The following is a 258940-nucleotide window of genomic DNA, read 5'->3' as shown; positions in this document are numbered from 1 at the left end:
CAGTGAGTCCCCACGCACTTGGCCTGTGGTGCTTCATTCATTGCTCCCAGAACCCAGCGAGGTGGGCATGATCAGACATAATTTCGAGATGAGCAAACAGACTCAGAGAGAGGAACTCCACTGCCCAAGTCACACAGCTTTTTAGGGACCCGGGATTCAAATTCAGTTTATCAGGCGCCAAACTCCATCCCTCTGTGAAGCCCTGGGTCAGAAGAGAGGTGGATAGACTGGGTTTATAGGGTGTCCCAGCAGCCTCAGCCTAAGCTCTGCAGCACGCTGGGACCCACGGGGATTCAGCACCAGGGCCCCTCGCTTCCACACGTGCCTCTCCTCCAGATCCTCCCTGGGGATCGTCTTAGGCAGGGACCCCACTGCCTCTCTCCTCCCATGTTCCGGCTCATCTCAGTAGCCTGGACCCTGGCACTGGCCAAGATCTCAGCCCCACATGGAATGTCACCCTTGTTGGGATTTCAAAGTGGCTGGTGTTCTGGTCTTTGAAATGAGCACTACTGCAACTGCAGAATGTAGTCTCTAGCCACCTTTGGGACCTCCCTGTGTTTCTGAGGTCACTCATTCTGGGCATTGGTCTGTCAAAGCCAGGCCAGGGCCAGCCAGGCACGAGACCTGCGGGGCCTGGGCATCTTGAAGTGGTGGGAAGGGGGAGAACGGGAACAATCCAAGGAGCCATCCGAGAAGCTCTGAATGCCAGTGAATTGGGGTCTTGGCAGGGAAGGGGGGGCCTGGGGTTCGATCACAGGAATGGAAGCCTCAGGGTGATGGGCAGGAAGTGAGAAGGCCACTTGGGGTTCTGGTTTCCTGCCTGCAATTTGGGGGACAAGTCTGCAAGAGCCAGACAGTTGGGGCCCATGCCCTCAGAGAGGGAGGTTTCTCCTGCTCGGGGATTCCTGGGTGGGGCAGAGTGGGAGGACAGAAGCAAGGACCCCTGGAAAAGGCCTTCCCACTCTCTTTATAGGGGTTAGGGTGGGAGCTGGCATTGGCGGACAGAGCCACGCCTCCTGTCTTTGATTGGCTCTCGGGAGAGCATGTGACCCACGTTGGCCAATCAACCTTCCTGAGGGTGGGCGGGGGGGGGTGTGGGAGCGGGCAGAGGGAAAGCGCCGAGGGCAAGGAGCTGCCAGGAGGAAAAGCAGAGGGGAAGAGAGTGAGCCGGGCCCTTGCCCCGCGTGACTCAGAGAGCCAGAGAGGCCGAGTCAGACCGGGCCAGCAGCGCGAACCACCGCCATCCGCCCAGCCTCGGTTTCTGCACCTGCAAAGTGGAGGCAGTGATCCCTGCCCGGCCGCCCCGCCCTCGATGGCAGCCCGCAGCGCCGGAGACGAGGAGCACAGAAGGGCTCTGCACCTGTCAAGTGCTGCGTACCTGTGCCCGTTCAAAGTGATGATGAGGAGGAGGAGGAGGAGGAAGACGATGATAGCGATGGCCTCTGTCAATCAGGCCACACCAATGCGCTCTGCATTTCCTTTTCTTAGCCACCCGTGAGAGATTGGGGAGACAGTTGTGTAGATTACACAAGAGCCCGACTTTGCATATTGGATATCACGCTCTGGGTTGGGCACCGGATGGACCAATAAGTGTCCCATTATTCTTGCCAAGTAATTACTACCAGGGCCCAGCTTCGGCTACATTAGGGGCCCAGCTAATGGGAACCAGCAGGGCCTCTGGGCCCCAGACCACAGTGATCCCTTTTTAATTGCAGCCTTAGGACAAAATAATTGAAGGGAGTCACTAAAGGGAAAGCAAGTTTATAAGCAGGATGAGAAGGCAAAGGCACACAGACCTTAGACCGAACTGTCTTTGCTGATTTGGTAGCAGAAGAAAGTTGGAGGGAAGGTTCCAGAAGGTCTTTGCTGTCATGTTCTACCGGAAAGCTGTGTCTGTTTTGAATGAAGGGAACCTACACTAATATTCAGAGGAGCACTGCAGCCTGGGTCACCTGGCGTCCTGGAGGGACCAGTGTTAAGGTGGTGACCACCCGGTCACCAAGAGTCCAAGGAGGTTAGCTTTCCTAAGTCCCATCAAGGTCCTCAAGTTTGTTCAGGTGAAAAAGAACACCTGGAAATCATGCTACATTTTTTCGTTCCCAATATTTTATCATGAAAATTTCCAAACATACAGCAGAGGTGTATGTTTGGACCCACCAGGGTACCCACCACCTAGATCCTACCGTTAACATTTTACAAGATCAGTTTGTGTTTCGAAGAAATGATGATTTGATGATATTAAATTTCACATTAAAAAAAAAAAAAAGCTCTGGGCGCCTGCGTGGCTCAGTTGGTTAAGCGACTGCCTTCGGGTCAGGTCATGATCCTGGAGTCCCGGGATCAAGTCCCGCATCGGTCTCCCTGCTCAGCAGGGAGTCTGCTTCTCCCTCTGACCCTCTTCCCTCTCGTGCTCTCTCTCTCTCATTCTCTCTCTCTCAAATAAATAAAATCTTTAAAAAAAAAAAAAGCTCTGTGGGTTTTGCAGGCTCAAGGTCAAATCCAGCCACTCACGAACTGTGTGGCCTTGGGCACATTGCTTCGTGTCTCAGATCCTTGGTTCTCTCTGCTACAGGATGAAAATAATTCCCTGTACTTCATGGGGACAGCGGTAAGGACAAAATGATCTGATTACATAAACAGCACAAGGACCACCACACATTAGGTCCCCAGGAAATAGCGCTATCATTACAAATAGAGTTGAAGAAGGCATTCTTTATTCAGTTAGTCTTGTGTGGACAAGCCGTGGACACAGCAAGACTCCAGAGGGGTTTATGAGTCACCTAAAGTGGCTTCGTGTGAGCTGGCTGCCACTGCAGACTCCTTGCTCCTTCTGTTGGGGACACCAGCAGCTAGAGGTCATGTCCACTTGTCCTCGGGTCACTTCCTGGACCACAGCTGGACCGTCCCCCTGGGCCAGTTCGCATATGGTGCCCCCGTCCCTGGCTGCACTCTGCTCGCCCAGATGACGTCTGGGTTTGGGTGTTGGCAACAAGTCCTCATCTCCTGTCACACTTCCCAGCATCATTCATGCCAAAGAGATGGGCTCCTAGGGGCTGCTCACCGTCCTCCTGGAAGTGGAATGAGACGGAACGTGACTCTTGAGTGACTTGCGAAGTCTCAAGGGAGAAGTAGAGCGCAGCAGAACTTGTATAATATGACCCTTAGGGAGTGTGGGGACAGTCATCGTGACCCTGAATAATCTCACATCACATTTTGTACAACGCCTGTTATGTGTCAGGAACGCCTCTGCAACTGTCCCCCCAAACACACGGACGCGTGCGCACACACTTCATCCTCAGCCCCTCTGCCAGGCCAGCTCAGGGCTGTCTTCTCCCAAGAAGACACCTGTCGCATCCCTGGGACGATCCTCCACTCCCATCGCTACAGAATTCACGGTGTCGATTCACAGTGTCACCGCCTGTCCTGTGCTCTTGATATACTAGCACGGATCCACAATGCTGCTGTCCCCAGTGTACTAGATCTGTGACTTTACTTTCTTGAAACTTGCTATTGTAGAACTTTCAAAAAATGCATTCAAGTACATCAAAGAGTCTATGAAACCTCTCGTACCCATCACCCAGCTTCAATAATTACCAATTTTTTGCTGGTCCTCTTTCATCTCTCCCCTCCCCCCCCAGCTCCTTTTATGTTACAGGAATATTTTTTTCAATAAACTTTATTTTTTAGAACTGTTTTAGATTCACGGAAGAGTTGTCAAGATAGGACAGAGTTCACATACACCTGGCCCCCAGTTGCCCCATTGCTAAGATTTTGCATTAGTCTGGTACACTTGTAATTAATGAACCCATATCGATACGTCATTGTTTTGTTTTGTTTTTTATTTTTTTAAAGATTTTATTTATTTATTCATGACAGACAGAGGGAGAGAGAGAGAGAAGCAGAGGGAGAAGCAGGCTCCCAAGGAGCAGGGAGCCCGATGCGGGGCTCGATCCCAGGACCCTGGGATCATGACCTGAGCCGAAGGCAGACGCTGAACCATCTGAGCCACCCAGGCGCCACGATACGTCATTGTTAACTAAAACATGCACTTTATTCGGGCTCCACTGGTTTGTACCAAATATCCTCTTGTTGCCCCAGGACCCCATCCAGGATCCCGTGTTACGTTCAGTTGTCGTGTCTCCTTAGCTCCTCTGGGCTGGGACAGTTTCTCAGACTTTCCCTGTTTTTGATGACCTTGGCAGTTTTGAGGCGTACTGGGCAGATATTTGTAGGATGCCACTCAACTGGGATTTGCCTGATGGTGTTCTCATGGTTGGACTGGGTTATGGGTTCGGGATGACCACCGAAGGGAAGTGCCCTTCCCAGCCCCTCCTGTCCGGGCATCTGCCGTCCACAGGGCTGGTCATTGTCAGTGTTGACCTTCATCACCTAGGTGAGGTGCGTCGGTCAGGCTTCTCCACGTGAAGTCACTCTCACCCTGTGTCCATTCTGTCCTCTTTGGGAGGAAGGCACTATGCACAGCCGGGGACTTATTCAGGGATGAGGACTTCCTCTCCACCATCTTGAGGGCAGAGTGCAGGAATAATTTAAAGCAAATCCCAGACATCAAGTTATTTCATGTTTAAATACTTTAAACACTTTTTTCATATACGTTTCTAATGATGAGGGCTTTTAAAAGCGTGACCACCATACCTGTTACACCAAACCATAGTAACGATGATTCCTTGATTATTTCTAATAAGTGACTTATGGTATTTCTAATTCAACTCAACAAGCACTTAGCAAGATGGGTTGAAGGACCCTGCTGGGTGGGGCGGGGGCGGGGTGGGCGGAAGGGTGGCGAGGGTCCAAAGATAAAAAACACCTGATCCCTGGGATGGGGGATGGGGAGCAAAAGACAAGGCAATTATTTCCTTAACAAAAGGAACTTTTCATTTACCAAAGGATTCACCTTGGGACTGTTCTACAAAACCAGCCTCCACCTTGTGTTCACGGCTTACAACAAATGGACTTGCTTTATTCTCCACTTTATTCTCCAAACCTCAAGCCCAAATATGTCTCCCGGAGTTGAGGCTTCTCCTGGATCCCCACCATTCAGGGCACAGACTTCCCTTCATACGACACACGTTTGAAGCGTGTATCCTGCATAATCCCGGGACTGTCTGACCTGGAGTCCCAGGCGTGGTCACCTGCTTCCAGGCAGGGCTCTGGCCACTGAGAGGCCAAGTGATCAGAGCCAGGAACTAGAGGCTGGGGAGGCAAGGGAAGGGGAAGGGTGTGAGCGGGGGCCCCTGTGCACCTGCTCCCACGTCTGGTTGGAGGAGGCCAGGGGGACTGAGGTGAGGCGAGGGGGCTAGAGCGACATCCCCTCAGCCTCTGATAAGTGAAATAAAGTTCAAAATTAGAAGGTACTAACTATCTATGTGTAGGCAGTTAAAGAGTCTCCCCCCAAAAGATAGCTTTAAGTCCTGATTCCAAGCACCTATGAGTACGACCTTACTTGGAAATAGGGTCTTTGCAGATGTGATCAAGTGGGGGATCTCTGGGTGAGCCCACCCCGGATTTATGGTGGGTCTTAAATCCAATGACAGGTGGGATTATAGAAGAAAAGAGAGAGAGACTCAACACGCAGACCCAAAGGGTATGGCCACGTGGAAAGGGACACAGAGGTCAGTGACGCACCCACAAGCCAAAGATTGCCAGCAACCTCCAGAAGCTGGGAGAGTCCCGGGAAGAATGCTCCCTCAGAGCCTCCAGAAGGAGCTAACGCTGCTGACACCTCGATTTCTGGCTGCGGGAGAGCATACATATCTGCTCTGTTAACCTACTCCTCGGTTTGCAAATAATTTGTTGCCGCAGCCGTGGGAAAATGATAGCGTGGTGTGTGTGTGTACATACATGTGCACGTATATTTTTAAAATTCCTGCTCCATAATACATCTTTTGGCTTATATACTTCTTGGACATCATAGATAGGGAATTAATACATTATTTCCTCATGTTTTGCAGAAATGAGGCACACCTGAGTGTGGGTGCATGTGCCTTGCATGTCCCTTTGGTCTCAGTCTTGAGGAGAGCAGCTCCATCGGAGGCACCTGTTTCCCTGGGAATTGCTGCTGGGGGTGGGAGGGTTGGGGGGGACACAGAGCACAGGGAATCATCCACCTCAACATGACTGCTCCAGTGAAAACAAGCATCCTGAGTGACAGCAAGTGGCAGACAAAGTGCAGCCGCCTTCCATTTGGAGAATTCAGCGGTGATTCCCCGTGGCCACTGCAAGTTCAAGGTGCCACGATTTAATTATTCAACATTAGGGGGCATTAGAAGGTTTTGGCGCGTGATGACGAGGGATCCATTTTTAACACAGCTGGTTTATTTGTATCTGTGTCATCTCCTGCATGACTCGGTGTCATGTAGGCCATGGTACTTTAATCACGCATAAAATTATGTATGAGAGAGGGTCCACAGTACGAGTCAAAGTGAAGTGATTACTTCGAATCATTAAAACCTCCTGGACTTGGTCTCCCTGCCGATAAATGTCACCCTGGCTTGTTCCTGTTGACTTTCTGCAGGGACTCGGAGTCTAGGGCTATCGCCCTATGAGCAGTCTTGCAGATGGTGTATTTGGCGCCCCGTGAGACAAGCACAGGTCCCTTCCGCCTGGAGCCAGTCCATGGGCCATCCTAGACACTCTCAGAACTCCAGGTCCCGCTGCTCCCTGGTAACTTGCTCCTTTAGAGCAGAGAACCCTGGATCCCAGCCCCACCTGGTCGCATTCCTTCATCTACTCTCTTTAGTTCATTCGTTCATTCATTCGGTCAGTCAGTCAGTCGCCTCGCTTCGCCCCCACCCACTGGTGACTCATTCCACCTGAGTCATCCCACAGCTGCCAGGCTATTCTTCCAAAACCCAGATCGGATGGAGCTCCCGCTGGTCCCGGATGCTTCAGGGGCTCCCACACCAACCTCGTGGTGTGGCTACAGGACCCTTCACACTGGCCCTCCACTTACTCCCCACCACTCCCCCACCCACTCCACGCAGGGTCCAGACACATGGAACTTCCTCGCACACACAGATCCCTCCACTTCGAATAACACCCTTTCCCACCTTCTCTGCCTGGTGAACTTCTCCTGACCCTACAAGACCGAGCACAGAATGCCAACCGTTGTAGGTGCACATCCAGAAGTACTGAAAGCAGGGACTAGAACAGATATTTGTACATACATGTTCAGAGCAGCATTGTTCACAACAACCAAAAGATGGAGACAACCCAAGAGTCCGTCAACAGATGCCTGCACAAACAAGCATGGTCTATCCATACAATGGAATATGATTCATCCATAAAAAAGAAGGAAATAAGCCAGACACAGAAGGACAACTATTATATGGTTCTACTTCTAAGGGGTAGGTACCTAGAAGAGGAAAACTACATAGAAACGGAAGGTAGAGCAGAGGTTTCCAGGGGCCAAGGGGATGTTTCAGGGAGCCAGTGTTCCATGGGTAGGATAGGATGCAAAACATTGAGGTATAGAAGGCATAGGGACAACGCCATTGTGCATGTCTTTGGTATCACTGACTTGCACACTTAAGAATGACGAAAATGATAACTGCCAGGCTATGTGTATTTTACCATAATTTTTAAAAGATTTTTTTAAGCACTCTCTCTCCCCAGCATGGGGCTCGAACTCACAACCCCGAGATCAAGAGTTGCAAGCTCTACCGACTGAGTCAGCCAGGCGGCCCTCATTTTTTTTTTTTTAACTCTAAAAGTGAAATGCCAATTACTCTGAGATGCCTCCCTTAATTTCCCAGGTGTGATCAGTTCTTCCCTCCTCTGTGCATTTGGAATCCATCCTCCAGTGGGACCTGCTTGCTGAACAGTACTTTAGATGCCCATTCGAGGGCCTGCCGCCTGCCGGAGGGCCAGCGCCCGGAGGGCAGGGACTCATCCTTGTTCGGGATTTTCCCCTGTCACAGTGTCAGGCACAGAATAGGCTCTCGGTACATGTTTATTGGATGGGAAATTTAAAAGCACCGTACTGTGGACTGAATTGGCCCCCCCCTCCAAATTCGTATGTTAAAACCCCACTTTCCGGTGTGACTCTTGGAGGATGGGGCCTTTATGGGAGTGATTCAGGGTAATCAGGGAGGGGCCCGGAACTGATAGGGTCAGTGTCCTTGTAGGAAGAAGAAAAGACCCCAGAGATCTCATATGGACATCATATGGACACAATGAGAAGGTAGCTGTTTACAAGCCAGAAGAGAGACTCCCCGGGAACCAAGTTTCCTGGCACCTTGATCTTGGATCGCAGCCTCCAGAACTGCAAAGGATGAATGAAGGGAAAGCCTCCGTCTGCGGTATCTGGTATAGCAACCACAACATGACACACCACAGACACACAGGCCCATCAAGCCACCTGGCGACCCGTGACAGCGCCGTGGTCGGGGGGCGCTGCTGGCAGTGGGAGTTAAAGAAGGGGCAGTCTCGGGCGGGGTGGGGGGGGGGCTTCCTGGTCTCTCAAGAATCGAGATAGTCTAGGGTCTAATTGCGGGACTTCTTTCTGCGATCCAACCTAAATCCGCCCCTTCTCACCTTCCTCTTTTCCCCCATACTGTAACTTCAGCCTCACCGGAAAAGAGGTCGTTCGTTGAAAAGGCCCAACACCCACGGGTGCAAGACCCAACCTCACATCTGCCCCAAACCAGGCCTGAGGCCTTGGTCTCGCCCCCAGGAGCCTGTGTGCCCTCTACCGAGAGTGTCCTCTCCGAAGTGAAGCCTGTGCCTGCAGGTCGGGGTTGGCAAAGACCAGGAGCTGCATCAGCTTCCTCCCCCTGCCTCGCCCCCCAGCCTCCGGTCTGCACCGAGGACCGCCTTCTCCCCTTCAGATTCTATATTTGCCATATTGTGTTAACACTGCCAGCTTTCAGGGTGAGAAGCAGTCACAGTGATAAAAAGCGCTAGATACCTCCGTAACTACGGTTTAGGTTTTAAAAATGATAAATACATGCCTAAGCGGGGCTATAACCCCAAAGCACTAGATGTTGCTTTAACTGCGGCCAGCCATATGGGGTTTAGAAATTAGAAAGGAATGTTTTCCACTCTGCAGAGTGGAAACGCTCTTATCCCACGGCCTATCTTGACAACTTGATGGTTGCTCTTCTCAACCCAGCCTAGATAATTGCATAATTAATTGTGTGCAGGTAACTCACCCAGAGAAGGTGGTTATTAGGAGCAGGGAGCCCGACACCCACTCCCCTGGAGAGCCGCCAGGCTCGCCTCTGCACCAGGTCTCCAGTGTGAAGGAGCTGCCCGCCGGCGAGCGGGGTCTTCCCCACACGCACTGATCCCAGGACGGCTGGACCTGGGAGTCTGGTGGCCCTTGCCACTGCCTGTTCGTTCTGTTCGGTCAAGTCTGAGAATGTTCCTTGGAACCAAGGCCCTGCCAGGGTAGTTGCAGGGGAGCTGAAAAGAGTTAAAAGCTTCCCTTGGGGCTTCGGCCATTCTCCCTTTGGGTTTCCTGAGATTCTTCTAGAAAGCCAGCTTCTACTTCCTCCCCCCCCCACCTTGTACCCTCCCCCCCCTCCCATGGAGCACATAGCTCAGGGTCTGACGCACCTGTGCCTGGGCTGGTTCCCTGAGTCCTGGCCATAGTCACGATGCTGAGGAACAGATGCAGCCCCACCCTCCGGTCCCCCTCCCCCGGTCTTCAGGGAGCCTGGCCATTGCTCAGAGAGCTGTCATCTGGAGCAGGTATGTCCTCAGAGGGGCCCTGGTACCGCTGGATCAAATATTTTGGCTGCTGGAGGCAGGGAACCAGTCCCCAAACCAGACCTTTAAATGAACCCCATCTCCACCACCATCACCACGATTCCTGGCCTCTGGCGCCGCATCTGGCAGGCACACATTTCTAAGGGCCTCTCCCTACTTTGCCGTTCCGCCAACTGGGCCGATGCAGCCACTGGTGCTGGAGCGCCAGGAGGGGGGGGGCACGGCCCGGGGCTGTTGCAGAGGGGGTGGTGGAATAATTCCCTTGTGCCGTTACCCTGCAGATGTCCACCTCCCTCCCTTTGCAGGGAATTCGGGACAAAGTACATGGTGTCTGTGTACGGTCACCTTAATCACTTGCCTGTGAGCCCGGGATAACCTTAAAGTATATCACAGAAGCCCATGCTGTAGGGAAGCCTGAAGCCCCCCTCCAGCACCTCTCTCTCCCCCCACACCCCTACAGGAACCTAGAGTCTTCCCAGGAGTCCTGGCTTTGGGCAAGACTATTACGAAGAAGGACAAGCAGGGGTGGGAGGTGATGGAGGCAGGAGACAGGCATGCAGAGCTCTGGGCATTGAATAGGACCAAGGAAGAAGGGGTTACCTGGATGGTGAGACCCAGAAGCCATTGAGATGTCACAGAGCAAACGTGGCCATCTAACAGCCTGCTAACAGCCTGCTAACAGCCTGCTAACAGACCTCTCAGAGTAGTGGCCAAGGGCCAAGGTCCTAAACGGGAAATCCAAGCAGGTACCAGAGCTAACTATAATGGTGACATCGGCCAACAACTATGACCCTGACATTGTATTATTGCATGAAACCCTCCCTCTCAGCACTGAGTCCCACGCCCTGGCCACCCTGCCCCGGATCCTGCACCTTTATGGGTGAATTATTCCAGTCTGTCTGTCAAGAAGCCAGTGATCGGGGGTCATTCCTAGGAGGTGAAATCCTACTCTGCATTCCTTGTGGGCAAAGGCAGATAGATCCCAGAAGAAACTCTCCTGGACATCCTTTACTCTCTGACTAGTACACTGCTATGCACGCTGCAGGTGCTTAATTCTTGCCATAGAGAGCAGAGCCTGCCTGCCCCAGCGTGAAGAGTTTGCGTTTGTACAAAGAAATGATTTCTGCATTGTCTCCCTCGATGAGCCTTTACTGTCAGGAACTGCCGCAGCGCCCCCAGCAGTGTCACCCTGGAAACCTGAGCACGTCGCCCTCCCAAAACCAAAAATCACAGCCCAGAAAGTGCCCGGCATCCCCAGGCCATGTGCTAATGGCACTGACGTCAAGAGAGAACCCCCTCTGGTCTGTGTTGAGAACATTAGTGTTGTGGGTGAACAGGAAGAAATCCATTCCCAGCACAATTAACCCAACGGCGGTCTAGGGGCCACTGTCCACATTCCAGACTTCCTCTGGTCCACGGGAGGGAAAAATGACTTTTTTTTTTTCTCTTTGTTCCACCAAATTTTGGTGGAGGACACTAACCTGGGGTAACGTGAGATAGTTTATGGGGTCGGTCTGCGGCTTTCCTGCCAAGCTTTCTGTTTATTATGCGACAGGAAGACAGATGAAGCTGGAGGTGAGGCCTGGCATGGCAGGTTTGCGCCCCGGGCTCCCTCGGCTGGTCGTTGGGGGGCGGGAGGGGAGAGGCAGGGCCCCGGCCGCAGGAGGCGGGCTTGCGGAGCTCTGGGATGGAAGCCACCTGCTGCTCACAAAGTCTGTTTCTAACAGAGATTGGAAGAGAAAAGACACTTCCGACTGGACGAGGATGGGTTTCTTTAGAGAAAGACCATACACCACTTCCAGGCAGCACTGGGAGGTCCTTACCACTAATACCACCTGGCAGAGGACCTACCTGAGCCTCAGAAGTTCAGGGACTCCCCCAGCCTAGCAATTCCTCCTCTGGGGCCCTCCTAGGCTCTTTCCACCACAGACAGACACACAGGAGAGACCACCTTCCGCCTAAGCTCTGATGAACTCTGTGTAGCCAGTCTTTCCTCCTTACCAACTACATTCAGTTCCGTTGGATAAAAATCACTCGAATTTTATTGTGTGTAAATCCCTAGGATAAAAACAACAGCACAACAATAACCAAACCAGTAGGCATGGACGCAGGCCCCAGGACAGTCTCCTCTGTGGCACGGGCACAAAACCTTCCAGAAGTCGCGCCTCTGGCCCTGAATGCCTGGAAAGGGGTCCCTTCCTCCCGTCCCTATAGGGCCACACCCAATGCCTAGCACTTTTCTCCAGCTCATGTCAAGATCCTCCTCAGACTTTTCTTTGTGTCGGTGTTCTCATCTGAACAATGGGTCCACTCATTGCTGCTTCATGGGGCTTTGGGAAAAAGGAAGTAAGATGGTGAATGTAGACTACTGTGCCCAGTGTCTGGCCGGGCAGAGGAGCTCAGAGAATACCTGTTCTGGTTCTTTCGTGGGCTCTCAGTAAATGTCACTTCATGCACGATTATTATTTTTTTTTTTTTTAATTTTAAGCAAATCTTGATTGTGCATCTTCAATAACACAGGTCCAGAGCCAGGCCTGGAGGCACAGTGAATGAGGCACAGTGGCCCGCAGGGTAATAGTGTAGCCGCCTTTTAGGCCCAGAAGAAGCCAATTTCTTTACTTGTCTCTTGCCACTTACTGGACTAAGTTTTGTTTTCATCTCTTTTGTCAGTTTTTCCTCTATGCGCCAGGATATTTAAGACAGAACTCATTTCAATTTCACAAATATTTAGAGAAATAAATTCTCAAAGAAACCTCCAATGAATCGGTCATAATTTAACTCCACTGACTTTACTAATAAAGGCACCACCGTATGCTTTCAGAATCCTGAGACTCAATATATTCCTTTTCACTTTGGCCATTAGGAAGCTCAAGTCTAAAGTTAATGTCCAATTGAGTAATACCCTAGCTGACATTTAAAATTTAATTTTACCTCCTTCCTTGTTTCTGATCTCCATTATCTTACTCTATACTGTTCTAAATAAAGCATGTTTTTTAGAGGAAGTCATCTCATATCCTTTTTTGCTTATTTTTTAAGATTTATTTATTTATTTGAGAGAGAGAGAGAGAGCTCGTGAGCACGAGCAGGGGGAGGGGCAGAGGGAGAGAGAGAGAATCTCAAGCAGACTCCCCAATCAGCGCAGAGCCCAATGGGGGGCTCAATCCCAGGACCCTCAGATCATGACCTGAGCTGAAACCAAAAGTCAGATGCTTAACGACCGAGCCACCTAGCACCCCTCATATCTTTTTTTTTTAATGAGGCATAAATTATTATTTTGTAAAAGGTGAAGAGAATATGACAATAGAAATCACCTGACACAAGAGCCAAAAAGATAGAAGCAACCTAAATGTCCTTCGGTGGCTGAATGGATAAACAACATATGGTCCATCTGCACAGTGGAATATTGTTCAGTCTAAAAAGGAAGGAGATCCTGACACCTGCCACAACGTGGATGGAGCTTGAAGACATTTTGCTCAGTGAAATGAGCCAGCCACAAGAGAACAGTACTGTGTGATTTCACTCACCCGAAGTACCTGGAGAAGTCCAGTTCATAGAGACAGGAAGTAGAGTGGTGGGTGCCAGGGAATGAGGAAGGGCTTAACGGGAGCAGTTTCAGTTTGGAAAGCGGAAAACGTTCTGGAGGTGGTTGGTGGTGATGGTTGCACAGTGTGAGTGTCCTTAACACCCCTGAGTCGCACACTTAAAAATGGTTAGAGTGGTAAATTTTATAGTATGTAGATGTTATCACAATTAAAAAAAAAAGAAAGAAAGAAAAAGAAATCACCTGAAAATGAACACTGAAATGTTTGTCTTCTAGGAAATGCCCTACGCCAGTCTCTGCTGTTTTTTTCTCGGTGGGGGGATAAGGTAGTAGCCTCCTCCTTTGGCCATACGCGCCCCCCACCAAAGTTGATGTGTTCTAGGGCTCTCCAAGGAGGCACCAAAGTAGCACAAACGCTGACTGGCCACCACCACCGCGGGGCGTGGCTGACACAATCCTGCTCAGTGAGATGAGTCAGATGGGCCCTGTCCCCGGAGCAGCCCCGCATTTGGCTGAGCGGCGGGGCAGAGCTCGGCGGCCGGCGTGGGACAGGAGCACCAGCTCCTGAGACCAGCAGAGCTGGTGTCTCAACCCCAGCCGCCGAAGCAGATGGCCTGGGTTTGAGTCCTGGCTCCACTGCCGTGAGCTCTGTGGTGTGGGCACGTGGTTAAACCTCTGTGCGATTCATACGGGGACCCCGATTCCACTAGCGAAAGCTCCGAGCATGGCACCTGACACACAGCCCCCTGCCCCCAACCTTCCCCATCAGCATACGGTGAAAAATACAGTCCTGTCAGTTTAGGTCACTCCAGATACCCTCCTGCGTGCTCAGCCTGTCTCTGAACTGCCCTCCATCTGTGGAGGGCAGCCCCTAAGGGACAATGATCACCGTCCCCTTCTCAGAACTACTCTGGCTGGTGTCTTGCAGGGCTAATTCCTAAGGGCTTGACTTGGATGTTCTGCCCACCTAGTCTCTGCGGGATGCAAACCCACAGAACAGGCCGAAATGATCGCGATGCCAACAAAGCATTAGGTAAACAGAGAGCGTGATCGTGGTCCAAAAGAGCGGAAGGCAAATCTGTAACGAGGAAATTCAGTTACAGCCGTAATGCCTAGTGCGGTGTTCGACACACAGCTTGCGGTAAATACCAGCTCCCTTTATAGCCCCTAGAATACGAACGATCCACTTTCCATATGTAAGAATTGGCAATCACAAGGCAAGGCGAGGCCAAGGCCTGATGGAACCAGCAGTGAAGAACAATGAGCCTTACTGGATTCACACGGTTTGTTACTTACGTAGACAGCGAAAGGGAGAGAAGCCACCGGTGCCAGCAAGAGCAAGACAAAGGGCCAGGTGACAATCCCAATGGCTGGATGCCCTGGTGCAGGGAGCTGACCCTAGACTGCCCAAAGTGGTTTCATATCCTGCAGCTATACCCTGGGGGGGTCAAGGCACGAAGTCTCATACCTCATCAGAGCTCAGGAGCGCGTGAGAAACTGGATATCGCATCGCTTCCCTAACTGTCTCATGACAGCGTCCTTGGTGGACAGGGAAGAGAGTGACAAAGGGTGTGGTGGCAGCTCCCCCCAAGCCTCCTGTGCTCCTGTGGCCAAGCCTCCTGTGCTCCTGTGGTCCAGGGGGACCACAAGACCAGGACTTGGACCAGCTGTGTTTCACGCTTTGCCCATGTGACCCATGTGTGGGTACAGGCAGGAGCCCGAATGGAGCTGTTGCCCCACGAGAATATGTGCAACATTGCTAATAAAATATTTGATCAGGCTCATAGAAGTTTTGGTTCAACTACAATAATTTCGTAAAAAGGCAATTTCTACACTTGGGTCTTAGTTTGTTGTTTTGAAGTGAGGTTTAATGTAAATAGAGTGAATTGTATAAATCTTAAGCACACGACTTAAAGAATGTTTATATTTGGGGCGCTTGGGTGGCTTAGTTGGTTGAGCATCTGACTCTTGATTTTGGCTCAGGTCATGATCTCAGGGTTGTGAGATTGAGCCCCACGTTGGACTCCATGCTGAGCGTGGAGCCTGCTTGGGATTCTCTCCCTCTGCCCTTCCCCCATCCACCCCCCGCTAGCATGTGCCCACGCGCGCTCTCTCTCTCTCTGTCTTAAAAAAAGAAAAGAATGGGGGACCCTGGGTGGTTCAGTCAGTTAAGCGTCTGCCTTCAGCTCAAATCATGATCCCAGAGTCCTGGGATCAAGCCTGAGCCCCACATCAGGCTCCCCACTCAGTGGGCTTCTCCCTCTCCCTCCGACCCTCCGCCTACTCGCTCTCTCTCACTCACCGTCTCAAATAAATAAATAAATAAATAAATAAATAAATAAATAAAATCTTTAAAAAGAAAAAATGTTTATATGTGTATACACCCATGTAAACACCCCCCCCCCCGGCAAATATAGAACACTTCCAGGATCCAGAAAGCTCCCATGGCCCAGCACCCAGCGGTGAACACTATCCTAACTCCTGCCATAATTCTGCTTAGCCTTGGACTTGATGTAAATGGAATTATGTAGGATGTACTCTTCTGTATCTGGCTTTTTTGGTTCAATATTATGTCTCAGACATTCTTCTTTTTTTTTAAAGATTTTATTTATTTATTCATGAGAGGCAGAGAGAGAGAGAGAGAGAGGCAGAGGGAGAAGCAGGCTCCCAAGCAGCAGGGAGCCTGATGCGGGACTCGATCCCAGGACCCTGGGACCATGACCTGAGCTGAAGGCAGACGCTTAACCATCTGAGCCACCCAGGCGCCCCTCAGACATTCTTCTTGATCACTGTGTAGTATTCCACTGTGTGAATGAACTACGATTTATTTATCACAAAGTCGCCATGTACTACCTCGTCTGTGTCTTTTAGTGGATTGCAGGCACCCATTTCTGATGGGTGTAAAATTTACATTATCGCATGGGAGGCTCACTCATTCCATAGCCTCGCCAACACTAGAATTGCTGACACTTTCATTTTAGCCTTTCGGGTTGGCCATATGACTTCAAGGACTTTCTTAACCAATTCATATCTCATTGTGGTTTTAACTTGAATTTTTGTGTGTGTGATGGCTAATGAGGCTGAGCCCCGTCAATTATGCTTTCTGGTCCTTTGAAAATTCTGAGTGAGAGAGCTCCTCAAGTCTTCTGTCCAGCTTTGATCAAGTTGCTGGTCTTTTTCTTATTGATTCGTAAAATTTCCTTATATATCCTGGTTATGAATCCTCTGAATATATCTCCCAGCCTACAGGTTGTGTTCTCACTCACTTACTGCTTTCTCTTAATGAATTTGTTAATTGCTAATTTGTTAATTTGAAATTGTTAATTTCCATGAGGCCCCATTTATAAACCAGCTGTTTTATGATTAATGGCTTTTATGTCATTCAAGAGATCTGTGCTTATCTGAAAGCCATGATGATATTCTCCTATGTTTCCTTCTGGGAGCTTTATTGTTTTACCCTTCTCATTAGGAATATAGTTCATCTTGAATTAATGTTCATGCTACAAGGTAATTAATGTGCATGCTACAAGGTAGGGGTCAGGATCTGCTCTTTTCTGCATGCATATCCAGTTCAGCATCATTTATTGATAAGAACAACCTTTCCTCCGTTGTCTTGCTTAAGTACCTTTATTGTAAAGTAAGTGGACGTAAATGTGTGAGTCTGTTTCTAAACTCTGAATCTGATCCCATGGGTCTATGTCTACTCTAACAGCAAAATCCCACTGTTTAATTGCTACCACTTAATTTTGGTTACTTTTTAGTAGATCTTGATCTCTACTAGGGTAAGTCTTCCAACTTTGTTCTTCCTCTTCAACGTTGTCCCAATTATTCTAGGTTTTGTGCAATTCCATATAAATCAGTTTGTCAATATCCATTACAAAAACACGGCTGGGATTTTGATTGAAATTACACTGAATCTGTAGATCACTTTGGGAGACTGGACATCATAACAATACTGTACTTCTCAGTCCATGAATGTGGTATATCTCACCATTCATTTAGGTCCTTCCTTAATCTCTCTTTAGAAATGTTTTGTAGTTTTCAGCGTGAATTTTGCACATCTTTCAAAAGATTCATTCCTAAGCATTCTATATTTTTATGCTACTGTAAGTTGTTTTTAATTTCATTGTCTAGTCATTGGCTAGTATGTAGAAATAGGCTAAATTTCATATATTGACATTTTATCCAGTGATGCCGCTAAATTCATTTATTGATTCTAGTAGTTTACAGATTCTTTTGGATTTTCGAGTATGTAATTATACCTTCTGAAAATAAAAACAGTTTTACTTTCTTCCTTCCTAATCTTTATATCTCTTTCTTTTTCTTGCCTTTTTGGACTGGCTAGGACTTCCAGTACCGTGTTGAACAGAAATGGTGATAGTGGGCAAGAGGAAAGTGCTTAGTAGTTTCATTTACATTAACCATAGAGTTTTTAAAAATGCTCTTTATCAGAACAAGGAAATTTCTTTTTATTATTAATTGATGGACAGTTTATATCATGAATACATACATCAGATGTTCTCCTGCATCAATGGGCATGATCATACTTTTTTATCCTTTATTCTGTTACTATTACAAATTACACTGATTGATTTTCAAGTGTTAGACCAACCTTGCACTTCTCGAATAAGCTATTTGGTCAAGAAGATTTATCCTTTTAGTGTATCTCTAGATTTGATTTACTAATGTTTTATGTAGGGTTTTCGTCTATATTCATGAGAGATATAAGGCTGTAAATTTCTTTTATTGTAATGTCCTTGTCAATTTTTAATACCAGGGTTTTGCCAGCCTTAGAAAATGAGTTGGGAGGTGTTCTTTTTTCTTTTTCTCTGCAAGACTTTGTGTAAGACTGGTATTATTTTTTCCTTAAGTGTTTGGAAAATGACTCATGGAGCCATCTGAGTCTGGAGTTTCCTTTGTGAGAAGGTTTTTCATTTCAGATTTGGTTATTTTAAACTGTAAGTATAGGATGCTTAGGATTTTCCATTTCTTCTTGTATTAGTTTTGCTAAATTGTGGTTTTTAGAGAATGTGTCCATTTCTTTGAGGGTGTCCTTTTTATCGGCATAAAGTTCTTCATAATATCCTGTTATCCCATTTAAAATGTATCAGGCTCTGTACTGATGGCCTTCTATTATTTCCAATATCGATGTGAAAAAAATCTGGGGCTATGTTTTCTGGTTTTTCTCCGTGATCAGTCTTGACGGGACTATCAATTTTGTTAATCTTTTCAAACACCTAGTTTGGTTTTGCTGTTTTTTCTGTTGTACTTCTCCTACCTAGTTCACTGATGTCAACTCTTCTCTTGATTACTACGGTCCTTCCATTTTCTTTAGATTTAATTTACTGGGTTTTTCTACTTCCCTGAGACAGAAGCTTAGATCACTGACTTTCAACCGCCTTATTTTCTAGCTCATGCATTTAAAACTAAAAATTCTCACTTGGGCACTTCCTCAGTGGCTTCTCACAAGTTTCAATACGTTTATTTTCATTATCATTCAGTTCAAAGTATTTGCTAACTTCCATTGTGATGTTTCCTCTGGCCTGTGAGTTATTCAGAAGTGTATTGCTTAATTTCCAAACACTTGGGGATTCAACAATTATCTTTCTGTTATTAATTTCTTGTTTAATTGCACTGTGGTCAGAGAATGCACAGAGAATGAAATGTGTGATTTCAGCCCTTTGAAATCTGTTGAGACTTGCTCTAGGGCCCAGCATGTGGTCTGTTTTGGTACATATTCCATGATTCCATTTATCCCTTTCCTGGTGCCTTAGATATCACGCATTTTAGCCTTTGGTCACTTATTATTGCTCTAGATAGTTAATGTTACTCTATATTGACCCTATTCTTCATTCCTTTCTGTAGGTTGGTGCTTCCATCTGGGGTCACTTTCCTTCAGCATGAAGGACGTCATGGGATTTCTTGGGTATTGACTTCCTGGTCACTAATTCTCTTAGCTTTTGAAGACATTTTTGCTTTGGCCTTCATTTCTGAAAAAAATATCTTCTACAAAAAGATTGGCAGGGTGTTTTTTTTCCCCTTTCAGCAATTTAAAGATGTTATTCTATTGTCTCCCGGATTACAAAAATGCAAAATGCTTCACAGATCTGCGGGTCACCCTTGCCACGTTCCACGTGTGTCATTCCAACGTTCTCGGTACTCTGGGTCCGTCAGCCTCCTTTCCGCTCCTCAGACGGCCCAAACCCCTTCCCACAGTGGAGCCCTTGCGCCGTTCCCTCGGTCAGCATGCTCGTCCGGGCCCTCGTCACCTGGCTCGCTCCACTCCCCCAGGACTCCCTTTCAAACGTTCCTTTGCAAACTGTCCATTTCGACCCCTCTCCCAATTCCCATCAGTTCCCCTTCACAGCCTTTCATCATCTCCTCTCGTTTCCTTCTTTTTTTCTTTCTAGAACTTGCCGTACATTGCGACGGCACAATGAGTCTTCTTGTTATTTATGTCATCTTGTAATGTATCTGTGTTGCCTCTTTTAGACCACGCGCTCCTCAAAGGCGTGGGCACATCTGTGTTGTTCCTGGCCGCCCTCCCAGCCCCCGGCCGAGCACTTGGCACCCCCAGTCTTTCCTGATGCTCAGCAGCTTTCCTCCTCTCCCTCTGTGCTCGGCTCACACTCTCCTCGTCCTCCTCCCGGGCTGTGGGTGTGGGGGGTCGGGGGGGGGGGGGGAAACCAACAGCTGCTCTTCTCTCCCACCTCCCAATTGTAGTGCAGACAGGCCAGGGAATTTCTGGGAGCTGCGCAGGTGCGTAGAGGTGGCTGCCCGGCGTGATTGTACTGGCCGGATCATCGCAGGGCTCCTGGCAGCTCGGCTTGATAACATGTTTACCTGAGTCATCTTTGGCAAAGCCTGCCAGGCTCCAGGATGGAACATGTGTGCGAGAAATAGCTCTTGTGTGGCACGCCCACCCCTCTTGAAAGGCAGTCGAGGGAGGCGGGCGTGGACGCCAGGGAAAGAAGCCTGGAGAGTACCAGGGTTGAGGAGCTCGTGTGCCAAATGTGAAGTGGGTTACTTTTTCAAGACGCATCGGCGCGGTTACTGTTCTGAGCGCAGCCCACGCCCCTGGATCTAGAGCGGAGGCATAAACAGGGGCAAAAGAAACAAAACAGCAAACAGCCTCTGATGGCACTGAAAGCAATTACTGACGATATTGAGATGTAACATTTGCAAAGTCTGCGCCCTTCTTGCAGAGCCCCGGGGCTCGCTGGCAGGACGGGGGCGAGGCCAGGTCTGCGCCGTGTGTTTCCAGCCCGAGCTCCCCTGGCACGGCTGGCTTATCTGCAAGGGCCCGGGCCACACACGTTTCGTGGCAAGGGAGCGGCCTCCGCGGCGACGCTTATCTGCTGGGTAGGTCTCGCCCTGGATTCCTTTTCGGGGACTGTGTGAAGCAAAACAAACTCCCAAACCTCTAACGAAACGGGACACAACAAATCAATGGAAACGCCGCGGTAAGGCATGTTCACTTCTGTAAAAGGTTTCTAGAAACCCAGGATGCTTGTGATCCGAGTGACTGGGGCGGGGCCCCGGTGGGGATGGCTCTCCGCGTCTGTCTCCTCGCTGGAGCCAACCTGGAAATCACTGGGAACCGCTCTGGACAGACTTAAAGGTAAACTAACTCACTTCGGCAAGACAGATTTGTGGCTGCTTCAAGCTCAGCGATCATGCTTTCTGGCAGGAGGAATACACTTAGTAGAAACAAAAAAACAAAAACAAATAAAAATAGCATGACTTGTGGCGGCCCTCACTCCGGCAGAAGAGCCTCTCTGGGGCCCCCACCAGCACACCCTGCACCCTTAAAAAGAATCCTTTCTTCTCTCTCTCTCTCTCTCTCTCTTTTTGGCGATGCCACTATAGCTGTTAGAGGCATACCCAGCAGAAAACATCACATCTCTTCCGGGAGATACAGGTATGGCCTTTGAAAATGGCTCCAAGCAAGCAACCTACCACTGGAAAAACCCAGAGACTTGCAGCCTCTTACCTGACAGCTGTTGGGTCTGGACACGTCCTCTCAGCTCCCTATTTCCTGGTGGCGGACGTGGGAGCACTCACGCACGCCCCGCGCTGTGGTTGCTCGGTGAGCAGTACCTAGTCCTGCGCCAAGTCCTACCTGCGAGCTGGCCGTCCTCACGAGCAGTCACGGCCCCTGTAATTTGTCATACGCTCTCCCCACCCGAACAATGGATGTGGGTCTCGGCCACAATTTCTTTCTTTCTTTTTTTTAAAGATTTTATCCATTTATTTGACAGAGACCCAGCCAGAGAGGAAACACAAGCAGGGGGAGTGGGAGAGGGAGAAGCAGGCTTCCCACCGAGCGGGGAGGCCGGTGGGGGCTCGATCCCAGGACCCCGGGATCATGACCCAAGCCGAAGGCAGACGCCTAACGACTGAGCCACCCAGGCGCCCCTCGGCCACAATTTCTACAGAGAACCTACCAGATCCTGGGCAAGGGGTGAGAAAATGACATCGTAGGGCACATGAATGACTTGGCCAAGGTCACAAAGCTGGTCAGATGCTGAGCTGGAATTAAAAGGCAGAATTTCTCTCTTTTTTTCCTTTCTTTGTCACTTAACACGCCCTCCCCCGCCCCCAGCCCCCATAAAAGTGTTAATGAGCTCAGCTTCTAGAAATGCGACCTTTTATACTCAGTCTGTCATGTGGAGAGTTGTTGTTGGGCTTTTCTCGCCCCGGTCGCCCCTCCCATCGCTCCTCTGTCAGAAATGAGGACGATCCTGGGGCCAGCCACATGCCGTGGTCAGGCGGGCCACCGCTCACTAGTCTAGCTGGGTAAGAGTTAGCTAGTTTAGGCACCTGACCTCACACTACTCCCTCATAGATGACTTCCCCGCCCACCTTGTCCTCCCTCCGTGAATCTCACAGCACAGTTATACTTCCTCCGGGGGGGTCTGCGGGGCAAGTTCGGCCTTTTGGTCCGCTTAATAGCTGTAGGGAAAAGTGTGGAAGTCATGGCTCAAAGTGGCTCGAGGTTCTGTATGGGCTGGTTCACTGCATCTGGCCCTCGCCCTTCGTCACCAATTATCCCAATTAAACTGTGAAGTGGCCCCAAAATTCACATCTCTGAAGTAGATTGTAGGGGTGGGAACAGAGTGGAGGCTCACTCATTCATGCATTCACTGGTTCCCTCCCAGCAGAGCGTGCTGGGAACCAAGGGCTGTAATTAAGCCGTAGTTCAATTAGATTCACCTGAGTTCTAATTTAAACGCTGTTTTAAGGGGAGGAAGCATTTGCCATCCGGGCACAGAGGCAGGTGGCTGGTAGCTGGAGCGAGAGGAGATGGAGGGGCTGGGGGGCCCATGCAGGAAGGGGGGGCACAGAGCTTGGTGAGACAACACACGTGGGTTGAGTTCCCGGTGTGGCACTGAGACCCGCTGGAGCATGACAACAGGTAACTGTCATCACGGGTCCCCAGGATTCCACAGGCTCTGTGCTTCACGCACATCATCTCATTGGGCATCACGAGACCCCCCGAGGCGAGCCCAGCTGGCACCGATGGGAATGGGGCTCGCTGTGTGGGGGAGGGATGCAGACTCCAGGCTGGGGAGGGGACGCGTGAGTCTGGGCGCGCATAAAGGTCATGGAGCCCCTGTGGAGAGACAGACAAAACAGGCAGGAGGCTTCTGCAGACCGTGGCTTCTCGGGGCGGGGCGGGGGCGGGGAAGGGGGGCCGAGAGCACAGCTGGAGCCGGACCACGCTGTGTCAGGGGTCCCCCAGACAGCAGTGAGCAGGCTGGAAAGTGTGCTCTCTGTTGCCCTAGCAACATGGCTGCTTGGGTTCAGGGAATTATAATGAAAAAGCCACATGCAAATGAGGTAAATTGCAATTAGGAGGAACCACACATGGTCTGTCCTTGAGGAAGCGCTGGGGGGATTTGTGCAGCAGACAAAGGATAGAGGAAGGAAGAACATGGCATTGTCCATGAGCGGCACACGGGCCCGGATGCCCCGGGCCCTTGGTCCTGCAGACCTGGCGGAACGCCCCTTAACTTGGCAGTGATCAGATGAGCAGTACACATCACAGCTGCAGGGCCTGGGTAAGGTGGTTGTTACACAGACTGGAGGGAGCAGGGTCCGTAAAAATGTAACCAGAATTATCTCCTTCAAACCAGAACATAGAGGCATCAGAAGCTTTAGAGACTTGCCCAAGCTGTACCTGGTAGAAGCAGATTTGAGCACGGGTCTCCCCAAGATAAATTCAAATCCGGTTTTCAGAACAGCCAACCCTACACTCACTGAGAATCCCAAGTGGTTCGGCCTCTGTCCCCCACTGTCCCCCCAGAATTCTTCCCTAAAGACCAGCTTTCCATATTCTGACACCTGGGAGCCGCTGTCCACTGGTGGCTCCCGCCTGAAACCCACCACTCAGGCCTTCCCCCGGCATAGGGCCTGGTCCGCTCCGCAGCATCAGGACCAAAGCAACCAGAGGAGAATCCCTGAGTGACAGAGAATTAAGGGAAAAGGCAGGAGATAAAACAACAGGAATCCCAGAGACTGCTGATGAAGACCCTTAGTGAGATGGGTGGAGATACTACATTTATAAAACAAGAACAGAATATGCTGAAAAGGAATGTTCCGGAACAAGAGAGAGAATCTTTCTGTGGAGATCAGCAGAGCAAGAAATAAAGGAATCTGTGTACTGCTAGAGAGTGGGAGACTCTGACTCTGACTTCAGGCTCTGTCCTGAGGAGGAAGAGGAGGAGAGAGATGAGGGGAGAAGGGCCTTCCAAGCAGAGGGGGACGCAGGAGTCAGGCCTTGTGGGCGCTGCCTGTAGGGGCCTGTGCATCCCTGGCCTGGCGTCCTCCACCCAGCAGACCAGACCGAGTCTTGCCTTGGCTGCTTACCATCCCACCCCCCACTGGAGAAGCGCCCGACCTGCCCTTTGCCCCGTGGGTCAAGGGGCAAGTTGTCTAGTTTTCCTTTGGCTGACCCCATCTTGAAAGTGATTCTTTGTCCCCCAGAGCAGGCGATGGATACAGAATGGCATTGTGCTCAGGTTTGCAGACTGTAATCCCTTCATGGGGGCAGGGGTGGATGGGCGGGGGCACCAGTGTTTGTCTTCCCAACCCCCAGATAGCCCCGGATGGTGACCTAACTTCCAGCCACCCAAGCCGGAGTGTGTTGCTATTGTTTTGTCTTGAGAAGCGACCCTAGTGTGTAGTTCAGGGTCAACCCTGGAAAATATTAGTCATGGAAATGAAGCCTCAGGGAGGGCCTGGGCTGATAGATGCCTCAGACCCGAGAAGGAGCCAGCTAGCTCATCGCTGCTTCCTGGGAGTGGTGAGTCTGACTCCCAGAAGTGCTGACGGTAAGACCAGCCCGGCCCGACCTGTGGACACCAGGGCCACGGGCACAAGGACGGGGAGAGCTGGGCAGAAGGCCAGAACTCTCCAACACAGATGGCTGAAGGGGACTGAGGCACGGAGTGGTCCGTGGCGTCAGCACCAGCATTTGCTGGAGGGTGGACCGGGCAGGGCCGGGTTCTCTGCCCCTCACCCTGACACTCTAGAGCCTCTTGATACTTTGAAAAACGTATGTTCTCAGATGGGGGTTAATCAAGACACTGTATTCTAAAACCACCTGCTTTGATTACAGTGGATCTTTCTTTTTAAAATGTCCAGTTGAAGTTCACCTGACGGGGTCTTTAGAAAAAAAGAGAGAGAGGGGTCCCAGGGAAAACGCGCGGTAAATGACTGGCTCTCCTGCTGGGTGGCGGGGGCTGGGCAGAGATCTGCAAGCCAGACCCCCACCGTGCTCCCAGGAAAGCCCTGTGACGGGGGCCCCCCGAAAGGCGCCTGCTTGATGACAAGGCAAACAAGCTGTAGGCAGCCTCCACCCGCTGAAGAGGACCGGGGACCCCCTCGCGTGTGCCTCACGATATGTACAGAAATGTTTCAGATCCCCTCTTTGCCTGACTTTAATCCAACCAGAGGAACAGCAGTACGACAAGGAATATTCCATTCTCAGAGTGATTTAAAGCAGCTGATTTTGACTCTTCTTTGCAAGCCCTTCAGAACACAGTCAAGTGAAGCCAGCCATTTCTTTTCATTTCTGAGATGGCGCGGAGACGTGGCTCAGGGAGTTTCTAGAGCCTTCCAAGGCCTCACTTCTCAGCTTGGTGGCTGTGGGTCAGGTGGGGAGAGGGAGGTGACGTTTGGTAAGGGGGGACAGTGCTATTCCAGCCCCTCCCTGCCACTAGCCAGCTCTGATTCCCTGTTCATCTGCCGGGCACCTGGCTGCGGGTCGGCTGCCCTGTCATGGGAGCAGTTATAAAGAGTGCTGGTCACTCTTTTTACTGGAAAACTTGAGTGGGTGGGAGGCCGGACAGGTTGGTCTCGGGTTCCCTTACAAGCCTTCAAGCAAGCTGGGCTCTCTCCCTCAAAACCTGGGTCAGACTGTAGACAAGGGAGGCCCAAGTTCGGTAAAAACAAACAAACAAATGAACAAAAAAGAGAACAAAACAAAAACAGGGGAAATTTTGGGTGATTTCTCATGGTTTGAGCTCTGGGCCAACTCGATTCCACTCAGGACGTCCTAACATTTCCCGCCTTAAACTTCAGATCCCCAGTGAGTTTCAGACAAACAGGACATCAGGGATCAGCAAAATCGGGCCATTCCGGTTAGCTCTCCTTCCCTGCTCAGTCGTCCAACCTCTCTGGCCCACGCAGTGAGAGCTGGGACCACTCACCCCACATTAATATTCCACATCCTCAGGACTAGCTGACTGATGCGTATTTGAGAAGCGAAATCCTCACCGGCTTTTACAATGACCAGGAGAGGATTCCATGGGGGTGATGGAGCAGAGCGGTTAACCCCGCTGAGTTGTTTGCTTGTGGGGGTATTTTGCTGACCCGGGAAAGGACATGATAGCTTGGGACTCCAATATTTGCCATAAAGTCCCCTGACTTGCACACCTGCCAACGCCTTCTTCAACCTCTGTGTCCAGGTAACACCTTTCCAAAACCCTTCAGGCCAAGTGAGCCCTCACCCCTGTGTGCTTCCCTGTCTATCACGGCACCCCGTTTTATTGCTGTCCGGGTATCTAGCTGGCCAGGCCAGGGGCTTTCCAAGGCCTAGGGCTGCGTCTTGCCCCCGAGGATGCTTTCTTTGGGTGCAAACAGAGGGCTCCTGCCTTGAGCCACTCTTACCGCAAAGCCTCACGGGACTGAGATGGGTGCTCCTCAGACCTGAGATAGGGCAGCGACCGCAGAGAAGGAAAAGCCTGTAACATTGAAAGGCGTTCATTGATACGGGGCAACAGTTCTCAGCGCCTGGGCTCCTGCTTGCTAGAAAACACAGGCTCCCCCATTTTAGTTTTTCCTCAGCAAGCAGGTTGCCCTTCCCCCACTCTGTTCCCTTTCTTTTGTAACCTGTCCCTCAAAAGGAAAATGACAAAATCCTCCCCACAAGAAGATTCTCGGCAGCAGTGACAGATCAAAGAAAATGTTCCCCAGCTGGGCATGTGTCTCCATCTATATCCATTCTATTCTTAGTCACCCACCCTCGTCTGTCTGACCAGATTCCTCTGCAAGCATTCGCGCCAAGGAAATTTGACTTGCTGCCACTTGAGCTATTGTGGATAAATGGCCTTCTACTTGGCACATCCAGAAACTTCCATCCTCCTCGACCTACCCTGTGTAAGCACTTACTCAGTCTAGGCACAGTCCCGTACAAGGCATGAAGAGTGCTGACGTTTTTTAAGTCGACTAAGGAAACAAATCAACATTTGTGTCCGTAAGACGTTGATGGCTTATATATGCATGTGGGTGTGCGCATGCCCACACACCTATAAATGAATGACACCCATCGGCGACAGGGATGCTATTTGGTTAAGACCCAAGGCATCGTTTGCGAGGGAGGCGGTAGAATTAGATGTTGATACAGTAGGTGTTTCAAATGTCAGATCTCAGTGATAATGGGAAGGAAAGGAAAGACGAGAAATGCCTCCTTCAGAAAATACCCATTCATCATTTTCTCTTTTGCAAACACTGAAAAAAGCCAGAGAAGCCGTGAGCCTTTCCTTGAGAGGTGCCCTTCAGTTCCCAGAGAAATGAAGTTTGGTCCGATGTCAAGGTTACTAAGGAAACGCTGTATGCTTATGAATAGCAAAGCAAATAGACATATAAAACTTGAGTAAATCATTAATTCATTATATTATTATTGATGGGATCTGGAGAGGCTTACATATTCCTTCTTTATTCCAAGTTCTCAAAAGTTTTCTTTCATCACAAAGCAAACACTTGGATGGCCACTTTATGGATAATTATTCCCTCTCTGCCTCACTCTAGAGACGAAGGAGGACCACCGGCTCTCAGATTTTAATGGATCAAAGAAAATGGTCAACCAGGCAAGAGACGTGCGCTTCGTGGTTTGTGTGTGTGTGTGTGTTTGTTAAATTAGCGGCTGCGGTTTCTGTAGAGAATGGAAAATGCATTAAGGATAGTTTGACTTAAACACAAAGCAACCTTTCCGTTTGACAAACAGATCGGAGTAGAGGTAAAGCCTCCCTACTGGACCCAGGATGATGTCCAGATTTCGTGGCACATGGACAGGGCTGGGAGGAGGTGTGAGTCACCAATTCCAGGGTGCTGTGGGGTGCAGAGGTGGGAAAGGTCTCCACGTTGATGCAACCCTGGGAGGGACGTGGGCCTGGCCTGGGGCCAGAGGCTGTGGTCGCGCCTGAAGGGAGTGTCTCAGCTTCCTATTATTCCAGGCGCCCTAGTGAGTCAGCGTTTTCTCCTCCTGCGCCCACCAGCCCGGGGGGGTCCCCGCCAAGGTTAGCGAGAGGTGAACTGTCCCAGCTGGGTCTTGCCTCTGGCCCTCCTTGTAGATCCAGACCACCTTCACAGAAACCCTCTCCACCACTGCCTCCTTCCCTCAGGACTGCAAGTACCTGATCTGAATAGTGTCAGTGATGACCATCGCCACCCAGCGAGAGTGAGGCTGGACACAGGCCCTCTACCGCACAGCCAAGCCTGGCCAACAGCAGGAGACTCCCACCATTCACCTTCCATGCTGTGTGACCCGAGCCCGTGGCTTAACCTCTCTGTGCCTCAGCTTCCTCCTCCAGCAGCCAGGGTCAGTCCCAGAACCTGCCTGGCAGGGCTGTTGAGAGCAACCCCCTCCCCCGCCCCCCAGGTGGACTGGTGCACCTTGCGGATGTTAGAGAGGCCAGGGAGGCAGAGGACTGCAGGACTGCAGCCTGGTTGGCCACAGGCCTCGTCCCGGCCACCCCTTCTCTTTAGGCCCCAGGGGAGAAAGCGCTTGTCTCCCATCACCCAGCAGGTTTGGAGAGAAGTCTCACGGCACAGGTCCTCTGCTCCGAGGCCCAGCTTGCACCTCCAAGGTGAGAGCAATTTCGTGAAATGCCAGCCAGGAGAGGAGCGTCAGAAACGTCTCTAAGTTAAATAAACACGGTCCTTGTAGGGACATGCTGTGTGAAGGGAGATAGGAAAGCCACGGCCAAGGTCACGTGCGAGTGAGAGGTGCCTGGAACACCGGGTGGGAGCAGAAAGGCTCAGGTAGTTAAAGGGTGGGACCAGGGAGAGCTTCCTGGAGGAGGTGGCTTTTGAAGTGGGTCTTGAAGAATGAAGAGATGCTGAGGGAGTGAAGCCTTGGCGGTGGGGGAGTGCAGGGTGGTGGCTGTCCTTGGATAGCGGGGCACTGGGGGTGCAGCAGGAGGGAGAGAGGGAGTCTCTCTTTTCCCTACCTCTTCCCCCCCCCCCATCAATACTCTTGGTCCTTGGAGATCTCCGTAGGCAAGCGAGGGGGAAACCTCATTGTCAGGTCCTAAGGTCTCTGAGGGTACAACCATCCTAAGCCTCCTTAAAGCCAGGGGCCGGGGCAGGGTCTAGGAAGACCTGTGGGTTTTTCTCTCCTCAGGGTCGACGGGGACAGTCAATAATACAGACTTTTGGACCCTCTGGTCCCTGGTCAGGCCAGGGGGCGGCCTGTCCCAAGCTGGCAGCCCAAGCATCATCAGGGCCGGTCCTGGCGGCTGGGGTGTGGGCAGGGAGGGCTTGGGGAAGAGTCCCTATGTCCAGAGGAAGGGGGCTATGGAGGTGCTGGTTGAAAGTTGTGCGTGAATTTCCCTCCTGGCCATGCTGGCTCCTGCTTTGAGACCCGTGCATGGAGCTGCCCCTTTGAAGGGATAGGGCTTGCAGGCTGGGGGGTTCGTTCCAGTGTGGGGGACTGCAGGTGGCTCGTGGGGGCAGCTGGGTGCCTTGTGTCTGTGGCGATTTGGGGCAGCCACACTCAGCTTGGGGGCACCCAGGCCTTCACGTCTGCCAAGACCTTAGGAACAAAACTAGAATACTGTCTATCCTCTCCCCATGTAGAATATTGTCTACACTCTCCCCTTGCTCAGATTGGGAGGGGAGGGGAGGGGAGGAAGAGGAGAGAGGCTCAGGACCAGCCCCCCCCCTCCCCTGCCTGTGGCCTGGGCATGGTGAGAGCATTTTCACCCCTGAGAAGAGGCAGAGAGATGTTCCCTTTCCCTGCTCTGCAGATAGAGCACTTGAGTCTCGGAGCGGTTAACCAAAATACCCAAAGCAATACAACCAGGAAGAAGCTCGGCGGGCCCACAGTCAAGGGCCTCCGATGCCCTGTGTGCTTCTCGCTCCTGCTAGCTCAGCTCACGGACGGTCCTGCTGTCTTCCCCTGCCGAGCCGCAGGCCAGTCTGGGCCTAGTGGAGTTCTCACATTCTGTCGACACAGACCGTGTCGGGTGAGACCTGAGGGCTCGAGCCTCTGGGCCCTGTCCGCGCAGTGGTGCTGCCGGCCTGGGGCCGAAACAGGCCAACGTCCGAAGGGCCACTCAGCAGTCAGAGGTGGAGGAGACGGAGCGGGGAGAGGGCGGGTCCGTGAGGCTCTGCGGGGACGTGTCGGGGGCTGGAAGGGACCTGAGCAGAGGGGCTATTTCCGATTGGACGTTTCCGTAGATTCCAACCTGTGTTCTAGCTGTTCACTGAGGTCGTAGGGCTCGAGGACGCCCATGTTGGATGTCCGACTGGACAAAGCCACTGAGGCTTGCTCTGTGGTTCCTGATTGGGGGAGCGGCCAATCACCGAGACACGGGGGTCCTGACTCAGAAGGCTTGCGGCGGGGGTCGCAGGAAATGTGATTTCAGCCGCCCTGTGGGCGTCAGAGCTTGCGACAGGTGGCCTGGGTGCAGGGCTGGTGCCGTCCCTGGTGGCGGCTGGGCTGGCGAGAGCTGCTCGCCCCGGGAGCCCAGAGGCAACGGGGCTGGGCTCCCCCTGGGTTTGGGTGTGGAGACCACACGTCTGGGGCACTGAGGGAACAAAGTATTTGGAGCTGTGGGCCTAGAGACCACATCCTCTTTCCTCCCCAAAGTGGTGGTGTTATTAAGCACAAAGTTCCCTTGCATGGCTGCCTACAGACCCTGGGTGGACGTGTCCACGGCACACTCTCCGAACCACCAAATGATAGGGTTCAGGATCAACCCCCACTCCTCTTCCCATCCCAGAAGGGCCTGTCTAGTCTAGACCCAAACGTGGACGGAAGTGCGTCTGTCTTCACCCTCTCCTTTCAATGAACTGCTTTTCACTTTGGTCATTGTTTGTAGATTTGACATTTCCACCGTCCGGTTCACGAAAGTAACAGATTCCAAAACGTGTCCTCATTTTGCAGCCCAGAAATTCCCCTGGGTGTGAACCCTGTGTTTTCAGAGGCTCGTCCGCCTGCTGCTGTGAGACCGGGCGGGGGATGAGTGATGGAGGGGCCCTGTGGTAAACTGAGGAAACGCTGCAAAGCTTTCTGCAGAGGTCCACATACTCCGCCCTATGTTACTAGCACTCTGCATTGTTGGCAGCTCCCAAACAGATTCTTTCCGCGGGGAATCAGCCCTCACACAACATGAATGGGCTCGTTTTATATCAGAAGGCTAAATTTTAACTGACAAATTGGACAGGTTCCCTAAGGCGAGGGTTACTAAGCTTTGTCATTCTCACTAAAAATGTGATTTATAATATATTCCTATTTGCTAGACACTCCTGTTCCCAGGAATGAAGGCCTAGCGCAGAAACAGGAGGTCTTAATATCTTGACCCCATATAAAAACACCCTCCTCCAGAGTCTCCATGAGCAGATAAACAGATGTGCATAAATCAAGATTCAACAGAGCCAAGCGAGTTTAATTTCATTAAGTTTTAATGATAGTTTAAGCAGTCAAACACTTGAAATTCAGGGCAGGGCAAGAAGAACCCACAATTTACTTTAGAATTTTTATATTCTAAAGGAAAGACCTAAGGGTCTGGTGAAAGCGATTTTATTTCCTCCGCCTCTAGTTTATGAAGATGAAAACTGTATCTGTTGTCCCCTAAATACTCTGATGTTTATGAACACAGAATATGTCAGATATAAGAGTTGATCCACACCTTCAGCCAAGATTCCTCAGAGATCCTTTGTAAAAAAACCACACACAAAAGAGCAGGGTAAACCATCTGCCTTCTTAAAAGTCCAAGTTAAAGTTGCCAACTCATTTTGCCCAAGATAACTGGCGCTGCTCAAAGCGAAGTGGGCAGGAATGGATTTGATCTCTGAATCTCATTGCTTAGCAGACGTCAAGCAGCCAATTTTTCAACAACGTCTCCATATCATGAAACTTCCTAAAAATCTTCAAGGGGGTAACCTGAGCTAATGAAAAATGATCCTGAATGTCAATAGGACAAAGCTTCCCTTCCAAGATGTAATTAGGGGAGCTTGGAGCACGCCTTTCATATTTTACTTGACAAGCATCCTTTTTTTTCCTCTTTGTTCCGTCTGCTCTAGAGAGCTCCAGCCGGGCTTCGCCATTTCTTTGTGGACGGGAATGGTTAAGAAAAACATAGTTATAGAATAGTAATTATTTAAAACTGAATCCATCTGATAGGAATGTTCATTTTACCCAATATCTGTGTGTGTGTGTGTGTGTGTGTGTGTGTGAAAATATAATACTAGCTTTTCTAGGTAGTATGTGTCTTGAATTTAATTGTATGCATGGTTGAGTTGATAAGTGCTTTGTTCAAAAATGTACCAACTGTATGAGCAAAGGATTGCTAAGGAGGCTGATGTAGTCTTTTGGCTCCACTGAGAGATATCCAGCAGGTAGACCCCCAAGATGCCCAGGCTGGTCAGAGCTGGCCTGGGGTTCTGTACTATGTACTACATAGGATGGTAGAAATATCCACGACAAATGGAAAACGTCTGCCTGAGGGACTGGGATGCCGAGAAGTCTCGGAACTCCCAGGTAAGGTTCTGTAAACTCAGCACTAATGCGTTTGGGGCTGCATCAGTCTTTGTCTGTGTGCTGGGGGGTGGGGCCGTCGGAGCCCTGCAGGAGGTGAGCGGCATCTTGGTCTCTGCCCACTAGATGTCACTAGCAGCCTCGCTCTTCCAGGTGTGACACCCCAACGGTCTCCAGACAAATGTTCCCTGAGGGGCAAAATCATTGGTTGAGAATCACTGGTCTAAAGAATGAAGGAAGTTGGGCACATTTAGCCCAAAATGACAATATTTACAGGGAAGGTGAAAACTCTTTGCAGGTACGGAACAACAACAACAAAAAAGTTATTCTGAATTGCTTCAGACGGCCAAACAAAGACAAATGGGGTAGAATTGTAGAGAGCCCAATTTTATCTAAGGAACAGGGAGAAGCTTCTAGAAGAACTGCTCTCCTCTCATCCCCAAGGTGCTTATGTTTAGACTAGGCTAGAGTCCCGACTCAAGATCCAGGGCTCTTTCCTCCAACAGATCTTTGTTGGAGCACTTAACACCAGCAAAGCTCCGTGCCGATAGCCTGGCATCCATGATCGGAGCTAGTCTTCGGCCGGTGGCAAAATAGAAAGCTTAAAGATGGACCTCATGCCCTGGGGAGTCTGCCTTTCCTCCACACTCACCCCAGTTCCACAGGGAGGGCGGGCAGGACAGCCAGGGCAGGGGCGGGCAGCAAATGGGAATCCCAGAACATGGGAGCAGAAGGAAGGACCCTCCCCTGCTTCCCAGGGGACAGTTTCTGATCCAGAGTCTCCCAGCTGGTGTCTGAGGCAGGACTGGAATCCAGAGTCCTCCAAGCACGGAGTAAGGCGAGCTCAGGGAGGTAAGCACCTGGCCCAGAGTTAGCCCTAACCCGAATCCTAACCCTTGCTCTCAGCATCCTGAGCTCTAAGAAGCCACCTGCCTGAGCCTGCACCTCCCCTCCCCCTCCCCCGGCAGGGAGCATTTCCCCAGGTATCCACTAGGTGGCACTCGGTGGTCTCGAATGACGGGGTTCGCCGCTGCCCCGGACGGAGGCAGCTTTTTTCAGACTTACCGCTTTCCTCCTCTCTGCCTCTGGCACAAACATTCCAAAATTCCCCATGACAGATATTTTTGCTTTTCGGCTAAATGGCCTTCCCTCTTTGCTCCCTGCCCCTGCTTCCAGGATGAACTCCCCCCCCCTTTCGTAGGGCAGCTCCCCTGTTTAAAGTGCCTGAGAGCAAGAGGCCAGCCTGGCCCGCGGAGCCTCCTGGGGCCTGGGGTGCCCTTTCGGGAGTGACTGTGGCCGGCCCTGCGCCCCCAGGCATGTTTCTGTCCTCCCCGCCCCCGAACATCTTCTTTCTCACAGTTGCCTGGGAACGCCTGCCTCTCCCGTCTGTCTCACCTTCTCTACTGCAAACCCCGAAAATCTCCCACCGTTCTATGCCCCACGCCACATAACAAAGCGTGCGGTAGGAGGTACAGTGTTCGGGGTGGGTGTCACCGAGGGAAAGAAACAAAGGCAAGAAACATTGTAAGCGCGGACAGCAGAGGCAGGGCACACGTTCAAAGCCAGTAACAATTCGAGTAGTAAAAGCGAGGACCGCCGGGAGGTGCGTGTCCACAGAGAGGATCGTTTGGTCTGGCACGGAGCTGGCTTGGGGGGCTCCAGTGGGAGTGCCAGTGTCCACCTGCATTGTAAAGGGGGCCTTGGCGGGGCGCAGGGGGGCTGGCGAGCGCCCCAGCTGCAAGGAAAGGTGTGTGCTGCGGCTTGGAGGCAGAGGCGAGCGATGTCTGCCCAGAGCAAACAGAGACTTTAGGCGACAGAGGGGTCGCTGGGGCCCCCTGTCGGTTCTGAGAGCCGCTCCAACCCCTCTCCCACCCCGGGGCCTCCCTTCCTGTCACACGTCTCGCACAAAGGTCTCCTCTCCCGGAGGCCGAGGTGACAAATGATCAAATCATCAATTACTTTTAACATTTTTTTCTGGGTAGTTTTGCCTGTGGTGGTGGGGTTTGTATGTAGCATAAAAAATAAGAGAAAACAAAGTTGGGAAGCACTGAGGAAGGGGAAGGGTCACTGTGGATGGGGGTCCAGCCATGGGACACTTAACCTGGGACATCTGGTTGTGTGACCATCTCAAGAGAGCGAATGACAGAGATCTCCACGCATTTGGGGGAACGTGTGGACAGCCTTCGGGTAGTGGGGTGAACTCGTGAAAAGTCTGATTATAAGGATAGTAGCTAACATTGAGCACTCGCTGTGTGTGCCGGACTCTGTCCTCAGAGCCCCCAGGCCCGCTCCTAAATGCTCACAGTTCCCCAGTGAGATGGTCCTATCACCACTGTCCATCCCCACCCTTCAGCTATGGAAACTGGGTCACGTCATGGTCACATGTCCAGGGCACACAGCTGGTGGCTCTAGAGACAGGGGTTAGGGCCTGAGCAGCTTTGCTCCAGAACTCCTGCCTCAGCCACCGTCTACAGTGACAAGCCTCCGCTGAGAAGGTTCTGAATGATAGGAACAAAATAGCATTTAAGGGAGAGGGTTCCCCTTGGACCCAGACTGAAGGGGTACATGTTGGCAGTAGGCATCTATTAGTAAATCAGGATGATCATTGGCTAGCTCGCTTGAGACTCAAACATCCTCATTTGCAAAGGCCCTTCACGTGCATCACCATATTTGATTCTCCCAACAGCCTTGTGCCGGGGACAAAGCAGATATTACTAACCCCATTTGACAGAGGAGATCACGGAGCCTCAGAAGCCGGGTGCACGGCTCGTCCGGGTTGCAGCCGGGCCTAACTCTGGCCCAGAGCTTATCATGCCATGCGGTGCACTGCGGGTAAGGCTAGAGCTGGGCCAGTTCTCCCGGAAAGGAGCCAGCATAGGGCAGGTACCTACTACGGGTCAGGCATGCTAAGAGCTAACTTCAGCGAGTATTGACAATATCTGCTAGGCCGAGTGAAGGGACTTGTGTGCAGCCCCCCATGGAGCTGGCTGAGCCAGGCTGAGGACTCACATCTGCCCGACTACACAGCTGTCGGCTGTTTCTACCCCATCGGAGGACTTCTTCCCCGCACCCCCCTCCCCCCGCCGCGTTTCTCCCGCTCACCATGGATTCAGCCCATCTCTCAACCCTCACTTTTCAGGTCTGTGCTGCCAATTCCTGGGTCAGATTTTAGCTCTGAAAATTGAAAGAAGGGGCTTAGCTTAAAACCGTTATGGACAGAATAATTCACGAGGCTCTGTAAGAGAGGACGACGGGAGCGAAACCGGCAAAGAAGAGGAAATGAGCGACATAAAGATTGGGGGACTGGGAAAACAATGATAGGGTGGTTAAGGAAGGGAAGGATTTGGTAGAAAGAAAACAAGCTCCATTTGAGAAATGTTCGGTCGCCAGAGGCGGTGAGAGCTTGCTCCCATGTTAGGTGGAGGGCAAAACAGAACAGCCGGAACTGAGGCTAAGAGGTGAGGGCCAGAGAGGCACATCTGTGAGTCATCTGGAGGTTGGACAGAACTCCAGAAACCAGGCAGCGGGGCCCCAGAGAGGAAGGGAAGTAAGCGAGTGGAGGAGACAGGAGGGGGCTGCCAGCACTGTGGGTCCCTCCCCACACCTCCTCCTCACCCGTGACCTTCACCTCCGCTCCCCTCCGGCCGCCCACACCCTGGGCCTTGTCATCACCCCGCCGGCTCCAACTGCACTCCGGGATCCCACTCCCTGACCACAGCTTCCGAAGCTGCCAGTCCTCTCCCGCCTCCGTCCCACCACACCCCCCGCTGACCTCACCCCAAGCTCCACTCCCTAGACTTTCCCACGTGGACCAGTGCCTCCCAGCTCCCCATCTCCAGACCTCCAGACCACACAGGACATCCTCACAGGCATTCTCTTGCCAGTACCCTCAGCTGCTTTGCCCCTTTGTCCTTCCGCCCTGCTCATCCGGCCCAACTTGAGCCAGGGATTTGCAAGGCACCTGTCTTCTCCGCCCTACACCAGCTTCTGCGCTCCAGTGGAGGAAATCCCACAGCAAGGATGTCTGGTGCCCACAGAGCCATGGTGCCCAGAGTCAGCTGCTCGCTCCCCACAGCTCCACCTCCTCCTCTTCTCGGCATCTGTTCCAAACCTCCAGCATCTTCCCCCAGCAGATCCTCTGCCTCTGGTTCATGCAGGGGCTCTGTGCTGCCCTTACCTGCACATGCGTGTTTCTCCGTGTGCACCACACTCAGTGCGTTGTTCCTGGGTTACCCCATTATCTTCACAACAGCCCCCTGTATGCTCATTTTGCAGATGAGGACCCGGAGGCTCACCGATGACCCTGAGGTTCCACAGCCTGCAGGCGGTCGAAAGAGGTTGCGTGTCTTCAAATGTGTGCTCTTAATCCACAGGGCCAGGTGCTGTGCTAGACGCTGAGGATGTAATAACAAACAAGATAGAGAGGGTCCTACCCTTATGAAGCTTATGCTTTAGAAGGACAGACAATACGTAAGTAAACAAATGACACATAAAATAAGAATAGACTGCGTTAAGGGCCAGCAAAGGAAGACGCGGAGCTCGCGGCTGGGAATGCTTGGATGGGGCAGTCAGCGGAGACCCCTGAAGGGAAGGTGCTCTAACGGCCTCCCGTCCTTACTCACTACCTACTCGTCCGGTTCAATGGTGGTGCCTGCCCTGTGCTCTGGGATACCATCATTGGCAAGATGGTGTCACCCGCACTGGGAGCAGGTGTCTCCTGTGTAGATGATGAGCCTTGTGGGCTGAGTTACTGAGGCCCCAAGGTGGGAAGGTAGTGGGGGTAGTTCTGGGGTCAATCTTCTAGGAAAGAACTGCATCCTTGGAGACTTGGATCCTTAGCCTTGGGCAGGTGCCACAGCTGCATTCGTCCACAGAGGATAGAAGGAGGACCCCGATTACAATGGAAGCAGGTGAGTTCAGTTCCATCCAACAAATAGTTGTTGAGCATCTTGACCCAGGTTGGGTTCCCTAGGGAGTGGGGGACAGAGATCTGGGTGCGGTTTATTAGGAAGTGTTCTCGGGATCACCGCCTTTGGGGAGTGGGAGGAAGCAGGACCGGGGAGGGAGAAGGTTGGACACTGGTGGAGGAAGTAGGTGGGTCAGCCTTAGTGCATTCCCCGCCCCCCGCCCCACCCCTGCCCCATGCAGCTGGGCCCGAGCCTAGCCTCCATCCCTGCCTCTGCGGCCCATCAGCTCATGAGACTACGGTGTCAGTTCCAGGGTAGCTGATGACAAGGGCTGGTGGTCAAAGTCTGTCTGCTTGGCTGTTGGGGATGTATTGGATGCTTTCTGGAGGGCATTCAGATGGGACACAAACATCTTTCTTCTTGGTGCTCATTGTCTTAGGTTCACTCACATCTTCTTGCCTAGATCTTCTTGTCCCCAGTTTTCTTCTTTCAGACCCCTGACCAAGCTGCCAAGCCCTGCACCCCGGCTCATCAGTCTCCATATAGTCTAACTGTGGGCCATTTCTCTCTCCACATGAAATGCATACCAGGCTCACCGCCCGAAGCTCTGTCCCTGCAGATGTTGACTCGGCGCTTTCAAGGCCACCCCTGGACGGGGATGCCTTATGGCCACATCCCACTTTTGGCTTGCACGCACATACCAAAGGCAGTGGGTGGCCCCCCAAAGACCGCCATGTCCTAATCCCTGGAACCCGTGAATGTGTTAAATTGCATATTTTAATTGGCAAAGAGGCCACTTTTTGGTTGCAGATGACATTAGGGTTGCTGACCAGTTGGTCTTGAGATGCGGGATGACCCTGAATTCCTGAGTGGGCCCAGTGGCCTCCCAAGGATCTCGTGAGAGTCCGTGTGAGCAACAGAAAGGGGGATGGGATGAAGGTCGCAGAGCAGCAGAAGGAGGTCAGTGCACAAAGGCCTCAACCCTCCAGCCCCGTGCTGCTGGCTCTGCAGGAGGAAGGAGCCACATGCTACGGAACACGGGTGGCCTCTAAACCTGGAAAAGGCGAGGAAACAGATTCCCCCCCCCACACCCCCGCCACCCAGTCTCCAGAAGGAATGCAGGCCTGTCCCCATCAACACCTCAATGTTAGCCCAGGGAGACCCATTTCAGAATTCCCAGCTCCAGACCCGTAAGATACTAAGTTTGTGTTGTTTCAAGCCACTGAGTTTGTGATGATTCATGACCGCGCCCACCAGAAATGAATATTACATCGAGCAATCCCACCTGTGAACCAAGCTGGTTATTTGCCTTCTCCATCCGATCATAAGGGCCTCCCATCCCTGTGGCTAGAGATGGTGGGAGCTTAGGGACAGGTACCAGAGCACCAGTGAGCGGTAAGCGGCATGAGTTTGGGCAACTTGCTGGTGCTACCTTTGCCCTCTGGCCTCGCTAGTCCTCGAGCCCAGACATACTACTTCCACCTTATGGGGAACTGCAGTTGCTCCCTTGGAGGATAGAATTCCGGTCCTGACGGGCACTCCTGGCCACACAGACACTTGCCGTTATGGGCATGTGCTCCATGTCGGCCGGGGCCCGGTAGCGTGCCAGGAGTTTTTTCCCTTTAACAGTTTGGTGAGTTTGGTAGACTTACCCAGTTGTGTAATCATCACAATATTCCTGCTTCGGAATACAACCATTTTATTCCCCCAAATTTCCCTGGTGTCCATTTGCGGTCTATCCCCATCCCTCCCCACCAACCCTGGACAAACACAGATCTACTTTCTGTCCCTATAGTTTTCACCTTTTTTAGAAATCTCCTATAAATGTAATCACACGATACGCAGTCTTTTTTTTTTTTTTTTTTTTTGGTCTGACTTCTTTTGCTTACCCTAATGTTGTTTTCATCTGTGGCACGTATCTCTCCCATCTGGCTGGCCTGAGCTCAAACATCTCCTCACCCTGTGTGAGCTCTGGGGATGGTCAAGGTCACAGCTCTTTGATAGCTGTTCCTTGTCTTGCTTCGTGGACTCTCACCTTGTGCATGCACAGCTTCATGGTTAGTCAGAGATTCAGGCAGATTCCTATCCGGTTTCTGGAGTTTGTTCTCTGCGGAGTTCCCACCTCCGCAAATTCCAGCCACTTCGGTTTGTACTCTGCCGTCTCTGTCTCCTTAGCCCGGTGACATTTTCTTGCTACCCTGGGCCCCTGCTTTCTGCACTATGATGTGGAAAGCTCGTCCAGGCAGAGAGGCCAAACAATCACCCATGTTTGTTCTCTCGGGGATCTCAGCGCGATGTGGCCTATTATTCAATGTCTTAAAAATGTGGGGTTTGGGGCACCTGGGTGGCTCAGTCAGTTAAGCGTCTGACTCGATTTCAGCTCAGGTCATCATCTCGGGGCCGTGGGATCAAGCCCAAGTCAGGCTCCGAGCTCCCCAGGGAGTCTGCTTGAGATTCTCTCGCTCCCTTCCCCTCTGCCTTGACCTCCCACCCCCACCAGCTAATGTGCTCTCTCTGTAACAAATAAATAAATCTTAAAAAAAAATGTGGGTTTCCCCCCCAAATATTTTGTCCAGTTCCTTGTTGTTTATAACAAGAGGGCAAGTCCGCCATTAGTTATCCTTTGTGGACATCCACACTTTTCTTGTGATGTTTTTTCACTTGCTATTATTATATTCAATCAAATTCACCTTTTTAGTGTGCAGTTTAAACAACTTTGGTAATTGTATACAATTGGTGACCATCACCACGATCATGATGGGAAACGGTTGCCTTCCCTAGAACATTTCCTCGTGCCCCCTCACCCTCCATCCGTTTGTGTTTGAGGTCTTCCATTTAGCATGATATGTTTGAGATTGCCCACATTATTATGTGTGCTAATGTTTTGTTCCTTTTTATTGCTGAGTGGTATATATACCATCGGGTGGATAGACCACAATTTCTCTGTTCACCAGTGGATGGACACGTGGGTTGCTTCCAGTTTGGGGCTATTATAATGAATAATGTTACTATGCTACGTCTTTGTATGGAAAGACATATAATCTTTGTGTACGTGGAAATGCTGAGACATGTAAGTGTATGTTTAACTTTTAAAGATATCACCCAACTGTTTTGCAAAGAGCCGTACCATTTTGTCCTCCCACCAGCAATGTATAAGAGTTCTAGTTGCTCTGCATCAGCAAGGACACTATTGTCTGTCTTTTTTTCTTTTTTAAAGATTTTAAGTAATCTCTACACCCAACATGGGGCTTGAACTCACAACCCTGAGATCAAGAGTTGCATGTTCTTTCAACTCTGTCTGCCAGGAGCTCCTATTATCTGTCTTTCTGTCTTTTAAAACTTTAGTCTTTTTAATGGTTGCCCCGTGGTTTCTCATTGATTTCCCCTTTGAATTACTTTGGTGCCTTTGCAAAAACCTAATGGACCATATGAGGGTGGGTTTATTTCTGGACTCTATTCTATTCCATTGATTATGTGCCAAATGCACATTGCCTTGATCCTTGTAGCTTTATAATAAATCTTAAAATCAAATAGTTTAAGTCCATCAACTTTGTTCTTATTTTTCAAAATTGTCTTGGATATTCTTTGTCTTTTGTCTTTTCATATAAGTTTGTAAACCAGCTCGTCAATGTATGTTAAAATTTTAATTGGAATGGCATTGAATCTATAGATCAATTTGAGGAGGACAGACATATTAACAATATTAAGTCTTCCAGACTTTCTATCTTTTCATTTATTTAGGTCTTTTTCAATCTCCTTGTAATATTTTGTAGTTTTCATCGTACAGGTTTTGTACATCTTTCATTAAGTTTATTCCTAAGTATTCTTCAAGTGAAGTTGTTCATTGAACTGAATGTGTAATTATTCATTGCTAGTAGGTAGAAATACAACTGACTTTCATATATTAACCTTCTATCTTGCAACCTTGCTACATTCACTGATTAAGTCTAGCAGTGTTTTTATAGATTAAGTAGGGCTTCCTATATACATGATTGAATAGTCTGCAATAAAAGACATTTTCATTTCTTTCCTAATTTGTATGTCTTTCATTTATTTTTCTAGCCTTGGCTAGGACTTTCAGTAACATAGACACAGTAAGAGCCGATATCCTTGCCTTATTCCTGTTCTCATTAAGTCTTTCATTATTGAATATGATGTTGGGTGTAAGTTTGTTTGTTTTTGTTGTTGTTGTTTGTAGATATCCTTAATCAGGTTTTAAAAGTTTCCTTCTATTTTTAGCTTCCTAGTTTTTTTGCCAAGAAAGCATATTGAATTTTATCAGATGTTTTTCTGTGCATCTTCTGAAATGAACTTTTCTCTTTTATTCTATTAATATGGTGAATCATATTGAGTTTTGGATGTTAAACCAATTTTTACATTCTCAGAATATGCCCCACTCGCTACTGATGTATTATCATCATTTATGATACGTACATAAAATAATACATAATGTGTAATCATTTTTATATATGGTTCGATTTGCTAATATTTTGTGTCTGTGGTTATGAGGGATATTAGCCTGTATTTCTTTTTTCTTGTGAGGTCTTTGCTTGGTTTTGGAATCAGGTTAATACTAGCCTTACAGAATAAATTGGGAAATATTACCTCTTTTATATTCTGAGTTTGTGTAGGATTGATATTATTATGTTTTGGGATGGTTTGTTCTAGCTCTGTGAGAAATGCTGGTGGTATTTTGCTAGGGATTGCATTAAAGGTGTAGATTGCTTTGGATAGTATAGGCATTTTAACAATGTTCTTCCAATCCATGAGCAGAGAATTTTTTTCTCATTTCTTTGTAATCCTACATATTTTGATATGACATTTTCATTATCACTGAGTCCAAAACATTTTCTGATCTCTTCTGTGATATCTTTTTTGATCCAATAATTTAAAGTTTGTTTTTAAGTTTTGCAAATATTTGAAAGTGTTCTATGTTATTTTGTTATTACTGATTTCTAACATAAATTTACTGTAGTCAGAGAACACATTCTGTAGGATTTCAATCTTTATAAATATATTAAGACATGGCACAGAATATGGTCTACCCCTGTGCACTTGAAAACAATGTGCTTTCTGTCATTGTTGGGTGTTAGGTCATACAAATATTAAAAGAGGTTGAGAGAATTGTTCAGAAATCTACATCATTGCTAATTTTTGTCTAGTTCTTCTCACCATTGTAAAGATGAGTGTTAAAATTTCTAATTATTGTGGAATTGTCTGTTTTCCTTTGAATCTGTTGATTTTTGCTTTATGTATTTGAAAACTTATTGGGCAAATACATACTTATGATGACTATGTCTTCATGATGAATTTGCTCTTTCACCATTATGAAGTGTCTGTATTTTTTTTTTTTTAAGAGAGAGAGAGTGCATGTGTGCCTGTGAGCTGGGTGGGGAGTGGCAAAGGGAGAGGGAGAGAATCTTAAGCAGTCTCCATGCTCAGCAGAAAGCCTTACATAGGGCTTGATATCACAACCCTGAGCTGAAATCAAGAGTCAGACGCTTAACCAACTGAGCCACCCAGGCACCCCATGAAGTGTCCCTCTTTTTCCCTGGTAAAACATTGTTTTGAAATCAATTTTATCCAATGTTAATATAGCCCCACTGACTTTCCTGTGCTTATCATTCACATGGTTTATCTATTTCCCATCCATTAACCTTCAACCTGTGTCTTTATATAGTTGGCTTAAAAAAAAAAAACCCATTCTGATGATGTCTAACCTTTAATTAGAGTGCTTCTTCCATTACTGTTTACTGTAATTATTGATATGATTGTGTTGGGTCTATCATTTTATTTTTGTTTTGTTGGTCTCCTCTGTATTTTTTCTTCTTTCTTGTTCCTTTTAATTTTTCTTTAGAATATTTGTCAGGATTTTGTTTCAATTTTCCTGTTGATATCTTAGTTATAATTTCTTTGTATTTTTTTTATTTTTTATTTTTTGGTGGTTGCCCTAAGGAATACAATATACAATGAACTTATGGGTCAATATCTCATCCGCCTCTTCTGTTGTTATATTTAATACATCTACTTATGTTATTAAAGATTTATTTATTTATTTATTTATTTGAGAGAGAGTGAGCATGAGAGGGGGGAGGGTCAGAGGGAGAAGCAGACTCCCTGCTCAGCAGGGAGCCCGATGTGGGACTCGATCCCGGGACTCCAGGATCATGACCTGAGCCGAAGGCAGTCACTTAACCAACTGAGCCACCCAGGCGCCCACATCTACTTATGTTATAAACCTCACAAGAAGATGTTGTAATTTTTGCTATGACCCATTATATGGTTTATAAAACAATTAGAAGGGAAAAGGAAGATAGAAAAAAATGGTCATTTGATTTTACAGATATTTATCTTTTCTAATACTCTTCAGTTTTTCAGAGGATTTGAGTTTCTATCCGACATCATTTTACTCAGCCCAAAGAAATTTCTTAAATGTTCCTCATGGTGCAACTCTGTTGGTGAGGAATCCCCTTATTTATACTTTATATTAAAATGCCTGTATTTTCTTTTCATTCTTGAATGATGTTTTTTCTATATATAGAATTCCTGATTTATAGATTTTTCCTTCAGCAGTTTAAAGATGTTGTTCCACTGTCTCCTAGACCCAGTGGTTTCTAATAAGTCAGCCACTATTCAGATAATTGTTTTTCTGTATATATGTCCTTTCTTTCTTGATGCTATCAATGTTTGCTCTTTTTCTTTGGCTTTCAATGGTATGATGTGTCTTGGCATAGGCTTCCACGTGTCTATTTTGCTTGGTGTTGGTTTAACATTTATATCTGCAAATTTCTATCTTTCATCAAATTTGGAGAATTTTGGCCATGATTTTTCAAATGCTTTTTTGTGTGTGTTGTGTTCTCTCTTATCCTTCTGGTATTAGAATTAGACTAGTATTTGAACACCTGACATTTCTAACAGGTTCTTGAGATTCTGTTCATTGCTTTTTTCAATGTTTTCTCTTTCTCTTTCTATTCTTCGACATGTTCTCTGTATATCTATCTATCTATCATCTATTTGTCTCAATTCAATTTCACTAATTCTTTCTCCTGTCATGTTTTTTTCAGGTCTACAATTTCCACTTGGCCTTTTTTTATTGTTTTTCTCTGCTGAGATTTATTCTTTCTCTCTTGAGGTTTTTATTCATTGAAGTCATATTTTGTTTTAATTCATTGAGTTTAGTTAGAATATTTGCCTTGAAATCTCTTTTTGTCCATTCTAACATCTAGCTCATCATATGGATGGATTTACTTAATTTTTTTTCCTCTTGAGAATGTGTTCCATTTTCCTGTTTCTAAAGTTAGGTTACTAACTTTTCAAACTGTACACAAATCATTCTTCCCTACAATGCAACTATCACTAATAACATCAGAATTATGGCCTCAAACACCGGTAGCCTATTGTCAACCACTTACTCTCAATCATACCTTGAGCCTACCTACAATTTCCTGCCTACTCCCTGTGTTCCTAACTAGCCCAACTACCAAACATCTTTCTCCCTCCTTGCCCACTTTATCCCTCCTGTTTACTCAATTTTATTCCATACATAGTTCAATGTCAACATTTATTGAGCTAACCTAAATATATAACACTGGATTGACCTAGAGTATCTCATCGAATCCTCCCAACCACCCAATTTAGTAGGTGTTATTACTAGTCCATTTTGACAGATGAAAAAAAAAATAGGCTTAAAGAGATGGTTACTTGTCCAAGGTCAGGTGCTACTCGATGAAAGCAGGATTGATACCATGCAGGTCTGTCTGATTCTAGAGCTCATGGTCTTTCCCAGAGACTGGCAAACCTTTTTCATAAAGTACCAAATGGTTACCATTTTAGGTTTTGTAGGACATACAGTTTCTGTCACAACTACTCAACTCTGCCACTGTAGCATCAAAGAAGCCACAGACAATATGTAAATGAATGTGACAGTTTCCAATAAAATTTACAAAAACAGTGGGAAAGATTTGGCTCGCAGACTGTAGTTTGCTGATCCCGGCTCTCAACAATTACACTATTCTGTTATTTTTTTCCCCTTTAATCTCCAAAGTTTTCAGTTTAAAAAATATTTATAGCATTGTTTCTAAGCACAAGGCACTGAGCTCGGTCCTGGAAGGGATGAGGAAGACAAAGCCCTGCCTTGAGGGACCTCAGATGCCAAAGATGGGACACAAACACATCTATAGCACCAAGCTGACTACTCAGTGCCAAAAGAGGGGTATAGACTGACTGGAGCTTTTCCTGAACGGACACATGGTGTTTTGGCGCAGTAGGTGGCAATGGCATAAGCTTTCCAGTAAGAATCACAGGCAGAGATGGCAAGGAGAAAGTTGCAGACAGAGCAGCAGCACAGGCAAGAATATTTCTATCCATTTGTCGTCACTCATCCTTTCTACCCTTTACCACTATTCATTTACTTCCTCTCTCTTTTCCTTGCAATAAACATATGCACTTTGGTCCAAATCTTTTTGTCTTGTACCACACCTACTCTCTCCCTTGCTTTTCTTCCCCCGCCTCTTTCTTTTTAAAAATTATTTATTTTTACTTCTTGATTACTGATCCCGTTCTGCACTGGGTTCAAGGCACATGTTTACATCACAAACTTCATTTGAAGTTTAATTCATGTACATCAATATAGTTGACACATTAAGGCAAACAACATTGACGTAACATTAAAAAATGCCATTTAGATTTAATGCAATCTCTATCAAAATACCAGCAGCATTTTCCACAGAACCACAACAAACGATCCTAAAATTTGTATGGAACCACAAAAGACCCCGAATAGCCACAGCCACCTTGATAAAGGAGGCATCACCATTCCAGACTTCAAGTTATATTACAAAGCTGTCGTAATCAAAACAGTATGGTACTGGCACAAAAAATAGACACACAGATCAATGGAACAGGATAGAAAACCCAGAGACAAACCTGTAATTATATGGTCAATCTTCCACAAAGGAGTCAAGAACATGCAATGGGAAAAAGACTGCCTCTCCAACACATGGTGGCGGACAGTTACATGCAAAAGAATGGAACCGGACTACTTTCTCACACCATGCACAAAAATAAACTCAAAATGGATTAAAGACTTAAATGTGAGACCTGAAACCATAAAAAAAAAAAAAAAATCCTAGAAGAGAGCACAGGCGGTAATGTCTCTGACATCGGCCATTTCAACATTTTTCTAGCTATGTCTCCTGAGGCAAGGGAAATAAAAGCAAAAATAAACTATTGGGACTACTTCAAAATAAAAGGCTTTTGCACAGTGAAGGAAACCATCAACAGAACAAAAAGGCAACCTGCTGAATGGCAGCAGATATTTGCAGATGATATAGCCAATAGAGGGTTAGTATCCAAAATATATAAAGAACTTATACAACTCAACACCCCCAAAACAAGTAATCCAGTTTAAAAGTGGGCAGAAGATATGAACAAACATTTCCCCAAAGAAGACACACAGATGGCTAACAGACACATGAAAAGATGCTCCACATCAGTCATCATCAGGAAAATGCAAATCAAAACTATGATGAGCTATCACCTCAGGTGCCTGGGTGGCTCAATTGCTTAAGCGACTGCCTTCGGCTCAGGTCATGATCCTGGAGTCCCAGGATCACGTCGCGCATCGGGCTCCCTGCTCAGCGGCGAGTCTGCTTCTCCCTCTGACCCTCCCCCCTCTCGTGTACTCTCTCTCTCAAATAAATAAATAAATAAATAAATCTTTAAAAAAAACTAAAATGAGCTATCACCTCACACCTGTCCCAGTGGCTAAAATAAAAAACACAAGAAACAAGAAGTGTTGGCGAGGATGTGGAGAAAAAGGAACCCTTGTGCATGTTGGTGGGAATGTAAACTGGTGCAGCCACTGTGGAGCCACATACTCCATACTGGGTGTGGAGGTTCCTCAAAAAACTAAAAATAGAACTACCCTACGATCCAGCAATTGCACTACTGGGTATTTACCCCCAAAATACAAAAACACGAATTCAAAGGGACACATGCACCCCAATGTTTATTGCAGCATTACTTAAAATAGCCAAATTATGGAAACAGCCCAAGTGTCCACTGATAGATAAACAGATAAAGAAGATGAGGTATAGATATAGGATGGAACATTGTTTAGCGATAAAAAGAATGAAATCTTGCCATTTGCAGCAACATGGATGGAGCTAGGGAAATAGGTGATGGAGATTAAAGAGTACATTTATCATATGAGCACTGAATAATGTATAGAATTGTTGAATCACTATATTGTACACCTGAAACTAATATTACACTGTATGTTAACTATATTGGAATTAAAATAAAAACAATTAATGAAAAAGAAAGAGAAAGGGAAAAAAGCATACCTGGATTGAAGTTCAAAAAAAAAAAAAAAGGGAAGAAAAAATGTCATTTCACACAAGTGAAATATTAACTAACTTCTGTCAATTCAGTCAAGGTTGGTATCCCCTAGTCGATTCTGGGCAGTCAATAACATCCACTGTTTGACTAATTTAATCTCCTGTTTCTCATACTCGCCCATACTACTAGTCTGTAATGCACCTCTCTCTTTTAATCTTCTTATAATTTTTTTCTTCCTCTCTTCCATCCTTCCTCTTTCTTGTACATTTTGGATTGATGTCCCTTTTTTCTGGAGGCATGTTATTTTCTTTCCCCTTTCTGAAAAATATCTCTAAAAAAATTCTTTGTTCATAAATTCAACTAATATTTGTTGAGAAACTACCATGTGGCAGGTCCTTTCCTAGGTGCTGGAATACATTATGGCAGTAAACAAAATAGATAAGTAAACTATGATATAGAAAGTGTTAAGTGCCACGGAGAACAATTTCTTAGAATCAGGAATTCGGGTGGTATGTCTACAATTTTAAAAATCAACCAGGGAAGCTCATTAAGAGATCACTTCAGCAGATAGTTGAAGGAAGCAAGTATCAGCTGGGAGAGTGTGGAAAGTTCCACAAAAAAGGAATAGCATGTGCGAAGTCCTGAGGGAGGAGCGTACTTCCCCTGGTGGAGGACTACAAGGAGACCAGCCTGCGGGGAAGAGACAGAAGTGATCAGGGGTGAGCAGGAGGAGGGACACAGACTATTTACGGACTTTCCATTGGAAGAATTTTGGCTTTTGCTTTGAGTAAAATGGAAATCCTTTAGAGGGTTTTGAGCGAAGTGAAATGTGGACTTACACTTTTAAAAAGATCTAGAATATAGGGAGGCAAGAGAAGAAGCCAAGAAACCAATCAGGATATCGCAACATTCCAGGCAATAAATTTGAATATTATGGGGAATGTTTTCTGAAGAATCAGAGTAGTTACAATTGAGGATAGAAAACTAAGGGACAAGATCTTGATGCATGACAATACATTTTACCAGTCCCTGCTCCTCAAGGAAATATTGAGTGATTTTGCCCTGCTAGTCTCAAGATTGTTAAACATTTTGAATTGCCTTTTGCACTTCCAGGTGATCTAATGCCTGGTACATAATTGGCACACAGAAATGTTTCTGAAATGAATATGCAGTCAGCTGAACTGGTAATGTTGAATTACGTTATCATGTAACTTGCACATCTGTGACATACTTCTCTTGCATACTCTGGTGGTGTTTACTGTGTCTTTAAATTTTCCTTAGCAAAGAACATCAAAAGTGCCACATTATAAACACACTCCTACTTTTCAAATCGAAATGTCCCATAGCAATTTGTACAGTTCTCTGTCATAGCAGTTATCATTTGCCTCTTTTGTCTTGAGTTCCTTCAAGGCTGGGGTGTCCCTCCACCTAGCGCAGGGCTTGGTGACAATATCGAAAGTACACATAATACGATAAAGGGTAGTGGAAAGAAAATACAGGAATTACCAACAACCAGCCACAGAACCTTGTCTGATTCTTGAAAAAATATATTCATTTCCCTTAGAAAAAAAAAAACAATTCTTACCCTACTGCTGCAGAATTCAGCTACTTGACTTCTAATTCTATTTTAAGCCCTGGATGAGCTGGAGCAACGTATTGTCACCCTACCTAAGGTGCCCGGTAAATGATCTGTGTCGCCAGTAAATGATCACGAAGTACTGGGAACCGAGCTCTCAGGGTCCGAGACTTGCGCTGTGCCGACAGACTGCTCCACTTTCCAGTTGGTCCACGTAGGGGTACCCATCAACCCAATTCAACAGCAGGATGAGGTCTTCAACCTTATCCTTAAAATGAGCCTCTGAAGACTCTCCGACCCCCCCACCCCCTCCCACAGGCTCCTCCACCCCCACATCTCCCTCAGAGCGCACCTGTCCCTGTACCCCTTCTTGCTCAGGCCCCTCCTCCGCCCCATCCCCCCTCAGGGGGCAGGTGTCCCTGTAGCCCTCTTGCCCGGGCCCCCCACGCCCGCATCTCCTCCTCAGGGTGTCCCTGTCCCTGTCCCCCTACCGGCCGGGCTCCTCCTCCCCCACCCGCCTCTCCCCCCCAGGGTGAGCCCGGGTCCCCGGCTCCTCCTCTCAGACCCGACGCCCTCCTGTCGCCCCTCCCCCGCCCTCCCCCCGAACTTCCGCTCGCGCCCCCTCCCCTCAGGCGGGACTTCCGCTCGCGCCCCCTCCCCGCTCGGCGTCGTCCCTGTTGCGGCCCGGGGGAAGCCTGGAGGCCCGTCCTCGCGCTCTCCCTCCGGGTCTGGGCTGCAGCGGCGCGGCGGCGGCGGCGGCGGCGTTGTCCAGAGGCTGCGGGGCGCGCTCCTCCCCCGCCTGCGCTGCCCCCGCTCCTCCTGCTCCTCGTCTTCGCCCGGCTCGGTGAGCTGCGAGCGGCAAGATGGCGGCGCCCAGGCCGCCGCCCGCCCGGCTGTCCGGCGTCATGGTGCCCGCGCCCATCCAGGACCTGGAGGCCCTCCGCGCGCTGACGGCGCTCTTCAAAGAGCAGCGGAACCGGTAACGGCCGGGCGGCGCGGGCGAGCGGGGAGCGGGCGCCCCTCCTCCCGGGCGGCGGGCGGCGGAGGCCTCCGCGGTGGGCCCGAGGGGCCCTGGGGGAGGGGGCTGGCCTCTGCCCCCCACCCGCCGGCACAGGTGCGGAGCCGGGCGCCGGAAGGGGACCGTTCCGGACGAGCCCGGTGCCGCCTGCCGCCCGGCTTGCTGGCCGAGCGCGCGCGGTGGGCCCCGGCCCGGAGCCCTGGCGTGGCCCGCAGTCGCGCAGCGGCGTGTCCTGGCGGGGACGGGCGCGTCGCAGAGGAGCCGGGGGGCGGCCGTCGTGGACCGCCGTCGCTGCGCGGTGGGGACAGCCTTCCGGGGCTGGGGGCAGCGCAGTGTGGGGAGTGGGGGCTCCCCGGGCCGGAGGGCGCGGGCCGCTTCAATTCCGACTGCCTTCGGCGTGGGGGCAAGATAGGCAAGTGCAGGGGGGCCCCGGCCTCTGGCGGACCTGCTTGGTTCCTGGCCTTACAGCCTGTGTGTTACTGGGCGACTTCTCCAAGCCTTTTGTTTTTTGCTTTTTGTCTAAAATGGGAATATAATCTATAACTTCATGGCGGGATTGTACAGAGGGTTGAATGAAATAAATAAAGCATGTGAAAATACAAAGTATGTGACGCTCTCAGTCAGTGCTTGTTTTACTGTGTTTTGGTCTTCTCTGGGCCTCAGTGTCCTCATCTGTTTACGTGGGAATAATGTCGCACAGCGTTTCCCTGGGAGGATTGCCGTAGGGATTAAATGAGATAATGCGTATCGGATCCTTAGTGCGTAGCACTTTACGTAAATGTTAGCTGGCATTCTTACCGTTTGATACATGCCTTGACGGTCCCCCATGTTCCAGGCTTTGTGCTGCCTGATGAAGTTGAAAAGTGAAGTCCTTTGCTGGGAAGTCCTGTTCTGGGGGGAGCTGGCAGATAATTTTATCGTGGGGGGTGTGTACAAAGCACAGAAAGCTGGGACAGCTAGACGCGGGTTGGTCCACATGATCAGTCCCTAGAGGCCCTCTAATCTTTAAATGGGACAGCTTGGTCTGAGCACTTCTGCTCCTTTAGATCACAATAGAAGCATTGAGCTTTTGAAGGCGTGGTAAAAGCCCAGGGTACTATGTGGGCTTTTGGGGAGATAGTTAATGGGTAAGATACTCCTGGGAGATTTGTCGACTGAGTTAATGCTTCAGCACATCTATACCTTGGTGGACCTCCCTTTTAGTTGCTTATCAGCCTTCAGCCATATACTGAGCACCTACTCTGAAACAGGTTCTTTGCTAGGGGCTGAGGGTATAAAGGTGAATGTGGCATGATTGGTCCCTTTTTTCAAGCAGGGTAGGGGAATCGCTGTGTAAACAAATTATAATGGTCGAGACAAGAAGGTGGTGGCACAGAGGGAATTTGTGGGTCTGTTGGGTAGACGGTGAGCAAGGAAAGGCTTTAGATTATTTTGGCTGCACAGCTTACAGATGAGAGGGCTGATTAGAACAGTGTATGCAAAAGGATCATATGCAGATTTTGCAGGGCTCCTGAGAGGATTAAACGAAATAACATAGGTAAGGTGTCTGGTACAGAGGAGACACTCAAACATCAGATCCTTCTTTATAACCTTTGAGATAAAAATCCAAGACCCTGAGCCATTTTACAAGGCCCTTCTTGACTGTCGTGAGGGGAGTGGAAGGGGAACCATTGAAGATTCTTTCTAGGGGGTGGCAAGACAAGTTCTGGGCGTTAGAAAGAACTCTCTGACTGCCATATGGGGGGTAAATTAGGGAGGGTGAGGCTAGAGGCAGGAGACTTAAGCTGACGCAGAAGCCCAAGCGAAAGAGAAAATTGCCTGAACTAGGACATTGTTAATGGGGTTGGATAGGGTAAATACTGAAAAATATTTACAAGGTTGGATGGACAGGCATCAGGGTCCAATTGGATTGTTGGGGGAGAATGAGCAAATGAAGCTTTCCACATTTGGCTTGAGCTTTTCTGGGTCAGTGTCCTTGTTCCAGGCAGAGTTTGGAGACCAGGGAGAGGTGAACTGCTGTGCAGGTCTTGGGATGGGGAGGCAGGATTGTGTGGTGGTGCAGAGAGCCCTCCATGAGGGTTTGTAAGGACAGGCTGTTGGTTCTGGTTCTGTCACTGCCTCTCTGTGCGTCTTAGAGCAAGTTCCTAGTTGCTTCTCCAATGCAGGTGGACCCAGAGGGAGGATGGGCCAAGGTACCAGGTGCTGGATGGGACGCAAAGTGAAGCAAAATGAGGCCTCGGAGCGGCATGTAGAAAACACCAGACAGAACAAAAACAGACTGAGCAAAGTAATTGATGGAACAAAAGATGAAAATCGTGGCTGAAGTAATATATTTTGTGGTACTTCCCATATGTTTGATATTACAAACACTAGCTTCTGTGGTAGCTGGAGTAAGAGAAGCATCCTGAGGTGGAAGAACAAAAACTTGGGAACCATGTAGACCTGGACAGGACTTGTGACTTATCTCTCTGGACTGACTTCTCATCTTGGAAATGGGGATGAAACTGCTCACTTTGCAGAATTATCTTGAGGATCTGTAACATCATATGTAGAGCATGGTGTTTCATGCCATTTATTTAATACCAGCAGTTAAAAAGTGGTTGGGTTGTAAGTGACCGAGAACCCAATTGTGTTTAATCTCTTGCTTTTTAGAAAGCAGTTGCAGCTGTTTCAAAAGTTATAATTTATTCTAATTTTTAGGTTTCCAGGGAAAGGGATCCCAGACTCTCATTACAATTTCTAGCACCCCAAAGTGAACAGATACTCATATCCCATTATAATGGTTTTTGATGTTCCACAAATTCTTTGATACTCCATCCTTCAAGAGGAGGAGGTTAATTCCTCTCTCCTTTGTGGGCTGAATTTAGTAACTTGCTTTTATTATAATAATTACGGCGGGAGTTGACTTCTGAGACTAGGTCATAAACGGCAGTGCCGCTCCCGCTTTGCTCCCTCTTGAATCACTGACAGAGTCAGCTGCCATGTCATGAGGACACTCAAGTATCTGTGCAGAGAGACCTGTGTGGTGAGGAATGTGATGAACCATCTTGGAAGTGGATGCTCTTTGTCCAGGGGAAACTTTCACCCCTCTGTGCAACCTCACGAGACCCTAAGCCAGAACCACCCCAAGCAGCCACTCCCAGATTCCTCACCCTCAGACCTGCGCAAGACCATAAGTGTTATCGTTTTAAACAGCTATGTTTTGGGGTAATTTGTTATATTGCAATAGATCATTGATATACTGATCTAAATTCTTCATGCTCTGGATTCCATAACCCACTTTTTGAATAGTATCTTAATCACAAAAATCCATAAAAAATTGCTTAGAGTCATAAAATACCAGTATTAAGATACTGGGTGGTGCCGTCAGTTAAGCCTCTGACTCTTGGTTTCAGCTCTTCATGATCTCATTGTGAGATTGAGCCCTGTGTTGGACTCTGTGCTCAGCCGAGGAGTCCGCTTGAGATTCTCCCTCTCCCTCTCTGCCCCTCCTGCTGGTGCTCATGTCCACTCTCTCTGAAATAAATAAATCTTTTAAAGAAAAATAATACTCAACTATTCTCTGTGGAAGGTAATTCTGTTTCTTACTACATTTGTTTCATACCTTTTGTTTAATGTACATACCTGCATTTTTAACATTTAACAAGTGATTTTTCTTGCTGTGCTGGGAGTCTTTGCAAGTCATGGCTCAGTCCTTAAGCATCTGCCTTCGGCTCAGGTCCTGGTCCCAGGGTCCTGGGATCGAGCCCCGCATCGGGCTCCCTGCTCTGCGGGGGGCCTGCTTCTCCCTCTCCCACTCCCCCTGCTTGTGTTCCTGCTCTCGCTGTCTCTCTGTCGAGTGAATAAAATCTTTAAAAAAAAAAAATTAAAAAAAAATAAATTCTTTCTGAAACAAAGTAAGATATAAGTACATTAAAAATTCTATTTTGGGTTTTTTGCTGGAGGTTTTCCAACCCTTTAGTTACCTTCCTGGTGTATCTCTACATCATCTCTCTCTGTGATGTAGGCAGATCCCCAGGTTAACATGTAGAGTTGAATGAAATTTGTTGTCTTACTCTATACCTCCACTGTCCATTAAGTAGCCATTAGCTGTATGTGGCAATTTAAATTAATTAGAAATAAGTAAAATGAATAATTGTGTTCCTTACTTGCACTAGCCACATTTCAAGTACTTGGTAACCACATGTGGTTAGTGGCTGCCCTTTAATCACTGCAGATGTGGAATGTTTTCATCTTTGTAGAAAGTTCTATGGGTAGTGCTGCTCGCTCTTTTTTTCTGTGGAGAAGATTATGTTCTGGTTCTTGAGCATTCCTGAAGTAATGTAACATTTGGATACTACTTTCTCTAAATTCTCAAACTTAAACTGATACGTCATTGTTCTTCCATTTGATAAAGCTTTTTTTTTTTTTTAAGATTTTATTTATTTATCTGAGAGGGGGAGCACAAGCGGGGAGGAGAGGCAGAGGGAGAAGCAGACTCCCCGCTGAGCAGGGAGCCTGATTTGGGACTCGATCCCAGGACCCTTAGATCATGACCTGAGCTGAAGACAGATTTTAACTGACTGAGCCACCCAGGTGCCCCCATTTGATAAGCTTTTTGAATGAAGTGAGCATATCACATTCACTGTATCTCTAGCATCTAGCATGGAGTCTGATAATTAGAGGTGCTTGACAAATTTTTGTGGAATTGCTGGTATTTGTGTATTGCTTATTACTCATTGTGCATGCTTGGTCTTTTCTTCCAACCTCATGTAAAATATATATGTCTGTAGAGGCATATGTGTATGTATGTATGTGTACATATATATTTTTTTAGCTTTTGTTAGGATGGCTTATTTTTCCTCTTTAATCTGTGTTAAGTTAAAATTGTTTTTCTGGGGGTGCCTGGGTGGCTCGGTTGGTTGGGCATCTGCCTTGGCTCAGGTCGTGGTCCCAGGGTCCTGGAATCAAGTCCCGCATCGGGCTCCCTGCCTGGCGGGGAGCCTGCTTCTCCCTCTCCTCCCTGCTTGTGCTCTGTCTCTATCTCTGTCTGTCTCTCTCTCTCAAAAAAATAAAATAAAATTGTTTTTCTGTTTACTTTCTTCCAGGTTTTGTACATCCCATCGGATAGTACAGCTGTTTCCCTCCATCCTTCTGAACCCCTTTGCCATATAAACTGTTTCCTTTGTTTTAAAGAGAGCACTTATTGTAACATACTTTGTATTATTTCGTAGTGATTTTTACTGATTCTCTGCCTCCTTCCAGAATAGGAGGCCCAGGAGGGTAGAGATGTTTGGCTTTTGTTTGAATTATTCTGTTGGATAATGCTTCTTGAATTTGAATTTTTTCATCAGTGTGTCAGCTGGTATTTCTTCAAATGTTGCTTCTTCCCCATTCTTGCCTTTCCTTCTAGGACTCCACTTACACATGTTATACCTTTCACTATATATATATATATATATATATATATATAAAAGATTTATTTATTCGTGAGGGTGAGAGAGAGCATCCGTGTGCACACGGAGAGGGACAGAGGGAGAGAATCTTCAAGTAGACTCCCTGCTGAGCACAGAGCCTGTCTCGGGGCTCGATCTCACAACCCGAGATCGTGACCTGAGCTGAAACCAAGAGTTGGATGCTTAACTGACCGAGCCACCCTGGGGCCTCATCACTATAATTTATATGTATCACAGGCTCCTTTCTCTATTGTCCCTTCTCAGAGTTTCTGTTTGAAAATTTGCTACTAATCTGCCCTCTAGTTTTCTGATCCTCTCTTCTGCTGTGTTCTTAGTTTCAGATACTGTGTTTTTGAGTTGTCATATTGCAGAAAAAAGATTCATTACTTCTTGAACATATTTTTTTTTTAAAGATTTATCCATTTATTTTGAGAGAGTGAGAATGAGAGAGAGCGCACATGAGAGGGGGAAGGGTTAGAGGGAGAAGCAGGCTCCCCGCTGAGCAGGGAGCCCGATGCGGGACTCGATCCCAGGACTCCAGGATCATGACCTGAGCCGAAGGCAGTTGCTTAACCAACTGAGCCACCCAGGCGCCCACTTCTTGAACATATTAATTATAGTTGATTAATTATAGTTATTTGAAAGAATGTGCCTGAGGGGGCGCCTGGGTGGCTCAGTCGGTTAAGCATCTTGGTTTCAGGTCAGATCTTGATCTCATTGCTAGTTCAAGCCCCACGTTGGGCTCCACACTCCACACCCCCCGTGTGGGGCCTGCTTAAAAGCAACCAAAAAAAATGTGCCTGATAACTTTCTATTGTCAGTTTTTCTTGTATTCAGTGATTTGGTCCTGTCTCTTTTATTGAACACTGAATGTTGTATATGAAAAATTGAGGCCATTTCTAGATATCTTCCCTTTGATGAATATCTGCAAACTCAAAACCAGAATCAATCTAAAAACTATTTCTTCTAATAGTGATGGTGGAACAACTTGATATCTAATAGGAATAAAATGACCTTTGGCCCACATACTGCACCATCCACAAAAAACACCTCAACATAAAAGCTGAAACTATAAAGTGTTGGGAAGAAAACATGAGAGAATGTCTTTGTGACCTGGAGTGTAGGTAAACATTCCTTATCCAGCACACAGATAACACCATGCAAGAAGAAATTGACTTTATCAAATTAGACTTTGTCAGAATTAAAAACTTACACTCATCTCTAGACACCATTAAGAAAATGAAAAGGCAGGCCATAAACAGAAAATACTTGCAATTCATATACTTGACAAAGGACGTGTTTTAGAATATACAAAGTGCTCCTACAACGCAATAGTAAAAAGACGAAGCTAATTAAAAAATTGGGTGAAAAAACTCTATGAAGATACAGTACGTAAGTGTCCAACAAACACAAAGTGCTCAGTGTTATTAGTCGTTAAGGAAATGGAAATTAAAATGAGATACCACTTTACATTCTTTAGGATAGCTGTAACAGCAAAAAAAGGAAATTAAGTGTTGGTGAGGACGTGGAGAAATTGGAACGCTTGGACATTCTTCGTGGGAAAGGTGAATGGTGTAGCTGCTCCGGAAGAGAGTTTGGTGGCTCCTCAGAAGGCTCATGTGACTCCGCAGTGCCCCTCGTGGGCATGTATCACAGGCACAACTGAGAGCGGAGGTTCCCGCAGATAGTGGTGTGCATAACTCACAGTGGCCAAAAGATGGAAACAGCCCAAGTGTCCTTCAGCAGATGAATGGATACACAAAATGTGGTCTATCCATACATTGAAACATTATTGAGCAGTAAAAAGGAATGAAGTGTTGGTCCGTGCTACGGTATGGATGAGCCTTGAAAGCATGCTCAGTGGAGGAAGCTAGACGTAAAAGGACAAATATATGATCCCACTTTCATAAAGTACCTAGAGTTAGGCAAATTGGAGATAGCACATTAGAGGTTACCAGTGCCTGGGGTTGGGGAGGAGTTAATGCTTAATGGCTGTGGAGTTTCTGTTTGGGATATTCAAAAAGTTTCGGCCTTAGATCCTGGTGGTGGTTGCACAACAATGTGAACGTAATTCAATCCACTGAATTTTACCCTTAAAAATGGTCAAAATGGCAAAATTTATGTTAGATACACAGTAGTTTCCCCCCACCTTATTCTTGGGGGACATGTTCCAAGACTACTCAGTGGGTACCTGAAACCGTAGGTAGTACTGAATCCTATATATACTATGTTTTTTTCTATCCATACTGTCTGTGATAACATTTGATTTCTAAATTAGGCACAGTAAGAGATTAACAGCAATAACAAATAATAAAATAGAACAATAATAGCATACTGTCATAAAAGTTTTGTGAATGTGGTCTCTCAGAATCTCTCTCTGTGCTGTATTCACCCTTCTTGTGATGACGAGATACAGCACCTACCTGGCCGCGTGAAGTGAGGTGAATGACGCAGGCGTTGTGGCGTAGCGTTAGGCTGCTGTTGACCTGATGGTGCATCAGAAAGCGGGCATCCGCTTCTGGACTGTGGTTGACTGCGGGACAACTGAAACTGTGGAAGGTGAAGTTGTGGATAAGGGCACGGGGACTACCGTATTATATTTTACCACAATAAAAAAAAAATAATACAGTATACAAAAATCCATCAAATTACACATTTGAAATGGGTGAATTGTATACTATGTAAATTATATCTCAAGCTTTTACTTTTTTAATTTTAAAATTAATTTTTGAGAGGGGGCAGGGGGAGAAAGTCTGGTGTGGAGCCTGACGTGGGGCTTAATCCCATAACCTTGAGATCATGACCTGAGCTGAAATCCAAGTGTCAGATGCTTAACCAGCTGTGCCCCCAGGCGCCCCTCAATAAAGCTTTTTTTTTTTTTTAATATTTTACTAATTTATTTGACAGAGAGACAGCGAGAGAGGGAACACAAGCAGGGGGAGTGGGGGAGGGAGAAGCAGGCTTCCCGCCGAGCAGGGAGCCCGATGCGGGGCTCGATCCCAGGACCCTGGGACCATGACCTGAGCCGAAGGCAGACGCTTAACGACTGAGCCACCCAGGCGCCCCGATAAAGCTTTTATAAACAAAACCATAATGAGATACCTTTGCATACCCATTGGAATGGCTAAAATTAAAATGACTGACAGAACCAAATTTTGGCGAGGATGTGGAACAACTGGAACTCTCATAAATTGCTGGGGGGAGTGTAAATGGTACACCTGCCTTGGGAAACATTTTGGGAGTTCTTTGTAAAGTTTATCATATACCTGCCTATGACTCTAGGTATTTACCTAAGAGAAACAAGAACATATATCCACAAAAGACATAAAAAAAAAAAAAATCCTTGTAGTAGCTGCATTGATAACAGCCAGACACTGGAAACACCTCAGATGTCCATCAGTGGGGAATGCCTAAAACTACTTGGTAATTTAAATGAATGGACCACCAACAAACAGTATGGATGGGTCTCGGGGACGTACTGAGTGAAAGAAGCCAGACACATGGGCAGTATGTAATTTTATGTTTTTTTTTTTTTTAAAGATTTTATTTATTTATTTGAGAGAGAGAGAATGAGAGACAGAGAGCACGAGAGGGAAGAGGGTCAGAGGGAGAAGCAGGCTCCCTGTGGGACTCGATCCCAGGACTCCAGGATCATGACCTGAGCTGAAGGCAGTCGCTTAACCAACTGAGCCACCCAGGCGCCCCTGTAATTCTATGTTTATGAAGTTATACAGATCTGAACAATGATTGTCAAAAGAGGATGGGGATTGACTGGAAAGGAACACGAGGGAATTTTCTGGAGCAAAGGAAATGTGCTTTATGTAGGTGGGGGTATTGGTTGCCTGGGGGCATGCATTTGTCACAGCTCATTAAACTAACGTGATTTGTGTATTTCACTGTATGTAAAATTGTATCTCAAATTTTCTGCCTGTAAGTTATGACCCTTCTCACCAGTCCTCAAAAGAAAATGGGTATTATAATGCCTGCCTTGTAGGGTTGATTGATGTAGATATTAAGAGTGTGCTGTGTGTAGAGAGTCCAGAACGGTGCCTGGTACGAAGCCAGTGCCCAGCAGACTCGGACATTGCAGGCTCTAGTCAGGGTGCAAAGTGAAAAGAAATGTGTGGTAGCTCTTTAGAATTTTGTGTATTTTAAAGTCATGCTTGTAGAGTCTTTAATTTCATCTCATTTCCATGGTCAGATTCTTGTTTTAATAGGCTTTTGGAACTGCCTCTGAAACTTTGGAATAAGAAATAGGTCTGAGAACAAGAAACTCAATGGAAGAATAATGGTTTTTCAGATCCAAGATGTGGGCAGTAAGTTCATGCCACAATGGTAATTCCTTGGTAGAAAGGTATTGTAGCAATATTAAATAATTTTAAGAAGCTATAAGAACTTCCAGTAAAAAAAAGCAAGTACTTGAAAGTAACAGTGTTGTGACTTAGGCAGAGGAAATTTAGATGAGTTTGCATGGAGTGACTGCTTTAGGAACTGACATTTAGAACAACCATACTTGTGTACTCTTTGGAGAAGGAAATTGAAGCTTTTCATTATTTTCATCCTAGCGTTTTGTTGGTTTAAACTTTTGACAAATCAAAACCACAAATACGTAATGATGTCCATGCCTTTATGGAAGATGATAGAACAGATGATCTAACAAGTAGCCATGCATTTCACTTGCAAAATCAACAAACGTTAAAGTTTTGTCTTGTTCTCTCAAAGTCCAAAATGTTACTGATACTCTTAATGTCCTCCAGATGAGAACAAATTACCCCGCAAGGTAACAGCTTGAAACCACACATTTTTTCACACAGTTTGTGAGGCTCAGGAATTGCTTGGCTGGGTGGACCTGGCTGAGTGTGTTTCCTGAGGTCGCGGTCAGGCTGTCCACCCAATCACCCAGCCTCTGAAGGCCTGACTGGCTGGGAGCCCCGATCCCAGGCTCTCGCCAGGTTTTGGGCAGAGGCTTCAGTCCTTGCGACATGGACCCTTCCCTAGGGCTGCTCACGCCAGCGATCCAAGAGAGTGTGCTCAAGATGGACGCTGGAGCATCTCTATAATCTTGGAAATGACCTACCCTTTTTACTGCATATTGTCATGGTCACGAGAGGGATCACACATCAGGGCATGATCACCGGGAGGGGGGGCACTGTGGTGGGAGGACTCTTTGTTTCACTGTCCAGTCCCATGACTTCGTAAGTGATACACTACAGTTTGCGTGTCATGTTTACATTATGTTTTTGAATGCTGCCAGTTTTCACGCATGGAGAGCTAGATCGTTAACTGCAGCCGTTGTAAAGTATGCCAGCACAGGAATACATTGCAATTTACCCTTTTACTTACTGACGGATATTTGGATGGCCTTGGGAGTTTTGGTAATTCCTACTGCACTCTTCTTTCTCCAAAAGCAGGGGAGGCCCGTCCTAGCGCTGACTTTCGCATGTTGGCCCTGATTGCCACACGGTGTAGGGGGCTTCTGCCTGTCCTGAGCATGCTTCACTCCTTGGTTTTAGACCTGTTTGTAGCCGAGCGTTTCCATTCAGTTTTTGAGTATGGACATACATGTCTTGTTTTAAAGCTGGGCTTTGTATTTATATATTTTATAAAGAACGGTGATTACATTGTTTGGAATGGAGGGGAGATGTATCAGGTGTGACAGGCATCTCTGACGCAGCTCCTGGTCCATTTTGGGTGCTCAGTACATGTCGAACTGCATAGCGCGATGCGGACCCAGTGGCTGTGATGAGAACACCCCTTCTGAGCACTGTCCGAGAGCCAGTCAGTAATGATTACTCTGGTTACTTCAAAGCTTTTAGTTTGGTTTACTTTTATTTGATCACTTCACATGTGCCAGCGTTTAGAACTGCGGTGGTAGCTGATCAGCGTAAAGAGCTGTAGTCAGCACTTAACATAGCAAGAGCTCAGATGCTAGAATACTGAGTCTGTAAGTATGAATGTCTTATGCCTTCATTCCTCTGCACATACACACACCTAATTTTCCCTTCAAGATTTAATTACCATTTCACCTCCTACTGAACGCCTGCCTCCTGCCCTGTTTTCCCTGTGGCAGTCTGTGCTTCCCTGTTTGAAAGAGCTTCTCAGAATGTTGTAATCAGTCACCTGCCGGCCCCAGTGGGATGAGAGCAGCCTGAGGACAGGCATCTCCTTATTTACCTCTGTATTCTCAGTACCTGCTTGAAGCGCTAGCACAGAAAGAGCACTTGATGGGGTTTTTATTATTTCTTGAATATTTAATTTTCTTGAGTCATTAGATATAAAGAGTGTAGACAAAAGACTCTAGCAAGGAAGGCATAGAAAAAATGCCAAATATGACAGAGGACTATGATTTCAAAGGTTAAAAAAAAATGCCTCGGTATTCCTAATTGTTTGTATAACTACGTTGACAAACTTTCACAAAGGGAATAGAATGAGCACGTTAGAGGTCATCATACTATAGAACGCAAAAACAACCTATCCGCCTGTATGTACACATACTCACATAGGTTTTCCCCAAACATTACTGAGCCTCTGGCCAGCAAGAATCTTTGGCTGCACCGAAAACAAAAAAATGAAACAAAACGAAAAACCCAAAAAAACCCACACGCGTCGTCAGCTTCGCTAAGGTCACCATATGGCATCTTGACTCAACCATGATTCAGATCAGCTTTGTTGAGAGAGAACATCAATTAAGTGACGCTGTAAAAAGCACTTTGCAGAGTAGGATGACAGTTTCCTTTATTTTTACCGAGGCCATGAGCTGGAGGACCACATGGAACGATTTGGTAAGGTGTTCTGACTCAACTTCAAAATACAGATGTGGTCAGGGGGAGCCACCCTCACATTCAATTATCTTAAATGGACAAAACAGACAGGAAAACGTTGGAGCCAGCAAGTCAAAGTAAATAAGGCCGGGGCTGTGACCACCAGTGCCCTCAGAGTAGGATTTCTCAGCTCCTCATTCTTCCAGTCTTTTGTAGTGGTCCCTGGACCTTGGGCAAGGAGACTCACGCAGAGGCCCAGGAACCCTGGGCCCACCTGCGCTGAGTCAACCTCTCTGCCCGCCACAGGCCTGGACGAGTCATGTCCGAGCTCAGGAGCCCGTGTGTGAGCCAGTGAGGCTCTTGTTGCAGGCCCCGAGCTGTTGGCGTGTGTCGGGCTCAGGGAAGTGCCTGGCACACAATAAGCATGATTTAAGTGTTCGTGGTTGTCATCGTCCTGGAGTATTTACAGCTTTATCAAAGGACATTAAAGAAGACAAATGGTAAGATATACCATTATTACATGATGGAAAACCTCAGTAGCGCAAAGACATCCATTCTCCCCAGAGTGACTTGTGGTTTCAGTGCCCCTGAAAATAAAATCTCGACAGGCGTGTTGGTGGAAATTCACAAGCTGATTTTCTCATTTATATGGTGAACGAGGTTTTCTCTTACTCCCCGATTCCCTTAAGGCTTTGTATGAACCCTTTTCTGACTCCTCAGCTCTGAAAGCCCTTCGTGTTTGCCCTCCACAAAATTCTGTGCGTCCTCATTTTCTTCTCTGAACATTGATCTTCTTGATCAAAGTGAAATACGGCTTGCCTCTGAGGGGGATGCCTTTCCAGAAGGTCTTCCAAGTGGGAGGCTGTTTTCTCTCTCTAGCGTACCCTGGGCTTGAAGGTGTGCTAGGCATTCTCCTTGATGGTCCTGGCTGCTTTCAGATCTTCTCCTCTGGAACCCTTGCAGCTTTCCATCTCACGCTGTCAGTGTGTACCCCATGTGTGGCCACTTTCGCCACTAGAATTCCCTGGGTCACTTCACCTCGTTCCTTGAAGAGTGAACCCTAGGTCACTGTTAACTCTGCACTGCTTGTCCTGTCTTAAATCTTGGTAATTTCAGTATTCACATAGATCACCGTTCTGTTACTCTGGCCTTTTTGTTCCTTGACTTTCTGTCAATGAGCTTGAGCACCACCCTGCCAAACCACAGACTGCCAGCACCACCCAGGCCTTATCATTAACTAGAGCTGCCTTCCTGCCACAATCTCAGTTCAGGGGTCCCACTCTGGCCACCTGTTTGATCTTCTCTAGGTCACCTCCTCCAAGGGTCTTCAGTCCGACCAGGGCCTACAGTCTGTTGATGCTACTACTTTTTCGCTGTTTCTATTGAAATTTTAAGTAGGCTCCACGCCCAACGTGGGGCTTGAACTCACAACCTTGAGATTAAGAGTCCCGTGCTCTACCGACCGAGCCAGCCAGGTGCCCCTGTTCTACTACTTCTATTTCCTGTTCCTTCTGTTCCTCAGGTTCACATTTTCTTTCTTGACCCACGTTAGATTGACGGATCGGTAATAAAAGCATTGGCTTGTTTATCCACCCTTGGTTACCTTGTCTCTTCTCTTAACTTTGCCTCAGGCTTCCCTGGGACAACTGCAGCTCTGGTTAAAGCCAGCTTGCTATGTCCTCTGTGCCTGCACCCAGGTGACTGAGCAAGGCTGGAGAAAAGCCTACAGCCATGCTCACTGGTCTCGCAGGAAGTTGACGATCCCTGTGGAATGGTGCTGATGGGTCTGTGTTTAGATTGGTCACGAGCCTGCCTTAGTGCTGCCTGGCAGTCCTCCTGTCTCTCCCTAGTCCGTTCGGTCTCCTGCTGTCCTGGTCAACCAGGTCACACCTTTCGCTTTCCTTAACTTTCCGTTGTCTCTCCCTCATCCTCACTCCTGGCTTCCTATTTCACTGAGAAGAAGGAAGCAACCAGAAGGTAATTTCCAGGACTCCCCATCACCCTCCCTCCCCAGCCACCTGTATCCTGCCCATCACCTGCCTTCCCTTCTGGGGCTGTGGGTGAACGACCCTGCTCTGAATGCCACCACCCTCGGACCTGCACACTCTACTTCCCTCCCTTTTGCATGCATTGCTCCAATAATTCTACCCCCCCTTCTTAAATCATCAGTTTTACTCTTTCTGTTGGATTATTTTCATCCGATTATACATCTGTAATTTTTCCCATTGTGAGAAAATTCTCTTTCCTTGAGCTGTGATCCCATTTTTCTGCTCCCCTTTATAATGGAACTCCTGCAAAGAGTGATTTATATTTACCTACCTCAGTTTCTCATTTCTCTTGAACCCCATTCCATGTTGCTAACCAGCGGTGTTCCTCTTCAGTTCTTCGCTCCCCTAACCTACCAGCTGTATTTGATGGAGTTGCTCACATCTTTATCCTTGAAACCCTTTTGCCCGCCCTGCATGCCACCACCCTCTTCTGAATCGCCTCCCTTGTTGGCTGCTCCTCCCTGGCTCGGTCCTCAGACCTCTTTTTCCTCCCTGTGCTTACTTCACTCCCGAGTGACCTCGTCCAGTCTCGTGCTTCAGTACTCTCCATCTGCTGGTGGCTGTAACATTTTGCCCAGGCTGAGCTTTCCTTCTGAACTCCAGACTTGTGGATTCCCCTTGCCTCCTGCATGGTTCATCGTTTCTGAAAAGCACCTCCAGCCTCACCGGTCCAGCCTGCAGAGCCCCCCACCCCCTGGATACCTCCAGGCAGCCTTCTCCCTTTCAGCGAGCTGCACGGACATCTTTTGTGATGTTCCTCAGGCCACAGTTCTGGAGTCCTCCCTGGATCCCCTTTCTCAGATGGCCCTCATGACAATTTTGTCATCAGATCTCGTCGGCTCTATCTTGAGAAGATATCCAGAGTCTGATCTCTGCTTACTCTGCTGCTGCCATTCTTTTCCTAGAACAGGGTCCTAACTGCTCTGCCTCCCCTGTGGCCCGTTCATCACAGAGCAGCCAGAGGGGTCCCTCAGAATCAAGGGCACTACAGCCCTCCGTGGCTTCCTGTCGGGATACAAGCCGAAATCCTTCCGGCCCGTGTGGTGTGGTTCCATCTTGCCTCTGACTCAGGTTACCTTTCCATTCCCTCGTCGGGCTGCCTCTCCACGAGCCCTCCGTCTTCCCTGTGATGCACCAGATACGCCTTCGCCTTCCATCCACATCTCTCGGGAAAGGGCCTGGCGTTTCCCTCCTGTCTCTGGTTCTGTGCTCAAAGACCACTTTTCTGAATAAGGTTCTTAATGAGGCCTTATGTACAAAATCTTTCTCCGCCTGAAAATATAAAGACATTCTCCATACGTTTTCTTCCAGAGCTTTATAGTGTTGGCTAGCATGTATTCCTAGGTGCATCTGGAGTTCCTTTCTCTGTCTGGTTATATAGGTGAGGGTTCAGTTCTATTTTCCCCATAATGGCCTAGTGGTTGCTGCGGCACCAGAGTGGCCCAGCCCCCCACAGATCCCGTGGCCCTGCTGTCACTCGTCAGGTTGCCTTGACTGCAGTGCTGTTCCTGGACAGTCCAGCCAATGGTTTAATTTTCCACCTTGTGTGCCAGTTTCACTTTTTCTTGGCTTCTTTCACTTGGCGTCGTGCATTTGCGACTCGATTCTGACGAGAGGTGAATTTTGACTGTAGTGAGGACAGTGGGAAAGAGGGAACCGTGTCATTTTTGGGGGGAGTGGGGAGAGGACCGATGTGTGTGGACTCTTTAAAGCAGGGGTGCTAGACTGATCTGGGCGCCAGGTCAGGCCCACCTTATGAGTGTCGGTGTCTTTTTTTTCTTAAATGCCCTGTGAGTAGGTTTTACATTTTAAGTGGTTGGGAAAAATAAACTTTGTGGCACATGAAAACTGCATGAACTTTAAATGTCAGTGCCCCTCAGTGGAGCTTTATCAGCCCTCAGCCATGTTTGTTCGCTCAGGTGTTGTCTGTGGCTGCCTTGTCTGTCACGGAGCAGTGACAGACGTGGGCAGGCTCTCTAGTCCCAAGTGTTTACTCCCTGGCCTTTTCTAGATAAACGATTGGTCTGTGCTATCAGGGACAGCTTGAGAGTTCCAGATGGAACAGAAGAGGGAAAGGAGAGCTTGAGGTCTACAAAGATGAATCTCAGAATTCTGCCCCAGGCAGTTTCTGGCAGGAGAAGCAAATGTTTTTATTTTCTGTTTTATTTTGTGCAGTCCAGCCTGGTCAGATCAGTAAGCAGGGTGGTGGGGGTTGTGGTTTTAAATAACAACCAGTGATTCTTTTTTTTTTTTTCTGCTGCAAGATTTTATTATTATGTTTAGTCTACAAATTTGATCTTTTAAGAAAAATTCACAAAATACTCAGTTGAAACCACATTTCTGGTTCATCAGATTTCAAATATATTTTACTGTGCTGAACAATATATTCTTTTTTTTTAATATTTTATTTATTTGAGAGAGAGAGAGTGAGAGAGAGAGCATGAGAGGAGAGAGGGTCAGAGGGAGAAGCAGAGTCCCCACTGAGCAGGGAGCCCGATGCGGGACTCGATCCCGGGACTTCAGGATCATGACCTGAGCCGAAGGCAGTCGCTTAACCAACTGACCCACTCAGGTGCCCTGAACAATATATTCTAATGCTGTCTAAAACCCAGCCAAATTATTTGTCCTTATTCATTTATACACATTCTGTAATTTTTTGGAAACCAAGATTAAGGTAAAAAATATCAACAAAACAACGAGTGATTCTTATTTTAATCTTGGAACTTGGGTGCAAGGTATTAGAATCCATCTTTTCTCAAGCAGGGAAGTCTCAGCAGGGCAGGGCAGTGATGAGCCTTTGGTTTCCTTTTCAGCAGGAGGTCCAGCCTGACGGATGACTGACTGGAAAAATGTGTGTGCACATCGGGCCGCGGGCCTATCTAATCTCTGACATACGGTCATGGGGAGTTTTCTTTAATTTTATTCAGACTGGACTTGCCAAGATTAAACCTACAGATCTGTTCAAACTTGAAGGAAATGAAATTCTACCTTTTGTAGAATTCAAAGGCTTTTTTTTTGTTCTGTAATGTAACATTTCATTTGTACGTTGTCTTCGGGGTATGCATTCCTATCTAATAGGAATGTCTAACAGTTGAATTTTAATTGTCCTCCTAAGTACTTTCTGCCTTCTGTGAATAAAGTAGCTAAGCTTTTTAAAGTCTGTGAATATTTTATGTTAGTTTGGTTAAAGCAGAAGTGACAGCAATTATGATTATTAATAGTAACATTTGTAATATGGAACCATTGGTCTTTACTGTTCCACTGTCATTAATCATTTCACGTATTTAACCGCATTGTCTTGACTGGGAACTTAGAACTTGAAGACAGAGTACATTAGGGCTATTTGGATCTGTTATACCAAATAGCTTTCTTTCAAGGCTGTTGGGGAACACAGAAGTATATACAAGACTGTTAGATGCTTTCCTAGTTCTTTTTTTTTTTTTTTAAGATTTTTATTTGAGAGAGAGAGAATGAGAGAGAGAGAAAGCACATGAGACGGGGGGAGTGTCAGAGGGAGAAGCAGACTCCCCGCCGAGCAGGGAGCCCGATGCGGGACTCGGTCCCGGGGCTCCGGGATCATGACCTGAGCCGAAGGCAAGTGGCTTAACCAACTGAGCCACCCAGGCGCCCCGATGCTTTCCTAGTTCTTACTGGTAGCGAGTGAAAACTCTTTCTGCATCTGGTGAAAGTTGTTCATGTATTATACACAAAGATGGTGAGTCAAGTCTATAAGCATTTATTGTATCACTCTCAAGGAAAGGGTTTTTTCTACGCTTTCTAGGGGAGCCAGACATCTAACAAATAGTCTTCGCTATTGGGAAATTTAAAATATGGTCGGTCGGGTTACATTCCCCCCTTTAAGCTCATCCATTGTGTCACCTGTGGAGAAGGAGAGATTAGATGTTTGTTAAGTATCAGTCATAAGATATCTACATTTTACTGAAAACATGACCTTCTTTCGAGGATAAAGGAGATGTGCAGGCCAGGATGTATGGATTCCCTGACGGGCGTGGAAGAGGCGAACGGATACCCCGATTGTTCTCTATCTCCAGCTGCTGCCACCCCATGCACTAATTCCCTTGCTCACCTCGGCTGGTGCCCGGCTCAGGGTACCCGCTCAGTTTGCACCTGTGAGGCAGGCAGATGCCACCGAGCGTGCGAAATGTCTCATCACTGTTACCAGTTTGAATAAATACAATTAGTGAATGCCAGATCTGGGCCCTAGAGATACAGAAAAAAATAGGATGGGCTGTTTTCCCATGATTTATGGGCCAGTGGGGGAGCTGGGCTGGAGAAGTGAGTCTAATCTAATGTGGGTAGGTGTTAGTCCAGTCTTATGGATGGAGTTCAGTGGGACGTCGAGGTGGGAGCTGGTCTGCCTGGAGTAGCGGGGGAGTTTCTCCAGGGCTGGGAGTTTCCAAAAGGCCTCAATAAAGAGATGCAGGATTTTGCAGGGAGAGAATTGGGTGGGGGTTGTGTGGAAGGTGCATTCTGGGGGAGGGTGTACGTTTAAGCAGAGAGGTTTGCAAGTGTCTGGTGTTTTCAGGAATCCATGGGTGTGCAGCCTGGGGAGAGCAAATGACAGTGATCACCATCCCGAATTGTTTTCTCTTCACACCGCAAACGTGAGTTGCCGTGTGCCGAATAAGGGCTACCATGATGATTCTCTGGCAGCTATTAATAGTTATTTTGACTTTAGGAAGATGACGATTGGCCTTAGCTCAGTTAAACATTTTTCTTTTGATTAAAAGTGTAACAAAGGAGAAAGGCTTTGTGCGTACGTGACAAATTAGTCATGCAGCATTGGGAATTATTCATAGGATAGTTCGGGAACTTACTAATTGTTCCATGCTTGGACTATCAGTTCTCCAATTTACCCAAGAACAGTGCTTTTTTTTCCCATCTTGCTTTATCGTCTACCAGTTTTGAGTCCAAAGCTTTTGATGTTTTCGATACCAGTATTGAGTACAACAGATGTTAAGGTTTCAAAGAGCGGCTTCTGGGAAGACCATTCATGGTAGCAAGGTGGTGCCCGCATGAGGGTAGCTTGCAAAGGCCTGGTGGGCAGAGGTCATGTCGGCTTCTTCATCACAAGTGAGATGATGCTATCTCAGGAGGAGAAAGAGGCATTATTGCAGATGATTCAAGGGGTCGCACTCCTTTTATTTGACCATAACATTAAATAATAGATGCCATCAAAACTTTGTGCATTGGGGGCAGATAATGAGGTTCGTTTATTGTTGTAGAAATCCTGATCACGCTTGGCATCCATCCACATGTTTTAAACTCTTGGGTGTTTTCTTAGCGTGTTAACATCTGCGCTATATTTAGTACTCCTTAAAGATGTCTCGAGAGCGTGCGTGAATTTTCTTTATGGCAAATCGTCACTGAAAAGGGCTTATGTGTGTAATTGTTTCCTACAGTCCCTGAGACAGGGTAAGTACTGTACCCTTGGGCTTCCACGGTTTTATTTGGTTACTCAGTCACTGATAAATAATGTGATTTACGTCCTCTCTCCGTGAGCTGAAAACGTGCCAGTTGCAGTACAAGGACTCAGGGTCCTGAAGCTCAAGGAGGGGCATGTCCCTGGGCCCTGCGCAGGGAGAGATGTGTGGAGGGGCTCCGGCAGCACCTGAGCGGGCACAGTGACTTGGGTGGTCCGGTGTCAGTGTTCTGTAGGAACTAGCAGCCCCCCGGTGACCTGGCGCAGTGGGAGGAAGGGGAGGGGTGCTGGGATTGGGCCACGACCATTCATACGGTCGGTGCGAATCTTCGAGAATCTCTCCAGTTGTCCAGCGCAGCAGTTTTTCTTCTGACCTTAAAACGGATGGCTGTTTCTTCAGGAGATTCATGGAATGAGGAAGTTGGCTTGCATTTTGGAGCCATGTTGCACAAAAAATTCTTACCTTCATAGCTCTGTAACGATAGTCAGTGCAGACCGTGCTTCCGGGATGCGAGGCATGGGGGAACTGAGATGCCCAGAGGGACCAGCCACAGGTTCATATTTCTCCCCTGGGCATGCACTCTAGGTGGAAGGGTGCCCTCGCTCGCTTGCTCACTGCTTGCTTGCCCTGTCCCCTGCTCTCCCCCTCTCTCCCCCTCATCACTATCTCTGTTTCTCTATGTGTGTTTCTCCCTGTTTATCTCCCTCCTTCCTCCCTTTCCTCCCTGTCTCCCTCCCTCCGTCCTTCTTTCTCTCTCTCTCTCCTTCTCATCTGTGCAGTGGAATATATACACAAGCTCCGTGCATGTGTTGCTGGATTCTCTGTATCTAGAGAATGGACGGCGGGTTGGCCTCCCAGACAGTTTCATGAATAGTGTTTCTCGTAATTGTACTTTAGTACATGTTGGGCGGCAGCAGACACAGTCATATTCTCTTTCTAGAACAGAGACTGTACATAATCTGTTTTGATTAAGGACAGATCCATAAGCATAGACCCTCCCCTGAGACTGGTATTTGGGTTGTCACAGGGGGTGGGAATACCAAGTCAGACTGCTTCTATTGGAAATGGGCCTCTGCCCGTTATTAACCCAGTGATATGGGCAAGTTACTTAAATTCCCCTCGATTTCACTTGTCTTTAAATAACACATGAAAAGTTTGGTAAGAACGGTGCCTGGCTAAGCGCTCCGGGTATGTAGCTCTTCGATTTTGTGTTGTAAGTTAAGGAGTGAGAACAGACAGGTCTAGCCCACCTCCCCACAGAAATAAGTGTAAGCAGTATTCTGAATAGGACATTTGGAAATTAGATTTTTTCCCTCTGGTTTGTAACAGTTTTATCCTTTTTTTTTTCCCCAGAGAAACCGCACCCAGGACTATCTTCCAAAGAGTCCTGGACATCTTGAAGAAATCTTCCCATGCTGTTGAGCTGGCCTGCAGAGATCCATCCCAGGTGGAGCATCTGGCCTCCAGCCTGCAGCTAATAACAGAATGCTTCAGGTGTCTTCGAAATGCTTGTATCGAGTGTTCCGTGAACCAGAATTCCATCAGGTAGTGTTCTTTGCGGTGACATACGTACCTTTGATTGTATTTCCTTGTGTATGTGCATGCTGGTCTGCTGTATAGGTTTATCGGTGAGAAATAGTTTTGGCATCATGGTATTATTACCCAGCGGTAACCACAAGGCTAGGATTACATCTCCAGCGGACAAATGCTCTGCAGTCTTGCCACTGGACACTTGTAGGCGAGCATATAAATGATATGACATATAATAGAGTGTTTTTAACATTAAGGGTTATTTTGGTTTCTTCTCTTTCTAATATGTTTTGAGGTATTTGGTTATAGACATATGGCATGGTGATTTTAACTTAATTTTGATTACCCGATCCTAGATTCTGCCTTTCTAAAGGCATACACAGTTCTGGACCTCACTTTTCTTAGTTGTAAATGTTTTAATTAGTTTTAGTGTTTTAATTAGTTAGCCTTGTGTTTAAACACTTTGAACAAGGAACGCGTCTTACAGCTCTCTAAGACGACCTGTTTTAAAACTTGCTTAGATCGTGCAGTTGCAAGCTCTCCTTCTACCTGTTTTATAAGGCTCATGTTTCTGAAAGGAGGAAAGAAGATAAACGAGAGAATTATTAGGTGCCGTTTTTGTTCTTTTGCCTGTTACTCTCTCCTCCCAGAACTGAGCACCTTTCTTCTTTGATTTAATGGAATCTGCTTTTTATTACAAATTTTTACTCGAGATGAAGTCAGAAGCCACAAAGAGCACGCTCCCCTTTCTTTCTTGGACTTGAATGTAGATGGAGCCTCCAGGCCTCTCTGTCACTGCTGTGGTGGGTGAAGCTGGGCTGGTCCAGAAGCCAATGGAGGGACCCCCTTTGCTGCCTAGACGGTCTTATACCTGAGGCTTTGATGTGATGAATGAGATTTTTAAGATCAAAGGAGAGTGGGGATAAATGCCAGGGTTGTTTAATTTCAATACTAAGCAGACCCTGCTGTCCATTTGCAGGTAAATGCAGAGAAACATTAATAATGTTGTTAATCATAGTTAGCATTTTAAAACATAACTAGTTATGTGCTCGAAACGAAGCCAGGGGCGGAGGCTAGTTTTTTTTGTCCCTTTCCCGACAGGGGATCCCCTCCGGTGTGATGGGGGAGGGAGAGGAGAGCCTTAGAACAGAAACTCTTGACTGCGGGCTGGCAAACGTGCCCTTGTGCCTTGCCAGCCTCGCAGAGAAGGAAGCGAGCGTTCGGTGGGCCTGCCCTCCACACGAGGCTTTGTTCCCAGGGCTTAACTGCAGTGTCTTGTTTTATTTCTAGAACAAACCCAAGAAATAGCATGCTACTGTTTTTCCACTTTCACAAAAGAAGAAAGTGTGACTCGGGCTAAGGAACTTGTCTGACAGTCCCTCACTCTATGAACGGTAGACTAGCCAGGGAATGCTCTCGGTGACTCCCAAGCTCAGCTCAGAATCGCTTGTCATAACTGCCCTGACACACCTGCTGACCCTGTTGTGGGTGACTGCTCCATCCCTTGAACGGCCACGGGACCCTGAACTGGGGCCTCGACCTTCCTGAGTACTGGTTGGTCTTCGCCTCTGGAAGTCAGGGCAAGCAGTATCTCCCACCCAGGGCTGTTGGGCGTTTTAAATGAGATTACTTATGCAAATTGCCTCCTGTGCCGTGCCCACGGTCTGCTCAGTAACTGTGTTTCTGCCCCTCGGGAACGCTAGTGCAATAAAAGTGTATGATAATACAACTTTCTTAGCAATTAATCTTTATTTTCTATTTCTGAGTGTACAAGTGATATGCAAACTATAAAAATTCAAACATTGCAAGAAAAATACTGTGGCAGATGAAATATCAGCTGTCTTCTGGCAGGGCCATCTTCTGGGGGGCAGGCACTGAGCCACTGTTCCTACCAGTCTTACAAGTAAAGAACAAAGGAGCAGTGGCTCTCTCTGACCGTCTGGCCTTGGGGAAGGCTGAGAGGGCCTACCCGTGTCCGCACCACCCCTGACCCTATTGTTCTTTAAGGAGTGAATGTCTTGGCTTAATTCTGATTCGAGTGGAGAAGTGAAGGTAGGGAGCTGTTTCGGTTGCTGCTATAACAAATCGCTGCAGACATAGTGGCTTGCTCAAACAACAGGTTTATTATCTTACTGTTCTGAGTCAGAAGTCCAGAATCAGCTTCACTGACCTCAAGTGAGAGACCCAGTAGGGCTGGTAGTAGAGATTCTCTCTCTCTAGCAGAGAATCCATTCCCTTGTTTTTCTACCTTCTAGAGGCTGCCTGTATCCCTTGTTCACGGCTCCATCTTCAAAGCAACACCAGAGTGTCTTCCAGTGACTCTTTGTGTCTCCCACCCTCCTGCATCCCCCTGCTAAGGACTCTTAGGATTACATGATGCCCATCCAGATAATCTAGGATGATCTCCCCATTGCAAAAACCATTAATTTAATCATATCTAAAAAGTCTCTTCTGATATTTCTGACCAGTTTTGATTCTTCAGCAGCAGCTGGGTGTCCAGCAGTTCAGTTCCGTTCTGACACCACCTGCCTGGGGTCAGTGGCATCAGATCCCATAACTTAAAGGACTCGGTCCCGTAAGACGGCCCCACTTCAGATGCGAACCGGTTGCCCAAGCTACATTTCTGCCTAGGTGATGCCATTGTTCTCCCCACCACAGTCCACCCCCGTGGCCCCTAAAGATTCCGTGTGCGGAATGCATTCATCCCTTCCTGAGGCCCCACATTTTTTACCCTGACAGCATCAACTCGAGTCCAGAATCTCATCAGCTAAAAGTCCCAAATCTCATTATGCAGTCATGTAAATTACTTATGGGTCAGACTCTGGATGTGTGCATCCTGGGGTAGAATTCCACTTTATCGGTGCGCCTGTGAAACCGGACCAGTTACCTGCTCCCCAAATGCAGTTTGGGGGCAGGCCTAGGATAACCATTTTGGACATTATCCTTTGAAAGAGGAGAAAATAGAAGCAAAAGAGGAATCACTGATCCCAAGCAAAGCAATGTCAGCTAGGTTTCAAGGTCTGGGAACAATCGTCTGGGGCTTGAGGCTGTGCCCTTGGCCCTGCCCTCAGAGTCACCCTTCTTTTTTCCCGAAGGGAGCATGTGTTTGCACCTGAGTCATTCCATCAGTCTACTTCCTGCCTATAGAATTTTGGGAGTCTGACACTTTTTTTTTCTTTTTTTAAATTTCATCCTTTCTCTGTGCATTTTGTCCAAGTTGGCAGAGTTTCTCCTGGTAAAACATTTTCAACAACGCTGTGGCTCTCACATGTATGTCATGGGGATTCCCACGATTAGACAAAAGGGTCCTGCACAGAGCTTTCCTGGATAACCCCATCTCCATTCCTGGGTTCCGCCGAGATGACAGAGGGGAATGAGTCCCACCGTCATCTGTTCAAAGAGCCCCACCTGCCCTGGGACTGAACACTCTGACCTTTTGATCCTTCCTAGGCGTGAGCAAAAGGTTGTCCTCTTGGCCCCTTGACTTTCTCTGCAGAGCACGCTTTCTTGCCAGGGACTATCCCAGTTTTAGCATCTTTTGCCATCTGGCTAGACTGAGAATTTCCCGAAGCAAGACCTGGTTCTCCATCTCCTCTCTCTCTCCCCTTGGCCTTTTATTAGATGCAACAGGAAGCAGTCAGCTGACACCTTCAGCATGGGGCTTGGAAATGTGCTCAGCTCAATATCCAAGTTCATCATTTTGCTGAGCTTCTGCCCCTGTGGGTAAAGGGCCCCCTTTCCCCAGTTTCTAGGGATAGGTTCCTCACTTCCTTCTGAGCCCTCACTGGCCTTGCCTTTGGCGTCCACGTGCCCACCAGCAGCCTGTGAAGGCGTCTGAGCGTTTCCGATGCTGCTCACTGTTCTTCTGGCCCCTGCCCACCGCCAACTTCCCGAGCCGCTCCCACATGTTCAGATGTTTATCTGCAGCAGCATTGCTACTTCTGCTACCCCAAATCTGGATTACTTTCCTCCTGCTGCTGTGACGAATTACCAAATGCTCCGTGGCTTAAAACAACACAGATCTGTTATCTTTTGGTTCAGGAATTCAGAAGGCTAGAATGGGTCACCGTGGCTGAGTTCCCTGTGGAGGCTTTCGGGGAAAATCCATTTCCTGGCCTTTTCTAGAAGCTTCTGGAAGCCTCTTGCACTCCTGGGCTCATGGCCCCTTCCCCGACTCTGACACCCTCTTGTATTCCTCCTTTAAGGACCCTTGTGACCCCATTGGGCCCACTGGCTAATCCAGGCTGATCTTTCCATCTCAAGATCCTGAATCTGCTCACAACCCTGAGGTCTGCTTTGCCTTGGGAGGTAACACATTCGCAGGTTTTGAGATTATGATGCGGACAGCTCGAGGGGCCACGATTCTGTTTACCACAGACGCCGTGAGCCAGTAGTTGCAGCTCCATTCCCTGGATCATCGTTTGAAATGCAGCCTCAAGAAAATTAATGGGTCTGACTTTGTCTTTTTAAAAAACTCTTTTATAGGAACTTGGATACAATTGGCGTCACTGTTGATCTGATTCTTCTTTTTCGTGAACTGCGGGTTGAACAGGAATCCCTGTTGACAGGTACTGTGATTCATGGGTTATTTGTACCTTTGAAAAGGATTTAAAAACCACAACTTTGAGTTAAAGCAAATGTTTTGTATTTCATGATACAGAGAAACTTATTTAGTGATGTTAGCGAATTAGCATAAGAGAAAGTTGCCACAACTTCCTTTCCTCGCTCTGTTGTGGGCTGAGTTATGCCCCCCGACTCTCCCCTAAATCCATATGGTGGAGCCCCAGCTCCTACTACTTCAAAATGTGACTGGATTTGGAGATCGGGCCATTCAAGAGATCAGTAAGGTAAAATGGAGTCCTACAGGTGGGCCCTAGTCCATTATGGCTGGTGTCCTTATAAGAAGAGGACACAGACAGACACAGAGGGACAGCCAGACGAGGACACAGCGAGAGGACCACCGTCTGCGAGCCCAGGAGAGGGGCTCAGAAGGAGCCAGCCCTGCCCACCACTTGATCTTGGACTTCTACCCTCCAAGTCTGAGAAAATAAATTCCCATTGTTTAAGCCGAGCAGTCTGTGGTGCTTTGTTAGGGCAGCCCTTGGAAAGTAATACAGCGTCTCTGTATTACTCGTGTGGATGTGGCATGCCTGTTCTCGGTGCTGGGTGTGATCCCAACGGTGAGCAAGAGCAGACAGAAGAGTCTTTGCCTCTGTGTGTTTACAATGCAGTGAGAAGAGTCCGCACTAAATATAAGCGAAGTATATGGCGTGACCAAGAGGGAAGGAAGCTCTGATTGTTCATAGCTGTTGATAAGGGATTAAGAGAAAAATCAGGCCTCTTAATTTGAAGACCAGGAAGCTGTTCTACACTTTTTGGTGAATGTTTTTGGTTCTTAAACTATTAGCATCCATACTTGTCCTTTGGACAGGGGTTATTATCGTGATATCATAAGAGTCAGCACTTTAACATACGACCTCTTTATCCAAGGACTTGAAACACTTATGGGCAAACCCAAATCATTTAATAATTAAATCTTTTTATTTATTTGTTTATTTATTTTTTATTTTATTTTATTTTATTTTTTTGTTTATTTATTTTTTAAATAAGAAAATCTTAATGTAAATGTCCCATTTTATAAGACGATGTACTAGATGGTCGGTTAGAAGAATTCTTTTTAATAATAATCCAACAAATGCTTCCTCTAAAGGAGAAATCTGCAGCTGTTTGTAAAATCTGATCTGATTTACAAACTGATTTCCGTGTAGCTCTCAGTGCCTTCACTGACTCTAAACAGTGAGGCCTGCTTCCCTCACGTTGATATACCTCCTGCTGTTGGAAGGCAGGTTAGGGAACTCGAGGTGGCAGCCTCTTCACAGGTGGAGAAACAGAGGCACAGAGCACGGTGGCTACATTAGCTGTCAGAGGTGCTGCTTGCTTGGTTTAGTCTCCTTCTATTCTGTGATTCCTTCGTGTTCTCATGTAAAACTCCTTTGTTAAAATTCCTGCATCTTTCTGCTTGATTTAGAGTTCTTCCGTTGGGAAACTGTAATTGTCTCTTGAATTAATTAGATCATCTTCGACTCTGCACACAAAGTGTTTGCTCTGCCTTTTTTTGGACAGCGGTAATTTCTCAGGTATTGTCAAGAAATTGATAGGGTGTAGGGTTTAGTGGGAGAGTGTTTTTAAGATGTTAGACATTTAAAGATCTTCTTGTAGCTCCATTTTATGATATAGCAGAAGTCTCTGTGCTCAAATTGGGGGATGAAAAATCAGCAGTAAAATCCAGATTTCCCTGTCACATGGAAAAGCCGCTATTTTTGAAGTCTGTGTGTGGTATGGTAATTCAGAAAGAGTTCAGAACGTACTGCATTTTATAATTACTGAAAAATACTGATGTAGTGGATAGTGTGTTACTGGCAGTGCCAAAGCGCCGTGGTGGGCAGAAGAGGGTTTCCCTGGTGATGATGTATTCCTAAATAAGACACCCGAGAGGAAGCACCGCATGGGGTACTGTGATTAAAGAGCCACCAGAGCGAGCCAGCCCTTCCTTGGCGCGGTGAACCTCATCCCCGCACACCCACTGAGCGCCGCGTCTCCTGAAATTACCCCTCCCTCTGCTTCCCGTCCTTCCGTCAGCACATTATGTGCCCTCCTGCCTTCTATGGACTCCCTGGGCTGCTCTGCTCCATCCCGGATCAGCCACAAAAGACTTAAGAGTGTGGTGTTTATGTGATAAAACACGGTTTCACGGGATCGATGTTCTCTTCACTGAAGCAAGTCCGTGATCTAACAAAAAACCTAAAGGAGCCGATTTCTGACACTTTTTACGACCCAGTTTGTCACTGATGGAGAAATTGGTTGTGTGGTTGGTGGCCCGGCTTTTCACCAGCTAGAGGGCATGTATTCATACACCTGTGTTGTGTTGTGTTGTGTTGTGTTGTGTTGGTGTGTCAGAGTGGTTTACAGTTTTGGCAGCTGCGGTTGTATTTAATTAAGGAATATATTTCTTACTGACATGACATTCACGCAGCGTACAAGTAGCTACTTTAAAGTGAACAACCGAGTGGCCTTGAGAGTGTTCACAATGTTGTGCAACCACCACATCTAATTGCAAATATTTCCATGGTTCCGAGAGGAAACCCTCTACCCACTGAGCAGCTGCTTTCCATTTTCCCTCCCCTGCATTCTGTCTCTATGGATTTACCAGTTCTGGATTTCTCATGTAAGTGGCATCAGAGAATTATGGGACCTGTTTGTCTGGCTTCTTTAAGGAAGCAGAATGTGTTTCCGAGTGTACATATGTTGTAGCAGGTATCAATACTTCGTTTGTTTAGATGACTGAATAATACTCTGTTGTGTGCACGTACCACATTTTGTGTATCCGTTCACTCATTGGTGGCCATTTGGGTTGTTTCCACCATTTGGGTTGTTTCCGCCATTTGGCTGTGGTGCCACTGTTTGGCCATTTAGAACAGTGCTGCTCTGAACATGCCTGTATACATATTTATTGGAGCCCCAGTTTTCTGTTCTTTTGGGTATATACCTAGCAGTAGAATTGCCGGGTCAATTTCCTATTTAAATTGTTAAGGAACTGCCAGACTTTTCTTAGCATCTGAACTACTTTACATTTTTACCAACAACGTATAGTATTCCAGTTTCTCCACATCCTTGCCGGTGTTTATTTTCCTTTTTTGGGGTTTATAGTCATCCTGATGGTTGTGGAGTAGTGTCTCATTGTGGTTTTGATTTGTGTTTTCCTCATGATTAATGATACTGAACATCTTATGTGCTTGTTTTGGCCATTTGTAAATCTTCTTTGGGGAAATGTCTCGTCAAGTTCTTTGCCCAGTTTTTAATTGGGCTGTTTGCCTTTTTGTGGTTGAGTTTTGTTTTGTTTTTTAAGAATTATTTATTTATTTTGGAGAGAATGAGTGTGTGCAAGCAGGGGGAGGGGCAAAGGAAGAGGGGAAGCAGACTCCCTGCTGAGCTGGACTCTGGGCTCCATCCCAGGATGCTGAGATCATGACCTGAGCTGGAAGCAGATGTTTCACTGACTGGGCCACCCAGGCGCCCCTGTTGTTGAGTTTTAAGAGTTATTTCTATATTGTGTATACTAGCATTTAGGTGGAATCTATAGATCCACTTGGGGAGACTTGCCTTCTTAATGATACAGAGTCTTCCAGTCCATGAACATGGGCCATCTCTCCCCTGATGTAGGTCTTTACTTTCCACTTGTGTCAGCTTTACATAGATGACGTGTGTTTGTAGGCAGAGTTGGATGGATATTACTGAGGCAAGGAGGCAAATGGAAGTTAAATAGTGTTTTTCACTTTTTTCTTGAAAAGGGCGGTCCACAATGTTCCTGAATTTGTTTGGAATTCCACAGTGAAATTTGGATTCTACAATGAAACTTAAAAAAATTTTATAGTATGTTCGTTCAAGCCTAATACAAGCCTTCTAAAAGGATTCTGGTTCTTAATAAAGTGCCCGTGCTGTGTTGTGACTATTTCTCTGTGAGAACCTTATTCTTGGGGGATTTTTAGCAGTGTATCTGTGCCAACGTTTTGTTACCACTCTTCAGGTAAAAACTGTAATTACATTGTCAAAGTAATATTTAGAGTATTATTTTCAGAGAATAATTGCAGTGGTGTGACAGATATATTATGCTCATCGAATTTTATGTAAACACAAGCATGAGTTATTTTAATTGAATTATTGGTGTTGTTTTTGGCCTTTATTGTTTTTAATCTAAAAATAATGTTGAGACTTTTGAGGGGCTTTGTAACATTTGCAGTATTTACACAGATCACTTGATAAGCTGTTTGGTAAAAGTAAACTGTCATTAGTACTTGTTTGGAGTTTTCTTTTCTTGCTGCTGGGACATCTTTAAACTTTTTCCTTCCTGGAATTGCATTCTGATTCAGAGTGCTAATTTTTAGTTGCCCGAATCATTGTTAGGTCACTTGGCTTTCAGACCAACTTACATTGTTGGCGTGTGTGTGTGTGTGTGTGTGTGTGTGTGTGTGTGTGTGTGTGTGTTAAATTAAATTCTACAAGGATTTGAGTGTTAATATTCTAAACTATTCAGTAAAAATATAAATTGTCATTTTAAATTGTGACTTAAGATTAAAAATGGGAATATAACTTTTCACTATAAACAATTTCTATAATTTCATTGTAATATTTAAAAACTCAGAAAAGGGGAAAGAAAAATAGTCATCACGTATATGCAGGCTGCTTTAGACAAACACTTGCCTATTTTAGTCCTTTGTCAGTATTTGTGTGCATGGGAATGAGTGTGTGCCTGCAGTTTTGTATCTTGCTTCTTTTAGATTGTAATGGTAATTCAGTTTTGAAGTTCTTGGTTCATCATTTTCTTGTCTTTGTATTTCTTAGTATTCTTATCTCAGTGTTTCCGTATTTGGCCACAATTCCAGAACTCTCTGAGCCTGTGATTGCTGAGTTACTGTGAGCAAGTGATGCGCACAGGCACATCACCTATCTCTTCCTTCTTAATCTTTACAACTCCTCTGCCTCTGAGGTATCAGGGGTGCAGCCCGTTCTGTGCTCGGCCAGGGCTTAGCAGGGGTTAGGCGATAGGCCTGGAAGGGAAGGCCAGATCCCAGGAGAGTTTTGAGGATGGAGGGCTGGAGCTCTGGGGCTGCACCAGGAGGCCCACCCCTCTTCCAGCAAAGCAGAGGTCTAGCAAGTTTAAAAACTTCAGAAGTGTCCTGCTCTTAAAATTGCCTTGTGGTTGCTGCCCCATGGGGATCCTTTCATGGAGCAGAATCTTCCATTTCAACTCCTTCTCCTGTAACTTTTTACCTTCCTTGATCGGCCTGGATTCCTGCCGGGGGGAAGAGCCACCTCTGGTTTTTGCCAGCCCTGCTGCTTTTGCCCAAAGGCAAGTGAGGTGATCCCTAGAGCTTTGTGTAAAAGGGCTGGCATATTAATGCCTAGCTCCTAAGGTTGTCGTGGGGGTTAGATGAGGTAACACGGTTAGAACACACTGTCTAGCACCTAGTAAATTCTCAGCAAGTGTTAGGTACTTTTATTACTCCTGCGTCTTTGCCTCATCGCTCGCTTCTTGATGCTGTACTCATGTGGGTATTTGGTTCCCCAGAAGTGTCTTGGTCTCTTTCCACTCGGGATCTCATCACATGCCATTGCGCCTCATGGGCTGCCCTGGCCCCGATGTGAACCACTTCAAAATCAGTGAGCAAACAGTAGGGTGCGGGTGTGGACACCTCAGCATGCATGCCAGGCATAGGTGGGGCATGGCCCTGGGAGGCTGAGGCTCAGTCAGGCAGTGGCCTTTTAGGTATGGGGTGTGTCCTGAGGAAGGGGCTGGGACAGGGGTGGGCCTGCAGGGGTTCATGGTCGTGTCTGGTTACCACAAAGCACAGAAGTATTTTAAATATTTCACCAATGAGCCTTGCTCTACCCATGGGAACCGTACGAATGTTAGCTGGCTTCTTTCAGCGCACCTGTCCTGGTTAAGAGCTGGTGTTGAAGGCATACAGCCCACTCCGGGTTTTGGCTGGGCCCCTCGCTAGCTGTCGACCTTGGCTGATTTATTTAATCACTCTGTGCCTCCATTTCTTCATCTGTGAAATGTAGATAATGCGGTGTGCCTTATTGTGAAGATAAAATAAGAATCCACATAAATCACACGTGCATATCACATTAGTGATTGCTTAATGCTAGATATTGTTCTGGTTCTTAGGCAGTCATTATTCAACTCCAGCTCACCCCTCTGTCTCTGTTTTCGTATTGTGTTGCCAGGGCTGGGAGGCCACAAACACACCTGTCCTTTGCTTTCTGTTAGGGTCAGCTAATAAAGGATGCTGGTGGCTGGCTGGCAGGCAGGAGGAGGGAGGGTGGGACTTGCCCCCCGTTCGTGTCTCCCTTGGAAAGCCGCAGCTGCTGCCCGCTTCCAGCCTCCTTGTGCTCACCCCGGGGTACCATCATCAGCTGCCCGGGGCCCTTCCCGAGTCCCACTCTCGGAGGTGTCCTCCATGCTTCTGAGGGCCCCCACAGTAGCTGGGCATCCCCTTACCCCTGAGGCCTGGGTTCCAGCCCTGCAGAGCCCCTGCCAGCTCCGGCTTCTCAGAACCTTACCTGCTTCCCTCCATGCCTTCAGTTCCAAGGGTGGTAGCCATTTCCTGTAGCCATAATCTCTGTGTTACCTCAGTGTTGCCTTTGTGGTTTAATTCTTTATATATTAATTTTTCTTTGTTGAAATAAGTAGTCTCTTGTCCGCCTGATTTGGTCCGGGCTGATTTAGCTCTCATCGTGTTCTAAGGTCCGTGCTTGGTGCCCTCCTGTCTTGCTCCCAGTGGGGCCCCTTCCCCTTCCTCCCTCTTCCCTGCTTCTCCCTCCTCCTCTTCCTTCACTCCGTCTACTCTGCCAGCCAGGGCATGTCCAGGAGATGGGAACCACGCCATAACTTGAACAGGGAAAATTTAACGTAAAGAATCACTGACTCTAACAAGGGCTTGAAATAACCAGGGATTGACTACTAAGAAGTACAGACAATGCTGGAGAATATAGGATTTGTAGATATGTCAGACAGCCAGTACCGCTAGGGCTGAGATGGGTGTCCAAGGGAGAGACTCCCCCTCCCCAGGTCTGAGATCCAGCACTCCTTCGAGATGGCCTGGTTATGGCTCACTTCTCGCATGGAGAAGTCGCTGAGAGGCGGTGTTGGTGGAACTTGCTGGAAATCCACCCTCTGGGGTGCAGGGGAAGTCGTTCACGGGGAGGTTGCTTTGAAGCATCCTCAGGAAGTTTTTGGCTGCCGGACACATCCGGTTTCACGCTGTGCAGGAGCTCATCCCCAGGGAAACTTCACTGCAGGAGCTGGGTGCTGGAGAAGCAGCATGCTGCGGAAGGCCGGCCAGAGGAGTCGCCCAGAACCAAGTACCTGGGTTCCTCCCGCGAGGGCTCTGCGGACAGACGAGGCTGAACTTGCTGCTCGCCAGCGGACGAAGGAGACAAATTGGAAGGGCCTGCCTTCACTTTCACAGAGCAGGCAGTGGAGGGTTTACATGGAGCTGAGAGGCGCGACTGGTGACTGCTGTCCACTCAGAAACATCGTAAACCCAGCCTGTGCAAGAACTCACGGGATCTCGGGGGTGCGCCGAACTTGAGAGACGCTTTGGTTGTGTTGCTCCCCATTCTCACAAATGCTTGGTTACTTTCTGACTGATTTTTGCCATTCCGGGGGGGAGTGTAGTAGAATCTTGCGGTTTTCCCATGGGGTTGAGCACTTTCTATTTTTGCCTTTAAGATATCTTTATTAAGTGTTTCAAATCCCCCCCCCCATTTTTCTATTGGATTTGTCTGTCTTTTTAACTGATTTATAAAAGCTCTTTGTATAAATCCTGTGGCACTTATGTGTTCCTATTACGTGTTCATATCTCTTCCTGTTCTGTGCATAGTGTTTTTAAAACACTCTTTATGGTGTCTTTTGAGAAAAAAAGTGTTCTTAGTTTTAACGTAGTCTAGTTTGTTAATGGTTTTCTCTGGTATTATTTTGCATGTCTTGTTTAAAATATCTTTCTTATTCTGCAGTGTTGTTTTCTAAAAGCTTTCTATTTTTACTTTTTTACATTTAGGTTAGTACTTAGAATTGAATATTCTGTGTTGCGGAGGAAGGAGTCCAATTTCCATTTCTCTCCAGTGTTATATTTTGAAAAGACCATTTTGTACTCAATAATCCATTGTTGCATCTCTGTCATTAATCACGCCAATTTAAGTTTGAGTCTGTTTCTTGTTCTTTTCTCTTCTGTTGGTCTATTTATCTATTCCTGCCCTAGTACCATACTGTTAACCTACAATTGCTTACTGTTTTGTGAAGACAAATCCTCTTATCTAGTGATTTTCAACAGCATCTTGGCTATTGTATAGTGACAAATTATAGAATCATCGTGTCAAGTTTCACAGAAACCCGCACAAACATACACACATCCTCTGATGTGTAAAATTATACACATACACATACATGCACACATACACATACACACACACCTACACACACACACTGTTGGGATTCAAACTCAGATTGCATTTAATCTCTAGAGAAAAATGGATTCCTCTAATCTGTGAACATGGTGTAATTCTTCACTCAGTCAAGTGTTAGAATTTTTTTTCTTGGTGGCACTGTACGTCACTTTTAGCTACATTTTTGATGCTTTCATATATGGCCTCCTTTCTTGATTTTTTTTCTTTTTTGCTTGTTCCCTATATATATGGAAATATTACTGATTTTTTAATTTTTAAAATTTTTTTGTTTTATTTTTTAAAAGAATTTATTTGAGAGAGAGAGAGAGCGTGTGTGCACGAGTAGGGGGAGAAGCAGAGGGAGAGGGAGAAGTAGACTCCCTGCTGAATGGGGAACCAGCATAGGGCTCGATCCCAGGATCCTGAGATCATGACCTGAGCCAAAGTCAGACGCTTGACTGAGCCACCCAGGCGCCCCGTTGACTTTTTAAATATTGACTTTGTATCCAGCAATTTTTGTGACTCTTATTAATTCAGACAAACAACTTTTACACTTGAAAATACTTTCCACATACATTAGAAATGACACTTCAACTGTGGAGAAAAAAACTTTAGTGTCTTCCAACGTTTGGCCGTCCTTTGTCTTACTGGCCTGGATTTTCGGTAGAAAGTTGACTGGAAATGGTGATAGCAGATATTTCTGTCTCCTTCCCTTTCAGAAGGAACTCTCTCTCCAGTTGACTATTCATTATAATGTGTGCTGTAGATTTTTTGTTAGATACAGAAGCTCTCTTGTAGTCTTTGGTGGCTGGGAGTTGTTTTGTTTTGTTTGTTGTTTGAAACTGTGAGTGGGTGTTGAGGTTCATCACATACATTCCCTGCTGTACTCTAGATGATCATAGGGCTCTGCCCTCTGTAGGTTAATGTGATCAGTTACAGATTCTAACTGTAACATTAAAGCAGCTTTGCAGTGCAGGGGTACTCTCAGCTTCATCATGCTGAATGTGACTGGATTCAGTTTGAAATACATTTTTAGTATTTTTTACATTCTGTTCGCTTCCTTGTTCCTGCTGTGCTTGTTCTGACTCAGGTATCACAGTTACGTGAGCCTCACCAAGTCGGTTTTAGGGTCTACTCTCTCTTCTTCTGTTCTTTGGAAGACTTGTGTAAAATCGAATGATTTCTTCCTTGAATGTGAATGGGCAATAAAGCTGCCTGGGTCTAGGATCTTTTTTTTTTTTTTTTTTTTGGTGGGAAAATTTTTGACTGCTGGTTCGATGACCTTAATGGTATGACTCTGCAGGCATTCCCTGAATTTTTTACGGAGACGATTTTTGTTAGCCGTGTTCTAGGGTTTTGTTCATTTAATTTAAATTTTCAAACAGTGTGGCCTAAAGGTATTTGCAGTATTTTCTGACTTTCTTTTTTGATGTCTGCAAGATCCATGGCCATGTCCTCTTTGTCATTTCTGAAAATTTAATGTCTTTGTTCTTCGTGCCTTTTCTCCTTTTTGATCAGTTTTCCCAAAGGTTAGTCAGTACTGAGCTTTTTGAAGTCACATTTCGGATCTCAGTATTCTCTTTTTATGACTACTTTCAATTTTAATAACTTCTTGCTTTTAATCTTTTTTTCTTCCTTCACTGTTTTGGGTTGTTTTATTATTTTTTGTAATTTCTTGAAGCAAATTTTTAGCTCATTTATTTTCTTTATTCTTCTTTCCCAAAGTATGTGTTTTAAAGTATGAATATTCCTCTGTGTACAGTGTGAGCTGCATCTAGAAGCTTTGGTTTCTGGTATCTTTGTTGACATTTGGTTTGAAATATTGTATTTCCATTGTGACTTTTTTTCTGTCCCCATAGGTTATTTAGGATCTGTCTTCTAATTTTAAACATGTGGGGATTTTCTAATCATTTTTGGGGCTTATTTCCTCCAAGTAATTGTATATAAACATAAGTGCGATGTAGTAAGTGAGCATTATCTGTGTATCAGTTTTTAAAAATGTGTTGAGGGATGCCTGGGTGGCTCAGTCAGTTAAGCATCTGCCTTTGGCTCAGGTCACGATCCCAGCGTGCTGGGATCAAGTTCCGCATCGGGCTCCTTGCTCAGTGGGAAGCCTGCTTCTCCCTCTGCCTGCCACTCCCCGCCTTGTGCTCTCTCTCTCTCTCTGACAAATAAATGAAATCTTATAAATAAATAAATAAATAAATAAATAAATAAAAACATGTTGAGAGTTGTCTTTTGCTTCATTATATGGTGAAGTACTGTTTTATGATATGCCTTATGTCCTTGGAAAGACTGCATATTCTGCAGTTGAAAAAAATTTTTCCTTTTTTACTAATCGACTTCGTGTATAACCCAGTGGGTATTCTGCTAAGCGTCAGAATACTACATTGGGTTGATACAATCACATAAATAAATCCAGAATTGTGATACTTAATGACTGTGTGACTTCGGTCAGCTTCCTTATAACCTCTGTGGGTCTTGGTCTCCTGTGCTCTCTAATGAGGATGAAAGTACCTGTCTCAATAGTAGGATTCTCAATAAGGATTTATACAGTAAGCACTCAGGGTGTCTATTTAGAGGAACAAACACGAGTTTTCATGTAACAGGAAATAACACGAGTTTTCATGTAACATTTGGAAACTGGACTTTTTAAACCAGCATTTGTCAAGTACATATTATGTGCTAGTGAAGAGGGGTGGCTGTCTGAGCCTTTTCTGTGTTCCCTGCTGCACCCTCAGCAGTGTTAGTGGGTTCCCATGTCATCCTTACGATAGCTCTACAAAACAGGTACTGTCACATGTTATGGTGAAGAACTTGGATCTCACAAAGGTCAGATAACTCACACAGGCTCACATTAAGGTAGGACTTGCGCATAGGTCTCTTTTTCTGGTCACCAAACAGTTCTGTTGTGCTGTTACTCTCTTTCCTTTAAATAGACTATTTTTCAGAGCAGTTTTAGGTTCGCTGCAAAAATGAGAAGGTGTGGAGACTTCTTGTGCTGCCCCCACCCCTGCACAGCTTCTCCCCACTGTCAACATCTGGCACCAAAGGGACAGCTGACCTTGAACAATAGGTTTGAACTGCTCAGCTCCACGTATATGCAGATTTGTTACAGAGCAGGACTGTAAATGTGTTTTCTCCTTCTTAGGATTTTCTTTTCTCTAGCTTGCTTTATTGTAAGAATACAGTGTATAATATATATAATATACAAAATACGTGTTAACCATTTAGACTATCAGTAAATCTTCTGATCAACAGTAGGCTATTTGTAGTTAAGTTTTGGGAGAGTCAGAAGTCACATGTAGATTTTTGACTGTGTGGGGATCAGTACCCCTAACCCTCACATGTTCAGAGGTCACCTGTAACATATTTGTTACATTGTTATTACCCAAAGCCCATAGTTTACATTATAGTTCATTCTTGGTGTTTTACATTTTATGGGTTTGGACAAAACTATGTGCAGTGACATGTATTCACCATCATAGTATCACACAGAGTAGTTTCAGTGCTTTCAGTCTCTGTGCTCTGCCTGTTCACTGTCCCTGCCCTCACCCCAGACAACCATGGATCTTGTAGTGTCTCCATAGTTTTGCCTTCTCCAGAACAGCATAGTTGGAATCATACAGCATGTGGGCTTTTCATTGACTTCTTTCACTTGCTAATGTGCGTGTAAGTTTCTTCCATGTCTGTTCATAGTTTGTTAACTCATTTCTTTTTAGTGCTGAATAATATTTCATTGTCTGCTGTGACTACAGTGTGTTTATCTATTCACCTACGGAGGGATATCTTAGTTGCTTTCACTTGGCAATTATGAATAAAGCTGCTGTAAACATTAATGTGTAGGGTTTTTTGTGGACATAAGGTTTCAGTTACTTTGGGTAAATACCAAGGATTGTGATTACTGGATTATACATTAAGAGTATGTTTAGTTTTGTAAGATACCACTGAACTAAACTGTCCTCCAAAGTGGCTGCGCCCTTCTGCGTCCCCACCAGCTGTGGATGAGCGTTCCTGTTGCTCCACGTCTGTGCCAGCACTGGGTGTTGTCAGCATTCTGGGTTTTGTCCAATATTCTGCAGTTTTATTTGGTGAAATAGTCTAAATCTGTCAACTAGATTGTTATTAAATACTATTAAAATCTTTTAAATATACTAATTTTTTGTCTGCTTATTTATGTTACCCAGAAAGATGTATAACTTACTGCCAAATTTAATTGTGGATTTTTCTCTTCTGTGCTTTGTCAGTTTTTCTTTTGTGTGTGTGTGTGTGTGTGTGTGTATAAGGCCATATTATTAGGTGATTGTAATTTAAAATTGTTATATCTTCCTGGTCAATTAAGTCATTCTGAAATGGCCTTTTTTTTTTTAAGTTTATTTTCTTTAGTAATCTCTGTACCCAATATGGGGCTCGAACTCAAAATCTTGAAATCAAGAGTCACATGATCCACTGATTGAACTGGCCAGGCGCCCCTGAAATGACTTTTAATAATAATCTCCAATAATGCTTTTTGCCTTAATGTTTATGATGTCTCATTTTAAGTGGTGTATGACTTCCTTTATAGGCTGCTATTTGCCTAATATATCTTTTTGCTATTCTTTAACCTTAAATATTTCTATAGTTTTATGCTTTAGATGTTTGTTTTCAATAGCAGTAAGTTAGATTTTATAAAATCCAGTCCAAGAGTAGCTCTCTTGATTGGAACACATAATCCAGTGATATTTAATGTATATTAGAGGTATATTTGTGTGTCCATTTACAGTCTTTTAAAGAAGTTAATTAATTTTGTCTATAGTACATTGTTTTAGTAAGGCATTTTAATATTGTCATGTCCAAAGTTTCGTTGCAGTGAGAGACTTATATAGGTAAAGAAGCTAACAGAAACTTCCTGTTTAATGATGTCGAATATTTTTTTTTTATTAAGATATGTTCATTCAGTATGTCAAAAATTTTTAAATTATATCTTTTTTACTTTTTATAAATCCTCAGCTTTTCGCTGTGGCCTGCAGTTTCTAGGCAACATTGCCTCACGGAATGAAGATTCCCAGTCTATTGTTTGGGTGCATGCTTTCCCAGAACTCTTTTTGTGAGTATATTGATAAAACGGTTTCTGACTTCTGAAAAGACTGGTTATATCATTCCATTTACATGAAGTTCAAAAACAGGAAAAACTAACATTTGATGATAGAATTCAGGATAGTGGTGGTTGTTGGTGGGTGGTGGTGGGTTGAGTACAAGCTGGGAGAGGTCATGAAGGAATCTCCTGGGGTTCTAGGAATGTTCTGTGTCTTGATCTGGCCAGTAGTTATGGAGGTGTATCCATATCTAATAATTTATTGGGCTGTACACTTAAGTTTTACGCCCTTTATTGTATGTCAGTTGTATTTTAAGAAAATAAAAGTTTTGATTAAGAAATACTAAGTTTACTGTAATATATGATAAGAAAACAAATTTATAATAAAAAAGCCATAAACCACTGAAGTATGGGCAGTGAACTAGTCATTCATTTACTGAGCACTTCTTTATTTTATTGGGGGGGAGGGGTAAGGGAAGAGGGAGAAAAAATGGGGTGGAGGGTAAGTGGGGAGGGAGAGAGAGAATCTCAAGCAGGCTCCACGCCCAGCTTGGAGCTCAACGTGGAGCTTGAACTCATGACCCTGAGATCACGACCTCAGCTGAAATCAAGAGTCACCCAGGCGTCCCTGTTGAGCGCTTCTTATATGCCTGGCACAAGGCTGTATGTTTTGGTAGATCTGGAGAGCTGTAAGATGTGGATAACCGGTCTGTCTAGATTGGTTCATGGTGCTTTCCCTGGTGATTTACTATTTTGTTTTGGCCAGCTTTGCCGGTTCGTAAGAAGTTGAGCATGGAGATAAAAGGTGAGCAGGTAGCAGAAGAGGGATAGGAAATGGGAGAGTCACTGAGAGTGGGAGGCCTGGCCTCTCGTCCAGGCTCTGTTGCCAGCGAGTGGGGTGTCTTTGCTTGTGGCAACCATGTAAGCAGGAGAGTAGGAGTTGTTGTTCCTGTGCCCTGGGCTGGGCGTTCTCTGTGCGTTATCCCTGTCCTAGTCAGCAGCCCTACAGGGCGGGTGGTGCTGTCCCCTTGGGGACAGGCAGGGGAACTGATGTTGCTGGTAAATGGCGTAGCTGCTCTCTGGATCCAAAGGCTGCACCTGCTCAGATAGCAGCTGCTGAAAGTCTCTGCTGCCTTCCCTGGTGGTAGAGTGTTCTGGGCTGTGCGTAAAGGGTGATGTTCGGATCAGATAAACTCGATCTAAGCAGATATGGTTCACTGAGTCTACAGCTGGCTCTGAAATTCCTGCAAATAATTATAGAGTTGCAAGCATAAAATCTTATGATTTTTTTTTTAAAGATTTTATTTATTTATTCATGAGAGACACAGAGAGAGAGAGAGCGAGAGAGAGGCAGAGGGAGAAGCAGGCTCCCAAGGAGCAGGGAGCCCGATGCAGGACTCGATCCCAGGACTCTGGGATCATGACCTGAGCCGAAGGCAGACGCTTAACCATCTGAGCCACCCAGGCGCCCCATAAAATCTTATGATTAAGGATAATTAAGCTTAGGTGGGAGGAAAGAATTGTGGAATTCAAGCTACAGGAATAGAAATTACTTCTTCTTCAGAATTCATTCCTTTAAAACATTTTGAATACCTAATATCTGTGAGGTTCTGAGCTAGGTAAGTGGAATACGGGTAATTTAGATATGTTTATTACTTCCCCAAAGCCCATGCTTCAGTGGGGGAAATAAAGGAATAGGTGAGCACACCGTAGCGTGAGAACGGACACAGTGAGGGTCAGTCCAGACATCACAGAAACACAGAGGAGAGGCCCTTCAGCAGGGTGGTCAGAGAAGTTGTGACAGTTTACATGGTGGTTTTACTGATGGCGTCAAATCCGATCCTCACTGAAGCCCCGTGAGATAGGCCAAGGAGGTCGTTGCATTCCATTTTTATATCAGAAAACACACAGAAAGAGGTTATTTGACTTCACTCTGCATGTATCTGTGAGACAAATAGAACCAAATTTGAATTCCAGCTTTGGGAGGCACTGGCTTTGTGCCCTCGGGCAAGTAAACACAGTCTTTGTCTGTAATATAAGGATAATATTTTCTCCAGAAGAGTATTATGAAGTTTAACTGAAAAAACAAATCCTGCCATAGTGCATGACCCATAATATTATTGACAGTTGATAAATCAGTGACCTTCCTGAGATCACACAGCTGATGGGTGGTGAAGCAGGACTCCTACTGGGGCTCTTGCTTCCCCATTCTCTCTCTTTCTTGCCAGGATAACATCTTTCCTCTAAACATTCTGTCCCTCATAACTAGTCTAGAAATGCCTGTTGTTAATGAGGTAGCATGTTTTGCCTTTGTTTTTTTTTTTTTCTAACAGGAGTTAACATTTTAATGTTTTATAAATGTAATCATTTTATCTTTTTCTTTAATCAGATGGCATTTGCTTTTGAGTTGTAAGTCAGCTGCATCTTTAATATTAGATGCTTTGTGTTGTGACTCAATTTATATTGCTATTTTTACAGTAAATAGTGTACTTGTTTCAAGGTGTTGTACTTCATTAAATCCTTAAAAACATCAGTAGGCACTGAGTTTGTTAATGGGATGATTATTATGTATGCATCATAATCATATTTTATTGTATTGCTGAATGGGGCTCACACTCCCATTTCTTTATTTGGAAGGTCTTGCTTAAATCATCCAGACAAAAAAATTGTTGCCTACTCGTCAATGATTTTGTTCACATCCCTGAATTCTGAAAGAATGAAAGAACTGGAAGAAAATTTGAACATTGCCATAGATGTCATCGAAGCTCACCAAAAGCAGCCTGAATCAGAATGGCCGTAAGTATCTTGTTAGAAATTTGATTGCTTAAGAACATTCTAACAGATCACTTTCCTTGTAGAGTAAGAGTTTGAATTCTAATAATTGAACGATACAAGAAAAGTTTCTCGGCAGCACCTGGAGGCTTGGGAAAAGGAAAGTGAGGTGCTAGTCAGAATTTTTGTGAGTTGGCAAGGCCTGGGACACAGCCTGAGAACACCCAGCCCCTCTGGGACATCCAGGTCAGACTGCTGTGGCTGTACCAGGTAGTTCATTACGGATTTGACGTTGATCTGTGTCTCTTGGGCTTCTGTTCAGTCGAGATATTCACTGTCAATCAGATTGTTATGTCTGTCCCCCACCTCCGTACATAATGCTTCATTTCTCTGCCTATTTTTAAGATTTTTCTTTGTCTTTGCAGAAGTTTAATTATGAAGTCTTGGCGTGGATTTCTTTGAGTATATCCTCTCTGAACTCTCTAGACTTCTTGAATCTGAAGGTTTATGTTGCCAAATTTGGGGAGTTTCCAGCCATTGTTTGTTTGAATACTTTTTCAGCCTCTCCTCCAGGGCCTCCATGTCAGGCCATAGAAGGCCAAGGCTGAGGCTGACTGTAGTCGGTAAAGACACAACAAGTCACTGTTAGATTTAGACAGCTTGTTACTTAAGTGGATGGGGAAAAGGAGAAGCCTTGGTCCTCGTCGCACAGGCCGGCAAGGGGCCGGAAGACTGGGATGACCGTAGGGAGATGCCCCATTTCTTGAAGCAGTTTTACATTCTGAGGGGGTGGGCAGGCAGCTCCGTATCTCATCAGAAAGACGTCTCATCTGACTGTCCCTGGCAGCCTCCCGTGGGGCAGGAAGGAGGCGCCTCAGAAACCTCGGGCCCCCCATCCTTGGGTTCTGGGAGGATCACGGTCTGTTGTGCTTTTGTCCACATGGCCTGTGTGCACGTGTGGGAGGCCACAGGGCCCTCGGAGCAGCCCCTGTACTCTGATGACACAAACCTTCGCCTTTTGTTGTTGCCTCACAGTTCCCTGAGGCTCTGTTCAGGGTTTTGATTTTTTGTGTCTTTTAATTTTGTTGTTTGCATTCTGTTTTCTCTTTTATACCAGTACCTCACTATCTCGATGACTAGAGCTTTGTGTAAGTCTTAAATCAGAAACTGTGAGTCTTCCAACTTCGTTCTTCTTTTTCAGGAGTTTTTTGGGCTGTTGTGCGTCCCTTGTGTTATTTATTAATTTTAGGATCAGCCTTTCAGTTTGTTCAGAGGAGCAGCTAGAGTTTTGGAAGACAGTACATGGATCTGTAGATGAATTTGAGGAATATTACCATTTTAACTAGATTAAGTTTTCCAATCCATGTGTAGGGGTATCTTTCCATTTATTTAGGCCTTATTCACTTCTTTAATGAAGTTCTGTAGTGTGTTCGTGTACAAGGATTACATAGCTTCAGTTCAGTTAATTCTAAGTACTTTATTTTTGATGCTATTTAAGAGGAATTGTTTTCTTAATTTCATTCATGGATTGTAAATGGCAAGTATATAGAAAAACGGTTGATTTTTGTATGTTCATTTTATATCCTGCAGCCTGAGCTGAACTCATTTATTCTGATGGTTTTTTGCGATTTTTTTTTTTTTTAAGGACTTTGTTTATACAGGATCATGTCATCTGCAAATAGATAGTTTAACTTTTTTCTGTCCAATCAGGTTGCCTTTCTTTCTTTTTCTTATGCAGTTGCTCTGACTAGTACAATGCTGAGTAGACGTGAAGAGCAGACCTCTGCGTCTCACTCCTGATATCAGGTGGAAGGCTGTCAGTCTTTCACCACTGAGTGTGAAGTTCGGTTCTCCATAGTGACCCTTCTCCAGGATGAGTAGTTTTCCTGTACTTACTTCTAGTTTGTTGACTGTTTTTTATCATGAAAGCTGTTAGATTTTATCAAGTGCTTTGTCTGCATCTGTTGAGGGTTTTGCTCTTTATCCTATTACTACAGTATACTATGGTGATTAATTTTGTTTTATTTTTTATTTTTTTCTGAGATGGAATGCGTGCATGTGGGGAGGGGAGGGGCAGAGGAAGAGGGAGAGGGAGACAGAATCTCAAGCAGACTCCAAGCTCAGTATGGAGCCCAGTGGGGACTTAACCTCACAACCTTGAGATCATGACCTGAGCTGAAATCAAGAGTCAGACGCTTAACCGACTGAGCCACCCACGTGCCCCTAATTTTGTTTTATTTTAAACCAGCTTGTCATTCCTGGGGTAAATCCCACCTGCTTACTGTATATAATCTTTATATGTTGTGGATTTGGCTTGCTCGTGTTTTGTTAGGGACTTCTGTTTCTGTGTTGATAAGGCATATTGGGCTTTAGTTTTCTTTTTCTTGTGATGCCTTTGCCTGGTTTTGGTATCAGGTTAACACTTGTCTCACAGAATGAGTTGAGAGGTGTTCTCTTATGTTTCTGTTTTTTGTTATTTTGGGGAAAAGTTTGCAAAGGACTTGTGTTAATTTTTCTTTAAATATTTGGTAGAATTCACCAGTGAAGCCATCTGGTCCTGGGCTTTTTTTTCATTGTGGGAAGTTTTTTGATGACTCATCCAATCTCTGCTTGTTATAGGACTGTTTGGGTGGTTTACTTCTTCTTGGGTCAGTTTCACTAGTTTGTGTCTTTCCGGGAATTTGTCCACTTGGCCCAGGCAGCCTGATATGTTGGCACATAGTTATTCATAGTTATTCATAGTACTCCCTTAGAATCCCTTTTTATTTATATGAGGCTGGTAGGAATGTTTCCTCTTTGTTCCTGATTTTAGTAATTTTAGTCCGTGTTTTGGTTGCTGCAGCTTAAGATTTGTCAGAGTTTTGATCTCAGAGAACCAGCTTTTGGTTTCATTGATTTTTTTTTTTTTTCTTTCCCTGTTCCTTTTCTGTTCTCTATTTCATATATTTCTGCTGTGATCCTTATTTATCCTTCCTTATCAATTTGTGTTTAGTTTGCTCTTTTTTCTAGTTCTTAAGAAACTAGAAGTTTTGGTTATTGATGAAAGGGTTTTTTTATGGAGGTATTTACATCTATAAATTTCTTGGTAAGAGCTGTATCTCATATATTTTTATCTTAATCCTTCTCAAGTTATATCTAATTTCTCTTAAGACTTTTTTCTTTGACCTGTTGGTTATTTAGGAGCTTGTTCACTTTCCCATGTTTGTGTATTTCCTGAATTTCCTTTTGCTATTGAGTTTTAGTTCATTCCATTGTGATCGGAGAACACATTTTATAAAATTCCGTTTTTAATTTTTAAATATATTGAGGCATGTTTTATGGCCAAGCACCTGGTCTGTCATGGAGACTGTTCCATGTGCATTGAGAGTATTGTGGATTCAGGTTTTGGTGCTGTGTAGACGCCTGTTGGGCCTTCTGTTTCTTGTGGTCTTCCGTCCACCTGTTCTGCTCATTACTGGAAGTGGACCGTTTTCTGTTTTCTCCAGTCAGATCTGTTGGGTTTTGCATCTCTTATTTTCAGGCTCTGTGGTCAGGTACACATTTATGTTTGTAATTGTTACATCTTGAGGAATTGGCCCTTGCATCATTGTAAATCACCAGAGATGAAGTTGTTCTTCGTTTTGTTGCCCAGTTTTCCTGAGGATCTATTTTTATGCATGCTTTCACGGAGCTGTCAGTGTGTTCGGGGCACAGGTCATGTCCACGCAGGGAGCTTTGACCTGCTAGTAGTACCACCTGCATTTCCAGGGCGAGGGATCAGCTTTCTCAATTGGGTCTCTTTCAGCCTAAACTTTATTGTTCTGTTGAAATTATACCTAATTTTTAAATTGTTTATTTTTCCAAACATTTATTTGTATTTGAATTACCATGTGCACGCAAACACAAGTTGGTGCATGAAAATAGTATGATATCGTGCTTCACTTAGATTACCTCCCTCCAGATGCTGATGTTTTGTAAACACGATGGATGAATCATTAGCATCTGCTTACTTAGAAAAATTTTCTGTAGCCGAATTCTGTTTCATTTAAGTATCTTAGATCACAGGCGATTTTCTGGCAGCAGTGGAGTAAAGGGCAAAAGATGAAATCCACTTCATAAGAGCTCATGTTAGAGTTCTCAGAGGTCAGCGGTGGAGGTAGGCAGGAAAAAGGATGGGAATTAGTGGTAGTAGCTGATGTCTTCTGCCGCACAACAGTGATGCTTCGATTTGTGTGAGAGGAACTCTGCATTTGCTAAACAAAAATGGGATCCTGAAATACAGGCATACTTCAGAGATGTTGCAGGCTCAGTCCCAGACCACTGCAGTAAAGCAGACACTGGAGTAAAGAGAGTCAAATGAAATTTTTGGTTTCCCAGTGCACGTAAAAGCTACATTCACACTATAGTGTAATTTAGTAAGTGTGCAATAGCATTTTCTCTTACAAAAACAGTGTACGTACCTTAATTTAAAAATACTTTATAGCTGGGGCGCCTGGGTGGCTCAGTCGTTAACTGTCTGCCTTCGGCTCAGGTCATGATCCCAGGGTCCTGGGATCGAGCCCCGCATCGGGCTTCCTGCTCAGTAGGGAGGCCTGCTTCTCCCTCTCCCACTCCCCCTGCTTATGTTCCCTCTCTCACTGTGTCTCTCTCTGTCAAATAAATAAATAAAATCTTAAAAAAAAAAATACTTTATTGCTACAAAATGCTAACCCATCAGCTGAGCTTTCAGTGAATGATAATCATTGATCACAGATCATCATAACAAATATAATAATAAAAAAGTTTGAAATGTTGTGAGAATTACCAGAATGTGACCAGAGACACGAGGTGAGCAAATGTTGGAAAACTGGTGCCAAGAGACTTGAAGACACAGGCTTGCCACAGACTTTCAGTTTGTAAAGAATGCATTCTCTGTGAAGCATAGTGCAGTGAGGTGCAGTAACATGAGTTAAACCAGCATCCAGAGGCTTCCAAAAAAATTGTTACTTTTTGCCGTTAAATACGAACCCATCTCTGAAAATTTAGGGAGCACACACTCTTGGCCCTCCCACCTGCTAACATTATGGGATAGCAGATAAAGAGTACAAAACTGGATGGCGTTCGAATTCACGGGTTTGGTGTCTTTTCTTGGAAAGGGACAAATGTAAGGTTTCAGTAACTGGGTTTTTTTGTTTAGGTACACCAGAGACACAGGAAGGTGTGGGCGCACTTGAGTTATTAGGATAATGTCCTTCTAAAAATGCTTGCTCCTTTTGTTTGTAGGTGTGAACGATGTTTTCGTGCTCTTAGATAACCCGGGATGAATCCAAGGGTTGGGTTTAGGTGTTTGAATTCATCTCAATCCCACAGCCCAGTAAAGGTGCCTGGGAGATCCTGGCTCCTGTGATATCTTTTTCAGAGATTATAACTCATTGGTGTTCTAGTAGAATTTTCTGCCTTACGTTACTCACATTTGACCTCCTGAAGAGGTTATTTACCTGTCAAACAGGAGACCGTTACTTTTTATAACAGCTCTGTGAGCTTTGTCCAGATTGCGGTAGGAAGCAGCTTTGGGTTGGATTTCCCAGAAATCAGAATAGGAGAGCGGCATTCATTTTCTAGAGTGTGTTTAAATCAGATTCTTCATTTAATTAGTGAAGTGTAAAAGAATTTTCTAGGTTTTCACAGTCACTGCAATCTATTTTATTCGTAAGTGTAGCTTTGACATTGTATGCTTATATGGAAACGGAAATAATAAATGGCTCTCATTTGAAAAAGATTTCCCTAAAACCTTGACTTCAGGAATACCTCCGTTTACCAACGATATACTGATCTTTGTATTTTTTTTTTAACGTATGCTCCTTGAAGCTTAGAGATGGCTTTTAGCACCTTCTACATGGCATAGAAACACTGCATTGCAGATGATAATTAACCTGTCTGTAACTGTTCACATGCTTTAACACCAGTGATAAATGAGGAAGACTGAGAGAAAGAAGGAGATGGAAAGACCTTTGTGCATTTTGGGTTGTAGTCAATATGGAAAATGATGTAAAAATGTAGTCAGTGCTTTGGCATCAACAGCTTGATTTGTGAATGTGCGCTTTTCTGTAATCACATTTAAATGATGAATTTCAAGATTGGACTGGGGAGTTTTGCCTCTGACTGCCTGCATGAGTCTATTTTGGCACCAGAAACAGAAAGTAGTAGATGAAGCAAGCAAGCCTGTGACCTTCATGCACACAGAGGGAGAGAATTCAGCATACACCCATGCGCACGCGCTTGTGTGTGTATGTGTAATTCAGGACTTAGCAAACGGATCACGTTTCTAGTTTTTTCTTTTTGTAAAAGAAATCTGTTTCTCTGATGCCCCTTCTGCTTTTGCTAGAGTATATTTGTGACCCTCCCCCAAGACCATTTGTTCTATTTTCCATAGAATTTGGAGTGTTATTTGAGTCTTACGGTCTCTAGATATCCTTGTGGCATTTTAGGTTTCAGATTAATGGGACCCCACCTCCCTCACACAGGACTACCACAGAATTTCTGAATTTACAGACATAGTTGTTCTGCAGAAGAATTTAATCACAGATTTAAAGTCTGTAACTTAGAAAACATTGAACGTGATTGGGTCTCTTCGTCTTTGGTTTCCCTTGAGCAGATGTTTGGTAAGAAAGTAAATGCAGTGAATTCTGAGTGAAAGTTGAGAATTTTACTTGTATCTTTAGGCAACATGCTGGGATGGAGAATATATTATATTTAGAAAAACAATCTCAGCAGCTAACACAAACTTACACATAATTGACAGCCATGCAGTTACCACTCTACAGTTGCAAGAAAAAAATCTCCCTCCGGTCGGCATCTCGTGCTCATTGCTTTGTGTGTGTATTTACCGTTGGTATTCTCCACTGAATGTTACCCTTTAAGGCGGTGTAGCAAAGAATTCCAGTTGTCCGGATGGATGTCCACACAGAACGCTTTCCTCTGCCTTTTGTGTAGATTGAATGTGAGTGACAGTTATTCTTGCCCTCCAGATACTTAAAGTAAAAACGTACTTACCTCCACTCACTAGTGGACGTTTCTTCTTTGTTGAATGAAAAAAAGAATGGAGGGGGCCGCTGGCTGGCTCAGTTGGTAGAGTGTGCAACTCTTGATCTCGGGGTCGTAGGTTTGAGCCCCACGTTGGGTATGGAGGTTACTTAAAGATAAAACCTTTTAAAGAAAAAAAAGAGTGGAAGAATTTTATCCTTGCTCATTTTAAACGGAAGGTGACATGAAGAACCAGACCCTAAGTTCCCCTGAAACTTCTTTCCAGAAGGGCTGTTTGAGAAAAGGGCAAGCTCTATAAAAGAGGAGCGTTCTGAGAGGAACCATGGAACTGTGGAAGTCAGAGATGGAGCACTCATCTTGACTTTTAGGTAATGGGGGGACGACACTCAACCTCTGTGGGCCTCTCTGTATGTCCTTATTTCTCAAATGAAGGGACTGATTTAGCTTAGATGTTTCCAGGCTTTTGAACTTCACGTCCCATGTGTTTAAAGGCGTACTGAAGCTCACTGGAGTGGTTGGTTTGGCACGAGGAGTGTTGGCTAACAACGCTGTCTGTCTTGCTGTCGCTCTGAGCCTTGAATGGTGGTACTTCTACGTAGCATCATGGGAAGATGTCATTCTTGCTCTTGGCTCTGACGGTTTTGCGTTTTTAATTTTGGTTAAGGCGAATGAGCCCGTATTCAGTTCTGGTGACTTTTAAAGCATATGGTTTTGCATTTGACTGGTAACCCAGTGACATATGAGCTTTATGTCATTGCCACCCAGTACTTACCTGAGTAACTCAAAAACTCTGAAAAATGAACAGTCCATCTGTGCCTCTCTGTAGGCACACATCAAAGTTTTTCCTGGGTTGATCTGCTGATCCGAGTTCCCATGTGTATCTCCCTGGTTCGGGGCCTGGCTCACACTGAGGAGCAGTGCCGAAGCAGCTTTGTTGTGACTTATTTCGGGTCTGCCACGAGGACGCTGTGGAGAGGGCTGTCCTGTGTGGCACAGGAGGAGGGACTTCGGGCTCCGTGCAAGGAAAAAATTGCCCTTCTCCTGAGGATCCGATGCCCTTTTATCTTGGAGAACTCCTAAGGTAGAAACCACTCCTACTCTGCGCAGGCTTGTAGGAAACTCAGAAAACTTACAAATGCTCACTTTAACCATAAACTAATTAAGTCACTGATCACGGATTGAGTGTTTGAAGTGTGCCAGGTACTGTTTGTGGCACTGGAGATTGAAAATTCAGACATTACGTTTTGGTGAGAGACAGATCATGAACCACCCCCCCCCCCCCCCAATGTATAATGTGCCAGATGAATGCTTTGAAGAAAAACACACACCATGTTTTATGTACTAAGCTGTTCCTTAGATGGTGCTTGGCTCACAGTAAACAGGATACAGTATTTGCTATTTTATTAGTAGTAATTTAAATACGTCTGCCCAGAAATAGCTTCCGGTAAGATGAAACATATCCGAGTTCTCCACTGAGTTGCCAGGGCCACCAGATGATGTCCCACCCAGAGACGATCCTACTTTCACTCCTTAGCGGGATGTCTATGAAGCAGAAATAAACTTGAGAGGAATTTTCCAGGATATGCTTAAAAGACATATTTAATTCTTTGATAGATAATACATTCATATGGTTCAAGTATCAGAAAGCTTAGTTTCCTTCCCAGCCACCCCCTAGTTCCTCCAGCCCTGTCCCCTAAGCAGGTGAGCTGCTTGCTTGCTTCTCAACACACTGTTGAGCCTCTTGCTTTTTAAAAAAATTTATATGTGTATGTATATATGTATTTAAAAGATTTTATTTATTTATTTATTTATTTAGAGTGAGTGTGTGAGCAGGGGGAGGGGTAGAGGGAGAAGGAAAGAGAATCTCAAGCAGACTCCACGACGAGCATTGAGCCCAGTGTGGGTTTCGATCCCAGGACCCTGAGACCATGACCTGAGCCAAAACCAAGAGTCGGAGGCTCAACTGACTGAGTCACCCACATGCCCCTGAGCCTCTTGCTTTTTTAACCAAATAGTGTATTTTTGAGATCTTTCCATATAAGTATATAAAGAACTTTCTCTTTATCTTCTGCTGTGTGAATATACTGTGATTTATTTAATCAGTTCCTTATTGGTGAACATTTAGGTTCCCCGTGTTCCATAACTACGGAATGTGGCAGGGAATAGCCTTGTTCATACGTATGTCATATTGCACGTGGGCAGGTATGATTGTCCGATAACTCGTAAGTGCAATCACTAGGTCAAAGGGAACATGCTTTTTTATATTCTAACAAATACTGCTGAGTAGTCCTTCATAGCTTTTGTGTCAATATATAGTCTTCTTGGCCATTGCAGAGGACCTGGTTTCCTCTGTTATTGCTAATAGAGTGTGCTGTCAGAGTGTCGGATTTTTATTTTTATTTTTATGTACATTCTCATTTTCTTGACCCATTTTTCCATTTGGATGTCAGTCTTATCAATATGTAGGAATATTTTCTAAATTGGGGCCAGTAGTCCTTTGTGTGAAATAAAATGCAAATATTTTTTCTCACTTCTTTGTCTTTGGACTTTGCACGTGGCTTTTTTTTGTATATAAAAATTTTTGATGTTTTCGCAGATGAAATTGTCAGTCCTTTTTATGTCCTATAGATTTTTGGGAATAGCTATAAAGATCTTTGTTCTGCTAAGGTTTTTGTCCAGTATTGTATCATTTCATTTTTGAGGTTTAGGTGTTTGATCTGCTTGCGCTTTTCTCTTGGCATAAAGGTCAGAGTGTGGATCCACTTTCCTTTCTGCTCTAGATGCTGCTGATGGTCACAGCGGCCGAGCACCAGAGTGGCTGGGACCCGTCTCTCCTCTGCCCTTCCCCATCGCTTTCACCCTTGCCACCCCACGTACCTGGAAACCTTTTCAACTCAGGTTCCACCTCTTGCTTCCTTCTGAGTGTGTCTCCGTCTGCTATTAGGCCTTAAGGATTTTATAAACGTACTGATCAAGTCACATTTATCACACACGCAGTAGAATATTTTGTTTGTTTAAGAGGAAATTCGCCAAAGTGCCTTTTATTTCCACAACCTGATTCATTTGGGCCTGTTTGTTGTCTGAAAACTGTTGTTTCATATATTTTGCCTGCTTTCATAGCTGTTTGAGGTAGGAGGGTAAGTTGTTAGTCCATTATGCCTGGAATTGGAAGTGATAGTTGGGAGGTTTTCACACTCACTTTTCAGCCATTGAATGTCAGTGTAGAGGTACTGATCTCAGAACCATCTTTACTGAGTGATGTTGTAGGAGCATTATCTCTGCACTTGCAGAATCCACTTTCTTTTCAGCTGCATGTGTAATGTTTACCAAGATCGACCATAATCTGGGCTATAAAAAGTCTCAGTAAATATACAAAAAGGATTGAGAACCTACAGAGTGTGTGGTCTCTGACTACAATGACCTTACATTAGAGAACCATAATCAGATGATACTGAGAAAAATTCCAAGTTTTTGGAAATTAGCTCATCTAAAGAATCAGTTTGTCAAAGAAGAAATCATAGGGCAAATTAGACAGTCTTTTGAACTGAAGGATAATGAAAATACAGAATTTGTGGGATAAAGTTAAAGCAGTGCTTGGAGGGAAATGTATAGCTTTAAAAGTTTCTACCAGAAAAGAAGAAAGATCTAAAAGCAGTGACCTCCATGAAGGTTCTACTTTGTGAAGGTAGACAACAGCACAGAACAACCTAAGTAAGCAGAAAGAAGCAATTGAGATGAGATCAGGGCTGAAAACAGTGACCCACGAAACAGAAATTAATAGAAAAAATTAACCAAGGCTAGATTGGTTCTTTAAGAAGATCAACAAAAATTGATCAAAAAGAAAGAGGACACTGGCTGGTGTCATGAAGGAGGGCATGGTCGTCCTGGAGCCTTGGCTGAGGGATGGGAGGGCCCACAGCTGGGGGCCAGTTGCAGTCCAGGATGGAAGCTTTTGGTCCTGAATCCCTCTTTAAACCCTCCTCGCGTTTGCCTGGGTCTAGTTCCCTGAGTGTGCTGATAGCCTGTTTTTCCATGTCCCCCTTCAATGAGGGACTCACAGAACACCTCCTTTGGCCTTCTGAGCGTCCTGCCTTGGCCCTCTGGTTAGATCAACTTCATTATTTCTCTACTCCATAAAGTTTATGTGTGTTGCCCCTGAGACATTTTTGTCTAATTCTCTGTGTGTGGGCTTTTCTCCACTGTTAGCATTTTGGAATATGGATTGTGATCTAGCTCCTGCCACAGTTTTGGAATATTGTGGGTTTTTTAAAAAATACTTTTTATTTATTATTATTATTATTTGTTTGTTTTTTGGGTGATCAAGCGAGCATGGCGGGGAGGGGCAGAGAGAGAGAGAATCTTAAGCAGGCTCCACGCCCAGTGCGGAGCCTGATGCAGGGCTCCATCTCACCACCCTGAGATCATGACCTGAGCGGAAAGAGTCTGATGCTCAACCAACTGAGCCACCCTGGAACATTGCGTTTTTTCTTCTGGGAAAATGTTTTGAGCTCCAGAAAGCTAAATCATGAATGAGCTTTAGGATCACTTTTATGTACCTGGCTTAAAATGCGTTAATTTCTGTTGTTGCAGTTTAATGACCTACCTAAACTGGCATGAGAACTGTTTGAGAATTTTCTATGTATACATTATTACTAGAAATATCTTATATCAAAGTGCTGAGGCGCCTGGGTGGCTCAGTCGTTGGGCATCTGCCTTTCGACTCAGGTCATGATCCCAGGGTCCTGGGATTGGGCCCCACATCGGGCTCCCTGCTCGGCGGGAGCCTGCTTCTCCCTCTCCCACTTCCCCTGCTTGTGTTCCCTCTCTCGCTTTCTCTGTCAGATGAATAAATAAAATCTTAAAAAAAAAAAAAAGTGCTGATCAGTTATTTTGAGGGCTGTGGAAGAAATAGAACACGTTTAGTTTTTGTTTTTATATGAGTGACAGTGTGTTGTGGTAGTTAGTATGGTTCATTTGGTTATCAAACTGAAACACTTTCATTATATTTTTTGTTAAGTGGTTAAATAAACTGTGTTCATAAATATATTTAATGCTTTACAGTCTTATGCTATAACCTTGGTTATAAACGGTATATTCTTTAGTTCTTAAGCCTGCAGATGCCCTCTGGCCAATATGATTCAGAATTAATTAATAATACTGTTCAGTCTTTTTAGTTGTCACAGTGGTACTTTAAAGAAATACGCTTATAATCTTTGCCTCAGGGTTTCCATAAGTTGATCTTTGAGTTTAGATGAGTGCATTGCTTGACAATGAGGATGTTTTCTTGGTAACTTGAGAGCTCTTACAGACAAGGTAATCAAGCCAGTGTGCATTACCAGGTTGTTGGCATACGTTTAAATAAAATGTGTGACATGTCGTCCATTTCTCCAGTTAATTTTAGCACTTAACCTTCTGAGTAAGACACTTTAATACGGTTTCTGTTTATACCTGAACTTGTAGCTAAATTTCATTTTATAGTTAAAATGGAACTTAGATAAGACCTATAGTTGAATACATTTGAATCATTTCAGTAAATATTTCCAAAGTAAAATTGGAGAAACCTATTTTGAGGGTTTTTATTTTCTTTTAGCCACTAATGGAAAAATAGTGTGTGAACCTCTTAAAACATTTTAAGATTACAGCACATCAAAAGTTCAATAAAAAGAAGTACTTTTCTGTGTACAATGCCCATAAAGTATATAAGGCCATGTCCATTTTACTACGTTTCTAGTAACCACACTTTCTCCTCCTTTTTTTCTTAGCTTCTTGATTATTACAGACCACTTTCTGAAGAGCCCGGAATTGGTGAAAGCGATGTATGCCAAAATGAGCAATCAAGAAAGGTAACCCCAAAAACCAGTGTGGTTTTGAGTATTTAGCATTCCATACAGAGTATCCTGTACACATGACTGAGAAACTATGTGGTTTCTTAGTTGGCACAAAATTTCTAAATACATGTTTCTGTGTCAGTAATGGTTTTAAATTGGTTGGTTAACATTACAGCTTAGCCACAACAGGCGATGATTTACGTGGGGCTGCGCGATCCAGGTTGGTGCCATTATTCAGTAAAGGCAAACTCAGAAACGTTAAGAACAAAATGTTATGCCTGTCCTTTGATTGCAGTTGTGTATTTGAAATGTGCTTCTGTGTTCACATCACTGGTGTAATGATTTGGGACATACTCCACTCACGTGTAGTTTTCCCATAGGTATTTCAGACAAAGACTGGGTACCCGTCCGTGATCTCCCTGCTATTGTAGTGGGAAGAGCAGTGCCCTCGGAGCATGGAGACCATGGCTCCCTGCCTCCTTGTGATGGTAATTCTTTCTGTGACCGTAGCCAGGCCTTTTACTGTGTTTGGATTCAGTTTCTCGGCCTGTAAGATTAGAGGATGGAATGACATGATTCACAGTGCTCTGGATGACTCCCATAGCTCATGTGTTCCCTAGCCTTATTGGGAATGTTGCCTTAGGAAAAATAAAACTTCGAAATTACGGCTCTAATGATCAAAAACTTTAAAAAATGTTAATCTTTTGATTGTAGTCACAATTTTTATAATTGCTGTGGTTTTGAAATTCTTACTATCTATGTGATTTCCAAATAATTAAGCTTTTACACTCCTTTGTAGTCTCGTTAAGTGGGATTTCTTCTTTGAGAGCTTAACGAAAAGGAAAGTTCGTGCTTTTAAAGTCAGTTTAAATGCCATGTTTATAAAGCCAGTGGGCCCTCCCCATATGCATACTTCTGTTGGAGAAAAAGAATTATTTGTAGCTTTTTGACCTAAAATAAGTGAGGTGTACAGCAGTGCTATCACTTGGGAAGCTGCTTTGCAGTAAGGAATACCCGAACGCAAGGAGAATGATACACGGTTGAGTTGTATTTTTAATACTCAGTTTTACATTTTCCATATTCCTGTCAAAGGATCTGTTTTTGAACTGCTCTGTCATGTAACCAAATGAAGATGCCAGACTAAACATTTTCTATTTTTACTTATAAAGACGTTGTAGCCACTGCTCCCCTTCATGCAGTGTCTGTTCACGTGCCACGGCCCCTCTTGACTTTTCTTCCTGAGGAGAAGTGTTTTTGTTTCTTCGCGTCATTTGTCACGCATCGTATTGTGTTGCACACCTGCATGGTGCTGTGTGACCCTGCCGTTGGGCTGTTGGCCCTGCGAGGGCACGGGTTCCATCTTTTTCTTCCGGGGTGGCCATGTTCCCAGATGGTGCTTGGCACGTCAGGGTGCCAGAAAAAGTTGTTTAGATGAAAACACGAGGAAGTAAATGAATTTTCTTACTCGTGAAAAGGTCTGTCCAGTTAGTACACTGACTCCTGGAATGCCATCTACTGAGGTGGAAACCTCAGAGCCCTCAGGTCCCCTTCTGCTGGCTGAGTCACAGGCAGCGCCTTTCTGTGGGCGCCGCCTCGTGTGTCCTCAGTGGTGTGGCATGCGAGGCCTTTACCATGCAGCTTCATCTCCAGCCCCTTTCCCCCGCTCTCGGTTACCACATTATGGCGACACAGAACTTCTGTCAGTTCTCGAGGCCTTGCCTGTAATTTCATGCTTTTGCGGATGTCATTTTCTCTGCTTGGAGCGTCCTGGCCACTCACTGCCTCTCCTTCTGGTGAATGTACAGCTGACCCTTGAGCAACACGGGTGTGAACTGCGCAGGTCCACTTATATGCAGATTTTTAAAATAAGTACAGTCCTGTAAATATATTTTCTCTTCCTTCTGATTTTCTTTTTTTAAAGATTTTATTTATTTATTTTATTTTAGAGAGAGCGCCCGTGTGTGTGTGAGCAGGGGTGGGGGAGAGGGAGAGGGAGAGAGAACCTCAAGCAGACTCTGCACTGAGCACGGAGCCCAGCGCAGGGCTCGATCTCATATCCCTGAGATCATGACCTGAGGTGAAACCAAGAGTCAGACGTTTAACTGACTGAGCCACCCAGGCGCCCTTTTTTCTTATGATTTTCTTAATGACATTTTCTTCTCTCTAGTTTACTTTATTGTAAAAACACAGTATATAATACATACAGCATACAAAATACATGTTAATCAACTGACATTACCGTAAGGCTTCTGGTCAACAGTCGGCTATTAGTAGTTACGTTTTTGGGGAGCCAAAAGTGATAACATGGATTTTTGACTGACCCTGTGGTGTTCAGGGGTCAGCTGTACGCTCATGCTTTTAGGCCCTTGTCAGAGCTTGTGTGAGGTTTTTGTGGTGACTGACTCAAACAATTGGCTGGGGGGCCTGACGAGTTCAGTGCTGATGGTGTGTGGCGGGGGGAGGACCCAGGGAGGAAGGGAAAGGGGTCTTGGCAGGAGCACTCAGTCTGCGGTCAAGTAGAGCTCTTGGGTTCCCTGTTGACTCCTTTTCAGGCAGTTATGGGTAATTCTGTGTTCACAGTTGTGAGTTTGCAGATTAATAGGATTGAAAAGATTAGAGTTTTTCTCAACAGGGATGTGTAATGAATTAACTTCTTTTCTATGCACCTGGAATGGTGCTGCGTGCCTTGTTTTTGAGAACTGAGAACATTCTCTGTGTTCACTGTGGTTCAGATGAGGAACTTTACTAGAGACCCCTGTGGAGACACTGTGGTGCTTTTGGGAACACACATCAGAATCGCCTGAGGAATGCCCAGGCTGTGGCCCCACCTGCTGAGTTAGAATGTCCAGTTGGGTTAGGGGCTGCCAGGTTTACACATTTGAGGGTCAGTCAGTAAAACAGGTAGTGGCAGTCCCTGGGGCATCACAGGGACAGTGTGGGTGGCTCTGGAGGGAAAGTGCTTGGAATGTCACCACTCATCGACTCCAGACTACTCGGTGAGAAGTTTAGGATTATAAGTCAAAATCAGTTCACATGGTTGACTCAGAGAAATGAGAGTCTGCATTTATAGGATTTTCTGGTCCTCCTTCCCAATGAATTGCAGTATTACTAGATTAAACCTAGCTGCTCTTGGAAAACGCTTGGGTGGTTCTCAGGCTTATAATCTGTACAGCAGAGTAGTGAACAGCAGAGGTGGTTCTGTGGCTCATGGCTTTGGGTAAGTTACCTGTACTTGTGGAACTCTGGTCCATCTGTAGAACAAGGATAAGAACAGTAGCCGCCCCATGAAATTGCCGTAACTGATTGAAATTTATGAGGAGGCTGTGCCTGGCACGGGATTATCACTCAGTGAATGAGTTGCTAGTTCTGCCTCTGTGCTTCTGCTGCTGGTCCTCCCCCCTCCATCACCACCGCTGCTGTTAGTCCTGCCGCTCTGCTACCTTGTCTCTTCCTCCAGGTGGCATCTTATAGCCGTTTCATTTCATCCTCTAGAGACCCTGGGAAATGGGTGTTATTCTTGCCATCTGCCCCACTGGGACCTGCGGTTTTGTAGGTTCGGGTGTTTGCCCCGGGTTACAGAGGTAGCTGGGGGAGTGTTTGAACTCAGTCTGTCGGATGCCAAAATCAGTTATCTTCTTCCCCACAACACAAGAATTTCTTATCTCTGTGACTTACTAAAGGACTAGTGAGATTAATTCAGCCATAGCTTTGTGCCTGTATCTCGGTTAGCTTGTTCAGGTTAATGAAAGGTTTGGCCTTTGTGGGCACATCATTCAACAAATTGTATATGTGGAGGAGTCCAAATGTAAATTCATGGTTTGTTGGAGCTCTCAGTCCTGAAATTTGAATTACATTTTATTTCTAGAATTAGAGAGTATTATTTCATACCCCGCTCATAAAATTCGCTCACTCACGTGTCCCCCATCCTCCTGCGCCCCTCGCTCCAGTCCTCTCATAACAAACTTCCCATTTCAGGACGGCACAGGCGTGGCTATTAAAATTGTAGCCTGCATCATTAATTTAAGCATAACTTTCAAATAAAAATTTTGCTATAGAATTTTCCCTTAAAATTCTTCACATGTATATATATTGCCTTTTTTTTTTTCTTTATGAAACAGGAATCCTCATTTTGAGGACAGACTGTGTAACTATTTAATCAGAAGTGGATCAGAAAGATTGTGAATGACAGCCGGTGGTTGAGGGAGAAAATCCTAGAAGCTCGAATCTGAATTGAGGGTTGTGTCTGGTAGCCTAAGGCAGACCTGAGGGTTCCGGGGTTTAAGGATGCAGGACTTTTACACCAATGTGTGACTGTAGACAGCTAGTCCCTGACCTCTTCAACTAGGTCTCTTGCTTTTTCATCCTTCACTTCTGAGTGAATAAATACGTGAGTGAATAGCACTTGTATTCTGTTACCTTTTCAAGGAAGGATTTAGTGCGGTTCCCACACAGCTGCAAGAAGTAAGACATTCCACATCATGTCCCATTTTCCTGGATTCTGCAGGACATTTCAACTTTCAACACACATACGGTTCCTGGCTTGGAAAGGGAGGCGGCCAATGTAATGCGCCATTAAAATAAATGAATCTGAAAACAGTTTCCTACTGGAGTGGTGTGTCCCGCACCTGACTCCTGTATCTGACCAGAAGGATGGTTTTTGATGGTGGCTCTAAGTAGAGGGTGTTGGAGAGTTCGATGGGGACTCGGGTTGGGACGGCCCCAGATTGTTGGACCCACTCCCTAATAATGGGAGCCCCCAAACGTTTTTATGGACAGAGAACACAATAGAAGTAGGAGCACTTAATGAGGTCTAGTTTATTCTCAGGTGATATTTAAACTTGATTTGTATTTTTAGATTTTGAACATTCATTTTTTATTTTTTCCTTAAGTTGACTTACTCCTTCTCTGCTCAGCCGTCCCGTGGTACAATCACGCGGTAGAGTGGAGAGGTGAGGCTCCTGAGCAGGGAGAAGTCTGAGGGGCGGGTGGCCTGTGGTGAGCTTGTAAGGAAGGCTGCGTCTGTGCTGACCATGTCTATCAGCTCCAGCTCCCAGGCCTCCCTCAGAGTGTCCCCTGGGACTCCAGGGCCTTCCCGCTGCTGCTAGACAAGCTTGGGTACCATGCTGGGCCTACCTTTTCTGTCTTGGACCTCACGCAACTCCTTCACGATCTCTTCTTTCTCTTCGCCCTGTTGAGTAATAGTCCACAAGGTGCTGAATTCCCTAAAACCAGAGCTCATGACTTCTCATACCCAGCAATTGTTGGCCACACTATTCCAATTTAAAAGGAGTATTTTTAAAGCAGACATTTGGGTTCCTTAGGTGGCCTCCTCCCTAGCATTCCCGGAAGGTTGTCCTGCCTGGCTTTATGGCCTGAGAGGACCCCGTTCATTTTTAAAGTTTCTGTGTGAATAAGGGAAAACAAAAACATCCTAATGCTGAACTATTTGTTGTTCTTTTGTGCTCAGTTGAGACAAATATTTGTTTTATTTTGGGTTAATGATTGCTCTAAGAAATTGGAGGCTTTTAGGAATTTTGAAAACCAGTAAAGTCTGTGTGTGATTTTTCCAGACTGATGATCTTTTTCATCATTTTGCAAAACTACGGGAAGAGTTTGGTATAGTTTTATTTCGTACTTGAACCTTGTAGCAGTAAACAAATTCTTCGTTTGTTTGTTCGGTAAGAAATGTTCCGTGCCTACTGTACATGTATTTTCCCCATTTGCTTAGCTAGCATCCGTGTCCTTTCTGGTTTGGAAATAAATGAGAGTTATGCATTTAGTCCCATGTCACAGTGTGATTTTGGGAAACATCCTGCTTGGTTTATGCTGGATAGACTACCCTGTATAGGATTCATTTTTTTGGTCAGAGAAGGAAAGAGCTTGTTGAATAGAAATACTTATGGGATCGTTTAAGTGTTGATGTAAAATGGCATGGGTTTGGTCTTCAGATTTATGTTTTTATGAACTAAAATAACGAAACAAGCAAAGCCAGCCTTTACAAGAAGGACAGTAAAGTGAGGAGCTGAGGCCTGTGGCCCAGGAGTGAGAGGTGGAATCCTGTGCATGGATCCCGACATGGCACGTCTGAGTGGCGTGAGTCAGGTGAGTCAGGTGAGTCAGCCTCACTGAGCCGTATTTGCCGAGCGTAGCCCAGGCCAGTGACAGTAGCTGTCTCTCGGAGATCGTGCGTGTAGAAGGTTCGTTAGCTCAGTAGTGGGCTGTGAATAAATGTTATTAGCCCACTGAACCTCGCTTTTGTTGTCATTGTGCATGTGTTAGAAAACCTAATCCGACAGCATTTCTGAAATATTGAATTAAGGGCTTACAGGAATGCATATAGAAAGGGTGCTGGTTTCTGTAGTCAGGTCACATCAAAGAAGTCAAGATTTTAAAAAATAGGTAATTGATGAAGAGTCATACTATTCACACAAAATATTTCCCTAGCTAGACATTATGAACAAAGTAAGAAATTTAAAAATAAAAATGTTCTCTTAAAATGCTCTCAATATTTTTAGCATTGTACAATTTCAGTATTACATATTCATGTAAAACTCTTGTACATTTTACAGAGTTACATTGCTAGACCTCATAATTGCAAAATTAGTGGGGGATGAGCCACTGACCAAGGATGACATCCCTGTGTTTTTGAGCCATGCTGAGCTGATTGCAAGCACTTTTGTGGATCAGTGCAAGATGGTGCTCAAATTGACCTCCGAGCAGCATGCAGACGATGAGGTAAGAGGACAGATTTCAGAATCTTGGATGAGAACAGGGAGATTTTCTAAGCCAGCTAGGCCCTCTCTGAGAATTCTTTTTTAAAACTTTAAAAAATACTGCATAAGTAATGAGTGGACTGCTGTGGACTGAATGTTTGTGTCCCCTTCCCTCCAAATCCATATGTTGCAAACCTGATGGCCAAGGTGATGGTCCTAGGAGGCTGGGCCTGTGGGAGGTGAGTAGGTCTTGAGGGTAGAGCCCCCAGTATTGGGATTAGTGCTCTTACAAAGAGACCCTGCGGGGATCCCTTGCCCTGTCTACCGCGTGAGGACACAGCGAGAGGTCGGCCATCTGCAACCTGGAAGAGGGCCTTCATCAGAACCCAGCCGTCCTGATCATGGACTTCCAGCCTCCACAACTATGAGACATCAATGTCTGGTTGTTTCCAAGCCACCCAGTCTGTGGTATTCTGTTACAGCGACCCAGATGGACGAGGGCAGTTAAGGAAAACAAGGGAAAACAGTGCCCTCATTCCTACCATCCAGAGTTAATGACTTGAAAACAGATTCTAGTTAACATATTTTTCTAGGCAGATAACATCAAACATATGTGTGCATCCATGCACACACACACACACACACACAAACATATATATTTTAAAAAAGAGATCATGCTGTGCTGTTTGTAAGTTTCTCTTTTTTTTTTCTCCTGAATGTAAGTTTTATGAGGGTAGAAGTTTTGACTGTTATGTTCATAGTACTGTGCACACAGTAGGCACTTAGTATTTGCGGAATGAATAAACAGTACATTGTCAGTGTCTTTTAAAAAGTCAGTGTAGCATTAGAAGTGACGAATTTGCCATAATGTATTTGTCCAGCTGTTAGTTGGACATTCTGGTTGTTCTTACCTGTTTTCTGTAGTTAGTGCTGTGGCACATGTCCTTGCAATTCCGTCTTTGTACCTTTCCCTGCTGTTAACCCAGGAGTGGAATTGCTGGGTGTTAGGGTACATCCAGTTTTGTGGTTTGTTTGTTTGTTTTTTTTTTCTTTTTTAAGATTTATTTATTTGAGAGACAGAGAGAGTGCACACACTTGAGATGAGGGAGGAGCAGATGGAGAGGAAGAGACAGAATCTCAAGCAGACTCCCCGCTGAACACGGAGCCTGATGCTGGGCTTGATCTCAGGACCCTGAGGTCATGACCTGAGCCAGAATCTAGAGTCGGACGCTTAACTGACTGAGCCACCCGGGAGCCCCGGGGTATATCCAGTTTTAAAGCTTATATTTCTAAATTGCCTTCCAGAACGTTCGTTTCTTCTGTCATTATAAGACATTCCCGATCATACACCATCCTGGCTAGCTTCTTCAAGTAATTTTTTCGTTTTACTTTCCTTGAGGCCGCCCTGGATTATTCCAGTCTTTACTAAGGGGATGGAAGCATTGATACATCCTACACACTTGAGAACTTCTCTTTATTTTTGTCTGTCCCATCTTCCTTCCCTTCTGTCTTAAAGTTAGAATGGTTCTTTCTCTGGAATACTACTCAGCAGTAGAAAGGAATGGGTTCATGATAAAACAGCGGAGACGAATCCCAAACATACGCCTGAAAGTAGCCAGACTAGAGAATGTATCTTATGATTCCATCTTTAAAATTCTGTAGAAGGTGAAACTTACTGATACAAACAAAGCAGATCAGATGTCACCTGGGGCTGGAGGGGAAGGGGTGGATTTGATTGTGAAGGATATGAGGGTACATTTTGGGTAAAAGAAATGCGGTACATGGCTGCATACCTTGACAGAACTCTGTACGGTACACTCAAGGTGGATGTATTTTATTGCATGTCAGCTGTAGCGCAGTAACACTGATAGGAACATTTCTGTGCTGATGGGAGTGGTGGGTGGAGAGCGACTCCTGTGGGCAGAGAGGTGGGGATAGCTGGGAGGGGCTGCCCTTCCCCGGGACCATCCACTCTCGGCGGGTCCATTCTCATTTCCTGCATCTTGTGTGTGTGACGCCATGAACCTGTTAACTCCCTCTGTAAATGCAGGCCGTGGTTATGACTCTTCCACCGTGACAGTAGATTTCCTTCTCTGTGACTACACCTTTTTTCCAGGTTGCTTTGCTAAGGATGTTCTGTGCTGTGTCCTACAGACCATGTTGGGTCTCGATGACAGAGCTGATAGTTTAGTCCTCATTTCTGTGGTAGGAGAGGCCAGGTCTTGACTCAGTGATACCTTTCTTTTCTGGAGATAGATTTGCCTCTGTTTCCAGCAGGAGGAGCAGTGAGCTGTGCTTCAAAAAAGTAAAAATTAATTCTCTAGGAGACAGAAAAGGAGGTAAAACTTAGTACTTGTTAAACCACAGCTTTAAGCTTTTTCAAGGCACTGGCATTTATAGTATAGATGACTTCAGTATTATAATAAGAAATTACCTGATGGAACTTTTTATATTGAGGAAAATTTATATTTTTCTTTCAAGCATTTTTTTTCTCTAAAAGGGGAATAATTACTATATATTAATAAATAGAAATTTGTAGACAGTTTTCTTTTGAAAAGCCCAAATGGTTCACTGTTTTTTTAAATTTTATTTTATTATGTTATGCTAGTCATCATTCATTGCATCATTAGTTTTTGATGTAGTGTTCCTTGATTCATTGTTCACTTTTTAAAAAAATTGATCAGGTGCTTGGGTGGCTTAGTTGGTTAGGCGTCTGCCTTGGGCTCGGGTCATGGTCCTGGGGTCCCGGGATCAGACCCCGTGTCAGACTCCCTGCTTGGTCTAGAGTCTGCTTCTCTCTCTCTCCCTCTGAGCCTCCCCCCTGCTCGTGCTCTCGCTCTTGCTCGCTCTCTCACTCTCAAATGAATAAAAAAGTCTTTAAAAAAATTGATCTATAAAGTCGTGACTTGTGCATATTGGTGTATATGTGTTCTCCTTTAAGTTAGACATTTTTTTTAAAAAGCTACAGTAGTTTTTAAGAAGACCTCTAACCCCAATATTTAATATACCATATACCCAGTGGTATACTGCAGCCAGGCAATACGACTTCTGAGAGTCACTTGTTAAAATATTCAGATATCCATGAGCTGACTGTTGAATTCTTGGTAGCTTGAAATCGGCCATGGTGGAAGTATTTCTACCATGGAAATCAGCAAAGGCCGCAGATCAGGGCTCTCTGCTCCTCCCTCCTTTTGCATCTCCCCACAGCTAGCAGACCAGCAAACCTCTGCGTTTACCCAGTTGTGATATTCTTAGGACAAGATATCCAGTGAGGGTCTCATAATGTTGTGACCAAAATATTGGAGTGAAAATTGTTGTCTTGGGGTCATCTGTTGTGTATTTGTGTAATTGTTGGGCTTTAAAGTCCTGAGGCTTTTTTTTTTCATGTCTTCCTTAATAGAAACAGTCTGAGGATCTCACATTAACATACGTGTTTCTGTCTTCGGTATTTTTTGTATACGTGTCTCCAGTTTCTGAGAACCTTTTCGTCGGTGCTAATGTGCAATTTATCCCGTAGGACTTAGAGTTCAGTTCAGCTTTATCTCGAGCCTTAGTCTTGTTGCTTGTAGGGAGCCTGGCCTTTCCTCTGGAAGTTAAATAAATTCTTTTTGGTTTTGTATATTCTCGTATTCATCTGTTACGAGAATTATCCTCAGCTGGTGAGTTTTTCGTTGTTTTATTCCTTGCGTTCCCCAACTTACGTTATAATATCTGTTAATATAGTAAGTATTTAATAAATATTTGTGGAATAAGAAATGGTAATCTTTCATTCCACAGATTGATAAGGGATTAAATATTTGTATTGTGCAAATAATATTTGCTTATTAAATAAAAAAAAAAATTCACACTGAAGTCAGTGAAACAGTGAAACAGAAGTCCCGCCCAGCCCCTGTCTGTTTTCTCTGGACATATCATCATATACTTTTTTCTTCTCTTCTCAGAGATTTTTGTAAGTATACACCTGTTTTTTGTTTGTTTCTTCTTCTTTTTTTTAAACAATACTACTTTTTTTATTCTTCAACTTCTTTTTTCACTTAGCCTGAAGTGTCTTATACATCTTTCCATTTAACACATTATGTGCCTTCATCTCCTTCTTCCTCACAGTTGAGCAGAATTCCACTAGACGGAGGAGATGGAATTTCCTCATTTGTTCTCTGTCGACGTACACTTTAGTTGCTTCCAGGGTTTTCCTCAAACCTTTACAGATAATGCTGTAGCGTGGATATCTTTGCAATTTTGGACAGGTAAATCTGGAATTGTAAATTTCCGGATGTTGAATCGCTGAGTCAGAGAGTCTGTTTATTTAAAATGTTTAGAAATACTTCTAAATGCCGCACGAAAAGAACATGGGAGTATATGGGTTTACAGCCTTTCACTAATCTGATTTAATGCCCATTTCTCTGTAACTGTTTTCAGTGTCCAGCATGTTAATTTGTTTTTCATATTAGGTTACCTTTTAAAATACAGTTATTAATGAGCATTTTCAGAAGATTAGTGTTTCTGTCTTATATACAGGAAACTTCCCCCCCCATGGTTAATTTTTTGTTTGAATTTATTTATGGTATTCTCAGCCTTTTAGAAGTTTGTATTTTAGTTTTTAATCTAGTTAGGCTTGCCAGTTTTATCCTTATGGTTTCTGAAGTTTCTTACATATTTAGTAAAACCATCTCCACTTAGATTGTGGAAATATGCACCTGTGTGTTCTAGTTCTTTCAGTATTTGGTCCACATTTTTAATTGAATTTGTTTTTTGAGCAAGGAGGGAAGTACAGATCCAGATTATGTCTTTTGATGATCCAAGATTCTATAATCTTTGGTAAAAGACCACTTGGGTTTGAATCCTGATTTCCTCTATTACTGGTGTGTGCTCTTGGAAAAGTTACTTATTTTCTCTCCCCCAGTTTCTCTGCCTGGAAAATGAATAGTATTTTGACGTAAGCATTTACTACACTGATCAGTACATAGTTAGTGCTCCCTAAATGTTAGCTGTTTTTTTTTTTTTTTAAGATTTTATTTATTTATTTGAGAGAGAGAATGAGAGACAGAGAGCATGAGAGGGAGGAGGGTGAGAAGGAGAAGCAGACTCCCTGCCGAGCAGGGAGCCCGACACGGGACTCGATCCCGGGACTCCAGGATCATGACCTGAGCCGAAGGCAGTCGCTTAACCAACTGAGCCACCCAGACGCCCTAAATGTTAGCTGTTAATTGTTGTGTCAATACTATTTAGTGAATGATCTCATCCTTTCCACTATTTTTAATGCTACCTTTGTCATATATTACATTCTTGTATATTTTTGGATCCATTTCTGTGTTTCTGACGTTTTACAGAGAGAACCAGTGAGATACTAACAGCTGTCAAAGAATTCAGAGAGCCACGTGTTTATACACGATGAAGGAATGCTGGAGTGATCTGACCCATAGATGCAAACAGTGGTCTATGCACAAGGCAGTAATTTAATTGCATTCCAGCCAGACCCAAGTAATCTAGGTTTCTGTGGACAAGAGTCATTTGCACTATTATCACTTTTCTACAACTTAGAATATTGTAAAATAGTTGAAAGACACTAAAGGGTAAAGTTAACCCAGACAGATGATCTACACAGGAGACTAATCCCGCCCCCCCCACCCTGCCTTCTGCCCACTGCAGAGGCTTATTCCTTTGATGTGCCTGTGTCTTGTTTTCCCCAGTGCCCAATTTCATGACTGTAGTTGTATAATACTTACAGATACTAGAAGGGCATCTCAAGTATTCCTCTTAGTTTTTAAGAGAATCATTTTCCTGGCTTTTTTTTTTTCATTATTGCTTTCCAGATGCTCCTTAGAAACACATTATTAATAAAAGGATTCTAATGATTAAAATTGGGAATGTGTTAGGTGGAGCTAGATTAGTTTTCTTTTTGGGTTTATTTCAGTTGACATCATAGAATTTAGGAGCTGGAAAGAAACATCTACACGATTTCTTCCAACCCTCTAATTTTATTCTTATCTTCTTATCATGGAAGATTTCAAACAGACTAAGCGACAAAAGCATCCTGAGCCCCATCACCCACATCAGCAGCACTCTGTTCATTACTGCTCTTGTTTCATCCATGATCCCGACTTGATCTTGCGGCAGCAGCCCTGGATTGAAGCAAAATTCCGACATGTCTCATCAGTGCATTATTTTATACGTATCTTTAAGAGACGAGTCACACCCAAGTCAACTACAGTTAGCACACCTAAAAAATTAGCAGTATAGGGCGCCTGGGTGGCTCAGTTGGTTAAGCGACTGCCTTCGGCTCAGGCCATGATCCTGGAGTCCCTGGATCCAGTCCCGCATCGGGCTCCCTGCTCGGCGGGGAGTCTGCTTCTCCCTCTGACCCTCTGCCCTCTCGTGCTCTCTATCTCTCTCAAATAAATAAATAAATAAATAAATAAATCTTTAAAAAAAATTAGCAGTATAATTATAATATCAAGTAAACAATACTCAGATTTTTTTCCCCATTATCTAATAATTTTGTTCAAGTTTATTTCTTCAAATCAGGATACAAACAAAGGCCCTACATTGCAATCCGTTGTTGTATCTCAAATATCCATTAATGTGTATGTTTCCCTTTCTTGCCCCCCTTCTCTTCTTTTTTTCCGCCTTTTTTTCTTTTGCTAGTTCTTTACTGAGGAAACTGGGTTGTTTTACCTGTGGGGTTGTCTACAGTTTGGACTATGATTTTATCTTCATGGTGGTGTCTAGCATATTCGTCTTGTCCTTGCCTTCCTGTGACTGATAATTAATTCCAGAGAGCTATTCAGATTTGGGTTAAGTTTTTATGTCTTTTTTTCCCAGTAATATTTTATTGTTGATGATACGTGCTTTGATCAAGAGGCACATAATGTCTGGTTGTCTCTTTTGTGATGTTAGCTGTTGTAAATGATTGTTACCTGGGTCCATTCATTCTTTGGGGGTCTCGAAATGGTGGTATTTTGACTCTTATCATTTAGAAACTTCTCCTAATCAACTGTTAGGTTATACAAGGTACATTTTGGTTACCAGTATTCAAAGTTATGAATTGGTTTTGTGGCATCCTCAGTGAGTTGTTTCATTTTGATTTCATCACTTGTGATGTCATAGTTTTAAAACCACCTGATTTCTTTCTCTCTCCTTTTTTTAAAAGATTTATTTATTTATTTTAGAGAAGGAGCAGGAGCAAGAGAGAGAGAGAGAGAGGAAGCAGACTCTCTGCTGACCATGGAGCCTGACGAGGGGCTTGATCCCAGGACCCTGAGATCATGACCTGAGCCAAAACCAAGAGTCGGACGCTTAACTGACCTAGCCACCCAGGCGCTCCCTAATACTTGATTTATTTTTAATCCATTTTAGCTGTCATTCTCCCTAGTTTTCTTTTTTTTTTTTAAGATTTTATTTATTCATTTGAGACACACAGAGAGAGAGAGAGAGAGAGAGAGAGAGAGAATGAGCAGGGAGAGAGGCAGAGGGAGAGAGGAGAAGCAGGCTCCCCGCTGAGCCAGGAGCCCAATGTGGGGCTCGATCCCAGGACCCTGGGATCATGACCTGAGCCGAAGGCAGACGCTTAACCATCTGAGCCACCCAGGCGCCCCTCTCCCTAGTTTTCTAATGTGCCATTGCTGGCCAGTGAGAGCCTTCTCAGGTTGCTTCTGATTCCTTCTGACATGATCCCGATCGTCTCTCACAGCTTGTTTTCTGTGTTCAGGATCATGTGACACGTGTTCTGCCCCAGATCTACAACCAGTCAGCCACTTCTTGAAGGGGGAATGGCATCTGCAGATGACAGTCTGGGCAACTGCCCATTCACAGAAGAGGGTGCTGATGCTGCATGACGTCCACGGGTTTGCTCGAGAGTCTTTTGAATGTGGCTCTGATTTCCCAACCTTCTCATCTAGATATCTCCCCTAACTTGTTATCGAGCAAGTGAAAGCTAGAGTAAAATTAAAGATACAAGGCATTAAAAATGTGTGTTGTGGGGCACCTGAGTGGTGCAGTCATTTGAGCGTCCAATTCTTGATTTCGGCTCAAGTCATGACTTCTGGGTCATGGGATCAAGCCCTGTGTTGGGCTCTGCACTCAGTGCAGAGTTTGCTTGGACTTCTCTCTCTCTCTCCTTCTAAATAAATAAACAAACGAATGAATGAATGAATAACAATTTTTTAAAAAAATAAATGTTTCTTGTGGTTTCTTTTGAGATTTCAGAATGGTAGATTAGAATATTACCTTTAAATCTCCTAACTGAAGAACAGTAAGTACATGTTTAGAATTAACAAAAAGAAATAGTTTATTTTTCTTTTGAAGAATGTTCTCTTTATGACCTAAATTTATAGCGTCTACCGCATTTTGCCAAATAATGTGCACTTTAAAAATTAGGGCCAAAATCTGTACAAAATTGGATTTTACCATTTTATTCAGATTACCTAATACCATATAGTTGGTAGCTGGTAGTTTTTTGTTCATTTGGTCCATTTGATAAGCAGTTATTGAGTAGTTATGTGAACTAACATTTCCAAATAATGTTATCTTTTCCAACCTTGCAAGATACTGCATAAAGGTTTATATTTACCCAGAAATAATGCACATTCTTGCAGCCAGAGTTCTTTCAGCCACAGTATTTTACAGGATTCCTGTGGACAAGAAATTTATGTATTTCATGGGATAGTTGTATCTTTAAAGTAGAACTTGCTTGCTGGGAATGCTTTAAAAAGAAAGTATTTGCATAAATGTTATGTACGTAGCTAGTAATTTTGAACATTTATTCCACTGTTGGAAGGTATTTTTGCTTGAATAAGAACTTTTCTGACTCTTCGCTCCAAGAAGACACATAATGACACATAATCTCGCGTTCTTGATGGCAGATGTTGCTGTGAGTGAAAATGATTGTTCACGTACAGATTTAATACTTCTGTTTTGTTCTTGGTCATTTTGTTTTCTCTCTTTAGATGCTGACTTTACCAGCACCAACTCTTTAATAGTTTTCATAGTATTCCATTCTCTTACCATTATTTATAACAGTTGCAAATTATTTAGCTTGACTTAAAGTCATGTTTTCTTTTTTTAGGAGGCATTGGCCACAATTCGGCTTCTTGATGTCTTGTGTGAAATGACCGCTAATACTGATCTGCTCACCTATCTGCAGGTTTTTCCTGGCTTGCTGGAAAGAGTGATTGGTGAGTGAATTATCCCACATGCTATTGTTTGTAATTAAGGAATCTTTGGCTTGTCATGCTGAAATGTAAGTCCAAACACAGATCCTTAATTTTCGTTGTATTGCTCTATTTTTGAGATTTTTTTTTAATATTTTTTTTTCTTGGGAAGAATCACTGTGTTTTTGTACCAGCTCTGGCTTCTGACACTGACCTGCTGTTTCACTCAGGATGCCTGACCTGTAGATGAGAATACTAATGCCTGTTACTCAGGGTGTACATCATGGATGTTTCCTTAGTAGTGTTGTGGCTATGTGGTAGGAGGTTTGTGATGATGGTGGCGGTTTGGTGATGGGGGTAGTTTCAGCAGTGTTGATGGTGATTTTTATATTCGTTTTCCAAATTTGTTAAGTATATTTTTCCCAATTACTTTTATAGGGCACAAAGAATAGTGCCTTACACATAGTGATTATGTCTTTGATTCTTAACCATTGGTTGGAATACCATCCTTGCTAAAAAGTCATTTGCAAAATAATTCAAGTAGAACCTGTTCCTTGTGGTTAGCCATACTTATGGTGTTGTTATTCACTGCTTGCTATTTTTTTCTTTTAAAAAAGGATTATACTTACTGTGGAGATGCATATGCTAAGAAAGATGAATTTGTATCGAGGTGGGTAGATGAGTCAGCAGTGAGCTATAGAAGGTGTTTAGAATCTCATGTGAGTGTTTTATTTTGAGTGCAGTGCTTTTAGTGGTAATTAAAATAAAACACCACAAACCTAGGAAACAGAATCTTTTTAGAAAAACGTGTGTGTTTGGATCCAGGGCAGACATGGGTTGGTCATCCCAACTCTGCCAAATTACTGACTTCTCTAAGCTTGATTTCTTCATTATAAAATTGAGAAAGTGATACTTGCTTTTTTTTTTTTTTTTTAAGATTTTATTTGTCAGAGAGCATGCAAGCAGGGGGAGTGGCAGGCAGAGGGAGAAGCAGACTCCCCGCTGAACAAGGAGCCCGATGTAGGACTTGATCCCAGGACCCTGGGATCATGACCTGAGCCGAAGGCAGACGCTTAACCAACTTGAGCCACACAGGCATCCCGATACTTGCCTTTAATAGGTTTGTTAAGAGTGTTAAATGGGATAACGTGGAAACACTTAAGTATAGCTTCTGGAAGATGATCTATTTTCATATGCTGTCTGGAGGCATTTCATAGAGCATAATAATTTTTCCTCTTTTGAATATAGCCAGACTAGATTTATGGAGAGTACATGTTGCCTTCCGATTATCTGGACAGTGAGAAAAAAAAAAATCAACCTACTTCTTGGTTTTTGTCATACGGCTCATTACAGAATGAGTATTGATTGTATTTTAGACGTAGCTGACTGTAGTTGTCACATGAGTTCCTTCATAAAGAATTTGGGATCGGAAACCTCTTTATAAGAAAGATTGCAGAAGGCACCTGAGTGGCTCAGTTGCTTAGGTGTCCGGCTCTTGGTTTCGGCTCAGGTCATGATCTCCTGGCTGGGGCATCAAGCCCGTGTCAGGCTCCGTGGCTCAGTGGAAAGTCTGCTTCCCCTCTGCCCCTCCCCTCGTTCACACACATGCATGTGCATACACATACTCTATCTCTCAAATAAATAAATAAATCTTAAAAAAAAAAAAAAGAAAGAAAGATGGCAGAAAATTTTTAGCTAACTTTTCTTTGTGGATAAATAGAAAGTCCAGGTTGGGATAATCATTATGGCTTATCTCCCCAAAACCAGAGTCATGAAAAAATTTCAAGCAAAAGAAGAGTTTTCTAATCATTAAAGGTACTCTACCTTTATTTTATTTTAGTCCATTAATGTAAGTTAGATTTGTATATGGAAGGTCAGTACAAAATACCGAAAATTTTTTTATGGAAAGTAAAACTGTTTTCGTTGTAGACCTTTTACGACTGATTCATGTAGCTGGCAATGACACCGCAAACATCTTCAGTAGCGGTGGCTGCGTAAGAGCAGAGGGTGACATCTCAAATATGGCTGAGGGCTTTAAGTCTCATCTCATCCGTCTGATCGGAAATCTGTGTTACAAGAATAAAGACAACCAAGACAAGGTAAGATTATTTCTCGACATGTTTCATATATATAGGGCTTCATTTAGAATGTGATATTTAGAATTTAGAATATATACAGTTGCTGGAATGATAGTTTGAGTGTTTAGAAGGTAGCTTGAAATAATACGTGTGTGCGCATATTCCCACAGATACGCGTCCTAGGTCACGTTTGTTTATATCAGGATTTGTATTTTTGTGATTTTGCATTGTATTTGTCCTTAGTGTGTTTGAGCCAGTCTCCTTTCTCATAAATTGTCAATGCTTGTCTAAGCCAGTGCATATCTTATATCATGTAGAGAGCAGTCAGTAAAAACAGGTATTTGAAGTGCCTAGAAATTTTCAAGCACATGATAGACATTTAATAAATAGTTATTATGGACCATTATCTTAATAAAAAACAAACAAAACTTTAATCTTGACCTACATTTATGGATGACAGCATCTTAAGCATTTCTTCTGTTTTGAAATTGATACAGTATTTAAGTATTAAATCTTTAGAAACTCAGTAGACTGCCATTGGAAACCTCTTTTGTGCTGAATAGGTTAGAGGCCACTCTATTGATAACATGAGAAGGTGATAAAAAAGATGGCAGAATTGGACCACATGCTTAACATTGAACTAGCCTGCCTGTATTTTCCTAGAGCTTTTCTTTGGGTGGCATTTGTTTTGCTTCATAAATATATATGTGGCAGATTCTATTTTTCCAAGATGGCTGCAGAAACACACCTGCAATAGGACTTTGCCATTCTCCCATCAAGGATTAGCATTTGTTTCTCCATTTTCTTCAGTCCGGATGACGAAAAAACTCTGTGACTGCTGTGAATAATCACATGTGGTGGGAGTGATCTTGTATCATTTCTGATAGAGCCCTTGACTGGTCTGGCAGATTCCATTTTTAGCCTCGTCAAAGCTGGTTAACCATGTCCGATGTGCAGATCCCCTGAGATCACTATGCCGTGATTTGCTCAGTCTACATGGAGAGAAGCCCTGGAGGGTGAGATGTAATGAAGAGAGAGAGAGAGATGGGTCAGGGAATACCAAGGCAGCGGACATGTGGGCAGGAGACCATCTTGGAAGTTTTCTAGGTAGTTACGCGCTTCCTTAGTTCCAAGCTCCGTTTCCTAATTGCACAGCTGATGTCACGTGAATCAGGGACAGCCTGCCTGACAGAGCCCTTTCTGAATTTGTGACCCACAAGATTATGAGGAATAATCCAAAATTGGGGAAAAAATAAGTAGTGTGGGTTCTGCTTCTGTTAATGGTCCTGTAAGCTGCTGTTGGACTGAACCTCCTGCAAATAATAATTACAAACTCTGGACAAAAGACAGCCATGTGAAAATAATCAAATTTGACACAAACAGGCGATTTTGGAATTGAATTGCCCCTTGGAAGGAAAGAGCGGTGCAGCGTGTGGTCTGTAGGACACTTAAAACTCTAAAAGAAAATCTGCACTCCTTTCATCTTAAAGATTAAATGGACAGTTTGGAGGAAGCACAGCCATTGGAAAGTGAAGGAGGGACTCCTGGGAAGGAGAAAACAGGCCCCAAATTCTGTGTATCAGCTGTCTGAATCCATGCGGATGCCTGAATCACACATGTAGGGCAGGATCCAAGCAGCTAAGCTAAGGATAAAAGAATTGTACTGAGTTTTGAGCTGCCGCACCAGATTTGACAGTGTAACTCCAACCAAGATAATTGCCTGCGAAAATAAAAATGTCAGCATTCTTTAGAAGGATATAATAGAATCCAGAGTTTCCATAGCATAGTATTCACAATGTCCAGGATACAATTCAAGCTTACTTTAAGCACAAGAAAATATGACCCATTCTCCAAGAGAAGAAAAAAGATAATCAGCAGAGACTACAGTGACACAGATGTTGGGTTTAGCAGACAGCTTTGAAAGCAACTCTAACTATGCCCAAGGATGTAAAGGAAAAGATGCTTCTAATGAATGAAAAGTTAGTCAGCAGAGACATAGACACCAAAAGGACAACCAAATGGAAAATCTAGAATTGAAAAATAGAGTATCCAAAATAAAATTTAGGTTTTACTGAATGAGTTTGACGACTTAGTAGAGATGACAGAGTAAAGAGTCGGTGAGCTTGGAGATAGGACAGTAGGAATCATCCAGTCAGAAGAGCAGAGAAAAGATTGAAAATAAAATGGTCATCTTTAGATGCTAAGTTTTGGAGGAATAGTATGTTGTGCAGCATTTGATAGTTGGAATACTTTCTACAGGACATGGCCCAGAACCAAATGCCAGATAACTTGCTCTTATGCGTATACCCTTTTCGACTCCTCCTCATTTTCAAACAGGTATGAGTGGAAGACTACTAATCCCCTCCCCACCCTGGAAAATTACTGGACCGATTTTTGTAAGAGAAAGTTGATAGAGAATAAAACACACTTTGCCTTTTTAATGACCAACACTGCCTTTCTTGAGGAGCACAAAAGAGGTGGTTTTCCTTGTGTTTAACTATTCTTTTGTTGCTAATTTGGATTGGCCTCTTATAGGAACAAAATGTAGTAACCCTTAAAAGGCTTATGAAATAACTCACCGAAGTCAGGATCAGATTGCACCATAAGTAAATATGGAGTGTGCCCAAGTGCTGCTGTGGAGAGGTCATTGGGGCTCACAGGAAGTCGGGCTGTGTTTTTTCACGTGTGCAATTGCTAATAGCACTGCTGATTTCTGAGCAAACATTCTCGAAGGTATGAAGAAGTTCATTCTTTCAGTATAAGAATGCCTCTGTTTCTCCTACTTTCTTACCTGTGCCAACAAAATGCCTTCCCTGAAAGCATGACTTCTGGGATTTGTTTCTCCTTCCAAAGAATCTGCCACAACGTCACAGTCTTACTCTGCATGTTTCTGGATTCTTGTCGCCAAATCCTGATTCTAGCTGGGTGTGACAGACCTTGACCTGGCCCATTGTTGCCTCAAAGAATAGAGGTCATGTGCTCTAAAGATGACTTTAGTTACAGTTTTAGAGAAATGGATGGTAACGTAGCAGGTCTTTTTCACCAGGCTATTAATTCTCATTGTGTTGTCCAGATGACTATCCCACTTCTACCCAAATTTGGGCCCAAAGGGAAATTTGGCTCTCTCTCTGCTCTAAGACTAAAGATTTGAGTTAGGGGGATTTTGTATCCTCTAACGGGATTTAGTTCCTCCTTCACCCAGAAGGAGGGTCTGATGACCTGTTTCGTGTTTACTATGTCCCAGGGTTGTACATAGTGACTTAGCATGTATTATCAACTTGGATCTTTCTCTCAGCCCTGGGAAGCAGGTTCTGCTAACCACATTGAGGAGAGGCCGTCAGGTGAGTGAGTTGTGTTGTCCAGAATAGAATTTAGATTTGTCTGACTGAGCTCCTGGGCCTGTGCTCTCTTCCCTGGACCGCGGTGCCTCATTTAGGAGCTTTCCGGGGCTTTGGAGTAAGAGGAAGTCAATAGACTTCCTGATGGACTTCCCACTGAAGATGCTAGAGGCTTGTGTATCTGTGTCTGTGAGGCTAGCCAGGCCCCTTCTGCCTGCCCTGGGTTCGAGTCTGGCACTCCTGGGTACTCACATCTCTGTCTCTGACTCATCCATTCATCAGATGTGCATGTTCCCAGCTCTGGGGGTCTTTTGATGGAGAAGACAGACTGGTATCTCTTCCTGTGAAGCTTTCACTCTAGGAGCACCGAGGGACTATCCTTGCTTCTTTGAACTAGGATTCCAAGACGATTGACTGATTGTCCTAGATCTTTGTGCACTACCAGTTGCTGTGAGGTTTGACCAGAAGCCATTTCTGCCCAGCTGGGTCTCTGTGCTTGTCTGCGTCCCTTCAGTCATTGCATCGAACGTGGTGCCCACTTCCTGGATGGCGCCCCTTACAGTTGGGTGTCCCTTTCCCTGTTACAAAGGTCTTCTCATCCGCATTAGTTTGTTGGAGCCTTAGGACATCTCTGTGGAAAAGGCTGAAAAGCCATCATTTTCTAGATGAGGAGACCAGCGCTCAGAGAGACTATGATTTAGTTCCGTTAGCGTTTATTCAGTGGGAGCCACTGAGCTGCCTGCCTGGGGGAGACAGAGTCACCGTAGTAGGCCCGTCAGAGAGGAGCAGGTGTGGTCCTCTGGGCAGGCTGTGCCAGCAGCAGCCCCCTCTAAGCAAGGACAGGGGCTGGACTGCACCATCGTGATAGGAAGGGTGATAACCCCCCTTTGCGTTTGTGTCTTTGGGCTGTATTTAAGGGAGTCAGATGTGTCTGGCCTCAGATGAAAAATCTGCCTCGGGAAATTATTTCCCCAGTCCTCCCGTGGATCTTGAACTCTTAAGTCTGCACACGTGATGAGTCATAGTGTTTCCTGGATTGTAAAGGAGTCGCTGGACTTCCCTTTCCCAGGTCATAGTAGGGAGCTGTTCCCAAACATTTGGTGACTTCTATTCTAACCTTGTTTTTTGTGCTCGACAAAACATAGTACTTCCTTGCTACATCTGTACTGATTAGTTTACTTTTAAACCTTTGTGGACCTGAAATGGAGATTCTGTTTTGGTTTCTATTGTAAGAAGCACATGAGTATTAATGCTGTAAACACGAAGAAAGCATTCTTTGGCTTTCTCTTTGTTAGCATAAGGAATGCATGGTGTGCTTTTTTTCTTCCCTGTTCTTCTTTCCTTCGCTATTGTCAGAAATGCTTTAAGTGAATTCTTGATGAGAAGAAAACCCAAACATGGTTGCTGTTTTTTTCCATAAAAGCTGATTGCATTTTTTTTCAAAGTGAATAGGCAAATGAACTAGTTTGTCTACCCTCATCCCCCCGCCCCCCAAGAAATTGTATTGACTAATAAGTTGGGCCATCCACAGTTTGGATTATTCAGTCCATTCTGCCAAAAGTTTTGTGGAAATGCTGCTCAGTTTCTTCTTTTCCTTCTCCTCCTCCCTAATAGAAAAGATTCCCAGCGTTCACACATACATTTGCTCCCATGTGTTCAAACATATGCATGTAGCAAGCTTTCATTACAGCCGTGACTTCATTTTAAAAATAAGTCTATAGTGTACAGAAAAGTTCAGCATGAGAAGACCGGAAACTGGCCAATTCTGAATTCCAGCTCAGAATTACCTATTATGAAGGTAGGTTTCATTTATATACATGAAAAATCTCTGATATATTTTTCATTAAAATGTTTTGCCCATTATCCCCGACATCTAAATTGTGCCTCCCACGTCGTAGGCATTTGGTAAATTTTTCTTGTGTGAGAATTTATTTTTAAAATATTTGTCCAGTGTCCACTACATACTGAGCACAGTTTTAGGTTCTGGAAATACAGAGCAAGTAAGACATGATCCTCGTCTGCAAGGAGTGTATATTTTACTATAAAATTTCCTTACTGGGGCACCTGGGTGGCTCAGTTGTTAAGCATCTGCCTTTGAGGTTGTGATCTCAGGGTACTGGGATCGAGCCCCGCTCAGTGGGAAGCCTGCTTCTCCCTCTCCCACTCCCCCTGCTTATGTTCCCTTTCTCACTGTGTCTCTCTGTCAAATAAATAAATAAAATCTTGAAAAAAAATAAAAAATAAAATTTCCTTACTATATTTGCAAACAGAGACATGCAGTAAAAAGAAAATAACTTTCCAAATGAAAAGCAATGTTCCTCTAAATTTTGGGTTTTGTAATTATTTTTGAAAGTCTTTTTTATGTTTACGTATATTTGAATATACTCTAACTTACTGTAATTTGCCTCATTTTTATTTGATTTACCCATATCTATATTTTAGACCATAAGAACGTCTACCTAGTGTAAAACTTGCAAGGAGTTAGATGGTATGTTTTTAATCCCAAATAGGCTTTGTAGATCTGAGTATATCTTTTCATTAATCATAAATAAAGTTTCAACTAAATTTACAATTGTTAAGTATTCATAACATGATCATTTTTCAGCTCTTTTTTTTGGGAGGGGGATGGGTACCCTCAGGTTTTCACATCTAGATGTGAGGGGTCAAGAGCGGGCAAACTATTCAACCCTTTTTTTTTTATGATTCTATTTGACGTGTTCTCAAGCACCGTATCTGCCCATAAAATCATGAAGCTTAAATGATCGATTGCTGTTTCCTCATCATTTTATTTAGGTTGTTGCTCTGAGTGAGGGTTCATACTTGTTTGTACTGCGCCCGTACTGCCCGACTCGTCAGCTCCCCAGGTAATTGATGGTTGTGCAGAGAAATGAGTGCGTGGCCAAGGTGGGATTTCCTTTGCACTGCTGTAAAGTGGGCCCTAGGCTTTCTGTTCTCACCCAAGACCAGTGTCTGCACGCTTGGCCCGTGTGAGCTGGTGCTGTGTGCACTTCCCAGCCTGCCCATGTTCTTTACCCAAGTGACCTTAGCTTGGCCTTTGGTACTCAAGGTCAAAAGGTGCCTACTCTGCAGAACCTTCTCAGATCACTGCAGAAAGGCTTTCCACCCACACTCTCCTCTCTAGCCTGTATCCACTACTCTTAATTCCTGCTTTATCCTTGACTTATAAATACAGTACTGGCTGTGCGTTCCAGTGTGTTTCCGGATATGTGTGTTGTTACAGCTCCAGTGTAATACACACATATAAAGTGACCCCTGGCAAATCACGCTGTTTGGTTTGGGCATCACTGGCTTCGCCTTAGCCAGCCCAGTTCATAGTCCTCCTCCCCCGACTCCAGCCATCTCCCCCCCCACCAGGGGTTCCTGTCTTTTCCCTTGGTGATTATAGTCTTTCATGAGTCTGCTCTTCCTGGTTGATAATGGCATAATCTGCACTCTCTGCCAGGGACATATTTTTCCCCTTTTACTGGAACCTTCCGTAGTGTACCGCAATGCCTGACTACTTGGGGAACTCCAGGCAGGCTGCTGGAAACATCCCGGCAGTGGGCTCGCCCGTCAGCGGCTCCTCGGTCTTTGTGCTTTTTGTCACATTCAGCTCCACAAATATGGGTGATGCGCATACAGGAAGCTTCGAATAGTACAAGGAACCCAGACGGGACCTCATGGTTAGATACCCCAGGTCTGCCTCGTGAGTTTACCGGCTCAGCTGTGTGAGCTTGGGCAGATGATTTCACCTCTCCAAGTCTCAGCTCCTGCGTGTGTAAAATGGAGACTCTGACACCTGCAGGTGGGGCTGGCAGGAGGAAGTGTGATCACGTATGTGACGTGTCTGATGGCGTGTGTGCGGCCTCAGCCTCCGTTCTGAGCGGCTCTGGTTCACGCCAGTGTTTCCCAGTGCGTGTATTGAAGTAGAAGTTTGTAGACAGCATTTCGCAGGTATTTACAAATTACAAAGTAATCCTCACATTCCGTACTCTGTGTTCATCACTTTTCTTAATAGGCGGGACTTTTTGGAGGAAGTAAAGTGAAGCAAATATGAGAACTTTCTTCGGGACCAGAATCCTTTTTTTCCTTGTCAGTTTGACCACACATGCTCTCTGCGTTGAATTTGTCTTTTGTTACTGTCTTGTAAAGAGCCCAAGTGTTTTCTATGTGGATCCCCGAATCTCTTCTAGCTCACTTCTGAGGGCGTGTTAAGGACCTTTCAAGTGACGGGCCTGTGGCCTGTCTCCGTGAGCCTGTGTGTTTTCCTCTGTTAGAAACAAGTTGCACAGAATCCCAGTTTATTGATTTGAAGATTGAATGTATAGGCAAGATCTGGCTTGCTTAGAATTCCTCTTCTTTGTAATGTAATCCCAGTTCAAGAAATATGTCAAAATTCATAAATCAAGCTGTCACCATTAGTTCCCTGAACCTATAGTTCCTGTTACAGTAGGTGAAATTAACATTCCTATCTCGAGGACACATAGCATGGCTTAGCTTGGTGCAGCTGTAAATTTTTTCTTTTTAAAGACCCAAAACCCCTTTTTGTGTCTCATCATAGAGTGATCAGCTTGTTCTTTTGCTGAAAAGAGGTAAATTATTTAAAAGGAAGAACCATACTAAATATGTAAATAAAAGGTAATGATCTGCTGTTCTCTGTTATTTGACTCTTGCACACAAACTAGGCCCCAGGCCCATGCGGGTGGTGCCGCTGCCACCACTCACTTCCTCACTGGGCTGTGAGCTCTTTGAAGGCAGCACATACCCAGTGTAACCCCTGGGTTAAAATCCAAAATTTTGACAAAAAACATGAAACTAATTGGGGAATTGTCTTAGCAGTATTAAAATCTACTTTACAGCTAAAATAGTCAACAGTGTATGGAGTGTATATATTTAGTGGAAGAGAACATGTGCTTTGGAAGTAGACCCCTGAGAAGTGAGAAGTTGGTCTGTGACAAGGGGAGCCCACCAACCAGAGAGGAGGTAGAGCTTGTTTTATCAGTGAACCGGGAGTAATTGGTTAACTGTGAAAGAAACTGAGCTCCCACGCTCCCCATGCTCCCTGGTGTGCAGCTTCAGGGACAAGTGCCCCGTTTTACTGGCTAATCAAAGCCTGGAGGAGCTAAGTTCCTTGCTTGGAGTGATAGCAACCTGATTTCCCAGTCCAGGACCAAACTCTTGAGACTGGGACGCCAGTGTTTCCGCACTCAGCAGAGGGGAACATCTCTTGATCTCTTGAGGTCTGTCATTTGGGATCTTTGACCAGCTCTGTGTGAATCCTTAGAGTTGGCACCTTTTGTCGAGCAGCGCAGGGAGGCGCTCATGACCAAGTCCTTCGGGACAGTGCTCACGTTCCTTGGTTCTTGTGAACTTTGACCTCTGAAGTGCTCCCTGGAGGTTAGTGTAGAGAACTACATTTCTGGGATGTGCGTATTTTGAGAGCACCGTTTACCCATAGCCTCCATACCAAAAGGGAAGATATTGGGCAATATCTTCCCTGAGTCCATGGTGACTCAGCACTTTATAAAAGCCTGGAATCCGGGCGCCTGGGTTGCTCAGTTGGTTGGCCGACTGCCTTCGGCTCAGGTCATGATCCTGGAGTCCCAGGATCGAGTCCCGCATCGGGCTCCCTGCTCAGCAGGGAGTCTGCTTCTCCCTCTGACCCTCCCCCCTCTCATGTGCTCTCTCTCTCTCTCATGCTTTCTCTCAAATAAAAAAAAAAAAAAATCTAAAAAAAAAGCCTGGAATCCAGTTTTCTCAACTGCCGCTCCGTTTTCTTTACTGTGCCCTGTTATCAGTTTCTAGACAACAGGGATTTTAAACGGATTTGTGTTTAATAGTAAAAACAATTATTTCACAGTATCCATAACAAGAAATAGCTGAGACTTTAGGTGAAGGAAAACCAACCACATAAACTGAGAGAAGTATCTGGTTCCTTGATGGAAAAGTGGGATATTATAAAGCTGATGTCTTTAAACTCATTTATCTGTTTATTGCTAGACCAATAAAAGCCCACTGAAGGGAAAAAAATCCAAAATTTTGACAAAAAAACATGAAACTAATTGGGGGATTGTCTTAGCAATATTAAAATCTACTTTACAGCTAAAATAGTCAACAGTGTATGGAGTGTATATATTTAGTGGAGGAGAACATGTGCTTTGGAAGCAGACCCCTGAGAAGTGAGAAGTTGGCCTGTGACAAGGGGAGCCCACCAACCAGAGAGGAGGTAGAGCTTGTTTTATCAGTGAACCGGGAGTAATTGGTTAACTGTGAAAGAAATTGAGCTCCCACCAAAATCAAGTGGTGTCGACGAAGGAATAAAATGCTGCAGCTAGAATCGTGGGAATCTGGAATAGTGGTTCATCGGTTTTTCACAATAACCAAGGATATTTTATGGAGTAGAGGTAATGAAGATTGGTAATGAAGATTATCACAGATTTGACTATACCTAAGTATGGAACTCAGCCTTGAACCAGCTTGTACCTGGGTTCTGCTAGACAGTAGGAGGCTGACCTCGAGCTAATTATGTATCCTCTCTGTGACTCAGTTTACTCAACCACAAATGGAGTCCTCATAGGACTCAAGGCAAAGGGGAGGTTGTGAGGGGTAAATTAGATGATCCACTTGAGACACATGCTAAGCTTTTAGTCACGGTCAGCTCTGTTTATACTTATGCTTATTTCAGCATTATTGTATTATAATAGGAACAACCTACTTTTCCATCAATTGGAAATGTGTAAGTAAATTATAGTAATATGATACACATCCGATAAAAATCATGTCTTCAGAGAGCATCTGTTCTCTTGGTAGCGCTCAGGATGATGTGGCCAGCAGGACTAAAGAACAGAACAACACGAGCCTGTGTAACGAGCCCCACTTTCATGTGCGTCTACGTTGTGTGTGGATTTAAGGTGCACAAATGCGCACGCATGCGCCAGAGTGACCCTGAACGAATATACTACATTAGTAGCTCCTCTCTCTGGCTGGTGAATTAATGACGGGTTTCTGTTTCCTGTATACTTTTTGTAGTCTTGACAGCGAATGGGAATTACTTTAATAATAGCAAGAAAGCGCTGTTAAAAAAGGAAAGGGGTGCACGGCCAGAGGTCCTGATAAGACAAGAATCTCTAATCTTCGTTAGTAACTGACGTTTTTCTTTCCTCCACGTGCCTGGTGGGACAACTTCTCAGCCCCTCCTTGGCCAAGGTCCCGGGGTTTTCACAGCACAGTTTCAGTTACATTTTTAATTGAAAGATTTTAATAGGTAAAATGTTGGCATAAGATCTGGATAATATTGCTAACAAATAATTAATAGCCTGGATGGAGTTGGTAGGTGGTGTGTGAGCGAGAGGGAGGGAGAGAAGAAAGTACAAAGAAGAAAATACTCTTCCAATGTGCTGCACATTTTTTCCCCTCATCAAAGGAATGGGAATTTGAATTTACCCTGTGTTGTCAGGTGTTGTGGTTCATGAGGTACATGAGCCTCTGCCGAGTGTCTATGCTTTCTATTACATATCCCAACCTAGGGAAACTCTTGAGTGCTCTTGATGTTGTGAAATTTCTTTATATCTCCCCAGGCTTTATTTCTTTGGTTAAATGAGAAAAGTGCTCTTATTTCAAATAGTGGAGAGTTCTCTCATTTTTTAAAGGAATAAAGTGGCGCTGTCTGTCACACCTCTGAAACAGTTTTGATCTTTAGCATATTTCGTTTTTTTTCTTTTTCCTTTCTTTTTTTTTCCCCCTGGCAGCAACTGAGAATTAAAAGGATCAAAGCCATGTCCCCATAATGGGCTTGTTTTCATCAGGGCTTGAAGGCACAGTTGGACTGCCTCCCCCAGCCTCTTAAAAGCCTATTGCTTATCTTGTTCTGATAGAATTTAATTTCATACCCATTACATTCTAATGGACCAAGAATGATATTTAGTCTCAAGCTGTGGATTTTAGTTTGAATTTAGATCTGCTGCTTTGTTGCACTGAAGAGTAAAGTCAGGAATAATTTTGAGTCCAAGTATGAAGGAATATGCTATTTGGCGTAGTGGCAAGAGCTTTTAGTTCAGCTCAACAAATATGTATCTGCCATATGCTGTGTATCAGCCAGGACTCTAGACATGGGGAATGCAGAAACGGATTTGGCCTCGTGCTTCCTCCCGGGGAATGCACAGTGTAAAGGGGGAGACAGGTGTAAAAACGGATCGTTCCAACAGAGTGGTGTGTGTAATTCAGAGTGGTAGTAGAAGTGTAGTAAATGCTTGGTGGAAATGGCTCACCTTGGAGCTTCCAGAAGAGCCTCAAGGAGCAGGGCGGCGGGTGGAGGGACAGCTTGGCCTTATGAGCGGGTGTGTGGATCCCCCTGCTGCATGCTGGCCTTGACTGGACCTGAGGGTAGGAGGCAGGGTGCACAGGGGGGCAGGACAGGCGATGGGGCTTTGTGTGCCTGGCCGATGGGCTCTGAACTCCGCTGTCCTAGTAAATTCATTAAAGTGTCTTTCATCTCTGAGGATAATCTTGGTTCTTTCACAGCCACAGGTTCCTTTCTTGTGCTCTCTCTGTGTATTTTGTCTTTTGCCATGCTTCTGTTCTCTTTCAGACTGTTGTATTATTTCTAGCCCTTGAGGTATGATTTTCTCATTTGTCACCCCCCCACCCCAGTTCCTCTCCCCCCCGCTCTCCCTCCCTTCCTCCGTCTGTCTGTCTCTTTCTGTCTCCCTCCTTCCTTCCCTCCCTCCCTCCCTCCCTCCCTCCCTCCCTCCATCTCTCTGGCTTTGTCTCTCCTTCCCTCCCTCCCTCCATCTCTCTGTCTTTGTCTCTCCCTCCCTCCCTCTCTCCCTCCCTCCCTGTGGTTCACTCCCAGCGGTTTTCCTGGTCCCTGGGTTGTAGACTTGTTCTCACCGAACAGTTTGCCTTTGCTTCCATCTCGCAGGGCTCTAGAGGATCCTACCTCGTACCAGTTTACATATTAATGTTATTTCTTGACTCAGGGTTCTGGTAGCACACTGGCAGTGTGAGTGTGGACCCAGCACCTGCATATTAGAGCGGCCCAACCCCCCCCCCGCCCCGACCCCAATCTCTGGACAAACCACAAGCCTCATTAAACTAGTGGACAGAGTTCTCACGAAGTGGCAGCCTCTGGTGGGGGACCTCATTCTACACCGGGGGTTTTCATTCCTTGTCACTGCGCTTTGTAGGCTGAAGGCCACTTGTCTGCAACCGCACCATGGTTCTGAAAACCCAGCCTCTAGGGACTTTGTCCTGGTTGGCTGCTGGACACCTTCACTTCTGTCTACCTCTCTGGCTTTTCATTTCTGGCATCTCGGGGGATGCAAAGTCTGTCCAGTGATGGGATGATGCCCAGGACCCCCGAGCCATGGACAGTTAGGCACAGAAATGAGTCCTGTCAGCCAGGTAGAGAACTTCTGGGTCCCTGGGAGCAGGTGGGCTCTAGGGTTTACTGTGTGAGCCTTCCCCTGATTGTCTGCTTCCAGCATCTGCATACTCTTCCCTTCAGCAGGAGAACATTTTGATTTGGGGGAAAAGAAAGTTGAAATTTGTTTTTTGACTTCCTAGCAAGGTAACCTTGTACATGTCACTTAACTTCTCAGAGTCTGTTTCTTCATCTGTAAAATGAGATATTACCTGCCTCACTCGTTGTGAGGTTTGAAGTATTATTGATGGTGATAACATTGATAACTGTCTTTTATGCATGTCTCCTGTGTGTCCTGGAGTGGGGCATTCTACAGATCTCTTCATTTCATCCCAGCCAACCTCACAGCCCCTGTTGCAGTGTGTCGTCCTGCCTCTCTGGGGTCAGTGTGGAGGGAAGGCCCGGCTCACGGCCCGGTAGTCCCTCTCCATGTTGATGCTCTTTCTTGAGCTCTTGGAGCAGGGCCTCGGCCTGTCTCAGACAGGATCTTGAGCAGGCAGCACCCACGAATGGGAGCCAAGAGAGGGAGAGGGCTAGGGTCCTTTTCCACCCGTGAGCTGTATGCACATGGTCTCTGCCTTCCTTCTGCCCAAGGACTGGCTGGCTCTCTTTGGCCAGGCAGCATTCTCGAGCTCAGGAGTGCTGGGTGCGGGGCCCCAGGAAGGAGAACCCTATGTGGTCCCTTGCTGGTCAGTTTCACCCTCAGAGTGGATGGCCTCCTAGGTTGGCTTCAGGAAGTCTCGGGCCTGTGTTGTGCAGAAAACATCTGTGCAGAGCTGCCCTTCCCCTGAGTGAAGAAGGGCCCTGGTTCCCTGTGATCCTCCGTCTTCCCCTTGTGTTTCCATCATGCTGAACCTTTTGTGTCTTTTAGTTCAGATTTACGATAAAGTGTACATGCACCTTGGAGGGGAAACACTTTTTTTTTTTTTTTAAGTAGGCTCCACACCCACTGTGGGGCTTGAACTCACGACCCTGAGATCCAGACCTGAGCTGAGATCAGGAGTCCGACCCTTAACCGACTGAGCCACCCAGGCGCCCCAGAGGGGAAACACTTGAAATTCTTATCGGTCTTGTACATATTTGTGTGATGTGTTACCCTCTTTTCCTGAGTGCAAACCCACTAAGGTGGTTAGGAGAGCCCACGCTTCACTTCTGTGGTCAGTCCCTGTGGTCTGTTCTTTGCTTACACTCTTCACAAACTAATAGTGGTAACTTGGACACCTACATTTTCTTTTGGAGAAAAGGCATCAGTTACCTCGGCCACTTACTTCAATTGGGAAGAGAGAATTTTAAGCTTTATTCAAGAGCCTGGAAAATAAATTACTTGTAAAATGAATAATAGCAACCGTCACAGTATTAGAAGCAAGCATTGTGTGGGGCCCACTTGCGGCAGCCAGCCTCTCAGCCTCATCTGGTCCATCTAGCCTCATGACATTTCCTAGGGCAGGCCATTTTATTACCCCCGCCGTATAAATTTGTGAACAGAGGCCCATCAGGCTTGAGTACCTTGTTCAAGATCATGCACAACCAGTCAGCGGTGGGGCCGTGTTAAGGATCCAGGCAACCTGGCTCCAGACCCACGCTCCGGACCAGGCCACGCCGCCTCCCAGCCGCCTGCTCTCCTCTCCACATTTGGCCTAGACTCGGTGTTGACCAGGTCTCTCTGATAGCTGTCCGTTGGGGACATTGTGAGCCTAAAACAGGATTCTTCCCGTTTTCTCTATATGGTCAGAGCCTTGATTTCAGTGAATGCGTACAGAATACTCAGTATCAGTCTTTCAGGTGGAAGAGTAAGTTTTTTGTAAATTAAGTTTTAATAGGGTTCTCTTTGCTTATGCAGACAATTTTTAAGTTTTGAAAAACTATTTCCAAAAAGATGTCTTTATTAAAGAAAATTTTATCTGCTAATATATGGTGCACACACACACATAGACACATATACATAAGCAAAGAGAATATATGTTGTTTAATCATTTAAAGAAAAATCAAGTATGAGCATTAAAAGAAAGTCGCTAAATAGCCACGGTGAACTTTTTAAAGGGTCCAGTTTTTGTGTGACGTTTTCTGAGGAGGCCCATAGGCAGGCCAGTCGTTGCTCCCTTCGCAAGCCGAGGGGCCAATCCGAAGCTTCCTTGTATGTGGTGGGGAGGTGATTGTCCTTTTCAGGTTGAACTATTTGTATTATTTGTATTATTGTACATCTTATGTTACAAATCCTTCCCCAAGCTGCTCTTAGCTCATGTTACTCTTGGACATTTGAATAATTGCTTTAGCGTGAGACTAATTTCTGGGTATGACTTAGTGACAGTGTTAAATTTACCCCACTGGAAAAATCCAACGGGAAACTTGGAGAGTAAGCCCTTTCCGTGGCAGAGTTGGGGGCACGAGGGCCGGTGGCGTTGACTTTTCTTTGTCTGTTGAATCCCGTGGGGTCGATGTGTGAACGTGGCGGAGGAGGGAGCAGGTGTGAGGAACATAACTAAGATGAGAGATACAGTTTCAGATGTTTTCTGCAGCAAATCACGCCCTCCTCCTTTCCGCGGCAAGGAGTGACTTTGGGTCTGCACCTGCAGCTCCAGAACGGACAGCCTGGGGGCTGGGGGCGTGGAGGAGGAGGGCTGGGGAAGTCTGAGTAGGGAGGTGGGTGGCGGGGGTGTTGACAGGAAAAATCCGACCGGCAGGCCTCTGGGAGCAGGAGGGGAGGGCGTGTCCCCTGCCTGCTGGAATTTCAGCCCTGGCAACTTTTGGCTACATCCTCCGCCCTCCCCCAACCAAAAACACAACACACCACAATAAAAAAAGACCTCCGTGTTTCAGTGCAAAGAGGGGCAGTGCCAGCTGCTCAGTAAAATGTGGCCACGCGGAGGCGCACCCTCTGGTTCCTCGGGTTCGGGCCCCAGCCCCGGCTGGAGCCCTCAGAGAGGCCCAGGATCGAAGCCCAGGAATGCCCCGGCTTCTGAAGTGCACCCTGGCCCAGGCTGGGGCCCCACCCGGAGTGTCATCGGCCCTGGGGTCCCTGAGGAGTGTGGTCCAAAGGGGGAGGAGTGGACATTTCATTCAGCGCTTTGAAGGGAGAAAGGAACCGGTCCTTTCTGTATTCTCTGTAGGACAGAATTGTTTCTAATCTTGAGAAATCATTTCTAACAGTTTTAGAAGAAACCTTAGTACAGCATCAGTAAATACGGAGAGGGTAAAAACGTTTTTTTCCACGTGTGTGTAGGATTCAGGGAGTTTGGAGTATACTAACCTTGTAAGTCCCATTGTTTTGGAATTTTAGGTGTTAATCAAAATTATGATTAAAATTCTCAAATTAATTGGTATTTTATTCTCTTTTAAGTGCTACTCTCCTTTTTGAGTAGTTTTTATAATCAGTGCAGCTCGGCTTTACTAGAAAATTAAGCCCTGATGCACTTTTCTCCAAGCAGCCGTAGTCACTTGGGCTATAATGATTAAATTGGCATCTCTTAGACTTTTCTCTGTGCACTGTTTATTGATCTTAAATTTGTAAAAGAGAAAACACAAAGTTCAGTTTTGTGGGGAGATGCACACATTCAAACTAAAGTTAATACTTCAGCATTTGTACGGCAGGGAATGACGTGGCCCTTTGTCACTGGAACAGTGCCATAGGAAGGCCCCCGTGCAGTGGTTGGGGGCCCCCCGACGCTGCCGCCACAGTCCGGGTCAGCCCCGGTCACCCTGCGCTTCCCGGGCTCCTGCCTGACCTTTGGCTCCGAATTGTCCACCCCGCTCACCGCCCTCCCCTGCGAAGTAGGTCTGTGACCTCCCCGGGAGTGTCATCACGAGAGTTCCCTGAGGCCCCACGTGCAGGAGCAGGCGGGCGCGGACCGCCAGTGTCTCCACGGGGCACCACAGACCTTCTGGCCATTTTAGATCTGTGTGAAGGCTCAGCAAATGAAATGACGTATTTGTGGCTTGAGATCTACCCAGTTTAGTCTTGGACGTCACTATTTCTGGTTCAAAACTGTAGATTCAAATGATTGGTTTTGAAGAACTGAACTGCCCTATAGACGATCACACCTGATTTCCAGACTGCTTCTGCTGTGTGTCAGGTCACAACTCTGAGAATTCTTCGTTAGCGCCGTCTTTCATGTGCTGACAATGATCTAGAGATGTTGTTTTAGGTTGCCAGGTGTTAATTTAACACACAAACTGGCCTGTGTGCTTGCGCGTGCACGCATGCCTACACACTCGCAGCAGAGTGCCAGGAGCAGTAATTTGAAGTGAAATTGACAGAGCAGCATGTAATGTTTTATACTCAGGCAAGCTCTTGATACACAGCTTCATGTGACATCTCGTTTTTTTTAAAAGCCCGAGGCATCGGTAATCTTTATAGCAAGAATTCTAGTGCTGTGTTATGCATTCCAGGCTTACTGTCTATTCTGCCCAGTAAATATATGGCTTTTATGGACTTATAAATCATGACAGTAGGATTCATGCATATCCAAAAACAAGGGGATTAAATTTTTACAGAGTTATCAAGATTTAATGTAATTTAGACATTACTCTTGCTTAGAAGTAACATTCTTATCTAAAGGCAGTATATTTCATATCTTTGAAGGGAACTTTAAAAACACATCACCTGAGAAACAAATACCGAGGAAGAGCATACTGTGTGCCAGGCATGATGCTGAGTGCTGGGGAGAGGGATGTGAGAGAGGTGGTCCTAGCCCGTGAGTAACTCAGCACCTAGAGGATGATGCTAGAAAGGAAAAGTGTTTCTACGATAGAAGTGAGAAGGCGGTGCTGTGTGGTGGGGCACAGAGCAGGGCAGGGCAGAGAATCCCCCATTCTTCATGGGGCTCCAAAGCTTGAAGGAAGGAAGAAAGGCTTCCCGAGGGCGTTGGATGTGGCACAAACTTTCAGGATAAGTAGTATTTAATAATGTTGTCAGCAGGGGCCAGGTTCTCCTAACTGTTCATAAATTTCTCCCTCCCTCCCTCTCTCCTTTCCTTCACGGGAGCTAAGGAAACCAGGAGGGTAGGTAGGGCAGTTTGTGGTGGCTGGCTTCTCTCTCTAATTTACAGACAACAAAATGCACAGCTATTTCATGAATGGTTTAATGAGTGTCGACAAATGTATACACCTGTGTAACTATCACCCCAATCAAGATATACAGAACATTTTCATCACCTCCGAAGGTTCTACCATGTCGAGGCTGGCTTTATGTGCCAGAACAGCATTGTGCAGAGGAATAATGGCCCTAAGTAAGGAATGAGGAACAGGGCGGAATCTTGGATTGCATTCTTTTCCTATGGTGGAGACAGACTTGTGCTAATCCATCCACATTCCTTTGCTTAGACTCCCCTGGGAGCAGTGGCCCACGTCCTGGCGGTCCTGGCAGATGCTGTGGCCCGGTTCAGGGCCCCCAAAGCAGTACGTCTTTGCCATCTACAGTTGATGTTCCTGACCCTCAGCATGTGCTTTTAGCCAGATTTCATGCAGGCCAGGTGCCTCTGAGAGTGGGTCTTCCTTAACATCGACCTCTATGTGTATACCCAGCACGGGTGGGGTTTGTTCAAGCATCAGGGATTATTACTCCACATTTGTCCCTTTAGCTCGGCAAGCATTGACGGTGTATCTGCCTTGTGTCAGCCCCTGTTAAACTCTGGGGTCCAAAAACCGAGTCCGATGCAATTCTTAATCTCGAGTAGCTTATGGGACACAGATGGTTAAATGGAGAGTTACCCTATAGAAGCGGGTAGTCAGCACTAATGCACCTCATCAAGACTTGGGGAATCAGCAGAGCTTCCCGGGAATAACAGGAGTTACCACTTACATACAGAGTGCTTACTAAGTGCTAGGCACAGTTCTAAGTACTTCACTCCTTTACTCTTCTTGATGTTATTTTTCCCATTTCGCAGTTGAAGACACTGAGGGCCAGAGAAGTTAAGTAATGTGCCCAAGACCACACCGCTCTCAAGTGACATGAGCAAGAAATAAACTTTGTTATTTTAGGCTGCTTGGGTTTTGGGGGGCTGTTTGTCACTGCAGCATAAACTAGCCTATCCCAGCTGGTAAGAATGTCAGTATGGAAGGGATTGGAGAGGAGCCCCCCTCTGCCCCCCTCTCCTCCCACCTGGGGGAGGGGAAGCAGTTGGAAGTTGGCCACAGGCATCTGGAGTGGAGGGAGGCCACCGTGGGCCGTGGAGATAAGACGGGAAACGAATGGAAGACTGGAGAGGAAGCAGCCGGGAAAGGCAAGGCTGTAGGGGACATGGCTCTCAGTGGGCCAGCCGTGGGGAGACGTGAGCTTCTCGTGGCAGCCTTCCAGTTGCAAGGACCACCTCGGGAGTTTGAGCCGAGGTGAAGAGACCGTGTAGAACATGGCCGTGAGGCTGTAAAGCGCATCCTTGCCGCTCATCACTCTCCTGAGCATCGGCAGGCGCCTTGCCCAGCACCTTCCCAGGGGTGGACAAATGAATGTTCTCAAATATGATTATTCTTTTCCCGTTCAGCTTCTCTGAGCCCTTGTTTAATGCCACATTTCCTCCTTTTTTACTTCCCTCTAACCTTTCTCGGAAGATGAGGAGCAAAAACAATAATTGACAAAATTGTAGCATAATAGGTATAAACTCCTTTTAAAAGAGAAAATTAAATGTTTTGTGCTAGAAAATATCTATCTTTCCTTTTTTGAAACTTCCAAATCCAGTGAATAGGACATTTTATACAAGCCTTTGCTCTTTATTCTTTTATCATATACTCTTCCCTGCTTTTGCCTAGTCATTATTAGTAATTATACAAAAATCTGTTTTAAGCTACACCCCAGGGAATGGCAGAAGTTGGTTGCTTGTCTAAATGGTCTCTAATTAAAGTTGAAAAAAAATCAGGTCGTCGTGGAGATATTTTTCAAATGTTGGCTAAAACAGAAGAGGCTGGGTTAAGAGCAGTGGGGTTGCAACTGTTTGTACTTAAGTGGATTGAAGTATAATTTTTTTTTTTTTTAAACTACGTCTGTCTGGGATGTTGTAGGTGTGGTCCTGATTTTTAGCAGGTGAATGGACCAGGTAAGCCTGTGCCTTCTGACTCCCAGGTTTTCCTGAGTTTTAAAGGATTTCTTACTTAAACCTATGTTTTTACTTCACTTTATGGTTTACATGAGCTAAACAACAAAAATTAATCATGCAAAATGATAATATACTCATAACAGTTACAGAAATAGCGAGAAGCTTGAGGTTAATGGTGGAAAAGTAAATCAATTCCCTCTGTCCCTGCTGGCTTCGGTCATGGCATTTCTGAAACCGCTCTTGTAATGCTTTCCCCCTTGTAGGTCTCCCTCGACTGGCTGTATTTCTTTCTGGAGGGCAGTTACCTTAGCTGGCTTTTCTCTTTGTGTTGCCTGACCAAGGACTTGGCCCAGATAGGTACTCACACATTTGTGGATATTTTCCCCCCGCCAGCCAGAAGGGGTAACTGTTTCTTAGTTCTCTTTGTGACAGGTAAAGTAGATTATTTCAGTCAGATGCAGGATCCTTCTGAATATATCTTCTTCGCTTAATATTGCTGATTACACACACACACACACACACACACACACACACACACACGGTGACATCTTTGCATGTATCTCTACCCTGTGTTCTTTAATAAAATAGTATTCTCACCCGGATTGGCTCAACTGTAATCCATTGTGTGCCCTTGAACTTGTTGGGCCTTCCTGGATGACCCACTGTCCCCCCTCACTTGGTCTGGTCAAGGTTCTTCCTTCTAATTGCTCTCAAGCTGACTCAGGGAAAGCTGAACCAGAGGGTGTATATTAAGGACCCAGTGAGGACGTGGAATCCTAGAGCAGGGACTGAAGGGCCTCCAGAACCTCAGGGAACTCTGGAGCCATTAGAAGCCAGAGCCGCCCCATTCTCCCTCCAAGGCCACCCAACTCCGCATTTGGCCTGACTCTTCATGCATCCTTACCTCACTGGGCTGGAGCCTACGGCTGACACATCTAGTCCCTCTGTGTCTTGGTTCCAGATCCTAAGTGAGAATAATGGCATGGCCTCTCTTGGGTCAGTTTCCATCCTGGTTGTGGGTCCCCAACTCCTCAGAGTGTGGACCCTGGACCAAACACGGAGGCATCCCCTGGGGCCTTGTCTGAAATGCAGAATCTCCACTTCACACCCACTGAATCCGAACCCGCGCTTGAACGGGATGCCCAGGTGGTGGAATGTGCAGTAAATTTCAGAAGTGCTTGTGGAGGCCACGGACACTCCTGCACAAAGAACAACAAGGGACTGTTTCCTGGAGTAGAGGTTGTGACTATTGTGATCCTAGTCTAGAAGGAAGCGTAGAAAACGACGCTGCCTGTGGCCATGCCTTCCTGCCCTCCCTGCCCTGGTAACTAACGCTCAGCGGGGGGGGGGGGGGGGGGGGGGGGGAGCTTGCCCCTGGGCAGAGTATGGGGGGGGGCGGGGCGGGCAGGACGGTTGGGGGAAGTGCAAGCCTGAGAGGTCCCTAGCATAGGGTAGGGGCATGGGCCTGATGTGTTCCCAGGAGAACAAGACGTAGCCGGCTGGAAAGGAGATTTTCTTTTGGAGGGCTCCTAAGAGATAAGGCGGTGAATAAAGGTTTGGTCAAGATTATGGAAGGCCTTTGAGTATCGAGCCGAGGAATTTGGACTTTGTCCCTCTTGCCCACCTCTCTCTGACACCGGCGGTTCTGCTCTTCGCTCCCACCCACGGCAGCCTTGTGTACTTCTCTCTCTGCCGGATTCCCACTCCTTCATTTCCTTCGGGTTTTTGCTCATCTTACCAGAGGCCTTCCTACCCCTCCTCCCTTAAAATTGTAACCGCCCCCCCCCCCCCCCCCCGCATTCCCTCCCCTCTCCTATTCCTTCGGCACTCACTTGCCTTTCCTCTGGCACATTTCCTGCCATCTGTCATTCTGTGTGTTTACAGGATATGTTTTGTGTTTGTCTGCTTCCTACCCCCACTCCCATTCCTAGATTGTAAGTGCAGGGAGGGCGGGCAGGGGCCCTGGGTCCCAGGATGGAGGTGTGGGCAGGGCGGGCAGGGCGGGCAGGGACCAGATGTCTCTTTGCTGTTCCGGTGCCTAGAACAGCCCCAGTTGTAAGTAGGCTCTCCGTGCAGACTGATCAGATGGGGAAGTATTTGCAAGGAGCCTCGCAGGGTGTGAGATGGCCACTGTGTTGGGTCGTTCACCACTTTGTCCTCCTGCAGTGTTTTCCGGGCTCCCTCTGCTGCTTCTCTCAGGCCACTCCATGTTACTGGGGACAACAGTAATACCTGTGTAATGAGTTCCGCTCCAGAATGGGGCCGACCCAGCTTCCCGGGGCCTTTCCAGCGGCTTTTCCACTTATCTTTCATCCCGGGCACTTGGAACCTTGTCCTCCAGACCTCAGTTGACCCAGAGCTCTCTCCCCTTGTGCGGGACTGAAGTATGTGACCCTAACTTCAGAAGCTTGCTGTGTTTCTAGATCCGAGTTGTCTGCAGTGAGTCGTCTTTCCCTTTCCCCTTCCGCGTGAGAGGGGGCTGGGTCGGCACCCCCACCCCGTCCCCGCCAGCACCTTTGGCCTGTGCTGCTAGATTCCTGATCACCCCCTCGTCGCCCATCAGCACAAGGTCAGGGTGTGTGCTGGGAGTTGGCGGAAGGGCTTCTCCCATCAGCAGGGCTCACAGCCGCTCTCCCCCCCTCCGTGCGTCCTTCACCTTCGGGCTTGAACTCCCAGGAGGCCTCAGCTCTGCATTTGGCTACCCCAGTTTGTTGTGCCTGTCCGTCCGGACTTCGCTGTCCGACTCACTGTTTGTTATCCTTTGTCTTCCACCAGCGGCGGTTCTGTTGACTTTTCCCCCCCTCGGCTTTTGTGGCCAGATTCAAGCTAAGATAGGGTTTTCTCTTTTTTGGTATCAAATCCTTGTATGCTTTAGTGAAGAGGCGCTAAATAGGCTCTTAAGTAACAGAGCAGTTTATCCAAAACTGTGTGAAAATGCGACTCCCTGGATGGAACAAACAAGAAAATTCCAGAACCACACATGTATGTAGTAAGCCAGTAGTTAGTGAAACTCACAGTTACTTCTGCTCCTCGACACATTCTGTCTCAAAGTCCCAACAACTAGAATGTCAGCCCCTTCTTCTGGTGTATCAGCAACTGTAGAAATGCTTGTCCTATTAAACTTTATCGGGCTTTGATTGCGAAGAGCCTGACATCCTTAGTTTCTGCTGTTCAATTATCAGTCAGTTAATTGGCCATTGTTTCCAGTAATCCTGTTTTTTACAATGTAAATGATCATAAGATAAATTTTCTATTTTGTAAATGATAAAAACCCTCTCAGGAATTTTGAAGAGTCATGCTGATAGGGAAGCAGAGAGTAGAAAGACTGGGGGGGCGGGGGAGGGCGTGGTTCAGAGGAGATCACCTCCCAACCCTGGGTCGGTCCTGGAACGCTGAAGCAGTGAAAGAAATATTTGCCTTTAGTGCAGGAATGATAAAAAGCAGCAGATTGCAGCCGACCGGCAGAGGAATATGTAGAGGAGTCAGACAGGTCTAGGAGCCAACGGGAGGGAACCAGAGAGCTGGGGGAGCACAGCAGGCTTTCAGAATAGCCACCTTTTTTTTTTTTTTTTTAATTTTATTTATTTGTCAGAGAGACCGAGTGAACACGAGCAGGGGGAGTGGGAGAGGGAGAAGCAGGCTTCCTGCTGAGCAGGGAGCCCGATGCGGGGCTCGATCCCAGGACCCCGGGATCATGACCTGAGCTGAAGGCAGACGCTTAACCAACTGAGCCCCCAGGTGTCCCAGGAAAGCCATACTTTGTCAGTAGTTACGGAGAGAGGGTGATTCAGCTGTGCAGGAGTTTATCTTCGAGGATTTCGAGCACATTTTAACTCCTGTAAACCCACTTTTTAAAATTGCATGAAGTTGCTCTAGAGGCTGCTGCCGGGGTTCATGGCCTGAGGCTGCTCTTCTGTCCCCTACCCCCACGTGCTCCCCAGCACTGCCAAGTTCGCCCCCTTGGGTTACTCATACCTTCAGTGCAGATGTTTTAAAACCCTTGTGTCATAAATCACTCCTCCAACATAAATTATTTCCTAGCAAATTCCTTAATCTTGCTGTTCAAAATATTGGTTCTTCTCATCAAGGCGGGACTAGAAGGGAAGCGTCCTGCCTGAAAACGGCCCTTGTTGACACCGTGTGCTTGGGGCAGGAAGACTTAATTTCATGCAGGTGGCATTTCTCCTGACGTTAACTTCTAAATTTAATATGATCTCAGTAATACTCTTGGGTTTTTTTCCTAGAGCTGGGTAAGTTGATTATAAGGTTTGTATAGATGAATAAATGAACAATAATAGCCAGGAAAGTCCCTGAAAAAGAAAAACGATGGATAATTCTACCAGATGTTAAAACGTAAAGCTTCCACAACTAAAATAATACGGTCTTAGCTCATGAAGAAACAGGCTAATGGGACAGAATAGAGAAATCCAGAAATAGATACAAGTGTTTTGGGGAATTGCGTGTATGCTAAAGATGGTGTCTCCGGTCACTGGGGGAAGAGAAGGATGGTTTTATAAATGGTGTTAAGGAGAACTGGATACCCAGTATCTTTTTGATAAAATTGGATCCATCCTGTAGACCACGTTTGGCGGAGTGCCAAATGACAGAAATCTACATGTTAAAACACCTGAACCTGCAAGTGTTCGAAGAAAACATGACTGAATTCCTTCGTACCCTAAGAGCTGGGAAGACTTTCTCATATCGCTCAGTCTGAAAGCAGTAAGAGATAATCTTGGTAAATTTAAGTGTACTTAAAACAGGAAGAAAGCAAAACCCTCTAGAAGGCACAAAAGAAATAGGTGGAGTAAAACAGTAAATAACAAAATGGGAAATATTTGCGACTTAATCACAAACAGAGAGAGCTGACATCCGTAAGATATCGTTTCTTAACGACTGAGCCACCCAGGCGCCCCCGTAAGATATCGTTTCTTAAAATGAGGAAGAGAAAGACCAGTGGCCCTGTAGAAAAATGGATAGAAGATGTGAATGGAAAATTAACATGAAAATAAATATGGAGGGCCCTCGGATCCATGAAACAGTAGTGCTCTGCCCTGCCCATGAAAAGTCAAGTTCGCGTGAAACCACACGCTGAGATGCTGGGTCTCACCCGGGGCCTCGGCCGCAGTCCCCAGGGCTAGGCTAGTACTTGTTTCTCCTTGGACTCCTCAGTCTGTCCCAGAGACAAGCTCAGGACCATTAACTGTATGTTATTTATAATTCTCAGAAGTTGGAGACACCCCAGATGTCCCTCAGTAAGGAGTCTTGTATCCATACGGTGAGATACAACACACTACAAAAATAGATGAAGTCCCCCTCACTGTGTTCTGTGGAGCGATCTGTTGTTGTATGAGAACAGCAGTCACCGAAGACTGTCAGACTCTGCTATCTTCCGTGAACACGGGAGAAACGTGAGTGCCTCTGTATATGCACACGCTTGCGCGCACACTTTCCTTCCCGTGTATGTTCAGAGAGAAACCGTGAGAAAATAAAGACTAATTTTTTTAAAACTTTAAGAGGACGGGGTGGTATAGAGAGAGATGGAAATGAGAATTCTCTGCATGTCCCTGTTTTACAGTATTTCCTTCAAAATCCTGTGTGTTTTACTTAATTTAACAAATTTTAACAAATACAAAGGCATTCCTTCAAACGAAAGCGAGAAGCAGTGGGGGTGGGAGGGGAAGAAGGAATAAAGCATTTTAACTGTATCACACTAGTGGGATACATCCTGGGGACAGAAACGCCGCAGAGAGACTGTAGAGCACATTCTGTTGTCAGGAGCAGTGTCAGTAGTGTTATTCTGAAATATGTACTTAGACACACACGTGTTTACACACTTATGTGCATGTCTCATACTTTGCATTTAGGATAAAGAAAACAAGCAGTCGTGTTTGTGCTGTTAGGAAGCAAGATTTGCAGCATAAAACAGATACAAATATAGAAGCCAAAGACATTTAGAACCCCTTGGTTTGAAGTTTGAGTCGGGACAAGCAGTATCCATTCATGGTTGGTAATTTTCCTTCCAGAAAATATATATTTCCTAGCTTTCTTCACTGAAAAATACTAAAAGCAATGAGCCCCTGTAGCATCCACTTTGTGTTTTCTGAATCCCCTTTCTCTAAAAGGAACCAAGGCGTCTTGGAGGAATGGTAGGCTCTAGGTGGGGCAGACAACTGGGAAGATGTCCCTTGGAAGGGGTCAGACTTCTGGGGGCGGTGTCACAGGAACACAAACACCTACTTGAAGGGTTATCCGCTGGCCAGAGGATGAAAAGGAAAATCGAGTAGTGGATTGAAACATATCAAATACATAAAAAGCCATATGCTCGTAATGCACGATGTAAGGTGTAATGCTAAAGATGCAAGAATTCTCATCCATCACTTTTGAAGATGACTAAGGTGCCAATTCATTATTCTGGAAGTTTGAACTGTACTTCAGGGCCATCAAAGAATTGATGAGAGACACTTCTTCATAGAAGAATTCCAGCTAACAAGTGAAGAAGGAACCGTGTTATAAGAAAAATCACTGTTTTACTTTTGCAGTCCTTAAAGAACGATAGGATTTAGGTATCCATCATCAGCACCTGCTGAGAGCCATTAGGGTAAACAATTGGGGTGGAACTGTATAATGGCTACGTCGGGCCCCAGCACCAGGACCCACTGATAGAAATCACTGACAGGCGTGGGGGGGGGCGGGGGGAACCAGACGTCATACTTCCTGACGTTATGCAGCAGGAAGTACAGTGGGCCCTGTGGACTTTCCTTGCTGAAATATTTGGGATCAAATCAAACCTCTCGATCTAACTGCCAGCTTAGAGAAAATGTAGATGGTAGAGAAGCAAGGTAAACACAACATCTGAATGCAGAAGAGGAAATGTACAAGATAAACAGCTGGTGGCTTCAATCAGGGGCAACCTGAAAACAGAGGGGAGAATTTGAAAAGACATATAGGAAGCCTGTTGACCAAAGGTTGTGTGTGGACTCTGCTTGAGGGCAGCTTTGAACACACTGTTGGAGAAGGACACTTTGGAGGTGTCCATGGATATTTGAACGTGGACTAGCTGTTAGAGAATAGTGAGGAATCATAGTTAATCTTTTTTTAAAAAAAGATTTTATCTATTTGTCAGAGCGAGCAAGAGTAAGAGAGAGCAAGTGAATACAAGCAGGGGGATCGGCAGGCAGAGGGAGAAGCAGACTCCTCACTGAGCAAGGAGCCTGATGCGGGACTCGATCCCAGGATCCTGGGATCATGACCTGAGCCAAAGGTAGACACCCAACTGACAGAGCCACCCAGGCGCCCCTGGAATCATAGTTAATCTTACAAAAAGCAAAGTAATGCCGTATGTTAAGGTGGTGTCTGTTAGATATACTGAAGTATTAGCCAGTGAAATGGTTTGATGTCTAAGGCTTACTTTAAATAGAATTAATGCGTGGGAAGAGCGTAGTTGAAAAAGGATTGCTAATGTGTTGGTAATTTTGGAAGCTGGGTGTTGGGTATAGGGGTATTTATTATACTTCTCTCTCTAGTTTGTGGTGTGTTTGGAAATTTCTATTTCAAAAAAAGGTTAAGAAATGTTAAAGTTATTTCTTTGTTGACCTTAGATTGAAAGCTCTTGGTGGGTAAGGGGATTCACCATGGAATCTGAAAACTTGATCAAGAGAGTCGCATGTGTCATGCAGACGGATGCCCCCTCCCAAATAAATGTTTTAATTGTTAGATTCATAGACAACAAATATTTCCACACACTCTGTTTCGTGCAGGGCACTGTGCTAACAGGTTGGTAGGGGAATTAAGGATGAAATGGTCACAGTCTTGCCGCATGATTAGGACAGAAGGCCACAAACACCCCAGTGGGGGAAAGAAGAGATGGCCTGGACTGGGCACAGGTACAGAGGAAGAAAAGAGTGAGTCCCAGTTTGGCCGAAGCCAAAGCCAAAGTCTTGAATAGACTTGGTCAAGGAAAGTGGACCAAGGCCCATTCACAGGCCCACGGACCTAGTTTGGAGTACCTGCTGGCCAGGAGCCATGTCTCCCGTATTTTGTCTGCCTGAGTGGCCTGGTACAGTGCCTGCTAGGTACTCACAAAATGTTTGCTGAATGATGACTCTGTGCACAGTAAGGGAGCCTGATCTGAGTAGAAACTTGTAAGGGTGTCAGGAAGTTTAAAAAATACAATTTTCTGATGGAACACAAGGTTTAGGTATGTTGGTTGAATAAAAAGTAAACTTTGCCACAAGTGTTTTGCCACTCTATAAATAGATTTCTAATAAGGATACCAGATGCAGTTCCTTGGAGTAGGCTGTGTCCCACATGGTAAGGCTAAGAGCCCCCAAGGCAGAGTTTAGTGTTTGTGGTCTAATAAAGCTGAGAGCTTGCTGTATGCTGGGCCCTGAGCTTTATGCTGGTCTGTGCCTGCAGGACATGTTACCCCGTCCACATGAGGAACCAAAGTCACAGGAGGAATTTGCACAAACCAGTTACAGCAAAGTGGGATCGAAACGTAGATCTGTTTGAATTCCATTTTAAGCAGAATTTTTTTAAATGAGATAGGATAAGATGGAGTAGAAAGTGCTTCATTTCTCACATGAGTTATTTAGCAAGAACGACACGTGGTAACTACTGGGGCAGGTGGGACAGACGACATGAGAAAGATGGGGGATGGTATGTGGTGAAGACACGAGCGACTGGATGTCCCCACACCTGTGTGTTTCTGTAGGAGTTTGAGCTTGTGTGTGTGTCTGAAGTTGATATCAAATGTATTTCTGACTGTGGGGCAAGCTCAAAAAAATATATAATTACCGTTGCTGAGGGCTGTGTGAATGAGCTGGAGGGTAGCCGGACGGGGCTCTGAAGTGCCCTTGAACGGATCAGGTAGAGGGTTCCCCACAGAGCAGGTGTCCGAGTGTGGGAGAGAGGCACCTGATGAAGCATGGCCCATGGTGGAGTGGCAGATGTGGGCGCATCAGCGCACGCTGCTGCCAGGCCCAGCCCAGGATCAGAGGGCTTCTTGACATGAGGAGAGCTAAGGGCCAGGATCCAGCAACCTCACACTTTCTAGCCCTTGCCTTGACTCATTAGCCAGTGAGCTGTCTGCTTTGATCACATGGCCTGGGAATGACCCCGGCTTCCCTCACTGCTCCCTGTGTGGCCTTTCAGAAACTGTTCACTTGGAAAAAGAAGATAGCAACCTTCCCATACAGAAGAGCTTCCAGCCAGCCTGGGAAAGCGCTAGGTCAGCTGTTTGGGCCTCCCAGGGCTGCGTCTTCCCATTCAGTTGTTGGCGCAGAGTCTGACCACCTTTGGGGGACCACAGTCTCTTAGGCCCTGTTCTCCCCAGGGCACTCATGGCTGCATCCCATCAGGAATGGGATTCTGCTGGGATTCTGGATCCCCAAAGGGCTCCGTGGGCCATTCCAGCCACTCTGGCAGCTCTCCCAACAAGGGCATCCCAGGCAAATGCACCGCAAACGATCTCTGTCTTTTCCAGAGTCTTCCCTGGGGCGTCTTTCTTTTTCCCTCTCTTTCTTCACACCAGAATTAAAGAAGTTTCTAGAGCACATAGGTATGCTGGATGGTCAGCCTTTTCTGCGTGATTGACATGAGAGTACAGAGGCTCTGCTGGAGGGCGAGCACTCACTCAGGGAAGATTCCAGAAGACCTGGTCGTGACTTCCTCCTGCAGATAGACTTCTCCAGTCTGACCACCCCAGAGTATGCAGCACACCTCCTGGGAACCAGGAGACTGAGGAAAGTGCAGAAGCTACCTTCCTCCATCTCTTTAGAGCTCGGTGTCTTTTGAGCTTCTTTCTTCTGTTGTTAATCATCATACAGTAAAATTGACTTTTTGGGGGAATATACAGCTTTTTGAATTTCTTGCATGTGTATGTAGATTCATGTAACCACCACGGCCACAATCAGGATACAGAACAGGTCCGTCAACCCAGAAATCCCCCTCGTGTCACGTCCTTCCCCAACCATAACCCCTGCAACCAGGGTTCTCTCTTCTGCCACTAGTTTTTTTGTTTGTTTTTGTTTTTTGAAGATTTTATTTATTGAGAGAGAGAGAGATCAGGAGCAGAGGGGAGGGGTAGAGGGAGTTTCTCCCCGCTGAGCAGGGAGTCTGATGCGGGACTCAATCCCAGGACCCTGGAATCGTGACCTGAGCCGAAGGCAGATGCCCAACCGACTGAGCCACCCAGGCGCCCTCTGCCACTTGCTTTATCTCTTTGAAGGTTTCATGTAAAGGGAATCATAGGATGTATATAACATTTTGGGACTGACTGCTCCCATCATAGTGTCATCCAAGTGATCAAAAGTGAATTCCTTGGTACTGCCAAGTAGTATGACATCATGTGGGTGCACCTCCATTCCCTCATCTGTTCACCCGTTGAACATTTGGGTGGTTTCCAGCTTTTAGCCATCACAAGTAAAGCTGCTGTGAGCATTTGGATTTAGGCTTAAGTTTTTATTTCTCTAGGGCCAATACCCAGGAGTGAGCCTGCTGGATCTTGTGATCATCTCTGTTTAGTTTTACAAGAAGCCGCCGAACCATTTTCCAGAGTAACTATACCATTTTGCATTTCCACCAGCAGTATAGTGGAATTCCAGTTACTCTGCGCCCTTGTTAGCACTTGGCATCATCACTAGTTTTTATTTTAATTATTCTTTTTTTTTTTTAAGATTTTATTTATTTATTTACGAGAATGAGCACAAGCGGGAGGAGGGGAAGAGGGAGAGGGAGAAGCAGCCTCCCCGCTGAGCACGCAGGGCTCGATCCTAGGACCCTGAGATCGTGACCTGAGCCAAAGGCAGACAGTTAACCGACTGAGCCACCCAGGTGCCCCTATTTTAACCTTTTTTAATAGATGTGTAGTGGGATCTTGTTCTTTTTGTTTGTGTTTCCCTAATGGCTAATGATGGTGGACATTTTTTCACGGGCTTTATTTGCTGTCTGTATTTTCTTTGGCGAAGTGTCTGTGCAGCCCTTTGCCCATTTTTAAACTGAGTTAGTTTTGAGAGTTCTTTATATATTCTGGGTACAGTTTCTTTGTTGGATATGTGAGCCACAGTATTTTCTCTCAAGTCTGTAGTTTGTCTTCTCAATTCCGTGACTGTGTTTTTGACAGAGCAAGAGCTTTATAGTTTTGATGAAGTTTCGTTTGTCTGTTTTTTCTATTATGGGTCATGCCTTTAGTGCCCTTCTAAGAACTCTGCCTCATCCAGGATTACAAAGGCTTTCTCGTGTGTTTTCTCCTAAGAGCTTTATGGCTTTATGTTTTATGTTTAGATCTATGTTCCATTTGAGTTAGTCTTTGTGTCAGATGTGAAGTTTAGGTCAAGTTGCCTTTTTTTGCATACAGACGACTGATTATTTCAGCACCATTTGTCAGAAAGACTATCCTTTGTCCGTTGAATTGCTTGTGCACCTTTGTCAGAAATCAGATGGCTCTTATTTGTGTGGACCTGTCTCTGGACACTTTATTCTGTACCACTGGTCTTCATGTCTCTTCACCAGTACCACACTGGCTTGAGTACTATAGGTTTGTATAAAGTCTTAAAATTGGGTAGTGGGATTCTCTCAACTTCGTTTTTAGCTCTTCTGCCTTGTTTGCCTATCCATGTAGGTTCTAGAGTATAGTTTGTCTGTAACTACAGAACCTGCTGTGATTGTGATTGGAGTCGAGTTAAATCTGCTTGGTTTGGGGGAGAATTGATATTGTTGCACTGAGTCTTCCAACCTATGAGCAAGGAATGTTTTCCTATTTGTGTAGATCTTCTTTGATTTCTTTCATCAATGGTTTGTCATTTCCAGCATTCAGATCCTGTATATGCCTTGTTAGATTTATATCTAAATATTTCCCTTTTTGAGGAGCTATTATAAATGGCATTAAAAAAAAGATGGTTTCTGGTTGTTCATTGCTTATACATGAAATACAATTGATTTTTCTGTGTTGGCCTTGGATCCTTTGGGCTTGCTAAGCTCACTTACTCTACGGGTTTTAAAAAATAGATTCCCTGGCATTTTGTACGTAGACAATCATATCCTCTGTGAATGAGGGTGAGCTTGTTTCCTCCTTTTCAATCTGTGTGCCTTTGATTGCCGTTTCTTGTCATCTTGCACTGCTAAGCCTTTGCTGATTACGCCGCAGTGTCTGTCTCTTCCCTCCGACAGTGCTGAATGGGAACAGAAATCACTTTTTACTGAATGGAGAATTATTAAAATTGAAGAGAAAACTAAAAAATAATCACAAGAAAAAGTCAAAAGAAAGAAAGAAAATGGCATGATGTTAAAAAAAAAACCATCTGTTGGAAGAACAAGAGAAAAGTAGTTATATTTATGCTCAGGCCTATTTGTATGTCAAGATTTCCTATTCTGGAATTAACTGTGGAGAGTTCTCACTTATTCCAGTCCTTCTGGGTACAGAGAATGGCTAGTAGAACTGAATTGTAAAGAAATGCGAAACCATGGCAACCAGCATCTTCTGGGCTTTTGGACAGAAAGGGGCATTCTATACCATGTGCTCTAGCTCCCCCCCATCCCTGTGTGTGTGTGTGTGTGTGTGTGTGTGTGTGTGTGTGTGTGTGTGTGTGTGCGCGCGCGCACGCGCCCGCGCCTGCGTTCACAGGAAGCCCCTGTGACAGTCTGCTGCTGCATGGTGTGGGCCTGCACCTGCTACACGGTACACCACCACCTTCTCTTGACAGTTTCCCCAGGGGCGTCTTTGGCCGCATATCGTTTGCCTAGTGGAGAGAGTGAGCAGATGCTGTGCCTGTCCCCAGTGGACCCTGTCTCTCTTCCAGTTTTACAGTTAAGACAGTCTAGGGAGAGCGTGAGAGCAGGCAGCTCAGTGGGTGAACTCTCAGGGTCTCCAACCCCTTCCCTGTGAAAACCAGAGCTGCCTTGGAGGGAGAGAACACTGCTTTGTTGAAAGAGATGCGTACTGTGAGATTCCAAGTGCCGTCCTGACACCCGCTGCCTCCCAGGCCCTGACCAGTGCTGGACAGCAGAGGGTCCAGTCCCAGGAAATCATCAGCATCAGGTTCTTGAAGAGGAAAAACGAATTTTAAATGGTTTTTTACAAAGTGGACATGGGGTCTCGGGGGTGGGAAACATTAGTTTCCTGCTTTGTTTTCTTCCCCTCCACTCCCCCCTCCCCCGCCCCATAATCCTAAAACACTAGTGTCCAATCACCAGAGGCACTTACTGACCATGCAGGTCAGGGCCCCACTGTTTCCCGCGGTTGTATTCCGCCCTGGGATCGTCTCTGAGAAACACTGCCCCTCGGGCCTTAACCATCCTTAGAAAAGGAGGGGCGGAGTGGGCAGAGGAAAGAAGATCGATGTGCGCCCACAAAAGAGTGTGGGCGTCTGTGACACACACATCAAGATGCCTCTTTGTGTTGAAGTGGCAGCAACACCAGTAGCTCCCTGGCTCGGAGACGGAGCTCAGCGTGAGGACTGCTGGCTTAAGCACTCCGTCTATTAGGCAGCTTCATTCAGATTTTATAGGAAATTAAGACTGAAGTTGGAGAGCACAAGCACTGTGAGGGTTTGTAGAAGGGGAGCTCCACTTGCTGCAAGTTCCCGTTTAGTCCACATGAAGCCAGCTTTATTCTGTTCAAACATTGGCTTATTTGCCTGCTGAATGAGATTCAGAAGTAATTACTTGGTAGTGTTTCGATTTTATTAAAATACAGTGAATATTGGAAAATGTGGCTAGAGTGAGGCTTTGGGCCGTTTTAGCGTGTGCACCGACACCTTTCCTGCCCAGCCTTAGGTCGTGAAGCAGGTCTTCACGCTCTCTCACACGATGACACAAACCGTGGAAGCTTCTGTCACCTCATTCAGGCCCTCACAGCAGCCTGAAGTGAGATGAGCCCCCCTTCATTGTTGAACAGAAACCTGGAGCTCAGGAGAGGAAGGGGAGCTGCCATGTGGCCCCTCCTCAGCCCACTAGCTCCATCCCAGCCTGTGCCCGCCCGCCCACTTGTCCATCCGTCCGTCCATCCGTCCCTCAGCTCGAGCTCGAGGTCGGCCCTCCGGAGAGCCCACGGCTGCGTGTCATCGCCCTTGAGCATGTCACATGATCTCTGAACTCTGGTTTTCACATCCTTTCATGTCCTTAAGATCAGGACGGTGATACACTCTGTAACCCTGGGCCTGAGCAGGAAAACACCGCAGCACAGGGGCTCCACCATGGGCAGCGCGTCCCTCAACCTTAATCCGCCCACCAATTTGTTAATAATAACTCATCTTTTTACCACACTTCGCGCTTTACGAGGCAGTGTGATGTGCCCATCACTGAAGGTTTGCAAAAGCATCATCTTTGCTGAAAACACTCTCTCGAGTCACGGGATGTGGGAAGAAGTTGGAGTGGTGCACGGCGGCAGCCCCTCCAGATACTCTCCAGAGAATTGTAGAATGAATCTTCCTATTTCTAGAAGAGCAAAAATGGTCTCCGGCGAGCCGAACATTTTGCGGTGGTGTTTGTCTTGGGCCTTGTAACTCGTGCGTGGGTGTGGTGTGTTTCTCAAGGTGAAAGAGAGCAGACGGGTCCTGCCATTCTGGTGGGAGAGTTGCGTCTGTGGGGCTGGGTTCTGTCAGAGCACTTCCGTTCTCACGGTCAGAGAGGAAAGGTACGTCGCTCTCTGTTCAGAAGTGTATCAGCAGCTGGGAGCAGTAGGTTTTTGAAAGGGCTCTGCAAGACTGTGACTGTACTTGCCAGGTATGCTACGTGAGATGTATCTTTCATTGGACCATCCTTCATTTTTTTCTCTTTTAAGTTAACCCTTTCAGAAAAGTTTACACACCAGAGCCGTACATTTTTTATACACTTGGCAGGGGCCACAGACTCCTTGAGACCTATTTTTGGACCTCAGAGCTAGACCCCTGGGAATTTGAGGGAATTCAAGTGTGGGGTGGAAGGAGCGTTTGGACTTGAAGGCAGCAGGTGCTTGCTAGCTGTGTGACTTGGGGTAAGAACAACTGAAACCCAGCTTTCTCCACAGACAAAAAGAATGCCTGCGTTATATCTCGCAGGGTTGCATTTACGTAAGTCCATCCAGTGATTCTTGGTAGATGACGTCATCCCAAAATAAAAACTGCTGCCGCCACTGTTCTTAAAGCATTTATATTCTAATGAAATTCATCTTTGTGCCAGTGAGCCTGAGATAAACGTGAGTTTGTAAAATTTCTTGATGGGAGGACTATGCCTTTCTCAGCTTTTTATTTTCACATATCAGTTTGCACATGATTTCTCAGTAAATGAATGTATTGAGTTGAACTTCCTGAGCCAAGTAATATATTTATGTCAGTCGGAGAGTGGATAGCACTGGGCTTGAATGATTTTATAAATATATGAGCACTAATCTTAATCAAAAAGCTACTTTTAATTTTGAAAATAATTTATTAGGACTTTTCTATTTAAATTTTACGGTGTTTCTCCTAAGTGATACCACATAGTTCCTCACATTGGCCAGCACGAAGGAGAAGTATGTCATACTTTGCTACATACTGAATAGTCTATAATTATCAAGATTATCCAGTTAGCATAAAGTGCAGTTATGTTAGCATGAAGTTTCGTTATGTAGTTGTTACCATAGCTGGAGTCGGGTGAGTGTTTAAACCTTTGTGAACTCAAAATTCTTTTATAATGATAGAATATTTCATGTTTTAGTACTCTTCATACAGAGTATGTGTTCAAATATTTTACAGGTATGTGTTTTTTACAGGTTCATATAATATATAAAATACATTTCTGTTCCAAGAAAAATACAAGTGGTAAACAGTTGGGGGAGAGCTTGCATATTTTCCTTTATTATCCTGTCTGATGATTAATGCATTCAGCTATGTTCAGCCTCACGTTTAACCAGGTTAGTGTTTAGTTTTGGTTAGGCTGTTTTCCTTATGAGAACAGAAATGGCCAATCCTGTGCCCTACCTGTCTTCCAGATGGAGTCTTTTCATTGTTTCCAAATCACGGTGCTTAATGTAAGGTCAGATTCTCTTGTGAAAACAGATTTTGGATTAACTATATCTGTGCCCTTGCCCACGCCCCTCCACACCTGCCTGTGCACTTACGCTCCGACAGCCCGCTGAGGTCAGTGTTCTCATTTCAAAATGGAAGAGAGAGTTGGGGCTCTGGTTTGTAGCATAAAAGTGTAAAATCCAATTTTGAGTGCACGGTAGATCTGCAGGTCTCCCTTTCATAGAGACCGTGAGGTTTAATGGAAAGGGTGTGAACTTTCAGGTCCACAGTGTGACCTGGGACAAAGCCCTTTAATAGCTGACTCTCTGGCTTCCATTCATCTACTTTGCTTGATTGTTGTGAGGACTTAATGCAGAGGTTGGCGAACTATAGCCTCTTGGCCTCTTCTTATAAATAAAGTTTTATTGAGACACAGCCATGTCCATTCCTTTAGTATTGTCTCTGGCTGTTAACATGTTACACCAACATGGTCAGGTAGGTGTGACAGAATCCCGAATGGTTTGCAAAGCCTAAACTACTTATTTTCTGGCTCTTTACAGAAAAAGTTTGCTGCTTCCTGATATAATGCAATCAAAAAACAGTGGTTTGAGTCTCAGCCGTGCCACTCAGTAACTGTGTGACCTCGATCATGTTCTGTGACCTCTTCGTACCTTAATTCTTCCTCTATGAATGTCATTTATTTATTCATTCAATGAATGTTATGTGCTTGCCATGTGCCGAGGACTGTTGTAGGCTGAGGAAGTGCAGCAGTGAAGAAAAAAACACCATACCTGCTCTCGTGGGGCTTACATTCCAGTGAAATGTGTTTGGCGAGAATAATAATAGTGCATACTGCACAGGGAGGGTTTAATAAATTAATACTTATAAAAGCACACTTAGAACATTCCTGGGCATAGGTGATCATAAATAGAATACGTGCCCTGTGATGTTAGCTATTATTATTATGCTGAGTATAGGGTTGTTAATGTGTAAAACAAAGTAGAAACTCAATTCAAGGTTGCAACCCTTATAATTCCATGTTTACTGTCCATGAGGTTTTTACTGAAAGAATGAATAACTAGAAGTAATAAGGGGCAGTTAGCTTCATCAAGAGAGGGAATGGCTCATAGGAAACTGTGTGTAAGTAAAATAGTGTCACTGTGTAGTTCCAGCTCAGAGCAGTGTGAATTCACAGATTGCTCTTGGTACAGTGGGCTGCTCAGTTGCAGAAGATGAGAGCAGGAAAAGTAGAAAATCTGATACCACCGACCCCTTCCATATTCACCTGTGGAACTTGGAGCTAACTCTAGCATTTTATGCTCATTCCATATTTTAAAATTCTTATTAGACATCAGATTCCTTGGACTTCTGAGGTTCTTCGAATCCAATTAAGAGTAGGGAGAAAGAGTACTGAGGAATGTAAGGATAAGCTGAAAGGCTCATATTCGTTGCAGTGGTGATTATGTTTTAAGACGGAAGATTAATATTTGAAAATATAAGATTGATACTAGTTTCTTTATATACATTAAATATTGATACTCTAATTAAGTTGGTGTTAGTGCACAAGGTCCTAGGACCTGAGTATTTTACATGTTGGTACTTGGACAGGTATAGGGAGTAAGGTAGAGTTAATTGGTGAGTGGAATGAATACATAGCATCAAAGGAGCTAGAGGCCCCTGATTGTATGACTTGGGGAAAATAACTTCATTTTGCTAATTTTTTCAGTTCTAAAGTAAGGAGATTGGACCACGTTTTTCCAGGTCCTTTTCAGCTCTGATTATGTAATTTGTGAATTTTCTCTTTGACCAGAGTCCCCAAAATAGAAGGCTTTGTATTGTTTTTTCTCTCCTGCTAGATCTGCCATTTTTCCTTCACGTAATGACATGACACCTTTGGTCTTCATGGTTCTAAGTAAAGAATGCATGGTATTAGAGTGACAGGGCCCTACTCTTTCTGAGATGTTATCAGTTTCCTCATCTGCCTAATCAGGATAATGCCTCTCATGGCCCGCACCTGTAGGTGGGGGTGTCGTCGTGAAGCACCATGTATTTACCTGTCAGAACTTTCCAGTTCTGACGTTCTGAGATTCCAGAATATCATTCACAAGACTAAAGATGGATGAGAAGGAAGAGGGCTGTGTTGTGTTGTGTTGTTTTGTCTGTTTAAGGTGGAAAGGTGGAAAACCTGCATGGCTGGGAGCTTTCAAAGACTAGACTTGCCACTGCAGCAAGTGGCTGTGACCGCTAGCAGTGATTTCAGGTTCTCACTGGGCAGCTCTGCCATTTTTCTGTTATGCTCTATCCTTTTTCCTGTAGCACTCTCCCTTTGGCAAATTACTCTATAGGAAATGTTAATACCTAAAAATGTATATGATGTGAAATAATCAATTCAGGATTGTGTTGTATAATTACAGAGGTGAAAATTAAATCTACAGTTCATGGGTTGTCTTCTGGCAGAGATTAAATAAAATTCATATGTGCTTTTTGAAAATACAAAGAAAAAAACATTTTTACTTTATTTGAAAATATGTCATTCTTCTGGAACTTTCATTTTTAGGATATTTAGTAATTAGTAATATGTTCTAAAAAAAAAAATCACTGGTTGATAAAGAAGTAAAGTGGAAAAATACACTCAAATGATTTTACCGGGAGTCATTACCCTTAAAAACATAGGTTAATATTATCTATGACTTAATATCTACCATATTCCAAATTCATGAAATCCTGAAGAATTATAAAATCAATGTGACATATTACATCAATAGGAGAAAGGATAAAAACCATATGATCATTTCAGTAGACACAGAAGTAAAACATCCATTCATGATAAAAACCCTCAACAAAGTAGGTGTAGAGGGAACATACCCTGACATAATCAAGGCCATACATGAAAAACCCACAGCTAACATCTTACTCAATGGAGAAAAACTGAGAGTTTTCCCTCTAAGGTCAGGAACGAGAGAAGGATGTCCACCCTCACCACTTGTATTCAACAGAGTGCTGGAAATCCTAGCCACAGCAGTCAGAGAAGAAGAAATGAAAGGCATCCAAATTGGTAAGGAAGAACTAAACTTTCACTGTTTGCAGATGACATGGTACTATATATAGAAAACCCTGAAGACCACCAAGAAACTACTAGAACTGTTAAATGATTTCAGTAAGGTCACAGGATACAAAATCAGTATACAGAAATCCATTGCATTTCTATATGCTAATAATTAAGCAGCAGAAAGAGAAATTAAGAAGACAGCCCCATTTACAATTGCACCAAAAATAATTAAATACCTAGGAATAAACCTAACCAAAGAGGTGAAGGACCTGTACTCTGAAGATTATAAAACACTGATGAAAGAAATTGAAGATGACACAAAGAAATGGAAAGACATCCCGTGCTCATGGATTGGAAGAACAGATATTGTTAAAATGTCTATACTACCCAAAGCAGTCTACAGATTTAATGCAATCCTTATCAAAATACCAACAGCATTTGTCACAGAAGTAGGACAAACAATCCTAAAATTTGAATGGAACCACAAAAGACCCCTAATAGCCAAAGCAATCATGAAAAAGAAAGTAAAGCTGGAGGCGTCACAATTCCAGACTTCAAGTTTTATCACAAAGCTGTAATAATCAAAACAGTATGGTGGTGGCACAAAAATGGATACATAGATCAGTGGAACAGAATAGAAAACCTAGAAATCCACAATTATATGGTCAATTAATCTCTGACAAAGGAGGCAAGAATATGCAACGGGAAAAAATCAGTCTTTTCAACAAATAGTGTTGGGAAAACTGGACAACAGCATGCAAAAGAATGAAACTGGACCACTTCCTTGCGCCATACACAAAAATAAACTCAAAATGGATTAAAGACGTAAATGTGAGACCTGAAACCATAAAAATCCTGGAATAGAGAAAAGGTAGTAATGTCTCTGACGTCAGCCGTGGCAACATTTTTCTAGATATGTCTCCTGAGGCAAGGGAAATAAAAGCAAAAAATAAACAACTGGGACTACTTCAAAATAAAAAGCTCCTGTATGGCAAAGGAAACAACACATAAAACTAAAAGACAACCTATGAAATGGAGGGGAGGGGGGAAATATTGCAGATGACATATCTGTTAAAGGGTTAGTATCTAAAATATGTAAAGAACTAATACAACTCAACACCCAAAAAACAGATAATCTAATTAAAAAATGGGCGGAAGATATGAACAGACATTTCTCCAGAGAAGGCATTTAGATGGCCAAAAGGCACATGAAAAGATGCTCCACATCATTCATCATCAAGGAAATGCAAATCACAGTGAGATGTGACCTCACACCTGTCAGAATGGCTTAAAATCAAAAGCACAAGAAACAACAGGTGTTGGCGAGGATGTGGAAAAAGGGGAACCCTCGTGCACTGTTGGTGGGAATGCAAACTGGTGCAGCCACTGTGGAAAACAGTGAGGAGGTTCCTCAGAAAGTTAAAAATAGAACTACCCTGTTGATCCAGCAATCATACTACTGGGCAGTGTGTATCCAAAGAATACAAAAATACTAATTCAAAGGGTTACATGCACCCCGATGTTCATTGCAGCATTATCCACAATTATGGAAGCAGCCCAAGTGTCCACTGATAGATGGATGGATAAAGAAGATGTGGTGTAGATATACAACAGAATATTATTCAGCCATAAAAAAGAAAGAAATCTTGCCATTTGCAACAACATGGATGGAGCTATAGAGTATTATGCTAAGTGACAAGTTAGAGAAAGACAGATACCATGTGATTTTACTCATATGTGGAATTTAAGAAACAAAACAAATGAACAAAGGAAAAAAGAGAGACAAACCAAGAAACAGACTGAAGTATAGAGAACAAACTGATGGCTATCAGAGGGCAGGTGGGTAGGGGGTGGGGGAAATAGGGGATGGGAATTAAAGATAGACTTACCACGGTGAGTGCCAAGTAATGTTTAGAATTGTCGAATCGCTATATTGTTTACCTGAAGCTATTATTAAACTGTACGTTAACTATACTGGAATTAAAATAAGAAACTTAATGGAACAAAAAAAGAAGATACCCACCTCATAGGATTGTTAGGAGGGTTCATGAGATCATAGCTGTGAACTCTAAATTGTAGAGCACTATCAAAGTTTGGGCTGTTAATAGTTTAAAAAAGAGGAATTATAAAGGTAAAAGGGAAGAGTGTATAATTTTAAGCTCCTGATTATTGACTGTGTTCACAGCGTATGGTTTGAAGACAGCAGAGGGTGAATCAGTGCCTCCTTACTGCCTATTCTAGAGTGCGGCTCATGGCGAAAGGCTTTGTGTAGTGTGGTGGTTAGGGGCTCTAGTTCTAGAGTGAGATAGCTCGAGGTCCAAACCCTAGCCCAGCTGTGGACTGGGAGTGACCCTGTGTGAGCCTCGTTCCCCCTCAGGAAATGGGACAGCAGGAAGTCCTGCCTCAGAGGCTTCTTGGGAGGATTGGGACGGACCATGTAACAGGAGCAGTGCTGGACGGAGCCTTAGTGAATTGCAACCACGCTTAATTTTGTGTGCACACGTGCATCCCAATCTTCTCAAATCCAAACCTCGATCAGACTTCTTTTTTTATCTCCTAATGTAAGTCCTTTGCACCTTGAAGAGACGCCTATACTGGGAATCAGACCTCCGGTCCTGGATCATGGTGGCATAGGTGCCCTTCTCTTATGTTCCTCCTGCTAATAAGCACAGCTAGAATCCCTGGACGTCATACGTAAACAAAGGAATCTTCTGAAAGATGACGAGAAGAAGGCAGGCTGCCTAGGAGCCTCAGGACTCCAGGAAGAGCCCAAGGATATGTTCCCTGGGTGTCTCAGACTGGGTGTTAGAGAAGGGGTCAGTCCAGAAACACCAGTGGCTGCAGACAAAAACCCCCCAAGAGAAGCTTGCTCTTTCTTGCCAAAGGACCAAGAAAGGGGCACTTTAGCAAGGCAGACTTCAAACGATAACTGCCCTACTTCAGACAGACACCACCCTCATCAGCAAAGGGCAGGTGGGGAGCCTAGACTTCTACCTTCACCTGGATGGAATGAGGTGCCCATCCCCCCGCTGGTGGAGTCGGAGAAGACTGGATGGGGAGCCGGGGCTGTGATTCCTGCTCAACAGTAACAGGCATCCCCCCTCCCCTGCCCAGCTGTGCTGTTGGTAGAGGCTATGTGGGGCACCAGAACTCCCCCCTGTTCCGGAATCAGAGGCATAGAGCAGTAAGGCGGCAAGCCCCCGACGCCCCACCACACCTCCACTGTCAGGAGAGACCCCCGCCTGGTAGTAGCAGATGCTGCCCCTCACCCCCAGCCCCTTGCTGTCGTGGTGTTAGAGGAGGCCGCTAAAACGGGGACATCTGCTCAAGAGTCACAGTCTCATAACATTGCACCCAAAATGTTTGCAGTACAAGTAAAAATCACGCGTAATGCCAAGAGCCAGGCAAATCTCAACCTGAATGAGCAGAGGCAATCAAGAGATGCCACACCTAGATGACACAGATGCTGGAATTATCTGACAAGGATTTTAAAGCAGCATTCATGAAAGTGCTTCAGTGAGCAGTTAGGAACTTGAAGCAAAGGAGGAAATAGGACATCTCCGCCAAGAAGCAGGAGATGTAAAGAAAAGCCGAATGGAAATTTTAGGAATGAGAAATACAGTAACCCAAAATAAAATGTAAAAACCCAATGCGTGGGCTTGGAGCACAGTGGGGACGACGGAGGAGAAAATTCGTGAACTTGAGGATAAAATAAAAATTATCCAGTCCGAACAACAGAAAGAAAATAGACGGGGGAAAAATTGTCGGAGCCTCAGGGACATGTAAGGTTCTAATATATGGTCTAAGATTCTGTCATCAGAGTCCCAGAAGGAGAGAAAGGAAGAGGGTCAAAGGAACAATTATCCAGTTTTGACAAAAAGCCTACACAGATTCAGGAGGATCGAGACTGGGTTGTGTTTCCTTGGATTAGCTTGTGGATAGTGAGTGACCCACCTCTCTGGAAATGTTTATGATTTCATCAAGCCATCTATCCTATTAAAATAAGAAGAGATCTTGTTTTCAGTCTTTTATTCTTAATGAGTAAGACCTGCTTACCTTATCTTAGTCTAGGTTACATCAACCAGCATGTTCAACAAAAGCATAACAAGATAGTCTTTGTGTTAAATAATTTGTTTTCCTAAACCAGCAATTACCTGGGTATATGCCCTAGAAATGAATGCTTATGTCCACCAGGAATCATGTGCCTGAATGTTCATAGCAGCCTTACTCGTAAGAGCCCCACGCTGGAGAAACTCCGAATGTCCATCGCTGATAGAATGGATAAAAGAACAGCCTGGTATGTTCGTACAGTGGAATAATACACAGCAATGAGGAAGGACAAGCTCCTGTGATTGGTAGCAATATGTTAGCAACGAAAACCCACACAAGAGAGTGCAAACTGTATGGCTCCATTTACGCAGTTTCCAGAACAGGCAGAAATAATCTAAGAGGGTAGAGTATTGGTTACTAGTAGGGGACACATAGAGCCTCTGGGTGCTGGAATGTTCTTTGTCTTGATCTGAGTGATAGTTGCACATTCGTGTACATATATAAAACGTCTACATACTATACTTAAGATTTGTACACTGTACTGTAGGAAATTAAATTTTAAAATAAAATATGTGTTTTGAAACACAGATCTCTACATGAAGTCTTTTCTGTTGCCTTCAGGATTAAAGTGAAACTCACAAGCTTGGCCTTCAAGGCCTCTCTGTGTCCCCATGGCGCATTGTGTTCCCACCGGTTCTGGAAATGAATGATGTGTTCTCTCGTCTCTGGGGCCTTCCTTGCTTCCTTATCCCCACCCCACCCTGACTGTGGTGAGAGCAGTAAATGAGCCTGATTCACCCACTGGCCACCACTGTAGGGTCTGTCACAGAGTAGCTCTATTTTCAAGTTTTGTCAGATGAGTAGATCATTGTAGGGTGTCCGCAAACAGAGAATCAGCCTAGGGAAAGGACCCGAAGATGGTGCTCTGATGTTCATATCATGCTGGTGGTGAGGTTCCTGAGGGCACTGCACACCGGCCAGGTCTTTCCTGCTTGGGGGGCTGCTGCATTTGTCACCACAGGCCCTTCCTGGTCTGCGGGGCCTGCGACACACTGTCCCCATGCTTGTGGCCATTCCCAGGGCCATGGCTGTGCCTCGCTGGCCCTTCTCCCCTTCTCCATCCCGAGTACTCTTGGCTCTACACGTTGAGATTTCCCAGCACATTTACTGTTGTCTTGACTAGAAATCCCCTCCTGCGGTTTGTATGGTGCAGTCAAATAAAACCTTGAAGTTTTAACAGACCCGGGCTTTGCTGCTCACTCCTCTCCATGACTGGTAACAAGCTACAGATCACATTTTCTTGATCTCTCAGAGAACACCGATTCCTACCTTGCAGAGCTGTTAGGAGCACCAAGCTTCTTGCTGGTGCCGAGGGATGAGTTTTCTGAAACATGTCACCTCTATTCATAGACATATTCCCCTCATTGTAATCTGCACCTGCAAGGTGACAGTGGGGCTTTCTTGAGAGACCACAATAGGCTGTCGGCATGTCAGTCAAGATTCATAGGCGGCCGGCCATGGAGAGAAGGACAGCATGTTGGTTTCCTCGGGCTCCCCTGCTGGCTTCCTTCCTCCCTCTGCCCGCAGGACATAGGGCTCCTCGCAGGGCCCAGATCAAGATATTCCTCCCAAGGGCCAACGTGTGCCGGGTTTTGGCTAGAGACGTGAGCTCTCAGCAGGTCCTTCTTTTTTTTCTTTTCTTTTCTTTTCTTTTTTTTTTTTTTTAACACCACGGGGAAGTTGATAAATCGTTTCCAAGTCTGTATTTATTAGTGGCAGGGAGCTCACTGTATTAGAGCGAGCACTTGAGATTCCGTCCATGGGTTAAAAATTAAAGCCTGAGTGTGTTCCGGACAGATTTCTGTTTGTTCAGGCACTGAAGTGTGACACCGTAGATGATGTGGTAGGGGTGGGAATCACACCCGAAGAAGCAGGGGTGGAATGCATATTTTTAAAAACTTGCTATATGGGTTATTTTTGTTCTAACCATAGCTGTGCGTGATCGCGCAGATGTCCCAGCACAGCTTTCCCGAGCTGCTTTGTTTTCTCTGCCACTGACACGGTTTACTGACCCCTTTCTGGTCTTACTGCTTTCTCAAGTCATATCTCATGGCACTTTATAAGGAGGCCGCTAAGTGGAGTAGAGCTTTAAGTCATGTGCACTCAAGTACATTTGAGATCAGTTCACATCTTGATTCATTTTCCCCGTTTCTGCTTGAAAACAGAGGTCTTTCATCTAGCTCTCCCAACTACTTCGCTGGTCAGCTTTTGATGTTTTGTTGATGAAACCATCTTCAAGAAATGGTTATAGTGGCAAGATAACCCTGTGTCTAAGCTTCTTCCCTTATAATTCTGCTAGTTTAAAGTTCTTTGCAAAGAGTGCAACAAAAATGCCCTAAGTAGAAGGACAAATAAAGAAGATTATATTACTGTCTGCCATTTTAGTGAACACTTTCTGGAAGGCAGGTATTGTGCAAGACATTCGCTTTTCTCACCCCCCAGGTAAGTGAACCCTCTGCTTTGGCAGTCGAGCTTTCTGCCTGGTTTTCAGAGGAGCCGAAGGTGACTCAGCTGAGTTCCTGTCGCTCGCCCCTTGTTACTTAGAAGCCTGAAGAAGTGGAACCTCAAGTCAGGAACAGTGCTGTGCCAAGGGCTGGCACCTTCCTCTAGAAGGGGTCTGCTTGGCAGCCTCTGGACCCTGTTCTCCTGGACCAAACACCTGAAGATGTTTTGCATTCCAAAGCAGTTGAAAATACCTCTCTGACATCCTGCCCTGAGGTTTCTGGTGGTTCTGTACTTGGCCATCGTGGAAGCACCTGCTGGTCTCACATTCATTCATGGGATGCTCGTTGAGTTTGTACCACGTGTAATCCATTCCCTTCACACTTAAAAAGACTACTGTTTCTTTCAGCCTTGTAAGCAAAATGCGGTAAGCGGCTTTAAACACAGCTTGTTTCATTCATTCTTTATAAACAAAGATTTTGTCTACTGGGTGAAGAATTCATGAGAAAATCGCACTAGCTTTGGATGCAGATGTTGGCTAAAGAAAAGTTAGTTGTTAATCTTCTGGAATTTGGTAGTTGAACGTAAAAAATATTTTTATTAATCACATTGTCCTTTGTACTTGGGAGTACTTTAAGAGTCTCAGTGTTGCTTTTCTTGAAACGCTTCTTTGTTTTTCCATGAGCTCTGTCAGAACATTGCTGTGTTGCCCTATTGGGTTTTGCCGTGGAGTTGGAGTACCGTCTGCTCTTCTTTCTGAGTGGGCCTGGCCCCATAGTGGGTCCCCGGCTTCCTTTCCACGTGCTCTTCTTTCCCAAAATGTTCAGCCTTGCGGTGTCTTGGCCAGGCTCGCCTGTGGGGTGCAGTCTCTGAAAGTCTCAGTCACTCCTGGCTCCTGCCACGGCTCTGCTGTTGGTACTGTCCCCCCTTCACCGGTGTTTGCGCTGAGGCTCTGTGGTGGCCCGGTCCCCTGTGGGACACTGGGCCAAGGCTTGGCTCATGGTGACTGTCCTTCTTGTGTGTACATTTGCTCACCCGTTGCAAGACTCATAGGTTCTTCCCAGCTCAGGTTGCAGAACCCACTCTGCGTGTTTTAGCTGGTCTGCAAAACTTTACCAATAGAGGCTTTACCTCCTAAAACCTTTGCTTTCCAAAACCATCCCAAAACGTAGGTGGAAAATGTTCAGCCTTTCTAATGACAACAACAACAACAACAATAATAATAATAATAAAAATAGTGAAGCTAGAAAGTAAAAATTTTTGTCTCTTTAAGAAAAGCAACTTTGGAAAAAATTGCTCACTGTCAGTAAGGATAAAGTGATGTAAAGGGTAAGGATGATATGAAGTGGAAAGACCCTTTTGGGGCACAGTTTGGCAAGGTGTATCAAAGAGATTTAAAGATGATTATATTTTTCATCTAGTAGTTTTTCCTTGGGGAATTTCTCCAAAGGAGATAATCGGTGATGTCATAAAAATATTGATATGCAGATGTTCATTATATTGTTGGTAAAAACATAGAAATTATTCAAGTGTTCTGAACAGGGAAGGTGAAATAAATTATGGTAGATGGTAGTAATGGAATGGTATGCACCACTTTAAAAATCACATTTTCAAACAATTTTTATTACGTGGAAAGATACAGGATAGAGTCTATATGAAGATGATCTTCGTTTTTAAACGTATATGTGTATAATATATATGAGTTGAACAAAAAAGCCTGGCTACACATGAACATGTTCATGGATGGGATCTGTCCCTACCTCAGTCCTGGAGCCTGACCCCTGAGATAAGGGATCAGATTCTTGAATGTCAGCCTGGGTTGGGGTGAGATTTCAGGGTGGTGGTGATCACGAGCTGAAATGAATTCTAGTCCTCACTGGCACTGAAACTGACCTTTTTTTTCCTGCCCTCCTGCTTCCCCCCTTTGTTTGCCCTTAAGCGGAGAGGGACAGAGGGGCTCAGGGACTGGGGAGCCCACTGGTTATTTTCACTCCCACCTTCCAGGCCCCACTTGCAAGACTGGCTTTTTTTTTTTTTTTTTTTTTACCTTGGGCATGCAGTAGACTTAGGGAATCAGTCGTCTTGAAGTTGAATTTCCCATCGAGGTCGCTTCTATTCTTCTCGAGGACTGACTGGCACAGCAGGAGTCGGTTGGAATTAAAATATTTTTTATTCATTTTAGTGAGGTATGTATGTGCATATATGTTACTCCTATAATCTTAATAAGGGAAGCGATTGCAGCCCACATAATTTGGCTTAGAAATCAGCTTCTGAAAAGTTACCCTGAAAAATGATCAGTGGACAAATAATCTGATGGTCACTGTGGCTTTTAAAGAAAATCTTACCCTGTGGATTTTCAGTTATTGATTATCTCCTTCCAGGAAAAAAAATTCATATTTCTTACAAATTAATCCATGAGAAAGTGCTTACATTTGCCTGTAGTATCTAGTGTTGGATTATTCAAACCTTTTGATGAAACCGTATTTGGTGATGATCCCAAGGCTATAGAAGGAGCACAAAAATCTCTCTTCTGAGACCCCTAAATGTGTGAATGCTTTAGGACTTGGTCCTGAGCCCTTCACTGTCTGCAGCCACCTCCTCTGGGAGGCCCCTAGTCCCGGGCCTTAAAGACCATCTGTTTGTGTGCAGGTGACCCCGTGTACCTCTCGAGCCCAGACATGTCCCCTGGGCTCCACAATGGGATACACGGCAGTTCACACTCTCCATAAAGGAAACACATAAGACGTAACTGCTGGAGTTCACTCAGATGTCTCTGAGCTCTTTTGTGTCTCAGTAAATGAAACCGGTCCTGCTTTCTCTTCCCCAGCCACCCCTCTAGAAAGCAATTTCTGTCGGATCTGTCTCCCATCCGCTGCAGCTTTTATCCCCAGTGCGCCTGTCCGCTTTCCACTCACCTGCTGCAGTGAATGCTTCCTGACAGGCCTTCCCAGAGCGCTCTTGCTCTTCCTCACCCACATCTTTATATGGCAGCCACAGGTCCTCTTTTTGAAAATCCACATTGGATTATTTCATTCACCTGTATAAAATCTTCGATCGCTCCTTTTACACTTAGGGAAAAAAAAAGATCCAAATTATTTTCCTGAACTTCAAGACTATATTCTAGGAAGCTGAATCACCTAGGGGACTTTTGAAATACATGTGCATTTGTATAATGCCTGGACCATTGCCCCCAAGATTCAGATTAAGTTGATGTGTGGTGGAATCAAAAAGCTCCCCAAGTGATTCAGATTCATAGGAAGGATTGAGAACCGCTGCTATGTGGCAACGATTTTTAAAATTCAGCATGCATCCTAATCATCTGAAGGCTCGTTCAACAGCTCTCTGCTGGGCCGAGCCCCGGAGTTTCTGATTCAGTAGGTTTGGGGTTGGCTCAGGATCGGCATTTCTGAAGAACAAGTCCCCAGGTGATGCTTAGGCTGCTGCTGCAGGAACTCAGCTCTGAGAACCGCCGTTCCACGGGTTCTGGCTCCTTCCTTAACTGCCTCGCCCCTACCATTTCACCCGTGCTCCCTGCACAGAACCATGCTGATTTCCTGTCCATACCCCAAATGTGCCCAGTTCTTTTCACTGGTAAGTCCATACTTCTAGCTCCCTTTCCCTCAGGTGATTTGGGTTCCTTCTAGCTTGTTGAGTGCTTGCCCCATTTGCATGCTTGGGTCTTAGTTCAGATGTCACCATTTTATAGAAAAGTATTACCTGGCCACCCTGTCTAAAAGAGAGCCTGTCCCTCTCTAGCTGATCATCCTCTTTATTCCCTTTATAGGAATTATCATGATCTGTACTGTTTTTGTTTACTTACTTCTTGCTTGTGCGCTCTCCTGGATCCACGCCCCCCCCCCCCCAGCCCCCGTGCTAAGTTACACAAGCACCAGGACTTTGTTTCCCTATATACTTGTGGGTGTGTGCTTGGGGTCAGTCATCTGAGCTGTTTTACCTCCTTCATATTCACATATGTTTTCAGCAACTAGTTACTGAGGGCAAGGCACAGGATGCAGGAATGCAGGAAGCATGCTTCATGTAGCTGAAGACCCCAGAGCCTAATGAAAGAGTCAGACAAACAAATAATAAATATGCATGCCATGGACTTCATAGAACCAGACTCGCTAGTCTGATTGTCACTGCCCTGGGAAGGAGCAGGTGAAGGACCTGGAGAGGCCATCGGATATTACGTTAATACAGCTCTCCCTACAACGTCAAGAGAGCAGATGTCTACCCCTCTCAGCATTCTTTCTGGATTTTGTTGTTGTTCTGCTAAGTATTGGGCCAAGGGTGTGTCCCTTCTTCGGAGAAAGCTTCATTGTCAGGACCATTCTGCTCCCACCTTTATTATGAGGCTACTCTTGCTTCTTCTGCCAGCCATGCTCCTTTCTTTTTCCTGGACCACTGGTGGAGAGCAGAGATTTTGTTCCCAGAAGACTCTTAAGTGGGTCACACCAACCCATGAATTAAATTAACTCCAAAGTCACTTTGACCTCAAGGCAGGGAATTCATTGCATATTAAGAGACTAAATTCAGTGTAATAATAAAATGCCCACAAGAGGTACTCTAAATTTGAATATTAATTCTATCTCATTATCAAATTCCCAGGGAGACATTAAAATCCAAAGATTACATTCCATTTTAAATTAAAGTCCAAGACATTAAAGTCGGATTCTCTGCTCGTATGAATTAAAATTCAAAGAGATTGAAGTTAAAATGTGTCCTCTCCGACTTCTTACTCCATGTAAGCCGTCCTGGAGAGTGGCTCCCCATGCCTTCCTGGGGTCAGGGCTCCTTTACCTGCTGCAGTCCAGCTTGGTGTCTCGCAGGTTCACAGACCCCAATACCAAATCTCTGACATGCTTCACTTCTTTAAAATCGAGAAAAGTTAGCAGGGCATGGGTTTATTATAGCACTGCCCCCCACACACCAAAGTTAGACAAGCCAGTGCCCAGTCTGCTCATGGTTCGTCCCAAGCAAAAGCGTATCCCCAGAAACCAGCAATTAATAGCCTTTGCTGCCAAACAGCAGAAAGTCTGCGGTGTCCGAGGGAGAGGGTTGATGCAGAAAGGCCCCATTTCTGTTTCCCCAGGACTTCCGTGAGTCTGTGACAGTCGGTGGCCTGTGACACTTAGGGGTTCTCTCCTCACTCATTTCTTGGATCCTGCTTCTGTGAGCAATTCCAGTGAGCCAAGCCCGTGGTTTTCCTCCTGTCCTGGGTTTTGTGGGGCCCCAGTCCCAGTTTCTGTTCCAGTAACAACTAAAACATCTACCACATGTCGGAGAGTGGTTAGGACTGGGTGCATTTTCATGTCCCTTTAGATCTTTTTATCCTGGCCTTCTAGATAATTATTTTCCACTTTATATCTGGGTAATCGATCTACTAAGATTTCAGCTCTTACTCCTGGAAAAAAAAAAAAAATCACTCTTTCTTCACGTGAATCAGCCTGATTGCTTTCTTCTGTTTTTGTTCTTCCGCTGCTTCCATTCTGACAGTAAGACTGAGCACCATTCACACCACTCTGGCTTCTCTCTGATTTCTAGAGACAGGATGCTCCAAACGAAGACCTTTTTAACTTGCACTATTTTACTGAGTTTATTTTTCTACATCAGAGTAAGAAGACCGTCTCCTTGTGTTTTTTTCTGGTTTGGGGATCTACCTAAATTCTCTTAGCATGTATGATACTTACTACAGGTTTCTGGCACATAGCCTTTTTCAAGTTAGAAAGGTTCTCCAGTTTTCCGAGAATTAAAAAAAAAATCACAAATAGGTGCTAACCATTACCAGATGCTTTTTCAGTGATATTGAGGTAATTCTTAGTACGTTAATGAGGATGATTACACTGTAGATTTTCTCATCGGCGTTAGGATCATGGTGAATTTTTGTACCGTGTTTAATTTAGTTCATCTAATACTATTTGCAGGATTTTTTGTGTGGGGGTGGGAGGGGGTATATATTCATAGTTAAATAGGCCTGTAATTTCCTATCCTGGTCTGTCTTATGCTGGCTTTGGACCAAGTCAGAGTAGCCTTCTAAAATGAGTTGGGAAGCTTTCTCTCTTGTCCTGTTATTTTGGAACAACTTATATACATAGTAGATTATGTGGTCCTGAAAACTTTGGTGGCACTCACTTGGAGAATCGTTGGGTCTTTGAATGTTTTTGTCAGTGAGTCTTGGTCATTTTCGTATCTTTAAATAATTAAGTATTTAAATTATTCTGTTCAAGGTTTTTATTTATTGTGTCAATGCTGATGTTTTCTTCTTTCCTCAGAGATACCCATTATACCTTGATTTCTAGCTTTTTTCATAAAATTCGTAACATTTTCATCTATGTTTTCTGTAGCTGTTTATCTCTTTTCCTTCTGTTCTTTTAAATCGATGTCTCTCTTTTCTTCCTTCATCAGTCCTCCTGGAATTTTTTTCATTTTATTAGTGTTTGTGAAGAACCCCCTTTGGCTTTGGTTCATCTTTCTGCGGGGCTGGTACTCGCCACCACGCTGACTCTTGCCGGCTGGTCAAGAAGAACAAAGATCCAAATGCTAGCAGGCTTCTCTTGAGCAGCAGTGCAAAACAGGAGTCGGTGGAGTAACGTCTCTAAAATGCGAAAACTGTCAGTCTGGAATTCTATATCCAGCTAAGATATCCTTCACAGATGAAAGTAGACTAAAGACATTTCCAGATGGACAAGAGAAATTGCTGTTAGTGGAGCTGTGCCCTGAGGGGTGTTGAGGGAAGTTGTATCAAGCAAAGGAAAGTGGTGCCGGATGGAGACTTCATTGTAAAGAATTGAAAGCCCCGGAATGGTTCAATATGTGGCTAAAAACAAAATACCTTTATCTTCATTCTTAGATTTACTTAAGAGGCACTGGCTCTTTGATTCAATCATAGTAGCAACATATTCGGGGGTTTATAATGTATGTAGAAGTAAACGTATGCACGCAGTTCCCCCGGTGCCAAGTGAGGTGCCTGGTTTGAGACTGACACCGTGTGTGAAACAGTGTAATACTGTTTGTAGGTAGAACACAGCAAGTCAAAGATGCATCCTCTAAACCCCAGAGCAACCATTTAAAAAAACGAACAAAGGAGAGAGGGTTAGTAAGTGGCATGAAGCCGCTCTGTGGCTGACGAGAGCTTTTTGGGCGAGGCAGACGTTCTGACCTTTGTCTGTGGTTGCACAGGGACAGCTGCAGTCTGCTGTATGTTAGCCGTAGCTCAACAAAGCTTGGTTGAGGAATTTAAAAAAAAAAAAAAAAAGCACCAGAGGGGAAACCGTGAAGGGCATCGTGCTCCATTTTAGGGGCTTCTTTCAGGGTTTACAATGGGTCCCCCACGCTGGCTCAGTGAGTAGTCTTGGACTCGGCACGGGTCAGGAATTCTCAGCTCAGCTGCACGTTGGAATCACTGGAAGACTTTGTCCGAGACTCTGATGCCCAGATTTCACTTTCCGAGATTGTGATTTCTTTGTTCTGGAGTTGGGACCACAGACTTCGTACTGTTTGAAACCTCCCAGTAATGCCCATGTGGAGCCAAGGTTGTGAACCACTAGCCTGGGGCTCTGCGTGCTAGATAAAGGTTGTCTGCAGAATTTACCATATATCCTGTAGCTTCCTGCGTAGTAGCAGCATGACTTGTTTGTCTGGCGGCGGCTGCAGCTCAGTCATGAAAAGCCCAGGGTGAAGCTGTATAAAACAGCATGGCAATGAGTACAACACAGAGATGAGTGATACCGTGTGTTTGTGGGACTCAGAATTGACTGTGTGAGGCAGCGGTTGGTAAGGGGCTGCGGGTGAGGCTTAGCAGCCAGCATCACACTCAGCTCATGAGACAGCAGAAACCTGGGACTAACCTAGAGTCACCATGTCTACAAATTCCCTGCTTATGAAAGTGTCCACCTTGATGTTTTGGAGCTTTGCTAAAGCCCAGCTTGTGTTTGGCGAAGGAGTCCTGTGTCCAGCCCTTTGCAAGTGTGGGTCGTGAAGGAAACCGTCAGAATCTCTGAACCAGGTGAAAGCAATATTAAACATGCTGCCATTTCTTATGTCCTGGTTACATACGGGGTGCCGTGCTGAGTGCTTCCTCACGGATCTTCACCGTAACCCTGTGAGGTGGGCGTGACCCCCTTGTCTCACCAAGTCTAGACTTCGTGAAGTTCAGAAACCTCCTCAGGGTTCCACAGCTGAAAGGATGAGCTGGAATTCTTGTGTAGGTCTTTCTGCATCCAGAGTATCCACCATCCCTCCAGGTGATTGGGGTGATCATTGAGTCTTGGCCCGTGGGCAGGTGCATCCACATTTCCAACCGCATGGTCCATTTCATCCAGTGTCGCCTTTGGGCTCCAGGCCCTTTGAGTGGCTGTCAGCATGTCTGAGGGTGGCTTCCTCCCCACAGAGACCTTGTTGGAGCATTGCCACACCCCCGCTGGTCATTGATTCACTTCAGAATGAGGACTCTCAATGATCTTTCTGTTTGTGTATGTGTTTGTTTTGAGGAGCTGTGTTGTGAACACATTTTTACCAAATGTCAGGCTCGATTCACTATATATTTAATGGAGATTATTAGGTCCTGCGTTGGTATCATGCTCTGGCCTTTCTTCGGGTTCTGGGATTTTTTGCATTTACCGTTTGATGTGAGAGCAGCCAGAACAGTTGAGGCTCTGTTTTCTGTCCATCTAATATATTTTCCCAAAGGAGCTTAGATAGTAGAGGTGGGCCTGCACACTTGGCAGAGTACCTTCTCTGAGATGATTGGCCAAGGCGGGAGGGAACAGTTAGCAAATCAATTAGTCGTCTTTCTGTTTACACTTTATTTCCAGGGGCTAAATGTTCGTTTGTTTAAGCCAGACTTGGTGTCTTGTTGAGATGTGTTACCTCGTGAAAGTGTTGACTGAGCTTGGCTCCTTGATATGCACTACAGCTTGTGACTCATTTATTATAGGTCTAGAATCAATTCCCAACATGTTAGGTAAGAAAACAAACAGCTTCCTTGTTTTATGAAGTGTGAACAGAAGAAAACTTGTTAATTTCCTAATTGTTCTCCCCTGCCCCAGACGGGAGCTCCACATATGTAGCTGCAGCCGTCAACTCGAGCTTGGTTGTAACACGGTTGTGTTATCAGTCACCCCTCCTGAGGGGCTGGCATCTGCGTGTTCTTATCCCAGGGATGGAACCTGAGTCCGTTCTTTTTTTTTTTTTTTTTTTTTTTAGATTTTATTTATTTATTTGACAGAGAGAGACACAGCGGGAGAGGGAACACAAGCAGGGGGAGTGGGAGAGGGAGAAGCAGGCTTCCTGCAGAGCAGGGAGCCCGATGTGAAGCTCGATCCCAGGACCCTGGGATCATGACCTGAGCCGAAGGCAGACGCTTAATGACTGAGCCACCCAGGCGCCCCCTGAGTCCATTCTTAAGTTTATAATTGTATATTTGCCATAATGCCACCGTCATCCTTGTCTAGAGAGCATTTATGTTATAAATGTTTAATGAATCTCTATAAAAATTTATCTTGTATTGGGGCACCTGGGTGGGTCAGTCAGTTAAACGTCTGCCTTCGGCTCAGGTCATGATCTCAGGGTCCTGGGATCAAGTCCCACATTGGGCTCCTTGCTCAGTGGGGAGTCTGCTTCTCCCTCTGCCTGCCACTCCTCCTGCTCGTGCACTCTCTCTCTGTCAAATAAATAAAATCTTTAAAAAGAAATTTATCTCATACCATTTCATAATGGAGCAATGTGAATGAGAAATACTTATCTGAGAAAGCATGCCCCCGATTCAGCCACCACCCTCGTGTAACCATGATCTTCAAGAGCTCTTTCATTCATCCTTACTACCCGCCTAAATTTCAAATTTTAGCATGTGATTTCATTCCTTCAAAGGAAATCTTACCCATTTAGCACCCCTGAGAATTCCACTTTATCCACCCCACCCAGAAAATGAGACTTTTTTTTTGCATCAAATATTAGATTCTGAGTAGTTTCATTTCTAACCAAAAAAAAAAAAAAAAAAAAAGATTTTTGAAAATAAACTTACTGGTTTGTAGACAGACCAGCTTTTTGTATTACGTACAAAGTAGGATTGTAAACTTAGCTCTGTGGAAGTTCTCCTGCTGCTTAATCCTTGCAGGAGCTCCGCTCTTGCTCCAAGCACCTGAACTCCCTGTGTTAGTGTGACCAGCTGCTGCCATCATGGACGACTGGCCATGGGCTGGCCTCCGTAGCATCAGTTCCCTTCTCACAGCCACCCTTAGAAGCGAGACCCACCCTCCCCATTTTATGGGCGAGAAAACGCAATCTCCAAGGTTAAATGACTTGCCCAAAGTCACACGGCTCAGCAGTGCTGCTGCAGAACCAGGCTTCAACCCCAGCACGCTAGCTCCCCGGTTCTCGCTCTTCATCCCCATGCCGTGCTGCCCAGCCAGTTCCTGGAACAGTCCCTGTTCCTTCAGATCTCCCAGCTTTTGCACATACTCTTCTCCCTGCAAAACATTCTCCACGGCCCCCTTGATTTGTCCACTCAGTGCATGTTTATGCTCATCTCGAGCTAAATGTCACTTCTGCAGGGAGGCCTTTCCTGTGAGTCCGGTGCTGTATAGTCAGACACCCAGCTATTCCAGTATGTTCCAGAAGGATTTAAGATCACACATTTGCGAAGGGCTGGAGGGTCGGTTGGTATTCCTTCATCGCTATGCCATCCAGCAGGCCCTCGCTGCTTGCCTGGATCCCTCCTCTTCACCCCCGAGCAGAGCCGTTGGAGATGTCATTGTTAGCATCCCAGTCCTGCTGGTAGATGCGTGGCAGGTTATTGGAGGAGACGTGTGGCATGAGGGTTGCATTGGGAAGCTTTGAATATAATCTCAGGTGGGACCACTCCGAGTTTGGCCCAAAAATTTCCTTCTGCTCTTTTCAAACACATGACCCCTTCCAGGTGCAGCCTTCTCTAGGATTCTGACCTTTGGTGCCAATGCTCCTCACACCACCGGTGCTGACGAACTGCTCCTCTTTTCCCCAAAGATATTTATAAATTAATTTTTATATCTTTATATGTACGTATATATTTATATTTTTATTCCTCAATATGTTTATGAAATATAACACAAATGAATTACTAGAAAAATAAAAATTTTTAGAAGACCTGGAAGACTCAAACCTAGATGTTATTATAAGATTCAGGGGACATAACAGCATAACAGCATAACCCTGTTAAATCGTTAGCACATTTTCTGACTTTTTCCTCTCCCGGTCTGTTTTCACAGACTTCCGGTGGTCTCCAGGCCACTTTGAATAGCACTCGTTAGTTAAGTGATCCTGGGGAGGGTATTTAAACTCATGAGCCACTTCCTTTATCAGTAAAATGGAGCCAATAATGCTTACCCTGGCATCGTCAGAATGAAAGGAAACATGATGAAAGTGTTTGTCGTTGCCTCGTGTGTACTAGGTGTGTCTATTAAATTCATTTCTTTTAGATTTATTCTCTTCCTGTCTGCCTTTGTGAAACTGATGGTGGTCGGTAGCGGTGACCCTGCTGCGGGTGTGTGCATCGCGTGCAGTGGGAGGTCCGCCGTCTTCCACTGGGACAGTTCCCCCACTTACGGTGGCTCAACTTAGGAATTTTCAACCTGACAATGGTGTGATAGGGATAACTCGTTCAGTAGAAATTGCATTGGAATTTTGAGTGTGGATCTTTTCTCGGGCTAGCGACATGCGGTACGGCTTCCCATCAGCCACACCATCACAAGGGTCAGCAGCAGCTGATACGCTGACAGCCGTGTTGTACTCTTCAGCCTTTCTGTTTCTCACTCTCTGGACTACAAATTACATGAGATATTTAACACTTTATTATCAAATCGGCTTTGTGGCAGATGATTTTGTCCCACTGTAGGCTAGTAATGTGAGTGTTCCAAGCACGCTTAAGGTCAGCCAGGCTAAGCTGCCATGCTCGGTAGGTTGGGTGTAGTAACGATGGGTTCATTGGGACATAACCCCATTGTAAGTCGAGGAAGATCTGTAATTCATCCAGTACTGGGAATGCTCACCTCTACTGGTCTTCGCTAAGGCCTTTACAGTAAGCAGCTAGGAAGTTTTTTTTAGAAATTGGAAAATAGATCAGGAAATCTTGCTAATATTTCTAATTTATAAGTGTAAAATTATCTTCTGGATTTGATACTTCTTTTTTATGCTGAAAATCTTAGTTCCTAATAACATTAATTACCCTTTGCTTTAAATATATAAAAATTCAGAATAAATAAGTTGAATGCCATTTGAAGATTTCTCTCTGAGCTTAGGATACATCTCATCAGGGACCTAAAGTCAAATACTGTTTCAATTCTGTGAAATAGTTTTTCTTTGTTTTACATGTCATCAGATTAATCTGCTTCTGTCTTCTATTTTTATAACTTTGTAAATTTAACTTTTTTGGGGGGCATAATTGACATATAGCATATTACCTTCAGTGTACAAATACAATGACTCAATATTTGTGCATATTGCGAAATAATCACTGTACACAGTCTAGTTAACATCCATTATAAATTTAATTTTAGAAAATTATATAAAATATATTCAGGATTCCAAAGTCAGAATTACATAAGCAGGTACATTAACAGAGGCCTCGCCTCCGTTCCTGTTTCTCGTGCCTCATTCTCTCATCTTCCCCTGTGGATAACCATTATTAGCTTTTTGTTTAACGCTTCGTTGTGTCTTTTGGGAAATAGAAGCAAATTTGTATATCTCTCCTGATGCATGACACAAAAGGTTCACAGATAAGCCTGTGCTGCACTTGGCTTTTTCACTTACCATTCTGTCCTGGCGATGCCTGCAGAGTAGTGCATTAGGTCGTCCCCACTCCCTTTCACAGCTATCTACCTTGGTGTCTGTGCCATAGTTTATTCGACCAGCCTATGTTGGTGAACATCTGAGTCGTTTCTGGGATCTTTGTGGTTATGAATTGTGCTGTACGCAACGTGATTAGTTACCAGAGAAATGCAGGTCAAAACCACAATGACACAGCACTTCACACCCACGAGGATGGTTAAAAAAGTATTGAGAAGGATGTGGAGCCATTGGAACCCTCACGCATGAATAGAAAATGGTGCTGCACTTTGAAAAACGCTCCGGCGCTTCCCCAAAATGTTAAAGAGTCACCAAGACCAAGCAGTTTCCCCTCCAGATATACAGCAGCATTGTCATAATAGCCGGAAAGTTGGAAGAACTCACATGTCTGTCAGTGGATGAATGGATAAATAGAATGTGGTCTGTCCAGACGGTGGAATATTATTTAGCCGTAAAAAGGAATGAGGTGCTGTTACGTGCTGGAGTGCGGATGGACCTGAAAGTGTTACGCTGACTGAAAGAAGAGGCCACATACCGAAAGGTCGCATTTATACGAAACGTCCAGAATAGGAAAACCCATAGACAGATCAGTGGTTGCCAAGACGTGGGCCGAGGAAGATATGAGGAATGACTGATGGGTATGGAGTTTCTTCCTGGGTATAATAAATGTGTCCTAAAACTAGGTAGCAGTGATGGTCGCACCACTGTGTGAATAAACTAAAATCCACTGAATTGTATGCTTTAAGAGGGTGAGCATCATCGTGTGTGAATTGAATCTCAAACATAAAAATAGAAAGTGTGCTGCAGTGAATAATGTGTGCAAACATAACTTCATGTGACAGTGCTGTTTGAGGTGCTGTCCTGGGACTGGGACGACTGGGTCAGAGAGTCCGCTTCACCCCGCAGCCCCTCCGCGGGGGCTGTGCCGTCTCTGCGCTGCAGCAGGGTGTGAGGACGCCTGGCTCCCCGCCGCCCGCTCCTTTGCCACACTGTTGGGTGAGAAGGGTGTCTCCGTGTGCTAGCAGTTTGCAGAGTTGAACATATTCCGATGTCCGTGGTCCATCTGCATTTCTTTGTTTCGGTGACATTTCTGTTCATGTATTGGATCCATTGTTTTCTACTGGACTGCTGGCCTTTTCTCAATTTTTCCAAGTTCTTTATATATTAAAATATGAACCTTTTTTGCCTGTGATATCTTACAAATAATTTTCCCAGTTTCTGTTTGCCTTTTTAAAAAATGGAGTCCAGGGCGCCTGGGTGGCTCAGTAGGTTAAGTGACTGCCTTCAGCTCAGGTCATGATCCTGGAATCCTGGGATCGAGTCCCGCATCGGGCTCCCTGCTCGGCAGGGAGTCTGCTTCTCCCTCAGACCCTCTTCCCTCTCGTGCTCGCTATCTCTTATTCTCTGTCTCCCAAATAAATAAATTAAAAAAAAATCTTAAAAAAAAATGTAGTCCAACTTTTAAAACCTTTCTCCTATTGCTTCAGGTTTGCAAATCATAGTTTGAAAAGCTTTTCCTATTCTTAACATAGAAAAACGATCTACTTACTAGTACTGCTGAACTATAATAAACTCAGCTCCATTTGGAGTTTATCCTGGTGAACAGTATTGGGAAGAGATCCACTTTATCCTTTTTTATGTGGCTATCCAGTTGCCCCAGCATTTTTGAGGAAGGGTGAAAGGAAAAATAATGTATCCCTTTTTGTTTATATGTCTGTTTTTAAATATTTCTGGGTTGGTGTAGGTGTTTTAGATACAGGTTTCCCCTGTAACCAAAAGTAGAGCGTTCTTCTGAAGCCTCATAAGCTGAGAGGGCAGAAGGCAAAGAAACAGTTACACTTAATTTACATGGAAAAATTTTTGAGCATTTTCAGTCCCAAAAAATAACCTATCAAACCCTACCAAATAACACATAAAACCTAAAGTAACACTAACGTGTCGTAAAAGCAGGAATGATACAATAAATACGCAGCCTGTGGAACGTAGAAATAGCGTATGAACAGCAGAGTGTAAGTTAGCAGAAGGAGGTGGACGGCGTGCACACCGGAAGGCTCGGAGATGGTGACTGTGGGTGTTGGGCTGAGTCGTCGGAGGTTGGGGTGGTGGGAGGTACAGGAGACCGGGCTCTAGCAGGCGGAGGAGGAGGGTCACCTGTTAACTGACATCTCATCATCATCTGAATCCACTGGGGCAGGCCGGTCACTAATGCCTAACCTCCTGTATCTGCCTGCCTCACTGTCGAAGGTCACATTTAGAACTCTGCTGTGGTTGATGGGGCAGGCTTGAAATACAACAGAATGCTATTCTATTGTAGCAGTGAGTAAGGAAATAGAAAGAAACAAATCCTCTATATCTCCAATGTGACCCAAGCTTTTCTCAGTGTATAAATGTGCCTTTTCCTTTCTCTGCAGGTCAGCGAGCTGGATGGCATTCCCTTGATCCTGGACAGCTGCAGCGTCGACGACAGTAACCCCTGTATCCTTGCACAGGAGGCACGAACGTCCGTCTGCAGTCAGGACGGCACAGTTCCCTTTCCTGGGGTTCACTGGGCGTGGGACCACTGGCTTTCTTGTGTGCTTGTTCCTCAGAACTAAGGCACTTTCTCAAAGTTAGGGTGCTGCAATATCACTCTTGTGGTCTATGTGGGCTAGTGAGCTGGAGTGTTCAAGGTTGGGGGGACATTCTAAACCAGCCTTCTCCTCACAAGTGCTTTAAAATTCTGGAGGCGGGGAGAACATTCCTCCACGGTCCCCGTGTGTGCGACAGGGCGCCGATGTCACCTTTCCAAACCGTGTGTGTTCCTTGGGGTAAATATGAAGCATTTGGGGGCTCTTTTGTTTTTTTGTTTTTGTTTTTGTTCTGCTCTAGACAGTCTAAGTATCCGGTCCTTTGGGAAGAACCATCTTAGCCATGGGTTAGTGACAGAGAGACATGAGGGGCACTCGGAGGCCCCAGGAATGGGGAGAAACATCTCAGTAGCACCAAGTACCCATTTTGGACGGGTTCTGTCCTGTGAGCCTCTTTATTGAAGCTGGGGGCTCCGGTTCTTGCCTTTGCCTGAGTGACCACCCTTCTTGGAGGGCATACTGGGAACCTACTTATTCCGTCATGTCACCTTAGTGGCACTGTAGGAAACTGATCTAGAACAGTGATGAGGAGCTCAGCCTGTTTAGGTTTGAGAGGTATTTTGTGTAAGTTCAAGACTTCCTGGTGAGAGCCAGACTCAGTCCAGTCTCTTGCCCTGGCCTTTGCATGCCCTTGCGTCAGTTGCACGTGTTTGGGGAGGGGGATGAATAAGGACATGGAGAGTGTAACCCCGACAGACAGTGAGTAGTCCGGCCTAGGACTGAGAAGATGGGGGACGGGGGCATTTAACGAACACCCCCACTGTGGTTTCTGTGAAGAAGAGAAAAGGAGCTGATGAAAATCATGTATTTAAAGTACGTAGATGGAGACGTGCTATTACTATGCTAAAGATACCGTCATTTGTCTGATTAGCAATAGAAGAAACTCTGATTTTAAAGAGCACAACAGTTTATAAGCTCAGTCAGGAAAAGACAAACAGCCTCAGAAGACTCTTCTTTGAGGTAAAACAGAGCTGGCTCACCGCATCACATTCTAATCAGGCACGACAGGCTCTGTGCCTTACGGAGCTTTGAAATTTGTTTTAACTCCCAAAAAAAGAAAGGGAAAAGAAAAAAGTAAAGCTTTGGGTCGCAGGAAAGCAGTACAAGAAAGCTCGAGCGCAGTTACAGTTGGTGCTCTTCCTGATGAAAAAGATGAATTATTATGAAACAAGAAATTCACGCAGTGTTTCATATACCCCGAATTGACCTCCAGGTGAACCGAGGTTTTGATCACAAGTCTTTGGCTCTGACACGGCACTTTGTGGCCCTACAGACATGCTGTGGCTCACACTTACAGTCTCTTTGGCCTCCTCGTTGCTAGGCACTGATCTTTTCCTTCCCTCCTGCTTTCCAGAAACATTCCCTGAGTCCTCACTGTGTTTCTACACATCACCTTATTTAATCCTGCCAGCTTCCCAAAGCGCAGGTACTGTTGTCGTCACCCCCATCTTGTAGATGAGGATGTACACCGAGAGAGTCTCAGTGGCTCATCCTAAGATCAGACCCAGAATGTAAGCTTGGCGTGTGCCTGGTTCTAAGCTGCGTTCCTGTCCTGCCTCCTCCTGAGTCACAGGGAGGGGACAGAACACGTCCAGGGAAACCACAGTAACCTGTTCATGTAGTAGAGAAATCATTCAACATGTATATGGATAATCTGTATAGATAACTTGCTTTTACAGTGATAATTAATAAGACTTGCAAGACCCCAGGATATTCTTAAAATTATCAAGAAAAGTTAAAATACTACTAGTTTAGTATTATGCATATTCGTTAATTCTTTGGAGTTTTATTTATTAAAGCCTACCACATTGTAAAGGCCTGTAAATTTTAGGCATGGTAAGACATGAGATAACATGCCATCATCAGTCTTTAGATGTGAGCCATAAATTAGAACCTGGCTTCGTAGTCGCCAGGGCGAAAGGGACATGATTTCAGATTACAGAATAAAACCGCACCAGGGTGCCTTCCATGCTGTTCCTCTGTTCTCGCCCACAGGCAAGTTTGCCAGAGAATTCTCTGACTACCCTGACTTTTCCTCCTGACCTCCCATTCACTCTCCCCCACCCATTCTTAGGTTTTTTCCTCTCTTATATTTTCTGTTCATCAAAATAATACATCTTTTTTTAAAATGCCAAAAGGTATTGAATGAGGGAATGAGGTCTCTGGCTCCACTCTCTACACTTTTGGTTCACTCTGAGCTCGCTTTTCTAGCAGTTGTTTTTGTATGTCTCAACAACACACTTTGCTGCTCGCTATTTCTTGGTGTGTATATCAGATTGTGATAAATCCTATTTGTTATTACACGAGGATTTACTCTTGTATACCACCTGCACTCCTCCCTCATGCCACCATAGGAAAGACTGCAGATCTCGTTTATTGCCTGCATGACTAAAAAGGCTGAGCATCTTCTAACGTGTTTATTTGCCATTTGGGTTTTGTGTGTGTGTGTGTACATAAAACGTGCTTGATCAAACCTTTTGCCCATGTTTTCATTGGGTTTTCTCTCTATAATTTATTTGTAATAGATCTTTGTATATTCTAAATAGAAGTTCTTAGTCAACTACATGTTTGCTAATGTTTTCTTTCTCCCATTCTGTGACTTATCTTGTCATTCTCTTTATAGTTTATTTTAATTAACAGAAGTTCTTAACTTTTAGTCAAATTTGTCACTTTTCGTTTCTGGTTAGTTCTTTGGGTATGTATCTTGTTAAAGAAATATTTTCCAACCATGAGGTCATGATGATAATCTGTGTTATCTTCTGAATACTTGATAGTTTTACCTTCTGTATTTAGGTCTGTAATTCACTTAGAGTTGATTTTTGTGTATGGTGTGAATTAGGGGTCTATTTTTATATTTTTTTGTATGGATACACAATTGTCCCAGCCCAGTTACTGGGCTGGGACAATCCAAATATGTGTGGGTCTGTATTTGGACTCTGTTTTCTTTTCCATTGATCTCTTTGTCTGTCCCTACACCAATATCATATTCTTTAAGTATTATCACTTTGTAACATGCCTCAATATTAGTTGAGTCAATCCTTCCAACCTGTCTCTTCTTTTTTAAGAATGTTATGGCTATTTTTGATCATTTGTATTTTCACATAAAAGTTTAGAATCAGCTTGTCAAATTCCACACATTTTGTGCTTGTGTTCATGCACGCATATGTATATGTACACACATGAAATCAACCAACAAAAACAGTTTAACCAACAAAAATGATTTAAATCCTTGCATATTGAGTTATTCATTGAAACTGCATTGACTAAAATAAATTTGGTGAGAATTGACATCTAAACAATACTGTTTAGATGTCAATTCTCCAGTCCATGAATATGGTATATCATTCCATTTATTAGGATTCTTAATTTTAAGCTTTTATCCTTTTCTGTGTATTTTATAGCTCCATTGCATAGATCTGGATGTGTGTTATTTTTGTTACCATATATTTAAAATGTTCTCTGCTTTCCATTATGGTTTCTTTTTAGGCCCATTGTGTAGAAATAGATTTCTTAATATCTATACAAATAGAAATTTTCTAATTCTCTTTTGGAGATTGATTTCTAGCATAAATGTGTTATGATCAAAGAGCACATACTTTTCTGTCCTGTGCAATTTATCGAGACTTCCCTTATGACCCAGTATAAGGTCCTTTTTTTGCAACTGTTCTATGTGTGCTTGAAAAGCACATTTCTCCAGTAGTGGGGAGCAGCATTTTATCCACATACATTAGGTCAAGTTTGTGAAATTTTTGTATTTTTACTGATATTTTTGTCCACTTTGGTTTAGGAGTTACAGAGAGTTTTAAAATATCAGTCTGTGATTATAGATTTGTCTGTTTCCCTCTTAGTTACATACATTTTTCCTTTGTATATTTTGAGGCAGTGTTACTAGATAAAGGTGTATGACAGACCTTGAGAAATGTTCCTGTCATTATGAATTGAACCTCTTTATATTTAAAAATACTTGTTACCTGATATTGATACAGCTCCTCTAACTAGCTTTTGGTTGGTATTTACGTGGTATAACATTTTCAACCCTTTTATTTTCAACTTCTCTGTATCAGAGTTGTTTCTTGTAAACAGCATGTAGTTGGGTTTTTTCTTTAATCTAGTTTGACAATCTCTGCCTTTTAGCTGTTGCATTTAGCCCATTTATATTTAATATAATTACTGATCTATTTATATTGAAGCCTCTCTATATGTCCTTCCTATTTTATTTTCTTTTCCTCTCTTTCTTGCTTTCTTTTAGATTATTTTGTATAATCCAGTTTTTATCTTTTTCTAGTTTAAATGTTCTTTATTCTTTTTTCTGTTCTGTTAATACCAGGAAGATTACAACATGCATCATTAACTAAGGAAAGTCTGATGTTTCTCAAACCTTTACCCCCTTCCCAGGACCATTTAGTGGCCCCCAACTTACATGCTGTTGTTGTTACACACTTTAATTCTATTTTCAAACCCCATAATGTCAGTGTTCATTTAGATCTGTCCACATATTTACTACTTTCCCTGCCCTTCACTCCTTGTATCTCTGTTTGTCCAGCTGGGATCATCTTCCTTCTGCTTGAAATCTTTACAATTTCCTTTAAAGTGGGCCTGTTGATGAGGAAGTAGTTGAGTTTGTTTGAAAATGTATGCCTGCTACCACCATTTTATTGGGAGAGCTGCAGGATCTCTACATTTTAACGTGTATACTTTCACTTCATTCCATTATTTCCAGCGTGGTATCTGTTATCCTCCATGCCAGAGTATCTCTGTTTTATCCTGTCATTGATTAATGAATCTTCCAATCTTCTGTTGAGGTAAAGAAAGGGGATCTAGGGATACACCTACATTTTAACTTTGCAAACAGGCCTTCTTTTTTACCTCCCATTAAAGAGGTACCTTTACCTGCCATTAAAGAGGTACATGTGGGAACCAACATCTGAGCTTTGGGGGATTCTGCAGGGCAGAATGTTTCTCTCATTGCCAGTTTAGGGGCAGCTTTCTTGGGTTTGCTAAATTACACAACCGTAAGCCATGGCCCTGTTACTTCTTTTTTGTCTGCCTTTTAGCATCTGAAATTTTTTTTGGTGGTTGAAGGTTTGTGTCTTTAAAAAATCCAGTAGGTCTTCAAAAGGGCATTTAGGTAGGTGAAGGGGCTCATAAGCTTCATCATTTGCTTACTGTCGCCAGTCATCACCGTGTTGCCAGAATCAGTGGTACTTTGTTGTTCTCGTCGCATTAAAACTGAATTCAAAAGGGGGTGCCTAGGTGGCTCAGTCAGTTTAAGCGTCTGCCTTCGGCTCAGGTCATGATCCCAGGGTCCTGGGATCGAGCCCCACGTCGGGCTCCCTGCTCAGTGGGAAGCCTGCTTCTCCTTCTCCCTCTGCCTGCCTCTCTGCCTACTTGCGCTCTCTCTGTCAAATAAGTAAATAAAAAATCTTAAAAAAAAAAGAACTCAGTTCAAAAGAATTAATCACTTCCTCCTTAACATAACTGCTTCTTTCTTGGCGTTCATGATTGTGCCTTCTGTGGGTTTTCTTCAGTTCTTTCTGGATCCTTCTTTGAGTCCTTTGTTGCTTCCTCTCCTGCACAGCTCTTAAATGTCGGAGCTCTCCTGGACACTGTGGAGCTCAGGAGTGCTCACCTCACTCTGCATCTTCTCCCTAAGGAATCCCACCCAATTCCTTGAATTCATTCCGTGTTTGTTGAATACCTTTTACGTGCCAGGTACTCTCTGGGCCCACAGAATGACAGGGAATCCTGTAAGAAGGCTATTGCAGTCGTCCAGGCGAGAGGTGATAGTGGCTTGGACCAGTCTGGTTACCGTGGAGATGGTAACATGGACTTGTATTGTGGGTATCTCATGGCTTTAAAGATCTCTTTTCCTGTGGCTCCCAAATGCAGTCTCTAGACAAAGCTCTCTTCTGCTTCTCAGACAAGTTTCTAACACCCTGTGTTAACATTTGCTTGTATGTCTTACTGACGCTCCAAACCTAGCATGTCCAAAGCTGAACTGTTACTATTCCCGTAAAACCATCCCCTCTCTTTCTCAGTGCTTGGGGGAATATCTCCATCCATCTAGTTGCTCAGGTCACAAATCTGGGAGCCACACGTAATGCTGTTTCTTTTTATTCTCCTGCCTCGAAGGTGTCACCACATCTTACTGGTTCTCTCTCTGGAACATGTCCCAGGTCCAGCCACTTTCGTCCATCTCCTTCGCACCACCCCGTGCACACCCTCGTCACCCTGACCTAGGTCAGCCGTAGCTTCCCAATTCCTAGTCCCCTCCTTCCCTGGGGGTGTTCAGCAGATGAGGATTCCCCGTCCGTTCAGCGCGATCTTTTAAAACCAAAACAGGATCCTTCCTCTCTGTCTCTCTTAACTCTCCCTGCCCCCACACCATCTCTTACAAATGTGCCCCGTTTACAGAATCTCCGGGCCTGCCCGTTGTGCGTAGGGTAACCCAGAGTCTCCAGCATATCCCGGAAGGCCTCGTATGACCCTGCCCCTGCCTGCCTCCCATTTTTATCCAGAGCTGTTCCTTCCCTTCTGTAGCATCCCCTAGACACGCTTTCCTTTTCTGTTTCTCAGACGTACCTAATTGCCACCCCAGGCAGTCACCCACACTGGCCTCTCACCCGAACTACCCTCCCCTGGTGCAGTCCTCGTGCCGCCTGCCTAGCTCCCGCGGTCCTGTCCGCAGCCGAGTGTCCCTGGAGCCCGCGAGGGCAGGTCGCCCCTCCTAGACCTGTTTTGTCAGCTTATCACAGTCTGTCGGTAGTATTTGTGCATTTACATCTCAGTTACCCTGAGCCAAGTTCTGTGAGGGCAGGGACCATTTTTCTGTTTTTCACCTCAGTATAATATGCCACCATCTGGCACATAGTAAACATCTAATAAATACTTCCTGGGTGGGTAGATGAATGAGTAAAACAGTGAACAGATAGCAGGCCGGTGAGAGTGGTGGGGGTAGGGGTGGTTCAGAGCACAAGAGAAACCTCTCCCATGGGTTCTGTGATTCTTTTGTGAATTAAGTAAGCTCAGTTTGGCAGTGATACTATTTCAGATTTGTTTGGTTTCACCCCTTCTTCTAATTAACACCAGCCAAGTTTTAATTGAACTTTGATTTCAGTATTTTGTGTCAAAAAGCAATATATCTTTTGGAGTATGCTTAGACCAGGAATCATGCTGATGTTAACTATCTGTTAATAAAAATCCCCCCACACTCCGATCACTCTGGGTCAGCTGGTCATGCCCACGTACTACGTAAGCATCCTCCGTGGGGTCGGGATGAGGGCGTGTGACATCTGGTGGGGGACAGGCCTCGTTCCCCAGGGGACGTCTGCGGGTGGGACCCTGTGAGACCTACACTTTCTTGGCCATCCTTGGGGATTAGGAACTTCAGGCTGGCTGTCCTGTCAGAGCAAACTAGGGCTGACCCCCACCCCCACAGGCTAGGAACCTAGGAGCAAGGCTCCATTTCTTGGAGGTCGATTCTGGAGGCCAGCGGGGATTTCCAGGTTCGGGAAAAAGACAACATGTCGAAAGCGTGCTTAGCGGGGAAGGACTGCCCCCTGCTCACTGCTGCTGCTCCGGGGGCACAAGCCCAACCAGGGCCCAGCTGTTCACTCGCCCGCTCGCTTGTGGGTCACCCACGGTAATGACACGGTGGCAGATACCGTCGGAAAATCCCAGCTCTTCTGCCACAGAGTCAATTTCTTATTTGTCAGTTCATTGTGGCAAGTGGGATTTGTGTTGTTGTTTCCAAATAGAAACCACTGAGCTTTATTTGAAATGTTTTTCTTTCATTCTTTTTTGATCTGTGTTTTCATCATTTGTCCTTGATGTGGGTTTTTTTGTTTTGTTTTGTTTTTATTGGAGGGGGAGGGGACAGGCACAGAATGAGAGTCCAAACAGGATTTTTTTTTAATCTGTTCTTTTCTCTCTTCCTTCCCCTCCTTTCTCTCTTTTCCTTTTTGTTTTTTTTTTTTGTTTTGTTTTTTTTATTTTCAGCATGGAGACATCTCATTTGTAAATTTTACTTGCTTATAGAAATGTAGTGGTTTACAGGAATGATAAGCAGACGGTGTTTTCCCCGCTGACCCTCTGTTGAGGAAGCATGACATGTGACAGGAGCAGTGGCCCTGGGGCCTGACACACCCAGGTTCTGCCTCTTGTTACCTTGTAAGCACTTCATTTGCCCTCTGTTGAGTTTTAGCTTCTTTGCTTATAAAATGGTTCTGGCCCCCACAGGGTCATCATGTTTGTAAAGCGCCCAGCGTATAGTTTTTCAACAAATAGATGTTCTCGTACAAACACCCTATTTTAGCTGTTAATTCCTATGAGAAAGGTGAATTTTCATGTACGATTGCACTTGAATCAGTGGTAGGACTCTATTTAAATAATCATGATAATAAAAATCCTATTATAGAACAGAGGAGGGAATCCAGAAACAGGTTCCTACATACACAACAGACCCCACCAGAAAGGATGGTCTTTTCCATAAATGGACCTAGACTAATTCAGTGTCCATAATGGGGAAAAAAATAACCAACTACCCACCTCACGCTGTTCACATGCATTAACTCAAGATGAATCAGACCTCCGTGTGAAAGGTAAACTAGGAGTCCCCAGAGGGCATCGTAGGAGAGCAAAGTGGTTATTAGGTTGGGGTAGACAAAGATTTCTTAAACAAGACATAAAAATTGTAACCCAGGACCACATACTATAAGAGAAAGACTTTGGAAAGAGATTTGCATTACCGATATCTCCCAGAGGACTCCTGTCTGTAGTATGTAAAGGGCTTCTATAAAAGGTAATTCAGGTTTTAAAAGCAGACAGAAGACTCATGGCATTTCAGGAAAGATGAAATCCAAATGACCAGTAAACTTGTGGAAAGAGGTCGACATTGCCAGTCATCAGGGAAATGTGAATTTAACCCACCATGAGAAACCCTCCAGAATGGCTAATATAAAGGGCCAACAGTATGGAGTGATGGCGAGGCTGTGGAGCAAGCTGATGAGGTTGGAAATTGGAATAATCCCTTTGGAAGACTTTCTGGCAGAGTCTGCTGACACCAGACCCACACACCTGCCCTGTGAGCCAGTTTTCCACTCCCAGCACATCCCCAAGAGAAGTGCACACTAGTGTCTGTCAGAAGGTGTGCAAGAACGTTCATAGTAGCATGATTTATAATGGCCCCAAGGTGGAAACATCCCAGATACTCCTCAGTAGTAGAATGGATTAAGAAAATTGGGTGAATTCTTTCCCTCTAGAAAAACTTCTCCAGGGTGGGATCTGTGTCATCTTGCTTCTGCACCCTGACTGCACCCATGTTCAGAGCAGTGAGCGGCTAGGAAATCTTTCCCATCCTCTGGAGGGAAAGAACTATGTTCTCTTTTTTCTGAGTCCTCACTATTAAATAGCTGATGAACATTCAGTGTTTATTTGTTCCGTTGTTGAGCTGACAAACTCTAGAAAAACTCTTCACGCTGCTTTAGTTTAAAAAGGTAAACTTTTTCCCCAGTGATTTAATTTGGTTTTTTAAAGCCTAATTGATTCTCTTACCCCTCGCCTAGTGCGTTGGAAGATGTGCAAACCAAATATTTCTCCCCAAGCAAAGCAAACAAGTGCATACATACAGGCTCGCAGGTTAGCAGAGGCCTCCCTGGGGCCCTGGGAGTGAGCCGAGCCCGGGGCCCAGGATTGGACAATGTGCTGGTGCCGCTCCCATGCTGCTGAGAGTGTAACATGCTGCCACCAGCACCCCCCAACACACACACATACACACACACACACACACACACACACACACACACACACACACGGATGCATCTAAATGGAACCATTCAAAGTGAAAGAGGGAAGAAGTCCTGTTTACGCGGCTTCTATGGTATCCTAGCAACCAGTTCCCCAGGGCCTGGAGCTGATGACTGGAGGAGTCCCTGCACTGTTATGAATGAGGCTTTCACAAAAGTGGGCTGTTTCCTCATTCAGGTGTCTTGGCAAATAGACTATTTTAAAATGAGACTCAAACAGGTCAAATTGTACTCCTTCAGATCATGTCTGCTTAGCTTCTAGTTATGTGCTTCTAGTTTCCTTCCATCTCTAAAACCAGAGGCTAGAAATGACAAATATCGTCAGCACACAGATTCTGTGTCGAGCAGGCCGAGGAGCGGCACGGCGGTTCCACCTGCCTGTCCTCGGGTTTTGTCTTGCTAAGCCTGGTTTGTTCCACTCTTCCCCCATCTCTGAGGCCAGGGTGCGTCAGGGTCTGCTGTATCTCGTTGACTTGCACTAAGAGCAAGATGACTTGAGGTTTATCCTCACTGAAGTTAGGAAATGGGAGTCCGTCTTTCCCTGTGGTGAGGTGCCAAGTGTGGACCATGTTCCATGCAGGCGGCCCCCTCCCCCTTGCAAGCAGTCACCCTGGGCAAGAACCCGGGCAGGGCCACCACCGCCACACCAGAAGCAGTGGCCTTGGAAGCCACTTCCCTGGCCTATCGCATCGGCCACGTGGCTTTGAGATGACACAGTGTTTTCTTAATTATACTTCTCAGTAGTTACCATTAATGTTTTAAGTGACACCACATAAAATTCATTTGAAACCAGAAATAAAACTTTATGCAGATATTTATTACTATTAATTCTTAGTCTGAGGGATCCTGCACCTTGTGGCTGATTGATTTAACAGTGACGTCCGATGAGTGTAACTTTAGGGAAAGAATGTCCCTGGGTATACATAGTAGACGTTCTCACCTCAATAATTCCTCCTTACTAGTCTTCCATGGTGGTTGTGAATTTGCTAGCCTACGAAGGTATTTTTAATTTTGGAACGACATGAAATAATTTTTTATATCGGTTTTTTTTTTAAGATAACATTTTCTTAGAACAGTTTTAGGTTTGCAACAAAATTGTGAAGATGGTACAGAGATTTCCCCTATGTTCCTGTCCCCACACGTGCACAGCCTTTTTCATCATCAGCACGCCCCGGCAGGGTGGGACATTGCTACAGTTGGTGACCATCTACTGACATATCACTGTCACCCACAGTCCACCGTTTACATGAGGACTCGCTCTTGGGGTCATGCATTCTGTGAGTCTAGACAAATGTGTATGACGTGTGTCTACCATTGTAATATACAGAGCGTTCTCACTGCCTGCAAAACCATCAGTTCTCTGCCTGTTCATCCCTCTCCACAAACACCAATCTTTTTTATTGTCTTTGTAGTTGTAGCTCTTTCAGAATGTCCTGTGAAAGTCGGAATTACACAGTATGTGGCCTTTCACATTGGCTTCTTTGACTTAGTGCTCCGGTAAGAGTCCTCGTGACTTCTCAGAGTTTGACAGCTCGTTGGTTTTTTAGGGCTGAATAGTATTCCAATGTCTGGATGGACCGGAGACTTGTTTTCCAAAGTTGCTTTCTCTAACAGTGTCTTTGCACCACGGTCATTCTGCACATGTCCCCAGTGTCTCTACAGGATATAGTAGAGCTTTAGTAATTCTTTGCATTTCAGGACATTTATATCTACCGTATAGATGAGACCATAAAGAAATGTCTGAAACGTCAGCCTAAACTTCACATGTGTGACAGTTTCCTTCAAACGCAGCCTCCTGTGGGGCTGCAGTCCGATCCCAGAGAGCAAAGTTTACCAGTCACCAAGAGATCCATTGATTGATTGATTGATTGATTGTAATCTCTGTGCCCAGTGTGGGACTCGAACTTAGGACTCAAGATTAAGAGTCTCATGCTCTACCGACTGAGCTAGCGAGGCACCCCATGAAGAGATTCTTTTGGTGCTTTGTAATCTACTTCCCCTCTGTCCCCAAATGGCATTACCGAGGGGCGTCACTGGCAGATCGCATGTGACGAAGAGCCCTGGGGCAGTTGGTAGGCGCAGCAGTCCCCGAGGATGAGGGTCTGCCTTCAGAAGAGCTGCTGAATTAAGAACCTACTCACCACAGGCGCAGAAAGGGTCTCTAGTAGCTACTGATGCATGATCTGTGCTCAAGAAGTAGTAGTATGTAGCTTCATGTATGTTCTTACAAGGTTAATTATTTGCCAGTTTTTCGTTCTGCATTCCCTTTCTTTATTAAAAAGAGCAATGATTTTGGGTGTGTTTAGGATGTTAATAAATGATTTTTTGTTTAATTGTTGGACTTAAATAACATTGCTACCCCGTGTTATTTTGTAAAACACTTGGGGAGAGATTGGGTTGCCGAAGTTCGGCAGAGAGAAACGTGTTCCAGGTAATCCTGACTAATGTCAGTATTTTTGCCTAAAATGACCTCAGTCAAATTTAGCAGTGACAGACGAGGGTCTGGTCAAAACATCGGTGTGCCACAGTCAGTCCAGCACCGTTAAATAGTAATCCCCTGGCTCTTTTGTTTTGAGATCCTCAGTCTTAGCAGGAAGTGTTGTGTTCTCTGTGCCACCTATTTTTCTAGAACCATCAGATTAAAAAAAAAAAAAAAAAAACGAAAGCCAAACAAAGCCTCTTGGGTGAGTGTTTGAGTCTCTGAAGGAACGAGCTCAGTGAGCAGCTAGTCCTCGTTGACTCTGCGAAGGAAGCTGTGTGCTGAGCCCCTGCTTGGAGGCTGATGGGAAATGTATGTGCAGATGACACATTCCATACGGTACCAGCCGGTGGGATGGAAGAGAGGTGCACCAGGGACCCTGCATCCTGAGGCTGTTTGTGTCTTCCTGCAAACCACCTGGAGGAAACACAGGACCCGCTTCCTGCGCGGAGTCGACTGCCTCACAGGAGTGAGGCATGCTAGCGACAGGGAAAGGGAGGCCTCCTTTTGCTCAGGCTTCCTTAGTCCTATGGTTTTGTGGACCTACGTTCACCCTTTCACTTGGACACTGGCACAAATCCGGAAAACATAAAAAGCTAACTTTCAGATATCCCCTTCCCCACTCTTACCGGCCTCTGGTCTGCTGCACATCCTCTCTGAGGCAGAGGCGAAGTGCTTTTGGCCCCAGGGCAGCAGGCGTTGCGCTGTGGGTTGTGAGCCCTGGCCACCCCGAGAAATCCGCCTGCTCCCAGCCCAACAAGGCCCGCTGGTTTCTGCGAGCTGCCAGGAAGGGCTGTTTGAGGAGTGGACAGACCTTTTCTTCAGGGTTAACTGAGTACAACTGAAAACAGGCCCCGTGCTGGGAAAAAGCCTCATGGGTGGACGGAAGCCAGGCAAAAGCAAAAATAGGAGGTGGATTGCAGTTTGACGAGGACCCAGCCCTGCACTTGACATTTTTCACATGACCGCGATGAGCCTTACTTTTACAAGAGATACTTGTCTTCGTGTTTGGTTTGTGGCCTAATTTTTCGTTCTTATAGAAGCTCACAGAATGATGACTTTGTCAGATGCAGATAAAGATCTCTACACTTTCTGGGTAAGGATAGGAAAAGCCTAGAAAAAGGCAACACATTTTCCCCGTGTTTTGAGAGAAATCAGATTATGTCAGAATCAAAACGACTTCTGTCTTTCTCTTCTAAAGCACTTTTAGAAGCTAGCACCGCTCTTATTCAAGCGATTCTTCTGTGTGTGATTAGGAAGCACCAGGAAATCCTAACAGGTTTTCAAGAAGGAAATGGTGGCGAAGGGGCCCATCTGCCTCCTCCCACCTGGCTGCTGATGCATAGCCGGTCAGGCCGTGGCCTGGGAGCCCGCTGCACGCACTGCACAACGTCTGTCAACCACTGAGACAGTAGAACCCACAGAATTCGGAAGCTTGGTGTGTTAGGGGCAGTATTTCTTGGTGCAGACTAGTTGGCAGACCCGCACACCTTCGGTCCTAGTTCAGTTGTCATGCTAAGTTTTCGAGACCGTTCCTATCTTGAAACAGAACGTGCCTGCCAAAAAGTGGGAAGAGTATGTACGTGCTGCTTGTAAAAAAATGGTAAAGCAGGCGTACATGTAACCAGCATTCAGGTGCAGACAGGTCATGGCCCAGCTCTGCAGAGCCTGCAGCAGCATCCACCCTTCCCCAGTCGGCTCCTGTGCGTGCCTTCCTGCAGAGGGGGCTGTGGTTGGCCATTTCTGAATCCGCTTACATGGAATCATGGCTTGCATTGTTTTGTCATCTGTCATTCAAAGTCGTCCTTCAAATCATTGCAAGTAGTTCATCGTGAGTGTTCCATCCCAAGAACACATAATTATTTCATTGAGCTGTTGGTGGACATTTAGGTATTTCCACTTGGGGGCTATTAGAGTTAATAGTGAATGGTGCTGTGAACATTTCTGGAATTTCTGTCTTGTAGTTTGTGTATCTTCAACGCTATTCTCCACGACACCGAACTTTTCAGAATCGGCTGTACCAATGTATACTCCTGTCCTGCATCCTCTCTGGCCCTTGATACAGATTTTAAAATGTTTGCCCTTCTGATGAACACAGCATGCTGCCGTGATGCTGTTTGAATCCCTCTAGTTAGTCATAAGCACGTTTTGACACTTACCGACCATTGGGACTTCCTGTTGTCACGAAGATGTGGTCAGATACTTCTTTGTCTATTTACGATTTCTTTCTCTTTCCAAAATTGACTCATGTTCCTGTATTCAGGCTGTGAATTCTTGTTCATTTATGTGCATTGAAAGAGTCTCTCCTATTCATGGCTTGTTTTATTTTCTTGTTGTTTTTATTTTTCTTACGGTATCTTTATTATTGAGATACTGAGTGTGCAATGTGTGGGCGTCTCCGCATATGTACGCACCCTTGCAGCAGTCACCCAGATGAAGATACAGACTGGTCCCATCCCCTGGAGGGCTCCTTTGGGCCCCTTCTCACCCAGCACCAGTTTCCAGAGCTGACTCTAATCTGACTTCTGGGGTGCTTGGGTGTTTTTTCTTCCCTCTACGGTTAGTGGGTTTTGTGTCTCACTGAGACCCTGAGGCTGGAAGAGCAATTTTTCTTTGTTTTCGCTGGCATCTCTCTAGTCTTGCCTTTCTGACAGAGCTGAAGTCTTCCGGAAGCTAATTCTTACTCGGATGTACAGTCAGGGTGCAGTTTCTTCATTGTCCCCCTGTGGTTCTGCAGTTGCCCCACTACGCGAAGACCTTCCTTTTACCCCTGGCTCTGCGGGGCCACCTTGTCATAAGTCACTGTCCATAGGCGTGATTCTTTCTCTGGCTCTGTTCTGTTTTCAGAGGATTGGTCTTCCACAGTCCCTACCTGATACCATCTTCATTACTAGTACGTGACCGTCCTGATGGCAGGTAGAGCCAGAATGTGACACAGCCTTTCAGACACGATCCTTTTCCTCTGTTGCTGGATTCAGGGCCCTGGTGTGTGTCTTTGTCATTGCTTCCATCTCTGGCTTCTGCATGTGTTTCCTGCTGTCTGCTGGGGTACGCGGTGGACACTGTTCTTGCTGCTGGGGATACGGTGCTGGCCAAGGAGGAGACCCCCTCCGTGCTCCCGTGGGGCCTGCGGTCTGGTGGGGACAGGCGCTCGGCTTCTCAGGGAAGGAGCCCTGGCCGAGCTTGTCCTCTCTGCCCCCAGGAGCTTGTGACGCGCCCCCGCTGGCTCTGCCACCTGTACCTGCTTGTGAGCTCCCTGAAGGCAAATGCGTCAGATTGACCTCTTTCGCAGACGTCCCTGACAAAGAGAGTGCTCCGTAGTAAGTGCCGGCCTGAGCAGGGGTGGGGAGGGGGCGCATCTTCCTAGACCTTCCGCCTCCCTGCCTGACCCCACCCGTCAGCCCTTCCTGGTTTCCCTCCTGGCGCACTGGCCTCCCTCCTCCACTGGTACCCCCAGCTCCTTCCTCTCCCAGGCTTGCACATGCTGCTCCTCTGCCTGGGCTTCTCCCCTGTGTACACTGGCCAACCCCGACTGGTTCTTCCAGTTTGAAATACACGAGACAGAATGCTGGAGAGAAGTCTTCCATGATCCCCGTTCGAGCAAGACCCCCTTTCATTGTTTCATCTTCTGCTGTCATGTAACACTGTGGCTCTGATAATCATGTGGCATTACGTGCTGCTTTTCATGAATGTCCCATGAAGGTCACGGCCACTGCGGCCATCAGGCTGTCCCCATCACGGACCCTTCCTTGACGCTTCCTGAGCACACAGACGAGTGTGCACAGGCTCACTGTTTCCACACTCCTCCCTCCAGGGTGATCACCTTCGCTCTCTGTCCTTGTGCTAGAAATGGACAAAGGGAGAATGGAGAAACCCGGAATGGTGCTGTGTTCAATGAGACCCCCATGGCGGCATCGGATGCTGGCAGGGAAACTGGTTTCAGGGATGCATTGAACGGGTCACATGTGCTGGGGGGCGGGTGGGACAGTGGCCAGAGAACTCATTGGTTCTGATAGTTGAATAGACAGAGGTTTTTCCTGACACAGGTGATCTAGCTCCTTCTGTAGCCCAGCTTTGTTGACCGCTGGGGGGATACAGTAGTGACTGGCCTGTGTGTCTAACAGAACTAGCCTCTTCCATGCCAGGCATCCGAATTTTGTTTAAACCTCATGACCACTCTGTGAGACAGATACTGTCATGATCCCCATCTTACAGAAGAGGAGGCTGAGGTAAAAAGGTTTTGTAACTGGCCACGGCTCTGCACTGGTGCTCAGCAGGCTCGGCATTTAGAACCTGTGCTTTCTGACTCCAGGACCCAAGAGCTTCGTCTCAGTCCTGGGCTGTCCTCCGACTTGCTGGGGAATGGCTTTGTCCCCCTCACTGAATGGGTGAAGAAGCCGAGGCAGAGGGTAATGAAGCCCCAGGCCAGACAGGAGCCAGGGCTTCCACAGCCCGCCTGGGGCCCCTGCTGTCCCTCGGGGGCGCTGGGCACGCGGTGTGGGGCAAGCACAGCACAGACGTCCCGTCCTCTCAGTGACCTGACCAGCTTTACCCTGGTGCACGTACATAAACTGCCCCAAATCACACGTCTTATGAAATGGTACGGGTCTGTCTTGTTCCATGACCTCCCTCTGGCCACTGTGGACTCCTCATGGACCCCCCTTCCCGTGCTTGCCTCGTTCCAAACCGCTGTCCACACAGCTGCCCAAGAGAGTGTCGATTTTTCTCCTTCACTTCTGTTATGGCTTCTAATTGTACTGGAATAGAACACAGACTCCTTACCATCTCCTGAATCCTCAGAAGGTGCGGCATCTGCCTACCTCTGCCTCACTTCATTCCAGTCTCCCCACATCCCGCTCCAGCCACAGAGGTGCCCCCTCGACGTTTCTTGGTGCTTCGTGGCTTACGTGCAGCCCGCAGCCGTCTTGCCCCGGCTCACTAGATGACTAGGTGACCGGTTTCTTTTTATCCTGTGGGTCTTTGCGTGGGGGTGCCTCAGAGAGGCATCCTCCGACCACCCTCGTCCCATGAGTCGGCCTCTGGAACATCGGTGCCGCGAGGGCAGGGACACGACTATCCTGCGAGCTGTGATGTCCCCGGCAGCGAGCGCAGTGTCCTCACATTAGCTGCGTGAGTGACTAGATTGTGGTTCAGTTCTTCGGACAGTCTGGTGTGTGACCAGCAGCTTAAGTCTTTATTGGTGTCTACACCCCATGCTTGTACCAGGGTCATGTTCAAGAAGCACGGAGAGGGGGAAGAACGTGTTGCGATATCAGGTGTCTATAACTGAATGATTCCGCCCCAAAGTGAGGTAGCCGATACTCTAGAAGCTTTGAGACAAGTGTCCGGGAGGAGCTTTAAGAACTTAGTGTCATCACCACAACCAGCTGTGGCCTTTAAGTCGTCTGGAGGGTCCGTGATAGGTATTTCTAGTGACTGTGGAAGATACTTGCACATTATAAATGTCTCCTGGAGGTTGTACGCAGAGTTCTTCCCGTAACAAGGATCAGCGAGCATTCCGGGTCCGCACTCTGCTCTTAGCTCACCTGTTACTGTGGTAGAAACGGAAGCCCACAGCACGAATGGGAACCGCCACCCCCTTCCCTGCTTGCTTTGCAGCAGGACGACCCAGCATCTGCAGGCCCACCCACCTTGATGGCTGACTTTCTGGGACTTGGCGAGGAGCAGGGGGAGAGATGGAGAGGCAAGCCAGGACGGCCACGGGTGACCCATGGAGCAGACCATCCACGGGTGACATCTGGGCCAAGGACAGTGACGACAGATGCTCGGCGCCCAGCATACACAGCAGGAGAAACCTCCTTGACTCTTTGGTACCTGCTGTGTCTCATCTAAAGTCTGCCAGAATCCCCACACTGTTTTTAATTTAAGCCTTGGTAGCTTAGAAGTACCTCTGACCCTGAGCTACGCTTTAGTAACGTAGGACATCATTAGTGCTAGGCCAGCGCTAGTCTTTGCGTCATTTAGATGAGACTACTTACTTTTTCTACTCCAAATATTAATTTCATTTTGAACTGTTCATTAGCTCCTTCTCAAGTTGCTTTGCAGAGGTGGTCATTCTCGCTAGTATCTCCAAGCTTATTTTATCCTTTGGGATTTCTTTGAAGAGACGGGGACCTTATTTCAAGTGTCATAAAACCTAGCATTCCTTTAACTGACGGCATAGGCAAAGCTCCGAGGCTTGCAGTCAGCCTGAGCTGGAGGCAGAACCACCCGCCCCTCACATAGGTGAGGTCTCTCCTCACCCATGTGCTCACTGACAAGTGCTTGGAAGCTGTGTGGCATTGTTGTTCTGAGGGTGCATGCTGGAGCCCACATCCCGCCCTGACTTGGCCGCTTCCAGTTGTGTGACCGCGGACAGGCCCGAGCCTCCTGTATCTTGTGTTCTCATCAGTAAAATGGGGGCGATAGTACGCACCTGTTGCATAGCGTGTTTGTAGAGGATCGAATGCTTTCTCTGAGTGCCTGGAATGGCCCCCGACGTGTCCTGGGCGTGGGATGACTGCCGCCGCTCTGTTACTATTATCTCTAGACTGTTTTATGCAGATAAACTGATGCTCTTTACGTGAGAGACTCTGGGATGAGATCCTCTGGCAAAGCCTTGCTTACATTGAAGGCAGCAATAATGTAGTCCCTGAAGAGAAGTTCATTTGAGGCAGCTTGTGACCCGACGAGTCCTTTATCCCAGAGAGCACAGCGTACTTGACAACCATCCTCTTGCCTGGCAGACGGGGCCTTGAGCTTCTGGGCTGTCTCTGCTGCACTCCCTCTGGCTTCTGCTCACACCGTGTCAGTCCTCAGGGCCCCGCGATCTCCAGGGGCAGCACACCCTCTCCTGCCGTGGTCTCCGCAATGAGGCCCAGCCAGCTCAGCGCCGGCCGGGGCCAGCTTGCCCCTGCAGCCCCAAGGCTGACTTTGAATAGTGCTGGGCATCTGCATACGCTTATTCAGTAACGTCTCACGTATGGTCCAGATGCTGCGGAAGAACTTCCAGGTAGAGAGAAGGCAGGCACCAAGGGGCCTTCGTCCAGCAAATAGCTAAAGCGTGTCTCCTCTGTGTGCCGGGAGGTCCAGTGACGAGGACAGCAGTCCCAGCCCGCAGGTGCACACGTTCTGTAGAAGGATTCAGATTTACCCGGTGACAGCAGCCTGAGAAGGGGCACCGAGAGGGAGGGTCACGGAGGGGAGGGACACGAGGGGCTCTGGAGGAATTGTTGAGCGTCTGGGACATGCCAGCCATGTTCCGGCCCGGCCGAGCACCCGGCACGCGGGGGCTCAGCTGACGTCTCCGAAGCGACATTGGAGGGCTGCCCCGAGTACAAATGGAACTACTTCATGGCCCCAGAAGCCTTTCGTGTGGTTTAAGTTAGAAGTGGTATTGGTTGTTTCTGATTCCAAAACCTGTTGTGTGACACGGACACCAGATTCTGACTCTGCGTACCACACTATGCTTTCAAGTGGCTAGGGAGACGAGTTCAAAATACGTAATGTACGAAATTAGTTTCAGGGCCGAAGGATCCTTGACCACCAAAACCCTGTGGATGTGAGGTACCTGCCGCACGGCCCTCGCTCGGCCACAGAAGCTTTTGGAGTGGGGAGTGTGTGTGGTGACGGAGGGCAGGGTATCATCTTCCCGTCACTCCCCTGCCATATGGACAGCCTGGCTGGTCGCGGTGACAGCGACATCTTCTACTTGGCTCATCTTGGATGCTTCGGCTTTAGACATCTGGGATTTGTCAGGGGCCCAGAGTGTGCACACACGTGTAGCTACTGCTGAGGTCACAGGGCCGTGTGGGGTGGAGACACGTTCCAGGCTGGGAGGAGGCCCGTGAGGGGGTCACCGTCGGATCTTCCCCGGAACTGCTCCACTGATGGAAAGTAAATTGTGCGAACTAAGCACAGAGAATGTGCCCTTTGTTTCAGAACCACTAGGAGAGTGCTGAGTTGGGCGAGGCCGAGAGAGAAAACATCTTTGGTTGACACTTGCACGGACACTTTGTTCTCCTGGGCCTTGTGGCACTTGCTTTGATGTCCCAGTTCCCTAGGGATGCAGAGGCCAGCAGGCAGTCTCTGCTCTCAGAGATGGTGTTTCTGGGATGACCTCCCTCCGAGAAGACGGACTGCTGACCCCAAGTATTCTGTTGTGTTCTTCAGCTGGGGACCTGTAATCTACAGATCTGGCGATTTGTAGATTCTCCCACTCTCTTCTGTTAGCCTTGTTGTTTTTACCACTCTCAGGACTCACAGTCCGCCAGTAAGGGGCAAATGAGAGAGGACGCATCCATCCATGTGGAAATGCTGTTGAGACCTGACACACCGCAGGGCCCAGGGCAGCACGTATCGTCATGACGCTGAGACACTTGACCCACAGATGTTCCCTCGTATTAAAATACAAAAGTGCGGAGGGAAATTAGAAACCAGATAGACCAACAATTTGAAGAAGGAAGAGGGAGCCAGATGGGTGGTTTGTGGTGGTTATTGGGCACACTGCGATTTCCAGCAGGGAGACCCCAGATAGAAGCCGCACAAGAAAGACTCCTACTTTAATTTTCCGACGGAGAAGAGTATGTAGTTAGCTGAATGACATAATGAGAGTGAAGGGCAGAAGATAATTATGGTAGACGAAGGTGGAAGTGAGGGTGAAGCATGTCGGCATTTGGAGGTGGAGGCAGCCTGTGCAGGAGAAGCAAGGGCTGCTTTGGGGAAGAATGGCAGTGGTGGTTTCCAGGTCTGTCCCTCCACCAGGACCTCTCCTGCCCAACCGCCGCCTCTGCCCGGTGTCACAGCTAAGCTGCCATCCCTCCTGCGTCCATAGCCCAGCACCTCCTTACTCTCCCAACGCCCCCTGAGTCGTCTGACTTTCTCCTTTACCACCTCCACTTGGAAGTCCTCCAGGGTTTGCACAACTCCTCCTCCTCCAGCACAAGGCTCAGGGGAGCCCAGGGGTCCCTGGGCAGCAGTTTGGGAAGTGCCATGGTTTCCCTCAGAAAGCAAATACTTGGAGAGCAGGGCTGAGGTTGGTTAGGATTCAGGGAACGCCGCCCCCGCCCTGAACATGCCACCCCTGACACGGGGGCAGCTTCTCGGACTTGAGTGGCTAGGAGGAAGGCGGAAGTAGGCCATGGCAGCAGGAAGAGAAGCCACCCTTTCGATGCCGCGTCCCATGCTCGTTCTTTGGCTGACAGACTTGGCATATTTAGAAGTATTTTGGTTTTTAGCAATGTGAAGCATTTCCCGAACCATTTTAAACTAAAACTAAACTCCTTTCTTGCACTCTGAAAAATTCCGCAATTGTACCAATTCTGTGAAGATACTAGTTTAGATATGGAAGTTATTTAAAACCATCCTCATCTTTAGCAAAGATTATTACTGGTTTTTGTGAAAGCCTGCTAAAGTAGGCTTGCCTCGCTGAACATCTTCTCAGACCAGCCTCGTAAAAGGTTTCTTCACACTCTCTGCCCTGTTTAGTAGTATACTTTGTTAGGCAGGACATAAATCCCTTGCCATAAATGGATTTGTTGCCTACAAATAATTTTAAAGAATATATCCTGGAAGCAAAAATTAAATGTAGGTACTAAAATAGAGTACATCTGTTGGTTATATACGGAGTGTAGATTATATTAGAGACGCATGTATACATCATATATCTCTAGATACAAAGCATCATACATAGTCACGGTATATAGTATATATACACACACATCAGCAAAACCTTTTAACATATTTAAATTGTTTTAAATAATGTAAGTTTTTCAATGTCAAGACTTTTAAAAGCTCGTTTATAAAATTCAACGAATACTTACTAATGCTTTCCATGTTCTGGGCCAGAGGTTGGCCAGCCTTTTCAGTAAAGGTTTAAATTTTGTAAGTGTTTTTGGCTTTGCCCAGCCATACTGTCTGCCCATAGCCACGGCTCAGCTGTTGGAGCGAGAAAGCAGCCATAGTTGGTGCATAAACGAACGGGCATGGCTGCGTGCCAGTGGCTTTATGTATTATGGATACTGAAGTTTGAGTTTCAAATAATTTTCACGTGTCACACAGTAGTAGTAGTTTGATTTTGTTTTTTCCCAAGCATTTAAAGATACAAAAACTAAACTCATGTCCGCACAAAAACACAGGCCCTGATTTGCCGACCCCTGTTCTCAGCAGTCTTCCAGCTAGAGAGTTACAGTGGTGACCGGAACAGAGTCCCTGTCCCCACCGGGCCCTACGTTCCCATACAGCGCAGGACTTTGCAAGTGCCACTGGTCCGGTAGCTGAAAGGTGTTGCCTTTCTTAGAGGAGTCTTCCTCATCGGACAGTTCCAGCTTTAGTGTTTGCACTCAACCTGACCTTAAAGTGAATTTGGGGGGAAGCCTGGGTGGCTCAGTCGGTTAAGCGTCTGCCTTCGGCTCAGGTCATGATCCCAGGGTCCTGGGACTGAGCCCCACGTGGGGCTCCCTACTCAGTGGGGAGCCTGCTTCTCCGTCTCCCTCTGCCCCTCCCCCCCTCCCCGGCTTGTGCTCTCTCTCGCTCTCTCAAACAAATGATCTATAAAGTGAATTTGACACATAAATGTGCTAGCTAGTAATATCCTTGCTGTGAGATACTTTTTTCTAGATCGTGTCGTCTGCCTGCCCCCATTTTTGTGCCCCGCGAACGCCTCGTTGCCTCACTTGTGCCAGGCCACCGCGTTTGGTGCTGGGCCTGCGTCTTTCTGGAAGCTAGGGCCGAGGCTGCGGGCCCGGGAGTGGCCTTCACCTTCCCAAGCACAGCAGTACTGAGCTGTTCCGTCTCCACTGTCCTCTTTGCCTGTTTCCAGACACCAGAGTGCACTGCTGAGGAGCCGGGCCAGCCCTGTGGCATCCTCGCTGCAGAGTGCTCATGACAGGGCACTTTCAAGGTAGTGTTGTAGCCCACAGGCTCACGCCTTGTGTTTGTCGTAGCTATGGAAACTTTAGAAGCCGTCTCTCTAAAGCTAAGCGCACAATAAAGCACTTCACGTGTTGGTAGGATTAGACTTTAGAAGATGTTTAATTTTCTCCCCCACTCTTTCTTTCCGTCTGTCTCTTTAGAGAGGGAACAAGGGGGCAATGTGAATATTAACTGGGACTCGCTTTAATCTCCCTAGTGACACTCGGGGCTGGCGCGGGGCTGCCCGGGGCTCCGGGCTTTCACAGCCGCTAACAAGGACAGCCATGCATATTCATGAGCCAGGCTCGTGCGTGAGACCCCGTTTGTAAGGGCTGTGTTTCAGTGTCTCTTTTCAAACCAAATTTTATGAAAGAAACAACCACTGAATTTGGTTTTTTAATTATTATTGAGTCAGAGACCCCAGTCGGTAGTGCAAAAATGTTCTCACTGGAAATAGGGACAAAGTCGAGCTTGTCTGTGTGGCACTTAATTTATAGCCAGACAACACAGCCCCGAGTGTGGGAGCTCGCTGGAGGTGGAGATGCAGAGCACGCCTTTTGTATTTGCCCAGAAAAAGTGTGTGGCGGAACGCCGTGTTCCGACTCCACGAAATCCTCCTCTTTTAAAGAGGAAGTACTACCATTTCCCTTATATATAAGAATGTGAAACATGCATTTAAGCGAAAAGGGTGGGGGGTTTGCCGTCCAGTTATTTCTCATCTTCGAGGTGTGCACAGCAGCTGCCTCCAGTGTGTGGCCGTGCTTCTCCCAACCCCTCCACTCCTTCCGCACGCTCCCTCCAGCCTGTGAACACCAGCTTTGGAAAAAGACAAAAATGCCTTTTCTCTTTGGGCTTTACTGTGTCTCCTGTTAGGTTGTCCATTTGGTGGCTGTGCCGGGCATCAGTCCCTCGAGAAGTTCACGGCTGTTGTGTTTCGTTCCTGGCGTGGTGCTGGCCACCTGTCGGGAACCTTCACTGCTCCCCTTCTCTGTCCTCTCTCCCTGGATGTAAACTGGGCGGCGTGTTGGTGTTTAGGTTCCAAGGGCGTTGAGGGTGAAGTGCTACAAAGCTACTGTGGCAGGATTTTCACAAAATGCGTCAGTTGCCTCAGCCCGATGAGCGTGATTGAGATCTACCCTCTCATCTGCCCACACGGTGGGGATTCTCCTGGGGCCTGTTGACATGGGCCCTTTGTTGACACAGTGCAGGGAGCTCTCTTGCCTGGGTTGCATTTATATGGGTTTACTTTCATGTCATCCCTCCACCCTGCAAAGCCCTGAGTCAGGAAACCACCCCGAGAACAAGCAGGAAAAGCAGAGCTTGTGCGGGCCGCTGCGGTGTCACCACGGCCCCACCCACGGGCTGAGTGGGAGGTAGCGCTCCCTGGGTCGGACGTCCAGTGGACCTCGCCCGGCGCAGTGCACGAGACCTCACACTTGCTCGGAAGGAGTTCGCAGGGTGTCCGGGCGGACACACAGACACCATCCTAGCTCTGTAGTGTCCACGGCCCACTTTGTGTCAGGGGCCAGACTGGCTGCTGGGGATGCTCAGATGGATGCACGGGGTGGCTCCTGCCCTCACGGGGCTCACAGGTGAGCATGGTGCAGCAGGCCGGGCCGAGGGCTGCTAGAGAGTGCTCTGCGAACACGCGCTGGGCGCACCTGACTAACACCGTCCGGAGGCCGTGCCCGGCGTGGCGATGTTGCTGGAGCCCAGGTGCGAAGGGTGCCTGGTAGGAGAGGTACACAGCGGCCCTTGGGCCAGGGGTCTTGTTTGCCCTCTAACAGTTTGATCGGTGCAGCTCTGGAAGGTGGTTCACTCTCCAGAGACACCCTGCCTTTCGTCTGGCAGCATCAAGGCTGATGCCGGATTCCTCCATTACCGAGCCGCACCCCCCACTCCCGTTTCCAGGAGCTCTCATGGGGCATAGAGGGGAGTTTCGGGTTTCCTGCTTTCAGTTACATTTCAGTGAGTTACCAGGAAGCTTTAGAAAGAAGTGCTCTGCTCCTGTCGTTAGCATTCAGGAATAATACACGTGAGCTAAAATTCTTCAGTCTTCTATCTTTTCTTGCCTAAATTTACCCTTCAGTTGTTTGCTCCTTCAGTTGGATGTCCTGACACCGCCTCCCCCTTTTCACACAGAGTGAGGAAATGAATTGGTAGAGTGATGTCATTCTGGATGAGAAATCACTTGCGGCACACGATTCATGGTTCAGAAATTCCCTAACACGTTGGAAGTGTTTGTCATCCAGGATCCTCACTTTTATTCTCTATACTGGCGTAGAGTGGGGGTTCGGCGATTGTGGAAAAGGGGGAGAAAGTCACAATTAAGCTTTGTGCATTTGAGTATTTGTTGGGATTCTATCTCCAGAAATAAAATACAGCCCTTATAAAGGTACTGGGCTTTATCATCGGAGGATGACGGGTAAATGGCAGAAGGACATTCTCCCACCAAAAGGGGACAACTAATTATAGAATCAGCATCAGCTGGGCATCAACCATTCCTATTCTGTGCCATCTGGAACAGGTTAGTCATTTATACTCACAAGTGGTTTTAATGGTAAACCTCCAGAGACCAGTGGGTCATTCACTCAGCAAACATCTGCTCATCCTCTTCTTGGGGCCCGTGGCCCCAGCTGGGAGGGGCCGGGAGAGGCAGGGCTGGCGTGGACCGTCTGTGATCTGGGGCCATGAGGAGCTCGAAGGCCTTGTCAGGATTGTGAACCAGCATGGGTGTGTCGGAGGGACTGGGATGGAGCAACTTTTAAAACTGCAGAAGATCTGTCCTGAACATAAAACAGCCATGTTCCGGGCATCTCAGTTGGCTGACTTCAGTGGACAGGCTCATTTTTCACTACCTTGCTCTGAGGTTACTGAACTAGGGAAGCAGTTTGATTCACATTCTTTCTCAGACTCTACAAGAAAGAGCCACAGGCTTTATGCCCATTGCAGCCTTTCTCTGTGGCCTCCTGCTTCCAGCTGAGAGCTAGAAAGGTCTCAGCCCCAGCCTCACCGCTGTGTTGGGAGCTAGGACAGGGTCAGAAGCATTGACCCTTCAGGCTGAAGAGCCTGATACATTCTGGGGACACAGATGCCCCCATTCTGACATCAGAAATGTCTGTACCAGAAACACCCTGCAGTTGGGGGAAAGAGCTTGTTTTTCTTGCCAAATTCCATCCAGTGGTGGGCAGGGAGGCCTTGCTTTATTGGAGAAAGCGCTTACTCCCCGCTAGGTGTTCTGTTATTCCCTCCGGACCAACAGAGGGTGCTGGGCCCACTGTTCTGGGCATTGCCTACACGTCCCTGGATCCATGGGTTGGTACCCATGGCAGTTTCTCTACGGCCTTTTCTAGAACAACATAGAGCAGCAGTTTAATGCTTTCCTGAGATTTACACAGTTCTTGGTCACGGAATAAAAGACCTCAGTAAATAATACAGCGATTCTGTCTTCTGTCTGCTGTGAAGGATGCCGTGCCGCACGTGCGGAATGGGGGTGGGGGCACAGCAAGGCCAGAGGACGAGGTGCTTTCTTGAGAGCACAAATAGGCAAGCGAAGGACAGCAAATCCTTCAAAGGCTTTCTAGCTCCATCTTTAAAAATGCGGCCGAATGAGGGAAATTCCATGATGACTCCTAGGAGACAGTTCTTATTTATAACTGAGCTGGCTTTAAACAAGATGAGTCTCTTGTCTGCTTCTCACTTGGCAACTTTGTGACTAACGCCGTCCTGCTCTTATTCTTTCTCTGGTGGCTCAACAACATGGTTATCTGCGTGCGCGCGATCACAGAGTTCAGATGTTGTTTCCCTGCTCATTCGTTCATCAAATCTTGATTAAGAAGCTCCGTGTGCTGGACATCACACAGGTACACACACGTGGGACCTACATGTACAATGCATGTGTTGCAGCTTTTTCGTTGCTTCCGTGTTTGGATGCATACTCATAGCACGTGCTCTGTGAGAACTCGTTCGCTCATGCCGGGTCCTGCCCTCCCTTTCCAATAACGCTCCTGCGAAGTTTGGAAATGGGAAGGTACGTTGGCAGATTCCTTCACTCGGCCTCCAGTTCTGACCCAGTGGGTGGTGTACGCCATCCGCAACCTTACTGAAGACAATAGTCAGAACCAAGATCTGATTGCGAAGATGGAGGAACAGGGACTGGCGGACGCATCCCTCCTTAAAAAGATGGGCTTTGAAGTTGAGAAGAGGGGTGACAAGCTGATTCTGAAACCTACTAGTGACCCACCTCCACTGGTGAGTGTGCCAGAGCAAGCCGCCGCCCCCTCTGGGTCCAGCCTCCCTGCTCCCTCGGTCTGTGACAGGGTTCCTTCCTGAGAACATGGCTGGGCACACTTTGCCTTCTAAAATGGCCAAGAAAGCCCGAAGTTTAATTGCCAATAATTTTGGGTTTTATGTTCAGGCTTTATGCTGCCATTGTCTTAAAAGTTCAAGCTCATTTTAGGGGAGAAATATAAAAGTCATATCAGAATTTTTACATGGTCTGAAGTTTCTAGATTTTCTAGTGGAGAGATGGCTAATGTTGGCTACTATGAAAAGAACAGGAAGCGCCCTATATAATACTGAGTGAGTTGTTTCAGGTTTCTCTCTCAGCCCTTGACCAAAATTCTGTGTTTTTTCCCCCCCTTGGATGATTCTTATAAATAGATCTGTTATATCTGCCATTTTGTTTCTTTTTTCTTCTTAGTGAATGAACTCTCCATTGAAATATCTGAATTTTTGGAATCTGTTTCCTGGATTTTTCGTCTTCTGCAGTATGTGAAATTGCAAGTGTTTGAAGATTTATTAAGTGCAAATTCAGGAACACATGAATCCTTTAGATAATAGAGTTTAATGTGGATAAGCTCGAAAGTGAAAGTACATGAGTATTCTGTTGTTTCTTTGCTTTAGAAACTGTCTGGTTTGCCTTTGTCCCCATGGATACAGTGTGCATTTAAGTAATATATTGTACTTACTGTGGCAACAGATAATAAATTCTTCTCCTCAAGGGTGCATCCCTTATTTGGCAAAGACTGGAGCGTTTGATTGGATTCCATTTGTTCCTTCAGATGGCAAATCAGCCCGATGCCTTTTCTTCTCTGCTTGTTGGGTTTTCTGCACTCTGCCAGGCAGTTGAAGTAGTTTCTCACTGTGATTAATTCTAGCAATCTCTTTTCACCCTTTCTGCCTTTCCAAAACATTGACAAGACTCATTTCCAGCTAATTAATTCGAGAGATGCTGAAGAATAGAGAAGCTCCATCTTCGTTTTAGGGACTGGGCTGTGCTGTCACTGAGCCCGGCCCTTTGGAACGGCGCAGGGAGTGAGGAGGGGGGGATGTGCAGGCCATTAACTCTTCTCTTTCCAAATCACCCGGGAAGAGACCTCCCAGACCATTGTGCTCCCAGGGGGATGCCTGCCTCTGACCCGCTTTCGTGCCTCTGTGAATGGGGCTCTGTGCGCAGGGCCACAGGATTAAAGAGCGTCCGTGTCTTGTTCACTTTCAAAGGCACAGTCTCCTAAAGCATGCCACCCCAGTTGCGGCCATGGCTCCACTTTCCAGAGTTGCAAGAGTAGCTTTGGGGAGCAAGAGCAAATTTGACCTGTACCTTTCTATTTCCATCCCTTTGTCTCTCTCTCTTTCTCTCTCTCTCTCTCTCTCTCTATATATATATATATATATATATATACACATATTAGAGCTGGAGCATTAAAACGAGCACTGAAATTTCAGATCATTGATGTAACCAACAAAAGCGCTAGAAGGGAGGTCATGTATAAACATTCCTGAACAGCCAGTTACTAAAAGCTATCTAGAGATTTTGCAGAGTTCTGTTGAATCTTCCAGAATGAAAACAACAAAGATTCAGCCAGAAGTGTTACAGAAATACTGATTGTTCCAGAGTAAAGTGCTTCTAAGTTTTTTTTGGTAGCCATACTTAAATGGCTTTTGTAAAAAACAGCTTAAGCATATTCAGAATGAAATGCAAGTTGTCCCCCGTGCTAGTGTACTATCTCCGAAGAAACTCGGCTTCTAGAATTGTAGTAATCTGTGAATAACATCTTTTTCTCTCTCATTTATGACATTCCATCAGTAAAGAAGCCTTTGCAAAATTTAAAATGCACAAAGAAGTCATTCTTTTCTGGGACACAAAGAGTTAACATCCTGTCCTCTAAGTAGAGGGCCCGCCAAAGGAAAAAAAAAAAACAGTGGGAGTCCCTTTTTCCTTTTAACAAGTTTGCAATAGACACTTCTTTTTCTTCTTCTCTCAATGGATGTATGCACACCAGTGGAATCAAACAAACATGTCGGTATAAGCCATATAATAACAAACACAAATAAACAAAAGGGAGCCTTGTGTGGGAACACAGAACGGGGTAATGGCTGTGTGTTTTCTAACTAGGAAATGGGGGGCTTGCATAGTGAAAACAGGCTGACAGCTGCATTGTCGCTGCTTGGACGCCCTGGATGGCTAATCCTCCAGCACAACCAACAGCTTCCCTGTCCTCCCTCCACCACTTGGCCATTCTGAGAGCCTCGTTCTACATGCTTGCTGCAGAGGATTAAATCACCATCTCAATCAGGCATTTAGAAGAAGAAGAAAGGCAGGCAGGCCAGCCTTACAGCATTTGTAAAGGGACAGAATGGTCACAGCAAGTTTTGTGACCATATTATCGCTTCCAAGAGCAAACTAACAAAGCTGTTCAATTTTTTAGCCTGTTTCATTATCAAAGAAAGTGGGGGAAGGCTTTTCTGCTTGATACTGAGTCCAAGTATTTGCAGAGTGATTTTATTTAATGCATTAACAATGGATGTTAATGTTTCAAAAATACTTACTTGCACGATTTTAGTAATATGCGTCCGCATTTTATATATATGTATATGTCCACATGAATACACCTCGTAGGGTTGTTTGTGAGGTTTTTTTAGAAGCTAACATTGAGATACATTTTTGTTCAGTAACTTCTGAATCTAGCCACAGAGCTTGGAAACTACTAAAAATGCCCATTTTGCAAAATGAAATATAGAGAAGTGATTTTGGTCATTTGGGCTATAAGTAGCATATTTTAAGTCAAATGGGCAGAAGATACACATATGTGCCTTGTGCCCCTTAATATATCTTGTGCCCATTACCTACTGAAGGCATCAATATCCTCTTCTTTTACCAACACCTGGAATTGAAATTTATTTAAATGTCATCATTATCCCTTCATTTCCATCCTCGAATGAATAAACAAAGACATTGTAATAGAAATGCCAATCTCTGCAGGGGGAAGACTTTAAAATACATGTTCCATCATCAGTAAGTTCTGCACATAGGAACCAGTTTTTACATGAGAGTCAGTAAAATTGAGACAGAATTGTAAAATGCAGAGAAGTTGAGGAAGAACCCTAACATTCAAAGTCTAATACAAACGGGGGTGGGGGGGGAGAAAGGGCACTTTGGGCGCTGTCCACGGTCCTGATAATTCTAGCCCCAGTGGCCTGTATATGAAAATCAATTTAAAACCTTGTTTTCAAAATTCACATTTTTCCCCTTGCATTTGTATGATATAATATCTATTTTTCTTTTCCCTACAAATTTTTATATACTTATTTGGATTTTTTTTTACGTCAAATCGTGTTTAGGGGATATTTTACAATTTAATTCACGATTTATAACCTACATGAATTTTAAAGGTAAGTTTTTTTCTGTAAATGTAGTGGTGATAGTATTAACTCATTCATCAGACTTCCCTCATCACAGCCAGTTTTGTCAGCGGAAGTGACTTTTTGAAGGTTTTGATCATTGTTTATTGTTGCTCCAGTTAGAACCTTAAATTAGAAACATCACATTAAATGTTTCTTCTTGTTTAAACAACATCAAATACGTTCATCTATGCACAGTGTGTCCTGCTCGTTTTACATGCTTCAGTGAGAACTTCCGTGATGTTTCTTGCACGTGTATAATTTTTGCTGCCGCCGTGTAAAGCACGGTGGTCAAAAGGCATAAACAGAAGTGAGTGTGCGTGGGTTATGGGTCCCTGTCTCTCGCCCATGTAACTCTGGGCAGACTCCGTAAGCTCTGCGTCTCCACTTGCTCAAGCAGTAAAATGGCGCTCATGGAACGACCGACCCACAGGAGTGTCTGGGGGTAAAAATTAACGAACACGCTGACAGTACCTGTTACGTGGTGAGCATTCAATCCTCCCAGCACTCTTTCTTGCTTGACGTGCATCTTCGGGCCCTTTGCACCTTCACCGTGAGTATTTCTGAGAGAAGCACATGGAAACTACACCTTGTCTCCCACTGCCCCTGTCTCCACAGTGCAGGACACACAGGCGGTGCTCACCAAATGTAGTTTATTTAGTCAGCAGATACTTGTGTGATGCCTTCTGTGTACCAGTGTTCTCAGCACTTCGAAAATATTAGTCATTTAATCTTCAGAGCAATGATACGGTATGTTCTAGGCTTAATCCCATTTCACGGATGAGGAAGTTGAGTTGCAGGGGTTAACGCCCAGGGCCACACAGCAGGTAATGCGTAATGATTAATTGCTGTAGTTAATTAGAAGGGAATGAGTGAGGAGGAAAATATGGCTTCTTTCCCAGAAGCATGGAAAGTAAATCTAGCAGAAATGCCTAGACTGTGGCTCAGGACATAGAGCAAGGGGAGCTCCATGGGAAGAACGTGGGCTTTGCAGTTAGAAAAACCCGAGTTTAAATCTCAACTCCACATAAATTGCTTAACTGCTCAGGGCCTACGTCTCCTCAAGCAATGTACCAGGCAGGCACTGGGGGTCCAGCAGCAAAGAAGGTAGACACAGTCTGTGCTCTCGTGAAGCTTCTGTTCTGATGAGAATGACAGAAAATTAACAAACAGATCAGAACAAGGGCATCACATACTGCAGTGAATGCCGTGAAGAAAAGGTGATGATACAGATGGTAAGTGGGGTGCCCTTTCTGAGACGGTCACATCTGACCTGTGCGGAGAGCTGGGGCAGAGCATTCACAATGAGACGGCGCCAAGCACAAAAGCCCCAGGATGGCAAGCTTCATATGGTTGACGGCCAGGAGGGTGGCCAGGCCAGTGAGGCCAGTGCCTGGTGACCGGGGAGAGGTGGCATGAGGGAGACGGTCAGAGGGATAAACGGGAGTCTGATCATGCAAGGTTTTCGAAGCCACGGGAATTTGAATCTCACCTGAAATGTGTTGGGAAGGTACTAAATGGCATCCAGCATAGGAATGAGAAGATCCACTTCATGTTTTTCAGTGACCACTCTTGCTGCTGTGTGGAAAATGAATTGCAGGGGGAAAAGAACAGAAGCAGAACATAATTTATGGAGCTACCGATGATGGTGATTTAGACACGTGTAAGTCAGTGGCTGTGGAGAGACAGGTTTACATTTGATGTATGTGTTGGAATTCATAGGACTTGCTGATGGATTGTTGAGGATGGACTAGAAGTAAACAAGAATAACTCTTAAAATTTTGTTGAGCAACTGGGTAGATGATTATATTCTCCCCGAAGTGGAAAAGTTTGATGTGAAGGGGCAGAGAGAATCGAGATTCTCTTTGGGGCAAATTAAAGTTTGAGATGCTTTTGAGACCTCCCAATGGAGATGACTTTGAAAAGCAATTGGGTATACAAGACTGGAGCTCAGAAGACAGGTCAGTGCTGGAAATACATGTTTGGAGTCCAGTAGATGATAATTTGAAGCCATGGAGATAAATGAGATTGTCTAGTGCAGGGGTATATATAGAGAAGAGGGCCAACTACAACATGTAGCCCACATTTTAAGCCTACATATAAGCCTACACTTACCATTATAGCTTAAGATATTTCCATATGCTAAAAACCCCTCATAAAAAGTTTCAGTGGCTGCATCATCAAAATATTCCATAGGGGACTTAACCATTCTCTTGTTATTAGACATTTTGTATTGTTTTTCATCATTATAAATGTTGTGAACATCTTGGTGCATAGAGCTTCATTTGCATCTTAGGATGCTTACTCTGGGAGGTCAAGGAAGGAAGATATGGTTGGGGGGCTAAAGGAGATTTTCTTGGAGAATTATTTATGTTAGAAAAGAGAGAGCACTTCTAAATCCATGATGGTTCTGACCAACCTCCCTGAAGATAACTAAAAAGCAGGCCAAAATATTTGTAAACTACTCTTTGAAGGTACCAGGGAGTTAATGAGACACAGTGAGAAATTAAGGGCCAGGACCCAGGAGTAGACAGGGGCTCAGAGATGAGCCTGGTGTTTGGGCTGCTCTTTCCTCTAGAGGTATTTGTCATCTCAGAGAAGCAAAGAGGCTAAGTGACTGAGTGGTGTTTCTCACAGCCTTGAGGAGCCAAGGTGATGGGAAATATTGCCTGGTAAAGCTCTGTTTCTTTAGGTTGGGACACCAAAGGGCTATATCAGAAAAGTGATCATGAACCAGAAATAACCCAGGGACTACACTCAGTTTCAAATCATTTCAGCCCCAGAAATTGAGTTTCAGTAACCTGGTATGTTGTGCCTTCAGACATCCCGGATTACTGCTGTCCCAGGTACCTGCCAGCAAAAATCCTCTCTGGAAAAAGATACCACCTTAGGTCTCAAGTTACTAGTATAATTTTCCATATATGTTCGCTGGCACTCAGTCAAAAAAATCATGAGGTGACAAGACAATATGATATGAAAATTAAGAGAAACCATAACTAATAGAAAACACAGAAGGGCTCAAGGTAACAGAGTTATCAAATTTAAAACAACCTTGTTCAGTATGTTTAAAGAGACAGAAGATTGAAAGCAAAAGACAGGACACAATGTGAAAGGGAATCATGAAAATTCATGAACCGGAGAAAATATAACCAAAATTGAGGAATCAGTAGTTGATTTTAGCCACAAAGGAGAGAAACTGTAAATGGAGGACCAACCAGTTGAAAATAGCCAAAATGAACGACTAAGAGACAAAATGATGGAAAATACAGAAGATGGGGTAAGAGACATACAGGATACAGTGACCAAGGTCTAATGTCCATATTTACAGTCTAAGAAGAAAGATAATGGGTGTTTTACTTTTTGGTAGTAACACTTAAAAGTCAATACTAAACGTTAGGCATGACGTATCACTAAGAAGGCGGTAGCAAGAGAAAGTTAACATGAACACCCCTTTGCTTAGACAGGTGGTTCCTTCCTTCGGTCAACTAAGTGGTGATTGCATCCGTCTCTCTTCCTCCCTTCCTCTCCCTCCTCCCCCCTCCCTTTGCGGTGGCCATCACCTGCTCTCAGCCAGTGTCTAGTGACAACCACTTGCAGATGTTCTTGCCCCAGTCTGCAGAAGGGGTTGGAGTCATGGTCAGCATGTGGGGGTCTGTCCTCTCAGTGAATGATAAAATAATCAGACGAAAAGAATCCATAAGAATACTAAGTTTCAATCAATGCACTCAGTAGGGTCGACCCCATTTGATATCCACAAAACATCACACCCAACAACTGCAGAGTGCACATAGCTTTTAAAGAATATGTGGAACCACTTACCAGATTTGTCATTTTGCTGTGCCATAAGACAGATAACAACATTTCAAAGGATTAAAGTCATACATAGTGTGTTCTGACCCTAGAACAGTTAAGCCGCATATCAAATAACTAGAAAATTCCCACAGTTTTAGAAACTAAACAATATATTTCTCAAATACCTAAGGGTCAAAACCAAGAAATGAAAATTAGAAAGTATTTTTAAGTGAACATTAATGAAAATACTAACATATTAGAGGTGCTCAGTCAGTTAAGATCCAACTCTTGGTTTCGGCTTAGGTCATGATCTTAGGGTTGTGGGATCGTGCCATGGTGTCGGGCTCTGCTCAACCTAGAATCTGCTTGAGATTCTCCCTCTCCTTCTCCCCTCCCCTGCTCATGCACACGCGTGCTCTCTCTGCCTCTTAAATAAACCTTTTAAAAAAAATAGTACCTACAAAGTTTGTAGACTGACTGCAGCTGAAGCTACTCTTAGTTGGAGATTTATTACCTTAAATGCACATGTGAGAAAAGAAGGCAGAAAATCAATCACCTAAACGTCCTCAAGTAGTATGAACATAACTTAAACACACAATTAAAGGGGGGGGGAATGAGTAATATAAGAGCAGAACATAATTAAACTGGAAACAACAACAATAATTTTAAAAATTAAAAAAATAAACTCAGGAAAGATAAAGCCAAAAAATGGTTCTTAAAAAAAAAGGCACTATATTGATAAAATCGTGTCAATGAAGAAAAAGGAGCACCCAGGAGATTGTTACCACAACAGATCTTATGGAAATTGAAAGTCCATAGAAGGATATTGTGAATATTTTATGCTAATAAATTTGAGCTTATAGATGACATGAACAAATTCCTTTTTTAAAGAAGCAAAACAGTGAAAAATGTCTTATAATATTTTAAATATTTAATCTTAAAACTTCTACAGAGAAAACTCCAGGCTTAGAGAGCTTCAGCAATAAATTCTACCAACATTTTAGGAAGAAATACTGCCAATCACACAAGGCTCTTCCAGGAAAAAGAGGGAACACCTCACAATTCACTTTGTGAGGGCAGCATAACCCTGATATCAACACCTGAAAAGTTTATCAGAAGAGAGGAAAAGTGAAGTCCAATCTCCTGCATGAACATGGATCCAGAGAGCCTAATCACATTGTTAACTTAAGTGTGTATTTTAGTGATGCAAGATTGAGGTAACATTTTTTTAAATGTCAATAAACATCATTGTATAAGCAGATGAAAATCACGATAAATTCATGCAGAAAAAGTAAGTTACAGTAAAAATTCAACAACCAATCATGATACTAATAAATCTAAGTAATAAATCTAGTATCCCACCAATTTGGGATATTATTGCCTAAAATGTTAGAATGATTTATGAGTATAGCAGTGTTACTGAATACAAGGTTAATACACAAAGGTTCATTGAATTTCTACACCCCAGGAACAAAGATTTAGAAAATAAAATTTTTAAATAAATTCTAAAGGCTACAAGGAAAGGTAGAAAGCCAAGAATAGCCAAGACCCTGAAAGAAGAATGGTTATCAAAACGAGGAAAAGCCAGATTCGTTACAACAGGATTGTATCGGCACGTGATAGATAAATAGCGCAGCGGAGTAGAGTCCAAAAACAGATTCTCACCTATGGACACTTGATACATTTTTTTCTTAGGTGGCATTGCAGAACATGGGGAGAGGGTGATAAATTGTGCACGGGCCACTGAGTATCTGTAGAGGGTTAAGGAAACTTGACCCTTACCTTGTACCATATAAAAATACCAATTCCCAGGTGGATTACAAGTCTGAATATGAAAAACAAAATGCTAAAACTTCTAGGAAACAGAGTCTCACAACAGATAGGGTCTGATTTCCTGACTATGTTGTGTAAGCTGTTAAAATGGACTTCATGAAACATTAAGTCACAATTGGTGAAGAGGCAATGGGAGAGGATACTTGAAGCATATAATCCACAAAGGGTTCGTATCCCAAATAGATTAAGAACTACATCTCAAAACGTTGTCACAAATGGGCCCAAGACTTCAACAGGCGCTGCACACAGAAGGTACCCATTTCGCCAAACTCGCAAAGGTCCTCAACCTCATTAGTAATCAAGGAAATGCAAATTAAAACCACAGTGAAATACCACCACTACCCACCAGAATAGCTAAAAATAAAAAGGCTAACAATACCATGTGTTTGTTGGTGAGGATGTGAAGCAGACAGAACTCTCAAACACTGCTGGTAGAAGTGGAAATTGGCACAACCCTATAACCGCTTTGGGAAACAATTTGGTATTTTCTGCTAAACTTGGAAGATTAGCATATTGCGTGACCTAGCATTTCCACTGCAAGGTTCATACATAACAAAAGTATGTGTATAGGTGAACCCAAAGACAGATGAGATGTCAATGTCCAGAGCAGCATTGAATTTGTGAAAGCCAGGACCTGGGAAGGACCCGAGCCACCAGGCGCAATGACTAAAGTCGTGGTACATGCAGAGCATAGGTTCCCACGGCAGGGAGCCTCGGCCACACTCGCCGGGGAGCAGCTACACGCAAATGGCGACCATATGACTATTTCCATGACATTCGCAAGCAGGTTAAACTATAGGAGGAAGGATAATGGTTCTCTTTTGGGAGGAGGGAGGAGGTGGTTACGTGGGTGTGTTCAGTTTGTGAAAATGCCTTGAGCTGTGCACTTAGGTTTTGTGTCTCTCTCTGTATGTGTTTCCTCTGTCACACCTAACAGAGATTCCCACCTGGGTGCAGGTTGAGCTGCTATCTCAAAAGACCCTTGAATATAGTGGCCCACCAAGAATGAAGCTTACTTCTCTTGGCGTACTAGCCTCCGGGCTGTTAGGAGAGGGAGACGGGCAAGCAGGGCTGGGTACTGGGAGCTCTCAGGGTCAGCAGGCGCCTGGTTCCTCCCTGTCCTGTCGTTGTGCCAACTCCTACGGTGTCACCCTTGTGCGCAGTTGAAGTTGGGTGGCCTATTGGGTCTATTTTCCTGCTTTTGGGAAGAAGGACAGAGTTTCCTTTGAAGGAAGTGGTCTGCACTTGGCATGCGTCTCTTACTCATGTTCTATGGGCAAAAATTTAGCCCCATGGCCACACGTATTCCTAAGTGAGACTGGACCATGTAGTCTCTAGTTGGGTGGCCATGTGGTCCACTCAGAGTGCAAGTGGTCCCTGACCACAGGAAGGAGGGAGAGCGGGTCGTGGGGACAGTTAGCGGGATCTGCCACCACAGAGGTGTGGTCATCGAGCCTTGCGTGGTTGCCGGGAGGGCAGGGACTTAGTGTCACCCTCCAGTGTTCCCAGCCCCCACCTCGTGCAGGCCCAGGGCTGTTTGGGCAGGTGTTTTGTGGCTTGAGTGTCCAAAGGGTGAGAAGGCCTGATGACACATGCAGTATTTTACCCAGAGAGAGCGTCAGGGGTCAGGCTCAATGCAGCCGACCTGTCGCCAGAGTCCGGAGCTGAGTGTGTTGGGAACAGGAGGTTGAGGCTACAGGCAGGAGCCCCGTCAGGTAGAGAATGAAAGAGAAGCCAGGGAACAGAGCCCGAGAGGGGAGGGGGGTGTGAGCCCAGGGAACAGAGCCCGAGAGGGGAGGGGGGTGAGCCCAGGGAAGAGAGCCCGAGAGGGGAGGGGGTGTGAGCCCAGGGAGAGAGCCCGAGAGGGGAGGGGGGGTGAGCCCAGGGAGAGAGCCCGAGAGGGGAGGGGGGGTGAGCCCAGAGAACAGAGCCCGAGAGGGGAGGGGGGGTGAGCCCAGAGCACCTTCTCAAAGACCCTGTGGTATCCCACTCCCTGTCTGGGAGAGGTCACACGAGCACATCATTCGTAGGGGAGGCCTAGGCTGCCTTTCTGTATTTCAGACCAGGATCCTAGGCAGCTGGGGGGGTCACAGAGTCTCCCTGCTATAGTTCCACAGGCAGGAAAGGGAGCTTTGGAAGGCCTTGGGTCACGTGTGCACGTGAGCTGGTCGGTCCATACAGCAGCTCACCCTCCTGGGGACCAGAGGGAAGCAGCGGGTGAATGCCCCTGCAGCTCAAAAAAGGAGTGAAGGAGCCGCCATCTCCAGAGGAAGGCCTGTTTGTAGGTCCCTGTGAGCCTCAGTTTCCCTGTCTGTAAAAGTGTAAGGACCGCACAGGACCTTTGCAGTAGGGTTCTCCCGAGGAACAGAAGCTACAGCATGTATATACACATACAGAAAGAGCTTTATTCTCAGGCATTGGCACATGTGATTTTGGAAGCTGACGAGTCCCAAGGTCCACGGTCAGCAACGGGGGAACCCAGGAGAGCCGATGGTGTCTTTCCAGTCCGAGTCCAAAAGCAGGAAGAAAACAGATGTCCCAGCTCCAGGCAGTCAGGCAGGAGGAAACCACCCCCCCTACTTTCTCAGGGGAGGTCAGCCGTTTTGCTCTATTCAGGCCTTCAGCTGAAAGGATGGGGCCAGTTGGGGAGAGCCATCTGCTTCAGTCAGAACCGCTGATGCAAATGTGAATCTCATCCAGAGTCGCCCCCCAGCCACACCCAGCATCACGTTTGAACAAATGTCGGGGTCCCCTCGGCCCAGCCAAGGGGACACATAAAATGAACCATCACACCTTCTAGGGTCCTGGGGGTCCGAGGGGGTGCAAGGGCCTTGTGGGGACAGAGCACTGACTCGGGAGGAGGGTGACGAGAGGAGCAGCTGCGGCTGGGTCATCAGGGAAGGGGACTGTCAGCTGGTAGCTTCTTTGACCGCCTGCACCCCCGCTGCGCTAGCAGGCCAGTGAGAGCAGGGACCGTGTCTGTCTGATGTCCCTTGTGTATCCAGGCTGTTAGAGACTGAATCATGTTCCCCTGGCCATATTCATGTATTGAAGCGCTAACCCTAGGACCTTAGAATGCGACTATATTTGGAGATGGGGGTCTTTAAAGAAGTGATTAAAATGAGGCTGTTAGGGTAACCCCTAATCCAATCTGGTGTCTCTATAAGAGAAAATTTGGCCACAGAGAGACACCAACCAAGAGTGTGCGTGCACAGAGGGACACTCCCACGAAAATCAGCAAGAGGGTGGTCACCTGCAAGACAAGGCCAGAGGCTTCAGAGGAAACCAACCACCGGCACTTCGATCTCTGTCTTCTGGCCTCTGGAACGGCGAGAGGATGGATTTCTGTTGTTAAACCAGTATGCGGCAGCCCTCGCGAATGAATGCCGGCACACAGTGCTCAGTACTTGCTGAAGGCGGACTCAATACAATGCTCTCGCCATTGCCCTCAGCTCCCAGTGTCATGTGGGGAAGAAGACATGTAAGCGAGGTAGCCACCGCAGTGGGAGCTGGAGGGTTTCAGGCTTCCCAGCGGCAGCTCACATGGGTCGGGACGGCCGGGGGGCATTCCACACAGGAACCAATGTGTGCATCAGCCTGGGGCCGAGAGAGAACAGCCGCCTCGGGGAACCTGCCCTGCTGAGGGGGCACCTGCCTACCTAAGGAGTTCAGGCCATGGCCTGAGGCGGTGGGGAGCCCCCAGCAGTAGATTCTCACTCTGGAGGCCGCAGATGTGTTGGACGAGGCAAAAAGAGAGACCAGGCAAGTCAGCCTGGCAGAGTGGAAAGTTGCAAACTCAGGTTGCAATTCCCAACTCCGTGAGCTTGGCATGCTGCTGGGCATCTCTGAGCACCAGGGTCTAACCTCTTCTCCATCAAGCAAGAATTAAGGTGAGGATTAGCCCTCTGGTTTCGGGAAGGGGCTCTTCGATGATGCTCAGCAATGGCAGCCGTTCTGCTAGGGCCCCCATAGAGTGCGGGGGAGTAGAACCCAAAGAGAATGGTGCTCTGGCAGCAGAAGGCAGAGCCAGGGCTGGGCTCGGGATTGGCTCCAGCCCCGCCCTGCTTCCTTCCACAGGATCCGTGCCAGTCGTTCCTCTCCCTGTTCTCCTAAATCCTTCTCATTCCCTCAAGCTCCACCATAACGCTCTCCTCCTCCAGGAAGTCTTCCAAGGACTTGGATGCACCTTAATCTGCACCTTCCAGTATTCCCTGGGTTATGCAGCCGTGCCCTAGATTGTTTCGTGAGTAAGATTGACTCAGAATAGGCACAGGGGGAGGGAGGTGAACCTGACACTTTTAGGAAACAGCAGGGCACCGCAGTCTTGAAATGGCCACCGCAGCGCATGTGCCTTTCACACACCTGTGCTCTGCTGATGCTGACCTGCATTTCCAGACTGGCCCCGCCCCCGCGCGCAGGTGCCTCCTCACTCCTGCACCCTTTCCAGTGGGTTCAAGTCTCGCCCATTTAAAGAAAAAGAAAAGCTCCAATTCCAGATTCCTTTTTATTCATTATTTTGCCCAGTTGTCTTCAAACTTTTTGTTCACATCTCACAAAAAGAACTTTGAAAAAAAAATTATACCAACATTTCAAGTTGATACCTAAGTTTTCCATCTGAGGTCTTTATAGTTGGATATAATATAATTTGCCATAAGTAGTAAAGCTACCTTAAAATACTATATCACTTCTATCAATGATTTCAGTAGAATTGAATTATCAAAAGATGTGGCCCCCACCATAATCCATCTTAAAATGAATGTGCTTGTTTTTAAAAATGCTTGGAAATTTTATTCTTACTTTTTCTTCTGCATTTCCTTTCATTTTCACCCACAGAATTCTATCCAAATGCAGCATTTTAGAGCTTGAAATCATACAGAACATGCATGCTCTTATATATGGAATTAAGCACTGGCCATCACTGAATTAAAATCTATAACAAAACGATATCTGGAAAATATCTGAATATTTGGAAGTTAAGAAGCACACTTCTAAACAACCTGTGGGTCAAAAAACAAATTATAAAATTTATAGTTTTATCTGAATAAGGAAAACACAATATATGCAAATTCTTGAAATGCATATAAAGCAATATTTAAGGGAAATGTAGGGCTTTAAAATGCTTTGTTAGAAGAGCAATTTAAAATCAATGATCTAAGTTTCCACCACAAGCTAGAAAAAGAAGAGCACATGAACCACTGACTAGAAGGACGTAAACAGTACCGATAAAAGCAGGAGCCAGTGAAATAGAAAATCAGCGAATAGTAGGGAAATTCAATCAAATCAAAAGCTGGTTCTTTGAAAAGATCAACAACTGCTCAAGAGAAAAAAGCCCCACAAATTATCAGGAATGAAGGATGGGACATCACTACAAATCCTACAGACACTAAAGCAAAAGGAGGGAAATATGATAACTTTATGCCAAAAAAAATTTAAAAAACGAATTATTTCTGTGAAAGACGTGAATTTTCAAAATGGACACAAAAAGAAATAGAAAATTCAAATAGCCCTATATCTATTAAGGAAATTTAATTTGTGATTAATCTTTCCACAAAGAAAATCCCAGGCCTCTCCCTTCAATCTTAAAGCCTTCAAAAGCATGCCTCGCCTGGCAGCCAGTGACCTTCGTACAGCACAAATCTGTCATGTCCTTCCGCTCCGCGAACTTCTTCAGGGCTGACTCCCCAGTATGACATTCAAGGCAACTGGACCCAGGGGCCACCCGCCTCTGACAGCCTCATCTGCAGCCCGGTCCTCCACTCTGCGCCCCAACCCCCGCGCTGGAGTGGCCGCACACCTGATTCTCCCTGTCCTTCTCTGGCAGCAGTACCCCCTGCCCCCACCAGGGGGCACTTAGGAATGTGTGGAAGTGTGAGTTGTCACAGTCCCCGACTCTGTCCCCATCACTGACATTTAGTGGGCAGGGGCCGGGGTGTCCGATGTCCAGCAGTGCCTGGACCAGGCCCCACAGTGAAGAATGCCAGAAGGACCCCCATGGAGTCTCACCTGGGAAGAGCCTTGCTCCCAGCTCTCCCTGCAACCATCGCTCACCCCTCCCTCACTGGGCCAATTCTGACTCGGCCGTTGGGGCTCGGCTTAAATGTTACTTCTTGGAGACCTTCCCAAACACACACCCGACAAAGTTACTGCGTTGAATTTGCCCCCCACCTCCACACCCCCTTTCATTAAATCAAGGTCGGTTCAATTCCAGGAGCAGAGGCTGGGTCTGAATATACTCTGGAAAACACTAAGAAGGGGCATAAAAAGTTCTACTATTTACTCCGTAGCTATGGAGAAGCCTCCCCACTCCTGACAGGAAGGCTTTTGCCTGTTCTTCATTTTCCTGGATTTAAGTGGTTTTTCTGGGAGCTCTGGTTCCTACCTGGGCCCTCGCCCCTGTCTGTTCTCCTCTTCCCGGTCCCCTAACTTCGGAGCTCCCCCCCCCCCCCGCAGCCAGCCATGTCTACCTGTGGGCCATCCCACCTCCCAGGACAGATCCCCACAAAGAAGGGGAAGAATCTGTATGATGAACAAGGCGGGGGCAAGAGCCATCCTGTCGCACCCCCGTGTTTGCCGGGACGGCCCAGCCACCGGTCTGGTATCACTTTTTCAACATTTTGCTTCGGTAATTACGGGCTGTGGATTTCCTGAACTCTGAAAAGCTCGGCGAAGAAAAGTCTCCCCTGTGCTGTTGTCATTGATTCTTTGCTTCTTTCCATGTACGGCTGAGTCTGAAGACCTGTCAGTCAAGGCAAGAGGATTAGCCTCACCCATGTGAAGGGAAAATTGGGAAGAAAAAAAAAAAAAAAAACCTTGTCTGAACTTGAAAATAAAAGTGCTGATGTGGTTTTTATTCCAGAAACATATCTTACTGATTAAGAGCATGGTGAGCTACCGGCTCGTGGGTGGGCCGGCAGTAGCTGGCCTCCCCGCTCTGCCGAGGCCGGGCCAGGCAGGGGGCGGCACGAAGGCCCCACGGTGACACACTGTCGCGCACGTCTTTGCTGGTGGACATGGCCGCGTGTGCGTGCACAGGTGCCCACGCACGGCACTGCCCCAGCTCCATGAAGATGAGGCAGAGTCCTTCACCTGTCTGTCCACCTGCACACGAGGATGACAGAGAGAGGCAGGAGGTCCCCGTGGAAAGAGTGTGGACTTGGAGTCAGGTAGGGCTGGGCTTAACCCAGTGCAGCTGCTTATTAGCTGAGTGGCCCTGGGCAAGCGACGCACTCTTTGAGCCTCAGCTTCTGGAAAACGGGGCCAGGGGCACCTATTGGGTTGAGGTCGAGATAAAGCAGGTGCGGCGGTTGGCACGTACGTGCCCACGCACAGCGGAGGCTCCGTGGGCAGAAACCACTCCAGGGGCTGCTCCACACTCTCTCCTTCGCCTCGCCCCCACCCCTGCCTCGCCCCCGCGGCCTTTCTTGGTCTGGGCTCTCTGCCCTGGCTTTGAGCTGCAGGAGTGGCCCTGGCCCGGTGGGCCTTGGTCCCCACGTCTGTGAAAGGGGGCCGGTACCTCGGCACACTTGGACCACACAGGGCTGTGGCTTGGCATGACCACGGAGGCTGCCGCCAGGGAGGCCAACTGCGCCCAGGGCTGGATTCCTCCTGGCCCGGCCCGGCCCGGCTGGTGTTTTCTCCAGTTTCACTGGGTTGGGTTCCCGAGCGATGGCAGTGATCGATAATGCTGTAATTGGGGTGACCTGGGTAGTTTCCTGGGTGCTGCTACGGATGACTCACGCTTGTAAGTCCGCCTCCCACTGTCATCAGCACAGGAGACGGCTAACTAGCCCGCTCAGGCATTCAGGTTTCACAACTCCGGTGTGTGGATGTGAGGTCCTTGAGTCACCCGGAGATTCCACACCTCGGGAGATGTTTACGTGGAGTCTTTGTTCCCAGAGTCCTAACAGATAGGGTTTTCTTTGAGGCCCTGAGCTGGCACCTAGAGGCTTCCAGCTGCAATCTGTTCCCAGCAATTAATATCGGCTGTAAATCATACATCCGCCGGGGAGAGCCGACTCCTGAGGCCCCCCGCTCCCCCTGGCTGCCCCCCTCCGTCCTTCCCGCTGCCTCTGCTGACCCCCGCCTCCCGCTCCTCCCCTTCTCTCTCCTTCCCTTTCCTTCTGCGTCTGCAGAGAAGTCCCTACCTCTGCCTGCCTCCCCGGGCCTCCCCGCGGCAGGTGGTGCCCAGCGGGGAGTCGGGTGGTAGAGGGCCTGAGCCACCGCTCAGGGCACGGGCCGGTCCCGGGGGGATCGGGGAGGCAGGGCCCGGGACACGCGCAGTCCCCAACCACCAGGGCCCTCCCACCGTTCATCAAGCACTGAGCACCGGGGACACAAGGTTTGGCTGGAGAAGGTGGGGAACACAGCTTGCAGGGCGGCCCACCCCTCCCGTGGCTGCAGGGAGGCGAGTCAGCCCGTCTGCATGTGCCCCGAACGGAGCCTCTCTCCCCTCTTCCCGCCTTTCCTCCTGGAAACACGGACAGTCCGCCAGTCCTGGGTCTGAATCCCGACCCCGGTCAGCGGCGCTCACTGAGTGCGAGGTAGTGCCCCGGCCTGGAGCGGACAGACTGACCAGGTCCCTGCTGTGCTGGAGCGGACGGACAGGCGCAGGGGGCACACTCTAGAGACCAGTACCACGAAGTTACAAGCTGCCAGACGGGGGGTGGTCGGGCAGGAAATCAGCCGCGTGGGTGGGAGGGGGGACCCTTTCCACAACATGGGACAGCCCCTGTGCCCTGCAGCTGAGCGAAGGGATCAGAGCCGACACTGGGTCCTCCTCCAGCTGAACCTCAGCCCCTCTCTTCCTGGCTGTGTGGCCTTGGCCAAGTGCCTTGATCTCTCGGGTCTTTGGCTTCCTTCTGTATAGAATGGAGGTCACAGTAACCACCGCATGGGACCTGTGGGAAGGCCCGGAGAGACAGCGCGCACGGAGCGGCTGAGAGCAGCGCCGGGCCTCTGACCGCCTTCGGTTCAGAGCGGAAAAACAGAGGAGCATTCAGAGGAAAATCCAATCCCGGCAGGTTGGCCCCTTTGCAAGGATTCCAGAAAGGGCCGGCTTCCCAGCTGTGGGGAGACTGCGTGTGGCCGAGAGGTGATCCTGCACTGCCCTCTGGGGGATGGCCTCGCAGGAAGGAGGAGGCCGCGGCCTGCAGCACCCGGCCCCGGCCCTCCGCCGCCCCCGCCCCCCCCCCCCCCGCCTGCCCTCCTCCCTCCGCGCGGCAGCCCGTGGCTCCCGGGCACTCGGAGCTCTTCCCGCCCTCAGAGCCGGGCCCCAGAGACGGGGAGGGCAGCCCTGGAGCAGCCGCGAGGGGAGGGCAGCGAGACTAAGGCGCCCCCAGTGCTTGTGCCAACCCGGCCGCGTTGCGAGGACTTTAAGCCCCAGGGGTGCCGCGGGGCTGGTGGTGCTCTTATTTCCATTGCTACAGACAGGGACACTGAGGCAGAGGTGGCTCCGGTGACGCTCGCTCAGCCTTTCCCTCCCGTGGGCGCAGCGCGCCAATGCTGCGAAGCCCACCGCCTCCCGTCACCGCCCCGCAGCCCGCCAGCCCACCGGGAACCTTCCGCGGCCGCCCCGCCTCCCTGCCCTCTGTCCACACCTGACTCAGCGGTCGTCGTTCGTGCTCCGCACGCACCCCCGGCCCCTGGCCCACGTGGACTTCGCGTCTGGCGAAATCCAACCTCGTGCCCCTTCCGTGGCTGCAGCTGGCCTGGAGGAGGCACTGGCCACGCAGCTGGGCGATGCAGGCGACACCCGGGCCCCCTGATGCCCTTGGCTCCTCGGCCCCTGGGGCTGCACGCCGGCCCCCTCCGCGCGGGGCCGTCCTCCCAGCTCCCGAAGCAACAGCAACCAGGAAGCAGCCGTCCCGCCCTGCCCGGCCTGAGCTGAGCCCCCTCCTCTGAGCGGCCCACGCACTGGGATTTCTCCCGTCCTAAGAACCCCGCTGGTGTCCCCACCCAACCTCCAGCAGAAAAGCATTTATTTCTCTGCTCTTTTCGAAAGCAGAGCCCCTCGAAAGAGTCGTCTAGCTGTCTCCAATTGTCCCTCTTCTCCCGTGAGCCTCTCGGATGCTCCTCACCCTCCCACTGCACCAAAGGCCACCGAGGTCCCTCGGTCTGGGGGGGCGGTGCTCAGACCTCCCCAGGCGTGGCTCCCTGCGACCTGCCCTTGCCCTTCCCTCACCTCTGCCCCTGGCTGATTCTCATGTGCTGTCGTGCTCCCGGGTATAGTTGGTGGGGTCTCTCCAGGTCTACACCCATCCTTGGAGATCTACCCAGTGTCAAAGCTTTAAGACCAGTAATCCTCTGACACCTAACCCCACATTCGTCAGCACATCCTGTGGTTTTACCTTCCATGTATGTCCCAAATCTGGCCACCTCCCACCATCTCCTCGTCTAAGCCCCCGTGAACCCTTTGAGGTTGTTACAATTGCCTCCTCGGGTTATTTCTCTGCCGAAAACCCTCCAAAGGCTCATCATGCTCACATCACCGCCCAGCGTTACCAGAGTTGTTGGGGTCGCCTACTCGGGCTTCTCTTCCTGCAGCTCTCACCCCACAGACTCCTAGATGCTCCTTAAGCAAGTGAGACTGTGTTCTGCCCCAGGGCCTTTGCACATGACATTCCCTTTGCCTAAACACTTTCCCATCAGATCTCTGCCAGCTCATTCCCTCACCTCCTTCCGTTCTTTGCCAAAATATCACTTCCTCGGTGACACTGCGCCTGCAGCCTCCCACCTCCTTTCTCAGCAGCCCTGCCCTGTCCTCCCTTCCCTGCTTCTTACTTGTCTCCAGCCAGGCCAGTGTCTATTTCATGTTTTGTCTGGTTCTCAAGGGCAGGGGATTTCGACTTCTCTGCTCAATGCTGCATCCCCCATATGCCCCAAACAGCACTGGCCCATGATGGGTGCCCAGTAAACACCCACCAAGCGAATAGCACAAAGATGGCCCTTTGCTCCTTGCTCAGAATGAGGAGTCCCAACAGGAAGGTGCAGGGCCAAGTTCTCCCCAGTTCCAGGGCAGCTCTGGCCCCCTCCCTTCAGCCTCCAAGGGGCTTTGAGTCAGGTTAAGTGGGCTGGATTCATACTTGGTGGTTCACCCAGGGCCAGAGTGGGTGGTCGTGACCCTAGTGCCCTGGATGCTCAGTGGGTCAGCATCAAAGCCAGATTAACTCCCAGCTTAATCCTGGCTGCCCCATTCTTGTGACCATTGTGGGCTAGGGAGATTCAGTATCCCCCATCTCAGACTTGGACTCAGACCTCTGGGAGTCCTCCCTACCACACACACACACACACAGGCATAATGAACACACGTACATGCTTGTTGGCACTACCACTGGTTGCTAATGATTGATTACAGCCCTGGCACAGACTGGACCCCAGAAAATCAGTGCCCAGGCCTTCCTGGAAAGACCGTCTTGTTTAGCAGCTTATTTCACAGGCTGGGACCCTGCTCAAAGACAGGACGTGGTTTTATGTCACTTTTTGCTCCCTATTCCGAGGGCAGAGTCGCCCCACTATGCCATGCTTGGACATGGTAAGGGAGGGTGCTACCTCCCTGGACACACACTGGCCTCAAAAATTCCAGACCCCCAGTGGGCATGAATACAGTTGGCCCCACCAGTCACTGAGTGAGCCAAAGAAGATAACCAACAGGCGATGCCCCAACCATCGTGGCTCTCCAGGGTGGTGATGAGTGCAGTCATCGTTACCACGATTCGGAGCTCACTTTGATGCAGCCTGAATTGCAACGAGCACCTCAGCCAGCTGTTATTTTATTTTGCCCCCGCCTGGGTAGACTGATTCTCGCCCTTCATCCTGGCCTTTCATACCTCAGACCTTTCTTGCTGGGTCATCAGTCTGTTTGTCCAATTGAGGGGAAATTGCCCTCTGAACCCCAACCTGAATTGTAAACAAGGGGTCCCAGGTCCTCTCTGTGTTGGCATCACTAAGACAATGAACACCAGGCTCTTCTATCTGCATGAACAAAGCCCCTGAGCATGCTTACCAGGAGGCTATTTCTGGCTGGCTTGCCTCTGTCCAGGTAATGCATGCTGCCCTGACCAGCCCGGGTACCCAACAACCTGGGTCCAGTCACATTTCAATCTCTATTTCTGCTGAAACTACACCACGCACACCTCCCACCAGCTGTGTTATCCCTTGGGAGGCCGTGGGGAGGACTTGTGGTCGGAAGAGGGCTGGCATTTTATTTTGTCCACCTTTGTGTAGGTTCACACAGCCAGCGAGGAGGAGGTTACCAATACTCGTATTAAAAAGAGGGAGTCTTTCTGCTTCTGACCAAGATGAATAACAGCTCGTGTTACTCCTGCCGGAAACAACCAAAAGAAGTAGCAGAGCAAGATATCCTGACTATTCTACAAGTTCAAGTGATAAAGTAGAGATATGGAGGATAAAGAAGAGCCAAATCAAACTTCATCGAAAACTACACCACACAAGATGAAAAACATAGTGGACAGAATAACAAAAAATTAGCATAAGAAAATAAAAGGTTAGTGAACTTGAAGATGCAGCGATAGAAACTATCCACAATGAAACACAGAGGAGAAAGAATCCTCCCCGCCAAGAAAAGAACATCAGTGAGCTGTGGACCAAATTCTGTCAGCCTAATATATGTGTAGGTGGAGTCCCTGAAGGCAAGGAGACAGGGAACAGGTAATGATCAGATCTTTCCAAAATGCTGAAAGCTACAAACCCACAGATCCAAGAACTCAACAAACTCCAAACACAAGAAGCATGAATAAAATTACATGAAGGCACATCATAACTGACCTGCTCAAAAAGAGTGAGAAAGAGGACATCTTTAAAAGTAGCCATGGAAAAAGACATTACATAAAGGAAGAAAATAAGAATGACAGCAGATTTCTTGTCAGAAATGATGCAAGTAAAGCAACCACATTTAAAGTACTGAAAGAAAAACTGTCATCTATACCTATCTTTAAAAGAAGAATATCTTTTAAAATATAATTCCAGCAAATATACGCACAGTGAAATATCTTTGAAAAGGAAAAGTGAATAATGACATTTTCAAACACACAAAAGCAGGAAACCTGCACTACAAGAAATGTTACAGTCCAGGGATGCCTGGGTGGCGCAGTCGGTTAAGCGTCTGCCTTTGGCTCAGGTCATGATCCCAGTGTTCTGGGATCGAGTCCCGCATTGGGCTCCCTGCATCAGGCTCCTTGCTCAGGGGGAGCCTGCTTCTCCCTCTGCCTGCTGCTCTCGCTCTCTCTCTCTGACAAATAAATAAATAAATCTTAAAAAAAAAAGAAAAAAGAAATGTTACAGTCCTTCATGCAGAAGAAGAAGAATACCAGTTGGATCTACACAAAGGTATTAAGAACATTGTAAATGATACCTACATGGGTAAATATATAACATTTTCTAAATTTTAAATCTCTTCAAAAGACAACTGAAAAGAAGAACTAAATAAATGGAACAATATTCCATATTAATGGGTTGGAAGTCTTAATGTTGTTAAGGTGGAAATACTATTCAAAGTAATCTACAGATTCAGTACAATCCCTATCCAAATTCCAACAGCCTTTTTCACAGAATTTCATATGAAATTACAAGTGGTCCCAAATAGCTAAGACAATCTTGAAAAGGAAGAACAAAGTTAGAGGACTCATATTTCTCACTTTTGTAACATTCTATAAAGCTACAGTAATCGAAACAGTATGGCACTGGCGTGAGGATAAAGCTATAGACCAGTGGATTAAATTTGAGAATCCAGAAATAAACCTGCAGTATATGACCAATTGACTTTCAGCAAGGTTGCCAAGACCATTCAGTGGGAGAAAGAATACACTCTTTAATAAGTGCTGAGACAACTGCATATCCACAAGCAAAAGAATGAAGTTAGACCCCTACCTCACACCATATACAAAAATTAACTTGAAGTGGATCAACAGCAACCTAAATATCAGAGCTACTATAAAACTCTTAAAAGATAACATCTGAGTTAATCTTCATGGCCTTGGATTTGACAATGGATTCTTAGACATGACACCAAAACCATGATGAACAAATAAATAAGTTGAACTTCATCAAAATTAAAAACTTCTGTGCATCAAAAGACATTACTAAGACAGTGAAGAGGCAACCTACAGAGTGGGAGAAAATATTTATAAATCAAATATCTAATAAGGGTGTAGTATCCAGAAGATATAAAAGACTCTTACGACTCAACACCAAAAACAAACAACCCAATTTTAAAGTGGGCGAAGGACTTGAATAGACACTTCTCCAAAGAAGATACACATGGCCAACAAGCACATGAAGAGATGCTCAACATCATTAGTCATTAGAGGAAATATAAAATGGTTCAGCTGCTGTGGAAAACAGTTTGGCTGTTCCTCAAAAAGTTAAACATATAATGACCCTAGAAACCAGCAATTCTCCCAAAGAATTGAAAACAAATACTTAAATCCTTGCACACCCGTGCTCATAGCAACAATATTCACAGTAGCCAAAGGGTGGAAACAATCCAAATGTCCATCAGTGGATGAGTGGATAAACAAATTGTGGTTTATCCATACAATAGAATGTTATTCAATCATAAAAAGGAATAAAGCACTGATACATGCTACAATGTGGATGAATCTTGACAACATTATGCTAAGTGAAAGAAATTAAACACAAACGTCACCTATTAAACAATTCCATTTACACAACATATCCAGAATAGTTAAATCCATGGAAACAGAATGCGGATGAGTGGTTGTCAAGGGTCCAGGGGGATTGGGGTGTAACTTCTTAATGAGTGTGGGGTTTTATTTTGGAGGGGTGGAAATGTTTTGGAACATCAGTAGAGGTGGTGACTATACAACATTGTGAATGTACTAACTGCCACTGGATTATTCACCTTAAAATTGTTAATTTTGCTACATGAATTTCACCTCAATGTTTAAAGAGATGACTGACTGTTCACATATATTTATAAAATAAGTGAAGTGTATGGCAATAGTATAAAGGTCAAGTATAAAGGGGAAAATAAAAATACTATTATAAGGTTCTTACACTATACTAGGTAAAGTGGCATAATATCACTTGAACGTAGACTCTGATAAGTTCAAGATTATAATATAAACCCTAAAGCAATCACTAAAATAATACAACAAAGAGACATAACTAAGGAGCTAAAATGGAATAATAAAAAATAATCCAAAATAAGTCATTAAAAGAGAAAAAAAGAACAAAGAATAGATGGGACCAAAAAAAAAAAAAAAAACAAAGAGACCTAATATATCAATAATCGTGTAAAATAGTAAATTGTCTAAACACCCTAACTAAAGGTCAGAGATTACGAGATTGAATAAAATAAGGTCTGGGGCGTGTGATTGGCTCAGTCAGAAGAGCATGTGATTCTTGATCTCGGGGTCATGATTTCAAGCCCCACATTGGGTGTAGAGACTACTTAATAAACTTTAAAAAAAATCAAGATCCAATTATAATATTGCATACAAGAAATGCACCTTAAACATAAAGACACAACTAAGTTAAAAGTAAAAGCATAGAAAAAGACTTACCACTATAATCGTAGTCCAAAGAATGCTGGAGTAGCTATACCATCAAATTAAATTTCAGAGGAAAGAATATTACCAGAGATAAATAAAGTCAGTTCATAATTATAAAAGTGTCAATTAATCAAGAGGACATAACAATTTTTTTAAGATTTTATTTATTTAGGGGCTCCTGTGTGGCTCAGTCAGTTAAGCGTCTGCCTTCGGCTCAAGTCATGGTTTCAGGGTACTGGGATGGAGCCCCACGTTGGGGCTCCCTACACAGTGGGGAGTCTGCTTCTCCCTCTCCCTTCCCCTGCTTGTGCTCCTTCTCTCACTCTCTCTCTCTCACTCACTCTCTCTCTCAATGATAAAATCTTTCAAAAAAATATTTATTTATTTGAGAGAGAGACAGAGCATGAGTGGGGGGAGGGGCAGAGGGAGAGAGACAAGCAGACTTCCCACTGAGTGGGGGAGCCTGACGCAGGGCCCCATCCCAGGACCCTAAGATCATGACCTGAGCCGAAATTAGACATTTAACCGATTGAGCCACCCAGGTGCCCCGAGAGGACATAACAATCTTAAATATTTAGAGTTTCAGAATACATGAAGCAAAAGCTGATAAACTGAAAGGGGAACTAAATCACAATTATGGAGAGAGATTTCAATATTCCTCTCTCAATTACTGATAGAACAAGAGACAGAAAATCAGCAAGGATATAGAGGATTTGAGCCACATTATTAGCCAACTTGACCTAATTATAATTTATAGAATGATGTACTCAACAACAGCAGAATAAACAGTCTTCTGAAATGCACATGGAACATTTAACAAGATATATCATATTCCGGCTCATGAAACTTAAAAGGATTCAAGTTACACAAATTATGTTCTCTTACCATAATTGAAATCAGTAATATAAAGATATTTGGGCAATCCTCAAATATTTGGAAACTAAACAAATTATATTATACTCCATGAGCCAAAGAAGAAATCAAAAGTATAATTAGGAAGTATTTTAAACTGAATGAAAATGAAAACACAACATATCAGAATTTGCGAGATGATGCTAAAGCAGAGATTAGCTTCACCTTAAATGCCTATATTAGAAAAGAAGAAAGATCTCAAATCAGTGACCTGAGTTGCACCTTAAGAAAATAGAAAAAGAGCAAATTCAACCCAAAGCAAGCAAAAGAAAGGAAATAATGAAGAATAAAGTGAAAATCAGTGTAATAGAAAAGAGAAAAATAATAAAAGGAAAAATGAAACCAAAGGCTGTCTCTTTGGGAAGATCAATAAAACTGATAAAATTCCAAGCAGACTAATCAGGAAAAAAAAAAAAAGAGAGAGAAGATACTAATTACTAAAATTAGAAAAGAGAAAAGTGGCATCACTACAGACTCTACAGATAATAAGAGGATAATAGGAGAATATTATGAACAATGTTATGCCTATAAATTTAACAGCTTAGTTAAAACGGTCAAATTCTTGGAAAGACACAAATTTCCAAAGCTCACTCAAAAAAAAAAATAGATAGCCTGAATATCCCTATATCTATTAAATAAAATGACATTGCACCAAGAAAACTGCAGGTCCAGATGCCTTCACTAGTGAATTCTATGAAACATTTGAGGAATTGTACACAAACTCTCAGAATATTAAAAAAGGGTTGTATTTCCCAATTAACATTATATAAAAAGGACAACACAGCATGACCAATGAGCTTTTATCTAAGGATTGTAAGATTGGTTTACTATTAGAAAATTAAGCAATGTAATTCACCATATTAACGAACTTGAAAAAACATATGATCACCTCAATAGTTGCGGAAAAAACATTGGACAAAATCTACATCCATTCCTGATTAAAAACTCAGTAAACTGGAAATTGAAGGGAACTTTCTCCATTTGAGAAAAGGCATCTACAAAACACCTACAACTAACATCATATTAATGATGGAAGATTGAATTTTCTTCCCCTAAGATCAGGAACAAGACAGGATGTCTGCTTTTGTCACTTTTATTCAGCACTGAACTGGAAGTTCTTGCCAGGGAAATCAGGCAGGAAAAATAAATAAGAGATACCTAGATTGGAAAGGAAGAAGTAAAGCTATCTGTATTCAGAGGTGACATGATCTTCTATGTGGAAAATCCAATGAATCTACAATAAAGAGTTTAACAAGTTTGCAGGAATAAGATTAGTATCCATAAATCATTTGTATTTCTATAACTAGCAACACATAATCAGAAATTAAGACTTTGGGGCGCCTGGGTGGCTCAGTCGTTAAGTGTCTGCCTTTGGCTCAGGTTGTGATCCCAGGGTCCTGGGATCGAGTCCCGCATCGGGCTCCCTGCTCGGCGGGAAGCCTGCTTCTCCCTCTCCCACTCCCCCTGCTTGTGTTCCCTCTCTCGCTGTCTCTCTCTCTCTGTCAAATAAATAAATAAAATCTTTAAAAAAAAAAGAAATTAAGACTTTAAAATTCATTTATAGGGGCACCTGGGTGGCTCAATCAGTTAAGCATCTGCCTTCGTCTTAGGTCAGGATCCCAGGGTCCTGGGATTGAGCCCTGCATCGGGCTCCCCACTCAGTGGGGAGCCTGCTTCTCCCTCTCCCTCTGCTGCTCCCCCTGCTTGTGCTCTCTCTGTGAAATAAATAAAATCCTTATAAAAAGATTCATTTTATAATAGAATCAAAAAAGTATGGTATACTTAAGGGTAAATCTAACAAAAGACACGAAAGACCTATTACCCTGAAAATTATAAAATATTGCCAAAAGAAATTACAGATCTTCATAAATGGAGAAGTGGACTGTGTTCACGGTTAGACGGACTCAATATTGTGAAAATGTCGCTTTCCCCCAAAATCGATGTATAGATTTAATGCCATGCCGCTCGGACTATAGCATGCTTCTTGTACAGACGGACAAACGGACTCTTGCACTCACATGGAAATGTATAGAACCTAGAAAAACCAGAACAACTTTTAAAAACAACAAAAGTGGAAATGCCCACGATATCATTTTAAGACTTATTATAAAGCTACTATAATCAAGAGAGTGTAGTATTGTTGTGAAGATAAATGGATCAATGGAACAAGATGGAGACCCACGCATAGACAGGCAACTTATTTTTGACAAAGAGCAAAGTCGATTTAGGGCAGAAATGATCATATGATAGTCCTTTTAACAAATGGTGTTAGAACATTCAAATATTTGTACGCAAAAACAAAACCAAAAACCCTGGAGAGCAAACTTCAACCCCTATCTGGCCCCATATACAAAAATTAACTTAAAATTGGACCATAGACCTAAATGGAAAGCCCAAAACCATAAAAACTTTAGAACTTTTCGATCTTGGGTTAGACACCAATTTCTTAGATACGACACCCAAAGCGTGATTCATAAAGGGACGGATTGATAATTGGACTTTATAAAAATTAAAGCTGGGATTCCTGGGTGGCTCAGTCAGTTAAGTGTCTGTCTTTAGCTCAGGTCATGATCCTAGGGTCCTGGGATCAAGTCCTGCATCGGACTCCTTGCTCAGCGGGGAGCCTGCTTCTCCCTCTATCTGCCACTCCCCTTGCTTGTGTTCCCTATCTCTCTCTCTCTCTCTCTGACAAATAACAAAATAAAATCTTTAAAAAAATAAAAATTAAAGCTTTTTTTCTCTCTGAAAGATATTGTCAAGAGAATAAAAAGACAAGCCACAGACTGGGGAAAATAATTTCAAAGTATGTATCTGATAAGGGACTTGTATCCAGAATATAAAAGAATTCTCAAAATCCAACATAAGAGAACAAACAACCCGCTTTTTTTAATGCACAAAAGATTTGAACAACACTCGCCAAAGAAGATAAATGCAGAGCAAATAAGCACATGGAAAGATGCTCAATGTCTTTCTTCATTAGGGAAATGCACAGTACAATCCCAGCAAGATAATCTCTACATCCATTTGAATGACTAAAATGAGAAAAGCTGCCAATACCAAGTATTGTCAAGGATGTGGAAGAACCCACCCACTGCTGGCAGAATGTCTACAAAATGTCACAAGCACTTTCAGAAAACACTTTGGCAATTTCTTGAAAAGTTAAACATACACTGAAAACATATGTCCATACAGAGCTTTGTGAAAAAATATTCATAGCAGCTTTATTTGTAACCCCAGATTGGACACAACCTCAATGTCTATCAGCAAGAGAATTAAAAAAAAAAAAAAAGTTGCAGGATTTACACACTGAGCAATAAAGAGGAATGCACTCTTGATATGCCCTACAACACTCTGGTGAATCTCAGAACCATTCTACTGAGGGTGAGCACCCAGGGAGAGAACAAACTGTACGAGTCCATTCATCTAAAATTCTGGGAAATACAAACTAATTTATTGTGGCAGAAAGCAGACCAGTGGATGTCTGGGAAAAGGTCGGGCAAGGAGGGGCAGGAGGGAGGGATTGATTGCAAAGGGGCACTTTGGGGGATAATGGACTCGTTCATTATCTTGATTTTCTGGTGGTGGTTACACAGATGCATACGTATGTCAGAACTTATCAAATGGCACCCTTTAAACATGTCGTTAATTGAGAATTATACCTCAATAAAGCTGCTTTTGGAAAAGGGCAAGAGGAATGTTCTAGCAGCGAGGCCCCTTCCGGCCCACAGCCTCACCACAGAGGTACTGGAGAACAGAGAGCTGACCCGGAATCTGAATGGCCATCCTGGGGCTCATCGGAAATCCAGAGGCTCTGACATTTTACTCTCCTCCTCCAGCAAATTGGCCTCGGTTAGACCTCAGGAGGGTCTGCCTGTGACTGGCGAGGGCAGCACGATAGGACCCCACACCCGCACCCCACGGACGCACACGGAGCACCTGGATCCAGGGAGAGAGGCTAGAGCATGCTAAGCGTCTCAGGACCTGCGCTTCTGCCAATCTGCGTGCCCACAGACCCCATGAACAGATGCGCCCTGGGGCCCCTTGAGCTTCTGCTCCATGACATGGATGCTCCCCCTTCACACTGGACCTGCAGTCTTGAGACTCCGTGCCCATGGCCAAGGTGCCCACCCACCTGTCCGTGGAGAAAAGCGGGACACGTGTTCACGTGGGGGTTTTCTACAAAAATACCGGAATCTAAATTATTGGGCTCGACCACAACAGAGAGGCAGGCAGCACGAGGGCAGAGCATTGCTCGATCTGGGTTTTAGCCATGGACAAGTCCCCTCCCTTCCTCGCCCTCAGACCCCCCACCTGTCAAATGGAGGCAGGCATTGGACTCCAAGACCCTAAAGAGAGCCAGCCTCTGTGGTGGAGGCTGAGAGTGGGAGCGGTTCCCCACCCGTCCTCGGCCGGACTTGGGGATTCCCCTCTGCTCAGCCTCAGGGATCGGAAGCAGCTCAGGGCTCTGGACACGTGTGTGAGCCCCTTTCCCTCGTTGGTCACAAGCCCCGCCTCTTCCTAGCCCACCTGTGACTCTGAGCACATTTCATTAGCCCCTTGGGAGCTCAGTTTCCCTATCTGTCAAATCGAGATGAAGATGCTGATCTCCAGGACCCATCGGGAAGGTTGGGTGGGATCACCTGTTCCAAGGGCCGGAGCGACTTTTTAAACCAAAGCCCTCACCTGGCTGTTTGCCCTCTGCCAGACAACCAGGCTTCGGGTCACCTCTCTCTGTGGCTCCAGGTCCTGTGCCAGGCCTCTGGGGGGCCCAGGCAGGTGTCGATGGCCACCCCGTTCCAGAGCAGGTCCCAGGCAGAAGGAGAAAGGGAAGATCCAGGGTGCCCACTTTCCCCTTCCAGTTGGGAGAACGTTCCCATGGCAGCCCTGCTGGGGCCTCGTCCTGGCCCGTGAGCCCTCACTGGTGTCTCTGCACAAAACGCTGAAGATGACACTTGGCCGGCCCTGCCACTGTCCCTACTCACCCACCTCTCGAAGGCATGCATTTGTCTTTTCTCCCCTGGGAACGTGTCAAACACGTTGAACAGAATCAATTCTAACAGGGGCACCCTCAAAGCCGGCAGCCAGCGAGCCCTGCCCCCCAAGCTACCCAGGGGGCCTTTTTGCATAAAAGCCTCCACTCCCTTCGAGATCAGACGTGCTTCTGGGATCCCGCCTGCCCCAGCAGGACAGATTGCCTTGGCGAGTTGATCGGATTCTAATTAGCACTAATTAGTGCTTCGGCAATCTGTGAGACAAGTCACCCTCTAAGGAATTGAAATGGCTCCCGTTGGTTCAGAAGGCGGAAGGAATTGAGCCTGGGCTGGCACGCCCCTGAAATCCACGGGGATTTGCTGCCCCTTCCCTCAGCGTGACCTTGGCCCACTCTCACCCGCAGAACAAGCTGTTGGGACGTTGCGCAAGGCGGCGTTGCTCCTATGTCCGGGCCCCCAGCCAACTGTCCTGTCCGCTGCTCTTCCCAAGAGGCTCCACGTCCATGCGGGTGCACGGCACAAGCACCCGTGGGTGGCATGGCCGGGGCACACACAGGCGAGGCCGGCGGTCCTCCCTGCAGGTGCTCACCACACAGCGGAGAAGCCAAGGCTTCTTCCACATAGTGCAGGAGCCCCTTCCCCGTGCTGGTTCTGTGCTGGGGCTGGGGGCCCGCGGGCAGTCTGGGGGAGGATTGTTGCCTTGGGGAACTCACAGTCTGGGGGAGGTTGGGGTGCCAGGGGTTTGGAGCAAAACGGGCCCCAGGACTTCTGGAAGAGAGACAGCGAGAAGCTGGGGTCAGGGCTGGGGAGATGGGCAGGTGGAGAGGCGCAGAGCAGAGGGCTTGCCGACCATCACTCTGCCATCAGCAGGTCAGAAAGGGGCTGTCTCCCCACCTCCTTCTCTTCCCTCAAATGCTCTCGGTCCTGGGTGCAACCCACCCGTTTCCCAGATGGGGTAACTCGGCAGCAAGATCTGCCTGAATTGCAGTGAGCCTGGGGCCGGGCTTGGGGAGGGGGCGTGAGCGGAGCCCAGACGCCTGCACTGACTCTGTGGTCTTCCCACGACACAGGCTGCGTGCGGATGGCTTCCTCCTGTACCCGGGACCCGAGGGTGCTGGGCTGCTTCTGTTTAAAGGCTGATACGTTTCTCCCCTGGTTTCATATTGATATTCCGAAAAGACTTGGCTCTATAGGCAGAGTCTGTCTCCAGAGCCAATGAAGCATCTAGAGATCAGACAGGACATTTCAATGAGCCTTCAATCCTCTTCCAAAGAAGACCTTGCCTGGGCTGGGCCGTCAGGACAGCTCTGGGAAGGCTCTGGGTCATCTCCTCGGGAGGGGGCTGCTCCCCGTGGAGCTGGGGACAGTGCATCCATGACCTGCTCCTGCGGTGACTGCTTAGGAGCTTTCTGGAGTTGGGAACAGCCTGGAGGGGACCCGGTGACAGAGGCCATGGCAGTGGGAGGTGGGCGCATGGACCCAGCGTCCTGCAGCGACTTCCTGCGTCCAGACCCCAGGCTGCTTCTGGAAGCCCTGGGCAGCTGCCCGGAGGGAGAGCCGAGGAGGTGGCCGGACTATGGGGAGAGGCTTTCTTCCCTCAGAGCCCAGGGATGAGCCTTGACCCCACCCAGGGTCTGCCACAGGAGGTGGCGGAGTTGGCCTGGTCTGCTGGCCGCCCCTGCTCTCGGGGACAGTCTTGCCTTCATATCACAGCTTGTGGGGCGGGAACAGGGGTCAGGGGTCGGAGCGAGCTCCGCTTGTATTCAACAGTGCCCCTCCCGCCTTTCCCGCTTTGGGTGTGGGGGAGAACATTCTGGCTGCATCCAATGCGTTTGGGGAGGAAGCTGGACAGAAGCCGTTGATCTCATTGATTTGCTAAGGATGTGGGAAGACGTTTCTCTTCTGCAAGATTTTTTTTAAAGCGGTATTTGGCTGGGCTTGGGTTTCTTCTTTCCTAATTGAATTCCATCTGTGCAGGAGAGAACAGAAAAAATACTGTTTGACTCTGCCCGGCCCCTCCCCCCGCGCAGGGCCGTCCTGGCTGAGGAGGAGGAGGAGGAGGAGGGCAGTTGCCCGGAAGGGCTGCCTTTCAGGCTCCTGTGAACGAGCAGAGCCCTCCTGCCCCCGTGGGTCTGCCTGGGACAGGACAGGTGGCTCGGGGACAATACCCACGGCCCCTGGGCATCCTTCGGGGGCAGTGGCAGGTGCTGGGGATGGGGAGGGCGAGGACCACCCCGGGGACCGAGTGCTGGAGGCCCCCCCAGGGTCCCAGGGGGTGGGGCCCAAAGGAAGCAGCACTGTCAAGGGCGGGGGGGGGGGGGTGGGGAACCGTGCTGAATGCAGATGCCACCGAACCTGGCCAGATTGTTCTCGCACGTCCCCTGCTGGGGCGGCCACAGATGTCCCCGGGGGTGGACCGTTCCCTCAGACACAAAGGCCCTGTGGGGGTGGGTGCTGCGTTTTGTTTGCCTTTGGGCCAGCGAAGCGAAGGAGGCCTCCGCTTAAACTTGACCTGCCGGCACTCCCAGCGACCCCTCCGTGGCCGGGCCCCAGAGGGCTCGCAGGAAGCCCACCGAGCTTCTGTGTGCTTCCACGAACAGCAGCGGGCGTGAAGTTGGCCCGAGGGTGACAGTAACAGCCCCCTCCCCGGCCCCGCCGCAGCCCTGAGTGCTGGCCACCCCTCACCTCTGTGTCTTCCGCGTCCCTGTGCCCAGCCCCTCACAGGCACCTCCCTGGGTGGGGGGGCCTGGAACCCCCAGTTGCTGGGGCTCAGCGGGCCCGTCCCCCATTCCCTACCCCCGGAGCCCACCGCCAGACCTCCCTGGAGTTTGTTATGCCTTATGGGGGGATCTGTCCACTGAAGACTTTCTGTGGTCAAATTGCTGGATGGGAACGTGAACCCGAGTGGACGGTACCCACACACTGACTCAGGGCCATGACGAGCCCAGGGTTGGACCTACAGACGCTGAGTGCCTGGGGTCTGCTCTCCCCCCACGCTCCCTGTCTCATGGCCTCCTGGTCCTGCTGCAGCTGGAGGGTTCGTGAACGTCAGGAGACCTCGCGCACTGGAAGCTGGCGAGTGCCCCTCCTGACCCAGGCCGTGCTCCTGACCCTGGGAGGGTCACCCTGCTCTGGTTGCTGAGGATATAGGGGACCACCCAAGCACCGGTCCTGGGGTGACCACCCCACCCCCGTCTTTGTCCCTGTGCTGGGGCAGCTCGAAGCCCAGTGACCCGCAGGCTGCTCGCTACGTACCTTACCTATGTACCTTTGTTAAGCAGGGAGGCCAAGGCAGCCAGGGAGCGTCTGTGGCGGGTCGGGGGCCCCAACTTTGGCCTGGGGGTCGGGCATTACCCCGTGTCCATCTGACCAGTGTTTGTTGGCACGAGGCTGAGCACCTGTGATGCCAGTTGTGGCCCCTGCCCCAGGGCTGGAGGGGAGACAGCACTGACCGAGAGGAACCTGGGGACGGGGAAGCTAACTTGCCCAACGTCACAGGGCTCTAAGGGGAAAAGCAGACTCCAGCCCACACCTGCCAGGCTCCCTGCAGCAGAGGGATGAAGGGCTGAGGATGCCCAGGGACGATGCTGGAAGGGAGGCCCAGGAGCTAAGGCTCGGAGCTCAGAGGAAGGAGGCTGGTTCGTGTGGGTGCTGGAGCCAATACTGGGGCCCCCGGCCCTCGAGCTTTCCAGCTCCCAAATTCAGGCCCCGTTCTATAGAGTGAGGGAAGGGAGGTGCAGCTCGACGTGGGCTGATGGGGGAGCTGGGCCATGGCTCCTTCGCCCCTGCTCCCGACCCACAGGTGCAGGGCAGACCAGCAGGACGCAGAGAGAAAACTGCTGTCCGCAGGGTGAGCCACGCCCCGGGAGCCTCAGGAGGAGGGAGATGGCAGGTGCAGAGGGAGATCAAGTGTGCCTTGCACACTCATGGAGCCAGGGAGCTGGGGATAGGGGCCTGCCCGAGGTGGGATGGTCAGGGAGAGCTGGGCGAGTGCCGGGAGAGCCGTTCCGACCTCCGTGCCGAGTCCCGTTCACTGCGCTTGCCCTCAGACGGCCTGACTCAGGGCCCCCACGTGAGCTCCACGCATCACAAGCACAGGGCCTGCTTGTGCTGGGCCCCTCCCCAGTGTCCACTCCTCACTCCCGCAGGGATCTGCTTTTAGGACCTGCAGAGAGCCCCCCCTCCCCCCGGCGTCATGCGCGTTGCCCTGCCTCCCTTGCTCTGGCCGGGGGGCTTCCCACCGCCGAGAATAATAACATTGATGATAATCACCACCGCCACCATCACAGAGCAGGTGGGACGCGCTGGCCCCTGTGCTGGTTTGTGCACACCTGGGCTCGCTGCCGCTGGCCCCGCTCCGGGCCCTGCTCCCCCCGAGCAGCTGTCGTCTGCTCTGCGTGCGCCCTGGGGTCAGTCCGGGCTCATGTTTTTCTCTGGTTGCAACGGCCCTATCCCTGTTTCACAGAGGATCAGCCCAGTGATCAGAGGAGGTGAGAAGCTCGCCGAGGACTCCCAAGAGAGTTGGGAGCACCTGCTTGGCCAGGCCCCGGGGTGGGCTGTCGGGCCCCGGGCACAAACCGCTGTCGGAACCGGTGAGTCCAGCCCGGCAGGGGCCTCCTAGGCTGCCCCCGAAGACCCTGCTTGGCCTATGCGAGTGACCCCCTGGAGCCCCCCTGGGATGCCCCAGGGATGCAGCACTGTTGGGCCACCCCTCCCCGGGCACCGTGGCCGACAGCCGCAGAGCTTCCTCAGCAAGCCGTGGGCACGCGCCAGAGCCCGGGGCCGGCTGCTCTGTAATTTCACATGTAGCTGGGCATGTGTGTGTTATCGGGTGATACTTAAATCCTAACCTTTTCAAAAGCAAACCCAAGTAAGTACATATTTGGGAACCATAATTCCAAGCTTGGAGGCGTCACTCGAGGCAGACTGGGAGCGTGGCATCACGACCACTAACCGGGCCCTCCGTGTCCTGGGGTTTGACAGCATCTACAGCTGTCAGGAGGGAGTTCCTGACGCGAGTGCCTGCCTGGTCCCAGGTCCAGCCCACGCCTCTTTAGAGCAGGGCCCAGCGAGACTCCCAGAGCGCAGCGGTGAGAACAGTGCCTGGCCGCTGGTCACAGCTGGGTCACCGGAGCCAGAGGCTGGACGCAGGCGAAGGGCACCTCCATCCTCAGCCCGGAGGAGTGAGATGCCCAGTGGCCCGCACCATTCAAGGCTCAGACGAGTGCAGTTGGATCCAGCAGCTGGGGAGCCCTGGGGGTGCTGTAGCGCTACAAGAGTCCTTAGAGAGAGCTTGGGGTCCTGATGGGATCACGCCACAAGCACGGCGTGGGGACGCAGACGCTCATGCCTGCTGCATTCTGTGGGCAACGGGGAGCTATGGGAGGAGTTGGAGGGAGCAGAATGTGTTTTAGGAAAAGTAAAAACATCTGTCAATCCTAGCAGCTTACAAGCCTGTTCCTACCCTTATCACATGCTGTGGAGGTCAAGGCCATGGCTTCTGAGCCAGATTGCCCCTCACCCAGGAGACCCTGGGCAAGGATTGGGACCTCGACATCATCCCTTTGTTCACTCTATGATGGGGTGATGGTGGTGTCTGCTCCAAGCCAAGTGATGGGCAGTGGGGTGGTGCTCATCCACGGGCATGGCAGCGAGGGCCAGGTGGACATGGCCTGGAGCCAGGAGGAGAGGCCCAGTCTAATTCCCGGGCACGGGGCCGTCCCTGAGAGGCCACTGGGGGTGGCTGTCACTGCCCCTGTCATCGACAGTCTGGAGAGAGTGGCCTGGCTGTGAGCAGGGCAAGGGTGGTTAGCAACTTCTGGGAAGGCAAATTTTAGTGCCAAGGAGCCTTGCTTGGGTATCAGGACCTGATCTTTGGTCCTGGCCCAGCTCCAGGGGTGGCATGGAAAGCTCCCTTTCCGACATCACTTCCCTCTCCCTGGTGTACCCGGCCTTGGTTCTCCCTTCTGTCCCGATCCTAGGCTTCATTCAAGTTGGGTCCAAGCAGCCCCTCCCCAGCCTTCCTGGACCCAGGATCCTATGCTGACCCACCTACATGCGTCCTGTGGGCATCCTAAGGGCGGTGGGGGACAGGGGAGCCCCTGGGAGACCAGCCTCAGGCCAGGCAGATTCCTGCAACCTGACCACCTCCAACCCCTGCTCCCCCTCCCTGAGCAGGAGAGGAAATTCTGCTTGGGGTGCACATCTCTGAACAAGCCCTTCTGGAGCCCCCTTCTGTGAGGGGAGGAGCAGGACCCCCAGTCCCCAGCGAGGGAGACTTCTGGACCTGGGGACAGAGCCGAAGGCAGCACCAAGCAGAGGGATGGGCACCAGTGTCCTCAGCCCCACTCCCCAAGCTCCTCAGCCCCCTGGCCCCCACTCCTCGTGCTCATCCTCCGGGGTGCCCCCTCCATGTCCAGTGCCACCACCTGCCTCGCGGCTACTGTGGCTGTCTCCTTGCCTGCCTGCCTGCCCATGCCCAGCTGGGAACCCAGGGGGCCACGCACAGGGAGGCCTGCCCAGGGGGGTGGGGGGAACCCCACAGTGACCCCCGCCCCGGGTCTGAACAGACCTGCCCGAGTGTGTTGACTGATGCTCCCAGACTGGGGTGCCCAGAGGTCAGGGAACAAAGGCCGGGCCCAGCGGCGACCAGCGGTGACTGAGCATTCCCAGACGCTTGCTTGCTCTCTCCAAACACATCAGAGGGCTTTCTGGGGATTTATACTCCCTCCACCCTCATTATCCACCACACAAATGCCATGCCCAGGTGGCTTCCCAGGCTTAGCGAGTGCCTACAGTGGGTCCCAGGCCCCTGGCAGCAGGGGCGGCGGGGGGCGGGGGCGGTTAATAGCCGCCCCCCCCACTTCATTGGGGACAGAGAGGACCCAGGTCACTGAGAGGCACGCAGGTCCAGCCGCCTCCTTGTCCAGGGTGGCTCCGCTCCTGCCTGCCCCCAGGCTGTGTGGACCAACACACCTGCCCACGCCACCCAGGGAGGGGGCCAGGGGCAGCCCCACGTCAGGCCCGGGGTTTGCTGCCAGACCCTCCGCATGGAGCGCCCAGGACTGGAAGAGAGGAAGCAGGTGCAGAGGACGCCGGAGTCCACCTCTCCCGTGCGCCTCAGAGTCTGTGTCCCTGCTCAGCTGCGTCCCCTGGCTCCGCCTGCACCTCCACCGTCGTCCCTGCTGCCTCCCCGCATAGCATGGGTCCCACACTGCACACCATGTGCGGTCCCTTCTCTGGCCCTTGCTCGTGCCGATCCTGCTGCTGGCATGCTCTTCCCCGTCTCTGTCAGCCAGGCCAACACGTTCATGCTACACCTTTAGCTCAAACGCTCCCTCTTCCATGAAACCCTCCCTGACTGCACCCCAGCCCAGCGAAGCAAGGGCTGAGGGCCGGTCAGGCTTTGAGACTAGGGTCCCACAGCCATCCCTCAGGGGCAGTGTCTGTCCCCCCGCACTGGGCTGAGCTCTCCAAGGGCAGGGAGCATGGTCTGGTCACCTCCGGATTCTTAGCCCTAGATCCAGGGCCTGGTGAGTTGCAGGACCTTGGTCAAGGTTTGCTGAGTCCCATGGGGTATCTAGAGACGGGAAGGAGGCCACGATGCATACGCTGAGGTTCCCTGCTGCCTCCACAAAGTTCTCTCTGATACCCTCTGCCAGGCCCCCGAAGGCTCTGGACTGTTCCGAGGGCAAGTTCATTCACCGAGCACCTGCTACAGGCCCAGGGCTGTGTGAGGGATGTGTGTAAAGGACCTCATTTCCTGCTGTTCCACAACAGGTGGGGAAACAGAGGCTTAGACAGGGTGGTAGGGGTCGGCTGGGAGAACCGCAAGGGCAGTGACCTGAGTCCAGCACTGTCCGAGGTCAGCTTGCCAGGGTCCAGGTGGCCTGGAGCCCAGACAGCCCGCACGGGACCCATCCTATGGTGGACGCAGCTTGTTGGCCCCCGGACCTGAGCCCAGAGCCACCGACACACAGGCACACACACACATGCAGGCAAGCACCCAGCACGTATGCACACGCGTGTACGCACACGTTCATTCCTGACCCTCTGAGTGCCCGCCAGGCCCCTGCTGCTGTCCTCCAGGCGGCCCACAGGCCTTGGCCAGGCCTTTAGTCACATCCTGGCGGAAGATCGTGGCCGGAGCCTGGTGGCCAGGGCTGGGCGGGGGCCTGGGCCGCCTCCCCGGGCACCACCTGATGGGGGATGGATCAGCCAAGCTGCTTCCTCATCAGAAATGCGCCCTCCCCGCTGGGGCAAAGCCAGGCCTGTCGGCAGCAGGCCGGGCCCCTGCGGCTGTTTTTCATACTCCCACGGACGCCACACGCTCTTGGCCAGGGGCAAAGCTGATGGGACCCAGATGGGAGCTGGGACAGGCCTCAGAGGGCGGTGCGGGCCGCGGTGAGGCTGGGGGTTCTACTCCTGGTTTAGGGGCCCTGCTCTGCCTGAGGGAGGATGACGCCGACCCTGGCCAAGGCCCAGGTGCCTTCTCAGCAGGCCTGGCACGGCTGTCCGGGTGTGCCCCGGAGGTCCACAGATGTGCTCTGTGGTGGGGGGGGCCTGCCTCACCTGCGGGGACAGTGACGTGCTCCCTTGGGGTGGCCCAGGGGTCTAGGGGTCAGCCGTGGGTTGGGAGCAGTCAAGGAAGCTGCTGGGCATAGCGGGTAGAGCCCACCCTGTCCTAGGCCTGGCTTGGATACTCCTGGTCCCTTGAGCCTCGGTTTCCCTGGGTATAAATGGGCTAACACCCACCCGGCAGTTTTGAGAAGTAAAAGATGAAATTATTGGGTGTGTGTAGGGGCTGTGCCAGGCCTGGCGGTTCCGGCCCTTATTTCCAGGGCTTGCTCTTCTGGTGCCGGGACCCCCCTAGGACGGCCCTCTGGTGGCCTCGGAGCCGAGTCTCCTTCCAGCTCCCCCAGGGGAACGCTGGCTGCCCCGCCCCCGCGGCCACCACCGTTCCTCACCTGGACTAAACACGGTCTCGAGCCATCCACAGCTGCCCCCACTGGCCCACCCTGATTAGGGCCTGGCCTCCCCCTTTCCCGCTCATCCTCAAGGCAGCCTCAAGACAATTCTCTAAAATGCAGGAATGAGCCCATCACCCCTGCGTGCTCCTTTCGGGTCAAAAGGCCATGGTTCCACATCCGTGACCCCGGTGCTTGTGGGGCACCCCCACCCTATGCCGAAGCCCAAGCAGTTCCACCCCCAAGGGTCCCCTCCTCCCTTCTATCCATGCCTGCTCCTCCTCCCCTCAAGGTCCATGGCCTGAGGAGGAACCACCTTCTGGGTCTTCAGAACCACCCCCCTCCGCCCCAGGGGCCGCACGGGGGCCGCCCGCTGTGCCCAGCTCCGGGGGCCAAGGGACCGGCTCTGCTCTGCTCCCCGCGGGTCCACTCCTGCCCTGGGCACTCCCTCCGCCTACCCTTTCCTGCATCTCGGTCCTTGTGCTGAGCCCGCAGGCTTGGCCTTTGGCCTGTGGGTGCCTCTTGGTCCCCGTGAACAGAGGGGTGAGGACAAGGGGCCTCCTAGCCCCAGCCTCACTGGGCCCGTTGCTCAGCCCCCATCACGCACACTTTTTAAGAGGTTGGTTTGAGCCAGTCGTGGGGCTCCTCTGAGGAGTCACTGGCAGTTGGGCGGGGGAGGCCTTGAGCACCCAGGCTTGGACTGTCCAGATGCGGGACCAGGAAGGGTGGGTGCTGATGGCGGTGGGAATCTGGGTGGTCTCTTGGTGTCCCTGTAGGCCTCCTCTGGGGGCTTACGAGGAAGGTGGGGGGGGGGCCTTGCCGCCCTGAGAGCTGCCCCCAGGACAGAGAGGGCCATCAGCAAGTCAGCTCCTGCCAATCTGTTCCCACCCTGACCGCTCTGGCTAGCTGGCGGGGAGCTGGGGTGGGGGCCCCTCGCCCCTTGCCCCTCCCGCCAGCCCCACCGTGACTAACGCCTGAACCCCCGCCCCGCCCCATTGACTCTGCAGGGCTTTGTCCATCAGGGCCTTTCTTTCTCTGCCGGACCATGGAAAAGTCCGTGTCAGCGCCCGCCTTTGTCTGGCCCTGCCCGCCACCGCTGTTCTCAGGACTGGACAAAGCCGGCCCGTTCACAGCCACCCGGGCGGATGGAGCGATTCAGTGTTTGGATAATTCAACCACAAAAAGCATGTGGCCCTTTCGCCTCCATCAGCTGGACTCAGCGCCCCCGCCCCGGAGAGAAAATTCCCACAGGCCCCAAGGCAGGCGTGAGCCCTGGAAAAACAGTGGCTTTGGCCTCTGACACCCCCTGTCCAAATCCCAGCGCTGGCTGTGAGGCCTGGGGCACATTACCACCACTCCGAACCTTGCTTCCCTACCCTCCCCCGCCCACAGGGCTCTCTGCACCCAGTAGACAGCATGAGAGTGCCAGGCATGTGTGCGTGGGAGCAGAGCAGACATGTTGGGACGTGTGCAGTAATCAGGCCGCTGTAGAGAGAAAGGGAGACACCCAGTAGGCCCCAGAGTGTTAGATCCTACACTCCCTCAGCCATGATCCCATCAGATCTAAGACCAACTGCCAGCCTGAGACCACTCCCGTTTCTCCCTCGAGGACCTTGTCCCTGAACACGCCATCCTCCCCTGCTCTGTCCCCAGTCCCTGTCTCAGGAAGGAAGCCCTCCTTCCTTCCAAAGGCTCAGACCAACACCCATGACCTCCCTTGTCTCCTTTCCCTCTCTGACCCCACACTCCATCCCTCAGCAAATCCTGTTGGCCCTACCTTCAAGAAATGTCTAGAATCGGACCCTACCACCCTCACACTCCATCCCCTGGTCTCTGCCACCGCTCTCCCTCTCCTGGTGGCTCCTCGCTTCTTCCTTGGCACCCGCAGCCTCTGCCAGTAAGCACCGCTCACAACCCTCGAATGGGTCCCCTTGAACCGGGAAGGATAGTCCTCCCTCCTACTTCATCTGCCCTTCCTTTGACTCCGCTGGAGCAGCTGTTCTGGGAGGCACCTGCTCACTGGTCTGTCTCGCTCGTGCTCGGCCCACAGTGCCTGCAACGCCAGCACCCAGCACGCAGCTGCGGGATGTCGAGGAGTAAGGGCCTCTTCCAGCAGGGTACGCTGCGACACCTGAGAGCCTCCAGGCACCCCTTTGCGCCCTCGACTGCAGTTTCCCCGTCTGTAGCAGGGCACTGACCCCTCCGCTTCCTCACGGCCCGGGCCCAGGGCGCTCTGAGCCCCTGTGTATGGCCCCCACCCCGGGTGTGGCCGCGTCCCCTCCTTGGGGCTGTCCAGATAGCCCTTGGGGGCTCCTGTTTCTGGATGGACAGACTGAAGCCCAGAGGAGGGAAGGGCTGAACCCCCAGAGATCCCCTGAACCACACAAAACATCTAAGAGAGCCGCGGCGGGCCCTCTGGCTCTGGGCAGCAGCGGCCTGGAGCTGCTCGGTGCCGGGAGAAGCCTCTCCTGGCAACATGGGGCCTGGTTCTCCTGCCCGCTCGTGGGGAGCCCCCGCCTCCCCCGTCGGGGCCTGGCCTGGCAGCCGTGGTTTGAGGGCTGCAGTGAGCGGGCCTTGGGCTCCGCTGGGGGAGGGGAGGGCCTGGCGGGGAGCTGGAGGCGGCGTGGGCAGCGCCTGGCCGGCACACCCGAACAGCAGCCTATCAGGAGCCTCGTCTGTCCCTTTCTGCCCCGTGTGTCCAAATCTCCAGGGAATCAGCTGCCACAGCAGGAGGGGGCAGCCTGCTGGCCAGTCATCTTGTTGTATAAGTGGAGAAACTGAGGCAGAGGGCAGGCACCTGCCGGAGGTTGAACAGGAGGAGACTGGCAGCACGCCATGGCTGAGAAACCCAGTAGCTGCCGCCGTGGGCCGGGCTGTGTCCACTAGTCCCAGCCCCAGCAGCTCCACAAAGAGTGCTCACTGCAAAAGTGTTTAATGCGGGTGTTGCCCAGTGATTCGCAAACTGTGTTCCCTGGAACCTCACAGGCATGAAAGCTGGACCACAAAAGGGCTCAGGGGTCACAGAGGTTCAGGAAGTACCACCTGGAGCACATTCATGGGTATGGAGCCGTGCCGGTGGCTTATCAGGCTGTGGGAGAGGTGGCTTTGGTGCTGGGACACCCCGAGGAGCCGGCAGCGTCTGTCATGAGCCTGCTGGGCCCTTCCCCACATGAGCTCTTTTGGTCATGTCCTTGGCCTCACCCCCTACCAGGCAAGTGCGGCCAGACCCCGGGCTCAGTCCCGGCTCCGCCTTGCTCCCTGCCACCCACTGGCTCAGAGCCTCGGCTTCCCCACCTCTGTGGAGTCCCAGGACTGGAGGCGGCTCTGAGCCACGGAAGCCCAGGGATCCACAAGGCTCCCCCTCTCAGTCTCTGGTCCCCGGGGCGCAGGCAGGCCATCCAGGACCCTCAGCGGCAGCCCGCATGTCCAGAAGTTGGGACAGTTCGGGGAGAATCCTGGGGTAGGGGCTGCAGTCCCATCAACTCTGGACACGTCGGGGGTTGACCACCCCCACTCCGGGGACATGGCCAACAAATCACCAACAGACAAATCCAATAGCAGACGCTTCTACCCCTTTTGTGCAATTCCGGTAAAGCTTTCAGGAGTCCCTCCTGCCGGGAGGACTCGAGGGGTGAGATGGTGAAAGCCCTTGTAAGTTCAGCTACAAGTGCAACATGAAGACAAAATCCTTTCTTCCCGCAGGGCTCTGGCAGTAAAAGTGATGTTCCTATTACACTCACAAACCGACGGAGTGGGGATGTGCTTGTTCCTGACGCACGCATACTCTGCAATTGCAAAGGTGCACATCAGGAGCTGCGCTGATCAGCCTTTATCACTGGTTTTTGGCCCAGGTCGTGGCCAAACGGCCATGTTTCTGGGGTGACGCGGCTTCGCACACAGAGATGTGCCCGGGGCCGGTGGATCACATGCGGCCTGCTGCCCCCCCCTGCCCTGGGCTTGGGAGCACTGCCACCTGAATCAACTCAGGAGGACTTCGGCGTTCGCAGTCGAGTGTTTGTGAAAGGGGTTCTCTAACTTGCACTTGCAATTCATTAAAAAATCAGCTAGAAATCTTTCAGCGCATATTTCAGCAAAAGGAGCACCCAGAAACTTCAGCGTTGGAAGTCTTTCTAGGACCACGAGGATTGTTGGAAATGCAGCTTGCAAACCAGAAGGCATTAACATTCGTCCCTGCGGAAGCGAGCGAGCGAGGAAGCGAGCGAGGAACGAGAGCCGTCCCACCAGCTGGTGAGAGATTCTCAAGACGGATGGCTGCCGCTGGAACCGCTCAGCTGCGGGAAGCATCTGCGGGTGGAGTCCGCTTACTAATCCGGTAAATTTATGTTCTAGATCAAAATGGAATGGAATCGAGAAGTCCCACAGTTTTGCAGCATGTAAATTTGAAGACTCATTTAGAAGAATCATAAACAGAGATAAGTTGTTTGGATGAGATTTGTCTTTTACCGTTTGTCTTTGATTGTGGAATATTTGCACCCTGGACGGAGGCCAAAAGACAGCGGCTGTGAGAACATTTGGGCTCACATGTTTCCACATTTCAACGCAAAATATTAGAACCGAGATCTCCCTCCATGGACAGGCTTGGCTCTGGGCTCAACAGGCACCCTGGCCTGTGGGGAGAGGACCCTCTCGATTAAAACGCCATCATCCTCGAGGAGCACGGGTTGAAGGGGCCAACACGTTCACCTTTGGGGATCATTATAAGCAACTTTGAAGGCTACAGGAAAATTGATGGAAATCAGCCCTAAAAATAATTAGACCTTATTAAACACACGCACACACTGTGCAGAGAAAAACAGGGACAAATGGACAGATGGGGCTCAGCGGCGTGATGTGGCTGAGAATCCACATTCCACATATATTATGTTTTCATGTCCAGCTAATCAACGCACGGGGCGGCCTTACTTTTTCAGTGAGCCTTCATGTGCACTAATGTAATTTGTTTAAACTATTTCAGAAATAGTTGTACTGTTATTAAAAAGGTTTTGAATATAGGGGCACCTGTCCGGCTCTTGATTTCAGCTCAGGTCATTACGTCAACTTCGCTGGATGGGGCCCCATGTCAGGCTCCGCACTTAGCGGGGAGTCTGCTAGAGATTCTTTCTCTCTCTCCCTCCCTGCCCCTCCGCCCACCAAAATACACTTTAAAATCTTTAAAAAAATAAATAAATAAATAAAAATAAAAAAGGTTTTGAGTATCACTATTTTGGAGGTCCACCGATAGGATAAAACTGACGCATTGGCCAATAAACATTCAAGCAATGGACAATTTAAATGATTTTTGGTCCCTCCCCCTTTTCACTCTCCAAAAGCGACCTTGTTCAAACAGTGACTCATCCGTCTCCGCTTCTCTGACCTCCCTGCCCAGGGGCCCGGCCGGCCCCTCTGTCCCTCGCTGGGCCTGGGGTCTGTGTCCCTCCCCTTTGGGCTCCCCTGCTCCCCTGGGGCTTCTGTCCGTGCCCTGAGGCACCGCGCAGTCCTGAGGGGTTTGGAGTCTGCGTCCGGGCTGGGCACAGCACCACGCTGTCGGGACCTCTCCTGGCGTCACCCCAGAACCAGCATCCAGGGTCTCATGATCCCCTGGACAGCGCTGTGGTGAAGCCCAGGAGCCCAGCCCCGTGTGCGGGGCCCTGTGATGCCATCATACAGTCTCGTTTTCCCAGCATGTAGCACGCCAACCCTGATCCTTCGGCTTTGCGTTGTTGCCTGGCCATGGCTTCCCATCCTCCTGCAGAGCACAGGGGAGCTGAGCGAGCAAAGTCCTTAGGGGAGGAAGGTGCGGAGCCAGGATTGGGACCAGTGGGGGCCCCAGATCTCCTTCCTCAACCACCTCGCTACCCTGCCGTTAAGAGACATGAGAGGCCATGTCAGGCCCATCTGCTGCAGCAGACCTGATACCGCCCTGCACCCCACAGGCCCTTCCCAGAAGACGTGGCCCACCGGCAAGGGGCTCCCAGACCCTCTGACTTACTCTTTCCTCCTCGTTCATTCACCCATGCTGCAAGCAGGATCAGGCACCTCCCGTGTGCACCAGGCCCTTGGAGAGGATTCAGCCCAGCCCCGTCCCCAAAGGCTCCCCAGCCCAGAAAGGGGAGCAACAGTATAAGCCATTAAACCCAGAGTAGACTCAGAGCGGCGAGGGTCCTCTGACGGGCCTGCCTGGCCTTCCTCCTTCAGCTCCTTCCTGCCCCTCTTCACTTAAACCATCATCAGCTCCTATAGGAAGCCTCCCTGACCCCCCAGACAGGGCTCCTATGGCCCCTGGGTCTCCCTCATCAGAGCCTTTGGCAGGGAGGAAGAAGGGAGAGCTTCCCGGAGGAAGGGCTCTGGAGCTTTTTCTTGGAAGACAAGTAGGAGTCAGTCTGGCAGACGGAAGAGGAAAGGACTCAGGTGGGGCCTGAAGTCAGGTAGGTCAGCTGCGGGGCCAAGGGTGTGGTGGGGGCAGCTGTGGTCTGTGTGGCACTGAGGTCAGGAGCCCCTCTCCCTACTTGGGCCTGGGAGGAGCAGGCCCAGGAGAGAGATCCCTCTGAAGGACACAGGGGAGAAGCCACTGGGCACCAGAGGACCCCGGCCATCCTCCTGGCCTCGACCCTGCCTGCGCTCTCTCCCCTAGGATGCTGAGTTTAGTCCACAAGGCCCAGAGGTTGGTTTCCATCTGGCCGGTCCTGAGGCCCCTGTCCCCTGGGGCTCTGCCCTTCACCGAGGGCCTGCCTCCTTGGCCCATCAGTGGTCAGAGTGCAAGGAGACACCGTTGCATGACGGGCCAGGGTGGGGAATCACAGGGTCCTGTCCAGCTAGATTCTGGGAAGAGCTGTGTCCTCCCACAGAGGGAAACTGAGGCCCGGAGAGAAGCCCCTGGCTTGCCCGAGACCACAGGAGCGCAGCAGCTTAACCAGACAGCACCCAGCTCTCTGGAGACCACCCTCGTGGGAGGAGGTCTGGTGGTGGGTCTGTGTCGAGGGCTGGGGGGCTAGAGATGGGGAGATGGAGTGAGCGGGGGGGTGAGGCCAGGGCTCCCACGTCTGACCAGACCACTGCCCGGTTGCAGTCCACGGGCCCCGCTGGGCCTGGCCACCAGGCCTCCGAAGACGAGGAGGCAGGGAGAGTGCAGCTTCTTGTGAAAACTGATGGGACAGCCACCAGCTTCGGTAAACTTGTACCTGCAACTAGTTTGGCCAGTTTTGAAAATGACCTCCTTCGGAACCTGGGTTGGCTTCTTCCACCTAACGAGTGATTCTGTCAGGCCTACTCCCGGGTTGGGAGGCTCTGCCGCGGGCCAGCCTGGGTCTCATCTCCAGGTCTGTCTCGTGAAGAGCTGTCCAGTCACCAAGAGCACCCTGGCCCTCACATCCAAGGACACAACCGGGCGCCGAGTCCTCAGAAGGAGCCCGGAGACCGTTCGCCTCGTGTGCGTTCAGCACCCATGAGGGGACTCGTGTCCCTCGACTTGGAGAAGCGTCACCCCAGCCTCTACGAGGTAACTTTCTCCTAGTCAAGGGAACAGATGTCCCAAGAGGGGCTTGTAAATTATAGAGAATCTGATGGGCCCACACGGTGATGTCCCTCCAACCCCCTCCTCCAAGCTCTAGAACCTTCCATGGCTCCCACACTGCCCAGAGAACAGGGCCCAAACTCCCAGGCCTGGAGTTCCAGAGCTGTCAAGATGTACCCCTTCCTCCTTTTCCAGTCTTATTCCCTAAAATGTCCTTAGTGGAGCACCCACCAGGCTCTAGGCAGCCCGGTCTCCCCTCTGGGGGTGGGAGCGTTGGCTTCCCAACGCACCTGGCGAGAGGCCCAGGTGCATCTGCTGGGACTGGATGACTGTCTAGAGATTGGACAGGAGGGTAGGGGCTCACAGGCTGATGAGGGGTCCAGGCCGGAGAGGGGAACACAGGCCCCAGTGGGGGAAGGGCCCACAGAGGCCCAAGCAGCCCCTGACAGTCAGGGTCAGGGTCATGAGACGGACCCAGGCCCTGGAGTCAGGGGGTCTAAGCTCAGCCTTCACCAC

General features: G+C 46.7%; 1 protein-coding gene and 1 long non-coding RNA gene across 4 annotated transcripts; one reads left to right on the top strand and one right to left on the bottom strand.

Annotated features, from left to right (window-relative positions):
* Positions 1 to 31468: 31468 nt before the first annotated feature.
* On the bottom strand, positions 31469 to 49653 carry LOC113922209. Of its 2 annotated transcripts, none has more exons than XR_003519930.2 (4): positions 49374 to 49653; positions 36718 to 36934; positions 35643 to 35714; positions 31469 to 32728 (listed from the first exon to the last, which is right to left on the bottom strand). It is a non-coding gene; the product is annotated as an uncharacterized LOC113922209 (long non-coding RNA). The 2 variants fall into 2 exon arrangements; XR_003519929.2 differs by having other exon boundaries at positions 49457 to 49653.
* Positions 49654 to 50013: 360 nt separating this feature from the next.
* ATXN10 (ataxin 10) lies at positions 50014 to 212234 on the top strand. Of its 2 annotated transcripts, none has more exons than XM_027592736.2 (12): positions 50014 to 50343; positions 71424 to 71615; positions 76086 to 76168; positions 89598 to 89694; positions 92320 to 92478; positions 105219 to 105299; positions 111854 to 112019; positions 121059 to 121167; positions 123073 to 123242; positions 183799 to 183862; positions 211271 to 211458; positions 211910 to 212234. In XM_027592736.2, the coding sequence occupies exons 1-12, from the start codon at positions 50228 to 50230 to the stop codon at positions 211910 to 211912; spliced, it is 1428 nt and encodes a 475-aa protein (XP_027448537.2). In that variant the 5' UTR covers positions 50014 to 50227; the 3' UTR covers positions 211913 to 212234. The 2 variants fall into 2 exon arrangements, with proteins under 2 accessions (XP_027448537.2, XP_027448538.2); XM_027592737.2 differs by lacking the exon at positions 50014 to 50343 and adding an exon at positions 70586 to 70623.
* Positions 212235 to 258940: the final 46706 nt, after the last annotated feature.

The sequence above is a fragment of the Zalophus californianus genome, chromosome 9, assembly GCF_009762305.2.
Source record: "Zalophus californianus isolate mZalCal1 chromosome 9, mZalCal1.pri.v2, whole genome shotgun sequence".
Taxonomy (NCBI): Eukaryota; Metazoa; Chordata; class Mammalia; order Carnivora; family Otariidae; genus Zalophus; species Zalophus californianus.
This window is presented reverse-complemented; position numbering and strand designations above follow the sequence as displayed.

Coding starts and splice junctions, on each gene's coding strand:
- ATXN10 (XM_027592736.2), top strand. CDS start 50,228: ATGGCGGCGCCCAGGCCGCCGCCCGCCCGGCTGTCCGGCGTCATGGTG. Junction 105,300..111,853: donor AAAATGAGCAATCAAGAAAG/GTAACCCCAAAA, acceptor TACATTTTACAG/AGTTACATTGCTAGACCTCA. Junction 123,243..183,798: donor ATAAAGACAACCAAGACAAG/GTAAGATTATTT, acceptor CTTTCTCTGCAG/GTCAGCGAGCTGGATGGCAT.